We start from the raw sequence: 288,358 nt of genomic DNA, 5'->3' as shown, positions 1-288,358 counted from the left end.
TATTTATATTTTTCTTAGTGATGGATCATTGACTTATAATAAGGAGCCTAGTGAAATCACTTTCTCAACCTATAGCTGCTCCAACAATTTCTAGAGATATTGAAAATATTTTTATCTTGAAACTGACATCACAATTGAGTTATAGAGTTTTTTGAGTCAAGGAAGTGAGGACTATACTCCAAAGAAACTAGGTGAAACTGTAAATTAAATATGATGAAAACTGTTTCTCTTGGCATCAGTTCAGTTCAGTTCAGTTCAGTCGTTCAGTCGTGTCTGACTCTTTGCGACCCCATGAAATGCAGCACGCCAGGCCTCCCTGTGCATCACCAACTCCTGGAGCCTACTCAAACTCATGTCCATCATGTTGGTCATGCCATCCAACTATCTCATCTGTCGTCCCCTTCTTCTCCCGCCTTCAATCTTTCCCAGCATCAGCGTCTTTTCCAATGAGTCAGTTCTTCGCATCAGGTGGCCAAAGTATTAGAGTTTCAGCTTCAATATCAGTCCTTCCAATGAATATTCAGGACTGATTTCCTTTGGGATTGACTGGTTTGATCTCCTTGCAGTTATCATAAATTGACTAGCAAAACACACACAGTAACTAAGAGACTAATTAAGCCTTGTACGGTTGACATTGCTTAATGAATGCCTACTAAATGAAAAGTCAGTAAAAGAAATAGTGGTACAGACACTTTCCAATGATACAGTAAGCCTCCTTATTTATTGCCTTAAAAATGCCTGAATCTAAATGTGGCTGAAGTTGATGAAAATTCATGGAAACACATACAAGTATTAATAATATGGAAGTGCTGCATGACTTTTTTTTTTTTTTTTTTTTTTTGCTGCAAAACCTTTTTGAGTCTCATGGTTTATCCTAGAACAACCATGTTGACATTTGTCCTGATGGTGCAACAGCATTAGGAGGTAAAACTGCCAGTCCCTCAGCATGAATCAAGACAGTGGCACCAAACTATACCTAGACATTGTATTCTTCATCATGTGCGGAAATAAATGTGCTAGTTTCATTTCAGAATATCCTTAATAAAGTAGTAAAGGTCAGTTTATTAACTCAACCCTTGAGCACAAGTTTTAAAAATATTCTTTAGGATGAAATGGAGAGTATACACAAAGCACTTTCAGTGTACACTGGACTGTGATAGTTGTCTCCAAGAAAAGCACTTTTACACTTATTTGAACTGAGAGACAAATTAGCCACTTTTTTCCCATGGAACACCACGTTTACTTGAAAGAAGGACTGGTAGAACTATGGTTATTCAGATTTGAACATTTGACAGATGTTTTCTTGAAAATTAATAAAGTGATCAAGGAAAGCAGTGAACCATATTTATTACCAGTGATAAATTTTGAGTTTTCAGGAAAAAATTAGAATTTAAAAAAATTATATCTACCACTCTAAACCTGACAGCTTCCCAATACTTAGTGACTTTTTTGATGAGATCAATGGTGATACTAACAAATGTGATATTTTGGATGTTTTTTAATGGAATGTATCAATGTTTGGAATACATGCATAATTCAGTGAACTGATAATTAATATTTTCCGTATGAGTGATATAACAAAATCACACATAGGAAAAAGATACATTCAAAGGGCAAGATAGACCAATGGATTTCAGTGTAACTGAGTCTAAATTCATCTATATGGTTTGAGATTCTACAATGTGTCAACTCTAAGAAACTTCTGGGCTTCCCTGGTGGCTTAGTGGTAAAGAATCTGCTCGCCAATGCAGGAGACATGGGTTTGATCCCTGGTCCAAAAAGATCCCATGTGCTACAGAGCAACTAAGCCCATGTACCGCCACTATTGAGCCTGTGCTGTAGTGCCCTTGAGCCACAACTACTGAGCTCACGCACAACTATTGAAGCACACACACCCTAGAGCCCATACTCCACAATAAGAGAAGCCACCACAATAAGCCCATGCACAGCAACTAGAGAGAAGCCCCCACTCACTGCAACTAGACAAAAGCCCACACAGCAATGAAATCACATCACAGCCAAAAATAAAATTATTTTTTAAAAAAGAAACTACCACTGGTCAAATTTTGTTGTAGAATCAAAAGAGAATATCCACAATTATCTGAAAAAGCTGTTAAAATACTACCCCCTTTTCCTCTGAGTAAGGCTGAATTTTCTTCAAAACAGCATATCACAGTAGATTGAATACAGAGCAGATAGGAGAATACAGCTGTGTTCTGTTAAGCCAGACGTTAAAGAAATTTGCAAAGCTGTAAAACTGTGCCACCCTTCTCACTAATTTGTTGTAAACTATATTTTTCACTACAATGTTATATTATTTCTGTCATGTGATAAGTTTATCATTTTAAAATAAATTAATAAACAGATATATTGCATTTTTCTCAGATTTAATTTCCAATACAGTAAATATTGATAAATATAACCAATATGAACAAAAGCTATTTGGAGTCCTCTGTACTTTTGAGTTCTAAAGTGGTACCGAGACCAAAATATTTGAGAAGTGTTCTACATATAGAATTTTGATTTATGACTTGAAGCTCCAAGCATTATTAGAAATGTGATCTCTTGTCAAGGAAATTGGTTTCTAGACAGAGACGGAGTCATGGTCTCAACAGTCACTTGGAGTGAGCTATATGAACTCTGTGCAAAATAAGTTAATCCTTGAAAATAAGTGTGGGAAAACAAATTTGTGGCATGTGCTGTCTTTGGACAAAGCATATACTCAACATTTTTTAGTGTTTTATCATTAGCAAGGCATTTTCACCCTCATATCTTTCCTTCAAGATTAAAAGTGTTTTTAAGATCAAATCCCAGACTTTCATTTTTATAGATGAAAAAACTCAGGCCCAAGAAGAGAGGTGATTTACCTCAAGTCACACAATAATGTTTGTTCACCATTGTATCCCCAATAACTAGCACAGTGTAGACACTCAACATGGGCTTCCCTGATAGCTCAGTTGGTAAAGAATCTGCCTGCAATGCAGGAGACCCCAGTTCGATTCCTAGATCAGGCAGATCTGCTGGAGAAGGGATAGGCTACCCACTCCAGTATTCTTGGGCTTCCCTGTGGCTGAGCTGGGAAAGAATCCACCTGCACCGTGGGAGACCTGGGTTTGATCCCTGGGTTGGGAAGATCCCCTGGAGAAGGGAAAGGCTACCCACTCCTGTATTCTGGCCTGGAGAATTCCATGGACTGTATAGTCCATGGAGTCACAAAGAGTCAAACATGACTGAGCGACTTTCACTTTCACTTAGACACTCAATATATATTTGCTGTATGCATATCTGAATGAATGAATTATTGAATGAATGAATTAATAAATGGCAAAGCCTGTAAAGGCCAGGACTCATCATGAGTTCCTCCTTTTCTAAATTTTGCATGAAGTGAAGTGAAGTGAAGTAGCTCAGTCGTGTCCGACTCTTTGCAACTCTGTGGACTGTAGCCCACAAGGCTCCTCCGTCTATGGGATTCTCCAGGCAAGAATACTGGAGTGGGTTGCCATTTCCTTCTCCAGGGGATCTTCCTGACCCAGGGATCAATCCCGGGTCTCCCGCATTGCAGGCAGATGCTTTAACCTCTGAAACTTTTGCATAGCCCTGCATAATATTATTCAGAACAAGAGTTAATGTCTATTACTGCAGGAACGACTTAGATTATTCATAGCAAAGAACTTTTTGGCAATTTAAGACTCTTTCTAGACTTTTATCTCAATCAAGATATGGAGTATACCCCCACAACTTTTATGAATAGGAGAATTTGTATTTTATCCTCCTGGAAACCCTACTGGTGTATGTATATGTATTTCCTGGTGGCTCAGACAGTAAAGAATTTGCCTGCAATGCAAGAGACCCAGGTTCAATCCCAGGTTGGGAAGATCCCCTGGAGAAGGGAATGGCTAACCACTCCAATATTCCTGCCTGGAGAATTCCATGGACAGAGGAGCCTGGCGGGTCCATGGGATCGCCAAGAGTTGGACACGACTGAACAACGACCACTTTCACTTTCACATATGTGTGTGTGTATATACATAGTGTGTATACACACACACACACACACACACACACACACACACAAATTGTAACCATCCACACACCACATTCAAGAACTTACAGTCTAAAGAAAGAAGAACTGTTTGGTAACCAGATCTAGATTTCCAATTTCTCTTTGTTTACAGGTGTCCTGACTTGGTAAATTGTGAAATTCTAATTTATGTCATGCCTAGCACATAATAGGAAACTCAGTGTGTTGACTGACTAATCTTATAGGGATATGATTTAAACAGGCATCTGGGAAGTAGTAATTACCATATCAAAGTGGGCTCCGGTTTTTAAGGAAAAGCAGCTGCCAAGCTCAGTTTTTGCCCTTCTCTTTGGTGAATTCACAGGGAATATCACACACCTCAGGCTTATAAAGTCCCTAGTAATGGTGGGGTTTATTGGGAATTCAGTCTACAGACACTTCCAAGTCTGCCTAGACTTAAAAATCCATCTCCAATAAATTCCAGTGCAATGTTTTTTTTTTTAATTTTATTTTATTTTTAAACTTTACAATATTATATTAGTTTTGCCAAATATCGAAATGAATCCACCACAGGTATACCTGTGTTCCCCATCCTGAACCCTCCTCCCTCCTCCCTCCCCATACCCTCCCTCTGGGTCATCCCAGTGCACCAGCCCCAAGCATCCAGTATCGTGCATCGAACCTGGACTGGCGACTCATTTCATACATGATATTATACATGTTTCAATGCCATTCTCCCAAATCTCCCCACCCTCTCCCTCTCCCACAGAGTCCAAAAGACTGATCTATATATCAGTGTCTCTTTTGCTGTCTCGTACACAGGGTTATTGTTACCATCTTTCTAAATTCCATATATATGCGTTAGTATACTGTATTGGTGTTTTTCTTTCTGGCTTACTTCACTCTGTATAATAGGTTCCAGTTTCATCCATCTCATTAGAACTGATTCAAATGTATTCTTTTTAATGGCTGAGTAATGTTTTTAATATATTTACAGGGACTAAGATTTAGAATGAGCAAAAATGTCATAAACAAAATATAGTTGCATGTGTGCTCAGTCATGTCTGACTCTTTGCAACCCTCTGGACTGTAGCATGCAGGCTCCTCTCTCCATGGGACTTTTTCAAGCAAGACTACTGGAGTGGGTTGCCATTTCCTACTCCAGGGGATCTTCCCAACCCAGGGATTGAACCTGTGTCTCTTGTGTCTCCTGCATTGGCAGGCAGATTCTTTACCACTGTGTCACTTGCTGCTGCTACTGCTGCTGCTAAGTCACTTCAGTCATGTCCGACTCTGTGTGACCCCATGGACAACAGCCCACCAGGCTCCTCTGTCCATGGGATTCTCTAGGCAAGAATACTGGAGTGGGTTGCCATGTCCCTCTCCAGGTATTCATAGTATTCTCATAATCTTTTTTTTTTTTTTTTCAGTGAGATAGATAGCAGTTTTCCCCTTTCATTCCTGATTATAGTAACTTGAGTCTTCTCTCTTTTTTTCCTTAGTCTATCTAAAGTGTTGTCAGTATTTTGGATCTTTTTAAATAACCAACTTTTGGTTTTATTTTCTCTATTGTTTTTCTATTCTGTTTCAGTTATCTCTAATCTTTATTATTGCTTTTCTTATGCTAGCTTTGTGTTTAATTTCCTCTTCTTTTTCTAGTACTTTAAGGTGTAAATTTACATATTACTTTTAGTTTTTTTTTAAGACACGGGCTATTTGTTTTTGTTTTGTTTGTGCCTCAAGGCTTGCTGGATCTCAGTTCCCCAACCAGGGACTGAATCCACACCCTTGAGAGTGAAAGCCTGGGATCCTAACCATTAGGCCACCAGGGAATTGCCTGAGATCTGTTATTAATGCAGGGATTTGCAGCAATAGATTTCGCTTGGAGTACTGCTTTTTCAGCATCCTCTAAGTATGGGTATGTTGTGTTTTTGTTTTCATTCACTAAAATACATTTTCTAGTTTCCTTTGTTATTTATTCTTTAACCCATTGATTAAGAATGTGCTGTTTAGTATACACATACCTGTAAATTTTCCAGTTTTATTTCTGTTATTGATTTCTAGTTTAATTCCATTGTTGTTGGAGCACATACTTTGTGTGGTTTCAGTCTTTTGAAATTTATTCAGACTTATTTTGTAAGTATGGTCTACCCAGAGGAATTTTCATTTACACTTGAGAATAAACATGTATTCTGCTGTTGTTTAGAATATTCTGTATTTGTCCATGTCTATTAGGTTGACTTATAGTGTTGCTTAAGTCCATTATTTACTTATTATCGTATGTCTAGTTTTTCTATCCATTACTGAAAATGGATTATTGAAGTCTTCAAATACTATTGTAGAAATGTCTATTTTGCCCTTCAATTTTGTCAATTTTATTTTATTTTTTAATTTTTATTATTATTATTATTTTTTTACTTTACAATATTGTATTGGTTTTGCCATACATCAACATGCATCCGCCACGGGCACACACGTGTTCCCCACCCTGAACCCCCCTCCCACCTCCCTCCCCATCCCATCCCTCTGGGTCATCCCAGTGCACCAGCCCCAAGCTTCCTGTATCCTGCATCAAACCTGGACTGGCGATTTGTTTCTTATATGATATTATACATGTTTTAATGCCATTCTCCCAAATCATCCCCCCTCCCTCTCCCACAGAGTCCAAAAGACTATTCTATACACCTGTGTCTCTTTTGCTGTCTCTCATACAGGGTTGTTGTTACCATCTTTCTAAATTCCATATATATGCGTTAGTATACTGTATTGGTGTTTTTCTTTCTGGCTTACTTCACTCTGTATAATAGGCCCCAGTTTCATCCACCTCATTAGAACTGATTCAAATGTATTCTTTTTTAATGGCTGAGTAATACTCCACTGTGTATATGTACCACAGCTTTCTTATCCATTCATCTGCTGATAGACATCTAGGTTGCTTCCATGTCCTGGCTATTATAAACAGTGCTGCGATGAACATTGGGGTACACGTGTCTCTTTCAATTCTGGTTTCCTTGGTGTGTATGCCCAGCAGTGGGATTGCTGGGTCGTAAGGCGATGGCACCCCACTCCAGTACTCTTGCCTGGAAAATCCCATGGATGGAAGAGCCTGGTGGGCTGCAGTCCATGGGGTCGCGAAGAGTTGGACACGACTGAGTGGCTTCGCTTTCACTTTTCACTTTCCTACATTGGAGAAGGAAATGGCAACCCACTCCAGTGTTCTTGCCTGGAAGAATCCCAGGGATGGGGGAGCCTGATGGGCTGCCGTCTATGGGGTCGCACAGAGTCGGACATGACTGAAGCGACAGCAGCAGCAGCAGCAGCATGGCAGTTCTATTTCCAGTTTTTTAAGGAATCTCCACACTGTTCTCCATAGTGGCTGTACTAGTTTGCATTCCCACCAACAGTGTAAGAGGGTTCCCATTGTTTGTCAATTTTAGTTTCATATATTTGAGGTCTCTCTTGTTAGCTATGTGTATATTTATAATTGTTATACTTTCTTTATTGATTTATCCTTTCATCAACATATAATGTCCTTCTTTCTCTCTTATAACAAATTTTCACTTAAAGTCTATTTTTTCTGACTTTGCTATGGCCACGCCAACCCTCTTTTGGTTACTGTTTGCGTCAGATATCTTTTTCCAATTTTTCACTTTCAACCTATTTATGTTTTTGAATTTAAGTGAGTTTCTTGTAGGCAGTGTATAGTTAGTTGGCTCATGTTTCTTCCTTTTTAACTGGAAAGATTAATTTATTTACATTTAAAGTAACTACTGATAAGGAAGGACTTACTTCCGCCATTTTGCTCTTTGTTTTCTGTGTCTTATGCCTTTTTTTTAATTCATTGACTTCAACACTGTCTTCTGTATTTAACTGATTTTTGTTTTGTATTGAAACTTTGATTCCCTTCTCTTTTCCTTTCATGTGTTTTTAGTTATTTTCTTAATTATTACCCTGAAGATTACAATCAATTTCTTAAATTTATCACAATCTAGTTTTAGTTAATACAAACTTTGCTTCAGTCCTACACAAAATTCTCCTCCTATACCACTTCTTCCATCCACATTTATGTTGTTATTGTCACAAACTGGGGCTTCCCTGGTGGCTCTGATGGTAAATAATCCACCTGCAATGCAGGAGACCTGGGTTTGATCCCTCGGTTGGGAAGATCCTCTGGAGGAGGGCATGGCAACCCACTCTAGTATTCTTGCAAGGAAAATCCCCATAAACAGAGGAGCCCGGTGGGCTATGGTCCATGGGATTGTAAAGAGTTGGACACAACTGAGCGACTAAGCACACAGCACATTGTGTTTGCCTATTAACATAGATTTATAGTTATTGCTTCATACATTTTCCTATTTAATCATATAATGGGGAAAATTCAGTTTGAATTTTAATGTTCATAACACACACAATTCTTGGGTAGCATGTCTGTATTCTAAATAGTACCTTGCACATTCAAGTCATTGTCAAGTATCACAGTGTCCCTGTCTAGAACATTTGTCAAATCTAAGTTCTTAACACATTTCATACTGATCTGAATAGCTTGTTTAGATCTTCCAAAACTATTACAGTTGTTTCTGATCTCTTTTGTGTCAAGCACACATAGAAAAATTCTAATATTTTCACAGCTTCCTAAGATATGTGACCAAGACAGCTCATAGCTTGAGTCCACTAAGCTTAGGGGCTCATTCACCCCGGACTCTGATTTATCTTGCCAAAGATTGAAGGAATCAATATCTGACCTTACATATTACCTGTTCATGCCATATCAATTGAGAAGTTATGATATATTAATACTTCAGCCTTCATTCTGGATGGAGAATAAGGCATTCAAGGGAAATTAGAAAGAAAAAGTGTGTCCTGTTGTAGGTGGGATTATAAAATATCCCTTAAGATTTCCCTCTCCCTGGTGTTAATGTCCTGAATAGTCCCAAGGACTGTGAAAATGATGCATTTTATGCCTATGATTAGGTTATATCCTATGGCATACTTGATCTTAAATACGGAGATTATATAGTGGGCCTGTCCTAATCACACGAGCACTTTTAAAAGTAGAAAGTTTTCTCCAAGGAAGAAGTCAGAGAGTGAACTCCAACTTGTCTGGAATAAAGCAAACATCCATGTTGTGAACTGCCAATGGAGAGGGGCAGCTTCTAGTAGCTAAAAGGATTCCCCAGCCAATAGCTAGGAGGAAAATAGGGACTTCTATCCTATAGCTTCAAGGAAATAAATTCTCCAACAACCTGAATGAGTTTGGAAGCAAATTCTTTGCTCAAGTCTCCTGCCAAGATCATAATTTGAGCCTTTGAGCAGAGAACACTGCCACACTATGTGTGGACTTCTATAGAATTGTGAGGTAATAAATGAATGTTTCTTTAAGTACCTAAGTTTGTGGTAATTTGTTACACAGCCATAGAAAAATCATATAGTCCTTTCCCCCGAGTTCACACTTTTGTCTGTAAGAGAAGACCCTGTTACAGACAAATACGTGAGAACATGCCGTATAACTCTAAGTGATGTTATGGTTACTTTGTGGGATTCTGTAGCAAGAGATCTTAAGGCTTTATGGTACTGCCACAAGCATACCTTGGAGATATTGTAGGTTCCATTCCAGATGACAGCAGAAAAGTGATTATCGCAATAAGGTGTGTCACACCAATTTTTTGTTTTCCAGGGCATATAGAAGTTATGTTTACCCTATACCATAGCTCATTAAGTGTGCAAAACAGTATGTCTAAAAAGCAATGTGCATACCTTAATTTTTAAAATGTTTAATTGCTTAAAAAATGCTAACCATCATCTGACAATGCAGGAATGGCAAAACCTTTCGTTTGTAAAAACTGATATCTGCAAAGCAATAAAGCAAAGTGTAATAAAATGATGACAGCTTACGGTGAACGATGTCGGATTCATGATCTCTGAAGATTTAGCTTCAGGACCAGGGACCAGGCTTGATCACTCAAGAGCTTTTGTGTGAAAGTGAAAGTCACTCAGTCGTGTCAGACTCTTTGCAACCCCATGGGCTATAGAGTCAATGGAATTCTCCAGGCCAGAAATCAGGAGTGGGTAGCCTTTCCCTTCTCCAGGGTATCTTCCCAACCCATGGTTTGAACCCAGGTCTCCCACATTGCAGGCAGATTCTTTACCAGCTGACCCTGTGTAGCAGAGTTCTATTAAAGTGAAAAGGGTCAGAGAAAGCTTCTGACATAGCATAAGGGGGATGGAGAGTACCCCACTTGCTAGTCTTAGAAGGGAAGTTATATGGTTTTCTAATTGATTATTACAATAAATCAAAAGAATGTCTCAAGGTTGTAAAAATTTTGCCAGACCCACTCCCACAATTTACATTTTAAGATGACAGGATTAGAACTAACTACAAAGATCTTACCAGACCCATTCCCATAATATACATTTTAAGATAAAAGGATTAGTCAGAAGGCTTTCAAAAAGGAGAAACAGTCCTCAAGCAGGATACATTGTTGTTATATAATCCGTAGTACAGAGTTTAAACAGTTATTTTGTTGTGTTAAAGAAAAAAAAATTTTATGTGACTAAGACAAAGGACTATGGGGGGGGGGGGAAGTTTGTCCCTTTCTCCTTCTTGAGAATTCCAGACCCCTATCTCCTCTTCGAGAGCCCCAGACCCCTCTCTCCTCAGGGACCCTGGGCTTCTTATCAACCTACCTAGAAACTGACTCTCAGTGAGGTGTGCTTATGTATTATTGTTCAGGGTCTCAACTGAAGGATGAGAATACTAGTTGTTTTAGTCACCAATAAGTTGTGGGTATAACGTTAGATGGGAAACTATAACTGAGGCCATATAGGCTTGAGGGTGTGGAGTACTTGATGGAAGAAAGGAAAGGAATAGGTAGCAGGAAATATAGTGACACTTGCCATATGGAGATTTGGAGGGTGAGTAAATAGTCAAGGTATCTAGGAATTGTGGTAACCACTGTCTAGACGCTTAAGCACAAGTAGCTAAGGAGACAGAATAAAGCATGGGATATGGCTTAAGAGCCTTGTAAGCAAGTTAAGTCAGTTCAGTTCAGTCACTCAGTCATGTCCAACTTTTTGTGACCCCATGGACTGCAGCATGCCAGGCTTCCCTGTCCATCACCAACTCCCGGAGCTTATTCAAATTCATGTCCTTCGAGTGGGTGGATTTAAAAACAAGTTTTTTGGAAGCTTGATTTTTTTGTGTGTATGTTTTGTGCTTCTTTATTTTCCTTGTGTTCTCCCTTCATTTTTTTTTTTTTGTCTTTTAAAAATTTCAGCCTTTTATAGCTGTGCTAAGAGAAACCAACCAAAGAGAAAAATTTTCACACTTGTACCAGAGACTAATGAGAAAACAGTGTTCCTCTGGAGGTCAGACATGGCAGTTTGATCTGGAAGAGGGATTTCAAGAGAGTATTTCCTAACAGAGGCCACTTCAGAGAGGTTAAAATTTAGTTAAAACTGAACACTTCTGGTGTGACTGACTATAAAAGGGTAGCATAAGGGAACTTATTTCTGGTGATGGAAGGTTTTTGTATCCTGATGGTAGTGGTAATTTTCATGCATAAGATTTCACTTAAAAATATCCAAATAAATGAATGCATGTAAAATTTGATAAAATCTGAATAAAGCATGTATGTAGTTTATAATATTGTGCCAATGTCATTTTTCTAGTTTTGATAATGTACTATGGTTATATAGTATGTTATCATTGGGGAAAGCTGGATGTAGAGTACATGGGAACTCTATATTTTTGCAATTTCTTATAAGCCTACATATTTCAAAATTTAAAATGTTTAATTGAAAAAAACCACCCTTGGATTTCTGACACCAGCCAGAACTTGCTTCCTGACATTGCTAGCCTGATCCAGACTATTAGTCAAATGAATAGTGTTTTTAAAAAATTCTAACAACCATGTGACACCCACTAAACCCCAGCTTATGACAGAATCACAAAGCACCTGGATGTAAGAGACTCTGCCTAAGACTGCTCTGTCAATATCAGGGCTATGAACACATTCTAAAGAAATAATAACCATGTTTCTCAATTGTCTGACTTGCCCTTCACCTTCCATCCCTAAACAAGCCAATTCTCCTATGGGAATTAATACCAAAAATGAAGGGCAGAGGAGGTTAAGCAAAGGCCAACAACACCGTTATTGACCTGATTTCAAGCAAAGCCCTCAGGCCTCTGATTTACTGTCCTGCACTAGTATGTTGTACACCAAATTGCTTTGCTTATTGTCATTTCTCTTGTATCTCTATGTGACTCGATAATATGATGCACTGTCTCAAAAGCTAATACTTGACATAGAAACATTGAGAGACCCAAGTAGCAGAAAGCTTTCTATGCACTAAGCACCTGTTCATCATGGCTACCTCCCTCCACTGAGAGAATGCAGGCACCTAACACATTAGCTTCTTGTTTTACCATCCAAGTGAACCAGTTTTTGTAGATGTCTGCATTTTCTTTCTCTCCATTTCTTTTTATATCTTTAAAAAATATTTATCCTTGCTCTTCTTTAAATCCAGGCTTGAAGATCCCTCAAAACTATGACATTCACCCCTGATTCAAAACAAAGGGAAAAGAAAATGCATTTTAAAGGAAGACAGCAGTGATATAATATCACCCCTTTGCTTAGACTAGTATTGGTTTAAGGTAGTTTAAAAAAAAAAACAGCTTGCATTCTAAACTTAACCAGATGGAAATATGTGCCTGCTGAGAGTTGGACCTAATTAAAAAAAAGATGGTTAGCCAATAGACAATCCAGTTTAGATCAGAATGTGCCAAAAATGGTCAATCAAGTTGTCCCAAGTGCGACTCCCCCAGAGCAGATGTCACACTGTCTCTGAAGGCTTTTGAGTGTCATCATCCTTTAGCAAGAGGTGGTTTTATATGTGTACACATACACATAAATAAAGCTTAGGCCTGTAGCTACCCTTTATTTTATTTTACTGTGGTCCCATCACTCTATCAGAAAAAAGTGAAAGCCCTCTCCTTCTCTTCTGGCTTTTAAATGAATAGAAATGTTGCAACTCAAACAAAAGCTATGAACATACGCAACTAATTCCAAGCAACTATCTTTACTTTTCTCATTTTTATAGTTTTCTATTGTAATAACAGCAGAAATCTGAGACCATAATTGCCTACTTTCTCATCACCTAATAAAAGTCAATATTTTTATTTGTCCACTTTGGCTATTCCTTCCCTTCTGCTTATTCAATTCTGACATTTTCAATTTTCTTTCATATGGATCAGAAATGGAAACTTGCCCTCCTAAAAACAGGAAGGCTCTGCTTCCCCAAATCTGGACAGTAAAGGGATACCCAAAATGCAATGATAACCTTGTGAAAACCTGTAGTAAAATATCTTAGTCTGTGCATGGAGTAGGAGTTGCTCAGTGGATTGGTTCTATGTTGTGTTAATAAACAATATTAAAACAAAAATGTACCTAATGTTTCAAAAGGCCCATTCACATCCATTGCTTCATTACGTCCTTATGATAAGCTTGAAAGGCAGACAGGACTCATGTTGTTTAGTTGCTAAGTCACGTTAGACTCTTTGGGGACCCCCATGGACTGTAGCCCACCAGGTTCCTCTGTCCATGGGACTTCCCAAGAAAGAATACTGGAGTGGGTAGCCATTCCCTTCTCCAGGAGATCTTCTCAACCCGGGGATCAAACCCAGGTCTCCCACATTGCAGACAGATTCTTTACTAGCTGAGTCACCAGGGAAGCATAAAATGAGTAAGTTGGACTATTTCTAAAGCCCTTCACATCTTCAACACTATTTATCATCATCATCTTCTTGCCCCCCTCCTGTACTATGCTAACAAAAAAACCCACCTCTGAGATGGTGGGAATTTTGGCTTTTTATAAAGAGAGAAATCAGAAAAAGTGATCACCAGGTCCTAAAATATTTCATCCAGATGAGTAAACTGCAAGTGTTTAAATGAGAACCTGCAAGCTTTCTTTAGATATTCACAACCCCATTGTGATAAAAAGAAATCAATTTAGATGAGAAATCCCAATAATTGTAAAGATGCTCTGGACTGGAGGAAGACCAACTTGCTTTCAAAAACAAAATGACTCCCCAAACCACATGCACACAATTGTGTAGATTATGAAACACTTTCACATTTCAGTCTCACACCAACTCTGTGAGATTATTGTTACTAGCCCCATTTTTACAGATGAAGAAATGAAGACATAGAGAGGAAAATGATTTTTACAAGGTCACACAGCTGGTTAGTAGTAGAGTTAGTACTCAAACCTGGCTCTCTACTATTCTTACCACCACAGATCACTATGTCCACTACATCAATAAGAGATCTAGCAACCAATTAATTTGCTCAATTTAATTTGAAGAGGCAGATGGTACCTGCCAGAGAAATGGCAGCCCATTTGGCTCTCTGTAATTATACCAATAATGATAGTGACAACAGAGCTTTGTGAGAAAGCAGTTGCAACAATTACCAAAAAAGTGAGATCTTTTGCTAATGTGGGAAGTTTCTGCCCTTCTCAATTTGCTTGGAAAATTGAAGGTGGACCCAAGCTCTGTTTGTGTTGAGAACAAGTAGATAGAAGCAAGATTCTGGGTCTTCAGTTAAAATGCATGGATTAATATTTTAAATGAATAAAGAATACTTGCTATGTCAAGAGATAATGTTTCAAGGTATTAGGAGAAATTGACCACCCTTTGTGCTAATCTATTTGCATTCAGCACACTGAATCTTGCTTTTAAACTTAATGTTTTCTACGTATAGGCCAATGTTTTTAATGAATATAGATGCAAAAATTCTCAACAAAACATTATCAAACTAAATCAAGCAACACATAAAAAAGATCATACACTATGAGCAAGTGAGATTCATCCCAAGTTCACAAGGATGGTTCAATATACACAAATCAATCAATGTGATATACCACATCAAAAGAAGTAAAACCATATGATCATCTCAACAGATGCAGAAAAAGTACTTGACAAAATTGAACATACATTCATTATATTAAAAAGAAACCCTCTTACCAAAGTGGATATAGAGGGAACATAACACAATAAAAGCTATTTATGACAAACCCACAGCCAATAGAATACTCAACCATGAAAAGTTCAAAGCCTTCTTGCTAAAATCTGGACAAGGATTCCCACTTACCACTTCTCTTCAATATAGTATTAGAAGTCTTAGTCACAGTAATCAGATAGGAAAAAGAAATAAATCGTATCCAAATTGGAAGAAAAAAGGTAAAACTGTCATTATATCCAGATGACATGATACTATTTATGAAAAAAACCTAAAGACTTCACACAAAAACTATTAGAACTGATAAATGAATTCAACAAGGTAGCAGGATACAAGATTAAATACAGAAAGCAGTTGCATTTCTTTATACTAATAATTAAATATCAGAAAAAGAATGTTATTTATATTTATTTATATATATATAAAATATATATATATATATATATCTTTTAAAATCACATGAAAAAATATCTAGGAATAAACCTGACCAAGGTGGACAAAGATTTATATGCCAAGAACTGTAAAACATTAATAAAGGAAATTAAAGATTATTCAAAGAAATAGAAAGATATCCTATGCTCTTGGATTAGGATGATTAATATTATTAAGATGGCCTGGTAAGAAGTTATATATTACAGGGAGCCCAACTTGGTGCTCTGTGATGAGCTAGAGTGGTGGGATAGGAGATGGGAGGGAGGCTCAAAAGGGAGGGGATGTATGTATAATTATGGCTGATTCATGATGTTGTATGGTAGAAACCAACACAACATTGTAAAGCAATTTTCCTGCAATTAAAAAGTAATTTAGAAAAAAAGATGAACATACTACCCAAAGCAATGTACAGATTTAACTCTATCAAATTACCCATGACACTTTTCACAGAACTAAAACAAATAATCCTAAAATTCATATGAAACCATAAAAGGAAAAAAGAACAAAGCAGGAGGCAGAACCCTCCTGGACTTCAGACAATACTACAAAGTTACAGTAATCAAAACAGTGTGGTACTGGCACAAAAACAGACATACAGATTAATGGAAAAGAACAGAGAGCCCAGAAATAAACTCACATATCTATGGTCAATCTTTGACAAAGGAGGCAAGAATATAAAATGGGGAAAAGCCTCTTCAGCAAGGGATGCTGGGAAAGTTGGACAGCTGCCTGTAAATCAATGAAGTTAGAACACACCCTCACACCATGTACAACAATACACTCAAAATGGTGTAAAGACTTACACATAAGACATGACACCATTAAACTGCTAGAAGAGATCCTAGGCAAAACATTCTCTGACAGAAACCTTACCAATGTTTTCTTAACTCAATCTCCCAATGAGGTAGAAATGAAAACAAAAATAAACAAATGGAACTAATCAAACTTACATGCTTTTTGCAGAGCAAACTGTAAACAAAATGAAAAGATAATCTACAGAATGGGAGAAAATATTTGCAAACAATGTGGCTGACAAGGGCTTATTTTCCAAAATAAACAAATGGCTCATATGACTCAACAACAATAAAAAAAAAAAACTGAAAAATGAGCAGAAGATCTAAATAGACATTTTTACAAAGAAGATATACAGATGGCTAATAGGCATATGGAAAGATGCTCAACATCACTAATTATTAAGGAAATGCAAGTGAAAAGTACAATGAGGTAACACCTCACACAAGTCAGAATGGCCATCATTAAAAAGTCTACAAATAACAGCTGGAGAGGGTATAGGGAAAAGGAAACCTTCCTACACTGTTGGTGGGATTGTAAGTTGATGTAGCCACTATGGAAAACAGTATGGAGACTTCTCAGAAAACTAAAAATAGAGTTACCATATGATCCAGCAATTGCACTCCTGGGCATATATCTGAACGAAGCTATGACTCAAACTATACACACACCTCTAGGCTCATAGCAGCACTATTCACAATAGCCAAGACATGCGTCCATACTAAGTCATTGCAGTCATGTCTGACTCTGTGCAACCCCATGTACTGTAGCCTGCCAGGCTCCTCTGTCCATGGGATTCTCCAGGCAAGAATACTGGAGTGGCTTGCCATTTTCTCCTCCAGCCAACACATGGAAACAACCTAAATGTCCATTCACAGATGAATTGGATAAAGAAGATGTCATATATATATATATATATATATATATATATATATGTTACAATGGAATACTACTCAGCCATAAAAATAATGAAATAATGACATTTGTAGCAACATGGATGCAGCTAGAGATTATCATATTAAGTGAAATAAGACAGAAAGAAAAACAAATACAATATAATATCACTTATATGTGTAATCTGAAATGTGACACAAATTAATCTAATCTATGAAGCAGAAACAGACTCACAGAGAACAGACTTGTGGTTGCCAAGGTGGGGGTAGGGCGGGGGTGGGGAAAGGATGGACTGGGAGTTTGGAGTTAGTAGAGGCAAACTATTACATATAGGATGGATAAGCAACAAAGTTTTACTGTATAGCACAGAGAACTATATTCAATATTCTATGATAAACCATAATGGAAAAAAATATGAAAAAGAATGTGTGTGTATATATATATATATATACACACACACACACACACACACTCATATATAACTTAGTCACTTTGTTGTACAGCAGAAATTAACGTACATTGTAAATCAACTATGCATGCTAAGTCACTTCAGTCATCTCCGACTCTTTGCAACCCTATGGACTGTAGCCTGCCAGGCTCCTCTGTCAGTTGGATTCTCCAGACAAGAATACTGGAGTGGGTAGTCACTCCCTTCTCCAGGGGATCTTCCCAACTCAGGGATCAAACCTGCGTCTCTTATGTCTCTTATGTCTCCTGCCTTGGCAGATGGGTTCTTTACCAATACTGCCACTTGCAAAGGCCAACAATACTTCATTTTAAAACAGTTATGTTTTCTTACCTCATCCACAGAACTATAAGCTCCCCAAAAGCAAAGAGGGCATCTTCCTCATCTGGGTTCCCTATAGTGGGAATTTGCCTTGAACTTTGCACATTAGAGACACTAGATAAGTAATTACTTATTCAACAAATCAGTCTGCTCTTTTTGTTGGCTACAACTTAAGTCAGTGATTTTCATCCTGTTTCCTATTTTTGTGAAGTGAAATGAAAGGCCATCTTGTTCCCTTCCACAGTGAAAAAAATCATTGAGTGAAATTGTTTGTAACTCCACTTGCATGTGTGCTCAGTCACGCCTGACTCTTTGCAACCCCATGGCCTGTAGCCTGCAGGCTCCTCTGTCAATGGGATTTTTCCAAGCAAGAATACTGGAGTTGGTTGCCATTTCCTACTCCAGGAGATCTTCCCAACCAAGGGATCGAACCTGCATCTCTTGTGTCTCCTGCGTTGGCAGGCAGGTTCTTTACCACTGTGCCACCTGGGAAGCCCCTTATAAATCCAAGTGAACAGCTAAAATCTCTAGCCACCCTCACAGGCTCACATTTGTTGTCTTTAAAAGTTCCGGCCCCTTTTTTGTTTCTCTCTTTATGTAAGAAAAATAAAACAAAGTTTTATGAAAAGGTAAAAACAACAACAAAAAGGAAGATATGTTTAATTGAGAAAGCCCTACAAAGTGAAGACTCAAGCAGCTCTAAATGACAATGATCATTTGAGAGCTGCACCCTAATAATACCAACCATTATTGATCATTTATTATTGGAAGAAAGTTATCTCACCTAATCCTTATTACAACCCATTTTATAACTAGTAAAACTTTACTTCAGTTCATAAGGAGCTAACCTAAGGTTATAAGAGATCTGAATCTCCAAGACTGATACCAGAACCAGTGACCTTGACTATGCTATATTCCTCTCAAAGCCTTGCTGGAGGTTTTCTACATCTAGAGGAAAGCCATCAGGTGGGAAAATTAACCCTAAAAGAAATCACAAGATAATTGTTTTAAAAGATGAATATATCCTGTGTATCAAAAAGTTTGTAACTTTAAATTATAAGCAGCTCAAAAATATTAATTAAATAAAAAATAGTTCAATAGTTTGCTATTTTAAAAGGATTTACTAGAGGTAGGTAGTTTCTGACCTTATGCTAATTTTTCTAATGCAAGATACTATTTGTACTGTTTGATTTGTACTGAGTAGTACTATTAATACTTTATCAGAAAATGACCTTTCCCTCCCCCCTTTAACTGTCACTTGAAAAGACTTCTTGCATTCTTGAGTGTGTGTTTTTAAAATTATCATTTGGTCCCAATTTTCCCTATTATGAAAGTCCATCTCTGGTTTTGTAATGAAAGACATACGAATGTGCTTTGTAGTAAAGCAGTTTTTATTTAAAATAAATATATTTAAATCACAGGCTAGGAAGACTTTGTTTCATGGAACTATAAAATATTGGCAATGGAAGGAAATAAGGGAAGGGAATGGAAGGGAAATAAGAGGTCATTGAGACCAACCCTCTATCTGTCTGATTCATGAATCAGATTATTAACTACAACATCATGACATTTTTCATGGAAAAATGTTTTCTTGTTGTTTGCTATAGTATTAACACAGGTTCTGCAACTCAGCAGTAGATGTAGGCTTCATTTTATAAGGTACACACCAAGACACTCTGAAGTAATGACATATTTTTCCTCTTTTCAGATTGATTTTGCACCTACATATGCAAACTATGTGATGAAATTTTTTTTATTTGCTATGGCTAATTGAAGCAGGTACTTGTGAGGTCACTAGGAGACAAGTCATCTACTATTCAACAGGTTAATCATGAATATTGGTGTTATTTTTTGCCAGACTGTATTAAAAAAGAGAATTAAGGTGTTTTATTTCAACAAAAACAACCATATTTTTTTCCCTTTGCTAAAACACATATAATTATTTTAATACAATGTGAATATGAACTCTCAAATTGCTTATTTAATGATTAGTGTGTGTGTGTGTGTGTGTAATTAAGCAAAATTTTATATTTTTTTGCATTTTTATATTTTCAATTCCATTTTTAAAATTAACTTATTTTATTTTTTATTTTTATTTATTTTCCGATTTATCATTTATTTATTATTATTATTTTACTTACAGTATTGTATTGGTTTTGCCATACATCAACATGAATCTGCCACGGGTGTACACATGTTCCCCATCCTGAAGCCCCCTCCCACCTCCCTCCCCATCCCATCCCTCTGGGTCATCCCAGTGCACCAGCCCCAAGCATCCTGTATCCTACATCGAACCTGGACTGGTGACTCGTTTCATATGTGATATTATACATGTTTCAATGCCATTCTCCCAAATCATCCCACCCTCTCCCTCTCCCACAGAGTCCAAAAGACTGTTCTATACATCTGTGTCTCATTTGCTCTCTCACATACAGAGTTATCGTTACCATCTGTCTAAATTCCATATATATGTGTTAGTATACTGTATTGGTATTTTTCTTTCTGGCTTATTTCACTCTGTATAATAGGCCCCAGTTTCATCCACGTCATTAGAACTGATTCAAAAGTATTCTTTTTAATGGCTGAGTAATATTCCATTGTGCATATGTACCACAGCTTTCTTATCCATTCATCTGCTGATGGACATCTAGGTTGCTTCCATGTCCTGGCTATTATAAACAGTGCTGCGATGAACACTAGGGTACACGTGTCTCTTTCAATTCTGGTTTCCTCGGTGTGTATGCCCAGCAGTGGGATTGCTGGATCATAAGGCAGTTCTATTTCCAGTTTTTTAAGGAATCTCCACACTGTTCTCCATAGTGGCTGTACTAGTTTGCATTCCCACCAACAGTGTAAGAGGGTTCCCTTTTCTCCACATCCTCTCCAGCATTTATTGCTTGTAGACTTTTGGATCGCAGCCATTCTGACTGGCGTGAAATGGTACCTCATTGTGGTTTTGATTTGCATTTCTCTGATAATGAGTGATGTTGAGCATCTTTTCATGTGTTTGTTAGCCATCTGTATGTCTTCTTTGGAGAAATGTCTATTTAGTTCTTTGGCCCATTTTTTGATTGGGTCATTTATTTTTCTGGAATTGAGCTCTAGGAGTTGCTTGTATATTTTTGAGATTAGTTGTTTGTCAGTTGCTTCATTTGCTATTATTTTCTCCCATTCTGAAGGCTGTCTTTTCACCTTGCTTATAGTTTCCTTTGTTGTGCAGAAGCTTTTTAGTTTTAATTAGGTCCCATTTGTTTATTTTTTATTTTATTTCCAATATTCTGGGAGGTGGGTCATAGAGGATCCTGCTGTGATTTATGTCAGAGAGTGTTTTGCCTATGTTCTCCTCTAGGAGTTTTATAGTTTCTGGTCTTAAGTTTAGATCTTTAATCCATTTATGAGTTAATTTTTGTGTATGGTGTTAGAAAGTGTTCTAGTTTCATTCTTTTACAAATGGTTGACCAGTTTTCCCAGCACCACTTGTTAAAGAGTTTGTCTTTTCTCCATTGTATATTCTTGCCTCCTTTGTCAAAGATAAAGTGTCCATAGGTGCATGGATTTATCTCTGGGCTTCCTATTTTGTTCCATTGATCTATATTTCTGTCTTTGTGCCAGTACCATACTGTCTTGACTACTGTGGCTTTGTAGTAGAGCCTGAAGTCAAGCAACTTGATTCCTCCAGTTCCATTCTTCTTTCTTAAGATTGCTTTGGCTATTCGAGGTTTTTTTGTATTTCCATACAAATTGTGAAATTATTTTAATTGGAGGCTAATTACTTTACAATATTGTAGTGGTTTTTGCCATACACTGACATGAATCAGCCATGGGTGTACATGTGTCCCCCATCCTGAACCCCCCTCCCACCTCCCTCCCCATACCATCCCTCAGGGTCATCCCAGTGCACCACCCCTGAGCACCCTATCTTACACATGGAACCTGGACTGGTGATCTGTTTCACATGTGGTAATATACATGTGTCAATGCTATTTTCGCAAATCATCCCACCCTCACCTTCTCTCACAGAGTCCAAAAGTCTGTTCTTTACATCTGTGTCTCTTTTGTTGTCGCTCATATAGAGTTATTGTTACCATCTTTCTAAATTCCATATATATGTGTTAATATACTGTATTGGTGTTTTTCTTTCTGACTTACTTCACTCTGTATAATAGGCTCCAGTTTCATCCACCTCATTAGAACTGATTCAAATGCCTTCTTTTTAATAGCTGAGTAATATTCCATTGTGTATATGTACTACAGCTTTCTCATCCATTTGTCTGCCAATGAACATCTAGGTTGCTTCCAAACATAATTTTAAATAAAGTCCCTTTCCATTCAAAAGACTGAAAGTATTTTCTGAAATGAATACAGTTTTCATCTTTAGCTTCCTATTTGTTCATACATGTGAAATCCTAATATTCTTTTTAAATATTTTTAAAAATTCTTCTCAAAAATGAATTTGTCTAGTGGGAGAAAATCCCTTTTTATCTGTAGAAGAAGCTTTCTGGTACTAAAATCTAGATCTATCACTGTGAGCATCTGAATCCAGGTGTTCATGAGGTTTCTATCTATTTGCTAATGTGACTTTGCTGAAAGCCCCAATAATAAGACCATACTGTTTGTTGAAGGATTGATTGTTGACAAAGATTTTCTTAATGTCTGCTTTGTACCAAGTGCTGTGCTAGAGGCTGGGGATGTAAAGATGATTCCAATATACACCCAATTTCCACCACTGAGTTTAGTGGAGAGTCAGAGATGTTAGAAAAGCAATTATAACACCATGTGCTTATAACAGTGAATTGTACATGACATAGAGAACTAACTGATTACCTCAGGCTTGAAAAGTCCTCACAAAAGAAGTGACTTGTGAACTAGAATGATAGATAAATATGAGTTCACCAGGCAGAGACCATGGGAAGGAGATGAAATAAGATGTACAAAGGCATGGGGTATGAATAAGCATAGCATATTAGGAAAATTTAAGAAGGTTGGTGTGGGGAGAGAGCAAATTAGCCAAGATGGTGTGTTCAGGCTCGTTCGCCCCACGTTTTGTAAATAGTGACTAACAACTGAGATCATCTGTAGCACTGCACATGTGTGTAATGAGGTACTCAAGCTTGGTCACGAGCTACTTTGTTCTGTAGGGATATGTGAGCTCCAGCCATAAATCGGCGACATTACTGCTGCGTCACGGTTGTGTCCATTGGGTCAGCCACAAGAGAAGAGATTATAGTGTGTCTACTGCTACAGCTGCTACATCAGCCAGGAGAGAATACTGTTATGGCTGCTGTGTCAGCCAGGGAGAGGTTGTGTTCTGTTAGGTTATGCTATGGCTGCTGCTACTGCTGCTGCCTCAGCCAGGAGAGAATAAACGTGTCTGCAGTTCTATGGCTCCTCCAGCCTTCTTCCAGCCTCTTAGCTCATGCCTTGCCTACCGCGGGTTCAGCTAACACTGTGGACAGTGTGAACAGCAAGACAATTGGCATCACAAACAGGATGATCAGCAATACAGTTGATATGACTGGAGGGTATACATGTGGGAATTAAGTGGTAAGGAGAAGAGGTGCTGAAAAGATAGCTAAGATATAGGTCATGTAAAGCTTTGTATGCTAAAGATGTAAGGATGCTTTTACTGTCAGCATTGAAATGCCATTAATGGTTTTTAAACAAGGGAATGATAGGATGAGTTTTACATTTTTAAAAATACCATGCCAGCTGTGATATGGAAAATCACATAAGGTCAACAAAAGCAAAATAGCAAAACTGATGAGGTTTCTATAATAGTCTAGAATCAAGGTCTGACCTAGGGCAGTGGCTGTAGGAACAAAAAGAAGGTGGGAGGTGTGGGGCAGGGAGCATATTCAATAGAGACTGCTGAGGTAGAATAGATTTGGATGAAGGCAAAAAGGAAGACAAGGATGACTCTGATGTTTCTAGGGGACAGGGTAGAATTGTAGAGAAAGTAACAAATTCATTTTGAAGTACCTGTAAGATAGCTAGGTAGAGAGGGCATGTTGGCACATTTATGCAGTTCAGAGATATATTCCAGATAGTCTTATGGCAGGATACTTGCTAGACATTTATGTCAGAGTCTCTCTTTCAGTTTTGGCTAGGACCAACTACTGAAAATTCTGAGAGATAGAGCCACATGCTCTAGTATGAAAGTTCTTTGTAAACTTTTGAGACCTATTGATTTGCTGAGAAAACTTTTCTAAACTGTTTTACTCCGGCTCAACTGGTAAAGAACCTGCCTGCTAGTGCAGGAGCCACAAGAGATGTGGGTTCGATTTGTGGGTGGGGAAGATGCCCTGGAGAAGGAAATGGCAACCTGCTGCAGTGTTCGTGCCTGAGAAATCCCATGGACAGAGGGGCCTGGTGGGCTAAAGTCCACAGGGTTGCCAAGAGTCAGACACGACTGGGTGCCCACATGCACACACAACCCAAATTTGTTCTACAGGTCTCTATGAAAATCCAAGCTGGATTCTTTAGAAAAATTGACAAGCTGATCCTAAAATTCACATGTAAATTCAATGAACCAAGAATAGCCAAAACATTCTTGAGAAAGAGCAAAAGTTGGAGGATTCACACTTTGCAATTTAAAAACTTAGTACAAAGATACAGTATTCAAGACAATGAGGTACTGGCTTAAAGAAAGAAATGTAGATCTGTGGAATTCATTTGAAAGCCCAGAAACAAACACATTTACACTCACCTGACTTTCAATAAGGGTACCAAGACAATTGAATGGGGTGGGGAATAATGGTGTTTTCAGTACATGGTATTGGGACAAACACCTTGGGTATCCTCCTACAAAAGAATGAGGCTGGAACTCACCTCACACCATATAAAAACATTAACTTAAAATTGAGCAGAGATCTAAAAGTAGGTGCTAAAACTATAAAACCCTTAGAAGAAAATATGAATAAATCTTCATGACCTTAAATTAGACAGTAGTTTCTGAGATAAGACATCAAAAGCACAAGTGATGATGGAAAAAATAGATAAATTGAACTTCATCAAAATTAAAATCTTTCGTGTTTCAAAGGACATCATTAAGAAACTGAAATGAAAACCAAAAGAATGAGAAAATACTTGCAAACCACATTTTACATAGAGAAATCTTACAACACAATTATAAAATCATATAACTCAATTAAAAATGGGTAAAGGATTGGAATAAAGTTTTTTCCAGAGAAAATACACAAGTTACCAATAAGTTCATTAAAAGATGTTCAATGTCATTAGCCACTAGGGAAATGAAATGACAACTACAGTGATATACCATTTCACAGTCTCTAGGATGGCTACTGGCTTCCCAGGTGGTGCTGGTGGTAAAGAACCCGCCTGCCAATGAAGGAGACATAAGAGATGTAGGTTCAGTCCTTGGGTTGGGAAGATCCCCTGGAGGAGGGCATGGCAACCTACTCTAGTATTCTTGCCTAGAGAATCCCATGGACAGAGGAGCCTTGTGGGCTGCAGCCTGTAGGGTCACAAAGAGTCGGACACGATAGAAGCAACTTAGCACAGCACAGCACAGCATGGCTATAATCAAAAAGACAAATAACAAATGTTGGTGAGAATGTGGAGAAATTAGACCCTTCATATATTCCTGGTGGTAATGTAAAATGGTACAGCTTCTTTGGAAAACAGTCTGGTGGCTACTCCAAAGATGTAATATAACCATATATAACCCAGAAACTGTTCTTCCAGATATATACATAAGATAAATAAAAACAAAAACTAGTCTGAATGTTTATAGCAGTATTATTCATAGCAGCCCCAAAATGGAAAAACCTAAATGTCCATCAATTGATGAATGGATAAATAAAGATAAATATCTATACAATGGAATATTATTTATCAACTAAAAGGAATGAAGCTCTGATACATGGTACAGCATGAATGAATTTTGAAAACATTATAGTAAGTGAAAGAAGGCAGTCACACATTGTATGACCCATTTAGTTATATGAAATGTTCAGAATAAGCAAATCTATAGTGACAAAATAGATGAGTGGTTGTGTAGGCTCAGGGGGAGATAGGGGGAAATGGAACATTACTGCTGATGGGTACAGAATTTCTTGTTTCTTCTGTGGGCAATGATAATGTTCTAAAAGTGATTTACATCTCTGTGAATATACTAAAACCACTCAGTTGTACACTTTGAAATGATGAATTGTTGAGGGACTTCCTGGAAGTCCAATGGTTAAGACTCCTTGTGCCCCCTGCAGGGGATGCAGGTTTGATCCCTGGTTGGGAAAGTAAGATCTGACATGTTGTGTGGTGCGGCCGAAAACAAAATGATAAATTGTTATGTTACTTATATCTCAATAAAGCTAATAACCGGTTGAAGACATTTCTCCAAAGAAGATATACAGATGGCTAACAAACAAATGAAAAGATGCTCAACATAACTCATCATTGCTGATGCTGCTAAATCGCTTCAGTTGTGTCCGACTCTGTGTGACCCCATAGACGGAAGCCCACCAGTCTCCCCCGTCCCTGGTATTCTCCAGGCAAGAACACTGGAGTGGGTTGCCATTTCCTTCTCCAATGCATGAAAGTGAAAAGTGAAAGGAAGTCGCTCAGTCGTGTTCGACTCTTAGCGACCCCATGGACTACAGCCTACCAGGCTCCTCCATCCATGGGATTTTCCAGGCAAGAGTACTGGAGTGGGGTGCCATTGCCTTCTCCGAGCTCGTCATTAGAGAAATGCAAATGAAAACCACAATGAGATATCACCTCACACCAGTCAGAATGGCCATCATCAAAAAGTCTACAAACAATAAATGCTGGAGAGGGTGTGAAGAAAAGGGAACATTCTTGCACTGTTGGTGGGAATGCAAATTGATACAGCCACTATGGAAGACAGTATGAAGATTCCTTAAAAAAACTAGGAATAAAACCACCATATGACCCAGCAATCCCACTTCTAGGCATATACCCTGAGGAAACCAAAATTAAAAAAAAAACAACAAACAAACATGTATCCCATTGTTCATTGCAGCACTCTTTACAATAGCTAGAACACGGAAGCAATCTAGATGTACATCGACAGATGAATGGATAAAGAAGCTGTGGTACATATACACAATGGAATATTACCCAGCCGTAAAACGAACACTTTTGAGTCCGTTCTGATGAGGTGGATGAACCTAAAATCTATTATACAGAGTGAAGCGAGTCAGAAAGAGATAAATATTGTATCCTAACACATATATATGAAATCTAGAAAAATGGTACTGAAGAATTTATTTACAGGTAAACAATAGAGAAACGGACATAGAGAATAGACTTACGGACATGGGTAGAGGGGAGGAGAGGGTGAGATGTATGGAGAGAGTAACATGGGAACTTACATTACCATAAGTAAAATAGATAGCCAACGGGAATTTGCTGTATGGCTCAGGAAACTCAACAGGGGCAGAGGGGTGGGATGGGGTGGGAGATGGGAGGGAGGTTTAAAAGGGAGGGTATATATGTATAGCTATGGCTGATTCCTGTTGAGGTTTGACAGAAAACAGCAAAATTCTGTAAAGCAATTATCCTTCAATAAAAAATTAAATTAAAAAAAAAACACAATCAGTTGAAAGAATGGAAGGAGAGAGATGTGAATGTTGCTGAAAATTGCTGGCATGACTGGGGCAACTGAGGCAAATTGTCCCTGGTTATTACCAAAAGAAACAGAACATCCTAGACTTGGCAAAATAAATTCTACAAACTAAATTACTAGATAGGGATTAGAATATTGTAACCTAATTGTGTTTAGATGTTGCCAAGAAATGTGCTCACAAACACCATCCTTTCAGTTGAAACTTATCTCCATCATTTTCTTCTTCCTCAGGGGACTTAAACTGCAGGCATCTTATATTCCAGAGCTGCTGCAGCCACTGCTGGCATCCCTGTCACCACAGCCAATGTCTGCCAAAGATGGTGCTGCCACCAGGAGCTGATGTTAAGGACCTTATTTTCTGCACCATGAGTCTTCTTTTTTTTTTTTTAATATATATATTTTATTTAAGTATAGTTGACTTACAATGTTTCAGGTGCACAGCAAGGTGATTCAGTTATACAAAGATAAATATATTATTTTGAAATCATTTTCTATCATAGCTATTACAAGATATTGACTATAGTTCCCTATGCTATACAGAAAATCTTTGTTGCTTGTTGCATATCTATTTTTTAATTAGAAATCTAACATTCTATTCATACTAAGTCAAACAAGTGGACTCAAAAATGTCAATTTTTTTAGTTAGGCAAAAATTCATAAGTTTTCTAAAATATATATACATATATATATGTATATATATGTATACAAAAGCTTTTCTATTACACCTGATAAAGGCTTGAGAAAGAACATCAAAAAAAAAGAAGAGATTTAGACATTGGAGAACATAAACCAAATTAAATGGGAGCACTGAATAGAAAATAGAAAAAGTGAAACAAGCTAGATATAAAAGTAAACAATCATCATATAGTCCAGTTTTTTAAAACATGACTGCTAATTAGAAACATATCTGGAGCTTTGGAGAAAAAAAGCAATACCTGAGCATTTGTATTGTTCAACTAATATGCATCTGGATTTTAAAAAGTGATTACAGGTTTTTCTATTAGATCCTAATTTTGGTGATATAAAGTTCTATTATTTTTCTGTTGATGAATTGTGATACAATGGTATTAAGTGAGTAATAGTTACATAATCACAATAGTAAAAGATGTTTATCAGTTTTCACAATCAATAGCCAGGAAAAAAAGACAGATAACTGCAATTGCAAGCCATTATGGGAACATGATTAACTTAACAATATAAAACAATAACATACAATTTGTGGGGGTGGGTAAAGCAGAGTGATATGGTAAGTGGAAGTTCATACATGCACATGTTTTCATCCACCCAGTCAGTCTAATCCACTTACATTTAAGGTAATTATCGATATGTATGATCCTATTACCGTTTTCTTAATGTTTTGGGTTTATTTTCTGTAGGTCTTTCCCTTCTTTTGTGTTCCCTGCCTAGAGAAGTGCCTTTAGCATTTGTTGTAAAGCTAGTTTGGTGGTGTTGAATTCTCTTAACCTTTGCTTGTCTGAAAAACTTTTGATTTCTCCATCAAATCTGAGGGAGAGTCTTGCTGTGTAGAATATTCTTGGTAGTAAGTTCTTACCTTTCATCACTTTAAATATATCATGCCATTCCATTCTGGCTTGCAGAGTTTCTGTTGAGAAATCAGCTGATAGCCTGATGGGAGTTCCCTTGTGTGTTATTTGTTGTTTTTCCCTCGTTGCTTTTAATATTTTATCTCTGTCTTTAATTTTCATCAGTTTGATTACTATGTGTCTCAGTGTGTTCCTTCTTGGGTTTATCCTTCCTGGGACTCTCTGTGCTTCTAGGACTTGATTAACTATTTTCTTTCCCATGTTTGGGAAGTTTTCAGCTATTCAAATATTTTCTCAGGTCCTTTCTCCCTTTCTTCTCCTTCTGGGACCCCTATAATGCGAATGTTGGTGTGTTTAATGTTGTCCCAGAGGTCTCTTAGGCTGTCTTCATTTCTTTTCATTCTTTTTTCTATATTCTGTTTTATGGCAGTGACTTCCACCATTCTGTCATCCAGGTCATTTAATCATTCTTCTGCCTCAGTTATTCTATTCTTGATTCCTTCTAGTGTATTATTCACCTCTGTTTGTTTGTTCTTTAGTTTTTCTAGGTCTTTGTAAACATTTCTTGCATTTTCTCAATCTTGCCTCCATTGTTTTCCTGAGATCCTGGATCATCTTCACTATCATTATTCTGAATTCTTTTTCTGGAAGGTTGCCTATCTTCTCTCCATTTATGTTTGTTTGTTTGTTTGTTTTTTTCTGGGATTTTATCTTGTCCCTTCATCTGGGACATAATTATCTGCTTTTTCATCATGATTAACTTTCTCTACTTTGGTTTTTGTTTTAGCTGCGGTGAGACAGTACTTCTTGCTTATTCTGTCTGCCCTCTGATGGATGAGGCTAAGAAGCTTGTGTAAGCTTCTTGATGGGAGAGACTGGTGATGGGAAAAACTGGGTCTTGCTCTGGTGAGCAAGGCCTTGCTCAGTAAAGCTTTAATCCAATTATCTGCTGATGAGTGGGGTTTCATTCTCTCTCTGGTAGTTGTTTGGCCTGAGGCAACCCAGCCCTGGGGAGTCTACAGGTTCTACAGGTTAATGGCAAACTCCAAGAGGGTTTACGCCAAAGGGGACCTTCCAGTGCCCCCATCCCTGTGGTGAGCCCCTGCCAACCCACTCCTCCACAGGAGGCCCTCCAACACTAGCAGGTAGTTTTGGTTCAGTCTCCTGTGGTGCCACTGCTCCTCTCCTCTGGGCCTTGGTGCATACAAAATTCTGTTTGTGCCCTCCAAGCCTGGAATCTCTGTTTCCCTCAGTCCTTTGGAAGACTTATAATCAAATCCCACTGGCCTTCAAGGTCAGATTCCCTGGTGATTCCCAGTCCATTTGTCGGATTTCCAGGCTGGGAAGCCTTGCATGGGGTTCAGAATCTTCACAACAGTGGGAGAACTTTTTTGGTATTATTGTTCTCCAGTCTGTGGGTCACCCACCAGGCGGGTATGGGATTTGATTTTATCATGATTGTGCCCCTCTTACCATCTTACTGTGGCTTCTTCTTTGTTTTTGGACATAGGGTATCTTTTTTTTGTGGGTTCCAGCATCCTCTTGTTGATGGTCATTCAATAGCTAGTTACAATTTTGATGCTCTTGCAGGAGGATATGAGTTCATTTCCTTCTACTCTGCCATCTTGAACTGGAAGCCACCATGGGTCTTCCTGTAGCTCCATGTTTAGGCTGTATTTAATAAGAAAGCTCCCAAAGCAGGGCCTCACCATGTTTTTAAAATCTGCTGTTTTGGCAAAAGAGCTGTCACTGGTTTTCCTCCCATCACACACTTTTTAAAACTCAGGCTTGAGTGTCCCAAGACCTGGGACAAAGAGCAAACTAAGTGGTAGACACTGCAACTAATGTTCTATTCAGTTTTACCTTTCTCATGCTATCTGTCCAACCTTGTCAGCTTCCATTCTGTTTTTCCTTAGGCTGAATTATTTCCCAGAAGTCTCAATCCCTCATCTAAATAGATCACTATTTATTTATTTATTATTTAGTTTTAGTCTAAAAACACTAATCCACCACTCTTCTAGACATGTCTGAATTCTATGCTAAACAGTAAATGCTAAAATTGAGACCCTTTGTTCCATTCCATAACTGACACAACTTCCATTCAGTCATTCATACCTTATTTACTAAGCTCCTTTTATGTGTCAGGCTCTACTATAGATACTAAGGATATAGAGGTGAACACAGTGTAATCTTTGCTGACATGGAGTGTCTGTCTTGAGAGGGACAGACAACAAATAAGATAGAATTTGTTATTTAGTTAATTGCAAGTGTGTTCTATAGGAAAAGCATAGGCTGTAGTAACAAGATTTGATAGGGTGATACAACCAACATTAAGGCAGCAGGAAATCTTACTTGAGGAAGTGATACTTCTGCTGCATTCTAGAGGTTGTGGAGGAGGTTGAGACATATAGATGAGATTTTTCATACAGAGAGAGCAACAGTCATCATTCAATCATTCATTCATCCCTTCCTTTGTTCAATAAATAATTATTGCAGACTCACAGACATAGAGGACAGACTTGTGGTTGCTAAAGGGGGTGGGGGAAGGATGGATTGGGAGTTTGGGGTTAGAAGATAAAAACTATTTTTCACAGGATGGATAAACAAGGTCCTACTGTATAGCAGAGGGAACTATATTCAATATTGTATGATAAGCCATAACGGAAAAGAATGTATACATAAACTGAATCACTTTGCTGTACAGCAGAAACTAATACAGCATTATAAATCAACTATGTGTCAATAAAAAACAAATAAGTAAAGGTAACCATCATACACAAAAAAATAGTTATTGAACACCTATATATATCGGGCAAGATGTTCCAGGTGCTGGGATACAACAGTGAAATCAAACAAACAAACTTCATTCTCATATTGCTTACATTCTAAAGAGAGAGGGACCAAAAAACCCCATAAACATGTAAAACAATTAGTATTAGTAAGTGCTATGGAGGTCAAAAAACAACAAGGCATGATAAGGAGTGCTCATGATAGGTATTGGGGTGGAGGGCAGAGTACAGCTTACAAAGATCAAAGGTAGGGAAGCCCCTACAGAAACTGAAAGTAGGCAAGAATGGCTGTGAGGCCAAGAGTGGATGCTTCTACTGCTCTTACTACTATCTTCTATTTATATATCACTTTGTTTTCATGTACATCATTTCACATACTGCCCAGTCTTGCCCAGTCCTAGGTAACACAGCACAGTTGACCCTTCTTCACCAAGAGCTTTGATTCAGTGTGTTGTGGGGACAGTTTCCATGGAAACATGCTGTTAACTTTATAATGGAAGTCAATAGAGAATTAGAATTTTCTTTACATAAATGTGTTTTTAACCAACTTTGCTGGGTTATAAGTGTGTTTGTGGAAATTAATATTTTAGAGCTTTAGATTATAGCTGATTAGGCCAGACAAAAGTGAAAGCATGTTGGCAGGATGACCAAATGTGCAAAGAAAGAGACTTCTGATTTCTGGAGGAAGACAATATTCGATGACTTCTGCAAAGCAGGAAGTGGTAGATCTAGCTTTCATAGAAGGTGATAGATATGTAGGTGAATGTTCAGAGTCATGTCTCCTCTAACAAGTAGGCTCAAAATCCATCAGCATATCTGTAGAGAATGAGTCTATATTGCATTTCCAGAATGAGTTTCTGGCACACCTGACTATTGCATGGCATTCAATGAAAAGCACTGAGAAACAGTGCAGGTATTAGGGTTTAAAGTGGAGGAGAAGAGGGACACATTGAAGCTACTGAGAAAACACCTTTTAGTCTGGGCTCTGTCATTTACTACCTATAGGAGTCTAAAAAGGCCTGAGCCTCAGTTTTCTTAACTGTAAAATGAGAATGGAATACACGTTTCACAAGATGCTGTGAAAAATAAATGAGATGGTAAGTGTAGAAAGTATTTTAGGATAACAATAGGTAATTTTTTTGAGATCTTAGTATCTACCAGAAACAATTTTAAGCATTTGACATAAATTAACTCAATTAATCCTCACAATAACCCTAGGACATTGGTACTATTTTTATTCCTCCCACTTTTGAAATGGGGAAACTAGGGCTCTGAAATGTTAGGTTACACAATAAACCAGGTTTAAAATTCCAGAGACCATGCTTCTACTTCTTATATTGTACTTCCTAGGTAGCACTTCAAAGGGTGACAGAGTTAATTCTCAGAAAGAGGATGTAAAATCCAGCTGGTAATGGCAGAACTAGGGTTCAAACCTTGATTTGTCTCTGATGTCTGTGTTTTTTCACTATGCAGCCTCCTGAAAGCACATAATAATAGTAGCTATCATTTGTTGACCTCCTATTTACCAAGCACTTTATATATAGCACCACTAATCTTTGTAAGGTAAATAATCTTTCAAAGTAGATATCATTCTCATCTTAAACATGAGGAAAATGAGCCTCAGAGAGTTGTTCTATGCCCAAAGTCACACATCTCAGGACTTGAATATATATTTGCCTCACACCAAGAGGCTATGTCAACTGTACCTTGCTACTATTCTTGCAAAGTGTAAAGGGCACAGGTGCTCATTGTTAGTCAGAGTGCATGACTAGAATTCAATGGATATCATTTTACATTAGGATGGCACAATTAGCTAATACCTAAAACATCCATCATCTGATTTAAGGTGGCACATCTGCTTATTTCTGTTACCCCTCCTTCCTAGCTCTTTCTCCCCCCACCCCATCTTTCCCTCCTTGTCTTCTTTCTCTTTCCTTCCCTACTGTCCTTTTTGCTCTTCCTATTTCCTCTTCTAATCTCCCCTCCCTCTCTATGGCCATTTGACTTCAGGAAAGGAGACATGAGGGCATCTTCTTTGGGATGGGTTATCTTTAGGGTCACACCAACCCTGGAACTTTACCTCTTGTAGAGACAGTGGTCCTGGTCAGGGTGACCTCATATTGAATGAGGAGCCAGCAATTAGCCCAGCCTTATCTGATTGTTGATATACATGTTTACCAAACTAGGCTCAAAAAAGAATCAACTGTTCTTTGGAAAAATCCATTAGGAGCGCTCATCTGTGTGGCCATGGTTGGTATAAAAGTATGCATAAAGTCTTCAGCTCATTCACTAATTTAAACATTTTATTCCACAAATATATGCCTGAAGAATGGAGAGACAAAGAGAAGGAAGCAAGTTTCCTGCCCTTAAGGAGATAGGAATTCTCAGTTCAGTGTGAGAGTGGACACATGCCCAAATATTTGTAATACACATTTTGCATGGTAGCAAGGTAATGCTCCAAATCCTTCAAGCTAGGCTTCAACAGTACATGAACTGAGAACTTCCAGATGTACAAGCTGGATTTAGAAAAGACAGAGAAACCAGAGATCAAATTGCCAACATCTGTTGTATCATAGAAAAAGCAGGGAAATTCCAGAAAAACATTTACGTCTGCTTCATTGACTACACTTAAGCCTTTGACTGTGTGGATCACAACAAACTGTGAAAAATTCTTAAAGAGATGGGAATACCAGACCATCTTACCTGTCTCCTGAGAAACCCATATGCAGGCCAAGAAGCAACAGTTAGAACTGGACATGGGACAATGAACTGGCTCACAGTCGGGAAAGGTGTATGTCAAGGCTGTATATTGTCACCCTGGTAATTTAACGTATATGCAGAGTACATAATGCAGAATGCCAGGCTGGATGAATCACAAGCTGGAATCAAGATTGCTGGAAGAAATATCAACAACCTCAGATATGCAGATGACACCACCTTAATGGTAGAAAGCAAAGAGGAACTAAAGAGACTCTTGATAAGGGTGAAAAAGAAGAGTGAAAAAGCTGGCTTGAAACTCAACATTCAAAAAAATGAAGATATGGCATTCAGTCCCATCAACTCATGGCAAACAGATGGCAGAAAAGTGGAAACAGTGACAGATTTTATTTTCTTGGACTCCAAAATCACTGCAGATGTTGACTGCAGCCATGAAATTAAAAAATACTTGCTCCTTGGAAGAAAAGCTATGACAAACCTAGACAGCGTATTAAAAAGCAGAGACATCACTTTGCTGACAAAAGTCCGTATGGTCAAAGCTATGGTTTTTTCAGTAGTCATGTACAGATGTGAGATTTGGGTCATAAAGACCATTGAGATCCAAAGAATTGGTGCCTTCAAACTGTGGTGCTAGAGAAGACTCTTGAGAGTCCCTTGGACAGCAAGGAGATCAAATTAGTCAATCCTAAAGGAAATCGACCCTGAATATTCACTGGAAGGACTGATGCTGAAGCTCCAATACTTTGGCCATCTGATGCAAAGAGCCAAATCCCTGTAAAAGACCTTGATACTGGGAAAGATTGAGGGCATGGGGAGAACAGAGAGACAGACAGTGAGATGGCTGGATGGCATCACTGACTTCAGTTCAGGTCAGTCACTCAGTTGTGTCCGACCCTTTGTGATCCCATGAACCAACTCCTGATATCCATCACCAACTCCCGGAGTCCACCCAAACTCATGTCCATTGAGTCGGTGATGCCATCCAACCATCTCATCCTCTGTCGTCCCCTTCTCGTCCTGCTCTCAACGTTTCCCAGCATCAGGGTCTTTTCAAATGAGTCAGCTCTTCACATCAAGTGGCCAAAGTATTGGAGTTTCAGCTTCAGCATCAGTCCTTCCAATGAACACCCAGGACTGATCTCCTTTAGATCAGTCCTGGACTGGTTGGATCTCCTTGCAGATCTCAAGAGTCTTCTCCAACACCACAGTTCAAAAGCATAAATTCTTCAGTGCTCAGCTTTCTTTATAGTCCAACTCTCACATACATACATGACTACTGGAAAAACCATAGCCTTGACTAGACAGACCTTTGTTGACACAGTAATGTCTCTGCTTTTTAATATGCTGTCTAGGTTGGTCATGACTTTCCTTCCAAGAAGTAAGCATCTTTTAATTTCATGGCTGCTATCACAATCTGTAGTGATTTTGGAGCCCCAAAAAGAAAGTCAGCCACTGTTTCCACTGTTTCCCTATCTATTTGCCATGAGGTGATGGGACCAGATGCCATGATCTTAGTTTTCTGAATGTTGAGCTTTAAGCCAACTTTTTCACTCTCCTCTTTCACTTTCATCAAGAGGTTCATTAGTTCTTCTTCACTGTCTTCCATAAGAGTGGTGTCATCTGCACATCTGAGGTTATTGATATTTCTCCTGGCAATCTTGATTCCAGCTTGTGCTTCCAGCCCAGTGTTTCTCATGATGTACTCTGCATATAAGTTAAATAAGCAGGGTAACAATATACAGCCTTGACGTACTGCTTTTCCTATTGGGAACCAGTCTGTTATTCCATGTCCAGTTCTAACTGTTGCTTCCTGACCTGCATACAAGTTTCTCAAGAGGCAGGTCAGGTGGTCTGGTATTCCCATCTCTTTCAGAATTTTCCACAGTTTATTGTGATCCACACAGTCAAAGGCTTTGGCATAGTTGATAAAGCAGAAATAGATGTTTTTCTGGAACTCTTTTGCTTTTCTGCTGCTGCTGCTAAGTCGCTTCAGTCGTGTCCGACTCTGTGCGACCCCAGAGACGGCAGCCCACCAGGCTCCCCCGTCCCTGGGATTCTCCAGGCAAGAATACTGGAGTGAGTTGCCATTTCCTTCTCCAATACATGAAAGTGAAAAGTGAAAGTGAAGTCTGCTCAGTCGTATCCAACTCTTAGCAACCCCATGGACTGCAGCCTACCAGGCTCCTCTGTCCATGGGATTTGCCAGGCAAGAGTACTGGAGTAGGGTGCCATTGCCTTCTCCGCTCTTGCTTTTAATGGGCATGAATTTGAGCAAACTCCGGGAGATAGTGAAGGACAGGGAAACCTGATATGCTGCAGTCCATGGGGGTTCAAGGAGTTGGGTACAACTGAGCAACTGAACAACAACAACAACAAAATGACTTCTCACTTATCTTTGACAGTAGTCCCTCAGTCACACCTATCTGCAGATGCTTGTATATGACCTCATAAATGTCATATGTGTATATGTTTCCTTTCTGGATAGACACTAAGCTCATAAAGGGAAATATGTATATCTTGTGGATTTATGTATCTCTGTGTCATGCCTAGCATAACAGTTGGCACATAGTCAGTCAGTTAAATATGCTAAAGGAGAAAGTATAGTTTGAATTGGTAATTCTAAAGAAATTCTTGCTGCTTGGATTATAATACTGCAAGGAATAACAACTGCCTCCTGGAGATGGGGGAGCCAATACTTTTCTAGAGGCACTTACTCTACATCATAACTCTGATAAATAGTACTTTATTGCTCCAGCCTGCCTTCCACAGCTGCTTCCCTCTATTCCGGAAGTAAAATGTTGACCATTTAAAAATGTTGACAATAACCAACTGAACATCAACTATATGTCAGGCATTGGGATAAGTGATGACTTACACAGAGATGAATAAGACATAGTCCCTGGCATTGCAAAATTTGCCCCCAGGTCAGAGAGACAGAATTCTATTCACAAACCTCTAATATATATTACAGAATATGATGTATAAGGTCAAAAGAAAGGTATATTGATTTAGTCTTGGAGGATGTAGTTGGTTGAATGGTGACCTCCTCAAAAAGACATACCCAAGTCATAACCCCCTCAAACCCGTATATGTGAATTTATGTGGAAAAGGGTCTTAAGTGATGACATATCTCTCAATGACATCATCCTGGATTGACTAGATAGGATCTAAATCCAATGACAGGTGTCCATATAAGAAGATGAGCAATACAGAGATACAGGTAAGAAGGTCACATGAAGATGAAGGCAGAAATTATGGTCATGCTGCCACAAATGAAGGAATACCAGGAATGCCAGAAATTGGAAGAAGCAAGAAAAGATACTCCCTTAGACCTTTGGAGGGAGCATGGCCCTGCAGACAACTTGATTTTGGAATTCTGGCCTCTACTGTGAAACAATGAATTTATGTCATTTTATACCACCAAATTTGTGGTAATGTGTTGCAGCAGTCCTAGGAAAATAATACAAGGGGATTTAAGAAAGACATTAGATAGGACATGACACTTCAAGGACCCTAAAGGAAGAGAAGGATTTTGATGTGCAGAAGTGCAGAAAGGGCATTCAAGGCTGAGAGAAAAGTATGAACAAAGATATGGACATATTAAATGGAAGATGTTCTTGTGATTGCAGCACCAGCTACATAGAACTGGAAAGATATTGGAACTGTTTCATGGCTATCAGCCTAGGGATTTTGACATTTTATTATTCAAACTTTAGGAAGCAATTGAAGATTTTGAAGGTTTGAAGTAACAAGAGAGAATACCTTTTTTTTTTTTTTTAAACAAAGGTGAGGACACTCACTGACTGCTCTGGGTGCGTATTGACTCCATATTTCCTAGATGCCAATTGATTGGTTTGTATTTAGCCAAAAAGAGTGCTCAGGGAGCATTTGTGTTAGATGGGTGGGAACATCTCTTTTCTTGCATTATTCTGCACTTACCCTTTTGAAACACATCTTCCATTCTGGGCAGGATCTACTTAGACAACACATTTTGCTGCATAATCCCCAGTGCAATGTCCTTGGGGATTTGACATGATTGCCTATATGGATGGACCTGGATAGGTTAGTTCAGGGAAGGTCAGGGCTCAATCTCAACCAGAGCTAGTTTCCTTCCTAGCTTCTCTCACTCTCCCTTTATCTGTATCATTTGTCCCATGATCTGAGGCAGTCATTATTTACCACATTGTACTATCACCATCATTATCTCACCATCATCACCACCATTATCAACATCAACAACAAGAGTATCAGCTAATAACAGAGTAAAAGGAAGATACAATAGGAACTACTAGTGTAGACAGAAGGAAACTCACAACTTCATCAATGACCTAGGAAAGATTTACTGCAGAAAGGGAGATTTCAGGAACTTCTAGAATACATGCACAAGCAGACACATTTATTTTATACTTGTATATGCCAAGCCTTACTCATAAACTTCTTTCTGTGAGGTAGAGATTATAATTGTTATCTCCTTTTTACAAATGAAGAGATTGTGGCTTTGAGAAGATTCTGTAAACTGTCCAGGATTATATTAGTAAGGGTCAGAACTCGAGGTCATTTGTTTCAAGTTTAGTGTTTTTCTACTATAACACAGCTCACTTTGCTTTCTTCTTCCTGGGTTGGTGGCAGTTGGGGAATGAGGCAAACTCTGGAGTACTGGATTTTATATGAAGAGGAGTCCTTCCGGTTCCTTTCTTTAAAGGAGAAGAGGGAACCATGTCCAAGAAGCCCTGAATCAGATGTTTCTAGGGTTTCTTGAGCTCAGTCTGGCTCTTCTCCTTATTCTAGGACTACTGTTCAAACCAGAAGACTACACTGAAGTTTCCAACAGTGTACAAGTTGACACTACTAATACCTCCCACACTAAATAAGGCCTGTGAGCCTGTCCTGAGAGGGAGATCACACTGTACAGGGCACTCCGATTGTGCCCAACTCAAGGAAGCCCAAAACCCACATCACACATTCCAAACATTATCCACAGAACACAGAATGTACAGCCACATGACGGAGGGCTGCATTTCACTGTGGGATCTGGTTAAAGATGCCTGCTGATCTCTGTCCATGGTCCTGTTCTAAGTCTGGACACTTCCTCACCACTCACCCATACCCCTGTGCTGTGCTGTGCTGTGCTGTGCTAAGTTGTTTCAGTCGTGTCCGACTCTTTGTGACGCTATGGACAGTAGCCTGCCAGGCTCCTCTGTCTGTGAGATTCTCCAGGTGAGAATACTGGAGTGGGTTGCCATTCCCTCCTCCAGGAGATCTTCCCAACCCAGGGATTAGACCTGTCTCTTTCGTCTCCTGCATTGACAGGTTTCTTTACCACTAGCATCACCTGGGAAGCCCCCACCTTACTTAGGGCCTATGGTTTCATCTAGGGCTTCTCCAATGGCCCATGGCAACTGAAGATGGAAATGGTTTTCTACAAACCTCAGTTCTCTAACGTTAAGTCACTCAGCCTGTCTTAGCATATTTCAAAGGCTTATCCTGAGAAAGCGCTCAGTGGGAGAAGTTGTCATTGCTTAGGCTGGCTTTGAATACAACAGCCAAGGCATCTGAGCATGCTGGGAAAGTGGGACAGGACACCCTAGATACACTTGATTGGAATCAGTACTTCACTCATTTGGCTCTGATCTGTGAGCCCAGATGTTACAACCCAGCTCTGCCTTTGAAGAACAATGAACTCAATCAACAGGTTTTGTTTGTTCATTTTAAGGCTTCAAAGAGGGGAATGTCCACAGTGGGGCACTGTTTTTTTTAATAGATTTTCATGAAAGAATGACATGATATATGTCATTATGATGAAAGTCCATCATAAATCACAAATGTTTACCATTGCTATAATCTGAACACTAAGGTTCAGTGCCTCATCTAGCTACCTAATGTGTGACCATGATCTTTATTTTCCACATTTATTCAGTATAAAGTAGAGAACAAGAATTCAAGGGTAAAATGCTGTACAGTTCCAAAGCCTCCCCAATTTGGACCCATTCAACACATCCAAATTTGGCTTCCTCCTTAGAACAATCCCTGTCCATGATGGACATGTTGCTGGCTCCCAAATACGCTGTTGACCATTCCTCCTTGGCACTTCCTCATGCTCTTCTCCTCACTGCCTAGCACAGTCCTTCTTCTCTCTCAGGGCCACCCCTACCTGGCACATGCCCAGGGACCTTCAAACCTCTTTGGTCTCATGACCAAAAAGGCCCTGACTTATTCTCATCTCTCTCTCAGCCCTCATTCTGCATTGTCTGGGCTGGATGAAGCACAAACTGGAATCAAGATTGCCCAAAGAGATAACAACCTCAGATATGTAGATGATACTACTCTAATGGCAGAAAGTGAAGAGGAGTTAAAGAACCTCTTAATGAAAGTGAAAGAGGAGCATGAAAGAGCTGGCTTGAAACTCAACATTAAAAAAACTAAGATCATGGGATTCAATCCCATCACTTCATGGCAAATAGAAGGGGGGAAAGTGGCAGCAGTGGCCGATTTTATTTTCTTGGGCTCCAAAATCACTGCAGACAGTGACTGCAGCCATGAAACTAAAAGACACTCGCTCCTTGGAAGGAAAGTTATGACAAACCTTTGTTGTTCAGTCGCTCAGTAGTGTCTGACTCTTTGCGACCCCATGGACTGCAGCATGCCAGGCTTTCTTGTCCTTCACCGTTTCCCAGAGCTTGCTCAAACTCATGTTCATTGAGTCAGTGATGCCATCTAACCATCTTGTCCTCTGTTGTTGCTTTCTCCTCCTCCCTTCAATCTTTCCCAGCATCAGGGCAATGAGTCAGTTCTTCGCATCAGGTGGCCAAAGTATTGGAGCTTCAGCTTCAGCATCAGTCTTTCTAATGAATATTCATGATTGATTTCCTTTAGGATTGACTGGTTTTGATCTGCTTGCAGTCCAAGGGACTCTCAAGAACCCTTCTAGGGAAAGGGAAAAAAGGGACACATCTGTCTATTGTCAGGATGGAGAAAGCTATCATTTCTTAAAGCTGTTTAGGACAAAGGAAGGAAGTACTGAGGAAATTTGTCAGTTCCATTATATTTAATGGGAGCCCTTAATGTGCTGGGTGCTGCCCCTCAAACAAGAGGAACAGCTAATGTTGGTTTTAACTCACTGCTCTCTCAAATTTGGACCTCCTGAGTTCCTTTGGGCCATTCTTTGGAATTCGTCAGGGAAAGGTGCCATAAAGTCCCAGCCGGAGTCTGTTATTATGATTGTTACATAGTCTCTGGGCACAATGGTGATACATTATATGCAAAGTTATAAGGTATTTTCTGCCCTTGTATATGCATGTGATACTATGATAATGTTATTCTGTCATTCACCTTATTTTATCCCTATGGTAGAACACAAATTTGAGTTGAAAAACATCCTATGTCTTTCCTCAGCATGATGGAAAGAAACTTTCTGGGTCCAACTCCAGTATAGAAACCCCTCTTATGTCTTCAAAGTTTCCAGGCACTATAGTTCCCTTCACTGCTTCACTGGGAATAGGTTGAATTGTGGAACTTTTAGGGAGTATGGCAAGCTGAAAAACCTTAATACTCATGGCACTTGCTTGGCATTGGAAGGGCTGTGGCCATTTTGGAACACCAGTTCCAGAGGTTAAGAGTCATCCAAGCATGCAACATGGAAATAATGGAAGAAGTAAATATTTTTCCTAAAGAGAAACTCCAGTAAATACTCTTTAATTTTTGTTATCAAGCTCTATTAGCTGGTGAATAAAGAGATTACGCTCTATATATTTCCCCCATGGAGAAATTGAAGGTCAGAGAGGTTCAGTGACTTGCTGAATACCACGGTCTGTCAACAGCAAAATTAAGGTCAAAACCTAAGGTCTAGGTCCTAGTTTCCTTCATTACTCCACTTTGTCCCAATGGAAATGTTACAATTGACTGTTAAATGGCAGAGGCTAGTTGTTCCCAAATGGCACCTTCCTGCATTGAAGTCTTATGGTGATTCTTTTAGATCTACCACACAGGGAGAACACTATGTAAGAGATCTTTTGTTACTTTTTTCAGTAAATAAAACCCCAGAGAAAGGGGCAATGTGAGCTAAGACAAGATAGCTACTTTGACCTGAGTTCCACTCCAGACAAAGCAAAGCATGCACTGAAAATCCAATGAATACCTTTATATGCAGAACTTCTATTGTGCTGGGCACTGTGATAAGACATGGGCACCAAAGTTACAAGTATCTGATTTCAAGTGAAATTAGTATCTTGAAGATATCCATGTTCATTTCAAAGAAACAGCCTAAATATCTGTCAATGGATGATTGGATAAATAAAATATCACACACACACACACATATTCACAATGGAATATTATTTAACCTTACAAAAGAAAGAAATCCTGCCACTTGTGACAACATGGATAAACCTAGAGGACGTTATTCTAAGTGAAATAAGCCAGAAACTGAAAGACAAATACTCCATGATCTCATTTATATGTGGAATCTAAAAACATTGAACTCAAAAATGTGTTTGGTAGGGGCTGAGTATGGTGGAAATGGGGAGCTGTTGATTAAAGGGTATAAAGTTTGTTATGCAGGATGAATAAGTTCTTAAAATCTAATGTACAGCACAGTAACTGTAGTTAATAATACTGTATTTTATACTTGAACTTTGTTAAGAGACTTGATATTGTGTTCTCACTGTATCAAAAAAAAAATCATAACTATGTGAGGTAATGGATGTGTTCACTCAGTTCAGTCGCTCAGTCATGTCTGACTCTTTGCAACAGCATAGACTTCAGCATGCCAGGCTTCCCTGTCCATCACCAACTCCCAGAGCATGCTCAGACTCATGTCCATCGAGTAGGTGATGCCATCCAACCATTTTGTCCTCTGTCATCCCCTTCTCCTCCTGCCCTCAATCTTTCCCAGCATCAGGCTCTTTTCCAATGAGTCAGTTCTTCGCATCAGGTGGCCAAAGTATTGAAGTTTCAGCTTCAGCATCAGTCCTTCCAATGAATATTCAGGACTGACTTCCTTTAGGATTGACTGGTATGATCATTGACTGGTTAATGGATGTGTTAATTAGCTTGATTGTGGTAATCATTTCAAAATATATACATGTATCAAAATATAACATTGTACACTTAAATATATAGAATTTTTATTTGTAAATTTTAAAAGTACCTACTCTCCCCTTTATAACTGAACAGTATATAAAGGGAAGAAGACACATAAGCAGATAGCATCAGTATCGTACTTTGAGTATAGTGATTAAGGTAAACATAGGCGCTGTAGGAGCATAGAGGAGGACACCCAGGCTAGCCTACAGGTAAGAACGGGGCCTCTGAAGTTTTTTTTTGGAGTGACTACAGCTAACAATAGTGCCTGGCCCACTGAAAGCACTCAATGAAAGTTATCTGTTATTACTATGGCAATAGACAGTATCCCTGTCCTCAGGGAAGTTATAGTCCAGTAAGAGAGAGTGTATCAACACCTGCTGCTGCTAAGTCACTTCAGTCGTGTCTGACTCTGTGCAACCCCATAGGTGGCAGCCCACCAGGCTCCCCCATCCTGGGATTCTCCAGGCAAGAACACTGGAGTGGGTTGCCATTTCCTTCTCCAGTGCATGAAAGTGAAAAGTGAAAGTGAAGTCGCTCAGTCGTGTCTGACTCTTCGTGACCCCATGGACTGCAGCCTACCAGGCTCCTCCACCCATGGGATTTTCCAGGCAAGAGTACTGGAGTGGGGTGCCATTGCCTTCTCCGGTATCAACACCTAACTACATGTAATTCATGCTAAATGGTATGTTGGAGAAGAAATAAATGGATAATAGCCCATATTCAATGAATGCTGCTTGTGTTGCAAGCCCTGTTCTAAGAACATTATGTATATTCCTCTGTTTATAGTTCCCACAACTATTCTATGTTTAATTTCCTTCAAGTATAGGTAAGACAACTGAGGCACAGAGAAGTAACTTGCCTAAGGCCAAGTTAGTTACAACTAATGAATGGTGTTAAGTAGTCACATGTGAGAAAGGAAAAAAAGCAGCTCTTGACGTCTGAAAGCTGGCCTAGCACTCACAGGTAGGCACAGGTAGGCCATGTTGTTCTCCTGCTGGATGTAAACAATCTCACAAAATACCCACATCAGACAGTGTTACCCTGAGAACATGATACAATGAAAGAAAGCAAATCTGCTTCATCATTTAGTCTAAGCACAGACAAAGACAAGGTCACTGTGCCACCCACAAAAGATTAGTTCTCACTTTCATCTCACTATAATCACCTTCCCTATAGATAAGATATATTAAGATGCACAATCATAGAATTGCCCTTGCTTTCTTATAGCATTCAATATAGAATGAACCCCTACTTTCTTAGACTCCCAAATCACCCAACCAAAGCCCAAATCCTGTAATAAGTCCTTTCTACCACTGCTTTACAAAGATGTCTCGTAGTTTCATATCGTATTAGTCTGCTAGGACAGTCATAACAAAATACCATAGACAAAGTGGTTTAAATTTTTTATCACAGTTCTATGGTGGCTAGAAGTCCAAGATCAAGGTGCTGGCATATTTGGTTTTTCCTGAGGCTTCTTTCTTTGCCTTGCAGATGGCTGCCTTCTTGTTGTGTCTGCACACGATCTTTTCTCTGTACTCACGTGCCCCTAGTGTCTCTTTGTATGTCCAAATTTTCTCCTCTTATAAGGGCACCAGTCATATTGGATTTGGGCTCACCCTAGCCACTTCATTTTAGCTTAATCACCTCTTTGAAGATCCAACTCCAAATACATTCTGAGGTATTTGGGAGTTAGGGCTCAACATATGAATTTGGAAGGGGAAACACTTCAGCCCATAACATCTATGGTGTGCATTCTCCCTCACCATAACAAGTAGTAAACCTAACTTGTTCAACTTTGGGTGTGTTCCTGGTACTCTCTAGGTGAAAGTCAGTGACGCAAATTAGAACTGGTAACTAAAAAGTGACTAATTCTAAAAGGAAAACTAGCATATGTGGTTAATACAGGTGAAAACAACGTGCTTTCCAACAATGGGAAAATAGCAATCCATTGTGGCCACTGAGATCCAGCCAATAGACAGGCGGCATTTCACATGTTTAACCTTTTTGTTTGCTTTTGAGGGAAGAGGCCAAATCTTATTTTTCTTCACATTTACCCCGGTGCCTGAAAGATGCAAATATATTCTCACAGTGCATGGCAAATGTAAGATAAAGAAGATATTCTTTTTATTCTCAAGATACGTATATATGTACCTTCTTTGTGACTCAATTTTCTCATCTGTAAAATGGGAATAATAAAATTGTGTTTGTTGTGAGGCTTAAATAAAATAATTCGTGTAAATTGCTTAGCATAGAATTTGGCACATATTAGGAGCTCAATAATTATCAATTATTTGTAGATAAGCTATTATTTATGGATGATTTTAACAGATATAAAATGATAGGGAGAAAGGACAAGAGTGTTCCAAGCAGGTGGAATGGCAGAACCCAAGGCATGGAGATGAGGAACTGTAAAAGCACTCCCTGTGCTCAGACTCTTTACTTCTCAGTGAAGAAAGACTCATGGAGAGTGCCCCAGACTAGAAAAGGTAACCCAGACCTTGTTGGCAATGGGATATCTAGAACATTTGTCTTTCCTGCTTTGCCAGGGAAAGGGAAACAGACCCTCCCAATCTGTGCTTTTCTGAGGAAGGGTTGTGTGACAGGTCATAGAGGTTCTACTGACGGTGATAGTGAGAGTTGCATATATAAGGTCTCAAAGCCTGAACCTTGGCAGCAAAATGAGGTTGCAGCTGTGGCAGCAAATGCATCTGAAATTGGGCCCTGCCAGATAGGAGAAACTGTGCTTTGGTAAAGGCTTGCTAGAATAAGTGCACAGAAAGTAGCTTAGTTTTGTACCTTCTGTTCTAGAACGTAACCTTTCCATCATTTGCCCTGGTTCTTAGTGATGATGACTCAGGGGCTTAGGCCCCAACCTTACACTCAGGGTTCCAGGAGTGCTGAATGGCCCCTTCTAAGTTGCTCTCGAACCGCTGGCTTTTCCTGTTGGGTTCCCATGAATTCCGATGGTAAATGACCACCTAAGGGATTTCTCTAGGACAGCAGTCAGGTACATCCCATTTCCTTCCAGGCATATTCATGTTCCCTCCTTCTCTTCTTCTTTATTACAAAAAAAAAAAAAAAAAACAACAAAAAAACCACAAAAAACCCCAGCCATCTCCAGTTCTCTGGAAAATGGCCCTCCATCCAGCCCTTCCAACACAACCCACCCTCCTGAGGGCCTAGACTCTGAAGTTAAGGGTAGGTAGAGGTTGAATGGTTAGACGCTTGGTGGGAGAAGCGTCTCCTTTGAACATTGAAATATTCTTCCCCAAACTTCAGAGCGCCCTCTCTGTACACATAACTACCCTAAAAGGCATGGAAGAGTGATGTCCAGCTGTGTGTCTGCCAGGGAAGAACGCGCCACTAGCGCGGTGGACTGGACTGGCTGCGAGAATAAAAGTGGGGGGCGGGGTGGGGGTGGGGAAGGGGGTGCGCGCCCTTTATGACAGGTGGCCGCGCAGTGCGCGCTCCCGGGTGCCTGAGGGGAGGGAGGGACAGACGGACAAAGTGGGAGGGGGCACATGGGAAGGGACTGTAAAGAGGGTAAAGAGAGCGCGGGAGGAAAAAGGAGGGCTGTGGTAGGCAAGGGAGGTAGAGGGGGGAACGGGTCCAGCAAGAACAGCGGTGTTGGAGGAAACAATGGCAGGGGCAATAGCGATGGTGGCAGCCGAGGCAATCCCACTCTGGGCACCTTTCTGAATGGGCAGAGGCAGCTCACGGAGAAGAGGAGACCAGGCAGCGCCCGCAGAGGCTCTGAGAAAAGCGGCGAGGGAGGAGAAGGGGGAGGAGGAGGAGGTGGAGAAAGTGAGCGGGGTGGGGGGGGGGGGGAGGAGTGGGGAAGAGGCAGGGGGAGAACCCGGGAAGGAAAACCAGTAGCATCAGCAGCAGCAGCAGCAGCAGCCGCCGCCACAGCAGTGGCAGTAGCGACAGTAGCAGCATTTAGCAATAGCTTTAACAGCGATAGCGGCAGTAGCAGCCGCCCTCCTCTCTCCCTCCTGCGGACGGCCGCAGCCACGGTACTCAGCAGGCTCCAGCGCCGTGCGCGCAGCCCACTGGTGAGATAGCCCGGGCCGGAGCAGGCGGCGGTGCACTACAAGAGCGGACCTCAGGAGCAGCCGGCGGCCACCGAGGCGCTGAGTTTTAGGGCCATAACCAGACAGCCCTGAAACCATCCAGCACCGCCGCGGCGGCGGCGCCTGAGGGAGAGAGGCGCGTCCACCTGGCGGGCCCGGCGCATGGAGCTGAGGCAGAGGCGGCGGCGGCGGCGGCAGCAGTAGCAACAGCGGCGGCGGGGACAGCTTGAGCAGCTGCGGCGACGGCAGCAGCCCAGCCTTGACTGCGGCCGCGCTAGCCCCAGCGCCAGCTGCCTGAGTCCGCCGGCGACGCGTGTCTCCGGAGTCGGCCTGGGAGGTGAGTACAAGCGCTGCCATCCAGCCCCTGGCCTTTCTCGCCGGCTTCCCGGTTGACGCGGGGTGGCGGCGGCAGGGGGTGGAACGCGTTGGGGGAAGCCGAGCGAGAAGAGGAAGAAGGGGAAACAGAAGGGAGGACGTCTGTGTGAGAATGGCGTGCGTGTGTCTGTCTGTATATGAGGGAGTGAGGCCGCGAGGGCGAGAGATCCCGGTTAGCCCCGACAGGCACTGTAATCTAGGAAAGGCCTGTGTGCTTGCGCCGGGGGAGGGGGTGGCGGCGAGGGGGAGGGGAAGCGAGCGGGCCGGAGCCACAGCGCTCAGAGCGGGGCGGCGGGGACCAGCTGAGTGCCGCCTCCTTGCGGGCCGGCGCCGGGAAGATCCTGGCTGGGGAACGGGCAGTAACACTGCACTCTCCGGTGTCAGCGGGCAAACCCACGAGGCGGCCGCGACCAAGAGTCAGGGCCAAAGGTGAGAAGCGCCGTCGCCGACACCTTCCATGCCCGCTGGGCTGCACTGGCGACCACAGAGCGCCACTGAACACTCGCCACCGGACCAGTGCCATGGGCAGGTCTAAGTTGGGAGCCCTATAGAGCCCCACGCGGCATGTCACCTTTGCGTAATTGGCCCATTGCCCCTTCCCGCTCTCGGTGGCAGTCGAATCGACGCTTTCCTGCGTGGCTTCTGGCGTTTCACTCTGCCGCTCCCGGCAGCACACCGCCGCTCCGCTCTCTCACACCCGGTGGGGCGGGGAGGCCTCGAGCCCACACGGGGAGCCGGGCCAGGCTCTGGGAAAGTGTGGAAAACGCGCCGCTGAGTTGGCGCCGTTCTGCTGAGGAATCCAATGGTTTCAGCATGACTGCTTCTGTCTGATCCATGAGGGATCGAATAACCCGCCCAAGGTTTTCTGTCTTTTTTCTAAGAGGAAAAAAAAATGGCATCCCCATTTCTACACCAACACATTTGATTTTCTTCGAGCTTCTGTTTGCATTTTGGAGTAAGTGGGTTTGGTATTTTGCTTCTGGGTTTCGGCTCCCAGCATATTGTTGAATTCTGTGCACAGCAATATACTTAGCTCTGTGGCCTTTTCCTAGCGTTCCATTTTCTACACTGTTATCTGCAAAGACATGATTTGTGTGTAGGCCTCCCAGGGCTGTTTTTAAAAAGCATCTAAAACACTTTACCCTGGGATTTGAATATCTCTTCTGTTGTTTTTGATCGTGGAGAAGAGTGTGCTGATAGTTGCTGAGATATTTTGCTTGGTGAGAGAATGTGCTCCAATGGTCTTCTCTGAACTATAGAGACCATTCGGGTTTCGAGGGATGAATCTCTCTTACATCTTTTACACATAGGTTAACATGACCAAACGTTTTACTTACAGCCATGAAATTCTCATGGCTGAGGAGAATTTATACTTATTTAAAATATATTTTTAGAAGGTAACAAAAAAGCCCTAAGTAACTGTCATTTTACATATTAACTGGGAAACCGGCTAATCAAATAAAACTGGCTGAGTGTCTGAAACTCTATCCCAGTGAAATATGTGGCTGTGAATATAATTAACCATCTGTCTAGTGAGCAATTTAAATTTGGGCTGGTACATTTTTATTACAGTGTCTAATTTCTGGAAGACTTGTACATTTTACCCAACAGTAACAACACAAACGTATTTGCTTACTAGGTCAGAGATTCACTTGTGTGATGGTGGGATTTCCCTTCCTCCCTCCCACACCTCATCTTTACTAGTCCCCACGCTTCTTGACCTGGGAGGTCAAAACAAGCCTCTTGCCTTTGCAGTTGGCATATTTACAGTAGAGGAACTCAAACTAGGCATGGCAGCTAGTGATTAAACATTTTTGTTTCTTGGAAATACCTTCTAATATTTTACCTCCCACAGAACCTAGATAAACTGAATGCATTTGAGTTGAAAAAATATAATTCTTTCTGCACATGTATTCAGATGGAGAAGGGTGATTCAACAAATTTGTTTTGAAATTTGATTCCATTTACTTTCTCTTATTTTAATTACCCACCTAGCTCTCCCATTGCTGTTCCAACTGCTTTTCCACACCCCACAGACACACATCCTCAACACACACACAATCATACTTTTTGTCCTTATAGCCAGTTTTTTAGGTTATTAATATTCAGATCTGTGATTTTAGCAGAATGTTGAGAAACTGCATTTTTTCTGGAAATCAAAAGTGTAAAATAGCATAACATGAAAAAGCATTATACATAGTTTTTAAATGTTCCCTATGATGTGATTTTAACCAGCAATTTATTACAAGGGGAAAAAGAAATAGATTTTGGGTGGAGATGAAATGGCCCTAGAAGATGAAATTTCAGAGACCTCCACCAAATAGCTGTTGTTAACATAATGTAACATAACATTACATAATTAAAATGAACCATGGATTGATTGTGCAGTGGGCTAGAGAAAGTCATTTAAAGGAAAATGCTTTTAAAACAAATATTTGGCTAAATAACAGCTCTGATAAATGGGTAACAATTATGTAAGCACATGGTAGAATCTGACATATATCAAGTCTGTTAAATAAATCAACCTGTTCAGTGAATAAATATTCGATGCATCAATGCTTTTTGAAACACACACACACACACACACACACACAAACACACACACACAAGCAAACCTATTACACCCTGTTGCCAAAGTCAAACAAGTACAGCACACTGCTGCTTTCTCTCCGTTTTATTCAGTCTGACTCTCTTCCCTTTTTCTTTTTTTTCACAATTGTCTGATTACCTGTAAACTACTCAGTGAACAGAGACAGCTAAAGATGTGGTGGTGTTGCCTGTGTTTAGGAGGTGAGAGAAGAGAGATGAAAAAAGTGATAAGGGCTGGGTTTTAAACATACATGCTCATGACTTTCTGACACAATCACTGGTAGAGATCCCAGTTGCACAGAAGAATTTGCTTAGGAGAGGTACCAGCCTAACCAAAGAACCATTGATTGCAGTTTCTGTGTTCCTAAGTCCAGTTCTAGTGAATACTTTGTTTTTCTCCAAACCCTTAGTAAAGGGATAAAAGGAGATTCTAACTGGCCTTTGATTCTGTTATATTATCTTTAAACTTATTTATCTGGTGGCACATATATGGTTTAGGTGTTCCTTCTTGCAGTAAGCAAAAGGAGAGAAGAACCAAAGTAGATGATAGTGAAGGGAAATGATATACTAAGGAATAGGTCATCTGGCTTTCCTACTTTTCCTATCATAAAAACTTCAGAGTTGGACATTTTCTTTTTTTTTCCCCCATTGCCTCCTCTGAAAAGTTGCCCATCAGCTAGCTCCCTAATTGACAGTTTCTCAACCAGAAAACACCTTTTCAAACCCAATGTCATATGGTTAGACACAAAGAACTTGGTTGGGTTCTTCATGCCACTTCTCCAAGGCTGCTTGGAAACAAAACAAAGGGGACTGGACAAAACAGTATCACTCGAGGCTACCTTTAACCTCAGACCTCTTCTCTCTCCCAGAAAATTTCATTTTAGACGGAGGTGAACTTTCCTCTCTTCTCAAACAACACTGTCCTTGTGTCACAGTAGCACATTAAATGTTGGGAAATGTGGTCTGGGGTGGGGTCAACCAGGAAAGTGGAGTGTGGGAGGAAGCTGCCTTTTACTGATGGTAAGACCTTTTCTGGGCCAGCTACAGTTGAGGGTGAGGCCAGTCCCTCATTGCCTACTGTGGTTTGCAGGCCTCTGCTAAGGAATGTGTTCCTTTTGGTCTCATTTTCTGTAGATAAGCACTGTGGCTCAATGTCTTTCCCTCTCTTGTTCTCCTGTAGAAAAAGGACTGATGTCTTCAGGATCCTACTATGAACATAATTTTAATTTTTCTAAAAGGAATTTCAATAAGTCATTTCTCCATCTTCAGTAGGGTGATTTTGATATAGTTAATTATTTACAATTTTCTCAAAATCCCATTTAAAAGTTATACCTCTCTCCCTCAGTAGCCTATCTTAAGTTTTATGTGGCTAGCCTAAGCAAGAAGTTGCTCCTAATGTTTAACCTGGGGAGGTTTAGAGGTTAGAGAACAAGATTATACTGTGGACATGACTACTAGAGTAGTGTTAAGCCATCCTCCATTGACAACAAGGAATAGAGATTCATTTTGTTGAGGGTAAGTTAAAGCGTTTCCTCTATGGAAGACTGGAAGTAGGGTGGCCATATGTTGTTGATTATACCTGGTTGTCCCAGCATACTTATTTTACTCTCAAGTGTCCCATTTTGGACAAAAAGTTTCTATGGTCACCCTAACTGTAGGTCACTTTTAAATCAAATATGCTTCTTGATTTAGGGAGGTGGTTATATTTGTAAAATCTGAATGAGCTTTGAAAATGTCATAATCCCTTAACTAGTTCAGTCTGTCTTTTTCCTAGCTAAGAAGTCTGTCTGGAGGATAAGAATACAAGAAATAATTCAAACTTTGGGCTTGATGGAATTAGATTATTGGGTCTAAAGATATCCCTCCAAAATGCATTTGTGAATGTACACACACACACATGCACACACAAACAGGTGTCTGCTCACTGGAGAGTGGCTGTTCTTTCATGAAAGACTGGTAATAGTTTACAGGCTTAAAGCATATCAGAAGGCATTTAGGTTTAGAAAGATCATCCTGACCATAGTATGAATAGTTGCAAAACAAAAAAGGGTGGTAGCAACTGAGGTGTGAATTCTTCTTTTCTAAATATTTATTTAGCCCTCCCTGTAGCATGTAGCATCTTAGTTCCCTGACCAGGGATCGAAACCAGGGCCCTGCAGTGAAATCATGAAATTTCCTGAATTTTTCTTTTTTAAAAAAATTTTTTTGAATTGGAGTATAGTTGATTTACAGTGTTGTGTTAGTTTCTTTTTAAAACATGTTTTGAGAAGTTCACAGGTACTTCTGTGTCCAGAATAGTTTGCCAAATATTGGTCTTGCCAAATATACAAATATATGAATGAAATATATATATATATATATATTACATATATTATGTATATTTCCATTTGTTTTTTCTGTAATGGACAAGATGACTTTTTAAACTGCCTTCCAGTCTTAAGTATCTATGATTGGTTTTCATTGATCTAGGGCCAGAGTCAAAAGAGACTATAGCCCACAGGCCAAATCTGGCTTGCTATGGAAAAAGAAATAATGTAGACAAGAAGAAAATGTGAAGCCATTTAGAGTTGCTTTTGCAAATGTTTACAAGCTTTCCCTTCATAATTGAGCATTACCTAGGCCACTGTCAAAATGAGTCCACATTTCCTGAACACATACCTATCAGCTGATATCTAGGGCTTGGGAGACTGTCCAGAACCTGGTGAGGTGGCAGGAGGATGATCCCAAAGGTGAAATCCACATGTGAATTTGAGTTGAAATGTCAATAATGATCTTTTCTCTCCTGCCTATTGCAGTAACTTAAATTTTGTGGTGCTAATGAATTCTTCCCATCGTCCTTTCCAATATTTTCCACGTCATTCTAGGCATCCATGTGATTTATTCACCCAGAGACCAGGTCTCTGCAACTTGCTTGAACAGAGACCCTCTGTCTCTTTATTTACTAAGTTACTAGAACACATTCTAAAGAAGAGTTTTACTAAGTAGGGGAGTAGAAAAAATGGGCCATTACTGTCTAGCTCAGTGGTTCCTAACCTTTTTTTTGGCATGAACCCTTTTGAAAATTTGATGAATGTCAAGGATACACTCTTCAGAATTGTGCTAATTTAAAAGTATGACACTTTCAAGTGTTTTCAGGGAGTCCAACCATACATTGTGAGTTAAAAACCTTTGCACTAGCCTTTGCCCTGTTGTTACATGAATTCCTGTTGCATGACTGTCATTGTCAAGGTAACTTGAAAGGGGAGACATGAAGACGACTTTTTCAAAAAAGCCTGTTATTAGTATACTTGTGGTTCACAGCTCTCAGCTACCGTTATAAGCATTTTTCTGATTAGCCTTCACAGGCATTTTTTTATTATGAAAAAGAGTCACTTATTACTCATTCTGCCATTACTGTTCTCACCAAAGGCAAGTCAGGGTTAGTTTCTCCAAATCTTTGACTTTTTAACTTTCAGATTTTGTTCAACACTCAACCTCTGCAAGTTCATTATTAATATATAAAATACATTACATAAAAGCTCATTCACACTTACTTGCCTTCATTGCTCTCTCTTCAGTTCTCTATCTCTATATATTTCTCTTAGCCAAAGAGAAGTTTTATCTTGACAAAAATAGGAAACTCTTGCTAGCACTGATCGTTAAGTGTGTTGATGGAGCCAGACAAGGAGGTGGTGTCCAGATATCTTCATAAGGACCATCGGGACTCATGGGCCTTTTGCAATGTTAGCCATCCTGGAAATCTAATGTTATATATTAAAGGCAATGCTCCTTAACCTCTGCAAGCATGCCACATATGTGCTATGCAAATGCAAGGGTAAGAATACGTGGTATTCCTATCTATGAATAAATGTTTCTTGCCTGTCCCTTTGTTTCTATTCTTAGCAGTTTGGAGTATGGCAGAGTATGAAGACTAATGGAATTCTAAATCTGAAAGGATCCATTAATGATCATTTCTAATTCAATTCAGCAAACATTTATTGAGCATCTACTACATGCTAAGCACTAGGATACTGAGGAAGAGAAAAGAATGAAACAGATTCTCCTGTCATATAAAAAATTAGCTTTGATTCTGCTGAGGTTTTTTTTTTTTTTACCAACTTTATTAACCCCATCCTTTTTCTAATTTAATGCATTTTTTCTATGATTTCTATATTCCCCCTGTTAGAAAATAAGTATAAATGCCCTCTTTACTAACACAAGAGAAAATTCTCTGACAAATAGTTAACCTCTAGCTAATTGCCAATATCTGCTGGATCATCGAAAAAGCAAGAGAGTTCCAGAAAAACATCTATTTCTGCTTTATTGACTATGCCAAAGCCTTTGACTGTGTGGATCACAAGAAACTGTGGAACAGTCTGAAAGAGATGGGAATACCAGATCACCTGACCTGCCCCTTGAGAAACCTAAATGCAGGTCAGGAAGCAACAGTTAGAACTGGACATGGAACAACAGACTGGTTCCAAATAGGAAAAGGAGTACATCAAGGCTGTATATTGTCACCCTGCTTATTTAACTTATATGCAGAGTACATCATGAGAAATGCTGGGCTGGAAGAAGCACAAGCTGGAATCAAGATTGCTGGGAGAAATATCAATAACCTCAGATATGCAGATGACACCACCCTTACGGCAGAAAGTGAAGAGGAACTAAAAAGCCTTTTGTTGGAAGTGAAAGAGGAGAGTGAAAAAGTTGGCTTAAAGCTCAACATTCATAAAACGAAGATCATGGCATCTGGTCCCACCACTTCATGGGAAATAGATGGGGAAACAGCAGAAACAGTGTCAGACTTTATTTTTTGAGGCTCCAAAATCACTGCAGATGGTGATTGCAGCCATGAAATTAAAAGATGCTTACTCCTTGGAAGGAAAGTTATGACCAACCTAGATAGTATATTGAAAAGCAGAAATATTAACTTTGCCAACAAAGGTCCGTCTAGTCAAGGCTATGGTTTTTCCAGTGGTCATGTATGGATGTGAGAGTTGGACTGTGAAGAAAGCTGAGCATAGAAGAATTGATGCTTTTGAACTGTGTGTTGGAGAAGACTCTTGGGAGTCCCTTGGACTGCAAGAAGGTCCAACCAGTCCATGCTAAAGGAGATCAGTCCTGGGTGTTCATTGGAAGGACTGATGCTGAAGCTGAAACTCCAATACTTTGGTCACTTCACGCGAAGAGTTGACTCACTGGAAAAGACCCTGATTCTGGGAGGGATTGAGGGCAGGAGGAGAAGGGGATGACAGAGGATGAGATGACTGGATGGCATCACCGACTCGATGGACATGAGTTTGGGTGAACTCCGGGAGTTGGTGCTGGACTGGGAGGCCTGGCGTGCTGTGATTCATGGGGTCACAAAGAGTCAGACACAACTGAGCAACTGACCTGAACTGAACTGAAACTGAAACAAGATTTCCAGCCTCCATGGCACAAATACTTCTATTCTTATGTTTGCATTGGCTTAGCAGGCCCCACTTAATAAGGAGTAACATGTTTCTTTTCCCTGCAATTCTGAGGCAAGATTTGTATTATTGATATCATTGGTGATGTGGAATTGCAGATTGCATTAGCCATGGTATATAGCCATGGTCAATATATATAATATATACAACTCAAGATTACAATATATATAACTCAAGATTACAGTCCTTAGTTATTAACTTCTGACTAATGAATTGAATGTACTCTGCAAAAAGCCATCTTTGAGTGGGTTAGTTTTTAACTCCTAGTTGGTGATTGTATTAGTTTTCTGTAGCTACTGTAACAAATTACCAAAAGCTCAGTGGTTTAGAACAACATAAATTTATTATCTTACAATTCTAGAGGTCACGAATCTGCAATAGGTCTCACTGGGCTAAAATTAAGGTATGAGCAGGGCTGTATTCCTTTCTGGAGGCTGTAAGGGAGACTCCATTTCCTTGTCTTCCAGCTTCTAGATTGTGCCTACATTTCTTGTTTCATGGCTTCCCTACATTCTCAAAGTCAGCAATAATGAATTGATTCCTTACATTACATCACTTCAATCTTGCTTCCATTGTCATGTCTCCTTCTCTGACAGCTCACTCTCCTGCCTCCCTCTTCTACTTTTAAAGACCTTGGTAATTACATTGAGTCTACTTGGATGAATGCTGCTGCTGCTGCTAAGTCACTTCAGTCATGTCCGACTCTGTGTGACCCCATAGACGGCAGCCCACCAGGCTCCCCCATCCCTGGGATTCTCCAGGCAAGAATACTAGAGTGGGTTGCCATTTCCTTCTCCAATGCAGGAAAGTGAAAAGTGAAAGTGAAGTCACTCAGTCGTGTGCGACTCTGTGCGACCCCCTGGACTGCAGCCTACCAGGCTCCTCCATCCGTGGGATTTTCCAGGCAAGAGTACTGGAGTGGGTTGCCATTGCCTTCTCCGACTTGGATGAATAGTACAGAATTATTTCCCCATCTCAAGGTTAGTTGATTTGCAAACTTAATTCCACCTGCAACCTTAATTCCCCTGTGCCATATAACCTGGTATATTCACAGGTTATAGTAGTGACAGTGACTTGATTTTTTTTCTTTCCATTTTGAAATAATAGATTCACAGGAAGTTTCAAGGACAGAGAGGTCCTATGTACCTTTCACCTAGTTCCACCAATAGTTAAATCTTACCTAACTATAGTTTAAGACCAAACCTTGAACTTGATGTTAGAACAACAGGTTTGTTTAGTTCTATGTCATTTTATCACGTGTAGATTTGTGTACCACTAACATCATCAATATAAAGTACTGTTCCATCACCAAAAAAGATCTGTCTTGTGCTACCTATTTTTTTTTAACAGTCACATTCACCCCCTCATGCCCTCTATCCCCAAACCCTGGCAGTCACTAATATTTTTTAAAAAATGAATCTATAGTTATGCCATTTCAAAAATGATAGAGTCATGGAGTATGTGACCTTTTCAGGTTCGCTTTTTTCACTCAGTATAATGCCCTTGAGATCTAAGTTGTCTTGCATATAAATGGTACATTTGTTTATACTGTTGAGCAGTATTCCATGGTATGTATATATTGCTGTTTGTTTAACCGTTTACCTGTTAGGAACATTTTGGTTGTGTCCAGTTTTTGGCTATTGCAAAGAAAGCTGTACAGGTTGCATGTATGTGTACTCAGTCACTCAGTTGTTTCCAACTCTTTGTGACCCGATAGACTACAGCCCACCAGTCTCTCTGTCCATGGGATTCTTCATGCATAAATACTGGTAAATACTGGAGTGAGTTGCCATTTCCTTCTCCAAGGGATCTTCCTGACCCAGGGATCAAATCTGGGTCTCTTTTGTTTCCTGTATTGGCAGGTGGATTCTTTACCACTGAGCTACCTTGAAACCTGTTTGTTTAATCATTTACCTGAGGAACATTTTGGTTGTGTCCAGTTTTGGGCTATTACAAAGAAAGCTGTACAGGTTAGTGTAAAGTTTTTTGTATGAACATGTTTCCACTTCTCTGGGGAAAATGCCCAAGGGTATGATTACTAGGTCATATGGTAAGTGTATGTTTAGTTTTTTAAGAAACTGCAAAACTGTTTTCCAGAATTCCATTACCTAACTTATCACGGTCTACTAGTATCAACATTTTACCTGCTTAAATAAACCTTACCTCTCTTTAAGTCCTGTATCCTCCCTCACTGATAATATTATAGTCCTAGATATTTCCTTTATATATATTTAGAACTACATCAGACAGTGTCATGATTTTTGCTTCAACTGTCAAACATAATTGTGAGAACTCAACAGGAGAAGCAGTCAATTGTATTTACTCTTACTTTTACTCTTTCTGTTGTCCTATCTTCCTTCTTGAGGTTTCAAGATTCTTTCTTTATATTTTTCTTTCTGTTTAGAGACCTTCCTTTAGTCATTCTTTTAGTGCAGGTTTGTTAGCAACACATTCTCTTGGTTTCCTTCATCTTAGATTTCTTGGTTTCCCGTGTGTTCCTGAAGGATATTTTCACTGCATATACTCTTAGCTTCCTGAATCTGTAGGTTTATGTCTTTTGCCAAGTTTGGAAAGTTTTCAGCCATTATTTATTTGAATACTTTTTCTGTCCTGCCTTCTTTATCCTGTTGTTCCAGGCCTCCTCTAATGACAGGAAAGTTAGATATTTCTTTATAGTCCCACAGAGACCCTGTTCATTATTTTTCAATTTGAGTTTCTTTGTTCAGATTGCATAATTTCTATCATTTGGTCTTCAAGTTAGCTAATTCTTTCCTTAGTCCTCTTCATTATATTTTAGAGCCCACATGTTGATATTTTTTAGAATTTTAGTTATTGTATTTTTAATTTCTAAAAATTCTAATTGGTCCTTAAACATGTATCTTATATTTCTTTGCTGAGACTTTGTATTTTTCATTTGTTTTAAGAGTATTTGTAGTTTATTACTGAAGCATTTTTATCACGGCTATTTTAAAATCATCTCTAGTTAATTCTAATATCTGTCGTCTTAGCTTTGACATCTATTTATTTCCTGTTTTCATTCAGCTTGAAATATTTCTGGTTCTTGGTATGATGAGTGATTTTTAATAGAAACCTGGACGTTTTTGTATTACATTATGAGACTCAGGATCTTATTCAAACCTTCTGTTCAGCTAGCTTTTTCTGACATTGCTTCAGCAGGGGAAGGGAGTATGATGCCTTTGTTACTGCCAGGTGGAAGTGCAAGTTCAGGTTCCCCACTCAGCCTCTGTAGACACTTGGAGGGCAGGGCTTCTCATTACTTCTGGTGAGGGGTTGGAATTCAGTCACATTTCAAGTGCTTAATAAGCATATGTGGTTAGTGGCTACCATACTGAACAATGCATACATAGATGGCTGTCATAGGAAGACCAGAGGTGAGGAAGGAAGGTTGGTTCTATAACAACTGAGGTTTGATGTGGTGTGAGGTTTGGTGTGAGATGCTGTGGCATAGGTAGACTACAACAAGGACCTAGTTATTGGATTTGAGGTCTGTGGCTGGGGTTTGTTTCCAAAGCCTGTGGTGCTATGAATACTACAAAGATATGTGTACAAGGAACTCAACTGGACATTATCAATATAGTAGAGTTGATAGATGGTGAAACAGTGGAAACAGTGGCTGACTTTATTTTTGGGGGCTCCAAAATCACTGCAGATGGTGACTGCAGCCATGAAATTAAAAGATGCTTACTCCTTGGAAGGAAAGTTATGAACAACCTAGATAGCATATTGAAAAGCAGAGACATTACTGTGTCAACAAAGGTCCGTCTAGTCAAGGCTATGGTTTTTCCAGTGGTCATGTATGGATGTGAGAGTTGGACTATAAAGAAAGCTGAGCGCCGAAGACTTTATGCTTTTGAACTGTGGTGTTGGAAAAGACTCTTGAGAGTCCCTTGGGCTGCAAGGAGATACGACCAGTCCATGCTAAAGGAGATCAGTCCTGGGTGTTCATTGGTAGGACTGATTTTGAAGCTGAAACTCTGATACTTTGGCCACCTTATGCGAAGAACTGACTCATTTGAAAAGACCCTGATGCTGGGAAGATTGAGGGCGGGAGGAGAAGGGGACGACAGAGGATGAGATAGTTGGATGGCATCACCGACTCAAGGTACATGAGTTTGGGTAAACTCTGGGAGTTGGTGATGGACAGGGAAGCCTGGCGTGCTGTGGTTCATGGGGTCGCAAAGAGTCGGACATGACTGAGCGACTGAACTGAACTGAACTGAGAGTTAATAGAAACTATACCAAGTATTAAATATGTTTCTTCCTCTCAATCTTTGTAAGAGAGGTGGAGTAGCATGTTGCAGATTCCTGTCACACTTCATTTTGTTAAAGGGAAATTCTCTCCTATTGGGGAGAAGTTTGTTTATTCAAAGCAACAAACTTCACTCTATGGCTGAAGTAACTGTTGATTGAGGAAATATTATCAGAAAAGAGTAGGTTATGAAAAGGGCATTCTGTTGATTTGTAGAATCTAGGGTTTATTTGGCATCTTGGTGGCCCCTGTTATGTCATTTATCTCCAACATGCTTAGCCAGTTTGCTTTGGGGCGACATTTGTGACAGAGCTCTGGCCTTAACAGAGCTGGGTTGACTTGTTGGCACTTTTTTGTCCAAGGCCCAGAGAGTCAGTAGACCCTGTTACACAGCTTCTTTGCACACTGTTGCCTTCTCAAATCTCTCTTTGCTTAGATTTGTAGGAGTTTCCTTAACGTGGAGTCAGTGTTCTCAATTTCCTCTTGGGGTAGTTCAGTAACATTTTCCCTTCTTGGATCTCTATATTTGTGAGTACATCTTCAGGTGTTTGCGTAGGGCTGCCTATGTACTTTACATCTCAGTAAGAGAAGAGGTGCACCCATTGTCTATTTAATGTATGTCATATGTAGAGTCTATAAGTCACATTGCATTTTCCCATAACAAATCCTATATGTGTAAAGTTGTGGCCTTGGTATGTTAAGATGTTTCATAAATGACATAGTCAAATTCATTTGGCTAAATAAGTAAAAGAAAAGGGAGTTATTCAGTGCTACAATGAGTTTTTTCAGATTTATGTGGTTTGACTTAAAGCTAAACAAAAAGACAGTCATCTGAGGAAGAAACAGTTTGAAAGTTACACTGTGAAAACAGAGAGGTAGGCATACTTGATAACACAAGATCAAGGTGTAGGTTGTAAATCCAGGACCATGGCTCACCTAGATCCTTCCATATGTGCATTTGTGGGGAAGAGGTGAGTATTCCCGGTCTGTTACTCAGACATATGGAAATAATACAGTAGGAGCAACCAGAATCCAAATTTATCATGTTGTCTCTCAAGGAGGCTGCAAATACACCAGTTAATTTTGAAGACAGTGGTCACTGGTTAAGCAGAGGGGCCAGGATCAGGATATTGCTATATAAATCTGGGAAGAGAACCTAGAGTTAGCCTTCCTTGTCATTTATCTCACCCTTTCCTATAAGCCACTGTTTTTTTGCTCTATTTCAATAATGCTTTGGTTGCTACATGTACATATATTTAGCACTTGAATAAATGGAAAAGCCCATTTGTTTATTGTCTAGATAAGTTGGTAATGTCATGATATTGCTGACCCTGATAACTCATGATTCATAAGGGACAAGCCACTTTTAGCCAACTACTGAAAGATGCTGAAAAGCAGGTAGGTGGACTAATCTCTCCTTTTTGATTCTCACCTCTGCCATTCGACCCTCAGATATGACTTTTATATGTTCCAGTACTGAGCACCGTTGGTTAATAGAGGCCTAAAGTGGATTCAGCTAATGCCAGGAATGGGGTTCTTTTATTTTCTGAAAAATCAGCTTATTATACTTAAGAATCCAGAGTTCTGAGTCACACAGCCAGGCCATGTACTAGAGAGGAACACTCTCAAATTACTCTTTTAAATGAAGAGCCACTTTGGCATAGTATGCACTGAAAGAAAAAGTGTGATCCTAGGTATGCTTTTTATTTTTCCCTCTGTCCTTTTGGTTTTCTTCAGCCTTTCTCTGATTTGCATGGCTCTGTTCTGACTCCCAAGATCCATCTAAAGGCCCTTTATAATGAGCGTCTCCCTTCTCCATGTGTCCTACTTATGGCATGGAAATGCTGGATGTCACACAATGTAAGGCAGTATTGGCTACAGTGAGTTCAGAGGAGGACTCTGGGGCTACCAGTTGTTTCCAGACTGTCAGATAGAAGGAATGCTCAAGCAGCTGGGATAGTTTGAGGTGGTAGAAGCAGCAGTGGATAATAGGGCAGAGAGCTGTTGTTTGTGCTTATTGCTGAGATGGCCAGCTGAGAGAGACAGCTGTGTGTTCAGTGGTCCTGAGGAAGTTAAAACTAAGATTGGTGTGTCTTCATTCAGGAGATAGTTATGTTAAGGGACCAAAGGCACTAAGGCTGCCAAAAATAACACCTTAGAATTCTATAGCCCCTCTCTTCTCGAGGATTAGAAGGGCTCCTATGTTTTATTTCATGTGACCTCACAAACAACCTTATGGAGTTAAGAAAAGTAAATATTGAAGACCACATAGGACAAGTTGCTTCCCTTTCCTGGGCCTGAGTTTTCAAACTGTGAAATGAGGGCTTGGTCTAGAGCTAATCTCTAAGATCTTTTCCCACAGCAACAATTTCCATGATGGTAACATTTTCCAGATGGGGGAATTGAGTCTCTGGCACTTTAAAGTGAATTTCACAAAGCCATACTGTAAATCAGGGACAGAGTGATTACTATAGACCAAGCCCTAATCCCTTCCCTTAGATTGCCCTGTCAGTGGTCTCTGAATTGTGAGGTAAGAGGGACTATCACTTCTGAACACATGAAGCCTGTGTTCATCCATTCCATTTAACTCTTCCTCGCCTTCATAGCCTACCCTCTTCACTTATCAGGAGGGCCTTCAACCTTCCACTTGATGTTGCCCATGATCCATATCTCCTTTGGCTATAGCTGCTTTCCTGGCGTATTGTGTGGCTGGATACAAGGTCACTGCTACCCTTAGAGAGTTAAGTCTGGAACCAGCACTTCAGTTACATCAACTAAGAGCTATGGCTCCTACGTGTAGCGGAAGGTTAGGATAGGAAGAGCCATTCAAAAATATCATATTGTGAGGTGCCCATGGAAAGCAAGGAGGGCTAGGGGGAAAGAGCTGACAAAGGGGCCATGGGAGAAATCAAGAGACAGTGAATTGATAAAAGCAAATGGATCAAATTGTCAATCAGTATGCAGCGAAGAACCAAGATGACTGAAATTTCTTCAGAGTTGTAGGATAAAATGGCATTTCTGACTATGAGGGGGATTTAGCTTGGGGAAGGACAATAGAGGAAAAAGGAAAAGCTTTTATCTTCAGCAGGTTCAACTTTTACAGTAAGACATTTAGTTTAAAAAATATTGTGAGCTGAGTACTGTGAGGGAATAAATTTAGAAAGTCATATTCCCCATACGATTTCTGGAAATCAGTAGGAGTTTGGCTCAAGAAAGGATGGCAGAAGGTGATTTGTGGTGTTGTAGCAGCCGCCTTGGAAGGCAAGATGGAAATTTTGTCCCTGAAAGGCTAGGTAATTGGAGGAGACTCACTGGAAGTTTCTGTCTGCAGAAAATCAATGAGACAGAGTGGGGTTTTAAATACGTATGGTAAGGGGTGGGGGATGGAACACCCAAAAGCCCCCATCTTGCAATAGGTCCGTTTGTTAAATCTTTGGCTTATGGAATTTGTTGGTTACTTTTGGGCCAAAAGTTCCTCAGGTTCCCAGGGCTTCTCTGTATCTCATTCTGGTGACCCCTTCTTTCATTTTTCTTTGTCCCATTACTTTTTTCTCTTTTTCATTTCCCTAGTTTTGAGATTAAATTAATTTACCATATATCAAAATAATCTATGAACATTTAACAGATTTTGAAAAATATGGAAAAGAAATAATCAACCTTTTGCTTTTAAAAATGGCATGTTTTATTTTGAGTGATTAGAAAAATACTGAAAAACATTGAGAATCAATAATATAACAAACACACCTGGATCTTGACTCAGAATTGACAAACTTAACATTTTTTTTTTATTGTGGTAAGAACACTTAACATGTCTACCCACTTAACAAATCTTTAAGTGTACAGTATTGTTAACTCTAAGCACTATGTTGTATAGCTGATCTCCAAACCTTATTCATGTTGCACAACAACTGTTAGCATTTTCAACACAAGGTTTGCTTTAGATCTTTTCCCAGTGGGAGAAATAACACATTATAGACAAGTCAAATTCAATCCCCTATTCCTCTCCATTCATTCCCAGAGGCAAAGATTAATTTGGTATGTATTCTTCCATATAATTTATATATCCATATGGGCTTCCCTGGTGGCTCAGATGATAAAGAATCTACCTGCAATGCAAGAGACCCAGGTTCGATCTGTGAGTTGGGAAGATCACCTGGGAGAAGGGAATGGCTACCTACTCCAGTATTCTTGACTGGAGAATTCCATGGATAGGGGAGCCTGGTGGGCTACAGTCTATGGGGTGACAAGGAGTCAGACATGACTGAGGGACTAAAGAGAGAGAGTGAGAAGCAATATATAGAATTGTCCTGTGTGTCTTTCTTAATTTACATAAATAATAATATCCTAGTGTATGTGTTATTCTGCAGCTAGCTTTCTTTTCCTTCACTCAACATCTTGTTTAGGGATGTATTCCATTTTCTTTTTTACATTTCTTTTTCCCATTCTAACTGTATTGTAGAGTCAATTACATGTACCTTACTTTTTCATGATATTTTTCATTATAAAGTGATACCTAACTACATTACAGGAAAATTGGAGAATCCAACTAATTGATAGCTCTTAGGACCAGAGAACAATTTGCAAAGGCTTTAGGCAGCTCAGCCAGCTCAGTGATTTTGGCTATAAAACACTGAAGAGCAAAATTGGAAGGGTCTGTAGGGATACTGCCTTGTCAGTCACCTACCTCATGTTTTGAAGGAGTAATAGAAGCCCAGAGAAGGAAAATTGCTTAACAAGGCTACATGTCCATTTAATTTATTTGAGACCCCTGACTCCATATCCTGTACATGAAACCTTTCCATGGTGAAAAAAAAGAAAAAAGAAACCTAAAACTGAAATCATTTGTTATAAAAATTCCATTTTAATAAGGTGTGGGAAATATGGAAGAGTGTAAAAATGAAGAAATCAAGGACTGCTTAATTTAATATTTTTATCTTCTGAACTTTTTTCCTGTGTGTTTTTAATGTTTCTGTGGTTGTACCTTGCTTTTTTCCCCACTTAACATTATAATGCCATAATGCACAGTTTTCAAAAGACAGATTTGTACATTGAAATCTTGCCAATGAATAATTTTTAAGGCACACTTTTGCTATATAACCATTAAAATATCGATAGCATAGGGAAGGACTTATGCAGAGAAGAAACAAGGACCATGCTATATTCCCCAGCAAGATGGTTCCTGTCCTTTGACTAGATCTTGTTCTTCTACACAACAACAACAACAAAATCTAGGTTGACATTTTCAGGGCTCCTGCTCCTGAATTATTCATACATAACAGTTAGAATGTGGTCAGAAATTTGGAGTGTGACCAAGAGATACCCTGACACACCCCTCCACCTCCAAGGGTAGGCAGTGCCCCTCAGGCCCATGAGGAGTGAATTCTCAGGCTTCCAGGCTCAGAAGAAGCCACCCCAAGGAAGAGATAGTGATTGTTTTCCCTGTTCTATGAGGGTGAGATCAGGTGTTCAATTTTTCCAAGCTGCAGAACATACAGGACAATAGTGTTTAAAACTTCCTCAGCATTTATGTGAGAGGGGGCTCCATCCCTGACTAAGCCATATCACTTCTACACACATGCACATACATGATTGGAATTGTTGAGTACAATTTTGGTTGCACTCGTTGTATATGCAAAACTACGTTCAACTATCAAGACCTGCAGGAAGAGAGGTGATGGTTTGTCACTCTAGACGGTTCAGTGTGTTTGAACCAATGAAGCACCGAAAGATTAAGCTACTCACTCAAGGTTACACAGCAAAAAAAAAAAAAAATCAGAATGCTGAGATTACAAAATAAAATAAAGTTAAATGGAAGCACAGTTATTCCTGGTCGTCTTGGGTCTTAGAAAGTCAGACCTTAGCTCACTGAAGCTCACCATGCTTCTGCTTTAATCAGTTTAGTTCATTGCTAACTTGCCCTTGCTGCCTGTGATTTTCTTTAGGTGGGCCAAATGTCAATTCACAGTAGTTGTTCAGAAGCACTTGACAGGTTCAATTTTTCAGTTCCAGGCTCTATTCTTTCACACAGGGCTGGAAAGACAGGAGTCACGCTAGTGGCTAACTGCAGTTCTGTCTCAAGCTCACGCAGGGCTGGTGTGTGTATGTGTGTGTGTGTGTAAGTGTCTGTGTGTGTTCATGAGTGAGTGTATGCTTGCAAATTAGTGAGGACTGCAGGATTAAAAATGTTCAAGATTTTAAATTGAAATAATTAAGCAAATTCCTCTAAAAAGAGCCCTTTCCCCTGCCAAAAGATTTTCTTTTTAAAGATACTTATTTCTGCAGTTGATTGAGGTTTAGAAATAGGCAGGACGAGACTCAGCAAATGTGTATTTTGCTAGGACATAGGGTGCTCTTGTTTCCAGGTTATAGAAGCCAGTGTTGGACCACGTCCCAGCTGTGTTTACCCCCAGATTCAAGTTTCAATTCAAGGGAGCTTCTTTCCACACCTCTCTCCCCTCCCCCCAGCAAAAGCTGCAGAGCTAAAGCTGCCTTTATAACAAGGAGTGGCTTTAGGCACTGAGGAGCTTTTCTCCTTCAAACTGGGCAGACAACTTCTCTGTGGGAGTCTGAACCTGCTACACCTATCAAAGGCTTTGGGAAATGTGAAGTGGCACTTACAGCATCTAAACTGCAGTGAACTTGCCTGTATGCTGGCCAGCTTGGCTATGGGAAATCTTGCCTTTTATTGCCTATGTAAAGCCCCCCCACTTAACCAATCAGGTCTGAATGTGTGGGTGTAGGGGACATAGGAGGTTGCAGAAACATCACAGCTGTCCTCAGACCCAAAGAGGGTGGTAGACCAAGAAGTCCATTATTAGTCTGTTTCCAGTGTCTCAGTTAGGGGAAGACTGTAGTCTTCACTAGGAAAGATAAGAGAGGCAAGTAGATATGGGACCTGGAAGAGTTGCAAGGGACCTCAGCCACAGATCAGTACTTCCCAATGTTTTCAAGCCCTCCCAAACCCTTTTCTAATCATTTTTCATAAGGCCTAGTGCTTCGAAGAGGTTGTTATTTCTTCTGAAAATGTTACATTTATTAAATAATAGTTCTCTGTGTTCATATACAACACATATGTGTATGTCAGAGCTTCTAATCAGCATAAATAAGCAATATTATTGTGCTTGGTTGCTGTAATTCCAGGGAAAAGCAAAGAAATTTGGCGTTTAGATAACTGGGGCAGCTGTATGACAGTTAAGTACTCTGTTTTCTTTAAAGGTTTGAAATATTAAAAATGACTTGAGGATCCCGATGATTACCGTTGTGGTCTGTTAAGACCAGGGACCTCAGGTTGGGAACCACTGATCTAGTTAATTACTACCTTCCTATTTTTGAGTTAGCAAGTAAGGCTTTGGCCAAATAGAAAGTTAATCTTTGACCTGAAATTAAACTCACCCAATTGGGGATAGGTTTGTATCTGTATACTTGGCTTCCCTTATGAGTCTTCTGGCCTGTAACTTTGAATCATTTATGATTAAATATTTTAAATGTCAAGAAGGGGACTTTTGGTCAAAATCTGTATTAGTCAGGATTCTCCAGAGAGAAAGAATCAATAGTGTGTGTGTGTGTACATACAAAATAAGTAATTGGCTCATGTGATTATAGAGGCTGAGAAGTCCCAAAAAATTCTGTCTGCAAACTGGAGACCCGGTAAAGCCAACAGTGTACTTCCAGTCTGAATTCAAAGGCCTAAGAACCAAGAAAGCCAACTGTGTAAGTTCCAGTCCTAGGACTTGAGAAGACTAATATCCAAACTCAACAGTTAGGCAGAGAGAGGCCGTAATATACATTAAAGGCACTTATGGTGGTTTGGAACTGCCTTGATATTTGAGACAGGCCCTTAACTTCTGGGAGGGGTATTAAAGGGGCTTTCTCATTCCATTTATTTGAAGTTCAAAGTCATTCATAGATATTATATACTTAAAGAATACCTACTAAGTATAGGATACTGTAGCTGGGACAAGGGAGGTGGTAGGAGTAATAATGGAGTGGTAGGTGAGTAAAATATCCCCACATTTTAGGGAAATTGTGTTTTACTAGGGGAGAGCTATGTGTACAGGACTATTTCTAAGACTGGGTATAAGATAGTTGTGCTCTGGGGATTATAAATTGCATATGCAATACTTTCTTCAGCAGGATTCCCTGGGACTGAAAGGTGTATAGTGGAATCAGGTAAACCAACAATTGCATAATTTCTAACTGCCTGCTAACAGAAGACAAGTATAAGTTGTGCCTCACTGGTGCTTTGTGCAGCAAATCACAACATTTAGAAGCATTACCACCCTGGACATTTGTATGTTTACTCATTAAACCTTACATTGACACCTTGGCCACAATTTTTTTTTGCCTCTTGGAAATAACTAGGAAGTCATCTAAATAATTTTTACTTGCTACATAAATTTTTTTTTCTAGATTACCTTGCCTAGATGTATCTACAGGCAGGTAACTGCTCCCAAAGGCAGTCCATTCCAGATGCTCATTCTTTTTATTTTATTATTTTTAATTGTGGCAAAATACACATTACAAAAATGTGCCATCTTAACCATTTTAAAGTATACAGTTCTGTGGAGTTAAGTACATTCACATATACAACCATCACCACCATCCATCTCTAGACCTCTTTTCATCTTGTAAACTAAAACTCTGTATCCATTGAACAATAGCTCTCCATTTCTACCCTCTCCCCAGACCCTGGCAATCACCATTATACTTTTTGTCTCTATGAATTAGACTCTTCAAGGTTTCTCACGGAAGTGGAGTCCTGTAGTATTCATTTGTCCTTTTGTAACTGGCTTATTTCACTTAGCATGAAGTCCTCGAGATTCATCCATGTTGTACCATGTGTCAGAATTTACTTCCTTTTAAATGTTGAATAATATTCCATTGTATGTTTTTATCACATTTTGTTTATCCATTCATCTGTCAATGGACATTTGACTTGCTTCACTTTTTGGCTATTTTGAATAATGTTGCTGTGAATAAATACTGCTTTCAATTTTCTTCAGTATGTACCCAGAAATGAACTTGCTAGATTATATGGTAATTCTATTTTTAATTTTTTTAAGAATTGCAATACTGTTTTCCATAGCAGCTGAATCATTTTACATTCCCACAAACAGTAAGAGTTCCAAATTTTCTATATCTTTGTCAACATTTATTATTCTCAATTTTTTTAATAATAGCCATCCTAATGTTTGTGAGGTGGTATCTTGTGGTTTTAATGAGCATTTTTCTGATGATTAGTTACATTGAACATCTTTTCATGGGCTTATTGGCTAAATTATAAGGGTTCTTAATTTATTCTGGATATGAATACTTCTTCAGATTATATGATTAGCAAATATTTTTGCCCATTCCATGAATCTTGTTTTGACTTTGTTGGTAGTTTCCTTTGATTCACAAAAGTTTTTAATATAGTCTAAGTTATTTTTTTTTCTTTTCTTGCCTGCTTTTGATATCATATCCAAGAAATCATTGCCCGGTCAAACATTATGACACTTTCCTCCTATGTTTTCTTCTAAGTATTTTATAGTTTTAGCTCTTACAATGATCCATTTTGAGTTAATTTTTGTATATGATATAAGATAAGGGTGCAACTTCCTTTCTATGTGGATATCCAGTTTTCCCAACACAATCTATTGTAAAGACTTCCGTTTTCCCATTGAATGGTCTTGGCACCCTTCTGGAAAATCTTTTAACCATATAGTGAAAGCTAATTTCTGGGTTCTCTGTTCTATTCCATTGGTTTATATGTCTGTCCTCATCCCAGTACCATGTTTTTTTTTTTTTTTTTTTAATTACTGTAGCTTCGTAGTAAGTTTTGAAACCAGTAAGTGTGATGCTGCCAGCTTTGTTATTCTTTTCGAGATTGTTTTGGCTATTTGAAATTCCACATGAATTCTAGGATGAATTTTTCTGTTTCTGCAAAAAATGTTATTGGGTTTTTAAAAAATATAAGTTGAATTGAATCTATAGATTGCTTTGAGTGGTTTTGATATGTTGACAATATTAAGTCTTATAATCCTTGAACATGAATGTCTTTCTGTTTATTAGTGTCTTTAGTTTCCTTCAGCAACATTTTGTTCTTTTCGGTGTGCAAGTTTTTCACCTCCTTGGTTAAGTTTATTCATAAATATTTTATTCTTCTTGATGCTAGTATAAATGGGATAATTTTCTTAATTTGTTTTTTGGCTTGTTCATTTTTAGTATATAGAAGTGCAAGTTTTGCATGTTGGTTTTGTGTCTTGAAACTTTGCTGAATTTGTTTATTAGTTCTAGCAGGTTTTTTGTGGAATCTTTAGGTTTTTCTTCAGGACTTTCCTGGTGGCTCAGATGGTAAAGTATCTGCCTATAATGCAGGAGACCCAGGTTCAATCCTTGGGTCGGGAAGATCTCCTGGAGAAGGAAATGGCAACCCACTCCAGTATTCTTGCCTGGAAAATCCCATGGACGGAGAAGCCTGGTAGGCTACAGTCCATGGGGTCGCAAGAGTCGGACATGACTTCATTTTCACTTTCACTTTAGGTTTTTATATATATATAATCACATCATCTGTGTATGGAGATAAATTTATTTCTTCCTTTCCAATTTGGATGCCTTTTATTTTTTTTAGAAAGCCTGTTCTTAAATTGAACTGAAATATGTTTTCTTGTAGCTTTCCCTGTTTTTCTTTACAGCAGTTTTAGAGCTACAGAATAATTGTGAAGAGAGTAGAGAGTTCCCATATAGTGAACACCCAGTTTCACCTGTTATTAATATCTTCCATGACTATGGCACATTTGTCATAATTAACAAACCAATGTTACTACATTATCATTAACAAAAGTCTGTATTTGTGTTTTCTTAGTATCCTCATATCCTTTTTTTGTTCCAGTATCCCATTCAGGATACCACATTACATTTAGTCATCATGTCTCCTTTGTTCCTCTTGACTGTGACAACTTCTCACACTTTTCCTTAACAGTTTTTTAAAAATTATTTATTTATTTTTAGTTGGAGGATAATTACGATACTGTGATGGTTTTTGCCATGCATCAATATGAATCTGCCATAGGTATACATTGTCCCCTCCATCCTGAACCCCCCCCCTCACACCTCCCTCCTCACCCCTTTTGGACTCAGTAGGAGAAGGAAAGCATGGGATTATTTGAGAGAATAGCATTGAAACATATACATTACCATATGTAAAATAGATGAACAGTGCAAGTTTTGATGTATGATGCAGGGAACCCAAAGCTGGTGCTCCCTTAACAGTTTTGAAGATTCGTGGTTATGTATTCTGTAGAATGCTCCTCAGTTGGGATTTGTCTGATGTTTTTATCATGGTTAGATTGGGATACTGAGTTTTTGAGAGGAAGACCACAGAGGTAAAATACTGTTCTCATCACATCATATCAACATACTATCAACATGATTTATCACTGCTGATGCATGATTACCTGGCCGAGGCAGTGTTTGTTAGGTTTCTCCAGAGTCAATTTACTTTTTCCTTATTTCCATTATGTACTGTTTAGAAGGAATTACTTTGGGCAGTCTACACTTTAAGACTGGGGCATTATGCACCACTTCCATGAGGATGGAATGTCTACATAAATTATTTGAAATTTTTATGCACTGGAGATGTGCTATTCTCTCTCATTTATTTATTAATTTATTTATTCAGTCACTTATTTGTATCAGTATTGGCTCATGAATATTTATTTTAAACTTTGGGTTATATTCCAATACTACTTTATTTGTTTCTCAAATTGTTCCAACTTTGGCCATTGGGAGCTTTTTCAGTTGACTCCTGTGCCCCTTTGACATATTTCCATCATGTGGGTTAATTTTTTTCATTTTGAGCCTGGTTGATTTTTGGTCTGCCTTCCACTATGAAAAAACTTAATCTCTCTTGTGTGTGATAGGCCTTTAGATTTTTTTAAACAGTCATCATTAGTTCCTGTAGTCTGCTCCAGACTAAACATTTCCCACGCATTCCTTCAGACATTCTTCATGTGGCAGATTTATTGACTCCTTTCTCTCCTAGTTGCTTTCTTTTGGAAACATTCCATTTTGTCAGTTACTTGAACTGCCTCCTCTCACTCTTCTTACCCTTCAAAACTTTGCATTATAAAATTTGAGAGAGGGAGTTCCCTGGAGGTCCAGTGGTTAGGACTCGATGCTTTCACTTCCATGGCCACAGGTTCAATCCCTTGTCAGGAAACTGAGATTTCAGCTTGGCAAAAAAAAAAAAAAAAAAATATATATATATATATATATATTTGTATAAGAAAAAAAAACTTTTAGAGAAATTGAAAGTAGTTCCACTTCTGGAATCTATTTGTGATACTACATAGTACACAGACTTTATCACTGAATGAAAAAATGACCCTGTATAAGAATGAAGACGCTTATGGGAAATATAATGCTTCTGCTTTGAGCACCGCTTAATATTTTTCAAAATCATTTAGAAAGTAGTTTCTTTGATCCTTCTAATCCCTTTGTGAAGCAGGTAGGGCATGTAGTGGTATACCCAGAAAAGAAAGTCTCAAAGAGAGGGAGCCTTATCCAAAGTTGCCATATGAGTTAGACCCAGTTCTCTTGACTCTTACTCCAGTAACCTTTTGTTTAAATTTTGACTGTGTAGGCTAACAATTGTTTGTCAGACCTTCATCCTTAATCAGAATTGTCTGTACATTTTCATATGGGCTGAACTTAGCTCCTTGATATAAAATGAAATATGAAAACTAAGTCTGAAAGGTAAACGTTTATTAAATACTTAAAAAAAAAATCATTTGTGTCTGCTAGTACATGTCAATTAGGTGGTCAAGCCAAAACCTAGAAAGCATATGGTTAGTTTGGGAATAGAAGTATGAACAGGACAAAAATGAATGTTTTCTAATTGTCCTTGCTTGCCACAGATATTAGGCAGCTAGCTTTGTCTCTTTTTCACCAACTATCAAATTCTAATGGAAAGGTGCTGAGATGCAGCTAATCCCAAATAGTATATAACCCCCAAATAATTTATACAGCAATATTTTGTCACACATACACACTCCAGTGCCCAGTTCCTGTTCTTCTATTTTGAAGGTTTCAGAGATTGTACTGGGAGACTTGACAAAAGGCACCAACTTTTATTCCTAGGATATTTCTGTTCATTCATGAACAAGGCAAGAAGATATTAATAGTAAGTCTTGTCATGCAGGCTAGAACTGATGTGGAGAAAAAAAAGAAAGCAAGAACACTTTCCATGTTTCTACTTGATCACTCCCTTAATCTTAAAATCGTTTGTACAAACCAGAAATTGTGCTTTTTACAAAGTATTTCAGATCATAACTCTCCAGAATCAACTTGCCATACCCAAAGAGCCTGCTGCCAAGGAGTTGAAGAGTGAGCTAACTGTCTGCAGCGCCACCTAATGGCCATGATGGGCTGAAGAAAGTTGTTCAGTCACTAAGTTGTCAGACTGTTTGCTATCCTGTGAACTGTAGCACACCAGGCTCCTGTGTCCTCCACTATCTCCCACAGTTTGCTCAAATTCATGTCCACTGAGTCAGTGATGCTATCTAACCATTTTATCCTCTGCCACCCCTTCTTTTGCCTTCAGTCTTTCCCAACATCAGGGTCTTTTCCAATGAGTCAGTTCTTCACATCAGGTGGTATTGGAGCTTCAGCTTCAGCATCAGTCCTTCTCATGCTGAAATAAATTCAGGGTTAGGATTGACTGGTTTGATCTCCTTGCAATCCAGGAGATTCTCAAGAGTTCTCCAGCACCACAATTTGAAAGCATCATTTCTTCATGGTCCAACTCTCACATCCGTACATGAATACTGGAAAAACCATAGCTTTGACTATATGGACATTTGTCAGCATAGTGATGTCTTGGCTTCTTAAGACACTATTTAGCTTTGTCATCGGAGAAGGCAATGGCACCCCACTCCAGTACTTTTGCCTAGAAAATCCCATGGACGGAGGAGCCTGGTAGGCTGCAGTCCATGGGGTCGCTAGAGTCGGACACGACTGAGCGACTTCACTTTCACTTTTCACTTTCCTGCATTGGAGAAGGAAATGGCAACCCACTCCAATGTTCTTGCCTGGAGAATCCCAGGGACGGGGGAGCCTGGTGTGCTGCCGTCTATGGGGTCGCACAGAGTCGGACACGACTGGAGTGACTTAGCAGCAGTAGCAGCAGCTTTGTCATAGCTTTCCTTCCAAGGAGAAAGTGTCTTTTAATTTCATGGCTGCAGTCACCATCCTCAGTTACTTTGGAGCCTAAGGAAAGAAAATCTGTCACTGCTTCCACTTTTTCCCCTTCTATTTGCCATGAAATGATGGGATCGGATGCCATCATCCTAGGTTTTTGAATGTTGAATTTCAAGCCTCCTCTTTCACTCTCTTTCACCTTCAAGAGACTTTTCAGTTTCTCTTCACTTTCTGCCATTAAAGTGGTATCTAATATCTGAGGTTGTTGATATTTATCCTGGCAATATTGTTTCCAGCTTGTGATTGATCCAGCCCAGCATTTCACATGATGTATACTGTGTAGAAGTTAAATAAACAGGGTGACAATATACAGCCTTGATGTTCTCCCTTCTCAATTTTGAACCAGTCAGTTGTTCCATGTCCAGTTCTATCTGTTGCTTTTTGACCTGCACATAGGCTTTTTTCAGGAGACAGGTAAGGTGGTCTGGTTTTCCCATCTCTTTAAGAATTTTCCACGGTTTGTTGTGATCCACACAGTCCAAGGCTTTAGTGTAGTCAGTGAAGCAGAAGTAGATGATTTTCTAGAACTCCCTTGCTTTCTCAAATGTTGGCAATTTGATCTCTGGTTCCTGTGCCTTTTCTAAACCTAGCTTGTACATCTGGTTCTTGGTTCACGTACTGCTGAAGCCTAGCTTGAAGGATTTCAAGCATAACCTTGCTAGCATGTGAAATGAGCACAGTTGTGCGATAGTTTGAACATTCTTTGGCACTGTCCTTCTTTGGGATTGGAATTAAAACTGATCTTTCCAGTCCTGTGGCCACTGCTGAGTTTTCCAAATTGGCTGGCATATTGAGTGAAACCCTTTAACAGCATCATCTTTTAGGATTTCAAATAGCTCGTCTGGGATTCTATCACCTCCACTCACTTTTTTCATAGTAATGCTTCCTAAGGGCTTCCCTGATAGCTCAGTTGGTAAAGAATCTGCCTGCAATGCCGGAGAATCCAATTTGATTTCTGGTTTGGGAAGATCTGCTAGAGAAGGAATAGGCTACCCACTCCAGTAATCTTGGGCTTACCTTGTGGCTCAGCTGGTAAAGAATCCACCTGCAATGCAGGAGTTCTGGGTTAGATCCCTGGGTTGGGAAGATCCCCTAGAAAAGGGAAAGGCTACCCACTCCAGTATTCTGGCCTGGAGAATTCCATGGACTGTATAGTTCATGGTGTCGCAAAGAGTCAGACATGACTGAGTGACTTTCACTTTCACTTTCAAGGCCCACTTGACTTCACACTCTAAGATGTTTGGCCATAGGTGACATCATGGTTATCCAGGTCATTAAGACCTTTCTTGTATAGTTTTGCGTATTCTTGCCACCTCTTCTTAATCTTTTCTGTTTCTGTTAGGTCCTTACTGTTTCTGTCCCTTATCATGACCATCCTTGCATGAAATATTCCCTTGGTATCTCCAATTTTATTGAAGAGATCTCTAGTCTTTTTCTTCTATTGTTTTCCTCTACTTGTTTGCATTGTTCATTTAAGAAGGTCTTCTTTTCTCTTCCTGCTCTTCTCTGGAACTCTGCAGTCAGTTGGGTGTATCTTTCCCTTTCTCCCTTGCTTTTCGCTTCTCTTCTTTCCTCAACTATTTGTAAAGCCTCCTCAGACAACCCGTTTGCCTTCTTGCTTTTCTTTTTCTTTGAGATAGTTTTGGTCACTGCCTCCTGTACAATGTTATGAACCTCTATCCATAGTTCTTCAGGCACTCTGTCTACCAGATCTAATCCATTGAATCTATTCATCACCTCCACTGTATAATCATAAAAAAAATTTGATTTGGGCTTCCCAGGTGGTGCTAGTTGTAAAGAACCTGCCTGCCATGCAGGAGACGTAGGAGACGTGGTTTTGATCCTTGGGTCAGGAAGATCCCCTGCAGAAGGAAATGGCAACCTGCTCCAGTATTCTTGCCTGGGAAATCCCATGGACAGAGGGGCCTGGCAGGCTAAAGTCTATGGAGTCGCAAAGAGTTGGACACGACTTAGCATCTAAACATACCCGAATGCTCTAGTGGTTTTCCCTACTTTCTTAATTTAAGCCTGAATTTTGCAGTAAGGAGTATTTGAAAGGAAGTGGTTTTAGGTTTGGCTGGCAAATGGGAAAGGCTGAGTTTCAGGACTGAGGGAGGGTGAGTACCCAGAGAAGGAGGAGGATAGCAAAGGGACTGAGAACTAGACTTTTCAACTCTGGTGATAAAGGATGGGGCAGGGAGTAAGTGGGCTTAGACACAAATACCTACTCAAGTGTAGAGAGGTTGGTGAGAAAGTTCTCTTAGCTTTAATATTTTATGGATCTCTGAGATGGAGGGATGATGGAGAAACCTGGAAGCATGACTGAGTAGTTGAATCAGCTATAGTAAAAGGGGAGCTGGGACTGGCTTTTAATTATTTGAACCTATGAACTTTACTTCTTTGCTATCTGCAAGAGGTTCTGAGGTGAATTGAGTGAGGATTATGAATTCTGCTGATTCTTTTTACTTAAAGAAAAGCTAAGTCTTTTGGAAACTTGGACTTTTAAAATTCTCCTTTTCCACCCAAAGTATTAGTCAATGTAAATGCAATCAATATGCTCCTTCCCTAGATAAGGGTATCTAAGTTAATGACAGAGCCAGGTAATGACTCCAGGTCCACATGGCCCTGACTGACCCTGGTGGCTGGGCAACTTTGAATAAATGTAGGAGATATGAATATTTGCAAAGGGTCTGATGAGCCTAAGTTAAGACTTCGAGGAAAAGCTTCCACACCATCCATAGATGTTATCTGATTATGTGTACATGGGTGCTGGATAAATTTAAAATCTTCCAACTTATCTGAACCCAGTATTCCCACTTCCATCTTGGGTGCCATATCTCCTCATTCTCTCATCTCTTCTCTCTCTCTGTGTTTGTTGAATGCACAAGATTAAGTGTAATAATGTTGCTACATAGAACAAAATGGCTTGCTTAGCTGTGACTTTAAGGCCACACATAAGATAGTCTGTATAAGTCTTAGCTCCCTCATTAGATGAGTGCTTTAAGTCTTTTAAAAAAAAATGTGAGGGTGAGAAACAAGAAAACTTTTAGATTGTTATTCTTCCGTTTGTTTTGCAGCCTGAGGATTTAGAACTCAATGGTAAAGATAGATACTAAACTTTTTAAAAAGCCAAGCCCTTTTATTTGGACTCTTGTTTCTTCATCCTTCCACTGTTCACTGTCACTTCTCCCAAAATACACATCAGATCAGATCAGTCGCTCAGTCGTGTCCGACTCTTTGCGACCCCATGAGTCACAGCGCGCCAGGCCTCCCTGTCCATCACCAACACCCGGAGTTCACTGAGACTCACGTCCATCGAGTCAGTGATGCCATCCAGCCATCTCATCCTCTGTCGTCCCCTTCTCCTCCTGCCCCCAATCCCTCCCAGCATCAGAGTCTTTTCCAATAAGTCAGCTCTTTGCATGAGGTGGCCAAAGTACTGGAGTTTCAGCTTTAGCGTCATTCCTTCCAAGGAAATCCCAGGGCTGATCTCCTTCAGAATGGACTGGTTGGATCTCCTTGCAGTCCAAGGGACTCTCAAGAGTCTTCTCCAACACCACAGTTCAAAAGCATCAATTCTTTGGCACTCAGCCTTCTTCACAGTCCAACTCTCACATCCACACATACATGTGTATTAATGTTGTTGTTAGTCACTCAGTCATATCCGACTCTGTGACCCCATGAACTATAGCCTGCCAGGCTCCTCTGTCCATGTAATTTTCCAGGCAAGAATACTGGAATGGGTTGACATTCCCTTCTCCAGAAGATCTTCCCAACCCAGGGATTGAACCTGGGTCACCTGCATTGCAGGCAGATTCTTTACCGGCTGAGCCACCAGGGAAGCTCTCTCTCTTTCTCTCTCTATATATATTTCTGATTCCAACAGAAGAGCAGTGCAATGCTTAGACATGTAGGGGAAAAACAGAAAAATGTAGGGGCAAAAATCAGTCCACTTTCTAATACTTCCTTGACACCTAAATCACCATATATAAAAATTATTTTATAATAAAATAAAAACTATATGTATATTCTCTCCTTTTCCCTCTCCTCTTCTACCCTCCCTCCTCAGCAAATCTGGTGGACAGAGTAGTCTGACACCTCACAAATACTCTAATTCTAAAAAAGAAACTAAATTCTGTCTCTGACATTCCATTTCCCCTATGATTTTGATTAGGTATAAATTCTCCTATGCTTGCTTTGAAACATGCCTCAGGATCTTAGTGAGATGGCAGGCAGATGGGGTATTAATTCAGGGTGATATTTCTCACTTCATGGTGCCCATGCAACATTTATTGTCATTAAAGTAGTGTCATTCAAATGAGGTGGCTGATGTTGGAAAATAAATGCAAAGTTGATCATTGTTCTGTGGATTTAAGCTTTGATGAAGCTGAATTAGAGGCAGCACTTCAATTCTGCTTATGCAGTATGCATCTGTATCACTCAGTAGTAAAACTCTGGAGACTCTGACAGGAGGACAAACCCTCTAAGGTATATTAGGGTGGTGGAGAATACCTACTTCTCCTATTTTAATAGGCTATGAAGAGGATGAAGAATATACTATGTGCACAGTAACCTGAGTGCCCAGAAAGAAAAATGTAGATGTTTTGTTAGTCCTGTGTAAGATCTTCGGTTAATTCCGCAGAGCCCTGTGGAATCCTGAAAGCCTTGTAACCAATTTCTCTTTTCCCTCCTCAGGATTTTGTTTTCCCCTGGTGCCCAAGTTAAAAGAAAAATTGATTCCTTTCTATCTTATGTTTAGCTTTTGTCCCTCTGCATTGAGGCTTTGAAATCTGAAAACCTCTTTGGTATGGCTGTCTACTGATGGTTAGGCTTAAACATTAAACAACCTTACAGAACTAATTAGGTTTTATGGCCTATGGCCCAGTCAACTAATTTTGCTTCATAGAATTTCTGAGAAAAAAAAATACACATTTAGGACTTAGTAAAACTTCCCTCAAAATAGCTCCTTGTACATGCAAGTGTTGCTGACCCTGGGGAAATGTTTTGTACTAGCCCAGCTTGTGAACATGCAGGTTTCTGTGCTATTCTTCACCATGTCACTCCAGGTTGGGCTTTGGAAGGTGAGGGGAACAGCAGCCATTTTTGAGAATTAGAATAAATTAATCAAATGTCTAAAGAACACAGCTTGATTAATTCAAAATGGAAGCCCTAGACTCCCTAGACTCCCCAGTCTTATGCGTCACATCAATAATTTCTCTTTGGCCAGAGACCTAAGCATCTGTGTCCAAATGTCATACTGTTTCCTGGACAGATTCATCAAGTCAAACTTTGAATTGCTTGTTTTTTTCCTGCATCATCCCCTATTTAAGTTAAGCTTAAGCTTTAAAATGAGAGCTATTAAATAGTAAAAACAAACAAACACACAACAATAATAGAACATTATGTCCTGGCCCTCAGAGGTCAATTTAATGTGATTAACAGCGTAAAACTTCACAAAGGCTTTTGCTGGAGGATTACCAGAAACAGCATCATTCAGTATGTTGCCACACACTGCCATTCTTCCATGTTGGCATTATTTACTGATGTAGTAGAAGTACAATATTTGTACCTATTAAACCTTTTAGTTTCCTTTCAGCTTTTTCTAAGTAAAAGTGGAAATGCACCATTATTGTTAAAACCCTTCTAAAGGCCAAAAAACCTCCTGAATATTGTTTACATCCCTGGTTACAGAGGTAAGTACTGAGGCAGAGCTGCTCTGTCTGCTTTGATTCATATCAAGGGCAACACTATGTGTGCGTGTACGTGTGTGTGTGTGTGTTCATGAAGGAGTGGGTAGTGAATGGAGCAAGAGTTTTAAGGAAGGAGGAAGAGGGGGCTGGAAGGGAAAAAAACTCAATGAGTTGAAGCTGCATAATGAAAAGATTCTGAAATTTAATTTACAAAAATGGCTGTGTTTTTTCTCTCACCTCCTCCTCTCTCTCCTTTCTTCCTCCCCACTCTGCCCAAAAGCACTGAAGTAAAATGAGACTGTCGGATTGAAGCCACACACCCACTCTAGGTCTGTTTTGAGAAAGGGATTTTTTTTTCCTCTCTCCTTATTTACTTTGTGGCTCTGGCAGAAAGGATACTGCAAGATTCAGTTTCGGTGTATAGATTTGCCACTGTTTGGCTTGTTCCCCTACCCTGTGCTGCTCTTTGGTCTGGCAAGCAGGGTCAAAGCTTAAAAAGCTGGCTATGGCCACATTTCTCACCATCTCTTGTGGCTTCACAGTTAGCCACTGAGTATTCAGTCACTGTCCCTCTGCCATATGGCCTGAAAGAGTTGAACATTTAGTTTCCAAATTTGGAAATCCTCAAATGTTGCAATGGAAGATGAGTTTGTCCTTGTGGCTGGAGGTTCTGTTGAGAATTTTTGGAAAAGGAATAAAATGTCTTTCTAACCTAGTAATCAAGAATAAGTTTGTGAACATGTACATAATTCAACTGATGCGTTTTCAGGAACAGCCACATTATTTAATATTGGGGTTTCCCTTTTTAATGTTTGTCTGGGACTCTTTAGAGTTCCTGCATTTGACTCCACTCATGTTTTTTTCAGGCTAGTTGCCAATTTCCAACTGCTGTAAAATGTAGATTCTGGATTTTCTTGGTCTCGCTTGGCTTCTATTCTTCTATAGTTTGTGTTCTTTCCTCAAAATAAAATTGCACCTAATTAAAAAGGTAGATGGGTATTCACTTTTAATACTGTTCATGAAACCCTATATCCTATACCTACTCTGTTAGGAATATCTTCCTCACATGCAACATATACCTCTCCTGTGAAGTACAGGAAAGACATGTAGGTCTAGGATCTAAGACCTAGGATTGGATCAAGTCATCTGGCATGCACTTAGATGGGGGCAGGAAGCTATGGGACAAGAACTTGAATGTGTAGTATAGTGAGCTGAGGAACAGAGGAGGAAACTGAGTCCACCTTTGGTAGAAGAAGAGAAAAATTGAGTCAGAAAGGACCTGCAGCAGGCAGACAGTGAGAAGGAAACTAAAGCAGACTCAAGAGCAGTGTGTCTTTGGTTATAGCTGTACATTGAACACTCCTTGTTGCTCCCTCAGTTCTTATTGTTATCCTTCTGCTGTCTCTGATTTGTACATAACTTAGATCTTTCAACTCATTCTTTTAATGAATTTCATCACATTCGTCGTCTTTTTTAGCTCTGTCTTTTTCATGGCCTTTGGGAGCCCAGAACTAGATGTGCTACCTTAGGAAAAATTTGATCAGTGCTCTGGGAAGATGGATTCATCATTCTGGCTTGTATTTTTATACATGCTTTCACATGTATGCTCAGCAATCACTTTACTGACTCACTTTCTTTCTAGTCCATTTTGATTCTGAAATCCTTTGAGTGTTACATTTCTCAGTCTGATCTTGACAAAGAGACAGAAAGAAAGAAAGATAGATTTAGAGATAGGGTTCTCAGGTCAGATATGTTAAAGGATATAATGGGTTAAACAAAATAGAACAATCTCTTTACTACATATCTTTCCAGTCTTTGTGTTTATGTATACTGTGACTCTATAGTTGAAACTTCTCCTAAACTCATTTGCTGAAAACATCTATTAGTATTCATATTTTGAGAAATACTTGTGTTTCGAGGCACACAGTTTGAGAGAGAATGATTTTTGAAATTTAGAGGACTTAAAGTTTTAAGTAAAATGATGTTTCCTTTATAATTTTGCTTCCCATGCCCATTTGATATTTAAAATTTCTGTGCCCTAACTACAGGAAATCTTTTACCATCTGATGTTAGTACTTGGCATACATCCATCTCACTGTGGATTTCATTTTCAAAGCCCAATAAGTTGTTTTCCCATCCCATTCTTTTCTACCTTTCCACTATGGCCCTGGGAATTAGAATATCCAATCCTACCTCATGAGAGCTTATTTCTTCCTCTCAGTTTTGCAAACCTGGAAATTAGTGGAAATAATAAACATAATTGTATGGGGCTTTGTATTTTCAAGGTACTTTCACATTCATTATCTCATTTGATCCTCTCTACACCTCAGTAGATAAGCAGAGCGTGGATTATTAGCCCATTCTAGTTCATGACTGAACAGCTAGCTGAAGATAGAGCCAGTAATGTTTTTTAGATAAATAAGCTCCACTACACTTAACTCATCATCAGTTCTTTTTTCTAAAAAGCTTCATTTAGATATAAAACACATACCATACCAGTCAGTCATTTAAAGTATACAGTGGCTGTTAGTATATTTACAGAGAAGTGCAACTATCAGCTCAGTCCATTTTAATAGCTAGAAATTTCTTTTAAAGAATCTTTTTTCATGAAATTTGAACAAAACCTGTACTTTAGTTAATAATACTGTATCACGTGTTCATTTTCTAGTTTTTACAGCATAGTATTTCTTTATATTCTCAGAATTAGAAGTTTCAAGCCTCATTCAATTTTTTTTAAATCACTAAGATGAATTTTCTAGACTTTTAGCAGTAATACTAAGTGCCAGAATACATAGAATTATGTCAAAGTTTTGAGTGAATATAAATTAGAAATCTAGCATTCTGTTCATGCTAAGTCAAACAAGTGGAATAAAAATGTTATGAATTTTATTGCTAGGTAAAAACTCATAACTTTCTAAAATACGCATATTATGTATAATACATATGTGTATGCAAAGGCTTTTCTATTATGCTTGATAAAGGCTTGAGAAAGAACAAAAACAACAAAAAAGAGATAGAGAAATTGGAAAACATAAACTAGATGAAATGGGAGCACTGAATATGAAGTAGAAAAAGTGAAACAAACTAGATGAAAGTAAAACATCATCATATAGTCCAGTTGTTTTTAAACATGATTGCCCATTAGAAATATATCTGGAGCCTTGGAGGAAAAAAGCAATACTTGGGTATTTATTTGCATTATTCAAAAAATTCCAAGATAATTCTCTTATGCATCTGGATTTTAAAAAGTGATTACAAGTTTTTCTATTAAATAATTATTTTTTAGTGATATAGAATTCTATTATCTTCTGTTGACCAATCCTGATACAATGGTATTAAGTGAATAAGAGTTACATAATCACAATAGTAAGAGATGTTTATCATTTTCACAATCAATAGCTAGACCAAAAAAAAAAAAAATAGATAATTATAACTGCAAGCCATAATGGAAACATATTTAACCTAATGGTATAAAATAATTACATACAATTTAGGGGGTTAAGTAGAGTGATGTGGTAAGTGGAAGTGCATACATACAACCATTCTCATCCACCCAGCCAATTTATGTCTTTTGGTTGGTGCATTTAATGCATTTACAGTTAAGGTAATTATCCATATATATGATCCTATTACCATCTTCTTTTTTTTATGAATTTTTTTTTTCAGATTCTCTCAGGATCCTAATTTAGTTTTTTTTTCCCCCCTGTGATTTTATTTTATTTTTTATTTATTTATTTTTTTTACTTTACAATATTGTATTGGTTTTGCCATACATCAACATGCATCCACCACGGGTGTACACGTGTTCCCCATCCTGAACCCCCCTCCCACCTCCCTCCCCATCCCATCCCTCTGGGTCATCCCAGTGCACCAGCTCCAAGCTTCCTGTATCCTGCATCGAACCTGGACTGGCGATTCGTTTCTTATATGATATTATACATGTTTTAATGTCATTCTCCCAAATCATCCCCCCCCCACAGAGTCCAAAAGACTGTTCTATACATCTGTGTCTCTTTTGCTGTCTCGCATACAGGGTTGTCGTTACCATCTTTCTAAATTCCATATATATGTGGTAGTATACTGTATTGGTGTTTTTCTTTCTGGCTTGCTTCACTCTGTATAATAGGCTCCAGTTTCATCCACCTCATTAGAACTAATTCAAATGTATTCTTTTTAATGGCTGAGTAATACTCCATTGTGTATATGTACCACAGCTTTCTTATCCATTCATCTGCTGATGGACATCTAGGTTGCTTCCATGTCCTGGCTATTATAAACAGTGCTGTGATGAACACTGAGGTACACGTGTCTCTTTCAATTCTGGTTTCCTCAGTGTGTATGCCCAGCAGTGGGATTGCTGGATCATAAGGCAGTTCTATTTCCAGTTTTTTAAGAAATCTCCACACTCTTCTCCATAGTGGCTGTACTAGTTTGCATTCCCACCAACAGTGTAAGAGGGTTCCCTTTTCTCCACACCCAGCCAATTTATGTCTTTTGGTTGGTGCATTTAATGCATTTATAGTTAAGGTAATTATCCATAATATGATCCTATTACCATCTTCTTTTTTATGAATTAAAATTTTTTTTTTCTTCTTAATTGTTTCGGGTTTATTTTGGGTAAGATCATTTCCTTGTCTTGATTCCTGCCTAGAGAAGTTCTTTTACCATTTGTTGTAAAGCTGGTTTAGTGGTGCTGAATTCTCTTAACTTTTGCTTGTCTGGAAAGCTTTTGAATTCTCTGTCAAATCTGAACAAGAGTTTTGCTGGGTAGAGTATTCTTGGTTGTAGGTTCTTCCCTTTCATCACTTTAAATATATCCTGCCATTCATTCCCTCTGGCTTGTAGAGTTTCTGTTGAAAAATCAGAATGATTATCAGCTGATAACATTATGGGAGTTCCCTTGTATGTTATTTGTCATTTTTCCTGTGTTGCTTTTAGTATTTTATCTCTGTCTTTAATTTTTGTCAGTTGGATTATTATGTGTCTTGGTGTGTTCCTCCTTGGGTTTATCCTGCTTGGGACTCTCTGTGCTTCCTGGACCTGGTAGACTATTTCTTTTCCCATGTTAGGTAAGTTTTCAGCTATTATCTTTTCAAACATTTTCTCGAATCCTTTTTCTCTCTTTTCTCCTTCTGGGACCCCTATAATGCAAATGTTGGTGCGTTTAATGTTGTCCCAGAGGTCTCTTAGACTGTCTTCATTTTTTTTTCATTCTTTTGTCTATAATCTGTTTTGCAGCAGTGATTTCCACCATTCTCTCCTCCCAGGTACTTGTCGATTCTTCTGCCTCAATTATTCTGCTATTGATTCCTTCCTGTGTATTGTTCATCTCTGTTTGTTTGTTCTTTAGTTCCTGTAGGTCTTTGGCAATATTTCTTGCATCTTCTCAATGTTTGCCTCCATTCTTTTTCTGAGACCCTGGATCATCTTCATTATCATTATTACGAATTCTTTTTCTGGAAGGTTGCCTATCTTCACTTCACTTGGTGTTTTTCTGGGGTTTTATCTTGTCCTTTCATCTGGATATAACTCTCTGCTTTTTCATTCTAATTAACTTTCTGTGATGTAGTTTTCATTCTAGCTGCTGTTGGATTGTGTTTCTTCTTGCTTCTGTCTGCCTTCTGGTGGATGAAGCTAAGAGCCTTCTGTAAGCTTTCTGATGGGAGGGACTGATGGTGGGAAAAACTGGGCAGGGCTCAGTAAAGCTCTAATCCAGTTATCTGCTGATGGATGGGGTTGTGCTCCCTCCATGTTAGTTGTTTGGCCTGAGGTAACCCAACCCTGGAGTCTGCCAGATCTATAGAAAGGTTAATGGTGACCTGCAAGAGGACTTACACCAAGGGGCCCCTTCCAGAACTGCTGATGCCAGTTCCTCCATCCCATGGGGAGCCACTGCTGACCCATGCCTCCACAAGAGACCCTTCAAAACTTGTAGGTAGGTCTGGTTCAGTGTCCTGTGGGTCACTGCTCCTTTCTCCTGGTCTTTGTCCACTCATGATTTTGTTAGTGCCCTCCTAGAGTGGAGTTTCTGTGTCCCCCAGTCCTGTAGAAGTCCTGAAATCAAATCCCACTGGCCTGCAAAGTCAGATTCCCTGGAGAGTTCTCAGGCCCTTTGCTGGTTCCCCAGGCTGGGAAGCCTGACGTGGGGCTCAGAACCTTCACAATAGTGAGAGAACTTTCTTGATATTATTGTTCTCTAGCTTGTGCATCACCCACCTGGTGTGTATGGGATATGATTTATTATGATTGCACCCCTCATACCATCTCATTGCAGCTTCTTTGTCTTTGGACATGGGATATATTTTTTTGGTGGGTTCCAGTGTCCTCCTGTTTATGTTATTCAACAGCTAGTTGTGATTTTTGTTGTTCTCACAGGAGGACCACGTCTTTCTTCTCCACCGTGTTGAACCAGAAGCCCATCAGTTCTCTAGTCTAATTCCTTTCCTGTTATTTTTGGAAATGGAAATATATATATATATATATATATATATATATATATTCACATCTATATGAATTTGCTTGACAAATATGAAAATTTGATGACAGAGCAATTGTGGAAAATTATTTGGCAGGAAACCACATGTGGAGAGGCCCACTGGGTCACTTGGTGCTTGAACACTATGTGGGAAGTTGTCAGAAGAAAGCCAAGACAATCTTAGAATAGGCTGTCATAGAGGATGCTCATTACTAGGTGGCAGGGATACTTTCTTTTTGTTGAAAGGGACTTCTGGTTATGAAAATCTCTAACCTCCCTGACTCTGCTAAAAGTATTGACTAGTTAATCCTGCATATATTTTTGTAATGTGGCAATTTGTGCACTGGTTGGAGCCATGCTGGGCAAACCCTTTTGGTCTAAGTTGGTGATCTTCAAGAGGAAAAATTTGCCATTTCAGACATTTAGCAATGTCTCAAGACATTTCTGGTCATAACTTGGTGGAGGGGTTGCTACTGGCATCTAATGGGAACAGGGCAGGGATGCTTCTAAACCTTATACAATTGATGAGAGAGCCTTGCCATTGCCACCCACTCCCCCTTCCCATGACAAAAGATTATCTGGCTCATGATATTAGCAGTGGCCATCTTGAGAAACTCTAATCTAGGTGAAGAGCCTGGGTCTGATAGAAGTTGTTTTGATTTGGTCTCTGCTTTTTCCCCCGGTACTTGCTGTTTGTCTTTCTCTTTGTGTATGTGCATGCAGACACACATGTACTATACATGTGTGTATGTTGGCGATTATCCATGGAAGTAAATATAGGAAAGACTCTCAGAGCACCTGAATAGTATCACTATACTGTGAAGAAATGAGTGTGCATCATGTTGAACTTAAAGGGACATTCACTTGAGGTACTGGGTTCCTCTGGGTTTGTAGATACAGTGCACAGCTGAGGACCAGAATTACCTGCCAATGCTTGCCTGGATATGTCTCTTTGTCTCTGTCTCACTTCTGACTAGTGATTCCCAGACTTCATATGCCTCAATTCCTACTTGTAGAGCAGGCATCAGGGGCTGCTGTCAGTTTTAGGATACAAATCTGGCTGGAAGTGCCTAGAAGCTGTCTTAAGAGGTGCTCCTGGGATTTTAGGAAAGATTGGATTCTTTCTCTTAGATTGAGCTGAGAGGAAAAGTGGGGGGTGGCACTTGTGATGATTGCCTAGGCTTTCCCCCAACAGTCTTACACATAAAAAGATACTGTGATGAACCCATGCACTGCAGTTGTGCACACGCAGGATCCAAGGAGAGAGCAGTGCACATTGGAGGAAGGAGTGCAGCCATTTGGTGTACAGAAGGGATGCCAGAGCATCTGGGTATGTGTTTGTCATTTTGTATGTGGGCTTCAATTCAGAACCCTTTCATTTGTGTGATAGATAAGTTCCTATCTGCTCCTTATTTCCATTGACTAATGGTGATTAACCTTTTCAATTTTGACATTATAGGTAAGGAATGAAGCTCATTCTTTTAGGCTTTACCACAGTGCTGATGTTTGAGTAGAAACAAAGACTGGAGTAAGAATTCCTTTAGTGTAGCCCTGAAGGGATTGCAAATTCTTGTAAAACCTCTACCTACAGTGTGCAAAAGGCTAAGATTTGTAACACAGGGATGGGGCTCTGGGAATGACCAAATGTTGTACCAAGAGCAAGTGTTGGAAAGTCCTGGAAACCTGGCCCTTTTCAGTTTCCCTCTTTTTCTCTTCTCTTAGGCCATCTTCATTATGTCAGATGAGATTCACAGATGGCACAATGCTGAATTCTGAGTTCTGCTGATGGAAGTGGGAGTTTAGTCTGTGGACTTCCTTGGGAAGTTATGTTTGATTTCTGTTCTTCCTCCTTTGCTGCCCCTCTGAGTTTGTGTGGGGTTTCTGCATTGGGAGGGCACTTAAGTTCCTGAAGGTCAGGAGTTGTAGTTGAGCCTTCAGCCATTAACATATATGATACAGTTCAACGGTGATGCATAATGTTGAAGATATTTTCTTGGTTTGATAAAAGAGAATCCATTTGAATATCAATATGTGGTTGTTTCTCTATTATCTATGACAAAGGAGAAAAGTGATAGAACAAGTAATCCCAATTATCATATGATTTACATGTTTTTTCTGTTGAGTTTTATAATATATTATTGTAGTTTTTTTAAAAAAAATGAGCTTCACCTACATGTCATTAGATTATGGGAAGTCAGAGTGGGATTAAAAAGAAGATGAAATATCCAATAATTGTGCAAGGGGAACAACTATGGATGACCAATAGTTCAATTATGTAGTCTATAGATATTATGACCAATGTTCAGCAATGGCTCAATATCAGACCACTATTCTAAACGCCACTACATTCTTGAAATGGGAGTGTTCTTTACTGTATATTCTTTATATGGCTTTCCTGAAATTTACTTCCCTGATTTTTTCACATACTAAATACTACAGCCCTGATCTTTGAGTGATAAACAATCATATAAAATTCTAACTTTTTTCCCCTGGATTTTCTCTTCCCTTTTTTCTCACTAGCCTTTTCCCTCCCATTTCTATGCCAGCATTTAAATAAAATAATCCTGATGAATTTATCATAGGTATATAATATGTCTAGCTGCAGAGCTCTTTGGGTCTATCCTACTTGGAATTTGTGAGCTTTTTGGATGTGTTGATTAACGTTTCTCATCAAATTTGGAAAGATTTTGGCCAATATTTCTTCAAATATTCTCTCTGCCCCCTTTGTACTGTCTTTTCTTCTGGGGCTCCCATCATGTGTATATTGGTGTCTCTCAGGTCTGTAAGGCTCTGTTCATTTTTCTTCATTTTTTGATCTTTCTTTTCCTTAGACATGTTAATCAAAAATTAACCTATTTTCAAGTTCATTGCAGAGTAGGCAATTGCACCCCACTCTAGTACTCTTGCCTGGAAAATCCCATGGACAGAGAAGCCTGTAGGCTGTGGTCCATGGGATCGCTAAGAGTTGGACATGACTGAGCAACTTCACTTTCACTTTTCACTTTCATGCATTGGAGAAGGAAATGGCAACCCACTCCAGTGTTTTTGCCTGGAGAATCCCAGGGATGAGGGAGCCTGGTGTGCTGCCATCTATGGGGTCACACAGAGTTGGACACGACTGAAGCAACTTAGCAGCAGCGGTAAGTTCATTGATTCTTTCTTCTGCTTGCTCAAATGTGCAATCTTGCTCTTCTAGTGAACTTTACATTTCATTTTTAGTTTTCAGTTTCAGAATTTCTGTTTGGTTCATTTCATAATTTTTATGTCTATATTGACATTCTCTATTTGGTGAGATATTGTTCTCATACTTTCCTTTAGTTGTTTAGATATTATTTACTTTAGTTCATGAAAAATACTTTTAGTAACCAATTTAAAGTCTAGTAAATTCAACATTTGAGCTGCCTCAGGAACAGTTTCTATTGATTGCTTTACTTTTTATCCTGTGTATGGGTCATACTTTCTTGGCTTTTGGTAATGATTTTTTTGTTGTTGTTGAAACTGGATGTTTTAAGTAACAGTGGCATATCTGGAAATCATATCCTCTACTACCTTCTCAGGGTTTGTTGTAGTTGTTTATTTTCTGAATTAATCTGTAGAGTCTGTATTCTTTTTTGTACTTGGGCACTTAAGTCTCTGATTGGCTAGCTTAATGCTGAGCTAATGATTAGACTGAGATTTCCTTAAAAAAATTTTTTTTATTGGAATAAAATTGCTTTACAATGTTGTGTTAATTTCTGCTGTACAACAGTGTGAACCAGCCATATGTATACACACATCCTCTCTATCTTGAGTCTCCTTCCCATCCCTGCCATTCCACACCTCTGGGTCATCACAGAGCCCTGAGCTGAGCTCCCTATGCTTTCTAGCAGCTTCCCACTAGCTATCTATTTTACACATTGTAGTATACATATGTCAATGCTGCTTTTTCAGTTTGTCCCACCCTCTTTTTACCCCAATGTGTCCACAAGTTCATTCTCTATATCTGTGTCTCTATTATTCCCCTGCAAATAGGTTCATCAGTACCATTTTTCTAGATTCCATATATATGCATTAATATATGACATTTGTTTTTCTCTTTCTGACATACTTCACTCTGTATGACAGGCTGTAGGTTCATCCACATCACTATAACTGACTCAATTTCATCCCTTTTTTATGACTGGGTAATATTCCATTGTATATATGTACCACCACTTCTTTATCCATTCATCTGTTGATGGATGTCTAGGTTGCTACTTGGAACCAGTAAATCTCCCAGTCTTTGCTAAGGGGCTCTTTGTGTGTGTTGGGGGCATGTCTTCAACACTTAAGCAGGTAGTTGACATCTTTACTTTAGCTTTCACTCCCTGCTTGTATAGAGGCTCAAGGTCAGCCAGATGTGAGAGCTGAGACCCTTCTCAGGTATTTCCTGAGCATGCACATAGCCCTGGGCATGATCACAGCTCTATACATGAACATGGCCATTGAGATTCCCAGGAATATGTCAGAGTTGTTCAAACACCCATAGATATTTCCCCAGATTTTCCTTTTAAGCTTTTTCATTAGCCTATTGTTTGCCCCAGGTGTTACCCATTGCCTTAGAGAACTATGATGTTAAACAACTGCCACAGATTGTTTTCAACAAATGCCCCTGGGGAAAAGGACATTTGTACTGGGGGAGATCTCAGTCAGCTTAAATAAAAACAAGGCTTGTGAGTGGGATATTACAGGGAACCAATAAGTCAAATAATGGTAATTATCTGAAAATGGAGCTTTGAAAAAGCTCCAATCCCATTCTACACTCTCCTGTGACTGCTGGTTTTCACTGTAATTGTGGGCTCCTAGTTTTTAAGACTAGTTTGGAGTTGGGGATGGGGATGGGAATAGGGAAAATTTAAAAACTACCAAATCTCAATCTTACTAAGATACAACCATTTTTCTTGAATAAATGTTTGCTGGATTTTCATTTCTACCTCTTTTTTTAAAAAATTGAAGTATAGTTGATTTACAATGTTATGTTAGTTTCAGGTATACAGCACAGTGATATATACATATATAATTATTTTTCAGATTCTTTTCCCTTATAGGTTATTACAAAATATTAAGTTTGGTTCCCTGTCCTTGTTGCTTATCTATTTTATATATAGTACTATGTATATGTTAATCCCAACCTCCTAATTTATCCCTTCCCCCTTTCCCCTTTGGTAGCCAGAAGATTATTTTCTATGCCTGTGTGTCTATTTCTGTTTTGTAAATAAGTTCATTTGTATCTTTTTCTTAGGTTCCACATATAAGCAATATCATATTTGTCTCCCTTTGCTGTCCACCTGAAACTATCACAGCACTGTTAATCAGTTATAATCCAACACAAAATGAAAAATGTAATTTAAAAAAGATATTGTTTTTCTATGTGTGGCTTACTTCACTTAGTATGATAATCTCTAGATCATCCATGTTACTGCAGATGATCTTATTTCATTCTTTTTTATGGCTGAGTAATATTCCATTATATATATATGTGTGTGTTTGTGTGTGTATGTATATGTATGTGTGTGTGTATATATATATATATATACACACCACATTTTTGCCTGTTCATCTATTGATGAATGTTTAGTTTGCGTCCATGTCTTGGCTATTGTAAACAGTGCTGCAGTGAACATTGGGCTGCATGTTTCTTTTCAAATTATAGTTTTCTCTGGATATATACCCAGGAGTGAGATTTAAGGATCGCGTGGTAACTCTATTTTTAGTTTTTTAAATAACACTTCCTGGATTGCTGCAAGCCTTTGGTTAATTTTCCAAGTTCCAAAAATCTTAATTAATAACAGTGTTTGCCAGTGATCTCATTGGTTGGATGAAGGAAGGGATTTTTCTGAGATCTTTATCATTCCTGCTGATATCACTTTGAATTCCTCAATATATGACTTTTCTGTTGTTGATGGAGAAGTGAATAGTCCTTTTAAATAATTTCAAGTTTATAGAAATTTTGCAAAAAATAATACAAAGAATACCTGTATATCCTTTATCCAGATTCACTTATTGTTAATATTTTGCCTCACTTTATTTATCACTTTTTCTCATGTATGTGCATAATCTTTTTCCATTTTAGAATAATTTGCATACATCATGTCTCCTTAACCTAGCTACTTTAGTGTATGTTTCCAAAGAATAAAAAAATTCTCTTAAATAATCACAGTTCAGTAAACTTAACATTGAGATAATATTTTATCTTCTGTATTTCTATGTTGTCAATTGACCCAATAATATTCATTACTTTTTTTTCTAATTCAGGATCCATTCTAGGTTCATGTACTACATTCAGCTGTGATATCTCTTTTGTCTCTTAAATGGATCCCCCTATTTGCTTGCAAATTCATAAGAAAGAAGACCATAGTAATTTTTCTAGGAATAATATTTCAAAAGATCGACTTAAATGGTAGCCTAGAAAACTCTCTATTTCTTCATTCTGAAACCTCCCACCCCAGATCCAAAAAAGTCATCAAGTTAGCAAAAAGAGAGATATGTAGCCCTCAGGATTCAGGTATATTCGGAGAATCTTCCTAGTCAATGGCATTCTCCTGTTTCTTTCTTTTAGTTTAATATCTCAAACTTATCTCCTTCCTCTTCTGACTGCTATCCCTTTGGTACTAAACACATGACAGATACCATTTGCTCAGGTTTAATTTGTCACAGCATACCTGAGTGAGGAGCTTCACAAAATAGCTGGGGACCACAGTGAGCTTTCCTTCTAAGAGATGTTAATTAAATTTTGTATAAAGGACCCCAGGTGCACTAGCAAAGATCTTTTCTTTCCAAGCCAAAATGTAGCAGACATTTCCCAAAGAGACCTCATCTATGCACTTCTTTGTGAAAATCAATTAGTGTTATGAATGTCTGATAACTTTCCTAAAACAAAAATCTGTCTTGATGGTAAAGTCTATGAGACAGATCTTTCTACTTTCATTCCTTTGGCCCTCAGTTATCTTCTTGAATATTCCACTCCCCAAATATTAATTTGAAGTGGTTATTTTCTAGCACATCAGACCATTTGCCAGTGCTGTAACCTAGCCCTCCCAATGTTTTTTCCACCCTTCATTGTCTTACCTGCCTCCCCCAAGTATGCACACACATTTATGGCCTGAAGCTTATGACTTCCTTGGGTATGGAGTCTTCCATAATCTGCTTACCTATGGTACCATAACCTACCTGTCCCTTTGTAAATTATCTTAACCAGTAAAAATCTGGTTATAATTGGTCCATTTTTTATTTGTGTAAAAATGCCTTTTAAAACTAATTTTAATCCTTATCTAATTTTAGTTTATTCAATACAAATTTGCTATCTAACAGAATTCTGTAGCTTTTTTTTTCTGTAGCTTTAACTTAGTGTTTTTCAGCACTATATCCATTGTACTTTAGAGATCTAACAGATTAGGTGTTTCAGTTTGAAGCCTTTCAGTTTTATAACACTTCTAAATGGTTAAATGTCACGTATCCTGCTTTTGGATGATTTGTTCTTCATTTGTTATGTTCTTGCCTTTTTCTGCCTCTTCCCCTCCCCCCAGGTCCATACTATTCTATCCATCTGTGAACTACTCATCTTTCACCTCTGACTAATGAAATCTTTACTATTCTTATCCTCGTTAACCAAATTATACATGCTGAGAAGATAGAGACCTTGTTTTGTTTCTTTTGAAATCTTACATAGCACTAAGCAATGGTGCCTTGATACTTACTGTTATGTGCTAAATGATACATGCCTAGATATTAACTGAATTGCATTGAAAAACTGAACTATACTTCCATGAAGCTTTCCTTGGTAATGTGAACAATGATGTCCTTGTTTGTCTAAATGTCTATTTCCCTTTTACCTCTCAAGGTACTATATCACAAGCTGTATTGAACTATATGTATACATGTATATACTTGAATTTTTTTCCTGAAACCCTAAATCCATAAGGTTAAAAGTCATCTGGAATGAGTCTTCATTAAAAGTAAAACTTTTATAGCAAATACATATAAATGAAACGGACAGTACCTTTTTAATTAGTTGACATGCCTATAGATCAGTATTAATTATTGCCAGAGTATGACAGGCTTGGCATTAGTTTTCTTTCTTTCTTTCTTTATTTTTTACACAGAAAAAGAAACTTTTATTATCTTGAATGCTGGTGCATAACCAAAAAACAAACTTAATTAGAGGAGGAGACAGAGGGAAACTTCAGATACTGAAGTGGATTTCCTGGCAGATTAAAAACTTTTAAGGGTTGTTCATAGTGTCTTTTTTAGATGTAGGGCTTTCCTTTTACTGGACAATTTTCACTTAACAGTTTTTATATTATGAAGTTCAACCAGAGTCTTTTGTCTGTAAAGTTAAATGAAAAAAAGAGCAAGTGAAACAGAAAATTCTCTAGTATATACTGATATTTGAAATAGTTTGTGTTCTTTATACTTTCATGTACATTTTACTGTCTAAATTTGAAACTTTATTAATGGTGTCTTAAGTTTTGACTTTTAAAAATGTTCAAGGCAATGATTTTTATTGAATTAAAGATTACAGTAACTTTAAAAATGATCAAGATACATGTACAAACAAAATCTCAGTTGTTCTTGGAAACACATTTCAAGATATAGCACACATGACACACACTTCTTTTGGGACTTTATTATTCTTTGGGATACTGAAGAATAGTTGGTAGAAGATTTATTTTACACTAAAAATTTACCCTTTGATAACCACAGCTTGGATAGATCACAAAGTTGAATCTTTAAAGTTTTCTCAATATTCTTTCAGTCCAAATAACTCAAAGACATCTCATGTCCTAAGGTGGATAAATCAGTTACTTTTTCTCATATAATTAATATCAGTGGGCTCTTGTACTGGAAGTCTGTCTTGGTCATAACATTCTTGCAAAGCTATTCCTTACAGTGAAACATGAAAGATATTTCCCTCAATGCAAAGAAATTAATCTGAATAAACAACAACATCAAAGCCTTAAGTGTCTCAGGACACTCTTCAAAACAGGATTCAACAGTACTAAGATACTTTTCTTTAACAATTTTCTTCCTTTTTCTTAACTGTGCAGTCACTACCTTATTATACTCTGCAAAAAAAAAAAAAAAAAAAAAAAGATCAAGTTTTTCATTGTCATGGAACTACTTGGAATGAACCCAAAAGATAGTGGAATGCTGGCTCTCTCCTCAAGCAGCATCCTCCTCTCTTAACAGCATTTAACTATTCTCTATCAATAATCTCACTACAACCGAGTTCTTTGGTCAGATGATTGACAACCATAAGTGAAAGAAGCTCTTTGATAAAAGCCAATTGATCAAACGGGGTCTTCTCATTATGCATCTGAAACCCGCCATCCAGAGCTGCTTCTCTGGCTCTGGAGGTTCTCAGAAACATCTTGTTGGCTTCTTCAAGTGCTGCTGATACTCTGTAGCCCGCACCACTGAGCGGCTTCTCTTCCTGATGGTCATCGCTCTCGAAATCAGTGCCTGTGATCTCGCCTGGCTGCTCCCCAGGGCTGGGCCGGCTAGCTAGGCCTCGGGGCCCCTGTGGCTCCCTCATTGGCTGGGCTGCCTCCTCCTGCATTGGGCCTTCCTCCGAAGGGGTTCGGGGATAGCTTCCGGCTCCCTCCGCTTATGTGGAAGGTCGCTCTGGCCAGGCATCACATCCATCTGCAGGTCGTTGCTCTCCTCATAGAGCTTGGACAGCTCATTCATATCAGACATAGTGCAAGCAGCTCAACCTCCCTGCAAGGCGTTCGTTTTCCACCTCTTTATGTTTTTTTAGATATAAATGATCATAATCTTGCTTGTGTAATGAAATGGGAATGGAAATTTTGTTTATCATTGTTACCCAATTCTTTGATCTCCTTTCAAGTTATTTTACACAAATTACAATGGTCTATTATCAAAAATTATTTTAATGATTTATAAGCTGAACATTCTCCTTTAATTTTGCTCAAAGAATTAGATGCTATCTGCCTTGCAAAACTATGTTTTGCCCAGTTAATAGAATAATTGACTTTTTTAGCATCTACACCAATATTTGGAATTATTCCTTTATTTAGTGCCTTGGAGATTTTTATACCATGGGACTTTGTGCACAGGTAAGAAGTATGCATTTCTTTAGTAAAGATGGGGAAGGGCCCATAGTTAGAGACCTTTTTTTTTAGATTCTCAGGCAGTTCAGATTTATGAAAGAATACAGATGGATATTTAAGATCTTCGAGTGGATTCCCTTGAAACTATCATTGTTTCCTTATTCACTGAAAAATCTTCATGATACAGGCTACAGTTTTAAGACCACTGCTCTATAGCATTTAGCACATTCCTGTGTTTTCTGAATATTCAAAAAAAAAAAGTAAATGAGTGGCAACACTAATTAGAACTGTGGAATGGAAGTATTAGTACTAGTGAGTCATAATCATCAAGGTGGGTCGAAGATACCCTACCTTAACCCCAAGTGGATGAGAGTATCACTTGTTTTTAAAGATATCTCTGGATCAAAGATGCCTTGCCTTCTTCTTGCTTTCCATACTTATGCCTAGCATCTTTTATTCTCAAGATAATATCTCATTGAAAGTCTATAGTTTTATAGGCTTATCTTTATTGTTTTGAAATGGTGACATTCCTAGTTGTACTATCTTTATAGGCAGATGTAACTGAAAAGATAAATTTTGTGCCTATTTGTATATTCAACTATTATCTCTATTGTCTTGGTAAGCATATTAACAACCACTACTATTTTTTACATATTCAGTTTTTCTAACAAAATCTTCCTTATTAGTTTTTTAGCTATTTTGAAATTTTTATGAGATTTTAATGTGTCTTTATTTTTTTTGACTGTGTCTTTCTTTTTTTATTTAAATTTATTTATTTTAACTAGAGGCTAATTACTTTACAATATTGTATTGGTTTTGCCTTACATCAACATGAATCTGCCATGGGTGTACATGCATTGATCATTATAGTGGGTTAAATGGTACCCCTCAAGAAGATAATTTATTAATAATACCCTTAATCCCCAGAACCTGTTAAAGTTACCTTATTTGAAAAAAAGAGTCTTTGTAGATGCAATTAAGAATCTCAAAATGAGGCAATCACCCTGGATTATCTGGATGGGCCCTAAATGCCATCACATGTGTCCTTACAAGAAAGAAGCAAGGGAAGATAGCACAAGCACACAGAAGAAAAGAGACATGTGGAGAAGTAAATGTGAAGATGGAGCAGAGAAAGATGCAACCATAAGCCAAGGAATGGCATTAGCCACCAGAAGCTGCAAGGAATGGACTCTCCCCTGGAGCCTCCAAAGGAGAGTGTGCCCTGGTGACAACTTGATTTTATACTTCTTGAACTGTGAGGGAGTGAATTGCTGTTATTTTATGCCACTCTTTTGTGGTAATTTGTTATAGCAGCTACATTAAACTAATATAATTATTAATGTGGTTCAAGTCCATGGTACTTTGAGGAAATGGGACCAGTATTAAACATCTGACTTTGTCTGCTGACTTGGATCTGGTTTGTTTATCATGGGGGAGTAGGTCATTTGTATTAATTACATTCCCAACCAGTAGTTTCCCTAAAGGTAATTATCAATTTTTAAATAAATAATGACACTTTTTTTTTTTAACCACAGGAGAAAAATAAGACATAGAGAATAATCCTAACCTTTGAATGTTATTCAGAAGGAAAGGCTTCTGTCTATGGGAATGCAGAATAACATTGATAAATAAGCAGTCCAGACTTGACATGAGCTGTTATCAATGACTAAAGGCAAGGAAATAATTCAGCCTTAGAACTGAACAGTTCAGGTAGAGGAATGGGGAAGTGTTAGTTAAGCCTCTAACTGAGTTGCCTGACCATTCAGTTCACTAAAGAGTCATTTAATGCATAGGATGAATCTATATGCTCAGCAAGTGTCTTATATAAAGTATGTATTCTAATTTTAATTTTATATTGTGTTATTCTTATTACTACTATTATTATTACTATTTAACTCATAACCTTCAGTTCAGATGGATGTCTTTTAAGATCTATGAAGAAGGTGTTAACATACTGTGCAAACTGCCACCTTGAAAAGTGTCCTTGCCAATAAGCACTTGTAATTGAGGTCAAGAGACAAGATATATGGGCTGTGGTTATAAAGTAATCAAGGGGCTTCCTTGGTGATCCAGTGGTTAAGAATCTGCCTTGTGGAGTAGAAGGACATGCACTCATCTTCTCCTGCAAGAGCACCAAAATCACAACTAGCTGTGAAACAACCATCAACAGGAGGATGCAGGAATCCACCAAAAAAACATACCCCGTGTCCAAAGACAAAGAAGAATCAGCAACAAGATGGTTGGAGAGGTGCAAACATGATAAAATCAAGTCCCATACCCACGAAGTGAGCGACCCACAATCTAGAGAACAATAATACCAAAGAAGTCCCCGCACTCCCCCACTGTTGTGAAGATTCTGGGCCTCACATCAGGCTTCCCAGCCTGAGGATCTGGCAAAGGGACTGGGAATCCCCAGAGAATCTGACTTTGCCGGCCAGTGGGATTTGATTTCAGGACTTCCACAGGACTAGGGGAAACAGAGATTCCACCCTAGGAGGGCACAAACAAAACCTTGTGTGCACCAATATGTAGGGGAAAGGAGCAGTGACTCCACAGGGGACTGAATGAGACATACCTGCTGGTTTTGGAGAGTCACCTGTGGAGGTGTGGGTTGGCAGTGGCTCCCCACAGGGATGGAGGCCCTGGCAGCAGCAGTCCTGGAAGGGGCCCCTGGCATAAGTCCCCTTGGAGGTCAGCATTAACCCTACTGTAGAGCCTGTAGACCCCAGGGTAGGGACACCTCAGGCCAAACAACAAACAGGGAGAGAGCACAACCCCATCCATCAGCAAATAATTGGATTAAAGTTTTATTGAACATGGCCCTACCCACCAGAGTAAGACTCAGTTTTTCCCACTATCGGTCCCTCCAATTAGGAAGCTTATACAAGCCCCTTAGCCTCATGAACTAGAGATCAGACATAAGAAGCAAGAAGAAACATAATCCAACAGCAGCTAGAATGAAAACCACATCACAGAAAGTTAATCAGAATGAAAAAGCAGAGGGTTTTTGTCCCAGATGAAGGAACAAGATAAAACTCTAGAAAAACAACCAAATGAAGTGGAGATAGGCAACCTTCCAGAAAAAGAATTCATAATAATGATAGTGAAGATGATCCAGGGTCTCAGAAAAAGAATGGAGGCAAATATTGAGAAGATGTAAGAAATGTTTGCCAAAAGACATAGAGGAACTAAAGAACAAACAGAGATGAACAATACACTGCTGCTGCTGCTGCTAAGTTGCTTCAGTCGTGTCCGACTGTGCGACCCCATAGATGGCAGCACACCAGGCTCCACCGTCCTTGGAATTCTCCAGGCAAGAACACTGGAATGGGTTGCCATTTCCTTCTCCAATGCATGAAGTGAAAAGTGAAAGTGAAGTCCCTCAGTTGTGTCTGACTCTTCGTGACCCCATGGACTGCAGCCTACCAGGCTCCTCCATCCATGGGATTTTCCAGGCAAGAGTACTGGAGTGGGGTGCCATTGCCTTCTCCAAACAATACACTAGAAGGAATCAATAGCAGAATATTTGAGGCAGAAGAATGGACAAGTAATTGGGAGGACAGAATGGTGGAAATCACTGCCACAGAACAGAATATAGATAAAATAATGAAAAAAATGAAGACAGCCTGAGAGACCTCTGGGACAACATTAAATGCACCAACATTCACATTATAGGGGGTCCCAGAAGAAGAAGAGAGAAAGGACCCAAGAAAATGTTTGAAGAGATAATAGCTGAAAACTTCCCTAACATGGAAAAGGAAATAGTCAACTAAGTTCAGGAAGTGCAGAGTCCCAGGCAGGATAGACCCAAGGAAGAACATACTAAGACACATGGTAATCAAAATGACAAAAATTAAAAACTAACATGAAATATTAAAAGCAACAAAGAAAAGTGACAAATAATATACAAGAGAACTCCCATAATGTTATCAGCTGATTTCTCAGCAGAAACACTACAAGCCAGAAGGGAATGGCAGGACATATTTAAAGAGATGAAAGGGAAGAACTTACAAGCAAGAATACTATTCCCAGCAAGACTCTCATTCAGATTTGACAGAGAAATCAAAAGCTTTATAGACAAGCAAAAATTAAGAGAATTCAGCACCACCAAACCAGCTTTACAACATGTACTCAAGGAACTTCTCCAGGCAGGAAACACAAGAGAAAGAAAAGACCTACACAAAATAAACCCCAAAGAACTAAGAAAATGGTAATAGGAACATATATATGAATAATTACCTTAACTGTAAATGGATTAAATGCACCAACCAAAAGACATAGACTGGCTGGATGAATAGAAGTATTTGCATATATGCCCATCCACTTACCACATGACTCTACTTAACTCCCCAAATTGTATGTAAGTATTCTATATTGTTAGATTAAACATATTTCCATTATTGCTTGCAATTGTAATTATCTTTTTTCTTGGTCTGGCTATTGATTATGAAAACTGATAAACATCTTTTTATCACATGATTATGTGATTTTACATATTTTATGTGATTTTACTATTGTGATTATGTAGTTATTAATTACTATTAATTAAGTGAATACACTTAATACCACTGTATCATGATTGGTCAACAGAGGATAATATAATTATATATCACTAAAATTACCATTTAATAGAAAAAATTGTAATCACTTTTAAAATACAGATGCATAAGAGAATTTTTATGCATCTTGGAATTTTTTTTTAATGCAAATAAATGCCCAAGTATTGCTTTTTTCTTCCAAAGCTCCAGATGTGTTTCTAATGAACAATCATGTTTAAAAACAACTATACTATATGATGATGTTTTACTTTTATCTAGCTTGTTTCACTGTTTCTATTTCATATTTAGTGCTCCCATTTCATTTAGTTTATGTTTTCCAATTTCTCTGTTTTTGTTGTTGTTTTTTGTCAAGCCTTTATCAAGCACATAGAAAAGCTTTTGTGTGTATGTGTATGTGTGTGTGTGTGTGTGTGTGTGTGTATATATATATAAAATGTGTATTATATTTTAGAAAATCTATTAATTTTTGCCTAGTGAAAAAATTTATGACATTTTGATTCCACTTGTTTGACTTAGTATGAATAGAATGTTAGATTTCTAATTTATATTCACTCAACTTTGATATAGTTCCATGTATTTGGGCATCTCGTATTACTGCTAAAAGTCTAGGAAATTGGGCTTCCCTGGTGGCTTAGTGGAGAGGAGTCTGCCTGCCAGTGCAGGAGACACAGGTTTGATCCCTGATCTGGGAGGATCCCATGTGCCCTGGAGTGACTGAGCCCATGGGCCACAACAATTGAGCCTGTGTTCTAGAGCCCACAAGCCACAACTACTGAGCCCACTGGACACAACTACTGAAGCCCATGAACTTAGAGCCTGTGCTCCACAGCAAGAGAAGCCACAGTGCTGAGAAGCCTTCACACCTCAACTAGAGAGTAGCCCCTATGCAGAGAGAACTAGAGAAAACCCATGCGCAGCAATTAAGACCCAGAGCAGCCAATTAATTAATTAAAATTGTATAAAAATAAATTAAAATAACAAAGTATCAGATTTTCATTAAAATATTTTAAAAATAATCAATATTTTCTTTAAAAAATCAACAATTACATATGTAAATACATCTTTCCCCTTTCAAATCGGTCACTTTAGGAAACATTATTCTCAAAAAACTGACATTGCTTAAGTGTTTTGTGCACTTCTCCCTAGAGATTGTCTCCGGAGCCTGCAGCATGTTGCTAAGAATCTACCCTAAGGTGACAGGCCCTCATCCTTTGACAGTGGAGCAGCTTCATCATTTGGAACCAAGTTCAAGTTTTCTAGGGTGATTTCTTTGAAAGTCAGATGGTGACTACAGCCATGAAATTAAAAGACGCTTGCTCCTTGGAAGGAGAGCTATGACAAATCTAGAAAGTGGGTTAAAAAGCAAAGGCTTCTCTTTGCCAACCAAGGTCTGTGTAGTCAAAGCTATGGTTTTTCCAGTAGTCATGTATAGATGTGAGAGTTGTACCATAAAGAAGGCTGAGTGCTGAAGAATTGACACTTTCAAATTGTAGTGCTGGAGGACTTTTGAGAGTCCTCTGGACTGCAAGGAGATCAAACCAGTCAATCCTAAAGGAAATCAACCCTGAATATTCATTGGAAGGACTGATGCTGAAGCTGAAGCTCCAATGCTTTGGCCACCTGATGCAAAGAGCTGACTCATTGAAAAAGACCCAGATACTGGGCAAGATTAAATACAAAAGGAGACAGGGATGACAGAGGATGAGATGGTTGGATGGTATCATTGACACAATGTACATAAATTTGAGCAAACTTCGGGGGATAGTGAAGGACAGGGAAGACTGGCATGCTATAGTCCGTGGGTTTGCAAAGGGTCGGACATGATTTAGCGACTGAACAACAATGACAATCATGCTATACACATGAAACTAAGTATATCAACTTGTCTTCCATTAAAAAAAGAAAAAATGAAGATGGTTTTGCCCTTTATAGGGCAAAGCCCTATAAAGCTAGAAGTATAAAGCTAGCAGTTGAAGCAATTGAAGGTGGCTGGGAGAATCTATGGTTTTGGCAAAGTAGAGCCTTTAGCTTTGGGAAAGAAGATGCTAATTACAATGGGTGCTAATTGTTTCTATTTGAAAATTCTGAAAGCAGGATTTCTGAAAACACATTAAGTAAGCCTTAGGTGGATAACTAAATTGCTGTCAGGAAAGAATCTTCTCTACAACTTGTGCAGAAAGATTCAGTTGTGAAATGAAATAAGCTCAATGCCTCCTCTTCTTTTACACTGTTCTTGTTTGTTTAGTCGCTGACTTGTGTCTGATCCTTTTTGCGACCCTTTGGACTATAGTCTGCCAGGCTCCTCTGTCCATGGGGTTTCCCATGCAAGTATACTGGAGTGGGTTGCCATTTCCTTCTCCAGGGAATCTTCCTGTCCCAGGAATTGAACCCCTGTCTCCTGCACTGGCAGGCAGATTCTTTACCACTGAGCCACGTGGGAAGCCCTGTACTGTTCCTGGGAGCTGCTAATTGAGAATGTTTTGAGAAAGAAGGGTTTAGAGGATTTTGTATATAGTTTTTTCCCCTTTGAATTGTTATTGTTTATTTTTAAAGCATATTATGAGTCACGTTTAAGTAGAAACTCAGTTTTTGTCAGTGGTCAAATATATTGTCCACTTGAATTCTTGAATTACATCACAAGTGAGTTTGTATAATGTTGGAATAGCTCTGTGTATACTGGAAACAGTAGAACTTGATTCATTTGTTAGCTAGCTAGCCATATAGTCCCATATGCTTAGCATCTTCACTTTTCCTTCCTCTCTTGCTGACTATCTCCTTCATTCCTGCACCCCTTCAATATACCTTGAGCTCTTGATCTATATTTGTTGTATACTATAATGTTTGAATCTTTATTGGGGTTTCTAGCACTTACCCCAAACAAGGGGGAGAATGTGAATTATTTGAACAGTGTCTCAATTGAGAATTTGCCTTTTTTGGGGGGATGCAGCAATTTTATTTTTAATTTGATCCATGTGTATCCTCACAGAGATTCCTGAAGGAGGGAAACAAGGCATAGTATATTAGTGGTAGAGCAAGGGGGTATGGCCTCCATTTTATATCATAGGGAAAATTATGATTGGATCATCCTTATTTATCATTGCATCTACCTCTCTTAGTAATTCCTCCCCTTCAGCACCAATTACCAAGTCATGCACATAGGAGATATTAATAAGTTAATAAATAAGATCTAATTAAGATCTGATTCAGGGATTCTATTTCCTGTAGTCAGGGGGCACTTAATTACTTGATAGTTAACAATAGTTAATAATAGATTACCATTAATTATCTTTACAAATAATTGTACTGGTGGGGTTTATTTATTTATTTAGCTACCCCAATTGTTATATCTGCAAATCTCTAACCAATCAAGACAATCCCTGGCCCATTTAAAGCATTCATATCCAACTGTTTTTTCTGAAAAAAAAAAAATAGTGCAGGATATATTACTAGGTACAGTTAAGGTGGTATCCTAGTCTCTTGTGTTTGTATTCCTTCTTATCTCACCTTGTACATAGGAGGCATTCTGAAAATGCTTGTTGAATTACTGAGTTGAATCACAGATCTAATAACTCTCAAATTATTCTCTTCCAAAATATTTTGGAGCTTTGATATAGTTACAGCCAAAAGTATAGAGAAGCTATTTTGGTTTAGATGAATAACCAAGCTTCCTTAGTTCACTTAAAGAGAGATCAGGCAAATCATCTGTGAATGAGAAATTTCCTCAGTCTCTCCTCTCTAGCCCCACTGTATTAGGTGTTCATGAGGCTCGCCAGGGGAGTTAAGGAGCTTTACTGCAAGCCACTATTCTTTGTTGTCTTGAGGCAAGTGGTGTAGGGAGGAAGGAGACTTAGGGGATGGGGGAAAGTATTGAAAACCCAAAACAGGACCCATAAGTTTTGAGAGCTTTCATTAATATTGATGATTTAAAGTCCTAGATAGAGCAATTAAAAATGCTACACAGTTACAGTTAGAACTGTACTCTGTGGTACTGCCTCAGTGGTACTGCCCAAAGAAGAGTCTGGGGCTGGGACTGTTCTCACAGATCCCTAGGAGAAGACACAAAAGGTTATTCTTAACTGGCATTGAGTACTTAGTATGTGAAAAGCTCTGTGGGGAATGCGAGATAAATTGCCACCTAGTTGCATCTTGCCACCACCTAGTTTTTAGTCTAATTAGGTTAAGAGAAATAAAGAACAATGCGAGGCAAATTATGTTAACTGTTATAATGGCACAAAGTGCTGAGAAGAGATGAATGATCTATAATAACTCAGTGAGTGAGATTATCAAAGGATAGGGAATATATATTTACTTTTCCCAGATAATTATTTTTAATGACAACTGGACTTAGTTCATAGTGACAACAGACTGCACTCTTTGAAGAAAAGGAGGAGAATTATTTATATCTCAAGTAAGGCTTGAGCAGGTTACTAGAATTCTGTCACAAACCTATACAGAAGAATTAAAAATTTAGGTTTATACTTATACATATTTACAGGTTTTTAATTAAATTTTTGCTGTCCATATTCTCTGTATACCATAATTATATGTGAACGTGTGTGTGCTCAGTTGTGTCCGACTCTTTGTGACCTCATGGACTGTAGCTTGCCAGGCTCCTCCATCCATGGAATTTTCCAGGCAAGAATACTGGAGTGGGTTGCCATTTCCTATTCCAGGGGATCTTCCCGACCCAGGGATCAAACCAGGGTTTCGTGTTTCCTGCATTGGTAGGCAGATTCTTTATCACTGTGCCGCCTGGGAAGCTAGTAATTATATGTGAGGATGATACTGAATGACGTATGAAAACCCTGTTTTCTTTATACCCAGATATGTTAGGATGTGGGCTTCCCTGGTAGCCCAGCTGGTAAAGAATCCACCTGCAATGCCGGAGACCAGGGTTTGATTCCTGGGTTGGGAAGATCCCCTGGAGAAGGGATAGGCTACCCACTCCAATATTCTTGGGCTTCCCTGGTGGCTTAGACAGTAAAGAATTCACCTGCAATGTGGGAGACCTGGGTTTGATCCCTGGATTGGGAAGATCCCCTGGAGGAGGACATGGCAACCCACTCCAGTATTCTTGCCTAGAGAATCCCCATGGACAGAGGAGCCTGACAGGCTACAGTTCATGTGGTCACAAAGAGTCAGACATGACTGAACGACTGAGCACAGCCCAGCACAGCATGGTAGGATGCAGTTTGTTGGGGAGAACTCTTCAGTTTCAGCATGACTGAGAGCTTAAGGCAGAGCTTATTGATGCTTTTGAACTATGGTGTTGGAGAAGACTCTTGAGAGTCCCTTGAACTGCAGTGAGGTCCAACCAGTCCATCCTAAAGGAGATCAGTCCTGGGTGTTCATTGGAAGGACTGATGCTGAAGCTGAAACTCCAGTACTTTGGCCACCTCATGTGAAGAGTTGACTCATTGGAAAAGACCCTGATGTTGGGAGGGATTAAGGGCAGGAGGAGAAGGGGACGACAGAGGATGAGATGGCTGGATGGCATCACCGACTCGATGGACGTGAGTCTGAGTGAACTCCAGGAATTGGTGATGGACAGGGAGGCCTGGCGTGCTGTGATTCATGGGGTCACAAAGAGTCAGGCTTGACTGAGCGACTGAACTGAACTGAAAGAAAAGTAAGGATCCTGAAGCAGAACAAAAGTTGTGCCCTGTCTAGAGCTTTCAAAGTACACCCATGCATTGTTGCCGTATGTTGTTAATAGCACCTATCGACTTCCCCTTCACTTTTCACTTTCATGCATTGGAGAAGGAATGGCAACCCACTCCAGTGTTCTTGCCTGGAGAATCCCAGGGACGGGGGAGCCTGGTGGGCTGCCATCTATGGGGTCGCACAGAGTTGGACAAGACTTAGCAGCAGAGGCAAGGAATAGCCTATTGGCAAATTGGCTGTTGGGCATGACCATTTCAGATATAGAGAAAGAATCATTGGGAACATAGTAATATGTTAATCAAAAGATATTATTACATGTTTTCAAAACTTGCTTTGGAAAACAAATTAAAGGTAAAATTACTCCACTTTGATTCTGTTGTTTTAAACAAATTTTATATTTAACTTCATATCTAGTATTATAAGTCTTTCCTTTATAGAATAGCTTTTGAATTTAAAAATATTTCTTTATTAATTAATTAATTTATTCATTTATTTGCTTTTCCCATGTTTAGTCTGGTTAGTTATCACTCAGATTGTAGGTACTGTGTTCCTCCATATTCAGGTTTTAACACATTGTGCATACACATGCACCTATATCAAAATATCAGAGCTTTCTGGGTTCCACTTTTCATTATTTTTAATTAAAATTTATACTTACTCATATTCCAGTTTATTCTGGACTAAAACTAGTTTTTTACAGGGCCGAAGTTGGTATTTGCTACTTGGGACCTGTTTTGATTACTTCTTCCATCTACAGTGATTACCACTCTCTTCTTTTTCATCAGTTATTTGGAAGACACACAGACATATACATACACATACATATTTATAGACTATATCTATGTGCTATGCCATTTAAATAAGAAATCGCTGTGTCTTTCTTATAAGCTCAGAATTTATTTTTTCCTCTCAGTGTCTCACTTAAACATTTTATTATGTTCCCAATGAAGATTTCCCTTCCGCTTATAAAAAATTAAGTGGATAGTTACATATAATCCTTGTCCTCATGGATGACTACTCTGATAACCCGACCCTTTCATTTTCAGACCTGCACTGTTACTCTTGGTTTGTTTTCTTCACAGTAGTTCACAATCCTTCTCTGGTGTTTGCATTTTTACCTTTGTAGATGGAAGAGTACTTTTTAAAAAATGCACAAGTGGTAGGAAGAAAGAGGGCAGGAAAAGACAGTGAAGAAATTCTTCTTCTGTTCATTATCTTTCTGTTGCATTGGCTGAACTGTGGAATGTGAGAAAAGCAGGAAACAGAACAATTATGATTATATAGTCTGTTTGTATAAGGATGTAATTAATATGTATTAATACTTCCCTCTTAGGTAGCCACAGTGAGAATCTTGTCAGTGTAAGGGAGATTAAAAAGACAGTTCTTGCATTTGCTGGCATGTAGGACTATTGGAATGTGTATAAGATTGGGGGGAAATTAATTTCTGTCCTGTCTAAAACTATCATGTGTGCCTTTTCTAGATGATTGTGCAAGGTGGATTCTCAGTATGTGCAGGTGTGGTAAATCATGAGCTGTTTTAATTTTAGATACATAGGAGAAATCATGGCCCCTAATGGGGACTGTTGGCTATTGACTCCATTAGCACTGATAAGGAAAGAGAAGACTAGAAGGGGGACAATTTCAGGGGCTGTGATAAAGATGAGATTTTCCACTTCTTTGTAAGGCTAGGATGACAAAAACCTTAATGTAACACTTTTTCTACAGTGGTTTGTTGCCCTAAGTGACTTCAGCTTAATTTATTATGTCACAATTGCCTGGTAGGCAAGAAAATCACTAAAATCAGAAGTAATAATAACCCATTTTATCCTTGAGATGGAGGGTATTACTATAATTTAAAGTCTGCTATTTTGGAGAAGAAATCAGATGTCAATAAACGAGAAACTGACCTGAAATTGCACAGCAAGTTAGTAGCATTAATTTTACAATAATACCAATCTAGACTTCCATTTCCTTTCCTACTCTTTCTTTAAACATATTTTTTTGGCCATGCTATGCTGCTTATGGGATCTTAGTTCCCCAACCAGGGATTGAATCTGGGCCATTGGAGTGAAAGTATGGAGTCCTAACCCCTCGAGTGCCAGGGAATTCCCTCCTTTCCTACTCTTGAAAGCCTAGAGTAGGTTAGTTATATGGTCAATTACATGGTTATCAGCATAACTGTTTTAACTTCTACTGGATACCTGGAGCACAGCAACAAAATAGGAGTCTTTGAAATGATGTAGTACTTGGAAATTTGCATGGTGCATACTGTATTCCTACAACCATTCTGTCATCTCTTTCAACATAGTACCTCAAATACCTTCCACTGCAGTTTAAGCTCCATTTTCTTTTTCTGTCCTCATTGGAGATTATTAGGTAGTCACACTTCTCCTCCTTTTATCTCCTCCAATACAGGTTAAAAACCTTTCCTATTAAAGAATGATTTTCCTTTCTACAAACCCACTCCCTTTCTTTCTCTACTCTACAACATTCTCTTTTGCAAGCTGAAAGATCCAAGTAACTTAAACCTGTCTCCAACCCTTGTTTTCATCATTTTCTTTGTGGGTTTTTTTTTTCTGTAATTTTGTCTTCTCACTAAAAATGTAGTAGGGGACATACTATTTTCTTCCTTATGTAATTAAGAAACCACATGCATCAATTGTATGGGATATCTCTTTGTTTTAATCTGCCTTTTGTGTTGTCTACCCATGAAGGAAACAAGACAAAATGTCTTGGGAATGATTTTCTTTCCCTTGGGAGTGGAGTGGGGTGGAGAGGAATCTGTTTTAATTTATTTCCAGCCTATATCCAGTGGTGTGTTGGAGCTGGCTTGAATCAGCTCTTGACAACCATTTGTGCACATTGCTTCCCAGTTCCAAGCTTATGTTCAGTGACAAGTTCATGTACAGTGATTGGTAGCTTGAAATTAGCTAGAGTGGAGGTATTTGTCCCATGGAAATCAGCAAAGGCAACAAATTAGTCCTCCTCACACCTCAAAATGGTAGTTAAACATTTACCAGTATATGACTACCTGTTTCATAATCATTCTTGATCAAAAAGTTTATCAAAGTACCTGTCTGCCTCTAGTACTTTGTGAACATGGTAAAAAAGTAGTTTCTGGAAGCCACATATCATTATCTGTATATCTGCCTATCTATTTGCATATTTGAGTCTGGAAGATATAAAACAGGCCTAAGAAATCAGGCAAGTAAGCATTATAATGTGAGTAGGAAAGATCATCTACAACTCTAACACTTTATCTTTAAAACTACATTAGTAGTTTTGGTGGGCCTAGGATAGCTACTGTTTAATTGAGCAGATAGGTATTAGATACCAAGAATGAGTTAGATGTTTATAAGAGCCTTTTTAAGGTAAATGAGCCATTTGAGGTGCTCCATATTTGGATACAAAAGATAATATTGGAAAGAATGAAACTGATTCTATATTGACAGCATTTATCTTCAAATTACAGATTATATATGACAGGCAAACATGTCCAGAACACATTCTTATTCTGATGTTTGTATTATTGTGTCTCTAACATAAGCAGCTCCTCTGCAAACAATTTCAGGTTGCAACAGTATTCTTCAGAGCAAATATATTTTTTCTTCCAGTTTTATTGAGATGTAATTGACATTTAGCTCAACATTCAAAAAACTAAGATCATGGCATGCAATCCCATCACTTCATGGCAAATAGATGGGAAAACAATGGAAATGGTGAGAGGCTTTATTTTCTTGGGCTCCAAAATCACTGCAGATGGTGACTGCAGCCATGAAATTAAAAGACGCTTACTCCTCGGAAGAAAAGCTATGACCAACCTAGACAGCATATTAAAAAGCAGAGACATTACTTTGCTGATGAAGGTCCGTCCAGTCAAAGCTATGGTTTTTCCAGTAGTCATGTATGGATGTGAGAGTTGGACTGTAAAGAAAGCTGAGTGATGAAGAATTGATGCTTTTGAACTATGGTTTTGGAGAAGACTCTTGAGAGTCCCTTGGACTGCAAGGAGATCCAACCAGTCCCTCCTAAAGGAAATCAGTCCTGAATATTCATTGGAAGGACTGATGCTGAAGCTGAAACTCTAATACTTTGGCCACCTGATGTGAAGAGCTGACTCATTGGAAAAGACCCTGATGCTGTGAAAGATTGAAGGCAGGAGGAGAGGGGACGACAGAGGATGAGATGGTTGGATGGCATCACTGATTCGATGGACATGAGTTTGAGCAATCTCCAGGAGTTGGTGAGGGATAGGGAAGCCAAGCCTGGCGTGCTACAGTCTGTGGAGTTGCAAAGAGTCAGACACAACTGATCGACTGATCTGAACTGAATGTTATAGAAGTTTGAGGTGTACCATGTGATGATTTGATAGATAGATGTATATATTGCAAAATGATTGCTGCAATAAGGTTAATTAACACATCCATCACCTCACATAATTATCATTTCTTTTATGTGATGAGAACATTTAAGATCTACTCTTTTAGCAACTTTCAAGTGTATAATACAGTATCATTAACTATAATCACTATGCTGTCTGTACATTAGACCTTTAGAATTTTTCATCTTATAACACTAAGTTTGTATCTTTGATCAACATCTCCCTATTTTCTCTACCCAGACTCCTGACAACCATCATTCTACTCTCTAATTCTTTGAGTTTGACTTTTTCAGTTCCCAGATATAAGTGCCTCCTGAAACCTACAAAAGGACAAACTCACCTGACTTTTAAAATTTAGAACCAGTGAAGGTAAATATCACAAATAATTTAAATGTTCTTCATGTTGCATGATGGCCAGTTACAGAATAAAGAAGAAAGGAGAAGGAGAGAAAGAAGATAATGTTGGATAAGGAATGATGGAGGTATATGAAGAAAAGGCAGAATAGGGTTCTTAAAAGAAGTAGTTGTTTTCTACCAAAGCACAGAGATTAAAGTTACCTTTTCTACTGTGTAATATCACCTAAGACTAAAGAAATCAGGGTTATTATTATTAAGAAAGTGGAGTTATAGAAAAGACTAAAGGAGTAAGGTTGTTTACCTTAAAAAAAAAAGAGAAAATTGGAAAGAGGTGGCATGATTTCTGTATTTATATATATCAAAGGCTTGAAAGACAGAGGAATTAGATGTCTATTATATGGCCGAAGCTATAGGGAAAGAAAGTTTGTCTCAACATACATGAGCATCGGAGAAGGCAATGGCACCCCACTCCAGTACTCTTGCCTGGAAAATCCCATGGATGGAGGAGCCTGGTGGGCTGCAGTCCATGGGGTCGCTAAGAGTCGGACACGACTGAGCGACTTCACTTTCACTTTTTCACTTTCATGCATTGGAGAAGGAAATGGCAACCCACTCCAGTGTTCTTGCCTGGAGAATCCCAGGGGCAGGAGAGCCTGGTGGGCTAACGTCTATGGGGTCACGCAGAGTCGGACACGACTGAAGTGACTTAACAGCAACAGCAACATGAGCATGGAATTTGATAACTACTTTCAGAAGATAGTGAGCATACTATTCAATAGAAGTACTTCAGCATCAGATAGGGCTTTAATTCAGGTAGACTTTTGAGGTTTACCTGACCAGCAATATGTGGACTGTTAAAGGAATCTGGTGTATTTTCTTTCACTATTCATAAAAGATGGTGTGGGAAGGTTTTATTGTCTTGCTTTAGTCTTCTGGAATGTGGACCATGATATATAAACTGTGTGATGACTAGTGTAATGTGGGGCTTCTTTAGTAGGAACTGATAGTTTAAGACCAGCCATAGCCTGGATGGTACATTAATCTTCCATTCTTTTGAGTCTGTTTGTAATGGCTAAAGACTAAGAATAAAAATAGCAAATTGATGTATTGAATTACTGTTTAGCTTTCTATTCCAAACAGTAATTATTTGTTTCACTGAGGGCTTTGCCTAGATTAGAAACCTAACTAAATAAAATATCTCTGAATCTCTCAAGTTTTTATATTTCACAACAGTGAATAAAATGTACTTTCATATTCTAATAGTACAAGAATAATTTGAAATGAAATGAAAAAGAATAATTTAGGTGGATAAATCAGATTTCAAATTGGGCTCTAAAGTGTATTAAAATGCATTGTGTAAGAGGTCTACATACAAAAATATATTTTAATGTCTTAATGCTTACAGATTTAATTATATTATCATTTAAGTTGTTGGGAGAGTTTAATAGGTCACAGCAGATGCTATGCTATGTCAAATTCATTTTCGTACCAAGTCCTCAACTGCTGGAGAAAAGGAGTTACTTGGATATTTTGCTGTCATCCCTTCATATAAAAGTAAGAAATTTCAGGGTTAGGGACAACTCATTAGAAATTTATGTTTACTGATGAGGTTTTAAAGAAAGTCATACCAAGTGGAGAGGAACACACTTAAAGCAGGAGGATTATCAAAAACCATTAAAATGTTAATCTAGCTTTTAAAAGCAGTGCTTTTATCTCTAAGTATAGAATGTTTGCTTATTCATTATATATTAATTATAAATAGAATAAACCATTTGGGAATTAAAAAGTAGGAATTCATTTTTTCCAATCTATAAAGGAAGAGGCTGAAAAATTAGCTACAAAAGCCAATATTTTAATTTATTCTAATATTGATGGTACTTGAATTTCTTAAAAAAAAAAAAAACCTTACCTTAGATTTTTAAGATTGAAAGATATGTTCACTTAATTTAACACATAGATGACTTTGCTCTAAGTAAAGATAGCCTAAATGCTTCTTGTTTGGTGAGAAACAATCAACAAAATGAAAAGGCAACCTATAGAATGAGAAAAGATGTTTGAAAATCATATATCTGGTAAGGGGTTAATCCCAAAAATATATAATGTACTGACAGAAGTCAATAGTAAAAAAATAAAATCCAATTTTAAAATGAGCAAAAAAACCTGACTAGATATTTTCCCAGAGATGTTCAAATGACCAATAGATACATGAAAGTATGCTCAACATAACTAATCATCAGGGACATGCAAATCAAAGCCACAGTGAGATGCCACCTGACACCTGTTAGAATCAGTTCAGTTTAGTTCAGTTGCTCAGTCGTGTCCGACTGTTTGCAACCCCATGAACTGCAGCATGCTAGGCCTCCCAGTCCATCACCAACTCCCTGAGCCAATTGAGTCGGTGATGCCATCCAACCATCTCATTCTCTGTCGTCCCCTTCTCCTCCTGCTCTCAGTCTTTCCCAGCATCAGGGTCTTTTCCAATGAGTCAGCTCTTCGCATCAGGTGGCCAAAGTATTGGAGTTTCAGCTTTAGCATCATTCCTTCTGAAGAACACCCAGGACTGATCTCCTTTAGAATGGACTGGTTGGATCTCCTTGCAGTCCAAGGGACTCTCAAGAGTCTTCTCCAACACCACAGTTCAAAAGCATCAATTCTTCGGCACTCAGCTTTCTTTATAGTCCAATTCTCACATCCATACATGACTACTGGAAAAACCATAGCCTTGACTAGACAGACCTTTGTTGGCAAAGTAATGTCTCTGCTTTTTAATATGGTATCTAGATTGGTCATAACTTTACTTCCAAGGAGTAAGCATCTTTTAATTTCATGGCTGTAGTCACCATTTGCAGTGATTTTGGAGCCCCCAAAATGTCCAAAACACAAAAAGTAACAATTCTTGTTGAAGCTGTGGAAGTAAGGGAACCAGTGTGCACTGTTGGTGGGAGAGTAAATTCGTTCAACCACTATGGAAAACAGTATGGAAGTTCCTAAAGAATTAAAAATATAACTACCCTTTGATCCAGCAGTCACACTTCTGGGTATATATCCAAAGGAAATAAAATCAGATAAAATCTGAAGTAAAATCAGAGTCTTGAAGAGATATCTATCTGCATTCCCATGGTCATTACAGCATTATTCACAATAGCCAAGATATGGAAACAATATGTGTCTGTTAACACTGATGGATAAAGATGTTTTGTGTGTGTGTGTGTGTGTGTGTGTGTGTGCTATGCTCAGTTGTGACTGACTCTTTGTGATACTATGGACTGTAGCCCACCAGGCTTCTCTGTCCATGGGATTCTCCAGGCAAGGATATTGGAGTGGGTTGCCCTTTCCTCTTCCAGGGAGTTTTCCCAACCCAGGGATCGAACCCATGTCCCCTATATCTCCTGCACTGCAGGTAGATTGTTTACCCGCTGAGCCATCTGGGATTCCTGCCATTTGGAACAACATGGGTAGGCTTGAGGGCATTATGCTAAGTGAAGTAAGTCACACAAAGACAAATATTGTATGATCTCACTTATATGTGGAATCTGAACAAGATAAACTCATAAAACAGAGAGTAGGATGGTGGTTTTGAGGGGCTGGGTGGGGGGCAAGGGGTGGGGAGAATGGAAGATGTTGGTCAAAGAATAAAAAATTCCAGTTATAAGATGAACGAGCTCTGGAGATCTAATGTAAAGCACGGTGATTATAGTTAATGATTTTGTATTGTACACTTGAACTTTGCTAGGAGAGTAGATCTTTAATGTTCTCACCACAAAAAGAAATGGTAGGATGGCAGAGTAGAAGGATGTGTGCTCACATCCTCCTGCAAGAGCAGCAAAACCGCAAGTAGCTACTGAACAACCATTGACAGGAGGACACTGGAACCCACCAAGAAAAGATACCCCACATCCAAAGACAAAGGAGAAGCCACAGTGAGACAAGTAGGAGGGTGCAATCATGATAACATCAAATCCCATACCTGTTGGGTGGGTGGCCCACAAACTGGAGAACAGTAATACCAAAGAAGTTCTTCCATGCTTGTGAAAGTTCTGAGCCCCATATCAGGCTTCCCAGCCTGGGGATCCAGCCAAGGGACTAGGAATCCCCAAGCAATCTGACTTTGAAAGACAGTGGAATTTGATTACAGGACTTCCACAGGACTGGGAGAAACAGAGGCTCCAGGCTTGGAGGGCATAAACAAAACCTTGTGTATACCAAGACATAGGGTAAAGAATCAGTGACCTCACAGGAGACTGAACCAGACCTACCTGCTAGTTTCAGAGGGTCCTCTGTGGAGGCATGGATCAGCAGTGGCTCACTATGGAGATGGAGATGGGGACCCTGGCAGCAGCAGTCCTGGAAGGTCCCCCTTGGTGTAAACCCTCTTGGAGGTCATCATTAACTCTACCATAGAATCTGTAGACTCCAAGGCTGGGTTGTTTCAGCCCAACAAACTAACAGGGAGGGAGCACAACCACACCCATCAGCAGAAAGTCGGATTAAAGTTTTACTGAGCATGGCCCTCCCCTCCAGAGCAAGACCCAGTTTTCCCCACTGCCAGTTCCTCCCATCAGGAAGCTTACCCACAAAGGGCAGACAGAAGGAAGCAAGATGAACTACAGTCTCACAGGGGCCAGAACAAAAACCACATTACAGAAAGTTAATAAAAATAAAAAGGTGGAGGATTATTTCGCAGATAAAGGGACAAGATAAAACACCAGAAAAACAATTAAATGAAGGGAAGATAGGCAATCTTTCAGAAAAAGAATTCAAATAATGATAGTGAATATGATCTAGGATCTTGGAAAAAGAATGTAGAAAATGCAAGAAATGTTTACCAAATACCTAGAAGAACTAAAGAACAAACAGCAATGAACAATATACTAGAAGGAATCAATAGCAAAATAACCTAGGCAGAAGAATGGATAACTGACCTGGAAAACAGAATATTGGAAATCACTGCTGCAAAACACAATATTGTAAAAGAATGAAAAAAATTAAGACAACCTAAGAGACCTCTGGGACAACATTAAACACACCAATAGTCACATTATAGGAGTCCCAGAAGGACAAGAAAGGAAGGACCCTAGTAAATATTTGAAGAGGTAATAGGTAAAAACGTGCCTAACATGGGAAAGGAAATAGTCAACCAAGTCCAGGAAGCACAGAGAATCCCAGGCAGGATAAACCCAAGGAGAAACACACTGAGACACATAGTAATCAAACTGACAAAATTTAAAGACAGAGATAAATGATGATGTATGGCAAAACCAATACAATATTGTAAAGTAAAAAAAATAATTAAAAAATTAAAAAAATAAAGACAGAGATAAAATATTAATAGCAGCAAGGGAAAAATGACAAATAATATACAAGGCAACTCCCATAAGATTACCAGCTGATTTCTCACAGAAACTACAAGCCAGAAGGGAATGGCATGACATATTTAAAGTGATGAAAGGGAAGAACCTACAACCAAGAAAACTCTACCCAGGAAGACTCTCATTCAAATTTGACAGAGAAATCAAAAGCTTTTCAGACAAGCAAAAGTTAAGAGAATTCAGCACCACCAAACCAGCTTTACAAGGAACTTCTCTAGGCAGGAAACACAAGAGAAGGAAAAGATCTAACCAAAATAGATCCAAAACAATGAAGAAAATGGTAATAGGATCATAATAGTTAAAGTGTTAGTCTCTCAGTCGTGTCTGACTCTTTGTGACCCCATGGACTGGAGCCTGCCAGGCTCCTCTGTCCGTTCCTCAGGCAAGAATACTGGAGTGGGTTGCCGTTTCCTTCTGCAGGGGATCTTCCCAACCCAGGGATCAAACACCTGTCTCCTGCATTGTGACCAATTCTTTACCATCTGATATATATGGATTAAATGCACCAACCAAAAGACATAAACTGACTAAGTGAATGACAGTATCTGTATGTATGCACGTCCACTTACTATATCACTCTACTTAACCCCCAAAATTGTATGTAATTACTTTATCAGTTCAGTTCAGTTGCTCAGTCATGTCCGACTCTTTGTGACCCCATGGGCTGCAGCACAAGACTTCCCTGTCCATCACCAACTCCCGGAGATTGCTCAAATTCATGTCCATTGAGTTGGTGATGCCATCCAACCATCTCATCCTCTGTTGTCCACTTCTCCTCCTGCCTTAAATCTTTCCCAGCATCGGGGTCTTTTCCAATGAATCAGTTCTTCGCATCAGGTGGTCAAAGTATTGGAGTTTCAGCTTCAGCATCAGTCCTTCCAGTGAATATTCAGAACTGATTTCTTTTAGGATGGACTGGTTGAATCTCCAAAATAAAAATTACTTTATACTGTTAGGGTAAACATGTTTCCATTATGGCTTGCAATTCTAATTATCTTTTATTTTCTGTCTGGCTATTGATTGTGAAAACTGATAAACATCTTTTACTACTGTGATTCTGTACCTATTATTTGCTTAATACTGTTGTGTTATGATTGGTCAACAGAAGATAATAGAATTCTATAATGCTAAAACTACCATTTTATAGAAAAACCTGTAATCACTTTTCAAAATCCAGATGTGCATTAGAATTTTCTTGGAATTTTTTTGAAAAATAAAAATACCCAGGTATTGTTTTTTTCTCCAAAGCTGCAGATGTGATTCTAATGAGCAGCCATGTATAAAAACAACTGCACTCTATGATATATTTTACATTTATCTAGTTTGTTTCACCTTTTCTATTTCATATTCAGTGCTTTCACACCAGTCAGAATGGCTGCGATCCAAAAGTCTACAAGCAATAAACGCTGGAGAGGGTGTGGAGAAAAGGGAACCCTCTTATACTGTTGGTGGGAATTCAAACTAGTACAGCCACTATGGAGAACAGTGTGGAGATTCCTTAAAAAACTGGAAATAGAAAAGCTTTTGTATACATACATATATAGTATGTACAATATCATATAAGGAGAGATAAGAAAGCCTTCCTCAGCGATCAATGCAAAGAAATAAAGGAAAAGAATAGAATGGAAAAGACTAGAGATCCCTTCAAGAAAATCTGAGACACCAAGGGGACATTTCATGCCAAGATGGGCTCAATAAAAGACAGAAATGGTAGGGACCTGACAGAAGCAGAAGATATTAAGAAGAGGTGGCGAGAATACACATAAGAACTGTACAAAAAAGATCTTCACGGCCTAGATAATCACGATGGTGTGATCACTCACCTAGAGCCAGATATCCTGGAATGTGAAGTCAAGTGGACCTTAGGAAGCATCACTATTAACAAAGCTAGTGGAGGTGATGGAATTCCAGTTGAGCTATTTCAAATCCTGAAAGATGATGCTGTGAAAGTGCTGCACTCAATATGCCAGCAAATTTGGAAAACTCAGCAGTGGCCACAGGACTGGAAAAGGTCCGTTTTCATTCCAATCCCAAAGAAAGGCAATGCCAAAGAATGCTCAAACTACCACACATTTGCACTCATCTCACACGCTGGTAAAGTAATGCTCAAAATTCTCCAAGCCGGGCTTCAGCAGTATGTGAACTGTGAACTTTCAGATGTTCAAGCTGGTTTTAGAAAAGGCAGAGGAACCAAAGATCAAATTGCCAACATCCACTGGATCATGGAAAAAGCAAGAGAGTTCCAGAAAAACATCTATTTCTGCTTTATTGATTATGCCAACGCCTTTGACTGTGTGAACCACAATAAACTGTGGAAAATTCTGAAAGAGATGGGAACACCAGACCACCTGACCTGCCTCTTTAGAAACCTGTATGCAGGTCAGGAAGCAACAGTTAGAACTGGACATAGAACGACAGACTGGTTCCAAATAACAAAAGGAATGTGTCAAGGCTGTGTATTGTCACCCTGCTTATTTAACTTATATGCCGAGTACATCATGAGAAATGCCAGGCTGGATGAAGTAAAAGCTGGAATCAAGATTACCAGGAGAAATATCAATAACCTCAGATATGCAGATGACACCACCCTTATGGCAGAGAGCAAAGAGTAATTGAAGAGCCTCTTGATGAAAGTGAAAGAGGCAAGGGGGAAAGTTGGCTTAAAGCTCAACATTTGAAAAACTTAGATCATGGCATCTGTTCCCATCACTTCATGGCAAATAGATGGAGAAATAGTGGAAACAGTGACAGACTTTATTTTCTTGGGTTCAAAATCATTGCAGATGGTGACTGCAGCTATGAAATTAAAAGGCGCTTGCTCCTTGGAAGAAAAGCTATGACCAACCTAGATAGCATATTAAAAAGCAGAGACATTACTTTCCTGACAAACGTCTGTCTAGTCAAAGCTATGGTTTTTCCTGTAGTCATGTATGGATGTGAGAGTTGGACCATAAAGAAAGCTGAATGCCAAATAATTGATGCTTTTTGAACTGTGGTGTTGGAGAAGACTCTTGAGAGTCCCTTGGACTGCAAGGAGATCCTACCAGTCCATCCTAAAGGAAATCAGTCCTGAATATTCATTGGAAGGATTGAGGCTGAGACTGAAGCTCCAATACTTTGGCCATTGATGTCAAGAGCTGACTCATTGGAAAAGACCCTAATGCTGGGAAAGATTGAAGGCGGGAGGAGAAGTGGACAACAGAGGATGAGATGGTTGGATGGCATCACCAACTCAATGGACATGAGTTTGTGGAAGCTCTGGCAGTTGGTGATGGACAGGGAAGCCTGGTGTGGTGCAGTCCATGGGTTCACAAAGAGTCCGACATCTGAGTGGCTGAGCTGAACTGATGCTGCAAATAAATAGGAAATTAATAAATGATGCATTCTACATTGTATTTAGTTGCATTAAGCAGCTTCAGCTGCGTGCAACAAACTCTGATAAATTTTCTTTTCATTTTATTCTGTTACAAATAGTTTCTAATTTTCCTTGTTATGGCTTCTTAGATACACCCATCATTTTAATTACCAAATACATGGATTTTTTAAATGTATCCTTGATATTAATTTCTCATTAATGTGCTTTCTTCTCTGCAGTCACCCTCTGTGTTTTTTCAGTCTTTTAGTTTTATTGAGGGTTTCAATGGCTAAGTCAAATATCTCTCTTGGTAAATGTCACATTGCACTTGAAAATATATGGGTTGTTTTCAAATATCTTTTGATGCTGATTCATAACATAATTCCACAGTGATAAGAGAATAGACTCTGTATTATTTCAATGGCTTTAGACCATGAAATTTTTTGCACCTTGTTTTATGTCCCAGGATATGTTCCAGTATCTCCTGGTTTATAGTCTATGGGAACTGCAATAGAATTTGTATCCTGTTGTTGTGTGAAAAATGTATAATTCTTAATTATGTTGAATTGGTTCTTAGTGCCTTTCATGTCTACTATATCTGTCTACTTTTCTGTCTATTCATACTATTCATTTTTGAGAGTTTGATATTGAAACTACAACTAAAAATCTTAATTTATCTACTTAAAAATAACTGTAATATATAGTAGAACTATATGTAACTTTCTTCTGTATGTTTCAAGTCTCCTATAAATGTGTTATCATACTTTGATAATTAAAGAAATAAAAAAAAATGAATGGTATTTATGTGAGGTTTTTGAAGTGTTAACTAATGCTACTATGGTTAATCATTTCAAAATATATTATAAATAAGTGAATTAAATCAACACATTGAACACCTTAAACTTCCACAATGTTATATGTCAGTTATGTCTCAATAAATCTGGGGAAAAGTTTTAAATAGATAAATTTTAAAAGTAAGAAAAATGTAATTGTGAGCTAAAGTATTGAAGAAAACTTTTTGAAAAAGATAAGACTTGAACATGATGGGCTTCCTGGGTGGTGCTAGTGGTAAAGATCCTGCCTGCCAATGCAAGAGATGTAAGAGATGCAGGTTCAATTCCTGGGTCGGGAAGATTCCATAGAGGAGGGCATGGCAGCCCACTCCAGTATTATTATCTGGAAAATCCTATGAACAGAGGAGCTTGGTGGGCTACAGTCTGTAGGGTCACAAAGAGTTGGACACAACTGAAGTGACTCAGCAAGCACACACAAGACTTGAACATGATAGTGAAGGACATCTGCAACTCAAGGAAAAGAATGGAATTCTCTCTATTGTCAATGAATAGTGTTAAGGTGCTGAGACAGAAATGGAAATACTGTCACACGGGGGGAGGTAGTAAGTGCGACAATTGTTTTGGGGGCAAGAATTTCATATTAGGGTGTAGTGGTTGAGGATGTTGAAATGCACTAGGTTTAAATCATAAAGCTCCTTAATACCAAGCTAAAGTCGCTGTGAGAATTGGGTAACCACTGATGGTTTTTGCGAGGGGAGACGAGGACATGTGCAAAGGGATATTTTTCAAGAGAATGTTTTGCTAGCAGTGTAGAAAATGTTTTCAAGGCAAAGAGGGCATCTAGAAACCTCTTGCCTTAACCCAACTTTGAGGAAACAAGGTCTTACTATTGGGCACTATTAGCACTGATAATGTTTGATAGAGATTAGATTTGGTGACTCTGGTAGATTTTAGGGCATAGGAATGGCTGCAATTCACTCAGATTTGAAACCCTGAGAGGATCATACCTTTGACACTAATAAGATAGTGGCCTTCAGTTCAGTTCAGTCGCTCCATCGTGTCTGACTCTTTGCGACCCCATGAACCGCAGCACACAAGGCCTCCCTGTCCATCACCAACTCCCAGAGTTTACTCAAACTCACATCCATCGGGTCGGTGGTGCCATCAAGCCATCTCATCCTCTATTGTCCCCTTCTCCTCCTGCCCCCAATCCCTCGCAGCCTCAGGGTCTTTTTCAGTGAGTCAGCTCTTCGCATCAGGTGGCCAAAGTATTGGAGTTTCAGCTTCAACATCAGTCCTTCCAATGAATACCCAGGACTGATCTCCTTTAGAATGGACTGGTTGGATCTCTTTGCAGTCCAAGGGACTCTCAAGAGTCTTCTCCAACATCACAGTTCAAAAGCATCGATTCTTCGGTGCTCAGCTTTCTTTATAGTCCCAACTCTCACATCCATACATGACTACTGGAAAAACCATAGCCTTAACTAGACAGACCTTTGTTGGCAAAGTAATGTCTCTGCTTTTCAACATGCTATCTAGGTTGGTCATAACTCCTTCCATCCAAGGAGTAAGTGTCTTTTAGTTTCATGGCTGCAATCACCATCTGCAGTGATTTTGGAGCCCAGAAAAATAAAGTCTGACACTGTTTCCACTGTTTCCCCATCTATTTCCCATGAAGTGATGGGACCAGATGCCATGATCTTCGTTTTCTGAATATTGAGCTTTAAGCCAACTTTTTCACTCTCCACTTTCACTTTCATCAAGAGACTCTTTAGTTCTTCTTCACTTTTAGCCATAAGGGTGGTATCATCTGCGTATCTGAGGTTATTCATATTTCTCCTGGCAATCTTGATTCCAGCGTGTGCTTCATCCAGCCCAACTTTTCTCATGATGTCCTCTGCATAGAAGTTAAATAAGCAGGGTGACAATATACAGCCTTGATGTACTGCTTTTCCTATTTGGAACCAGTCTGTTGTTTGATGTCCAGTTCTAACTGTTGCTTTCTGATAGTGGCCTTAATTCCACATATTTCCAAATGATCATGTAAGAATTTATTTCAGTTACCTTTGATGCATAAAATAAGAAGTTCATCATTCAGTTTCATGATGAAGCTGAAAATTAATCTTAAAAATGTAACATATAAATCACTGCTTTAATTGTATACCTACATATCTTCTAAAAATAAATCCTGCATCTGAATTGTAAAGAAATATGTATTAGGATTAAGGAAGTATGCATTCTTTATAGAAATATTGATTAAACTGACTCTTCCTGATTAGTGATTTAAATTGACACAATTCATACCATTGATGTAAAGATTCTGTGCCCTCTAGGAGCCTCTCTGGAAATGCGAGTCAACTTACTAACAGTAGGAACTGGAACATTGTCAAACCAGACCCAGAGCTCAGCCCACTTTATCTAGAAATTAAAGCAAATAGAGAATTTCCTGAGGTTCCATAACAACACAAATATGTATGGGGTGTCATTTATGAACCAACATAGAGTTAAAAACAGGAAGTTAATTATATATTTAGTCTTAATTGTTCTGTAATTGTCTCATGCCAATTATATATTCAGTCATGTAATGTTGGCTTTGTGCCAGTTATACTGTCTACCTTCTATTATTGTCAAGTTGTTTCACATGCATCAGACACAGCTTTCCTAGATAAACTAGAAGCTCCCCAGGGACAGGGGCTATGCTTCTCTTTTGCCTGCTCCCACTCCCACCCACTCTTATCCTTATCCATCAGAGGGCAGACAGAATGAAAACCACAATCACAGAAAACTAATCAAATTGATCACATGGACCACAGTCTTGTTTAATTCAATGAAACTATGAGCCATGCTGTGTAGGGCCACCCAAGACAGATAGGTCATGGTGGATAGCTCTGACAAAATGTGGTCCACTGGAGAAGGGAATGGCAAACCACTTAAGTATTCTTGCCTTGAGAACTCTATGAGCAGTATGAAAAGGCAAAAAGATAAGACACTGAAAGATGAACTCCCCAGGTCAGTAGGTGTCCAATATGCTATTGGAAGACACTGGAGAAATAACTCCAGAAGAATGAAGAGACAGAGCCAAAGCAAAAACAACACCCAGTTGTGGATGTAACTGGTGATGGAAGTAAAGTCCAATGCTGTAAAGAACAATATTGCATAGGAACATGGAATGTTAGGTCCATGAATCAAGATAAATTGGAAGTGGTCAAAAAGCAGATGGCAAGTGTGAACATCAACATTTTAGGAATCAGTGAACTAAAATGGACTGGAATAGGTGTATTTGACTCAGATGACCATTATATCTACTACTGTGGGCAAGAATCCCTTAGAAGAAATGGAGTAGCCCTCACTGTCAACAAGAGTCTGAAATGCAGTACTTGGGTGTCTCAAAAAAGACAGAATGATCTCTATTCGTTTCCAAGGCAAACCATTCAATATCACAATAATCTAAGACTATGCCCCAACCAGTAATGCTGAAAAAGCTGAAATTGAACAGTTCTATGAAGACCTACAAGCTCTTCTAGAACTAACACCTAAAAAAGATGTCCTTTTCATTATAGGGGACAACAGAATGGGAAAGACTAGAGATCTCTTCAAGAAAACTAGAGATACCAAGGGAACATTTCACACAAAGATGGGCTCGATAAAGGACAGAAATAGTATAGACCTAACAGAAGCAGAAGATATTAAGAAGAGGTGGCAAGAATACACAGAAGAACTGTACAAAAACGATCTTCAAGACCAAGATAATCACGATGGTGTGATCACCCACCTAGAGCCCGACATCCTGGACTGTGAAGTCAAGTGGGCCTTAGAAAGCATCACTATTAACAAAGCTAGTGGAGGTGATGGAATTCCAGTTGAGCTATTTCAAATCCTGAAAGATGATGCTGTGAAAGTTCTGCACTCAATATGTCAGCAAATTTGGAAAACTCAGCAGTGGCCACAGGACTGGAAAAGGTCCGTTTTCATTCCAATCCCAAAGAAAGGCAATGCCAAAGAATGCTCAAACTACCGCACAATTGCACTCATCTCACACGCTAGTAAAGTAATGCTCAAAATGCTCCAAGCCAGGCTTCAGCAATACGTGAACCATGAACTTCCAGATGTTCAAGCTGATTTTAGAAAAGGCAGAGGAACCGGAGATCAAATTGCCAACATCTGCTGGATCATGGAAAAAGCAAGAGAGTTCCAGAAAAACATCTATTTTTGCTTTATTGACTATGCCAAAGCCTTTGACTGTGTGGATCACAATAAACTGTGGAAAATTCTTCAAGAGATGGAAATACCAGACCACCTGACCTACCTCTTGAGAAACCTATATGTAGGTCAGGAAGCAACAGTTAGAACTGGACATGGAACAACAGACTGGTTCCAAATAGGAAAAGCAGTACGCCAAGGCTGTATATTGTCACCCTGCTTATTTAACTTATATGCAGAGGACATCATGAGAAACGCTGGGCTGGAAGAAGCACAAGCTGGAATCAAGATTGCCAGGAGAAATATCAATAACCTCAGATACGCAGATGACACCACCCTTATGGCTAAAAGTGAAGAAGAACTAAAGAGCCTCTTGATGAAAGTGAAAGTGAGAGTGAAAAAGTTGGCTTAAAGCTCAGCGTTCAGAAAACGAAGATCATGGCATCTGGTCCCATCACTTCATGGGAAATAGATGGGGAAACAGTGGAAACAGTGTCAGACTTTATTTTCTGGGGCTCCAAAATCACTGCAGATGGTGACTGCAGCCATAAAATTAAAAGATGCTTACTCCTTAGAAGAAAAGTTATGACCAACCTAGATAGCATGTTGAAAAGCAGAGACATTACTTTGCCAACAAAGGTCCATCTAGTCAAGACTATGGTTTTTCCAGTGGTCATGTATGGATGTGAGAGTTGGACTGTGAAGAAGGCTGAGCAACAAAGAATTGATGCTTTTGAACTGTGGTGTTGGAGAAGACTCTTGAGAGTCCCTTGGACTGCAAGGAGATCCAACCAGTCCATTCTGAAGGAGATCAGCCCTGGGATTTCTTTGGAAGGAATGATGCTAAAGCTGAAAGTCCAGTACTTTGGCCACCTCATGCGAAGAGTTGACTCATTGGAAAAGACTCTGATGCTGGGAGGGATTGGGGGCAGGAGGAGAAGGGGACGACAGAGGATGAGATGGCTGGATGGCATCACTGACTCGATGGTCATGAGTCTGAGTGAACTCTGGGAGTTGGTGATGGACAGGGAGGCCTGGCGTGCTGGGATTCATGGGGTCTCACTGAGTCGGACATGACTGAGTGACTGAACTGAACTGAACTGAAATGCAAAAGCAGGAAGTCAAGAGATACCTGGAGTACCAGGCAAACTTGGCCTTGGAGTACAAATGAAGCAGGGCAAAGGCTAACAGAGTTTTGCCAAAAGAAAGCACTGGTCATAGAAAACACCCTCTTCCAACAACAGAAGAGAAAACTACACACGGACATCACCAGATGGTCAATACTGAAATCAGACTGATTATATTCTTTGCAGACAAAGATGGAGAAGCTCTAAACAGTCAGCAAAAACAAGACCAGAAGCTGACTATGGCTCAGATCATGAACTCCTTATTGCCAAATTCAGACTGAAATTGAAGAAAGTAGGGGAAACCACTAGACTATTAAGGCATAACCTAAATCCAATCCCTTACAATTATACAGTGGAAGTGACAAACAGATTCAAGGGATTAGATCTGATAGACAGTGTGCCTGAAGAACTATGGTTAGAGGTTCATGACATTGTACAGGAAGCAGTTATCAAGACCATCCCCAAGAAAAAGAAATGCAAAAAGGCAAAGTTGTTGTCTGAGAAGGCCTTACAAATAGATGAGAGAAGAAGAGAAGCTAAAGGAAACGGAGAAAAGGAAAGATACCCATTTGAATGCAGAGTTCCAAAGAATAGCAAGGAGAGATAAGAAAGCCTTGCTAAGTGATCAATGCAAAGAAATAGAGGAAAACAATAGAATGGGAAAGACTAGAGATCTCTTCAAGAAAATTAGAGACACCAAGGGAATATTTCATGCAAAGATGGGCACAATAAAGGACAGAAACAATGTAGACCTAACAGAAGCAGAAGACATTAAGAAGAGGTGGCAATACATAGAACAACTATACAAAAAACAAACAAACAAACTTCATGACCCAGATAACCACAATTGTGTGATCACTCACCTAGAGCCAGACATCCTGGAATGCGAAGTCAAGTGGGCCTTAGAAAGCATCACTACGAACAAAGCTAGTGGAGGTGATGGAATTCCAGTTGAGCTATTTCAAATCCTGAAAGATGATGCTGTGAAAGTGCTGCACTCAATATGCCAGCAAATTTGGAAAACTCGGCAGTGGCCACAGGACTGGAAAAGGTCAGTTTTCTTCCAATCCCTAAGAAAGTCAATGCCAAAGAATGTTCAAAGTACCACACATTTGCACTCATCTCACACACTAGCAAAGTAGTGCTCAAAGTTCTCCAAACTAGGCTTCAACAGTACATGAACTATGAAATTCCAGATTTTTAAGCTGCATTTAGAAAAGGCAGAGGAACCAGAGATCAAATTGCGAACATCTGTTGGATCATTGAAAAAGCAAGAGAGTTCCAGAAAAACATCTATTTTTGCTTTATTGACTATGCCAAAGCCTTTTACTGTGTGGATCACAACAAACTATGGAAAATTCTGAAAGAGATGGGAATATTAGACCACATTACCTGCTTCCTGAGAAATGTGTATGCAAGTCAAGAAGCAACAGTTGGAACTTGACATGGAACAACAGACTGGTTCCAAATTGGGAAAGGAGTACGTCAAGGCTGTATATTGTCACCCTGCTTATTTAACTTATATATAGAGTACATCATGTGAAATGTTGGACTGGATGAAGCACAAGCTGGAATCAAGGTTTCCGGGAGAAATATCAATAACCTCAGATATGCAGATGACACCACCCTTATGGTACAAAGCAAAGAACTATACCTGTGGTGGATTCATTTTTATATTTGGCAAAACTAATACAATAATGTAAAGTTTAAAAATAAAATAAAATTAAAAAAATAAATAAAATGACTCTTGATGAAAGTGAGAGAGGAGAGTGAAAAGGTTGGCTTAAAACTCAACATTCAGAAAACTAAGATCATGGCATCTGGTCCCATCACTTCATGGCAAATACTTGGGGAAACAATGGAAACAGTGACAGACTTTATTTTGGGGGGGCTCAAAAATCACTGCAGATGGTGATTGCAGCCATGAAATTAAAAGATGCTTGCTTCTTGGAAGAAAAGCTATGACCAACCTAGGAAGCATTAAAAAGCAGAGACATTACTTTGCTGACAAAGGTCCATCCAGTCAAAGCTATCGTTTTTCCAGTAGTCATGTATGGATGTGAGAATTGGACTATAAAGAAAGCTGAGTCCTGAAGAATTGATGCTTTTGAACTGTGGTGTTGGAGGAGACTCTTGAGAGTCCCTTGGACTGCAAGGAGATCCAACCAGTTTATCCTAAAGGAGATCAGTCCTGAGTATTCATTGGAAGGACTAATAATGAAGCTGAAACTCCAATACTTCAGCCACCTGATGCAAAGAACTGACTCATTGGAAAAGACCCTGATGCTGGGAAAGATTGAAGGCAAAAACAGAAGGGGACGACAGAGGATGAGATGGTTGGATGGCATCATCAACTTGATGGACATGTGTTTGAGTAAATTCTGGGAGTTGGTGATGGACAGAGAAAACTGGCGTGCTGCCGTCTATGGGGTTGCAGTGTCAGACACAACTGAGCGACTGAACTGAAGTGAACTCCCACACAGTAAATAGCATGAGACCTGGCACATGGCTGAGTATTGAAGTAGAATAAGTGTTTCAGAATATTTAAGCCTGGATCTGTATACTACTATGAGCCTCTATAACACTTCGGATTCCACAACAGTACTGTGAATGTAGAGTTAACACCAGAAAGATGACTATATGCCTTTTAGAGTTGTTCCCATAGCTACTGTTCATGTGCAGTCTTGCAGGTTACAAAGTACAAAGTTGAAATGTATCAGATCAGATCAGTCGCTCAGTCGTGTCTGACTCTTTGCAACCCCATGAATCGCAGCACGCCAGGCCTCCCTGTCCATCACCAACTCCCGGAGTTCACTGAAACTCACGTCCATCGAGTCAGTGATGCCATCCAGCCATCTCATCCTCTGTCGTCCCCTTCTCCTCCTGCCCCCAATCCCTCCCAGCATCAGAGTCTTTTCCAATGAGTCAACTCTTCGCATGAGGTGGCCAAAGTACTGGAGTTTCAGCTTTAGCATCATTCCTTCCAAAGAAATCCCAGGGCTGATCTCCTTCAGAATGGACTGGTTGGATCTCCTTGCAGTCCAAGGGACTCTCAAGAGTCTTCTCCAACACCACAGTTCAAAAGCATCAATTCTTCGGCGCTCAGCCTTCTTCACAGTCCAACTCTCACATCCATACATGACCATAGGAAAAACCATAGTCTTGACTAGACGAACCTTTGTTGGCAAAGTAATGTCTCTGCTTTTGAATATGCTATCTAGGTTGGTCATAACTTTCCTTCCAAGGAGTAAGCATCTTTTAATTTCATGGCTGCATTCACCATCTGCAGTGATTTTGGAGCCCAGAAAATAAAGTCTGACACTGTTTCCACTGTTTCCCCATCTATTTCCCATGAAGTGGTGGGACAATGTATACTTATCTGTAAAAGGCAGGGATCTGACTGATTAATGGTTGGTTCTTGGCTTTTCCCTTTGGGTCTGCCAATTAAGCTCGCTGAGCTCAGCGTTTTCCTACCTGCAAAATAGGACAATAATTTCTGCCTTGGCAACTGGTTGTGATGATTAAATACAATAATATGTCAATATCCTGGCAGCACCATTTCCTTGGAGTAAGAATGGGCAGCCCATTGTCCATCTTGTTGAGATGTGCTACAGGGGTGACAATAAATCTCTCTTATAACAAATCGACTCAGAAATTCTGATTCTTAGTAGCAGTGTCCACGACCAACGCTAAGGTACTGTTAAGCTTTGAAATGCTGTGATTATAATAACTCCAGTTGTGATATAGCTTCTAATTCTGATGTAGCTACTAGCTATGTGAAAGAAAAAGTGTATGTGTGTTTATATTCATGTATGTACATATTCTTACCTAGATGCTTTCAGAAGAACCTATTGTCTTGAATAGAATACTGGTTTAATCTCACCCATTGTCAAAGTTTACAGAACTTGCCTTTATTTTTTATATAAATTTATTTATTTTAATTGGAGGCTAATTACTTTACAATATTGTATTGGTTTTGCCATACATCAACATGAATCTGCCATGGGTATACACGTGTTCCCCATCCTGAACCCCCCTCCCACCTCCCTCCCCGTACCATCCCTCTGGGTCATCCCAGTGCACCAGCCCCAAGCATCCTGTATCATGCATCAAACCTGGACTGGCCTTTAAAATGCATAAAGTTTCTCTAGTCTCTGGTGGCACCTTTGGACAGCACTTGGTTAAAAAGTGCTTTGTCTCAAGGAGGGACCTTGGAACAGTTATTTACAGTATGAGTTTTTCCTGAATGTTATTTTAGCCGTCTACCTTTCATTTTGCTGTTTTGTTTAAATTTTGAATTTAATGCAGAGTAATGGGGAGACTGAATTGTTTGCTTTTTGTCTCTATTGCAGCTCCTTAAAGAATCTCAGTAGAATGAAATAATTCTTTTCTAAGTGCTTTCTCACTTCTATTCTTTAGCCTCACATCCTCCGTGAGAATTTTGGGCCTGTTGTTATGATTGCTGTTTGACAGTAGGAGGAACTAAAGTATAAAGAACATAAATAGGTAGACCAGTATTCTCTGGGAGTAAAAAGCAGTATTACTCTTAGACTTGTGATCTGTTCGTTAGAGTAGGTTTTCCTAACTCAGCTTCCGGAGATCAGTCACACCAGGAGAGAAAGCTACAGTTGTGATGCACTTGGAGTCAAAATACTTACCTTAAAATACTTGGCCTCTGTTCCTAGTTTTGCCTCTTTTATGACCTTAGACAAGCAGTTAAACTCTCTGTGTTTCTGAAAAAGTAAGGAAATAATGATAGGCTTTTCTTGAATCTTTACCTTTAGACATCTTTCTCTAATCTTATCTTCTTTCCTTTGATTTTCTTTTACTCTCAACTTTTCTTAATTCTATTTCTTGTCCTCCTGAGACTTGTTCTGTCTCTTGTAGCCCTGACTCTGATCTTTAGCCTTCCTCTTCTCCTCTTAGTGTCATATTGCCCTATTTAATGTTTAGCTGATCAGTTTCTTGAATGAAGAGAAAGCTAGCTTAATTTGGCATCTTTATAAAGGATATGATATCTTAACTCATTACTTGTCAAAAATATGAAATATTAAACACAGTGAAGATTAAAGATTCTAAATAACTTGATAAATATCTTTTTTAAGAAGTTAACAGAGAAGTTTGTTTAAGTATATTTTTTTAAAAAAGCTATTAAGCTAGGGAAACTATATATTAATTTGGTGTGAGGGGATGCATGTACATGGTACACAATTTTACTTAAGTTTGGAAGTTGTTTGGATCCTACGTGTCAATTGTATGTACCGAATGAATTATTGTTAGTGATTATTAATAATGGTGAATAGAATAGCTTCTGAGATGTGTTAGTCACTATTTATTGAGGCAGAATGCTAGAAATACTGACAGCATGAAATTCTACCTCCTAATTATTTCCCAGGTCCAATTCTGAACTCTATCTAATCTTCACTAAATCATTGCAGCATGTTTTTCAGCAAATTATGATTAGTTATATAGTTGAAAGAGGAAGGATTAATTGAATCATGTAAATGTTTTCTTTGAAGCTAAAATTTTCCTTCTCTTATGTTCAAATGGGTATTTGTCATGCTAACCCAACCCCTTACTTACAGATTTTTCTTAATTCCTAGAAAGCAAGGGCAAGCAATGCGGAGGCTTTATTCCTACATAACTCAGGAGTTTAGTATCCTGGAACCCTATGAGGAAACTGATAATCCTGTTACTGTGCTGTGGGTAGCCAACAAAGTGGGAAACTGACTGTATGATACTGTTCATTCCCCCTCCAAGTTTGTGGAGGGGGGCAGAGGTGGATTCAAAGAATCTAACTAGCTTACAGGCTCAGAGTGATGGCTAGGTGACCCTAACTACCTTGCTGAGAGAAGTAGATAACTTTTGCTGACAGCATGTAAACGCAAACATTCTTACCTCTGACTGCTTGTCTCCTGAATCTAGGCTATGTTAAAACTGTATGGCAAAACCAATACAATATTGTAAAGTAATTAGCCTCCAATTAAAATAAATAAATTTATATTAAAATTTTTTAAATAATAAATAAAACTGAAAAAAAAATAAAGAAAGCTGAAAAAAATAACTGCTACTAGCTAAGGAACAGAGCTGTAAGTGAATACATGAAACCAGTAGAGTGCTTGGATTTGTCTATAAATTTACTATGCTAAATATATAAATAGCAGTTTTTAATACCAGACATAGGAGAATGTTATCAACAATGAGAACCTGACATGCAGACGGCTTCTATTTCAAGTAGAATACTTTTTTATGCACTAATGGGAAGGAACCAATCCCACGGCACATGAACTACCTGTGATATATGGAAGAAAAGGGAAAATGAAAGGGGAAGTCATATTGGGAGATGACACTGGAAAGGTAAACTGTGTAAGCCTTATCTTGGAAGACCATGGGTGCCAGGATGAGAGATCTTAAATGTATTGTTTATATATACAATTATAGCAAGGCTTTTTGTGATTTGGACTATATGGAGGTAGAAGAGTATATCCTAAGCTTTTGAACATAATTTGCTTTGAATTCTTCTTTGTTATGCTTACTATGGGACCATAGCTATATTGCTGCTTCTTTAATGTGCCTCACTATTTTGCTTTGTAGAATATGGATAATAGTACTTTCTCTTGCATAGTTGATAATATTTTTATTTTATTTTATTTTAAATTTTATTTTATTTTTAAACTTTACATAATTGTATTAGTTTTGCCAAATATCAAAATGAATCCGCCACGGGTATACATGTGTTCCCCATCCTGAACCCTCCTCCCTCCTCCCTCCCCATACCATCCCTCTGGGTCGTCCCAGTGCACTAGCCCCAAGCATCCAGTATCATGCATCGAACCTGGACTGGCATCTCGTTTCATACATGATATTTTACATGTTTCAATGCCATTCTCCCAAATCTTCCCACCCTCTCCCTCTCCCATAGAGTCCATAAGACTGTTCTATACATCAGTGTCTCTTACTTTATTTAGAAGAAAATGCAATATATAATTTTTGGCTTCATTTTGTATACATATCAATTTTTATGCATATTTAATTTATATTTACATTACTTCTACATGACATTTGGAATTTTTGACAATATATTTCTTTTGAAAATTCCCCTCTCCTTTGTTTTACATGAACTTATTTTCCTTTCTTAGGCTTTTTTCTTCTGGATCATCATCTTTTATAAAGTTTATTTATTTTAATTGGAGGATAATTGTTTTACAATATTGTGTTGGTATCTGCCACATTAACATGAATCAGCCATAGGTATATATATGTCCCCTCCCTCCTGAACTTCTCTCCCACCTGCCACCCAATCCCATCCCTCTAGGCTGTCACAAAGCACTGGGTATGGATTCCCTGTGTCATACAGGGAATTCCCACTGGCTATAAAGCTGAAACCCCAGTACTTTGGCCACCTCATGCGAAGAGTTGACTCACTGGAAAAGACTCTGATGCTGGGAGGGATTGGGGGCAGGAGGAGAAGGGGACGACAGAGAATGAGATGGCTGGATGGCATCACTGACTCGATGGACGTGGGTCTGAGTAAACTCCGGGAGTTGGAGATGGACAGGGAGGCCTGGTGTGCTGCGATTCATGGGGTCGCAAAGAGTTGGACACGACTGAGCGACTGAACTGATCTGAACTGATTTATTTTACATATGGTAATGTATATGTTTCAGTGCTACTCTCTCAATTCGTCCCACCCTCTCCTTCCCTGACCATGTCCAAAAGTCTGTTTTCTATGTCGGTGTCTCCATTGCTGCCCAGCAAATAGGTTCACTGGTGTCATTCTGTATATGTATATAGTGTCATTCTGTATATATGTGTTAATGCATGATGTTTATTTTTCTTGTTATGACTTACTTCACTCTGTATAATAGGCTATAGGTTCATTCACCTCATTACAGCTGACTCAAGTGTGTTCCCTTTTATGGTTGAGTATTTTCCATTGTATATATGTATCACAACTTCTTTATCCATTCATCTGTCGGTGGACATCTAGGTTGCTTTCATGTCCTCAGTTCAGTTCAGTTCAATCGCTCAGTCGTGTCCGACTCTTTGCGACCCCATGAATTGCAGCACACCAGGCCTCCCTGTCCATCACCATCTCTCAGAGTTCACTCAAACTCATGTCCTTCCAGTTGGTGATGCCATCCAGCCATCTCATCCTCTGTTATCCCCTTCTCCTCCTGCCCGCAATCCCTCCCAGCATCAGAGTCTTTTCCAATGAGTCAATTCTTCACATAAGGTGGCCAAAGTACTGGAATTTCAGCTTTAGCATCATTCCTTCCAAAGAACACCCAGGGCTGATCTCCTTTAGAATGGACTGGTTAGATCTCCTTGCAGTCCAAGGGACTCTCAAGAGTCTTCTCCAACACCACAGTTCTGTGGGGGGGGGGGGATGATTTGGGAGAATGGCATTAAAACATGTATAATATCATATAAGAAACAAATCGCCAGTCCAGTTTCCATGCAGGATACAGGAGGCTTGGGGCTGGTGCACTGGGATGACCCAGAGGGATGGTATGGGGAGGGAGGTGGGAGTGGGGTTCAGGATGGGGAACACATGTACACCCGTGGCGGATGCATGTTGATGTATGGCAAAACCAATACAATATTTTAAAGTAAAAAAAAATAATAATAAATTTTTTTTTTAAAAAAAAGCATTAATTCTTTGGCGCTCAGCTTTCTTCACAGTTCAACTCTCACATCCATACATGACCACTGGAAAAACCATAGCCTTGACTAGATGGACCTTTGTTGGCAAAGTAATGTCTCTGCTTTTCAATATGCTATCTAGGTTGGTCATAACTTTCCTTCCAAGGAGTAAGCATCTTTTAACTTCATGGCTGCAGTCACCATCTGTAGTGATTTTGGAGCCCCAGAAAATAAAGTCTGACACTGTTTCCACTGTTCCCCATCTATTTCCCATGAAGTGATGGGACCAGATGCCATGATCTTCGTTTTCTGAATGTTGAGCTTTAAGCCAACTTTTTCACTCTCCACTTTCACTTTCATCAAGAGGCTCTTTAGTTCCTCTTCACTTTCTGCCATAAGGGTGGTGTCATCTGCATATCTGAGGTTATTGATATTTCTCCCAGCAATCTTGATTCCAGCTTGTGCTTCTTCTAGCCCAGCGTTTCTCATGATGTTCTCTGCATATAAGTTAAATAAGCAGGGTGACAATATACAGCCTTGACGTACTGCTTTTCCTATTTGGAACCAGTCTGTTGTTCCATGTCCAGTTCTAACTGTTGCTTCCTGACCTGCATATAGATTTCTCAAGAGGCAGGTCAGGTAGTCTGGTATTCCCATCTCTTGAAAAATTTTCCACAGTTTCTTGTGATCCACACAGTCAAAGGCTTTGGCATAGTCAATAAAGCAGAAATAGATGTTTTTCTGGAACTCTCTTGCTTTTTCCATGATCCAGTGGATGTTGGCAATTTGATCTCTGGTTCCTCTGCCTTTTCTAAAACCAGCTTGAACATCTAGCTGTTGTAAATAATGCTGCAGTGAGCATTGGGGTACACGTGCTTTTTCAATTATGTTTTTTTTTAGCATATATGCCCAATAGTGTGATTGTTGGGTCATATAGTAGTTTGAGTTCTAGTTTTTAAGGAATCTCCATTCTGTCCTCCCCAGTGACAGTACCAATTTACATTCCCACCAACAGTGCAAGAGGGTTCCCTTTTCTCCACACCCTTTCAGCACTTATTATTTCTAGATTTTTTTATGATGGCCATTTTGATCAGTGTGAAGTGACACCTCATTGTAGTTTTGATCCACATTTTTCTAATAATGAGTAATATTGAGCATCTTTTCATGTGTTTATTAGCTGTCTTTATGTCTTAGAAAAATATCTGTTTAGATCTTCTGCCCATCTTTTTTTTTTTTTTTGAAGCCCAATTTTTTTATTGGGTTGTTTGGTTTTCTGGTATTGAGCTGGTTGTATATTTTGGAGACTAATCCTTTGTCAATTGTTTCATTTCCTATAATTTTCTCCCATTCTGAAGATTGTCTTTTCACCTTTCCTATAGTTTCCTTTGCTGTGCAAAAGCTTGCAAGTTTCATTAAGTCCCATTTGTTTATTTTTGTTTTTATTTCCATTATTCTAGGAGATGGATTATAGAGGATCTTGCTGTGATTTATGTCAAGGAGTGTACTGACTATGGTTTCCTCTAAGAGCTTTATTATCTCAAAAAGGCTTACATTTAAAATTTAATCCATTTTGAATTTATTTTTGTGTATGGTATTAGAAGGTGTTCTAGTTTCATTCTTTTACCTGTAGCTGTACACTTTTCCCAGCACCATTTATTGAAGAGACAGTCTTTTCTCCATTGTATATTCTTGCCTCCTTTGTGGAAGATAAGGTGCCCATAGGTGCATGGGTTTATCTCTGGGCTTTCTATCTTGTTCCATTGGTCAATATTTCTATTTTTATGCCAGTACCACCCTGTCTTGATGACTGTAACTTTGTAGTATAGTCTGAAGTCATGAAAGTTGATTCATTCAGCTCTGTTTTTCTTTCTCAAGATTGCTTTGGCTCTTTGGGGTCTTTTGTGTTTCCATACAAATTGTGAAATTTTTTGTTGTAGTTTTGTGAAAAATACCATTGGCAGTTTCATAGAGATTGTATTGAACCTGTAGATTGCTTTCGGTAGCATAGTCACTTTCACAATATTGATTCTTCCAATCCACAAACATGGTATATCTCTTCAACTGTTTATGTCATCTTTGATTTCCTTCATCAGTGTCTTATACTCTTCTGCATACAGGTTTTTTTTTGTCTCTTTAGGTAGGTTTATTCCTAGGTATTTTATTCTTTTTTTTTTTTTTGCAATGGTGAATGTTTCCTTAATTTCTCTTTCCAATTTTTCATTATTAGTGTATAGGCATAAGGGATTTCTGTGTATTGATTTTATATCTGCAACTTTCCTATATTCTTTGATTAGCTCTAGTAGTTTTCTGGTGGCATCTTTAGGGTTTTCTATGTATAGTATCATGTCATCTGCAAACAGTGAGAGTTTTACTTCTTTTCCAATCTGGATTCCTTTTATTTTTCTTCTCTGATTGCTGTGACTAGGACTTCCAAAACTATGTTGAGTAATAGTGGTGAAAGTGGGCACCCTTGTCTTGTTCCTGATCTTAGAAGAAATGCTTTCAGTTTTTCACTGTTGAGAATAATGTTTGCAGTAGTTTTGTCATATGTGGTCTTTAATATGTGGAGGTGTATTCCTCTATGCCTACCTTCTGGAGAATTTTTTATCATAAATTGATGTTGAATTTTGTCAAAGCTTTCTCTACATTTGTTGGTTTTTATTTTATAAAAACCATCATATGGTTTTATTTTTCAATTTGTTAATATGGTGAATCACATTGATGAATTTGTGTGTAGTGAAGAATGCTTGCATCCCTGGGATAAAGCCTACTTGATCATGATGTATGATCCTTTTAATGTGTTGTTGGATTCTGTTTGCTAGAATTTATTGAGAATTTTTGCATGTATTGGCATCAGTGATATTGGTCTGTAATTTTCTTTTTTGTGGCATCTTTGTCTGCTTTTGGTATCAGGGTGATGGTGGCCTCATAGAAGGAGTTTGGGATTTTTTTCTTCCTCTGAAATTTTCCGGAAGAGTTTGACCAGGATAGGTGTTAGTTCTTCTCTAAACTTTTCATAAAATTCAGTTGTGAAGCCATCTGGCCTTGAGCATTTGTTGAGAGATTCTTTATTACAGTTTCAGATTCTGTGCTTGTGATTAGACTGTTCATATTTTCTATTTCTTCCTGTTTCAATTTTAGAAGGTTATACTTTCTATTATATTGGCATAAAGTTGCAGGTAGTAGTCTCTTATGATTCTTTCTATTCCTGTGTTGTCTTTTGTGACTTTTCCGTTTTCATTTTTAATTTTATTGATTTGAGTCTTCTCCCTTTTGTTTTCTTGATGAGTCTAGCTAATGATTTGTTGATTTTGTTTAGTTTTATTGATTGTTGGTATTGTCTCCTTCATTTCTTTTTCATTTATTTCTGCTCTGGTCTTTACGATATCTTAAAAACATCTACTTTTGCCTCATTGACTATGTTAAAGTCTTTGATTGTGTGGATCACAGCAAACTGTGGAAATTTTTTAAAGAGATGGGAATACCAGACCACCTTACCTGTCTCCTGAGAAACCTGTATGCAGGTCAAAAAGCAACAGTTAGAACCAGATGTGAAACAATAGACTGCTTCAAAATTGGGACAGGAGTACAATAAGGCTGTATATAGTTACCCTGCTTATTTAACTAACATGCAGAGTACCTCATGCAAAATTCTAGGCTGGATGAATCACAAGCTGGGATCAAGATTGCTGGGTAAAATATCAACAACCTTAGATATGCAGATGACACCACTGTAATAGCAAAAAGTGAAGAGCAACTAAAGAGCCTCTTGACAAGGGTGAAATACAGTGAAAAAGTAGGCTTGAAACTCAACATTCAAAAAATTAAGATCACAACATCTGGTTCTATCACTTCATGGCAAATAGATAGAGAAACAGTGGCAGATTTTCTTTTCTTGGGCTCCAGAATAACTGCAGATGGTGACTGCAGCCACGAAATTAAAAGACGCTTGCTCCTTGGAAGAAAAGCTTTGACAAACCTAGAGAGCATACTAAAGAACAGAGATATCACTTTGCCAACAAACATCTGTTAAGCCCAAGCTATGGTTTTTCCAATAGTCATGTATGGATGTGAGAGTTGGACCACAGAGCAGGCTGAGCACCAAAGAATTGATACTTTTGAACTGTGGTGCTGGAGAAGACTCTTGAGAGTCCCTTGAACAGACAGCAAGGAGATCAAACCAGTCAATCCTAAAGGAAATCAACTGTGAGTATTCATTGGAATGAGTGATGCTGAAGGTGAGGCTCCAATATTTTGGCCACCTGATGTGAAGAGCCCACTCATTGGAAAAGACCCTGATGCTGGGAAAGATTGAGGGCAGGAGGAGAAGGTGGTGACAGAGAATGAGGTGATTTGATGGCATCACCAACTCAATTGACTTAAGTTTGAGCAAACTCCGGGAGATGGTGAAGAACAGGGAAGCCTTGGCTTGCTGCAGTCCATGGGGTCGCAAATAGTCAGACACAACTTAGCAACTGAACAACAACTAACTTTAGGGTTTTTGGTTCTTCTTTTTCTAGTTTCTTTAGGTGTAGGGTTAGGTTGTTTATTTGATGTTTCTCTTGTTTCTTGAGGTAGGCTTGTATTGTTAAATACTTCCCTCTTAGCACTGCTTTTACAGCACCCCAAGGTCTTGAGTTGTCATATTTTCTTTCTCATTTGTTTCCAGGTATTTTTTAAATTTCCTCTTTGATTTCTTCATTGACCTTTTGGTTATTCAGAAGCATATTGCTTAGCATCCACGTGTTTGTGGGGTTATTTTTTTTTTTTTTACTAGTTTGTTTCCTATAGCTGGTATCTAATCTTATATTTTTGTGGTCAGAAAAGATCCTTGAAATGATTTCAATTTTTCTGAATTTACCAAGTCTTGATTTGTGGCTCAAGATATGATCTATTCTGGAGAATGTTCCTGTGCACTTGAGAAAAAAGTGAAATCTACTGTTTTGGGTTGGAATGTGCTGTAGATGTCAATTAGATCCAAGTGGTCCAATGTATCATTTAAAGCTTGTGTTTCCTTATTCACTTTCTGTCTGAATGATTTATCCATTGGTGTGAGTGGGTTTCCCTCTATTATTGTGTTACTGTCAATTTCCCCTTTCATAGTTGTTAGTCTTAGGTATTGAGGTATTCCTATGTTGAGTGCATATATATTTATAGTTATTATATCTTCTTCTTGGATTGATCTTTTTGTCATTATATAGTGTCCTTCCTTGTCTCTTGTAATGTTCTTTATTTTAAAGTCTAATTTATTTGCTATAAGTATTTGTTCTCCTGACTTTTTTGATTTCTATTTGCATGGAATATCTTTTCCCAGCCCTTCACTTTCAGTCTTTGTGTGTCTCTAGGTCTGAGAGTCTCTTTTAGACAACAATATAGGGGTCTTATTTATATATCCATTCTCTAGTGTTTCCTGTCTAAAGCAATTCCTTTAGCATTTGCTGTAAAGCTAGTTTGTTACAGCTGAATTCTCTTAGCTTTTGCTTGTCTGTAAAACCTTTGTTTTCTCCTTCAAATCTAAATGAAATCCTTGTTGAATAGAGTAATCTTGGTTGTACCTTCTTTCCTTTCATTATTTTAAGTATACAGTGCCACTCCCTTCTGGCCTGCAAAGCTTCTGTTGAAAGATCAACTGTTTGCCTTATGGGGATCCTCTTGTATGTTATTTGTTGCTTTTCCCTCACTGCTTCTAATATTTTTCACTGTGTTTAATTTGCATTAGTTTGAATAATATCTGTCTTGGCATGTTTCTCCTTCAGTTTATCCTGTATGAGACTCTATGGGCTTCCTGGACTTGGGTGGTTATTTCTTTTTCCATGTTAGGGAAGTTTTTGACTGTAATTACCTCAAATATTTTCTCATACCCGTTCTTTTGTTCTTCTCTTGGACCCCTATAATTCAGTTGTTAGTGTGCTTTATGTTGTCCCAAGAGTCTCTGAGACTGTCCTTATTTCTTTTTATTCTTTTTCCTTTATTCTTCTCTGCTTCAGTTATTTCCACCATTCTATCTTCCAGCTCACTTATCCATTCTTCTGCCTCAGTTATTGTGCTATTGATTCCCTGTAGTGTATTTTTAATCTCAGTTACTGTGTTGATCATCAGTGATTTTCTATTCTTTATTTCTTCTAGGTCCTTATTAAACATTTCTTGTATCCTTTTGATCTGTGGCTCCAGTCTATTTATCTGTGTCTCCATGTCATTTACAAGATTTTGAATCATCTTTAATATCATTATTCTGAATTCTTTTTCAGTTAGACTACCTATTTGCTCTTCATTTATTTGGTCTTGTGGTTGTTTACCATGTTCCTTCATCTGATGCATATTTCTCTGTCTTTTCATTTTGTTTAATTTTCTGTATTTGAGGTTTCCTTTCTGCAGACTTGAAGGTCATAGTTCCTCTTATTTGTGGAGTCTGCCCCCCATGGGTGGGGTTGGACCAGTGCCTTGTGATGGTTTCCTGGTTGGGGAGACCTGCGCTTGTGTTATGGTGGATGGAGCTGGATCTTGTCTATCTAAATGGCAGTTCTGTGTCCAGTAATGTGTTTTGTGGTTTCTATGGGCTTGATATGGCTTTGGGCAACCTGTCTGATAATGGGAAGGTTTGTGTTCCTGTTTTACTGAAGGTTTCACGTGAGGCATCTGGCATTGGAGCTTGCTGGCCTCTGGGTGGGGCTTAGTGTTGAGATGGGAGCGTTTGGGAGAGCTCTCTCTGGTTAATGTTCCATGGGATTGGGAGATCTCTGGTGGTCCAAAGTCCTGAATTTAGGTCTCCCACATCAGGAGTTCAGGCTTTACCCCCATAGCACTGAGACCTCACAGGCAGAGAAGACAAAACCCCAAGACTAATGGTGAAAGTAATGCTCAACAGCCCAGAACAGCCAAATAAACTCACACACTTATAAAGAGAAAAGAAAAGATAAAAAAGAGGAAAGAAGATAAAAACAGGAATGAAAAGAGAAGAGAGAAATCAAACCAACGAACAAACTCAAAAGTGAAAATGAATACTAAAAACTAAACTAGCAAGAATACAACATCAAAAACATGGAAAAAATGCAATATAACTAAAGAGTACTGTAAAAATAGGAAACAAAATGAATTTATTTAAAAATAAGATATTTTTAAAAGGAAAAAGGTTATAAAAATTAAAGTAAAAATACAGAAAGAACAACATTAGAATAATGTGACAAAGAAAAAAAAAAAAACCAGAGTCGTAGTAAGACAGTGTCCTTACTACAGTTTGCTCCAATCTGCCTACACAGAAAGTTCTCCAGTATTTCTAGGAAGGTCTGTGGACCTGTTGTGGGCAGTGTGGTGTCAGCTCAGTCTCAGATCTTGCCTTACTCCAGCTTGTACTTGCTCCCAAAGTCCACAATTGCCCCAAAGCCCATAGTCTCAGGCTAATTGCGGGGATTTAATCCACTGCGCTTGCAATTTCCCTGTCTCTCCTTTGCTCACACAGCCTCCCTGTTAGTCCACTTTGGTTTTGGCCCTGCCTCTGCTTGGAAGCCACCCTCCTGTGTCTGTTGCCTGCCCAGGCAGGAGGGGGTGAAAGTAGCAGCTTATTGGGGCTCACTTACTTAGTTGAGCTGGGGAGAGGGAAAGGTACAGCAGACATAGTTGGGATATGTGGGGAGTGCCCGCCACAGCCGAGACCTGCAGGAAGTCACCACAGTCTGAGGCGGGTTGTGTGCTTCCCCAGGGCGGGGTTGGCCCTGGGTTGTGGGTTCCTTGGCAAAACTAAGCTGCTCAGGCTCCCAGGAAGGTATGGACAGTGACCCATGCCTCTCACAGGTTGGTGGCAGCTGAGACCCCTGGGGTTGGGGCCATAGCGGCCTCCTGCCCTCCGCCCCTGGCACCCATGCCAGCTCTGGCACTTAAGCAGCTTGTGTTCCCCGCTCTGGTATCGCAAACTGCAGTTGTGCTAGCTTTTCTACCTCTGGAGTCGCAGACCACAGCCAGGTCATCCCACCTTTGGCACTCAGGAAGGCAGGGTCCTACCATCTGTGAGTGTGGAAAGTTAGAGGGTCCCCACGACAATGATCTCTTGCTTCTCAGATGGGCCCAGGCTTTTGTCTGGACTCCCTCAGCTGTGTTGTATTAGCCCCCTGAGAATATCTTCACAGTAGTCAACTCTGGTTCTCTCCCTGGGGTCTAACCCCCCACCTCAACGCTTGAACCTCAGTGCCCAGCCCCCATTGGCTGCAGTGGGCACATAAACTGCTTCTTGGCTGAGAAGTGCTGTTAACTTCTCTGTGGTAAGTTATCTCCATTTTGCCTTCCAAGCACCTGTTGTATTCCCCTCTGTGGTTCTGAAACTCTCCCCATCCCTGCCTGTGAGCGGTTTTCTGAGTGTGTGGAAACTTTTCCTCCTTCATGACTTCCTCCCTGAGGCACAGGTCCCCATACCAAATCCTTCGTCTCTTATTTTATCTTTATCTTTTTCCCTACTCATTCTGAGAAGGTTGGCTTGCCTTTTTAGAAGTCTGGGGTCTTCTGCCAGTGTTCAGAAGTTGTTCTGTAGGAGTTGTTACACTTGCAGATGAATTTTTGATATATTTGTGCAAGGAAGGGGGAAAGGTACTCTCCCTGTCTTATTCCTCCACCATCTTGAATGTCTTAGTTGTTAATATTAAATGTTGTAAATATTATGTGAGATAATGTATATAAAGTTCAGTGCTTGGCATAAGTACTTAATAAATATTAGCTGTTATGAGTAATCCTTGGACTTTGTGTTACAGTCCTTTGATTCCAGTTTGATCATTGGAAGAACAATCCAGTTTGAGTTTTGGAAGAAGTAAATGAGGTTGCTCTGCTGAGTCATTATGTCACTTCTAATTCATAGAGCAGTTGATAAACTTTATTTGTGTTATTTCATTTGATCCTCACATTGACCCTTAGAGGTTGTTAGGACCATTTTAGACATGAAAAAACTAAGGCCTAAAGGAGAAATGAATTGCCTAAGGTGACATAATAATGTCTTAGATAGGACTACAACCCAGAGCCACTAATGCTCAATTTAGTGCTCTTTTATTGCACCACACTCCACCAAACTCGAGCTTAGGTTACTTTTACTTTGATCTGTTTCTGCCAAGGCTATGGTAGACCATATTGCGTAGGTTTTAAAGTTAGAGCTATATGATTGGCACAAGATTAAGCAAGAACAGTAATTTACATACTAATGTATGGTATTTAATGTAAACCCACTAGAAAGCCTCCACCCCCACATCTCTCCCCATTTTATCCTTGAAGTCGAGCATTTATTAAAAATTAAAATAAATTAAAAGGACTCTTATCCTTGAGACAAGCTTTCTGTAATTGTAATTTTCTTTAAAATCCTAATTACAAAGGAATGCAGTTTTCAAGTAGTACAAAGATGATTCAGTTTATAAATTGCACTCATTATCTTTCTCTGTCTAGAGAAGAAAGCACACTGAAATTTTCTTCTTTTCAAAATACCAAAGTGATGTCGATATATTTTCTTTCTTCCTCTTGATAGAGCCTCCTCTTGTAGAATTATTTTGTAATCCTGTTTAAAAACCAGTTCCCCCAAGCTGGCTTTGATTTTCCTGGGTTCCACTCTGATTTCTGCTCCTTCAGTAGTAAACTGAACACGCTCATCATTCGGCCAAACAGTGAGTACCTACTGTGTGATAAACTCTGCATGAGATGAAAGTGTGATTGGTACTGGAAAGTCTTGAAACGTAGGCACTGTGTGTATGGATATTGAGGAGGACTGCAAAAGCAGTGTGTATTATACTACAGTAGAAAGAACAATGGATTTGGCATCAGGAAACCTGAGTTCAAGCTCCAGCATGTTAATAGGAATCATTTCTTTATCTGTTAAATGAGGCCACTGAACTAAGGTCTCTGCTTAGTGTTCAGTGTTGACCCAAAATTTCTGGTTGGATATTTTAGGCTGTTGAACTATTAAGCTGAGGGTGACTAGCTCCTCTGAAGTTTCCACAAATAAAGAAAAAAGCAATGTAAATTCAGTTCTGTGACTTTTCTGGTGATTTTCTGTTCAGATTTCTTGTGTAACAGAGTTCCATGTTTCATAGGTTCCAAGTCATACCCTGAAGTGAACAGTTGCCTCTGCCCCATCTGAGCACAGGAAAGGTCCTACAATTTTAATTATATTATTACTTTTATTTTTACATTTTATTCCTACTAGAAATAATGTTACAGATGTGACAGAAGTGTTAGAACCTTTTTTAGAAGGCAGAAATGTACTCCCTCCTCCAACAACAAGAAAGCTCCTTTCTATTTCATTTGAAGGGGTCATCTTTGTTTAGAGATTAGAGAGCCATGGAATGCCATATGTAAAAGGTAATAGAGCCTATATAGCTATTGAAGAAATGGAATCAGTAGTTTACCTTCCTAAACAGAAAACACCAGGACCATATTGGTTCACTGATGAATATAACCAAACATTTAAGGAAGAAACTGTACAATCTCTTCCAGAAAATTGAAGTAGGGGGAATACTTACTAAGCCATTTTATAAGGCCAGCATTATCCTAATACCCAAACCAGACAAAGACCAAGAAAGGAAAGCTATATACCAGTATCTCTCATGGACATAGATGTAGGAATCCTCAAAAATATTAGCAAATCAATCCAATAATGTATACAAAGAATTATACAACACAACCAAGTAGGTTTTATTCCAAGTATACAAGGCTTTTTCAACATTCGAAATACAATTAATGTACTCCATCACAGGCTAGAACATCCATGAACAGGCTAGAGAAGAGAAATCATATGATCACACCAATAGGTGATGAAAAAGCATTTATCAAAATCTAACACTGTTTTTTGATTAAAAAAAAACTTTTAGTAAATTAAGAATAGAGGGGAATTCCTTAATTCGATAAACAACAACTACTGAAGATCTACAGCTAATATCACAGCTAATGGTGACAAACTAGATGTTTTCCTGCTAAAATGGAGAACAAGAGAAGCCACATGTCCACTCTCACCAGTTCTATTAAACTTTTTACTGGAAAGTTCTAGATAATACAGTAAGACAAGAAAAGAAAATAAAAGGCATTAGGAAGGAAGAAATAAAACTATATTTGTTCACAGATGACTTGATTGTTTATGTAGAAAATCCCAAAGAATCAATAATGACAAAAAACCTTCTTGGAAATAATGAGTGATTATAGCATAGCTATAGGATACAAGGCTAATATACAAAAGTTGACTGCTTCCTTATATACCAGCAATAAAAAGCTAGAACTTGAATTTTAAAATACAATTTAAATTAGCACCAAAAAATGAAATACTTATGTATAAACCTAACAAAATATGTACAATATATAAAATATAATCTATATAAAGTGAAGTGAAAGTCACTCAGTCGTGTCCGACTCTTTGTGACCCATGGACTGTACAGTCCATGGAATTCTCCATGCCAGAATACTGAAGTGGGTAGCCATTCCCTTCTCCAGAGGATCTTCCCAACCCAGGGATCAAACCCAGGTCTCCCGCATTGCAGGTGGATTCTTTACCAGGTGAACTATTAGGGAAGCCTGATCTATATGAGGAAAATAACAAAGATACAACGAAAGAAATCAAATGTCTAAATAAATGGAGAGATATTCCATGTGTATGGACAGAAAGCCTCAATAATATCAAGATGTTGGTTCTTCCTAACTTATGTATAGAGTTAACCCAATCTCAGTCAGTTATTTGGTGATATCAACAAACACTCTAAAGTTTATATGGGAAGGTAAAAGACATAGAATAGCCAACACATTATTGAAGGAGAAGAACAAAGCTGGAAGACTGACACTATCCAACTTTAAGGCCTACTATAAGGTTACAGTAGTCAAGACAGTGTGGTATTGGCAAAATAATACACAAATAGATGAGTAGAACAGAATACACACACACAAATACAGCCTACTGATCTTTTACAAAGAAGCAAAGGCAATTCAATGGAGAAAGGATAGTCTTTTCAACAACTGCTGGTGGGACAATTGGACATCCATGTGCAAAAAAGTAAATCTAGACACAGGCATTACATCTTTTTCCAAAATTAACTGAAAATGTGTTATAGACCAAAATGTAAAATGCAACTATTAAACTTCTAGATGACAACAAAAGAGAAACAATAGGTAACATTATTTGGTGATGACTTTTTAGATACAACACCAAAAGCATGAACTGTTAAAGAAAAGTTAGTAAGTTGGGCTTTATTAAAACTTAGAACTTCTGCTTTGTGGAAGACACTATTAAGAAAATAAAAAGACAAACCATGGACTGGGAAGAAATGTTTTCTTTTAAAGGCCAGTGTCCAAAATATATAAAGAATTTTAAAAACTAAACAATAAGAAAACAAACAACTTAATTTAAAACAGGTAAAAGATCTGAACAGAGTATTTACCAATGGCAAATAAGCATATGAAAAGATGCCAAATATTTTATATCATGAAGGAATTGCAAAATAAAACATCAGTGTGCACATCCATGTTCAGAACAGTACTATTCACAATAGCCAAGAGGTAGAAGCAACCCAAATGTCCATCAATGGATGAATGAATAAGCAAAACGTGGTATATACATGCAATGTAATACTATACATCATATAAAAAGGAAGGAAATTCCATCACATGCTACAACATTGATGAATCTTGACAGCAAAGTGAAATAAGCCAGTCACAAAAAGACAATACTGTTTAAGTACAATTATACAAAATATCTACAATAGTCAAATTCATAGATATAGAAAATAGAATGATAGTTGCCAGGGGCTGGGGGAATGGAGCAAAGAGGAGTTGTTGTTTAATGAGTATAGAGTTTCAGTTCTGCAAGGGTCTGGAGATCAGTTTCACAACAGTGTAAATATACTTGACACTACTGAAATGCACTTAAAATGGTTTATATGGTAATCTTTTGGATATGTGTTTCTTACTACAAAAAGGATCAGCTTTTAAAAAACAACAATGAGATAGCAGTATATAATATAATAGATACACCTATTAGAATGGCAAAAATCCAAAACATTGACAACACCAAATTCTGGCTAGGATGTGGACCAACAGGAGTTCATTGCTTATGGGATTGAAAAATAGCACAACCACTTTGGAAGACAGTTTGACAGTTTAAACTAAGCATATTCTTACCATATGATCCAGTAATTATGCTACTTTGTATTTATCAAAGTGAGCTGAAAACTTATGTCCATACAAAAACTTGCACACAAGTGTTTATAGCAGATTTATTTATAATTGCCAAAACTTAGAAGCAACCAAGATGTCCCTCAATAGGTGAAGAATAAACACACCATGGTACATCCACACAATAGAATATTATTTGGCAATAAAAATAAATGAGCTCTCAAGCCATGAAAATTGCTGAATACCAAGTTAAAAAATAAAAGGAGCTTCTATGGAAAGTACTAGAGGGAGGAAAGTAAGACTCATTATTTGAGGATTTGGTGCTCTCAAAAGAAGAAACCTCTTATATGACACTTATGCAAGCCAGTTGCTTGAGATTTGCACATCGGTCTATGAGGAAGACTCATAAATGCCTCAGCAAACCCCTTAAATGTCTATTTCTAAGTGAAAGAAGTCAACTTGAGACTTCTATGTGTCTCTAATACTAGAGACATATGTGCTCTAGTATTCTAACTATATTCTGGAAAAGTAAAAACTATGGAAATACTAAAAAGATCAGTGATTGCCAGAAATTCAAGGTGAGGGAAGGAAGAATGAACAGGTGGAGCACAGGGAATTTTTAGGGCAGGGAAACTATTCTGTATGATACTGTAATGGTGGATCCATATTGTTATACATTTGCCAAAATCCATAGAATATACAACAAAGAGTGAACCCTAATGTAAACTATGGACTTCAGTTAATAATGTATCAACACTGACTCATAAAAAAGAAGAAAAACTATGTTAAAATATTATTTGTCTTCAAAGAACGATAGTACTGGCCTTATTTACATGTCAGAATGTGGGGAGGTACTAATGAGATTGAGGAAAGTGTCTTAGATTTGAGTTTGAATTCTTCCTCTGCTGCAATAATTATTGTGCTGTGTGCTCAGTTGCTTCAGTCATGTCCAACTCTTTAAGACCCTATGGACTGTAGTCTGCCAGGCTATTCTGTCCATGGGATTCTCCAGGCAAGAATACTGGTCAGTAATTTTCATGGCTTGATAGCTTATTTATTTTCATTGCTGAATAATATTCTATGTTGAAGCTGAAACTCCAATACTTTGGCCACCTGATGCGAAGAGCTAACTCATTTGAAAAGACCCTGATGTTGGGAAAGATTGAGGGCAGGAGGAGAAGGGGACGACAGAGGATGAGATGTTTGGTTGGCATCACCAACTCGATGGACATGGGTTTGGGTGGACTCCGGGAGTTGGTGATGGACAGGGAGGCCTGGCGTGCTGCGGTTCATGGGGTCGCAAAGAGTTGGACACGACTGAGCGACTGAACTGAAATGAATATTCTATTGTGTAGATGTACCATGATGTGTTTATTCTTCACCTATTGAGGGACATCTTGGTTGCTTCTAAGTTTTGGCAATTATAAATAAATCTGCTATAAACACTTGTGCACAAGTTTTTGTATGGACATAAGTTTTCAGCTCACTTTGATAAATACAAAGTAGCGTAATTACTGGATCATATGGTAAGAATATGTTCAATTTAAACTGTCTTCCAAAGTGGTTTGATCTTCCTGACCCAGGGATCAAACGCAGGTCTCCTGTGTCTTCTGCTTTGCAGACAGATTCTTTACCACTGAGCCACTGGGTAAGCCCATAATGATTATTGGCTGTGTGATTTGGATGAGTTACTTAACTTCTGGTGAGATGGGTTTGTGTTTTTTGTTTGTTTGTTTTAGAAAACAGAGTTAATTGTGGGTACCTTGCAACATTATGGGGATGATTATAAACAGGAATGGATAAAGGAAAATTTATAGCATGGGGCCTGGCACAGAGTAAGTGTTCAACATCTGAAAGCCTTTGAAGCAAAATATTGGAAACAAAATGTCTGTTCGCAGGGGATCAGCTAAATAAATTCTACTATATGATCTATTTTTGCAAAAAGTATTTTGTAACTGTAAAGAGAATAAGACATTCTGAAAAAGATAAATCCATAGGGACAGAAAACAGATCTGTTGTTACCAGGGATTAGGGAAGGATTGCCTCCAAAGGGAGAGCACAAGGCAATTTCTTGAGTGATGGAACTGTTCAGTATCTGAATTGTTGTGGTAGTGGGTATATCACTATGTGTATTTATCAAAACTCATTGAACTGTAGAAGAAAAGTGATTTTCACTGTTTATAATTTTTAATTAATTATTTTTAATCGGAGGATAATTACTTTACAATATTGTGATGGTTTTTGCCATACATCAACATGAATCAACCACAGGTATACATGTGTCCCCCCATCCTGAATCCCCCTCCCATCTCCCTCCCCATCGTATCCCTCTGGGTTGTCCCAGAGTACCAGCTGCTTCATGTATCAAACTTGCAATGGCCATCTGTTTTACATATGGTAATGTACATATTTCAGTGCTATTCTCTCAAATCATCCCACCCTGGCCTTTTCCCCACTGAGTCCAATTCTAAAAAGTAAATAAGAACAGGATGAGGAATTTTTTTCAAGTTTTTAGAAAAGCTAATAATAGCTTTACAATTGTGAAAGTTCTCAGAGCACTCAGGGTATTGCTTTCAGTGGACAAATATTTCACTTACAATCAAATTTTCCATGATAAAAGTGTCCTTAAAGATCATTAAGCGACCCCCTCCTTCCACATATACTGTTATTTTACAGAAGGAGAAACTGGGGGCCAGAAAGATGGGATTTTATCAAGGTCACCTGCAAATTAGTGGCAGGCTAGGTTGGGAACTAGGTTGAGTTCCAATTCAGGACTTTTTCTCCTACATTTTTATCTGTAACAGTTTGCCTAATTGGTTTTGAGTCTGTTAAGCAATGTAAGCAGGGGGAGTTTCATTCCAAACTCTTTCCTGAAATTCAGTAAGCTGTGAAAATTTTAAAAGCTGAATTTTTCACTGTTTTAAAAAATTGAGGTAAAATTAATATAGCATAAAATTCACCATTTTAAAGTATATGGTTCAGTGGCATTTAATATGAACATTCACAGTGTTGTGCAACCTTCACCACTTTCTAGTTCTAGACATTTTTATTACCCCAGAATGAAACATCATACCCATTAAGCAGTCACTCCTTATTTCCCCTTCTCCTCAGGCCCTGGCAACCACTAATCTGCTTTCTGTCTCTATGGATTTCCCTATTCTGGATATTTTATGTTGGTAGAATCATACAACAAATGGCCATTTGTGGCTGACCTCTTTCACTTAGGGGCTTCCCTAGCGGCACTGTGATAAAGAATCTGTCTGCCAATGCAGGAGACACATGTTCACCCTCGGTTGGGAAGATTCCTTGGAATAGGAAATGACAACCCACTCCAGTATTCTTGCCTGGGAAACTCCTTGGACAGAGGATCCTGGTGGGCTATAGTCCACAGTGTCACAAAGAGTTGGACACAACTTAATGACTAAACAACAACAAATCTTTCACTTATAATATTTTCAAGGTTTATTCTTGTTAAAGCTTGTATGAGTACTTCATCCCTTTTTGTGGTTAAATGATATCCCACTGAATGGATAAACCACACAGTATATTCATTTATTAATTGATTACCTTGGGGTTATTTTCACTTTTTGGCTACTGTGAATAGTGCTGCTATGAATATTCATGTACAAATTTTTATTTGAACACTGCTTTGGATTCTTTTAGGTATACACCTAAGAGTGGAATTACAGGATTGTTTGGTAATTCTATGTCTAACTTTTTGAGGAACTGCCAAACTGTTTTCTATAGAGACTGCAGTGTTTTACATTCTCACCAGCACTGTGTCAGTATTCGAATTTCTCTATCCTCAACAACACTTGTAATTTTCCTTTTAAAAATTATAGCCGTCCTAGTGGGTGTGAAGTGGTATCTCATTGTAGTTTTCATTTGCATTCCTCTAATGACAAATGACATAGAGCATCTTTTCATTTGCTTGTTGACAATTTGTAGCTCTTCTTTGGAAAAATATCTGTTCAGGTCCTTTGCCCAAGATTGTTTGTCTTTTTGTTGTTTAGTTGTAAGAGTTCTTTATATATTCTGGATACTAGACTTGATATATGATTTGCATATATTTCTTTCCATTTTGTGGATTGTATTTTCACTTTCTTGATAGTGCCCATTGAGGCACAAAAGTCTTTAATTTTGATGAAATCCAATTCATCTATTTTTTTTTCTTTTGTTACTTATACTTTTGGTGTTATCTAAGAAACCAATGTCAAACCCAAGGTCATGAAGATTTATGCCTTTCGTTTTCATCCAAGAGTTTTATAGGTTTGGCTCTTACATTTAGGTTTTTGATTCATTTTCATTACAATTTTTATATGGTGTGGAGGTAAGGGTACATCTTCATTCTTTTGCATGTGACTCTCCAGTTGTCCCAGCAGTATTTGTTGAAGAGACTATTTCCTCATTGACTGGCCTCAGCACCCCTGTTGAACTCTAATACATCCATGGGTTTATTTCTGAAATCTAAATTATATTCCTTTAATCTATATTTCTTTCCCCATGCCAGTATCACACTATTTCATTTACTGTTGCTTTGCAGTAAGTTTAGAAATGGAAAGTGTGAGTCCTCCAAATTTGTCATTCTTTTAAAATATTATTTTAGCTATTCTGAGTCCCTTACTATTACATATGAATTTTAAAATTACTTGTATATTTCTGCAAAAAGGTCACTGGGATTTTTACGAGGGTTGCGTTGATTCTTTAGATCTTTCAATATTGCTATTTTAACAATATTAAATCTTCCCACACAGGAACACAGGATATCTTTCTATTTACTTAGGTCTTATTTAATTTCTTTAAATGTTGTTTTGTAGTTTTCAGTGTACAAGTCTTGCACTTCCTTGGTTAAATTCATTCATAAGTATTTTATTGTTCTTGATACTATTGTAAATGAAATTGTTTCTTTTTTGTTCATCACAGTATCCTGATTTTAAAAATTGGCAAGTTAACTTATGTTATAAAGAAATAAACATACTGTAGTCTATTCAAAGGATAGAATTTTTTCTATATAACAATGAGAGGATAAAAATCTCTTGAAACATTAATAAGTGCAAAATCTTAGGTACACTAAAATAATTTTACAATGCATGTATCATTCAACAAATACAATTAATTAACATGAAATTGTTTTTTAATTTCCTTTTAGAATTGCTCATTAAGAACATAGCTGGAAGGGAGGTTCAGGAGGGAGGGGACATGAGTGTACATATAGCTGATTCTTACTGATGTATGACAGAAACCTACAAAATTCTGTAAAGCAAATATCCTTCAATTTAAAAAATAAAGTGGAAAAAAAGAATACAGCTGATTTTTGTGTGTTGATTTTGTATCCTGAAACTTTCCTGAATTTGCTTATTAACTCTACTGGTGTTTTGGAAGTTTTTTTAGGATTTTCTATATAAACAGTCTTGTTTTCTATCAATGGAGATAGTTTCCTCCTTTGCAACTTGGCTGCCTTTTTATTTTTCTTACCTAATTTCTCAGGCTAAAACTTTTAGTACAATGCTGAATAGAAGCTGTGAAAGTGGACATTCTCATCTTATTCCTAATCTTAGGGGGACAGCTTTTGGTCTCTCACCATTGAGTTTGGTACTCTATGGATTTTTCATTAAACTCCTTTACTATAGAAGAAATTCTTTTCTGTTCCTAGTTTGTTGAGTGTTTTTTTTTAATCACAGAACTTGTTGGGTTTTGCCAAATAATTTTTGGCATTCATTGAGATGATCGTGTGATGTTTTTTCCTTCATTCTACTTATGTGGTATATTATATTGATGGATTTTTGTATGTTGAACCACACTTTCATTCCTGGAATAAATCCCACTTGGTCATGATGTGTAATCCTTTTAATATGAAGCTGGATTGTGTTTGCTTGAAGATTTTTGCAGCTATATTTCTAAGCAATATTGTTCTGCAGTTTTCCTGTCATACCTTTTCCTTTGGTATCAGAGTAATGCTGACCTCATAGAATGAGTTAGGAAATGTTCCCTCCTCTTCCTTTTTTGGAAGAGTTTGAGGATAATTGGTGTTAAATAACTCTTCTCTAAATGTTTGATAGAATTCAGCAGTGAAGCTGAATTCTCTATTAGGAGTGTTTTAATTACTGATCCAATCACTTTACTTATGAAATTAAAAGATGCTTGCTCCTTGGAAGAAAAGCAATGACAAACCTAGACAGCATATGAAAAGCAGAGACATTACTTTGCCTACAAAGATCCATGTAGTCAAAGCTATGGTTTTTCCAGTAGTCATGTATGGATGTGAGAGCTGGACAATAAAAAAGGCTGAGCACTGAAGAATTGGAGCTGGAGAAGGCTCTTGAGAGTCCCTTGAACAGCACAGAGATCAAACCAGTCAATCCTAAAGGTAATCAACCCTGAATATTCTTTGGAAGGACTAATGCTGAAGCTGAAGCTCCAATACTTTCACCACCTGATGAAAAGCGCAGATTGATTAGAAAAGACCCTGATGCTGGGAAAGATTGAAAGCAGGAGAAGGGGACGACAGAGGATGAGATGGTTGGATGGCATCACCGACTTGATGGATATGAGTTTGAGCAAACTCCAGGAGATGGTGAAGGACAGGGAAGCCTAGCATGCTGCAGTCCATGAGGTTGCAGAGTTGGACACGACTGAGCGACTGAACAACAACAACAATTTTGGTAGTTTTGTATGTTTCTAGGAATTTGTCCTTTTTATATAGCTTACCTACTCTGTTGGAATACAATTATTCATATTATTTCTTATGGTGCTTTTCATTTCTGTTAAGGCTTGTAGTAACGTCTCTACTCTCATTTCTGATTTTAGTAATTTGAGTCTTATCTTTTTTCCTTATCAGTCTAGCCAATGATCTGTAAATATTGTTGATCTTTTCAAAGAACCAACTTACAATTTTGTTGATTCTCTTTCTCTATTCTCTCTTTAATTTACCTGTACTCTAATGTTTATTATTTCTTTCACTCTACTCTCTTTGGGTTCAGTTTGCTATTCTTTTTCTAGCTCTTTAAGTTATTGATTTGAAATCTTTCTCAAGGATTTACATATAGGCATATATAGCTATAAACTACCCTGTAAGCACCATTTTCACTGCATCACATAACTTTTGATATGTTATGTATTTTTTATCTTAATTTCTTTTTTGTCCTATTGGTTTTTAAAGCATGTGTTGTTTAATATCTACTTTTGTGAATTTATAGTTTTCTATTTTTGATTTCTATTTTGGAAAAGATACTTTGTATGATTGTCATCTTTTTGAGTTTATCAAGACTTGTTTTATGGCCTAACGTATAGCCTAGTTGGAGAGTGTTCCATGTACACTTGAGAAAAATGTATTCTGCTGTCGTTGGGTCTAGCATTCTTTATGTTTCTGTTAGGCCTTAAGGGTTTATGGCTTTGTTCAAGTCTTCTATATCTTCATTGATCTTCTGTTTAGTTGCTATATCCATTATTGAAAGTGGGATACTGGATTCTCCAAATATTATTATAGAAATGTGTAGTCCTCCCTTCAATTGTCAAGTTTTGCTTCATATATTTTGGGATTCTGATGTTATGTGTGTACATATTTATAATTAGTATATTTTCCTGATAAATAGATTCTTTTATCAATATATGATGTTCTTTTACTGAGTTTTAAGAGTTCATTATTGTTTTGGGCCCCCTAAATCCCCAAATTTAAGGAAGTGTGTGTGTGTGTGTGTGTGTGCATGCACATGTGCTACTGGCCAGTGGGGTAAATAGCAATGGGGATAGGGGGCCACTTGACCTTTAATTCTGTGAGAGATTGAAAGCATTTTCTGTTGGGAGTTCTGAAACCAGTTTGAATTTGTATCATTAACTACCTGCTTTAATAAAATCCTATAGCTGGGTTGAAAATGAGTCAGTGGCTCTTTCAATTCTGGTTTCCTCAGTGTGTATGCCCAGCAGTGGGATTGCTGGGTCATAAGGCAGTTCTATTTCCAGTTTTTTTTTTTTTTTTAATAGAACAGTCTTTTGGACTCTGTGGGAGAGGGAGAAGGTGGGATGATTTGGGTGAATGGCATTGAAACATGTATAATATTATATATGAAATGAATCGCCAGTCCAAGTTCAATGCATGATACTGGTTGTTGGGGCTAGTGCACTGGGATGACCCAGAGGGATGGTACAGGGAGGGAGGAGGGAGGAGGGTTTGGGATGGGGAACACGTGTATACCTGTGGCGGATTCATGTTGATGTATGGCAAAACCAATACAATATTGTAAAGTAATTAACCTCCAATTAAAATAAAAAAAAGAAAGAAAGAAAATGAGTCAGTGGACTTATTGTGAAGGAGAGCCAGGCCTTCATCTGGCCTTTGTGAAAATCTCCCTCTATGCAAAAATAGCAGTTGGAATCCAATCCGTTTCATACCCAGCAACAAATGTTCTTAGGTCTACAGTATAGCTACTCAATAAAGTTAAAAAGCAGTGGCATGTTGAGGCTTTTCTTCATTGCTTTATTGTCTCACTATCATCTTTTTCCTTTACTTCTTTTTTCTTCTGTTTTTCAACTATTTTATTTCCCTTTTTTCTTTCCATCTTTCCTTGTTTTTCTTCTCCACTTTCCCTTTTCTTTGCCCTTCTCTCCCATGGAACTTTCTCTCTGATTTCTCCTTTTCTCTATTATTCCATTTATCCTGAGAATGTTCCATTATTGAACACTGGCCATGAGACTATGTATTTTAAGTTAGCTTCAATGGGGATATGTTAATAGAAGGAATAACCATAATTTTTTTCTTTGTGGGGAAAATTGTAGAAATTAAGATTAAAAAAACCTGTACTCTATTGTCATCTAACTGGCGCTTCTCTGTTGGCAGCAAATGTACTGGGGTAAAGCATTAAAAAAGTTTTTTTACCTGGTAAGAAAATTATAGTAACTGGCACAAATATTCCCCTTGCTCTTTACAGAAATTCTCTAAATACAAAGAAGGAAGCAAGATGCTACTCTAAGAACACCTTCTGCAGAAAGCCCTTTTCACTTCAAAGCCATGAATTTCAGGCAAAACCCAGTGTTTCTCAGGTTGTTTGTCACACTGGCTATTGGGCTCTTGAAAGTGCTGATTAAGGGAAGAATGAAATATAAAGGCAGCTATTATGTTTAAGCACAGCTGAATGTGGTGGTGGCAGAATAGCCTTGTGTTCCTATCCAAGTGAGGCACTCCTTACTTCTCTTGCAGGTTGATAAGATTTGGAAATGATCCAAAATCTTGAAATCAAAATGGAATCACAGATAAATAGCTTGGAGACAAGGATTGAGAGGATGCAAGAAAGGTTTAACAAGGACCTAGAATAAATAAAAAAGAGTCAATATATAATGAATAATGCAATAAATGAGATCAAAAACACTCTTGAGGCAACAAATAATAGAATAACAGAGGCAGAAGAGAGGATTAGTGAATTAGAAGATAGAATGGTAGAAATAAATGAATCAGAGAGGAAAAAAGAAAAACGAATTAAAAGAAATGAGGACAATCTCAGAGACCTCCAGGACAGTGTTAAATGCCCCAACATTCGAATCATAGGAGTCCCAGAAGAAGAAGACAAAAAGAAAGACCATGAGAAAATACTTGAGGAGATAATAGTCGAAAACTTCCCTAAAATGGGGAAGGAAATAATCACCCAAGTCCAAGAAACCCAGAGAGTCCCAAACAGGATAAACCCAAGGTGAAACACCCCAAGACATATTAATCAAATTAACAAAGATCAAACACAAAGAACAAATATTAAAAGCAGCAAGGGAAAAACAACAAATAACACACAAGGGGATTCCCATAAGGATAACAGCTGATCTTTCAATAGAAACTCTTGAAGCCAGGAGGGAATGGCAAGACATACTTAAAGTGATGAAAGAAAATAACCTACAGCCCAGATTACTGTACCCAGCAAGGATCTCATTCAAATATGAAGGAGAAATCAAAAGATTTACAGACAAGCAAAAGCTGAGAGAATTCAGCACCACCAAACCAGCTCTCCAACAAATGCTAAAGGATATTCTCTAGACAGGAAACACAAAAAGGGTGTAAAAACTTGAACCCAAAACAATAAAGTAAATGGCAACGGGATCATGCTGCTGCTGCTGCTAAGTCGCTTCAGTCGTGTCTGACTCTGTGCAACCTCATAGACAGCAGCCCACCAGGCTCCCTTGTCCCTGGGATTCTCCAGGCAAGAACACTGGAGTGGGTTGCCATTATCAATAATTACTTTAAATGCAAATGGGTTGAATGCCCCAACCAAAAGACAAAGACTGGCTGAATGGATATAAAAACAAGACCCCTGTATATGTTGTCTACAAGAGACCCACCTCAAAACAGGGGACACATACAGACTGAAAGTGAAGGGCTGGAAAAAGATTTTCCATGCAAATAGAGACCAAAAGAAAGCAGGAGTAGCAATACTCGTATCAGATAAAATAGACTTTAAAGCAAAAGCTGTGAAAACAGACAAAGAAGGACACTACATAATGATCAAAGGATCAATCCAAGAAGATATAACAATTATAAATATATATGCACCCAACATAGGAGCAACACAATATGTAAGACAAATGCTAACAAGTATGAAAGGAGAAATTAACAATAACACAATAATAGTGGGAGAGTTTAATACCCCACTCACACCTATGGATAGATCAACTAAACAGAAAATTAACAAGGAGACACAAACTTTAAATGATAAAATAGACCAGTTAGACCTAATTGTTATCTATAGGACATTTCACCCCAAAACAAAGAATTTCACCTTTTTTTCAAGCACACATGGAACCTTCTCCAGGATAGATCACATCCTAGGCCATAAATCTAGCTTTGGTAAATTAAAAAAAATTGAAATCATTCCAAGCATCTTTTCTGACCAAAATGCAGTAAGATTAGATCTCAATTACAGGAGAAAAACTGTTTAAAATTCCAATATATGGAGGCTGAACAACACGCTGCTGAATAACCAACAAATCACAGAAGAAATCAAAAAAGAAATCAAAATTTGCATAGAAATGAATGAAAATGAAAACACAACAACCCAAAACCAGTGGGACAATGTAAAAGCAGTGCTAAGGGGAAAGTTCGTAGCAATACAGGCATACCTCAAGAAACAAGAAAAAAGTCAAATAAATAACCTAACTCTACACCTAAAGCAACCAGAAAAGGAAGAAATGAAGAACCCCAGGGTTAGTAGAAGGAAAGAAATCTTAAAATTTGGAAATCTCCATTGAATTTTATTTTCCACCTCTAATATTTTTAATCTTCCCTCAGGCTGTAGTCAGTCTAGAATAGGCTAGGAAGACTTTTGGCAGTTTAAATCTTTTATAAGATGGTGATATGGCCCTTTAGTTTTGAGGTTGGTACACTATGTGTGAATATATATATATATATATATATTCATATATATATATATATATATGGCATAAAAATATGACATAAAAAGAGACAAAGGATTTCAGGACAGGAACTTGTGCCTCAAATGAGGGAGGGAGTTGTGAAGGTGTACTGTGTGTGTGTATATATATATATATATATATATATATATATATATATGAAAATATATATATTTATCACACAGAGTCACTATCTTTGAAAGTCACTATCTTTGCACCCTCAGGTGCACAGCTTTTTCAGCCATCTCTTTCCTACAAAGCCTTTGAAGTGATGTCAAGGTATGAAGCTAGCACATTCTGGTTCTTGGGAATTAACTGTTATTTCCTTGAAGAGTCAAGCCTGACAAATGGCCTTCAAGAGCAGGGATAATAGTATTATGATTGCCCTGAGTGACTCCAACTCTCCTTGGGAGGTAGGCATTACTCGCTTTCAAATATTACCTCTCCATATCTAGTGAGCAGAAAGAGTGATATTTTGAAGGCACTTTGGTTTGCTGGCAATGTGTTCTTCTTAGCCAGTGTGATTGAGTGGCTATGGCTTAACAAGAAGCAACATGTATTTTAACCATAGAAATATAAGTTTTGGTTCATAACCATAGAAATATAAGTTTTGGTTCATTCTCCCTTTTTAAAAACACTACATATAGATGGATTTCACATTACCTTCATTTCTTGTAGAACATAGAACTCTACCCAGAAAGGAGGCTTATGTGGTTTCATCCTGCTTCTTACTGAACCCATCTCTATGAGATTTCTGGTGATTGGAACTCACATGGAACATTCTGCTTTGAGCTTGTTTTTGGTAAAACAGCTGGTATTGTAAAGCAAACCCAAGGGAAGCTCTTAGGCTGTGTTCCTGCCTTTCACACAGCTAAAAAGGAGCTCAGAATGGGTAGATCTGAAAGGACATTTGGAGACCATCTTGTTCTACCCTTCATGGTACAGATGGAAAATTCAAGCCCCGAGTTGAAGAAAGGAACTTCCTTAAGGTCACACAGTAAGATAATGGTGGACCTCTGTCTTCAGAAGGCTGTTATCCCTCCTTGGTCGTATGTTAAGGAGGAATCTGACTGGTATATCTATTTAAACTAATTCTCTCTGTGTGAAAACATTTTCATATACTCCATGTGGTTTAACTTTAAAATTTTTATTTTAAATTAAATTTATATTTACAGAAAAGTTGCAATCATAGTACAGGGAGTTTCCATACACTCACTCAGTTTCTGATAATGTTATTATCTTATATTACTATGGTATATTTACCAAAATTTACACTGGTGAGATGGAAGAAGATGGCAGAGGGGTAAGTTGGGGATATCACCTGCCTCTCTACAAGTATATCAAAAATTCATCAGAATTTGGAACAACTCCTGCAGAACAACTTCTGAACAACGGCAAAACACCTGAAACCTCCAAAAAGGCAAGTCAGTCTCCTTAGAACAAGATAGGACAAAGGATAAAGACATAAAAAGAGACAAAGGATTTCAGGACAGGAACTTGTGCCTCAAGTGAGGGAGGGAGTTGTGAAGGAGGAAAAGTTTCCATGCATTAGAAAACCCCTTCACAGGTGGGGCCAAAGGGGAACTACCAAACCTCAGAGTGCCATGCAACAGTGCCAGCTCAGAGGGCAAAACACAGAGAAAATTCACAGAAATCACTGCTGCTGTCAAACACCTTTTCTCAGCTGATAAGCAGCTCACAAGACTCAGCCCAGACCAGAGGCTGAGGCAGGAAGCCAAGAGAAGTGGCTAGCAAGACTCAGCCTACATCAGAGGGTGGGGGCGGGGGGCAGAGGCTCCAGCAAAGGTTCCAAGGAGAGGTCGGGGGCTGGTGGCCATGAGGATATTCTGAGAAGACTACTTCCATACAATTGGGGAATTAGATGTGCCTGCCAATGCCAAAGCCTGAGGCAGGAAATAAAACATTGCTGACGCAGTCCTGATCCCAAAGTTGTCAGCTACCACCAGGCTGTGAGCAGGCACAGGTTACTGCCTGCACCTTAATGGGAGCTTAAACAGCTGAGCTCTTTCTAGGGACCCCCAGCCTGGGGCTTTTTCCTCTGGGGAACTCACAACCTGCCTCATACTGTAATAGCATCCAACAGGTCTCTATGGCCCCAGGCACTCCCCAGTACATCCCAGTTGTGGCTGCTATATCCTCCCCTCTCCCCAGCCCAAGAAAGCAAGAGCCCTGATGAGCCTCATCCTTTACCCCCTCATGCCCAGGAGGAAACAGACCGTGGACTTTAGGGGCAACTGTGAACTTTAAGAGCAAGTACAAGCTGGAATAAGGCCAGAACTGAGACTGAACTAACACCGTGGTGCCCACAACAGGTCCAGAAACCTTCTTAGAAATATTAGAGGATTTTTGTGTAAGTCTTGCTAGATGTTCTTAGCTTCTGAATATTCGGGACTTGTCTTCTGTGCTGTGTGGCTTGTGAGATCTTGGACTACAGAGGGGTAGAGCCTGAAACCCTGAGGTGGGAGACCCGAGCCCAAGACTTTGCTCCCCCAGATAAATGATGACACCAGGGAACATTAATAGGTGACAGCCTTCCCAAAGGCCCCCATCTCCACACCATAACCAAGCCCACCACCCAAGGACCAGCAAGCTTAGTGCCTTGATGCCCCACACCAGTGCTTCAACAAAACAGAAACACAGTGCTGCGCATTAGCAGACAGGCTGCCAAAGCCATACCAAGCATACCAAATACATAGACACCCCAAAACTCACTACTCGACATGGCACTGCCTTTCAGAGAGACAAGATCCAGCTCCATCCATCAGAACACAAACACAAGCCCCCCCCCCCCAACCAGGAAGCTACTACACACTGGTCCAACCTCACTCATGGGGGGCAGACTTCAAAATTAAGAGGAACTACAACCTCCCAGCCTGCAGAAAGGAGACCCCCAAGCACAGTAAACTAAACAAAAGGAAAAGAAATAGAAATATGCTGCGGGTGAAGGAACAAGGTAAAAACCCACCAGACCAAACAAGTGAGGAGGAAATAAGGAGTCTACCTGAAAGAGAATTCAGAATAATGATAGTAAAGATGATCCAAAACCTTGAAAACAAAATGGAAGCATGGTTAAATAGACTAGAGGCATGGATCAAGAAGATGCAATAAATGTTTAACAAAGACCTAGAAGAATTAAATAATAATCAACAATGAAAAATGCAATAACTGAGATTAGAAATACACTAGAGGGAACCAACAGTAGAGTAACTGAGGCAGAAGAATGGATAAGTGAGCTGGAAGACAGAGTGGTGGAAATAAATGAAGCAGAGCAGATAAAGAGAAAAGAATAAAAAGAAATGAGGACAGCCTCAGAGACTCCTGGGACAACATTAAGTGCCCCAACATTTGAATCATAGTTGTCCCAGAAGAAGACAGAAGGAAAGGGCATGATAAAATATTTGAGGAGATTATAGTTGAAAACTTCCCTAATGTGGGGAAGGAAATAGCCACCCAAGTCCAGGAAGCCCAGAGAGTCCAATACAGGATAAACCCAAGAAGAAATATGCTAAAACACATATTAATCAAACTAACAAATATTAAACACAAAGGACAAATATTAAAAGCAGCAAGGGAAAAGCAACAAATAACATACAAGGGGATCCCCATAAGGATAACAGCTTATCTTTCAACAGAAACTCTGCAGGACAGAGGGAAAGGCAAATATATTTAAAGTAATGAGAAGGAAAAACCTACAACCAAGATTATGCTATGCAGCAAAGATCTTATTCAGATTCTAAGGAGAATTCAAAAGCTTTACAGACAAGCAGCAGCTAAACAAATGTTAAAGGAACTTCTCTAGACAGGAAACACAGAAAAGGCCTATAAAACAGACCCCAAACAATGAAGTAAATGGTAATAGGATCATACGTATCAATAATTACCTTAAATGTAAATGGGCTAAATGCTCCAACCAGAAGACATAGACTGGGTGAATGGATACAAAAACAAGACCCCTACATATACTGTCTACAAGAGACCCACCTCAAACCTAAGGACACATACAGACTGAAAGCGAGGGGCTAGAAAAATATATTCCATGCAAATAGATATCAGAAGAAAGTGGGAGTAACAATACTCATATCAGATAAAATAGACTTTAAATAAAAATCAATACAAGAGACAAAGAAAGATACTACATAATGATTAATCCAAGAAGACATAACAATTATAAATACATATTCACCCAACATAGGACCAGCTCAATACATAAGGCAAATGCTAACAACTATTAGAAGGGAAATTGACAGTAACACAATAATATCGAGGGACTTTCATACCCCACTCACACAATGGACAGATCATTCAGACAGAAAATTGATAAGGAAACACAAACTTCAAACAATACAATGGACCAGCTGAATCTAATGGATATATATAGGGCACTTCACCAAAAAACAATAGACTTCAATATTTTCTCAAGTGCACATGGAACATTCTCCAGGATAGATCACATTCTGGGCCACAAATCTAGCCTTGGTAATTTAAAAAAAGTTGAAATCATTTCAAGCATCTTTTCTGATCAAAACTCTGTAAGTTTAGATATTAACTACAGGGGGAAAAAACTATAAAAAACACGAACACATGGAGGCTAAACAATACACTTCTGAATAACCAACAGATCACTGATGGGAAGTCAAAATATGCCTATAAATAACTGGCTGAAAACATGACAAGTCAGAACCTATGGGATGCAGTAAAAGTAGTGCTAAGAGGGAAAGTTATAGCAATATAAACCTACCTCAAGAAACAAGACAGATGTCAAATAAATAACCTAAACTTACACATAAAGCAACTAGAAAAAGAAGAACAAACAAACAAACAAGAAAACCCAGAGCTAGTAGAAAGAAAGAAATCATAAAGATCAGAGCAGAAATAAATGAAAAAGAAATGGAGACTATAGCACAGATCAATAAAACTAAAAGCTGGTTCTTTGAGAAGATGAACAAAATTGACAAACCATTAGGCAGAATCATCAAGAAATCAAGGGAGAAGACTCAATAAAATTAGAAATGAAAAAGGAGAAGTTACAACAGACAACAAAGAAATACAAAGGATCATAAGAGACTACTATGAGCAACCATATGCCAATAAAATGGACAACTTGGAAGAAATTGACAAATTCTTAGAAAAGTAAAACCTTCTAAAACTGAACCAGGAAGAAATAGAAAATATGAACAGACCAATCACAAGAACAGAAATTCAAACTGTAGTAAAAAAAATCTTCCAACAAACAAAATCCCAGGGCCAGATGGCTTCACAGGCAAATTATACCAGAAATTTAGAGAAGACCTGACACCTATCTTGCTCAAACTCCTCTAGAATATTGCAGAGGAAGGAAAAATCCAAAAGTCATTCTACAAAGCCACCATAACTCTGATACCAAAAGCAGACAAAGATGTCACACACAAGAAAGAAAGAAGATTACAGGCCAATATCACTGATGAACATACATGCAAAGATTGTCAATAAATTTTAGCAAACAGAACCCAACAACACACTAAAAAGTGTATCATGATCAAGTAGGCTTTATCCCAGGGATGCGAGTATTTTTCAGTATACACAAATCCATCAATATGATTCACCATATTAACAAACTAAAAGACAAAAACCACATGATCATCTCAATAGATGGAGAGAAAACCTTTGATAAAATTCAGCACCATTTATGATAAAAAAAACTCTCCAGAAAGTAGGCACAGAAGAAACATACCTCAATACAATAAAGGCCACAAACAAAGAACCCACAGCAAACCTTATCCTCAATGGTGAAAGAGTTAAAGCATTTCCTCTAAATTCAGGAATAAGGCAGGGGTGCCCACTTTCACCACTGGTATTCAACATAGTTTTGGAAGTCCTAGTGACAGCAATCATAGGAGAAAAAGAAATAAAAGGAATCCAGATTGGAAAAGAAAAACTAAAACTCTCACTGTTTGCAAATGACATGATTATCTACATAGAAAATCCTAAAGATACCATCAGAAATTTACTTAGTGCTAATCAATGAATATAGGAAAGTTGTAGTATATGAAATGAATACATAGAACTCCTTTGCATTCCTATATACTAACAATGAAAAATCAGAAAGAGAAATTAAGGAAACAATCTTATTCACCATTGTGACAAAAATAATAAAATACTTAGGAATAAATTTATCTAAAGAGACAAAAGACCTATATGCAGATACCTATAAGACACTGATGAAAGAAATCAAAGATGACACAAAAAGATGGAGAGATATACCATGTTCTTGGATAGGAAGAATCAATATAGTGAAAATGACTATACTACCAAAACCAATATATAGATTCAATGCAATCCTTATCAAACTACCAACAGTACTTTTCACAGAACTCAGTACAGTTCAGTTCATTCACTCAGTCATGTCTGACTGTGACCCCATGGACTGCAACAAACCAGGCTTCCCTGTCCATCACCAACTCCCGGAGCTTGCTCAAACTCATATCCACTGAGTTGGTGATGCCATCCAACCATCTTATCCTCTGTTGTCCCTTTCCCCTCCTGTCTTTAATCTTTCCCAGCAACAGGGTGTTTGCCAATGAGTCAGTTCTTCACATCAGGTGGCCAAAGTATTGGAGTTTCAGCTTCATCATCAGTCCTTCCAATGAATATTCAGGACTGATTTCCTTTTGGATTGACTGGTTTGATCTCAATGCAGTCCAAGGGACTCTCAAGAGTCTTCTCCAACACCACAGTTTAAAAGCATTAATTCTTTGTCACTCAGATTTCTTTATAGTCCTACTCTCACATCCATATAGGACTACTGGAAAAACCATAGCTTTGACTAGATGGACCTTTGTCAACAAAGTAATGTCTCTGCTTTTTAATATGCTGCCTAGGTTGGTCATAGCTTTTCTTCCAAGAAGCAAGCATCTTGTAATTTTGTGGCTGCAGTCACCATCTTCAGTGATTTTGGAGCCCAAGAAAATAAAATCTGTCACGGTTTCCATTGTTTCCCCATCTATTTGCCATGAAGTGATGGGACCAGATGACATGATCTTCATTTTTTGAATGTTGAGTTTTAAGCCAACTTTTTCACTCTCCTCTTTCACTTTCATCAAGAGGCTCTTTAGTTCTTCGCTTTCTGCTATAAGGGTGGCATCACCTATGTATCTGAGGTTATTGATATTTCTCCCAGCAATCTTGATTCCAGCTTGTGCTTCATCCAGCCCAACATTTCACATGATGTACTCTGCATATAAGTTAAATAAACAGGGTGACAATATAAAGCCTTGACATACTCCTTTCCCAATTTGCAACCAGTCTGTTGTTCCACGTGTGGTTCTAACTGTTGCTTCTTGACCTGCATACAGAACTAGAACAAGTAACTTCACAATTTGCTGCTGCTGCTAAGTCGCTTCAGTCTTGTCCGACTCTGTGCGACCCCATAGACGTCTGGCAGCCCACCAGGCTCCCCCGTCCCTGGGATTCTCCAGGCAAGAACACTGGAGTGGGTTATTTCCTTCTCCAGTGCATGAAAGTGAAAAGTGAAAGTGAAGTCACTCAGTCGTGTCCGACTCTTAGCGACCCCATGGACTGCAGCCTACCAGGTTCCTCCATCCATGGGATTTTCCAGGCAAGAGTACTGGAGTGGGGTGCCATTGCCTTCTCTGTCACAATTTGCAGGGAAACACAAATGACCCTGAATAGCCAAAGCAATCTTGAGAAAATAGAATGGAACTGGAGGAGTTAACTTTCCTGACCTCAGACTACACTACAAAGCTACAGTCATCAGGACAGTGTGGTTAAAGCACAAAAACAGAAGTATAGACCAATGGAACAAGATAGAAAGCCCAGAGATAAATCCATGCAGCTATGGGCACAATATCTTTGACAAAGGAGGCAAAAATATACAATGGAGAAAAGACAATTTCTTTTCTTCAACAAGTGGTGGTAGGAAAACTGGTCAACTATGTGTAAAAGAATGAAATTAGAAATTAGAACACCATACACAAAAATAAAATGGATTAAAATTTAAATGTAAGGCCAGAAACAATAAAGCTCTTACATAAACTCTCTTACATAAACCACAGCAAGATCCTCTGTAACCCACATCCTAGAATAATGGAAATAACAAGAATAAGAAAATGGGACCTAATTAAGCTTCAAAGCTTTTGTGCAACAAAGGAAACTATAAGCAAGGTGAAAAGACAACCCCAAGAATGGTAGAAATTAACAGCAAATGAAACAACTGACAAAGAATCAATCACCAAAATATACAAGCAGGTCATGTAGCTCAAGCAGGTCATTTAAACAAACAACCCTATCAAAAACTGCCAGAAGACCTAAACGGACATTTCTGCAAAGAATTCATACTGATGCTCAATAAACACATGAAAAGATGCTCAACACCACTCATTATTCAGTTCAGTCACTCAGTCTTGTCTAACTCTTTGTGACCCCATGGACTGCAGCATGCCAGGCTTCCCTGTCCATCACCAACTCCTGGAGCTTGCTCAAACTCATGTCCATTGAGTTGGTGATGCCATCCAATCATCTCATTCTCTGTCGTCCCCTCTCCTCCTGCCTTCAATCTTTCCCAGCATCAGCATCTTTTCCAATGAGTAGTTCTTCACATCACTCAGTATTAGAAAAATTCAAATCAAAACCATGGTGAGGTATCATCTCACACTGGTCAGAATGGCCATCATCAAAAAATATACAAACAGTAAATGCTGGAGAGAGTGTGGAGAAAAGGGAACCCTCTTACACTTTTAGTGGAAATGCAAATTGATACAGCTACTATGGAGAATAGAACTTTTAAAAAACCTAGGAGTAAAGCTTCTTCTCCAGGGGATCTTCCTGACCCAGGGATTGAACCCAGGTTTCCCGCATTGCAGGCAGACACTTTAACCTCTGAGCCACCAGGGAAGCCCTTTCTTTCTTTTCTTTCAGGAATAAAGCTACTATACAACCCAGAAATCCCACTACTTGGCATATACCCTGAGAAAACCATAATTGGAAAAGACCCATGTACTCCAATGTTCATTGCAGCAGTATTTACAATAGCTAAGACATGGAAGCAATGTAGATATCCATTGTCAGATGAATGGACAAGGAGGTTGTGGTACATATACACAATGGAATATTACTCAACTATAGAAAGGAATACATTTGAGTCAGTTCTAGTGAGGTGGATGAACCTAGAGCCTATTATACAGAGTGAAGTAAATCAGAAGGAGAAAGTCAAATACTGTACATGAATGCAGATATATAGAATCATCCTATTTTCAGGGCAGCAAAGGAGACACAAACATTTTGGATACAATTAGGGAAGGAGAAGGTGGGATGAGATGAGAAAATAGCATTGAAACATACACATTACCATATGTAAAATATATATCCTGTGGGAGTTAGATGTATGACAGAGGGAACCCAAAGCCACATAGAGGTGTTAATACCTAGAGGTTTGGGATGGGGAGTGGGTGGGACAGGAGTTCAAGAGGAAGGGGGCATGTGTATACCTAATGATGATTCATGTTGAAGTATGGCAAAATCATCACAGTATTTAATGTAATTATCCTCTAATTAAAAAAAACTTACATTGATATATTACTACTAATTTCACCAGTTTTCCTATTAATGTCCTTTTTTAAAAAGTACTAGAATCCAGTCCAAGGTTTAATCAGTCCATTGCATTTAATCATCATGTGTTGTTACTCATCTCTGATCTGTGGCAGTTTCTCAGTTTTTCCTTTTTTTTTTTCTTTTTCATAACTCTAACATTTTTGTAGAGTACTGGTTAGAAGTTTTGTAGAAGGCCTCTCAATTTCTGTAAGTCTGATGTTTTTCTCATGAGCACACTGGGGTTATTGGTTTTGTAGAGGACTGTTGTTATCATTGTTCAGTCACTAAGTCATGTCCAACTCTTTTGTGACCCCATGGACTATAGCTCAACAGGCTCCTCTGTCCATGGTATTTCCTAGGCAAAAGTACTGTAACGGGTTGCCATTTCCTTCTCCAGAAGATCTTCCCAACTCAGGGATTGAACTCATGTTGCCTGCATTGGCAGGCAGAGTCTTTACCAAGAAGCCCCTAAGGAAGACCTTTTGGAGAAGACTACCACAGAAGTAAAGTGCCATTTTTATCACATTATATCAAGGAGGGTACATAATATCCCCTTCATGGATCACAGCCTTGTTGTGACTAAGAGGCTTGCATAAATCAATGAACCTATGAGCAATGCCACGCAGGGACATCCAAGACAGATGGATCATAATGAAGAGTTCTGACAAAACGTGGTCCACTGGAGGAGAAAATGGCAAACCACTCTTGCTGTGAGAATCTCATGAACAATATGAAAAGGCAGAAAGATTTGACATTGGAAGATGAGCCTCCCAGGTCAGAAGGTATTCAAATGCTACTGGGGAAGAGTTCAGGCAATTACTAATAGCTCCAGAAAGAATGAAGCAACTAGGCCAAAACAAAAATGATGCTCAGTTGTGGATGTGTCTGGTGGTAAAAGTAAAGTCCATTGGATAGGAACCTGGAATTAGGTCCATCGATCAAGGAAAATTGAATGTCATCAAGCAGGAGATGTTAAGATTGAACATCAACATCTTAGGAATCAGTGAACTAAAATGGACGGGAATGGGCAAATTTAATTCAGATGACCATTATGTCTAATACTGTGGGCAAGAATCCCTTTGAAGAATAAAGTAGCCCTCATATTCAACAAAGGAGTCTGAAATGCAGTACTTGGGTGCAGTCTCAAAACACGACAGAATGATCTCAGTTCATTTCCAAGGCAAATCATTCAACGTCACAGTAATCCAAGTCTATGCCCCGATCAGTAATGCCAAAGAAGCTGAAGTTGACAGGTTCTATGAAGACCTATAAGAACTTCTAGAACTAACACCAAAAAAAAAAAAAAAAATGTTCACTTCATCACAGGGGATTGGAATGCAAAGGTAGGAAGTCAAGAGATACCTGGAGTAACAGACAAGTTTGGCCTTGAAGTACAAAACGAAGTAGGGCAAAGGTTAACAGAGTTTTGTCAAGAGAACACCCTTTTCCAACAACACAATAGACAATTCTACACACGGACATTACCAAATGATCAATACAGAAATCAGATTGATTATATTCTTTGCTGCTAAAGATGGAGAAGCTCTATACAGTCAGCAAAAACAATACCTGGAGCTGACTGTAGCACAGATCATCAATTCCCTACTGCAAAATTCAGGCTTAAATTGAAGTAAGTAGGAAAAACCACTAGGCAATTTAGGTATGACCTAAATCAAATCCCTGACACTTATACAGTAGAAATGATGAATAGAATCAAGGGATTAGATCTGGTTGACAGAGTGCTTGAAGAACTATGGACAGAGGTTCCTAATATTGTGCAGGAGGCAATAACCAAAATCATCCCGAGCTAAAAGAAATGCAAGAGGCAAAATGGTTGTCTGAGGAGGCTTTACAAATAGCTGAGGAAAGAAGAGAAGTGAAAGACAAGGGAGAAAGGGAAAGATATACCCAACTGAATGCAGAGTTCCAGAGAATAGCAAAGAAAGATAAGAAAGCCTTCTTATGTGAACGATGCAAAGAAATAGGGGAAAACAATACAATGGGAAAGACTAGAGATCTATTTTAAAATATTGGAGATACCAAGTGTATATTTCATGTAGAAATGGGCACAATAAGGAACAGAAATGGTAAGGACCTAACAGAAGCAAAAGCGACTAGGAAGAGGGGGCAAGAATACAGAGATGAACTACAGAAAAACAGTCTTAATGACCCAGATAACCACAATGGTGTAGTCACTCACCTAGAGCTGGACATCCTGGAGTGCAAAGTCAAGTGGGCCTTAGGAGGCAATGCTACAAACAAAAGTAGCGGAGGTGATGGAATTCCAGCTGAGCTATTTCAAATCCTAAATGATGCTGTTGTTAAAGTGCTGCACTCAATATGTCATCAAATTTGGAAAACCTAGCAGTGGCCACAGGACTGGAAAGGTCAATTTTTATTCCAATCCCAAAGAAAAGCAATACCAAAGAATGTTCAAACTACCATATAATTGCACTCATTTCACATGCTAGTAAGATTATGTCAAAAGGCTTCAAGCTTGGCTTCATCAGTACATAAACCAAGAACTTCCAGATGTACAAGCTAGATTTTTAAAAGGCAGAAGAACCAGAGATCAAATTACTAACACTCATTGGATCATGGAGAAAGTAAAGGAGTTCCAGAAAAACATCTACTTCTTTTTCATTGATTACACTATTCATTGACTGTTTTAATGACTATGCTGTTGACTACACTATTCGTACACTGCTTCATTGACTACACTAAAGCCTTTGACCATGTGGATCACAAAAAACTGGAAAGTTCTTAAAGTGATGGGAATGCCAGACCACCTTACCTGTCTCCTGAGAAACCTGTATGCTGGTTAAGAAACAACAGTTAGAACTGAACATGGAACAACTGACTGGTTCAAAATTTGGAAAGGAGTAGGACAAGGCTGTAAATTGTCACCATCTGTATTTAACTTCTGTGCAGAGTACATCATGTGAAACGCTGGGCTGGATGAATCACAAGCTGGAATCAAGATTGCCAGGAGAAATACCATCAACCTCAGGTATGCAGATGATGCCACTTTAATGGCAGAAAGTGAAGAGGAACTAAAAAGCCTCTTGTTGAGGGTGAAAGAGGAGAGTGAAAAAGCTGGCTTAAAGCTCAACATTCAGAAAACGAAGATCATGGCATCTGGTCCCATCACCTCATGGCAAACAGAAGGGGAAAAAGTGGAAGCAGCGACTGATTTTATTTTCTGGGCTCCAAAATCACTGTGGATGGTGACTGCAGCAATGGAATTAAGACACTTGCTCCTTAGAAGGAAAGCTATGACAAACCTAGACATTGTATTAAAAAGCAGAGATATCACTTTGCTGAAAAAGTTCCATCTAGTCAAAACTATGGTTTTTCTAGTAGTCATATATGGATGTGACATTTGGACCATAAAGAAGGCTGAGTGCTGAAGAAGTGATGCTTTCAAATTCTGGTGCTGGAGAAGACTGTTGAGAGTCCCTTGGACTGCAAGGAGAACAAACCAGTCAATCTTAAAGAAAATCAACCCTGAATATTCATTGGAAGGACTGATGCTGTAGCTCCAGTACTTTGGCCACATAATGTGAAGAACTGACTCAGTGGAAAAAACCCTGATACTGGGAAGGATTGAAGGCAAAAGGAGAAGGGGGCGGAAGAGAATGAGATGTTAGATAGCATCACAGACTTAATGGAGATGAATTCGAGCAAACTCCAGGGGATAGTGAAGGACAGGGGAACCTGAAATGCTACAGTCCATGAGTTCACAAAGAATCAGACACAACTTAGTGACTGAACAACAACAATAACATATATCAACAAGATGTATCACTAATATCACTACTTAACTTTGATCACTTTGTTAACCTAATATTTGCCATTTTTATCCAAAGTAAAGTTTCTTTTTTTTGCCTTTCCATTCTCTATTCTTTGGAAGTAGCTCACTAAGTGTAGCCCCCACTGAAGCTTGTCCTTCAGGAAGGGAGAAAGATATTATATACATATTATTTGGAATCATCCGTAAAGAATATATGTATCTTTTATACCTTAATTTATTCTTACATTTATATGTGTATGAACTCACATATATTTATTTTATACTTTGAGTTTTAATCCAATATTACCTCATTTATTTTGTTACTCAAAATTCTCACAGCTTTGTCCATCAGGAATTCTTTGAGTTTGGCTCCTGTGGCCCTTTGAAATGTCCCCTTCATGTTATCTTTTCAGTACTGCCTTATTTTCTGGTACTACAAGATACTTCAGGCTTATTTGGTATTTTACTTTCCCTAGTCCTAGAATTCACCAATTCTTCAAAGAACCCTAGTTCCTTTTATTGGAAAATTGTATTTAAAAATGAAGGTATGGGAGCGAAAGAAATCTTAAGAAAGAAGAAAGCTGGAAGTGTTATGACTTCTGACTTTATACTTCAAAGCTACAGTAATCAAAACAGTATGGTACTGGGACAAAAACACACATAAATCAATGGAATAGAATAGAGAGGCCAGCAATAAACTCAAGCTTAAATGGTCAATTAACATACAATGAAAGAGGCAAGAATATGTAATATATATACAGATATGTGTATATATGATACAATTATATTCAGTAAATGGTATTGGGAAAACTTGACAGCTATATTAAAAAGAATCAAAGTGGACTACTTTCTCACATTATACAAAAATAAATTCAAAATGGGTAGAAGATGTAAACGTAAGACTTGAAACCATAAATCTGCAAGAAATATAGACAGTACATTTTTAACATTAATCTTAGTGATTTTTTTTTATCTGTCTACTCAGGCAAAGGCAACAAAAGCAAACCCATGAATGGGAGAAGATAGTTGCAAATGATATATCTCATAAAGGGTTAATATCCAGATTATACAAGGAACTCATTTAACTCAACCAAAAAAAAAAAAAAAAAATGAGCAGAGACCCTTGACAGACATTTTTCCAAAGAAGACATACAGATGGCAAAGAGTCATAAGAAAAAATGCTCAACATGACTACTCATCAGGGAAAAGTACAGCAAAACCACAATGAAATATCACTGCACAACTGTCAGATTGGCTACTATCAAAAACAAAATAAATAACAAATAATTATCAGAGTATGGAGAAAAGAGTACCTTTGGGCACTATTCATAAGATTGTAAATTGTTGCACCCATTTTGGAAAACAGTATGGGGGTTCCTCAAAACATAGAAAATAGAACAGCCATAGATCCAGGGATTTCACTTCTGGGTATTTACCTCAAGAAAACAAAAGCACAAATTAAGAAAAATACAAGTACACCAGTGTTCATGGCAGCATTACTTACAATAGCCAGAGTATGGAAGCAACCCAAGTGTTAATCAATAGATGAATGAAGAATGTGTAACATATGTATATATTGTTATTGTTGTTCAGTTGCTAAATCATGTCCAACTTTTTGCAATCCCATGAACTTCAGCATGCTAAGCTTCCCTGTCCTTCACTATCTCCTGGAGCTTACTCAAACTCATGGCCATTGAACTGATGATGCAATACAACCATCTCATCCTCTGTTGTCCCCTCATCCTCCAGCCTTCAAGCTTTCCCAGCAGCAGGGTCTTTTCCAAAGAGTCAGTTCTTCCCATCAGGTGGCCAAAGTCCTGGAGCTTCAGTACCAGTCCTTCCAATGACTATTCAGGACTGATTTCCTTTAGGATTGATTGGTTTGATCTCCTCGCAGTCCAAGGGACTCACAAGAATCTTTTGCAGCACCACAGTTTGAAAGCATCAATTCTTTGTCACTCAGCCTTCTTTATGGTCCATCTCTCACATCTGCACATGACTACTGAATAAACCATAGCTTTGACTATACAGATCTTTGTCAGAAAAGTGATGTCTCTGCTTTCTAATATACTGTCTAGGTTTGTCATAGCTTTTCTTCCAAGGAGCAAGTGTCTTTTAATTTCATGGCTGCAGTCACCCTCCGCAGTGATTTTGGAACCCAAGAAAATAAAATAGGTCACTGTTTCCACTTTTTCCCCATTTGTCTGCCATGAAGTGATGGGACCAGATGCCATGATCTTCATTTTTTGAATGTTGACTTTTAAGCCTGCTTTATCGCTCACCTCTTTCACCTTTATCAAGAGGCAATTTAGTTCCTCTTTGCTTTCTGCCATTAGAGTGGTATCATTTGGATACCTGAGGTTATTGATATTTCTCCTGGCAATCTTGATTCAACCTTATGATTCATCCCACCTGGCATTTTGTATGATATGCTCTGCATAGAAGTTAAATAGGCAGTGCGACAATATACAACACTGACATATTCCTTTCCCAATTTTGAACCAGTCAGTTGTTCCATGTCTGATTCTAACTGTTGCTTCTTGTCCTGCATACAGGTAAGGTGGTCTGGTATTCCCATCTCTAAGAATTTTCCACAGTCTGTTGTTATCCACGTGGTCAAAGACCTTAGCATAGGCAATGAAACAGAAATAGATGTTTTTCTGGAATTCCCTTGTTTTTTATGTGACCCAGCAAATATTTGCAATTTGATCTCTGGTTCCTCTGCCCTTTTATAGTCCAGCTTGTACATCTGGAATTTCTTGGTTCATATACTGCTGAAGCCTAGCTTGAAGGATTTTGAGCATAATCTTGCTAGCATGGTGACTGAACTGAACTGAACTGAACTTGATAGCATGTGAAATGAGCACAATTGTATGGCAATTTGAACATTTTTTGGCATTGCCTTTCTTTGGGATTGGAATGGAAACTGACCTTTTTCAGTCCTATAGCCACATGGGAATACCAGACCACCTGACCTGCCTCTTGAGAAACCCGTTTGCAGGTCAGTCAGTCAGTTCAATCACTCAGTCGTGTCCGACTCTTTGCGACCCCATGAACCGCAGCACGCCAGGCTTCCCTGTCCATTACCAACTCTCAGAATCCACCCAAACCCATGTCCATTGAGTCGGTGATGCCATCCAACCATCTCATCCTCTGGCATCCCCTTCTCTTCCTGCTCTCAATCTTTCCAAGCATCAGAGTCTTTTCCAATGAGTCAGCTCTTTGCATCAGGTGGCCAAAGTATTGGAGTTTCGACTTCAACATCACTCCTTCCAATGAACACCCAGGACTGATCTCCTTTAAGACGGACTGGCTGGATCTCCTTGCAGTCCAAGGGATTCTCAAGAGTCTTCTCCAACACCACAGTTCAAAAGCATCAATTCTTCGGTGCTCAGCTTTCTTTATAGTCCAACTCTCACATCCGTACATGACCACTGGAAAAACCATAGCCTTGACTAGATGGACCTTTGTTGACAAAGTAATGTCTCTGCTTTTTACTATGCTGTCTAAGTTGGTCATAACTTTCCTTCCAAGGAGTAAGCATCTTTTAATTTCATGGCTGCAGTCACCATCTGCAGTGATTTTGGAGCCCAGAAAAATAAAGTCTGACACTGTTTCCCCATCTATTTGCCATGAAGTGATGGGACCAGATGCCATGATCTTCGTTTTCTGAGTGTTGAGCTTAAGCCAACTTTTTCACCCTGCTCTTTCACTTTCATCGAGGGGCTCTTTAGTTCTTCTTCATTTTCTGCCATAAGGGTGGTGTCATCTGCATATCTGAGGTTATTGATATTTCTCCTGGCAATCTTGATTCCAGCTTGTGCTTCTTCCAGCCCAGCGTTTCTCATGATGTCCTCTACATATAAGTTAAATAAGCAGGGTGACAATATACAGCCTTGACGTACTGCTTTTCCTATTTGGGACCAGTCTGTTGTTCCATGTCCAGTTCTAACTGTTGCTTCCTGACCTGCATATAGGTTTCTCAAGAGGCAGGTCAGGTGGTCTGGTATTCCCATCTCTTTCAGAATTTTCCACAGTTTCTTGTGATCCACACAGTCAAAGGCTTTGGCATAGTCAATAAAGCAGAAATAGATGCTTTTCTGGAACTCTCTTGCTTTTTCCATGATCCAGCGGATGTTGGCAATTTGATCTCTGGTTCCTCTGCCTTTTCTAAAACCAGCTTGAACATCTGGAATTTCATGGTTCACGTATTGCTGAAGCCAGGCTTGGAGAATTTTGAGCATTACTTTGCTAGCATGTAAGATGAGTGCCACTGTGTGATAGTTTGATCATTCTTTGGCATTGCCTTTCTTTGAGACTGTAATGCAAACTGACCTTTTCCAGTCCTGTGGCCACTGCTGAGTTTTCCAAATTTGCTGGCATATTGAGTGCAGAACTTTCACAGCATCATCTTTCAGGATTTGAAATAGCTAAACTGGAATTCCATCACCTCCACTAGCTTTGTTCTTAGTGATGCTTCCTAAGGCTCACTTGACTTCACATTCCAGTATGTCCAGCTCTAGATAAGTGTGAGTGATCACACCATTGTGATTATTTGGGTCATGAAGATCTTTTTTGTACCATTCTTCTGTTTATTCTTGCCACCTCTTCTTAATATTTTCTGCCTCTCTTAGGTCCATACCACTTCTGTCCTTTATTGAACCCATCTTCACATGAAATGTTCCCTTGGTGTCTCTAATTTTCTTGAAGAGATCTCTAGTCTTTCCCATCCCATTCTTTTCCTCTATTTCTTTGCATTGATCACTGAGGAAGGCTTTCTTATCTCTTCTTGCTATTCTTTGAAACTCTGCATTCAAATGGGTATATCTTTCCTTTTCTCCTATGCTTTTTGCTTCTCTTCTTTTCACAGCTATTTGTAAGGCCTCCTCAGACAGCCATTTTGCTTTTTTGTATTTCTTTTTCTTGGGGATGGTCTTGATTCCTGTCTCCTGTACAATGTCAGGAAGCAATAGTTAGAACTGGACATGGAACAACAGACTGGTTCCAAATAGGAAAAGGAGTATATCAAGGCTGTATACCGTCACCCTGCTTATTTAACTTATATGCAGAGGACATCATGAAAAATGCTGGGCTCGATGAAGCACAAGCTGGAATCAAGATTTCTGGGAGAAATATTAAAACCTCAGATATGCAAATGACACCACACTTATGGCAGAACATGAAGAAGAACTAAAGAGCCTCTTGATGAAAGTGAAAGAGGAGAGTGAAAAAGTTGGCTTAAAGCTCAACATTCAGAAAGCTAAGGTCATGGCATCTGGTCCCATCACTTCATGGCAAATAGATGGGGAAACAGTGGAAACAGTGGCTGACTTCATTTTTCTGGGCTCCAGAATCACTGCAGATGGTGATTGCAGCCATGAAATTAAAAGACTCTTACTCCTTGGAAGGAAAGTTATGACCAACGTAGATAGCATATTAAAAAGCAGAGACATTACTTTGTCAACAAAGGTCCATCTAGTCAAGGCTATGGTTTTTCCAGTGGTCATGTACGGATGTGAGAGTTGGACTATAAAGAAAGCTGAGTGCCGAAGAGTTGATGCTTTTGAACTGTGGTGTTGGAGAAGACTCTTGAGAGTCCCTTGGACTGCAAGGAGATCCAGCCAGTCCATCCTAAAGGAGATCAGTCCTGGGTGTTCATTGGAAGGACTGATTTTGAAGCTGAAACTCCAATACTTCGGCCACCTGATGTGAAAAACTGAGTCACTGGAAAAGACCCTGATGCTGGGAAAGATTGAAGGCAGGAGGAGAAGGGGATGCCAGAGGATGAGATGGTTGGATGGCATCACCGATTCAATGGACATGAGTTATGTAGGCTCTGGGAGTTGGTGATGGAGAGGGAGGCCTGGCATGCTGTGGTTCATGGGGTCACAAAGAGTCGGACACGGCTGAGCAACTGAATGGAACTGAACTGACCACTGCTGAGTTTTCCAAATTTGCTGGCATATTGAGTGCAGTGTGTGTGTGTGTGTGTGTGTGTGTGTGTGTGTGTGTGTATAATTAATACACATACAATGGAATTTTTCTCAGCTGTAACAAAGAATGAAAGCTAAGCATCCCATAGTTCAAGCAATCTATCATGCATTGAAACCAATGTGAGTTAAATTCGATAAAAAAAAACCAGCTCTAAACAACACCTTTCCCCTATATTATTGATGCCACAAATTTTATATTTTAAATCTTGTAGAAAATATTAATAAAATGTAGAGTTAGAAATAAAAATTTCAAAAATACTGGTTTATACATTTGCTCACTAGTTTAACTTTATTAAAAGTCTTTATGTCTTTATATGGCTCTAAGTTACTTTGAGTTTTGGCCTTTATTTTCGATCTGAGAAACTCCCCTTGGGATTTCCTGTAGGGTGGGTTTCGTGATAATGAATGTCCTCAGCTTTTGTCTTTCTGCTCTTTTAGTTTCCAGTCAAAACAGGATTTTCCAAAGTTAAGTCACATATCCTCACCTAGTGCAGTTATTTCACACATTTGTAACAGAGATTCCTTTGTCACAGTCTTCATTGCATCCTTTATCTCTTGACATCCTGGTTGAACTTTTAATGTGCATACTCTAAGGCTCATTATGTATGAATTATGGATTTATAGATTTTGACAAATGCATAGTATCATGTATTCATGACCCCCAAAACCACAAAGAAGAGTTATGTCACTCTCAAAATTCTTCTGTGTATCCCCTTTGTTATCAACTACCCTTTTTCCCGACACCCAGAAACTACTGATGAGAATCCCATCCCTATGGTTTTACCTTTTCCATAGTGTCATATGAATATAATCATAAAATATGTAACTTTTATGTATGCTTTCTGTCTCTTAGCAAAATGTACTTAAGGGCTATCCATGTTGTCACACCTGACAGTAATTCCTTCAAATAGTTCTTTTAAATAGTTCCTCTTTATCATTAAATAATACTCCATTGTAAAAATGTTTACCACTCTCTTATTGAAAGAAATCTTGATTGTTTATAGGTTTTAGAAATTATGAATAAAGTTTCTATAAACATCACGTGCAGGTTGTTTTGTGGACGTAAGTTCACTTTGGTATATACCTTGGAGTGCATTTGCTGCTATGATTAAACTATATTTAATTCAATCTCTTTCCAAGAAGTCTGACTGGAAAATGTGTGTATCATTCAGTAGGATATCTGCTACTGAGCTTGATTGGAATAGTGATCACTCTCATCCCATATTGCCTATGGAAGGAAAATGGAATATATCCAAAGGATGTTTCCTCTCACGGGTACCAGAAAGATGAAATTTCTGTAAATGACCACTAGATGGCAGGGTACTTGCTAGCCCCATGGGAGTCAGAAGTCTTCGGAAGTTTCTGGGAGACTATTAAAATTGTATCATCCTTTCCTCTTTTCTTAGTAAAGGGATATTTGAGTCAAAATCAGGAAATATAATCAATATTTATGTGTCACAGCATGTACCTCACTACTAATTCAGGAAACTAGGCTTGGGTTTCATGTTGGCTAGTATTTCAACAAATAAACTTGTGTAATTATAAACTTTGGGTTAGATAATGAGTTTTTTTTTTTTTTTTCATGGTGTATGATCTTTTTAATGTGTTGTTGGATTCTGATTGCTAGAATTTTGTTTAGGATTTTTGCATCTATGTTCATCAGTGATATTGGCCTGTAGTTTTCTTTTTTTGTGGGATCTTTGTCAGGTTTTGGTATTAGGGTGATGGTGGCCTCATAGAATGAGTTTGGAAGTTTACCTTCCTCTGCAATTTTCTGGAAGAGTTTGAGCAGGATAGGTGTTAGCTCTTCTCTAAATTTTTGGTAGAATTCAGCTGTGAAGCCGTCTGGACCTGGGCTTTTGTTTGCTGGAAGATTTTTGATTACAGTTTCAATTTCCGTGCTTGTGATGGGTCTGTTAAGGTTTTCTATTTCTTCCTGGTCGAGTTTTGGAAAGTTGTACTTTTCTAAGAATTTGTCCATTTCTTCCACGTTGTCCATTTTATTGGCATATAATTGTTGATAATAGTCTCTTATGATCCTTTGTATTTCTGTGTTGTCTGTTGTGATCTCTCCATTTTCCTTTCTAATTTTATTGATTTGATTTTTCTCCCTTTGTTTCTTGATGAGTCTGGCTAATGGTTTATCAATTTTATTTATCCTTTCAAAGAACCAGCTTTTGGCTTTGTTGATTTTTGCTATGGTCTCTTTTGTTTCTTTTGCATTTATTTTTGCTCTAATTTTTAAGATTTCTTTCCTTCTACTAACCCTGGGGTTCTTCATTTCTTCCTTTTCTAGTTGCTTTAGGTGTAGAGTTAGGTTATTTATTTGACTTTTTTCTTGTTTCTTGAGGTGTGCCTGTATTGCTATGAACTTTCCCCTTAGGACTGCTTTTACTGTGTCCCACAGGTTTTGGGTTGTTGTGTTTTCATTTTCATTCGTTTCTATGCAAATTTTGATTTCTTTTTTGATTTCTTCTGTGATTTGTTGGTTATTCAGCAGCGTGTTGTTCAGCCTCCATATGTTGGAATTTTTAATAGTTTTTCTCCTGTAATTGAGATCTAATCTTACTGCATTATGGTCAGAAAAGATGCTTGGAATGATTTCTATTTTTTTGAATTTACCAAGGCTAGCTTTATGGCCCAGGATGTGATCTATCCTGGAGAAGGTTCCATGTGCACTTGAGAAAAAGGTGAAATTCATTGTTTTGGGATGAAATGTCCTATAGATATCAATTAGGTCTAACTGATCTATTGTATCGTTTAAAGTTTATGTTTCCTTGTTAATTTTCTGTTTAGTTGATCTATCCATAGGTGTGAGTGGTGTATTAAAGTCTCCCACTATTATTGTGTTATTGTTAATTTCTCCTTTCATACTTGTTAGCATTTGTCTTACATACTGCGGTGCTCCTGTGTTGGGTGCATATATATTTATAATTGTTATATCTTCTTCTTGGATTGATCCTTTGATCATTATGTAGTGACCTTCTTTGTCTCTTTTCACAACCTTTGTTTTAAAGTCTATTTTATCTGATATGAGTATTGCTACTCCTGCTTTCTTTTGGTCCCTATTTGCATGGAAAATCTTTTTCCAGCCCTTCACTTTCAGTCTGTATGTGTCCCCTGTTTTGAGGTGGGTCTCCTGTAGACAACATATGTAGGGGTCTTGTTTTTGTATCCATTCAGCCAGTCTTTGTCTTTTGGTTGGGGCATTCAACCCATTTACGTTTAAGGTAATTACTGATAAGTATGATCCTGTTGCCATTTACTTTATTGTTTTGGGTTCGAATTTATACACCATTTTTGTGTTTCCTATCTAGAGAACATCCTTTAGTATTTGTTGGAGAGCTGGTTTGGTGGTGCAGAATTCTCTCAGCTTTTGCTTGTCTGAAAAGCTTTTGATTTCTCCTTCATACTTGAATGAGATCCTTGCTGGGTACAATAATCTGGGCTGTAGGTTATTTTCTTTCATCATTTTAAGTATGTCTTGCCATTCCCTCCTGGCTTCAAGAGTTTCTATTGAAAGATCAGCTGTTATCCTTATGGGAATTCCCTTGTGTGTTATTTGTTGTTTTTCCCTTGCTGCTTTTAATATTTGTTCTTTGTGTTTGATCTTTGTTAATTTGATTAATATGTGTCTTGGGGTGTTTCTCCTTGGGTTTATCCTGTTTGGGACTCTCTGGGTTTCTTGGACTTGGGTGATTATTTCCTTCCCCAGTTTAGGGAAGTTTTCAACTATTATCTCCTCAAGTATTTTCTCATGGTCTTTCTTTTTGTCTTCTTCTTCTGGAACCCCTATGATTCGAATGTTGTAGCATTTAATATTCTCCTGGAGGTCTCTGAGATTGTCCTCATTTCTTTTAATTCGTTTTTCTTTTATTCTCTCTGATTCATTTATTTCTACCATTCTATCTTCTAATTCACTAATCCTATCTTCTGCCTCTGTTATTCTATTTGTTGCCTCCAGAGTGTTTTTAATTTCATTTATTGCATTATTCATTATATATTGACTCTTTTTTATTTCTTCTAGGTCCTTGTTAAACCTTTCTTGCATCTTCTCAATCCTTGTCTCCATGCTATTTATCTGTGATTCCATTTTAATTTCAAGATTTTGGATCAATTTCACTATCATTATTCGGAATTCTTTATCAGGTAGATTCCCTATCTCTTCCTCTTTTGTTTGGTTTGGTGGGCATTTATCCTGTTCCTTTATCTGCTGGATATTCCTCTGTCTCTTCATCTTGTTTAAATTGCTGAGTTTGGGGTGTCCTTTCTGTATTCTGGCAGTTTGTGGAGTTCTCTTTATTGTGGCTTTTCCTCACTGTGTGTGGGTTTGTACAGGTGGCTTGTCAAGGTTTCCTGGTTAGGGAAGCTTGTGTCGGTGTTCTGATGGGTGGAGCTGTATTTCTTTTCTTTGTTCAGTCGCGCTGTGGGGAGGGAGGGAGGGATGCTGCAAACAAATAACACTGGCGTGCGCTCGCAGTGCCTCAGCCACACTGGGTCTGCCCCCGCTCACGGCGCGTGTAGCCTCCCTGCCCACACTGCTCGGGCTCTAGGTTGTTCCGCCGAGAACAATCCGAGGCTGGCCCTGGGCTGCAAGTACCTCCCAGGTCCAAGCCGCTCAGGTTCAGGCACTCAGGCAGTCCTCAGAGGCAGAGACTCAGTTGGGCCTGAGTTTTGTGCTCTTCCCAGGTCCGAGCAGCTCAAGTGATGAGGTGTTTGGCGAGCGCCAATGCTGCGACTTATCGCCTCCCCGCCACTCTGGGTGTAAAACCGGCACACCTTCTCAGGCAGATGTTAACCGTCCAGACCCCCAAGAAGTTTTAGTTAGCAAAGAAGCCTGCTTACAGTTTTATAGATAATGTCTCTCTGGGGCTGCGATTGCCCCCTTCCGGCTCTGGCTGCCTGTCACCGGAGGGGGAAGGTCTGCAGCCAGCTATCTCTGTTCAGTTCTTTGTTCCGTGCACGGGCCTGGCGGTGTCTTAGGTTGGGGCTGGCTTTTCGCGTGGTAGATATCCTACAGTCTGGTTTGCTAGCCCAAATTATTTCGCTCAGATAGTGCTCAGGGTATTCAGGCCAGATTCTTACTCTAAGCGATGCAGCCCGCGCTGCACCTCCCTGCCCAGCCCCCGCTTGCTAATGGCGCGTGCAGGCGTCTGCGATGCTTCTCTGCTGGGGGAGTTACTGTAGAACTCGCAATCTTTGAGTTTTAATTGTTTATTTATTTTTTCTCCCCGTTATGTTGCCCTCTGTGCTTCCAAAGCTCGGCACAGATTCGGCAGTGAGAAGGTTTCCTGGTGTTTGGAAACTTCTCTCTTTTTAAGACTCCCTTCCCGGGACGGAACTCCGTCCCTCCCTCTTTTGTCTCTTTTTTTGTCTTTTATATTTTTTCCTACCTCCTTTCGAAGAGTTGGATTGCTTTTCTGGGTGCCTGATGTCCTCTGCCGGCATTCAGAAGTTGTTTTGTGGAATTTACTTGACGTTTAAATGCTCTTTTGATGAATTTGTGGGGGAGAAAGTGTCTCCCCGTCCTACTCCTCTGCCATCTTGGCTCCTCCTCCAGATAATGAGTTTTGACCTGGAAAGGAGTATGCAGCATCTCATCATGTTCGTGTCCCTTGCTGTATGTGTGCGAGCTCAGTCATGTCTAACTCTGCAACCCCGTGGACTGTAGCCCACCAGGCTCTTCTGTCCATGGAATTTTCCAAGCAAGAATACTGGAGTGGGTTGTCATTTCCTACTCCAGAGTATCTTCCTGATCCAGGAATCAAAGCCATGTCTTTTGTGTCTCTTGAACTAGGAAGCAGATTCTTTACCACTAGTGCCACTTCCTCTACAAAGCAGAGGAAGCTTGGAACATTGATACCTGTATTCTAATGCCAGCTATCTAGTGCTCAGCCTCTCCTAGCCTTCTATCCATGACATCTTTAAAATGAGGACAACACCTACCCATTCACATGTAGAGTTATTGCTAGGGATCAACATAAGATGAACAATATGAAATATATTAGTACATTATAAATTTATCACACAAATGTGAATTATTAAATTTTAATAATCATATTAGACAGAATATACAATGATACATATATTAGATGGTATCATACATTTAAAAATTAATCTTGGGGACTTCCCTGGTGGCCCAGTGGCTAGGGCTTCACGCTCCCAATGCAGGGGCCTGGGTTCAATACCGGGTCAGGAAACTAGATCCCATATGCTGTAACTGAGTTCACATGCTGCAACTAAATATCCAGTGCAATCAAATAAATAAATAGGAGACTTCCCTGGTGGTCCAGTGGTTAAGAGTCTGCCTTGCAATGCAAGGGGCATGGGATTGATCCCTGGTCAGGGAACTAAGATCCCACATGCTACAGAGCAACTAAACCCACACACTGCAACTGGAGAGATGGTATGCTGCAACCACTGAACCTGCATGCCTCAACTAGAGAGTCCTGTGCTCTGGAACAAAGGGTCCCACATGATGCAATGAAGATTTCGTGTACTGCAACTAAAACCGAAACATCCAAATAAATAACAAATGAATAAAACACAAAAATAAGTAAATATTCTTTAAAAGAAAATAAAGTAAAATAAAACTCAGTCTTGAAGACATGATCTGTTTTTCCTGCATCAGGACAGGTAGATATTTAGTTATTAAAGTGACCCAGTATTTAAAAATTTTTCTTTTTGCTTTAGCAGTGTTGAAAATACATCAACTTGGAAAAAAAAAAAGAAAAGAAAATACATCAGCTTCATTTCAAATGGAGCTAATTTTATAGCTTCCTTACCCTCACAAAATCAATACTACTTCAGTTTACAAAGTAAATATTAGCATATTCAGTACATATTACTGTTTGGGGTTTCATATGGAATTCTTGATTGACTTTGGTACTTTGGGCTAGGTTGTTCTTTTATAACCCAGAGTATCAGTATTGGCCTTGGAGTACAAAATGAAGCAGGGCAAAGAATAACAGAGTTTTACTAAGAGAACATACTGGTCATAGCAAACACCCTCTTCTAACAACACAAGAAACAACTCTACACATGCACATCACAAGATGGTCAATACCGAAATCAGATTGATTATATTCTTTGCAGCCAAAGATGGAGAAGCTCTATACAGTCAGCAAAAACAATATTGGGAGCTGACTGTGGCTCAGATCATCAACTCTTTATTGCCAAATACAGGCTGAAATTGAAGAAAGTAGGGAAGAACCAGAGTGAAGGCAATGGCAACCCACTCCAGGACTCTTGCCTGGCAAATCCCATGGATGGAGGAGCCTGGTAGGCTGCAGTCCATGGGGTCGCACAGAGTCGGACACAACTGAAGCGACTTAGCAGCAGCAGCAGCAGGGGAAAACCACTAGACCATTCAGGTATGACCTAAATCAAATCCCTTATGATTGTACAGTGGAAATGACAAATAGACTCATGGGATTAGATCTGATAGGGTGCCTGAGAACTATCGACAGAGGTTCATGCCATTGTATGGGAAGCTGTGATCAAAACCATCCTGAAGAAAAAGAAATGCAAAAAGGCAAAATGGTTGTCTGAGGAGGCCTTACAAATAGATGAGAGAAGAGAAGCAAAAAGCAAAGGAGAAAAGGAAAGATATATCCATCTGAATGCAGAGTTCCAAAGAATAGCAAGGAGAGATTTAAAAAAGCCTTCCTCAGTGATCAATACAAAGAAATAGAGGAAAACAATAGAATGGGAAAAACTAGAGATCTCTTCAAGAAAATTAGACATAGCAAGGGAACACTTTATGTAAAGACGGGCACAATAAAGGACAGAAACAGTATGGACCTAACAGAAGCAGAAGATGTTAAGAAGAGGTGGTGAGAATACATAGAAGAACTATAGAAAAAATATCTTTATGACTCAGATAACCAGGATGGTGTGATCACTCACCTAGAGCTGACATCCTGGAGTGTGAAGTCAAGTGGGTCTTACAAAGCATCACTATGAACAAAGCTAGTGGAGGTGATGGAATTCCAGCTGAGCTATTTCAAATCCTGAAAGATGATGCTGTGAAAGTGCTGCACTCAATATGCCAGCGAATTTGGATAACTCAGCAGTGGCCACAGGACTGGAAAAGGTCAGTTTTCATTCCAATCCCAAAGAAAGCAGTGCCAAAGAATGATCAAACTACTGCACAATTGCACTCATTTCACACACTAGCAAAGTAATGCTTAAAATTCTTCAAGCTAGACTTCAACAGTACATGAACCAAGACCTTCCAAATGTTCAAGCTGGATTTAGAAAAAGCAGAGGAACCAGAGATCAAATTGCCAACATCTGTTGGATCATAGAAAAAGCATGAGAATTCCAGGAAAACATTTACTTCTTCATTGACTACGCTATAAGCCTTTGACTGTTTGGAACACAATAAACTGTGGAAAATTCTTAAAGAGATGGGGAAACTAGACCACCTTACCTGCCCCCTGAGAAACCTGTATGCGGGTCAGGAAGCAACAGTTAGAACCGGACATGGAACAATGGACTGGCTCAAAGTTAGGAAAGAAGTATGTCAAGTCTTTATATGGTCCCCTTGCTTATTTAACTTATATGCAGAGTATCATATCATATCATATCAATAACCTGAGATATGCAGATGACACCACCTTTATGGCAGAAAGTGAAGAAGAACTAAAGAGCCTCTTGATGAAAGTGAAAGAGGAGAGTGAAAAAGTTGGCTTGATGGACATGAGTTTGAGTAAGCTCTGGTAGTTGGTGATGGACAGGGAAGCCTGGTGGGCTGCAGTGCATGGGGTCGCAAAGTGTTGGACACAGCTGAGCGACTGAACTGAACTGATGCAGATGATGCCACCCTTATGGCAGAAAGCAAGCAGGAACTAAAGAGCCTCTTGATGAAGGTGAAAGAAGAGAGTAAAAAAAAAAAGCTGGCTTAAGACTCAGCATCTTGGCAAATAGATGCGGAGACAATGGAAACTGTGACAGACTTTATTTTCTTGGGCTCAAAATCACTGCAGATGATGACTGCAGCTGTGAAATGGAAAGACGCTTGCTCCTTGGAAGAAAAGCTGTGACCAACCTAGACAGCATAATAAAAAGCAGAGACATTACTTTGCCAATGAAAGTTCATATAGTCAAAGCTATGGTTTTTCCTGTAGTCATGTATCGATGTGAAAGTTGGACCATATAGAGGGCTAAGTGCTGAAGAATTGATGCTTTTGAACTGTGCTGTTGGAGAAGATTCTTGAGAGTCCCTTGGACTGGAAGGAGATCAAACCACTCAATCCTAAAGGAAATCAACCCTGAGTATTCATTGGAAGGACTGATGCTGAAGCTGAAGCTCCAAATCTTTGACCACCTGATGGGAAGAGCCAACTCTTTGGAAAAGACCCTGATGCTGGGAAAGATTAAAGGCAGGAGGAGAAGGGAATGACAGAGGGTGAGATGGTTGGGTGGCATCACCGACTCAATGGACATGAGTTTGAGCAAACTCTGGGAGATGGTGAAGGACAGGGAAGCCTGGTGTGCTGAAGTCCATAGGGTTGCAAAGAGTTGGACATGACTGAGTGACTGAACAACAACAGCAACAACAAGGGTCCACACTGTACAACTAACTCAACATTCTCCACATAGACAAACAGACTTCTTTTCTTCATGATATAAATCTGTGAAGATCCCCAAACATTGTAATGAAAATGGACTTGCCAACGCCAAAATCAGAGCAGCAAGATCCTTTAGTAAAGATCCTTTATCCAAAGATAAACATTGATTGTTACACAGGTGGGTGTCTTCCCATTTTTCCTGTTCAGTGGAAAATCTTGCAGAGCATTGCAAAGCAAAGCTCAGCCCAGGTTTTTGAAACTCACCCAATGATATTTTAATGTTGGGGATAGAAGCAAGATTGCAGCCTAATTTATTCATTTACTTTATTGTTCTATTTAAAATATATATCATATTTTATAAATATTAAGTTTCACGAAAGGGCAGGGGAATTCAATGGCAGTCCAGTGGTTAGGATTCTGAGCTTTCACTGCTGGGAACCCTAGCTTGATCCCTGGTTGGGGAACTAAGATCCCACAAGCCTCACAGCATGCCCCCCCCAAAAAAAATCCAGAATAAGAATTTCATGAAAGGAGATTTATTTCATAAGTTTTATATTTTATGCTATGTAGGCACAATCTCCTCCCCCACCATTTGCAGAACATACAGATATAGTTAGTGAGACAGACTACACAGATGTGTATGTCCTTTGGGAATTTAGAGCAAGGCAACATTATGCTGGCAATATCAGGTCAGAGAAGGCTATAAACTTTCCCTTCCATTCGGGTTTTCCTGGTGGCTCAGATGGTAAAGAATCTGCTTGCAGTGGGAGAGACCTGGGTTCGATCCTTGGGTTGGGAAGATCCCCTGGAGAAGGACATGGCAACCCACTCCAGTATTCTGGCCTGAAGAATTCCATGGACTTTATAGTCCATGGGTTCTCAAAGAGTCAAACATGACTAAGCGACTTTCACTTTCACTTACCCTAATAGTGATACTGAACAAATCTAGCCAGGGTCTTTCTCGTATCCATGTGTACAGTTTTTTTTTTTTTTTTATCAAGGATTAGACAAAACATCTGGGGGAAAGTGTGCATAGCAGAACTAGTCATTCTTTAAAGTATAGTATTTTCCTTGCCCGTGACTTCTTGTAGACTGTCAGTAGAGCCTCAGACACTCTAGGACAGAAATGATGTGTGCAATATGGGGATAGAAAGAGATGACCTGAATGAACTCTGAATTTTAAAAGTTGTATAGTGCTGACACAAAGATACAAATATAGATCAATGGAACAAAATACAAAGCCCAGAGATAAATCCACACACCTATGGAAACCTTATGGACACCTTATCTTTGACAAAGGAAGCAAGAATATACAATGGAGAAAAGACAATCTCTTTTACAAGTGGTGCTTGGAAAACTGGTCAACCAGTTGTAAAAGAATGAAATGAACACTTTCTAACACCATACACAAAAATAAACTCAAAATGGATTAAAGATCTGAATGTAAGACCAGAAACTATAAAACTCCTAGAGGTAAACATAGGCAAAACACTCTCTGACATAAATCACAGCAGGATCCTCTATGACCCACCTCCCAGAGTAATGGAAATAAAAGCAAAAATAAACAAATGGGACCTAATTAAACTTTAAAACTTTTGCACAACGAAGGAATCTATAAGCAAGGTGAAAAGACAGCCTTCAGAATGGGAGAAAATAATAGCAAATGAAGCAACTGACAAACAACTAATCTCAAAAATATACAAACAGCTCATGCATCTCATTTCCAGAAAAATAAACTACCCAATCAAAAAATGGGCCAAAGAACTAAACAGACATTTCTCCAAAGAAGACGTACAGATGGCTAACAAACACATGAAAAGATGCTCAACACCACTCATTATCAGAGAAATGCAAATCAAAACCACAATGAGGTACCATCTCATGCCAGTCAGAATGGCTGCTATCAAAAAGTCTACAAACAATAAATGCTGGAGAGAGTGCAGAGACAAAGGAACCCTCTTACACTGTTGGTGGGAATGCAAACTAGTAAAGCCACTATGGAGAACAGTGTGGAGATTCCTTAAAAAAACTGGAAATAGAACTGCCATATGACTCAGAAATCCCAATGCTGGGCATACACACTGAGGAAACCAGAATTGAAAGAGACACATGTACCCCAATGTTCATCACAGAACTGTTTACAACAGCCAGGACATAGAAGCAAACTAGATGTCTGTCAGCAGATGAATGGATAAGAAAGCTGTGGTACACGATGGAATATTATTCAGCTATTAAAAAGAACATATTTGACTCAGTTCTAATGAAGTGGATAAAACTGAAACCTATTATACAGAGTGAAGTAAGTCAGAAAGAAAAACACCAATACAGTATATTAACACATACATATGGAATTTATAAAGATGGTCATGATGACCCTATATGCGAGACAGCAAAAGAGACACAGATATAAAGAACAGACTTTTGGACTCTGTGGGAGAAGGCAAGGGTGGGATGTTTTGAGAGAATAGCGTTGAAACATGTATATTAGCATATGTGAAATAGATGACCAGTCCAAGTTTGATGCATGAAACAGGGCACTGAAAGCTGGACAATTCTGAGGGATGGGATGGGGAGGGAGGTGGGAGGAGGGTTCAGGATGGGGGACACATGTACACCCATAGCTGATTCATGTCAATGTATGGCAAAAACCACCACAATATTGTAAAGTAATTAGCCTCCAATTAAAAAGAAAAATTAATTTTTAAAGGTTGTACTTTTTTTATGTAGGCTTCTGGATATACAGTTATGGGCTGTCAGAGCTGAAAGATACCTGATACCATTTTATCTACCTCTCCAAGCTCAACAAAATTTACTTAGTGTTGTAGGGAAAGAATGAGATTTGGAGAGAATAGTTTTCTAGTTTCAGCTCAAGCATTAACTCCACTCTTGAAGAAGTCTTTTGATTTCTCTGAAACTCAGTTTCCTTATATGTAAAATGGAAGTGATAATCCTCATGACATTGTAAGATTGTATTGTTGAATTCCAAGTTCACCCCTAGATTCATTGGTGTGATAGAAGGATTTGCAGGACTCAGAAGTCATTATAGTCAGGCTACAGTTCATTTCAGCAAAGGGATTAAAAGAAGGATCAGTAAAGGAAAATGGTAGATCAGACACAAGTTGGAGCATACCAGGTAGAAGCTTCCAAGAGTCCTCTCCTAGTGGATTCACACAGGACATATTAAATCCCCCAGCAATGAACTTCAGAAATACATGCAAACTGTTTTTTGCCAGGGAAGTTTTATTTTGCCTAATAGTCTAGGGTTTTTATTTGGGTAACTCTAGGAGAAGGCAATGGCACCCCACTCCAGTACTCTTGCCTGGAAAATCCCATGGACGGAGAGCCTGGTAGGCTGCAGTCCATGGGGTCGCTGGGAGTCAGACACGACTGAGTGACTTCACTTTCACTTTTCACTCTCATGCATTGGAGAAGGAAATGGCAACCCACTCCAGTGTTCTTGCCTGGAGAATCCCAGGGACGGGGGAGCCTGGTTGGCTGCCGTCTATGGGGTTGCACAGAGTCGGACACGACTGAAGCGACTTAGCAGCAGCAGCAGCAGTGCTGATTGTAGTTACCAAAACTTCAGAACAACCTCCACCCCAAAGAAAGAAAACAGATGTTCAGCATAAATTACATTTTTTACACAAACTATCCACACAAGTTGGTATAATGTGGTTCAAGACTTCAGGCATGCACAGTGCCCTAATCAGTAGTATAGGGAACATTCTAAGACCTCAGTTCCTAGGAGCCAGCCAAAGTCTAGTCATACAAGTAGGCCCTTCTGAGAATGTATACAATTTGAGTAATGCGGGCCTGCTGGGTTAATTCTTCACAGACAGGTATTAAATTATTGTCAATGTAATGTACTGTGTATACATGTATGATACAGCAGTATATTATAAAATACATACATTAAATTATAATTAAATATAAATAAATATATATAAGGGCTTCCTTATATAATAAATATATAAGGGATTTTAAAAATATATATATTTATTTATATAAATAAATATATAAGGGCTTCCTTTGTGCTCAGATGGTAAAGAATCTGCCTACAATGCAGGTAGACCTGGGTTCGATCCCTTCAGGAAGATCCCATGGAGATGGAAATGGCACCCACTCCAGTATTTTTGCCTGGAGAGAGGAGCCTGATGGGCTACAGTCCATGGGATTGCAAAGAGTCAGACATGACTGTGTGACTAATTTCACTTCATATATGTTATATGATACAAAGGATAAACAGTACCTTAAATGCAAGGTATTATTATTACAACTAAGTAATGAAGACTTAAGTAATGAAGGCTAGAGCTGTCCCTAATGTCTGAGGAGAGAAATAATGGACATTTGCAAGGTAACTCTTCAGAGCAGTAAATGGAAGGCTGTGAAAAAAATTCCAAATTGAGGAGTTTTTGTCTGTAATGGAGAAATATTTTGTCCCTCTTCAGTTTGACACTATATGTTCTCATCATTAGCTATATATTTCTTGAGGAGGGGTGCACAAGCCAAATTTTTCCACCACCCATGAAGGACTTTTGGCAAGTATCTGACCCTTCCAAGGAAGGTGTAGAATCGAATGTCTGGAAAAAGGCATAGGCAGGTGCTTCCTAACAAACCCTGAGCACAGCCCAGTAAAAGACTATCAGTTCGGTTCAGTTCAGTTCAGTTACTCAGTCGTGTCCAACTCTTTGCGACCCCATGAATCACAGCACGCCAGGCCTCCCTGTCCATCACCAACTCCCAGAGTTCACTCAGACTCACGTCCATCGAGTCAGTGATGCCATCCAGCCATCTCATCCTCTGTCGTCCCCTTCTCCTCCTGCCCCCAACCTCCCAGCATCAGAGTCTTTTCCAATAAGTCAACTCTTCGCTTGCGGTGGCCAAAGTACTGGAGTTTCAGCTTTAGCATCATTCCTTCCAAAGAAATCCCAGGGCTGATCTCCTTCAGAATGGACTGGTTGGATCTCCTTGCAGTCCAAGGGACTCTCAAGAGTCTTCTCCAACACCACAGTTCAAAAGCATCAATTCTTCGGGGCTCAGCTTTCTTCACAGTCCAACTCTCACATCCATACATGACCACAGGAAAAACCATAGCCTTGACTAGACAGACCTTTGTTGGCAAAGTAATGTCTCTGCTTTTTAATATGCTACCTAGGTTGGTCATAACTTTTCTTCCAAGGAGTAACCGTCTTTTAATTTCATGGCTGCAGTCACCATCTGCAGTGATTTTGGAGTCCCCCCAAATAAAGTCTGACACTGTTTCCACTGTTTCCCCATCTACTTCCCATGAAGTGATGGGACCAGATGCCATGATCTTCGTTTTCTGAATGTTGAGCTTTAAGCCAACTTTTTCACTCTCCACTTTCATTTTCATCAAGAGGCTTTTTAGTTCCTCTTCACTTTCTGCCATAAGGGTGGTGTCATCTGCATATCTGAGGTTATTGATATTTCTCCCCGCAATCTTGATTCCAGCTTGTGCTTCTTCCAGCCCAGCGTTTCTCATGATGTACCCTGCATAGAAGTTAAATAAGCAGGGTGACAATATACAGCCCCGACGTACTCCTTTTCCTATTTGGAACCAGTCTGTTGTTTCATGTCCAGTTCTAACTGTTGCTTCCTGACCTGCATGCAGGTTTCTCAAGAGGCAGGTCAGGTGATCTGGTATTCCCATCTCTTTCAGAATTTTCCACAGTTTCTTGTGATCCACACAGTCAAAGGCTTTGGCATAGTCAATAAAGCAGAAATAGATGCTTTTCTGGAACTCTCTTGCTTTTTCCATGATCCAGCAGTTGTTGGCAATTTGATCTCTGGTTCCTCTGCCTTTTCTAAAACCAGCTTGAACATCTGGAAGTTCATGGTTCATGTATTGCTGAAGCCTGGCTTGGAGAATTTTGAGCATTACTTTACTAGCGTGTGAGATGAGTGCAACTGTGTGGTAGTTTGAGCATTCTTTGGCATTGCCTTTCTTTGGGATTGGAATGCAAACTGACCTTTTCCAGTCCTGTGGCCACTGCTGAGTTTTCTAAATTTGCTGGCATATTGAATGCAGCACTTTCACAGCATCATATTTCAGGATTTGAAATAGCTCAACTGGAATTCCATCACCTCCACTAGCTTGTTCGTAGTGATGCTTTCTAAGGCCCACCTGACTTCACATTCCAGGATGTCGGGCTCTAGGTGGGTGATCACACCATCGTGATTATCGTGGTCTTGAAGATCTTTTTTGTACAGTTCTTCTGTGTATTCTTGCCACCTCTTCTTAATATCTTCTGCTTCTTTTAGGTCCATACCATTTCTGTCCTTTATCGAGCCCATCTTTGCATGAAATGTTCCCTTGGTACCTCTAATTTTCTTGAAGAGATCTCTAGTCTTTCCCATTCTGTTGTTTTCCTCTATTTCTTTGCATTGATCACTGAGGAAGGCTTTCTTATCTCTCCTTGCTATTCTTTGGAACTCTGCATTCAGATGCTTAGATCTTTCCTTTCTCCTTTGCTTTTCACTTCTCTTCTTTTCACAGTTATTTGTAAGGCCTCCCCAGACAACCATTTTGCTTTTATGCATTTTTTCCCCATGGAGATGGTCTTGATCCTTGTCTCCTGTACAATGTCACGAACCTCAGTCTATAGTTCATCAGGCACTCTATCTATCAGATCCAGTCCCTTAAATCTGAAAGAGGAACTCCCCAGGTTGTTAGGTGCCCAATATGCTACTGGAGATTAGTGGAGAAATAACTCCAGAAAGAATGAAGGGATGGAGCCAAAGCAAAAACAATACCCAGTTGTGGATGTGACTGGTGATAGAAGCAAGGTCCGATGCTGTAAAGAGCAATATTGCATAGGAACCTGGAATGTCAGGTCCATGAATCAAGGCAAATTGGAAGTGGTCAAACAAGAGATGGCAAGAGTGAATGTCGACATTCTGGGAATCAGTGAACTAAAATGGACTGGAATGGGTGAATTTAACTCAGATGACCATTATATCTACTACTGTGGGTAGGAATCCTTTAGAAGAAATGGAGTAGCCATCATGGTCAACAGAAGACTCTGAAATGCAGTACTTGGATGCAGTCTCAAAAATGACAGAATGATCTCTGTTCATTTCCCAAGGCAAACCATTCCGTATCACAGTGATCCAAGTCTATGCCCCAACCAGTAACGCCGAAGAAGCTGAAGTTGAACGGTTCTATGAAGACCTACAAGACCTTTTAGAACTAACACCCAAAAAGGATGTCCTTTTCATTATAGAGGACTGGAATGCAAAAGTAGGAAGTCAAGAAACACCTGGAGTAACAGGCAAATTTGGCCTTGGAATACGGAATGAAGCAGGCCAAAGACCAATAGAGTTTTGCCAAGAAAATGCACTGGTCATAGCAAACACCCTCTTCCAACAACACAAGAGAAGACTCTACACATGGACATCACCAGATGGTCAACACCAAAATCAGATTGATTGTATTATTTGCAGCCAAAGATGGAGAAGCTCTATACAATCAACAAAAATAAGACCAGGAGCTGACTGTGGCTCAGATCATGAACTCCTTATTGCCAAATTCAGACTTAAATTGAAGAAAGTATGGAAAACCACTAGACCATTCAGGTATGACCTAAATCAAATCCTTTATGATTATACAGTGGAAGTAAAAGACTATAATTAATAATAAAACTAATACCAGTGGTGAATTTGTGTCTGAATGAAATTTAATTTAGATGAGTTTATATGAACCTGGATACTGTTGGAATATCATTTTGAGCTAAATATTGGACTAGATGGCCAGCCAAACCTTGTTCCTCCCCCCCCCCCCAAAAAAATGTCCTCTAAGGATGAAGAAAAAGACTATGGAAATGAAATTTAGCATTGTACATTAGAATGATTTCTTTGTGTAGAGGGGGAGAAGGAGGGTCATCCTGAGGAGACACACACATACTCATACTTAAAACTGCTGAAAGCATTTACCAAAGGATGGTCTGTATTATCTGAACCCAGTTGGTGGTTGCAACCAGTAGACTGGAGAATCACTTAGAGGAGGGAGGATCTTACTGATGGACAACAAGCCTCTTGCTGGAACTTTGGTGAGAGAGTACATGTATTCAGAGTATTTCAGCTGCTGTCAGATTCCTCCTCTGCTTTATACCTATGTAGCTGCTGTAGTGCCCCCCCCCAACTGCTTAACAGTGGGGCCTGAGACAGTTGCCCTTATCCTGAATATAAGATAAAAACCAGCTCATTCATATTGCTGGTATGTTCTTTGAGGTATGTGAGGCATAGCAATGCTTCTCTTCAAATTGGCCATCTGCTGCCAGTTACTGAGCATTATTTGAGGCTCTTTCTGAGTCCCCTGCTGCAGGTGGCTCTGGAAAGTTTTCATGGACTACAATGTAATGTAGGCTCTTTTGTGTGCTGGCAGAAAAGGGCAACTCTGACATCAAGGGAGCCCATTGCTTCTTCTGAAGAAAAGTATTTGGCAGATTGTAATAAGGGACTGAAGCACTCGTTGCTCCACTTTATCATTCCGTGGAACAGCTTCTCCTCCCACTCACCCCAGTTAAAATACTACTGGCCTTTGCATTTGTATGGCATTTTTCTATGTATTGTTTCCTAACACTTTCCTATATATTTTTTGATCCTTAGAATACTTTTGGAGAAGGCAATGGCACCCCACTCCAGTACTCCTGCCTGGAAAATCCCATGGACGGAGGAGCCTGGAGGGCTGCAGTCCATGGGGTCGCTGAGGGTTGGACACAACTGAGCGACTTCATTTTAACTTTTCACTTTCACACATTGGAGAAGAAAATGGCAACCCACTCCAGTGTTCTTGCCTGGAGAATCCCAGGGATGGGGAGCCTGGTGGGCTGCCGTCTATGGGGTCGCACAGAGTCGGACACGACTGAAGTGATTTAGCAGCAGCAGCAGAATACCTTTGTTCATGCAAGTTCCAGTGCTATTTTCTACATAGAGAAATGCAAACTTCCTATAACCTCTTGAGGAACTTTCTATGACGCTCTCTTAATATTTAACCACTTTTCCTATTTTTACTTCTAATTGTTTATATACACATCTCATTTAGTAGACTGTAAAATCCTTAATGGAAAGATTTAGATAGGATTCAACAATAAGCATAGGGTAGACGAGTAATGAATAATGGAGTAGAAATATAATAAAACACAAATAATTGAAGTTTAGATAACATTGTCAAAGTCATTTATTCTATTTACTGGCAAACCTGCAACTTGAATTCAAAATTTCTCCTAATCTTCTAGTACTATTTTAAATTCTCCATCACACTGCTTCCATCATTCTTACTACAGATCACATTTACTCTTCAGATATGAGGGAGATCAACCAAGTGTCTAATAGTCAGGAAAGACTTCAAGGAGGAGATGGACTTTGGCATATGGGTATAATTTCACTGGGTGAGATACAGAGGAAAGGGTGTTCCAGATAGAGCTATCAATGACAGCACATAGGAAGATAGGAGGAAGAGCATGTCTGTGGAGTAATAAAGCCAAACCTAATAACCAGGGCAGCAGGAATTGTTTGGAGGTAGGTCTTGAAAGCCATGTAGAAATGTTGGGACATGATATGGTAGGAAATAAGGCTCATGTAGGTGGCCTCGTATTGGGGAATGGTATATAGTAGGGGGACTTAGGGTTTTCTGGTTTCTGTGGACACTTGGATTTAGAAATGATGGCCCCTTCTGCCTTCTGGCTTGTTCAACTCTGAATATGAAATTTATTCTATCAAAATATTCTAAATTACTAAGTAGTATAATATGTTAGTTGACAAATTTCCAAACCTAAGCTCAGAAGGAGTCCTCTTCTGGACTCCTTGAAACTCCTTGAAACTCTTTGAAAGAGTTTCAGAATTCTTTGTCATGGTAATAAGGATTTTGCCTTCCTAGGAGATGCTGCCAGCTCCTAGAGACCTCTCTTTGGCATCGTAAATTAGAAGAATTTAAAGTAAATGGAGCTACTGAGGGAGAGATGCACCCTTAAGCCACTTTCCCTTCTCTTGACCTTTTTAATCTCTGGATTTAGCAGAAAATGGGGTTCTCTGGTGGCTCAACAGTAAAGAATCCACCTGCCAATGCAGGAGATGCAGGTTCGAAGAAGTCGAAAAGATACCCTAGAGAAGGAAATAGCAACACACTCCAGTATTCTTGCCTGAGAATCCCATGGACAGAGTGGTGTGGTGGGCTATAGTCCTTAGGGCCACAAAAGAGTTGGACGTGACTTAGCAACTAAACAATAGCAGCACTGTCATTTAGCCACCATTTTGGTTCAGGGCACTCAAGTTCTTACCTACTGTTACACTTTACAGACTTTCAGATATTCATGTCACTTTGTTGGCTCCCTATATTGCAAAGACTTACAAAATTCTCAGTTAGTCCATCCCTGCCTTGTCCTCAAGGACAAGTATCAATAAACCACTGGCCTCCATGAACAGAGCTGTACTATATCCTGGTAAGAGAGTAAATCTTAGTATAAATTTCATATACACCAAACCTAAGATTTCTCTCTTGTTCTCTCTCCCTCTTTTCCTCCTCTACCTCTTTCTCCATGTACTCTTCCTTTGACTCTCTCTTCCAAACATACTTCTTATAGTTTTATATTTGGTAATTTGGTAATGGACCAAAATACAAAGTTCCTGCTCTCATATATTCACATCACTAATTTCCTGATTTGGTTGTCTCTGCATGAGACCCTAGCATCCTCTCCCAATATTCCTTTCCAACTAATGTGCTCTTATTCTTTGTGTGGAGCCATAGGGCTTCAGCAGAGTCTCTTCTGTAGTTATTTCAGAAGGTGGCCTCTGAGCACCAACGAGAGAAGAGACAGAAGGTGGTGACTGGGAACTGGATCCTTGCAACAGAATTGTAGGAAAAGGAACATTAGGTGTGAAGACTTTGGAACTTAGTTTTCTATTAACTAACAGTTGTCTAGACTTTATATATATTTCTCACACATTTATGTGCCTGTAGGGTAGGACTGTGGTTCATATTTGTGTCATCTGACAGTACCTAGCACACAGCTGATGTTCAGCTAAAGTTACCAGGCACCTCTTGTGCTTCACTGTCCCTTCCCCACCCAGTTTCTCTGTACATAGGTTTAGGCCTTGTTTCTTTCTTCTCCTGGCTCAAGGCCTTTCTTAACTTTTCTGGCTCTGAATTTGTTTCACTTTACACAAAAGAGAGATAATATCTGTTTTATAGTTTTATTACAGAGATCAAACAAAATAACAGACATGAAATATTTTATAACCTATAAACTATTGTGAAAATGTAAGACAGTTTTATCAGATTGGTCAAGAAATGTTGAAAGCACACAATTTTATCACATATGTGAATCATGCTTCCAACTAGATTATGTTATAGAATTCCAGGCCTCATTATATGCCCACGTTTGCTTAGGTTTAGCTCATTTGTACACTTTGATTAAAGTTAACATTAAGAAAGAAAAAAATTCAACCTTTATCTGTGTTTGATACAAAGGCCAATGGCGATTACATCATTTAAATGTAGTTAGATTTCATTTTCCTTTGGTATCTTGGTGGAATTCCCTAAAGAATGCCCAGGAATAATTAAAGGAGACTGACTCTGGTGGAGGAAGTACATTAAAGGGAATTAGTAAAATGTAACAAACAGATCAAAACTGAGTCTATCTTCTCCCAGACATTTCCAAGTATAAACTATATAAATCTGTGTTCTAAATTCCCCAAAGGAAATATTTTTTTGGAATCAAGCAGTGAGGATCTAGTGATTCCTGTTGCATACCCAGAACTGTGTACAGGTATGGTATGGCAGTAGATGTAAAATCCTGAAAACCTGCTTTCAGGAGCACAAATTCTGGTTGGGTCCACAAAACATAAGGGAAAAAAAAAGGTTTTATTGTTAGTGGTCTGGGCCTTGGAAGGTGGAATTTAGAGAGGCAGAAAGGAAAAATGCAAGGAAACCTTGTGTATATTGGGACAGTAAGCATGTCAAGTGCTGTGCATAGTGCTAGGTATGGCTGCTGAGGTATGGTGGAGCCAGATTATGGAAATCCTTGAAAGCCTTGTAGAGGTGACTGGATTTGATATAATAGGAGGTGATGATTCATTTTGAGTAATTGAGCCAGGATATTGATGAATAGTTTGGTTGGAAACAATGTGCAGGGTGAATTAAAGTAGAGATAGGCACCTACTATCAAAAACCCATTTGTTAGCTCCCCTTGTAGGATGATGATGATAGACATGAAGAATGACTATTGAAAACAATATATTGGCTAAAAAATAAAATAAAAAGAACAAGAACAATGGGCCATAATAAAAGTCAGGTTGTGTCTCAGTTAAAACTCTGACATCATAGGTGACTTTTGTGGGGGAAAAAAATTGTCTGTTCCTTTATAAATACATTTTAACAATAAATGATTATTTCACCTATAGGCTGAAAATATAGTGCATTCCCAGAGTTGGATCAATGAGTGGTTTCTGCAACTGACCTGTTTCCAGCAGCAAGCATGGGCAAGAATCTTTTCTAGGCTTTCTTAGAGCTGGAAGACTCAGCATTTATGTTTGTGTGCCTGGATTAAAATGAAGGACTCTTTCATCTCTGAAAAGAAATTAAGAAAGTTCCAAAGACAAACTGAACACTAGCACAAATAGACTGTAAACGGAGGGGAAATTACATGAAGAGAAAAACATTGAAGTAGCAATGTCCTTAGTTACTTAGCAAAGTATTGTTCACTTTTACACACACATACACATCTCTCCCTGCTATTAAAATTTCTGTATGTGGCCTGAACATATTGTCTTAGCACCAGTAATAGGCTGTGTGCATTTGAGCAAATTACCTTAAACTCTCTTAGAAGCTTCAGTTTTCTAATTTATAAAATAAAAATGTTAATTCCTTCTTATTTCACAGGGCTTTTATAAGGGTTAAATGCAAATAATATCAACCTTCTAGTATACAGTAAGTGATGGATAAATATTAATACCCTTATCATTAGTCATCATAAGGTGATAAGTCATTTTAGTTTTTTGGACTCACTTGCATTCATCTGAAGGTAGTCAAAGTATTCTCCAGCCTGCTCTTTAAGCAGTTGCAAATGTGTGGAATTTAACTCAGTCCTATCAGTAGCTGCTTAAATAGCAGCTTGGGTTTCAGTTCATATAATTTCCTGCAGTTGGGTTGGGATTGTGTTGGGAGAGTGGTCAGCAGCTAGTAAATCTGATGTATAACTTGTCCAGGGTAAATACTATATTTTTAACCTTAAAAAGTTGACTTGTTCATCATATATAAGTTAATCTTGAAGAAAAAAAGTGTTAGTCGCTCAGTCGTATCTGACTTTATGTGATCCTATGAGTCTGATCCTGTGATCAGACTCCTCTGTCCATGGGATTCTCCAGGTAAGAATACTGGATCGGGTTGCCATTTCCTTCTCCAGGGGATCTTCCTGACCCAGGGATGGAATGTGGGTCTCCCGCATTGCAGGCAGACTCTTTACCATATGAGCCACCAAGGAAGCCGGGTCCACAAGGAAGAGTAAGTTAATCATACTCTATGAATAAAGTGAGGCCACTCCTAAGGGTAATGTGACTCCAGTTTAACTGGTTCAAAATCTACCTCCCTGTATTTCCTCATGAGCCTTGACTATGGTGTAGCTTCACTTGGAAGAGCTCAAGAAAAAATGAAAGAAAGCATATGAGAGATGTTGGCAGCAAGAGCTGTTTATTGCCATTCACCTGTGAGTGCTGTCTGTACCACCCAGTCAGGCATACTAGAACAAGAACACCCTCTATTTATCTGCAGTACATGATGAAATTTTTTGCATGTTCATATTTTTGGAGAAATTGAGAAATTCCCCTTCTGCTTGAATGGGTTTCCATCTCTGTTCAATAGGGCCAGGATTTTATCTAAGATAGTACAAATGCTTCCAAGCCATTTCCAGGTAAAGTATCCTGTACATCTTGCCCCTGGTCCTTGATCACTTTTATGGTTAAATAAATAAATAAGCCAAGTAAGTCCATGCAAGCATGCTAAGTTGTTTCAGTCATGTCTGACTCTGCAGTGCTATGGACCATAGTCCATCAAGCTCCTCTGTCCATGGGATTCTCCAGGCAAGAATACTGGAGTGGGTTGCCATCCTCTCCTCCAGGGGTTCTTCCCGACCTAGGGATGGAACTTGTGTCTCTTAACGTCTTCTGAATTGACAGATGCATTCTTTACCATTAGCGCCACCTGTAAGTAAATAAATATATAAAGTATGTGTTCAGTATAAATCTACAGAAAAATACCAAAGAAATCTTACTTAGCTGTAATTAAATATTTGGAAATCATTGGCTCTAAAGTATTACATAATTCTCCATAGTAATTTAGCAGATATTACAATTCTGAGGCTACTGTGGCTTCTCCATCGAAATAGAATAAAATCACAAATTGCCTTATCACTCCAAAGCTTCTTGATGACAAATGGATTACAGCAGAGGTTTAGATAGTGTCAGCAGCTAGACCCGCCACCATAAGGTAACAGGATTGAGCCCTAGTATATCCAAGCTGGGGGCAGAGGTAAGAAGTAGCAACAGACTTTGTCATGTTAACCTACTGAAAAAATTTTCAACTCTCCATACCCATTGAATAGAAAACTCCAACTCCTTGTCTCAATTCTTTATATTTCAAGAACCCAAGAATACCTCTCTGGCAGAGAAAGCTCAGTAGTGAGCAAGGCATGAGCAAAATGACAGACTCTAAACTGATTCTGTGTTGTATTTGCAAACAGCAAAGTGCCTTTTATTAGGTAGTATCAGTGGGAGTTCTGAACTGTTAATAACTTGAACACATTTCAGACACTGTCTTTATAATACTGGCTTTCATCTTTTCAAGCCCCAGTATTCTGGCAGAAAAGAACCCACAAATTCAGAAAAATTGTTAGGGAGGATGTGGGGTTACCCTATCTGAATGTGAACAATTATTTCAGAACTATTATAAATATTTTGGAACATTTTGTGACCAGAAGAGGTGAATGATAGCACAAAACTGGTTGAAACAAGAAAATTGGGAAGATAGACCAAAAGTGAAAGGGGGCCAGTAAGAGGTGGAGCAAGAAGAGGGGAATAAAGAAAACACGGGTTAAAATAACAATCTCCTTTCTCTCCCCCAACACCTTGTCATAGATGCCAAGATGCTGCTGCTTGTCTATAGCCCACAGGCAAGCCTAATATTGGACTCGTTGGTCTAAGACTTTTATCTAGGTATGTTATGAAAGTTAATTAAGCTGTCTGTGTACTGGGAAAAAATTAAAATGTGAGATTTACTTCCTCTTCATCCTGCACCCCATGATGGCAGATGTTAGGAGGCATTATGCTATCTGTCTCTCTCCTGTGATTCATAAGCTTGCTCTGTCTGCCTTCTTGCATATACCTTGATCTTTAAATGAGGCTGCTTCCTTTGGATCCTAGTGAGTTCTGAGGAAACTCAGGTTAGGTAAAGAGGTAGCCAGATGAGAGTCAGCAATTCTATCACATTCATCATATTCTTAATTCAATAAAGGTACCTAATTCAAAACAACAATGACATATCACCTCATACCTGTCAGAATGGCTATTATCAAAAAGAACACAAATAAAAATGTTGGTGAGGATGTGGAGAAAAGGGAACCTTTATACACTATTGGTGTGAATGGAAATTGGTACAGCCACTATGGAAAACAGTATAGAGGTTTCTCAAACAACTGAAAATAAAGCCACCATATGATATGTGAACCGTGAACTTCCTGATGTTCAAGCTGGTTTTAGAAAAGGCAGAGGAACCAGAGATCAAATTGCCAACATCCGCTGGATCATCGAAAAAGCAAGAGAGTTCCAGAAAAACATCTATTTCTGCTTTATTGACTATGCCAAAGCCTTTGACTGTGTGGATCACAATAAACTGTGGGAAATTCTGAAAGAGATGGGAATACCAGACCACCTGACATGCCTCTTGAGAAATCTGTATGCAGATCAGGAAGCAACATTTAGAACTGGACATGAAACAACAGACTGGTTCCAAATAGGAAAAGGAGTACGTCAAGGCTGTATATTGTCACCCTGCTTATTTAACTTATATGCAGAGTACATCATGAGAAATGCTGGACTGGAAGAAACATATATATAATGGAATACTACTCAGCCACAAAAAAAGAACAGAATTTTGCCATTTGCAGCAACATGTATAGAAGGAGGATACTGTGTGAAGTGAAACAAAGTGTTTCACCTTTGAAAGTGTCTCTTTCTCAGACAGGGAAAGACAAATAATGTAGGATATCACTTATATGTGGAATCTAAAAAAATAATGCAAATGAATGTATATAGCAAAACAGAAACAGACTCACAGATGTAGAAAACAAACTGATGTTTACCAAAGGGGAGAGAGAAGAGGGCAGGGACAAAGTAGAGGTATAAGATTAACAGTTACAAACTACAATGTGTAAAATAGATAAGCAATTAGGATATATTGTATAGCACAGGGAATTATATCCACTGTCTTGTAATATGCTATCAGGTGTGCATGGATGCTCAGTCATGTCCGACTTTTTGCAACCCCATGGACTGTAGCCTGCCAGGCTTCTCTGTCCATGATATTTTAAAAGCAAGAATACTGAAGCAGGTTGCCATTTCCTCCTCCAGGGGATCTTCCTGACCCAAGGATCAAGCCCATATCTCCTGCATTAGCAGGCATATTCTTTACCACCTGGGAAAGGCTGTAATAGGCTATAATGGAATGTAATCTGTAAAAATACTGATTGCTATGCTGTACACCTGAAGCTAATGTAATATTGTAAATCAACTTTGTTGTTGTTGTTGTTGTTCAGTCGTTAAGTCATGTCTGACTCTGCAGCCCCATAAGCCATAGCATGCCAGGCTCCTCTATCCTCCACTTTCTCCCAGAGTTTGCTCAATTTCGTGTCCATTGAGTCAGTGATGCTATCTAACCATGTCATTCTCTGCTGCCCCCTTCTCCTGTTGTCTTCAGTCTTTCCCAGGATCAGAGTCTTTTCCAATGAATCAGCTCTTCACATCTGGTGGCCAAAGTATTAGAGTTTTAGCTTCAGCATCAGTCCTTCCAATGAATATTCAGGATTGATTTCGTTTAAGATTGACTGTTTGATCTCCTTGCAGTCCAAGGGACTCTCAAGAGTCTTCTCCAGCACCACAATTCAAAGGGATCAGTTCTTCCATGCTCAGCCTTCTTTATGGTCCAACTCTCACATCCATCCGTATCCGACTACTGGAAAAAGCATAGCTTTGACTATATGGACATTTGTCTGCAAAAGTGATGTCTTTGCTTTTTACTATGCTGTCTAGGTTTGTCATAGCTTTTCTTTCAAGGAGCAAGCATCTTTTAATTTTGTGGCTGTAGTCACCATCTGCAGTGATTTTGGAGCCCACGAATATGAAATCTGTCACTGCTTCCACTTTTTCCCCTTCTGTTTGCCATGAAATGATGGGACCAGATGCCATGATCTTAGTTTTCTGAATGTTGAGTTTTAAGCCAACTTTTTCACTCTCCTCTTTCACCCTTTTTCATCAAGAAGCTCTTTAGTTCCTCTTCATTTTCTGCCATTAGAATGGTATCATCTGCATATCTGATGTTGATATTTCTCCTGATAATCTTGATTCCAGCTTGTGCTTCATCCAGCCCAGCATTTCACATGATATATTCTGTGTTAAATAAGTAAGGTGACAATATATAGCCTTGTTGTACTCCTTTCCCAATTTTGAACCAGTCAGTTGATCCCTGTCTGGTTCTAACTGTTGCTTCCTGACCAGCATACAGGTTTCTCAAGCGACAGGTAAGGTGGTCTGGTACTTCCAAGTATATCAACTATCCTTCAATTTTAAAAAGTACCTAAACTATCCAAAAGCTTAGAGCATATTTTTAGGTCTTATTTCTTCACTAAGAATGTTTTAGATTGTCATGACTGTGTACTTAGGTACCATAAATGACAACAGAATAAATGATCCTCCAGAAATATTTATTAAAAACTGACTAATTTCTCTAGTCACCAAGGATCTGATGACATATTCAGCATATTTATATCCATTATTTCTCTCATTTGAGTCCCCAAGAGTCCTGTTAAAGAAAAATGGCAGGGAGATTTATCTTCCTTTCACACTTTCACAGGTTAATAAAGGTGATAAAACTATGACTAGAACCCAGAGCCCCTGGCTTCTGGTCCAACATTCCTCTCTGCTACAGTTCTGTTGATCATGTCACTCCCCTACTTAAAACTGTACTGAAGAAACAATAGCATTCACGACTTCAGGGCCCATCCTGCCCCATCTCAACAACTTTGTGTTATTACTTCCCTGGTCCTTAGTTTTCTCATCTGTAAACAGAGATGATGATGCTTATTTTCCTGACTCACTGGGTGGTAATTTTCAGGATATTATTTTTGTAATAATTGCATGAAACTGTCAAGTCCTCTATAGCCCCATCGTCATATTCACTTAATTCCTTCAGTTTAATTAGGACCGGTCATGGAAAAATAGTATATATTACTTTCTTAGCTGTGAAAAAGTCTGTTCTTAAGACAGTATTGTGCTGGGGGTCTTTTGGTAAGTTTGACCTAAAAAAAACCTTCAAATGAGTGCTGGTTCTTGATTTCAGGTATTTTTCAAATTGGGAACCTGGTGCAACCTCTTCTCTCCTTTCCTTCTTTATTTCCTTCCAAGGAATGTTTTATATGTAGAGTTCAAGTGGATTGTTTATAGCAGCACGTTACTGAATTAAAGCTGTCTTATCAGTCTCAGGGTGAGTTAGTCCGCTTTTATGGTCCCACCAAAGACCGAACCCTAGCCCTCAGCCCAGGCATCTTGGAAGAAGCCTGTGATGAGTGGAAGGACTGTGAGCTTTGGAGAAACTCAGTGCTAGGTTTGAATCCTGATTCCCTTCCTGCTAGCTAGGTGGGCCTGAAAGAGTTAACTTTCTTCTGTGTCTCAATTTTCTTATATACTAAAGAGATTATAATATATATCTCACAAGACTGTTTGCTGCTGCTGCTAAGTCGCTTCAGTCGTGTCTGACTCTTTGCGACCCCATGGACTGCAGCCCACCAGGCTCCTCCATCCATGGGATTTTCCAGGCAAGAGTACTGGAGTGGGGTGCCATTGCCTTCTCCACACAAGACTGTTTAAATTAGGATAATAAATATATTTATAGTACTTGGTAGAATTCCACTAAATAAATGTTAGTTTCTTTCCCTTCCTAGACTGTGGATATAGAGTAACCCGGTGAGGTTGTAGATGGATCAGTGTAGAATCTCCCAGTCTTGGAGAAAGTCCTTCTGAGTGCATATCTTAGAGATGGGGAGCATTCTCAGCATCATATCTGAATACTAATAACAGCATTATTATAGATACACATGCACAACAAAGACATCATCTTTAACAGCTGTGTTTAGCTAAGTATCAGATTTAGAAAGTAAAGACTTTAATCTATGTTTTCTCCTTGGATTTGATTACCATCTGATTTGTTTTTTTCTGACTAAAAAATGTAATTGTAACTTGACCCCTCCCATTCCCCCTCCTCCAGCACACACATACCAGTCAGAATGGCATTGAAACATGTATAATATCATATAAGAAATGAATTTCCAGTCCAGGTTTGATGCAGGATACAGGAAGCTTGGGGCTGGTGCACTGGGATGACCCAGAGGGATGGTATGGGGAGGGAGGTGGGAGGGGGGTTCAGGATTGGGAACACATGTACACCCATGGCAGATTCATGTTGATGTATGGCACAACCAATACAATATTGTAAAGTAATAAGCCTCTAATTAAAATAAATAAATTTAAATTAAAAAAATAAAAATAAAAAAACTCAGCATTTGGAAAACAGGAGGTAGTCGATACCTGAGGAAATAAGGAGTTAAGGACTTTGGAATGAAAGCTTTAATGGCATGTTTGTTTGTTTTCCCCAGAAGGTCCTGTTTCCTTCATATTTGTTGGGAACAGATACTATATCAAAGCTTGATGGATAACTAGGTGAGGCAATAAGCAAGATAGAAATTGTCATTGAATATAAGAAGTTCAGTAGAGGTGTGAGTGCGTGCTAAGTCGTCTCAGTCATATTGGACTCTGCATCCCTATGGACTGTAGCCCACCAGGCTCCTCTGTCCATGGGGATTCTCCTGGCAAGAATACTGGAGTGGGTTGCCATTTCCTCCTCGAGGTGGTCTTCATATACAGGGATCGATCCCACCTCTCTAAGTCTCCTCAGCAGAGGCAGGTAACGTAAATAGAGGGTTTTCTTTTTCCCCAAGGAGGGGTTGGAAGGGAAAGGTAACAGAGGCTTTTGTCATCAACTTTCTGGAGGCAAAACCCTCTTTCCTCCCTCCACCTAAATTCCCAAATGGTTTCTGGATTCGACCTCAGGCTGTTTTGAGATTAACAGCATCAGCTTCTCAGGACATGGGGGAAAGGCAAGATTCAGTCACCAGGATAGCACTAGTAGGGAGGGGAAGGGGGGAATAAAAAGTAGAATTATACTAAATCAATGAAAAACCATCCAGTCTACAGCCATGGGGGAGCTCAGTTGCATGACAGAGGGCAACGTTTTTAAATTTATCTTAAACCATGTCACATCAGGTTCTAAAGCACTCCCCAACTTAGGAATACTTTTCAGGCATCAAATAGATAGATCATAGGAACTTTATCATTCCCATTGCTCTAAGTACCACAAAATATCTTAGAGATCAACAGGAAAGATAAAGAAAGGACAAGACTGCCCCATTTAGGTAGTTCTCTTCCAACCTGTTGAGTTGCTTCAAAGCTGGTTTCTGTGCCTCCTGCCTTGAATTACCTCCAAAGATCCTGGGGATTTCATCTACCAACTTTAGAGTATACTGCCAGAATTTTTTTAAATCGTACTCTGGGCTGAGGAGGGAGAAGAAGATAACTATACTTTTGAGGACCCACTGTGAACCAGGTGCTGTGCTACTTTATGTATATTCATAAACCAGTTAACTCTCACATTAACCCTATGAGGTAACTATTACATGTATCCCTCACTTTTTGAAAATTTGCTTTCCACCACTTCACTTTTATGAGAAACCTACATTAGTACCTGTTTCCACAAACTGAAGTAAATCAGAAGACGATTTTCACTTTTACTGGAAAAAAAAAAAAAAAAGAAAATCAAAAAGTGTTCAGTGTTTGTTTGCAGAGAGATATTACAAGAGGCGGTGTGCACCCAGATCAGTAAGAGTGGCACTATCAAGCTCCTTTCCAGGAACTACACTCAGTATTTCAACATCACACCACCATAGTGTTGAACTGTGTCTGTGAGCATCTGTGCTTTATCTTTATTTTGTGTATCAATTAGCAAGATGTGTGCTAAGGTAATTGCTTCTTCCTTTTACACCATTTTGACTTACAAAAGGTTCTCTAGGAGTACTTTTCTTTCAAATAGCAGGGAAACCTGTACTCTTGTTTCACAGATGAGTAAACTGGAGCTTGGCAGGTTTAAATGATGTCCCCAGAATTACATAGCTGAGACTAGCAGCCAGCCTACTAACTTCATTCAATACTGATTAATTTATTTTCCCCACCCCTACTTTTATCCATCTCTGAAGGAAGATAGCACTACTTAAGTATTAGCTATTATTATTATTATGTACCACCTGCCTCTGGAACTGAAATAGGTGTAGAGAGAAAGAGGGAGAAAAAGAAACTGATATTTACTAAGCCCTAGTCTAGTAAGCCCTGGGCTTACTAGGCACTGAGGGGATGTATAACAGTAACTGGTAACTACTTTCGGACTATAGCCTTTAAGGTTGATTTGGGATCTTTGATTCCACAGACGGGATTTATTGAAATAAATCTGATCTGTGTAATCAGGGATTTCAAACTAACCAATTCTGATGCTAGAAACTACCACCATACTGGAGCAATTCCCTAGGCCATAAAGTGTCTTTTGTCCTGTCAACACACAGGTGAGACCTAAAGATTGTGAATAGTCATCTTTACTGGGTGGCTAGGGCAAAGTATGTTTGTTGTTTTGGAAAACTAGAGCAACCACGTGTCACTAAATAAAATTTATGAAAGCAACGTTGGCACCTTCATTATAAATGTGCTAAAACATAAACAATTTGATAAAGATATAGAGTATGCAGATGTGGGAGATGATGGAATATTATATAACAGGACTGGGACTGAATTGCTAGGCTAAAAGCACGTTCATGTATCTGTCTTTATTCAACACTTCTGAAGAAGCTGTGAGTTTCTTTTCATTGTATTGACATTTGGTTTTCATTTTCAGGATATGTTTGTACTTAACTGGCAATGCAACAGGTTTCCTGCATGTTGTGTGCCTTCTGCAAACCTTGATTATAATCAAGTCTGGGCTAGAAGGGAAACTGAAGAGTACAGCAGGCAATAAAATCCAGCCAAGTGGAGTGTCATGTCATTGAGCTTTCAAACTCTGGGCAGAGCCCTGGAAAAATGTGTCAAGGCCTTCCTGGAGAAAACACTCTTTTTTTAGGTTGGGAGAGGAAGTAGTGCCAATGTATTGAAGGCAAGAATCCTTATCTACCTAGGCCAATTTGCATGTATACTAATTGCTTTGGAAAAACTGTCATGACTTTGGCTGAGGAAAAAAAACTACAGATTCGTTCTTTAAGACTTCATTTTTTAATAGCATTTCTCCAGTACCCAAAGCTCCTTGTTCCTGAGAGAGTCTCTCTGTGCTTTATAAAAACTTGACTCAATATGGCTTGAGTCCATGGACAGGCCATGTTCCTTGCTGCTACGGGCCCATATCCAAGGTGGTATTGGTGTCAGAGTGTGGGAATGTCTTCTGTTATTCTCTTTCTCACACATATTATGGAGTAGCTTGAGTAGGACCCAATTTTATTGGCTTTGCTGTATTTTTTTTATATATCTTTAACAGCTCATTGAATTTGTTTCTGCTGCTGCTGCTAAGTCACTTCAGTCGTGTCCGACTCTGTGCGACCCCATAGACGGCAGCCCACCAGGCTCCCCCGTCCCTGGGATTCTCCAGGCAAGAACACTGGAGTGGGTTGTCATTTCCTTCTCCAATGCATGAAAGTGAAGTTGCTCAGTCGTGTCTGACTCTTAGCGACCCAGTGGACTGCAGCCTACCAGGCTCCTCCATCCATGAGATTTTCCAGGCAAGAGTACTGGAGTGGTGAATTGTTTCAGATTTGTGCAAATGATTTTCTTGCTATCACATTGAATTATAAAGTATTCAAATCATCTAGTCCAGCTTCTCCATCCAATACTCAGATCTGTTCTTTAATATTGCTGAATTTTTGCCTGGCCTCTGCTTGAATACAGCCACTGAGCTCACTCTTTCTCCTGTGCTCCTCCCTCAATGCCCATTTTGTCTCTGGACATCTCTGTTTATTCATATGTTGAACTACAGTCTTCCTCCCTCAAGTTACTTCCCACTGTGGTCTGACTAAATGAATCTAGCAGATGCAAACTATTATACATAGGGTAGATAAACAACAAGGTCCTACTGTATAGCACAGGGGACTTATTCAATATCTTGTGATAAACCATAGTGAAAAAGAATATATATAGAATCCGCCAGCAATGTGGGAGACCTGGGTTTGATACTTGGGTTGGGAAGATCCCCTGGAGGAGGAAATGGCAACCACTCCAGTATTCTTGTCTGGAGAATCCCCTTGGACAGAGGAGCCTGGCAGGCTGCAGTCTCTAGGGTTGCAGAGTCAGACACAACTGAGCCACTAAGCACACACAGCACATGTATGTAAAACTGAGTCACTTTGGTGTACAGCAGAATTTAAATACAACATTGTAAATCAACAATACTTCAATAAAAATTTTAAAAAGACATCTGAATGCCACTGGGTAGGAAATAGGGGAAAAATTACAAATTTAGTTTCACTTTTTTGTGATTGGTCTTCAAGCATTGGAAGACAGAAAACGCATCTTGAATTTTCTTCTCTGAGTTCCATCAGTTTTCTTCCATCAGTTTTGGATCCCCTTGTCCTGGACTTTTTCCTCTAAATGAGTTCCTGTTTGTTTCATCCCTTATCAAAGATGATTAGTCCCTTTCTGCCACCATAATGACATCAGGTATCCCCTGTTCAATTCTTTCTTTGTATCTCTATAGAGTAATCATTTTTTAAATGATAGGTCATTAATACTGAAAGATGATTTTAATTAAAGCACATACCTACAACCTCTCCTTCCCACCAATCCTCCTTCCTACCCAGGAGACAAACATTCTAATTTGGCATGACATTATCTGGCCTAATAATGCCTGGCATATGAAGTGTCTAAAATGTCATCTTGCATTGTTTTAGCCTTCTGGAGTAGTTGAATTAAGTTCAAACTCAGGATGATTTTGAAATCTTAAATCTCTCTGGAGATGTTTTCCATAATATCTTCAAACTGGATAACACTACAATAAATGAAGTATGCTGCATTGAATTAAAAGGTTATTTCCCTAGTGTGTCAGGCTAACACAAAGCATGAACCATCCCACTAGGTGCTGACTGTCTCTGGCTATCAGTGCAGCAATCCTGTGTCCTGTTAGGTGTCTAACCCCCACTGCTCAGTGAAAACTTTAGCCAGGAAACTGCCTATTGAACTGAATCTTGAGTGACAGCAAGGCAAAGAAAAGGAGTTACAGGAAGACTCAGAAATAAACAGAAGAGATAAGGAACGTAACATGAGTCCAGGTAATAGGAACCAAAGACTAATGAAAGAAACATTTCAAATCAAGAATAGGGAAGAAACCTCCTATAAGACAAGAGCCAAGCAAAAAATGGACAGTGACCATTAACAGGCAAAAAGGAATACCAGTAAGTTACACTATTGAAGGGTAGGACAAGAGTGTGTTCCAGAGAGTGAAGATACCCACAATTAAAAGTGAGGTCATATATTCAAATTACAAGTATTTTTTATATGATTTTCTTTGAAGATGTTCTGTGAGCCAGGAATTTCTGCCAGGAGTTCTATAAAATGCTAAGACAGGCATCCTACTGTGCTGTGCTAAGTTGCTTCAGTCATGTCTGACTCTTTGCCACCCTATGAGCTGTAGCCTGCCAGTCCATGGGATTCCCCAGGCAAGAATTTTAGCACTAGAGCCACCTAGGAAGCCCAAGCCAGGAATCTTAGATTTTATAATTATAATGAGAGCAAATAGGTTAAATGTGAAAAAAAATTTAAAAAAAATAGGTTAAATGTGATGGGTGAATACCATAGAGCATTATGCAGCAGATAAAAACAACAGATTAGATATACATATAGAAGTATGGATGAACCTTAAAAACATGATTCATAGTAAAATTAAAATAATGAACTCTATAGCATGGTATCATTTTAATAAAATTTTATAATATACACATAAAACAGTATGTTCTTTAAAAATAACACATACAAAAATAGACATTCACCACATTGCAATGATTAACTATGGAAGAGTGTAGGAATAAATGAAGAATGACAAAAAAGAAGCTTTATTTTGATTACTGATGAATTGAGGAATATGATGAGATCAATTCTTTTTTGTGAGACCAGTAAGATAAATAAAATGCTAAAAATTTATTTAGAACATGACTAGATGATTGGGGAGTAAGAATAACAGTTCTATCTTGTAGAATGTTCTTTGATAATGAAAATGTTCTATATTTGTGCTGTCCAATATGGTAACCAGTAGCCACATATAATTACTTAGAACTTGAAATATGACTCATGTGACTAGGGGACTGAAATTTTAATTTTATTTAATTTGTATTTTGATTTAAATAACTACATGTGACTAGTAGCTACTGTATTGGATGGCTCAGGTTAGAAGTTGCACATGAGCCCAGATATTGGCATAGAAAAGATAAATAGTTGCTGTCATTTCAGACAACAGTCCTTCTGAAAAACACTTGACCCTGCCAGTAGATGAGGAGATAGCAAAGGAACCTAAGAAAGGATCACTAGGAAAGAACAGCATTTATCCTTGCCTTTTCCAGGACCTGGGTTTCTCATCAGTAGGTGCACCTCCAGAACGTCTGGCCCTGCGGGTTCTTCCCTGCTGTTTACTTGGCTGCTGGAACTGGGACAAGTCTTACAGAGCTGACTGCTGCTGCTCAACAAATGTAGGCTTTGGAACTGCACATGCAGTGTGGTGCTTCCTATTTAGACTTTAATGAGCACAGTGTCCCAGAATGCCATCTTTACAGCTTTATCCAGGATTGGCTTGAGCTGAGTGCTATTTCACAGATTCTGTTGCTATGAGGGCTTTTTTGCTGCCTTGGCTATGGGTTACAGTAATGAATTTCCAGAGGCCAGACTAGAGAGATAATAGTGATAGATGATTACTAGGCTGTTGTTGCAGAACTCCAACTAGAATGGCAACATATGTATTCTTAGATTCAACCCCTCTTCTTTTGTGATGTATCCCCACCTTGTACACCTATCCTTTCTATTGTTCCCTTGGATAACCTTTCCTGGCCCAATGTAGAAAATTAAAAGAATATGACAAAAATCCTTCTGATTGGAAAGAGGTGTGTAGTCTGTGAATATATGGCATTGGATTGCTGGGTGCTTTTCTGGGGTTATTGGAATTTTTCCTTCCTGTGCTGAGTAAAACTATAGCAGTTATAAAAATACTATTGTAAATGGTCAAACTCATCTTAAAGTATTTTTCTCTACATATAAGTAACTATACAAAGAGACTCTGATGGAGTCTACTTATTGGTGAAGGATGTCTGGGACCTCTGATCTTTGGTAGTGACAGATCTTCTGGTTGTGAAAAAATCCAGCCATTTACCAGCCTATCAGTTTGAGAGTGAGTGTCAAGCTCTGCCTACTACAAGCATATGTGCAAAAGGACTGTGAGGAGGGTGGGGTGGGATTTGAAACAGTAGTCTCACCACTTGCTAAGGGTTGCCTGGCAGCTGTGTATTTAACAAGAACAAGTCCAGAGTCAAGTGGGAAGCTGCACTTATCTTCATGGAGTGATCCAAGATGGATCATTTTTCTAAGCCTTGGGCATATGGATCAGGGGGAAATTTTCCCCCTTAGTGAAGAAAATATTAGTTGGACCAATATCTGAAAGACCTGTCATGGAGATTAATAAGGCTAGCAGAATAGTTTGAGAGTAAAGTCAACATAGAGAAGTAAATGTTTGAGCCAATCTAAGAGTAATCATGTCTCCTGCATGGCTAAGATGGTAAAGAATTTGCCTGCAATGCGGAGACCTGGGTTCAATCCCTGGGTCGGGAAAATCCCCTGGAGAAAGGAATAGCAATCCACTACAGTATTCTTTCCTGGAGAATTCCATGGAAGAGGAACATGGTGGGTTACAGTCCATAGGGTCACAAAGAGTCATACACGACTGAGTGACTAACATTTTCACTTTTCAAGATTTATCACACTGAGAGATACCTGCTATACCAAGTATGCTCCTACATCTCCTAGACTATAAGTGGCTGGGCAGTAGATTTTGTGCTTCTCACTTCTCTTTTTCTCATGGTATAATCTAACATATAAAACAGGTATTTAATAGTTGTGTAAGTAGCTAGCATATGTTCACACTTGTGACAGTCCCAGCCTTCCAACCAGCTGTTTGTTCTAGTTTCCACATAGCCAAAAGATGCAAGGAAGTAGGTACTCAACAAAGCCCCAGATCCATAGATATTCATCAGTGGTGAACTATACTGTTCTTCACTGGTTAGAATAGAGGACAGGTACCCCTTTTTCAAGTATACATACTGGGAAAGCCTTGAAACTATCTCTGAAATTAGGAAGGAAGGCCAGAGATTTTATCATTGGTAAAAGTAAAGAACCCAGTTAGCTATAACAGCTAGCTCATCATCATCTCATGGGATGACTCCAGTAGGACCATGATTGATTCCAAATTCCTGGGCCAGGTTAGTGGTATCACTTTAGCTTATGGGATGTTTTGTATTTGGTTATGTGTTGTCTTCAATTTACTTGGAACCATTTATAGATGAGTGACTGAGCACACATACTTGTCTACTTACTAAAAATCTCTATCTATCCGAAAATGAGTAGATTTGTAATTCCTTAGGGGTTCTAAATAAACATAATAGTTGATTTAATGTTTATATTCTTGTTATCTGCTTTGGGGATTAAGATGCTGTAAAAGATAAGTAAAAGACTATGATCACTTGGGACTTTTTCAAAAGCCTTTTTACTTGTCTGGTATCTCTGGTCCCTCAAATCCACATATAAAATTTCAACTGGTGTTTTGACTAGGTATTATTAAGTAGTTGAGTTTATCTCAGCACTTCCAGATCAAATGAATTCCCACCTCTGCATATCTTCCAACTCTAGTTTAATATGCATCATTATACTTTTACAATGAGAAAAGACACTATGATTTTTTCTGAATATACATGAACATTATGCGTGTGTGTGGGAGAGAGAGAGAGAGAGAGAGAGAGAGAGAGAGAAAGATGTTTCTGGAAATGTTATACCTATACAAAGCCCTAGAATCCAGAGGTTGGAAGACCAGTGCTTCCTTCCCAGATGGGTTTGGGGTTTGGCTTTTTCTCCACTCCCTTCCACTCCCCACCTTGGGATAAACAAAGACATTTTTCTTATTTGTGACAGTATTCCCACTGGTAAAGACAAAAAGTTGGTAGTCCTCTGATTGGTGGTTATTTCTATTTATAAGGTATATCTTACCTTATGTGTAACATGGTGCCATGGGGATTTTTCAAAGAATGTTTTGTGTTACCATCTCACCATGTGACATTGACTGAGAAGTTTCTCCTTTGTGGGACTTGGTTACCCCATTGTAAAATGGGGATTTAGGGATTTGACTGTCTTCTAAGATCTTTTCAGCTCTGTGTTTCGATGATTATATTTCTTAAAATAATTTAATAATAGTTTTAAAATTCCTTTAACAGTCTAGATTAGTAATAAGAAAAGATATTAGAAACCATACAGAGAAAGTTAAAAGATAATTCAGTCTGCAATTATTGTACTCAAGCTTTAAATGTAACTTAGTGCAGCCTGGCAATGAAGGACAAAATTCTTATAAAAACACAATTCTTGTATAAACACAATTCTTCTATTCTCACAAACAAATTCTTCTATTCTCTCATCTTTTACACATCAATGGGTGTTCCAGGTTAGTCTCCCTGTAATTAATGTGCCATTACACTTCCTGTATGGGTCTGACAACAAGAAGAAAGGGGCTCTTTGAAAATAAGAATAAAGAGTAAATAAATATACTGACAAACAGTGCCTGGGCTTCTTTACTACTTGTTCCTTGTACTTGAGAGAGAGATCAGGCAGAAGTCTTGAAAATATAATTATTTCACAAAAGTAAAGGAACTCTGAGCTGTGCCAGTTGAGCTACCTATGGCCTAAAAGTTTATGAGTTAAGAGGACTCAAGATGGCAGGGGTGTAGGAGGTCATGGAGTTGACCTCGTCCCACAAATGCATCAAGAATACATCTACATAAGAAAATGGCAATAGGAACACACACACACACACATCAATAATTACTTTAAATGTAAGTGGATGAAATGCACCAACCAAAAGACACTGACTGGCTGAATGGACACAGAAACAAGACCCATATGTATGCTGTCTACAAAAACCCACTTCAGACCTAAAGACACATATAGACTGAAAGTGAGAGGATGGAAAATATATTCCATGCAAATGGGAAGAAAAAAAAGCTGCGGTAGCAATCCTCATATCAGACAAAATAGACCTTAAGTAAGATTACAAGAGATAAGGAAGGACACTACATAATGATCCAGGGATCAATCCAAGAGGAAGACATGACAATTGTAAATATCTATGCACCCAGCATAGGAGCACCTCAATACATAAGACTGACACTAACAGACATAAAAGGAGAAATTGACAGTAACACAATAATAGTAGGGGACTTTAACACCCCACTCACACCAAAGGACAGATGATCAAAACAGAAAATTAATAAGGAAACACAAGTCCTAAATGATGCATTAGATGAGATGGATCTCATTGATATCTTCAGGACATTCCATCCAACTGCAGAAGAATATACCTTCTCAAGTGCACATGGAACATTCCCCAGGACAGACCACGTCTTGAGTCACAAATCAAACCTCAGTAAATTTAAGAAAATGGAAATCATGTCAAGCATCTTCCCTGACCACAACACTATGAGACTAGATATTAATTACAAGAAAAAAACTGTTAGAAACACAAACACATGGAGATTAAATAACACGTTTCCAAATAACCAACAGGCTACTGAAGAAATCAAAAGGGAAATCAAAAAATTTCTAGTAACAAATGACAATGAAAACATGACAACTCAAAATCTATGGGATGAGGCAAAAGCAGTCCTAAGAGGGAATTTTACATCAAAACAATCATACCTCAAGAAACAAGAAAAACATTGAATAGACAACCTAACCTACCTTCACACCTAAAACAACTGGATAAAGAAGAAGAAGAACAACAACAACAACAAAAAAAAAAACACAAAATTAATAGAAGGAAAGAAATCATAAAGATCCAAGCAGAAGTAAATGAAAATGAAATGAAAGAAACAACAGTAAAAATTAATAAAACTAAAAGCTGATTCTTTGAGAAGATAAACAAAATTGACAAACCTTTAACCAGACTCATCAAGAAAAAAAGGGAGAAGAATCAAATCAACAAAATTAGAAATGATAAAGGAGAGGTTACAACAGACAGTACAGAAATACAAAGAATTATAAGAGACTATTATGAACAACTATATGCCAATAAAATGGATAACCTGGAAGAAATGGACAGATTCTTAGAAAAGTTCAATCTTACAAGACTGAAACAGGAAGAAATATAAATTATGAACAACCCAATTACAAGCACTGAAATTGAAGCTGTGATCAAAAATCTCCCCAAAAACAAAAGCCCAGGACCAGATGGCTTCACAGGAGAATTCTATCAAACATTTAGAGAAGAGCTAATGCCTATCCTTCTAAAACTCTTTTCAGAAACTTGCAGAGGAAGGAACACTTCCAAACTCATTCTATGAGGCCACCATCGCCCTGATACCAAAGCCAGACAAAGACAACACACAAAAAGAAAACTATAGGCCAATATCACTGATGAACATAGATGCAAAAATCCTCAACAAAATTTTATCAAACAGAATTCAGCAACACATCAACAAGGTCATACACTATTATCAAGTTGGTTTTATTCCAGAAATGCAAGGATTCTTCAATATATGCAAATCAATCAGTGTGATGTACCGTATTAACAAATTGAAAGGTAAAAACCATATGATAATTTCAATAGATGCAGAAAAGGCTTTGACAAAATTCAGCACCCATTATTGATTAAAACTCTTCAAAAAATGGGCATAGAATGAACCCACCTCAACATAATAAAGGCCATATATGATAAACCCACAGCAAACATTACTCTCAATGGTGAAAAACTGAAAGCATTCCCACTAAGATCAGGAACAAGACAAGGGCATCCACTTTCATCACTGTTATTCAACATAGTTCTGGAAGTCCTAGCTACAGCAATCAGAGAAGAAAAGGAAACAAAAGGAATCCAGGTCAGAAAAAAATCTTAAAGGTAGTATCAGAAAATTGCTAGAGCTAATCAGTGAATTTAGCAAAGTTTCAGGATACAAAATCAATACACAGAAATCACTTGCATTTCTATATACTAACAATGAAAAATCAGAAAGAGAAATTAAAGAATCAATCCCATCCACCATTGCAACAAAAAGAATTAAATATCTAAGAATAAACTTACCTAAGGAGACAAAAGAACTGTACACAGAAAATTATAAGACACTGATGAAAGAAATCAAAGATGACATAAACAGATGGAGAGATATTCCATGTTCCTGGGTAGAAAGAATCAATATTGTGAAAGTGACATACTACCAAATGCAATCTACAGATTCAATGCTATCCCTTTCAAATTACCAATGGCATTTCTCACAGAAATATAACAAAAAATTTCACAATTCATATGGAAACAGAAAAGACCCTGAATAGCCAAAGCAATCTTGAAAAACAATAATAGAGCTGGAGGAATCAACCTTCCTGACTTCAGGTTATACTACAAAGTCACAGTCATCAAGACAGTATGGTACTGGCACAAAAACAGAATTATAGACCAATGGAACAAGTTAGAAAGCCCAGAAATACACCCATGCACCTCTGAGTACCTTATTTTTGACAAAAGAGGAAAGAATATACAATGGGGACAAAGACAGCCTCTTTAATAAGTGGTGCTGGGAAAACTGGACAGCTACATGTAAGATAATGAAATTAGAGCACTTCCTAACACCATACACAAAGATAAACTCAAAATGGATTAAAGACCTAAATGTAAGACCAGAAACTATAAAACTCATAGAGGAAACCATAGGCAGAACATTCGATGACATAAATCAAAGCAAGATCCTCTATGACCCACCACCTAGAGTAATGGAAATAAAAACAAAAGTAAACAAGTGGGACCTGATTAAACGTAAAAGCTTTTGCACATCAAAAGAAACTATAAGCAAGGTGAAAAGACAACCCTCAGAATGGGAGAAAATAATAGCAAATGAAACAACTGACAAAGGGTTAATTTCCAAAATATACAAGCAGCTCATACAACTCAATGCCATAAAAACAAACAACCCAATCAAAAAGTAGGGAAAAAACCTAAACAGACATTTCTCAAAGAAGACATACAGATGGCTAACAAACACATGAAAAGATGCTCAACATCACTCATTATAAGAGAAATGCAAATCAAAACCACAATGAGCTATCACCTCACACCGGTCAGAATGGCCATCATCAAAAAGTCTGCAAACTGTAAATGCTGGAGAAGGTGTGGAGAAAAGGGAACACTCTTGCACTGTTAGTATGAATGTAAATTGACACAGCCACTATGGAAGATGGTGTAGAGATTCCTAAAAAACCTAGAAATAAAACCACCATGGAGGAGAGTGAAAAAGTTGGCTTAAAGCTCAACATTCAGAAAACTAATATCATGGCATCTGGTCCCATCACTTCATGGCAAATAGATGGGGAAACAGTGGAAACAGTGTCAGACTTTATTTTGGGGGGCTCCAAAATCACTGCAGGTGGTGACTGCAGCCATGAAATTAAAAGATGCTTACTCCTTGGAAGGAAAGTTATGACCAACCTGGATAGCATATTGAAAAGCAGAGACATTATTTTGCCAACAAAGGTCCGTCTAGTCAAGGCTATGGTTTTTCCAGTGGTCATGTATGGATGTGAGAGTTGGACTGTGAAGAAAGCTGAGCGCCGAAGAACTGATGCTTTTGAACTGTGGTGTTGGAGAAGACTCTTGAGAGTCCCTTGGACTGCAAGGAGATCCAACCAGTCCATTCTAAAGAAGATCAGTCCTGGGTGTTCATTGAAAGGACTGATGCTGAGGCTGAAACTCCAATACTTTGGCCACCTCATGCAAAGAGTTGACTCGTTGGAAAAGACCCTGCTGCTGGGAGGGATTGGGGGCAGGAGAAGGGGACGACAGAAGATGAGATGGCTGGATGGCATCACCGACTCGATGGACATGAGTTTGAGTGAACTCTGGGACATGGAGAGGGGAGGAGAGGGTGAGATGTATGGAAAGAGTAACTTGGAAACTTACATTACCATATGTAAAGTAGATGGCTAACAGGAATTTGCTGTATGGCTCAGGAATCTCAAACAGGTGCTCTGTATCTACCTAGAGGGGTGGGATGGGGAGGGAAATGGGAGGGAGTTTCAAAAGGGAGGGGATATATGTACACCTATGGCTAATTCATGTTGAGGTTTGACAGAAAACAACAAAATTCTGTTAAGCAATTGTCCTTCATTAAAAAAGAAAAAGAAAAAAAAGAATACATCTACAAATGGAACAATTCTCTGTAAGCACCTGCTAAACACTACCAGAGGACCTCAGACACCTAAAAGCAAGACAGATCTCTGTGTAACCAGGTAGAGTGAAGGAAACCAGAAAGGAAAAGGAAGAGGAGAGGAAGTGGGATAGAACCTGTGCCCCTGGGGGGTTGCTGAGGAAGAGACTAGGTTTCTGCATCTGGGGAAACCCCCTCACCAGTGGGGAGATTGCTATAACAGAAGGGGAGCTTCAGGGGCTCAGAGGAGAGCCCAGCTACCGGTCTGAGGCAGGCTGGACAGAGTGAGACCTATGCAAGTGGTCTGCCACAGCCATGTGCTCCCCAGCCTAACATGTGTGTCTGCCAGTGCAGATGGGGAATAGGTACTGGAAAATGGGGTTTGGAGAGAAGACCTGGGGAGGGGACTACTGTTGGCTATGAGAAGGCAGCCTTAGGGGATAGTAGTGAGGAGCTCTGTAATGAGGATTGCTCGTGAAAGAAGCCTGGACCACTGTGAAAATGAAGCACCATTGAGTGACATGCAAAAGGAAGGGCCACCATTGCAGCCTCTCTCCCTGTGTGCTAGCCCCTGCATACCCAGGCATTAAGAAGCACTCCTGCTGGGGCAGACTCTCACACCCCCAACTTCCATGTCCTCCTTTGTGCCCAATCCCCAAAAGGATGGGCTCTTATACCCCAGTCACCACCTTCTCCTCTACACCGGGTCCTGCCCGGATGGGGTCTCGTGCTCTTGACGGCCACCTCCTCCTTCACACCCCCTCCTCATATGCTCCAGGGCAGCCTCAGGAGCAGATACCTGTGGGTAGCCCACAGAAAGAAGTGGGGCTTAATAAGTAATTAAGCTGAACCCCAAGAACCTTGCAACCAAAGAAAAAGCTGCACAAACTGTAAATTTATACCTTCACAAACTGCAAATTTATACCTCATGGCTGCACAAACTGCAAATTTATACCCCTGCAACTGACTTGGTAAACTCAGCACCTGCAGAACATCTGAATGGACAATGAGTGCTCCCACAGCCAAGACAAATCTGGCTTTAGCAACTGTGAATTTTATGGGCATGTGCACGTGGGGGTTGGCCATGCCAGAGTGTGAGCCCAATAGTGCCCACAGCAGGTCCTGTTCCACACTTAATGCAATCCTGGGACCTGAATTCAGTGGATCAATGCTGGTGGCCTGGTGAAAACAACACCTGAGAGACACCAGGGCCAGTTGCCAGCATATACACTGTTAAAGTGAGGCTGAGAGCAGTGCCACCAACCTTGTAATCTGAGAGCTCACACAGTGGGTGAAAGGTGACACAACAGAGCACACTCACAGGTGAACAGCTCTAGAGAAGGAATACTCAGTGACTTCTTTTCCAGTGGGAGTGCTCCAATCCTACCTACCTCACACTGCAGTGACTCAGTGTGACTCACTACCACACACAGGCAGTGACAACCACAGCACAACAGAGATGCCATGCTCAATACCCAGTGCAGGCTGTGGTCACCACATCAGTCACACCTCCTATCAAGGGGATAATGATCAGAATACACCAAGGACAGTGGTGGCAGATATCTAAAAAACAGTTTTTGCACCAAAAAATATCAAACACACATAGAACATGTGTCCCCACATAAAAATAGTCCTCCAAGGAAGTCTGAGGGTCTGGCATCAAGAGGGAAAACCCTGAAAGCATTTAGCCTTGAGGCAAGTGGGGCGTGAGTGCAGGAGCTCCACAGGGTTGGGGAAAACAGAGATTCCACTCTTGGAGGGTGCACCACAAGGTCTCACATGCACTGGGACCCAGCGCAAAGCAGTATCTTCATATGAACCTGGGCTACACCAAACTAGAGGTTTTGGAATATCTCTTGGGAAGGCAAGGGTTAGATATAGCTCACTTGTGGGGGCAAAGACACTGGTAGCAGAGGCCCCAGCAAATAGTAATTGGTGTGAGGTCTCCATTTCAGCAAGAAGACCCAGGCACACCCAAGAACCTACAGGCTCCAGTGCTGTAAAGCTTCAGGCCAAACAACAAATAAGATAGGAACACTGTCTCAACTATTAGAAGACAGGTTGCCTAAAGTCATACTGAGCTCATAGCCACCTCAAAACTTACCTCTTAATGTGGCCCTGCCCACCAAAGGGAAAAGACTCAGCCTCACCCATCAGAAGGCAGGCACCAGTCCCTCCAACCAAGAAGCCTACACAAGCTCCTGGTCCAACCTCACCCACTGGGGGCAGACACCAGAAGCAAGAGAAACTACAAGAGTGCAGACTGCAGAAAGGATACCACAAGAACAGAAAGTTAGACAAAATGAGACAACAGAGAAACACGTTACAGTTGAAGGAACAAGGTAAAAAACCCACAAGAACAGCTAGACGAATAGGAGATAGGAATTCTACCTGGAAAAAAATTCAGAGTAATTATAGTAAGGATTACTCAAAATCTCAGAAAAAGAATGGAGGCACAGTTTGAGAATATACAAGAAATGCTTAACAAAGAGATAGAAGATTTAAAGAACAAGCAAACAGAGGTATAGAGATGAACAACACAATCACTGAAATACAAAATACACTAGCAGGAACCAGTAGCAGAATAACTGAGGCAGAAGAAAGAATAAGTGAACTGGAAGGCAGAGTGGTGGAAATCACTACCATGGAACACAATAAAGAAAAAAAAGAATGAAAAGAAAAGACAGTTTCAGAGACCTCTGTGACAACATTAAATGCACCAGCATTCATATTATAGGGGACCCCAGAAGAAGAACAGAAAGGGAGAGGGTCTGAGAAAATAATTGAAGACTTTATAGCCAAAAATTTCCCTGACATGGAAAGAAAACAGCCACCCAAGCTCAGGAAGTACTGAGAGTTCCTAGGAATGCTGGAGTGGGTAGCCTATTCCTTCTCCAGCAGATCTTCCCAACCCAGGAATCAAACAGGGGTCTCCTGCATTGCAGGTGGATTCTTTAACAACTGAGTTATCAAGAAAGTCCACTGAGAGTTCCAGGCAGGATAAACCCAAGGAGGAACATGCTGAGACACATATTAATCAAACTGACAAAAATGAAATACAAAGAAAAATATTAAAACTAACAAGCGAAAAGCAAATATAATATACAAAGCAATCCGCATAAGGTTATCAGCTGATTTTTCAGCAGAAACCATGCAGGCCAGAAGACAGTGGTATGATATATTTAAAGTGATGAAAGGGAAAAACCTATAACCAAGAATATTCTACCTGAAAAAAAAAACAAAACACTCTACCCAGCAAAGCTGTCATTCAGATTTGATGGAGACATCAAAAGCTTTACAGACAAGCAAAAGCTAAGATAATTCAGCACCACAAAACCAGCCTTACAACAAATGCTAAAGGAACTTCTCTAGGCAGAGTGAGAAAGAGGCCACAAATAGAAACAAGAAAATTACAAATGGGAAAACTCATTAGTCAAAGCAAACATGAAAAAATAATATTAGGAAATCATCGGTGCATAAATATGATATCAAAACCAGCAAGCATGAGAAGAGGAGAATACAAATGTAAGAAATGCACATTGCATTTGAAATTAAGAGACCAGCAAATTAAAACAACCCTGTACATATATAGACTTCTATATCAAAACATCATAGAACCTGCAAACCAAAAAACTAAAATAGATACACACACAAAAAAGAAAATGCAGCCCAAACACAACACTAAAGATAGTTATAAAACAGATAGACAAGAGAACAAAAGAAGGGAAGAAAGAAGACCAACAAAAACAAATCCAAAAAATTAAGAAAATGGCCATCAGTTCAGTTCAGTCGCTCTTCGTGTCTAACTCTTTGTGACCCCATGAATCGCAGCACGCCAGGCCTCCTTGTCAATCACCAACTCCCGGAGTTCACTCAAACTCATGTCCATCGAGTCGGTGATGCCACCCAGCCATCTCATCCTCTGTCATCTCCTTTTCCTCCTTCCCCCAATCCCTCCCAGCATCAGAGTCTTTTCCAATGAGTCAACTTTTCGCATGAGGTGGACAAAGGACTGGAGTTTCAGGTTTAGCATCATTCCTTCCAAAGAATAGCCAGGGCTGATCTTTAGGATGGACTAGCTGGATCTCTCAAGAGTGTTCTCCAACACCAGAGTTCAAAAGCATCAATTTTTTGGCGCTCGGCTTTCTTCACAGTCCAACTCTCACATCCATACATGACCACTGGAAAAACCACAGCCTTGACTAGATGGACCTTTGTTGGCAAAGTAATGTCTCTGCTTTTCAATATGCTGTTTAGGTTGGTCATAACTTTCCTTCCAAGGAGTAAGCGTCTTTTAATTTCATGGCTGCAGTCACCATCTGCAGTGATTTTGGAGTCCCCCAAAATAAAGTCTGACACTGTTTCCACTGTTTCCCATCTATTTCCCATGAAGTGATGGGACCAGATTTTCATTTTCTGAATGTTGAGCTTTAAGCCAACTTTTTCACTCTCCACTTTCACTTTCATCAAGAGGCTTTTTAGTTCCTCTTCACTTTCTGCCATAAGGGTGGTGTCATCTGCATATCTGAGCTTATTGATATTTCTCCTGGCAATCTTGATTCCAGCTTGTGCTTCTTCCAGCCCAGCATTTCTCATGATGTACTCTGCATATAAGTTAAATAAACAGGGTGACCATATACAGCCTTGATGTACTCCTTTTCCTATTTGGAACCAGTCTGTTGTTCCGTGTCCAGTTCTAACTGTTGCCTCCTGACCTGCATATAGGTTTCTCAAGAGGCAGGTCAGGTGGTCTGGTATGCCCATCTCTTGAAGAATTTTCCACAGTTTCTTGTGATCCACACAGTCAAAGGCTTTGGCATAGTCAATAAAGCAGAAATAGATGTTTTTCTGGAACTCTCTTGCTTTTTCCATGATCCAGCAGTTGTTGGCAATTTGATCTCTGGTTCCTCTGCCTTTTCTAAAACCAGCTTGAACATCTGGAAGTTCATGGTTCATGTATTGCTGAAGCCTGGCTTGGAGAATTTTGAGCATTACTTTACTAGCGTGTGAGATGAGTGCAACTGTGCAGTAGTTTGAGCATTCTTTGGCATTGCCTTTCTTTGGCATTGGAATGCAAACTGACCTTTTCCAGTCCTGTGGCCACTGCTGAGTTTTCTAAATTTGCTGGCATATTGAGTGCAGCACTTTCAAAGCATCATCTTTCAGGATTTGAAATAGCTCAACTGGAATTCCATAGAAGCATACATATTGATAATTACCTGACATGTAAATGGGTTAAATGTTCCAATCAAAAGATGTAGACTGGCTGAATGGATCCAAAACTAAGACACAGGTATATACTGTCTACAAGAGACCAACACCAGACCTAGGGACACATACAGACTGAAAGTAAGGGAATAGAAAAAGATATCCCATGAAAATGGAAATCAAAAGAAAACTGGAGTAGCAATATTCATATCAAACAAAACAGACATTAAAGACTGTTACAGGAAGCAAGGAAGTACACTACATAATGATCAAGGCATCAACCCAAGAAGAAGATATAGCAATTGTGAACATATATGCACCAAACATAGGACACCCCAACATATAAGGCACATACTAACAGCCATAAAAGGGGAAATCAACAGTAACACAATAACAGTAGGGGACTTTAACACCCTACCTTCATCAATGGACAGGTCATCCAGACAGAAAATCAATAAAGAAACACAGACTTAAATGACACATTAAACTGGATGGACATAACTGATATCTATAGGGCATTCCATCTTAAAGAAGCAGAATATATTTTTTTCTCACATGCACATGGAAAATTCTCCAGGATAGATCACATCTTGGGCCACAAAACAAACCTCAGTAAGTTTAAGAAAATAAAAATCATATCAAGCATCTTTTCCAACCAAAATACTGTGAGAGTAGAAGTAAATTACAGGGGAAAAAAACTGTAAAAAAAAAAAAAAAACTACCACAAACATGTAGAGGCTAAACAATATGTTAATGAATACCCAATGGATCATTGAAGAAATCAAAGAGGACATTAAAAAAGTACCTAGAGACAAATAACAATGAAAGCACAATGGTCCAAAGCCTAAGAGATGCAGCAAAAGCAATTCTAAGAGGGAAGTTTATAACAAAACAGCCTTACATCACAAAACAAAAAAAACCTTTAATAAACAACATAACCTTACACCTAAAACAACTGGAGAAAGAAGAACAAACAAAGCTAGTAGAAGGAAAGAAATCATAAAGATTAGAGCAGAAATAAATAAAATTGAGATGAAGAAAACAATAGCAAAGATCAATGAAACTAAAAGCTGTTTTTTTGTGAAGATAAACAAAATTAATAAAACTTAGACACATTAAGACAAAAGGTAGAAAACTTAAATCAATAAAATTATAAATGAAAAAAACAGTTACAACAGACACCACAGAAATACAAAGTATCATAAAAGAATACTACAAGCAACTATATGCCAATAAAATGGACAAACTAGAAGAAATGGACAAATTCTTTGAAAGGTACAACCTTCCAAGACTGAACCAGGAAGAAATAGAAAATACGAACAGACCAATCACAAGTTTCGGGGCTTCCCTGGTAGCTCAGCTGGTAAAGAATCCACCTATAATGCAGGAGACCCCAGTTCAATTCCTGGGTTGGGAAGATCTGCTGGAGAAGGGATAGGCTACCCACTCCAGTATTCTTTGGCTTCCCTGGATCAGCTGGTAAAAACTCCGCCTGCAATGCAGGAGACCTGGGTTCAATCCCTGAGTTGGGAAGATCCCTTGGAGAAGGGAACATCTACCCACTTCAGTATTCTGGCCTGGAGAATTCCATGGACTGTATATAGTCCATGGGGTCATAAAGAGTTGGAGACAACTGAGGGACTTTCACTTTCACAATCATAAGTATTGAAATTGAAACTGATTAAAATATTTCAATGAACAAAAGTCCAGGATTAGATGGCTTCACAGGCAAATTCTATCAAACATTTAGAGGAGTTAACACCTACCCTTCTGAAACTCTTGAAAAAATTGCAGAGGAAGGAACACTCCTAAACTCATTCTATGAGGCCAACATCACCCTGATACCAAAAACAAAGATATCACACAGAAAAAGAGAATTGCAGGCCAGTATCACTGATGAACATATACACAGAATACTCAACAAAATATAAGAAGACTGAACCCAAAAACACATTAAAAGGATCATACACCATGATCAAGTTGGAGTTATCCCAGGAATGCAAGATTTTTTCCACATCTACAAATCAATCAGTATGGTATACCACATCAACATATTGAAGAATAAAAACCATATGATCATCTCAATAGATGCAGAAAATGTCAATTTATGATTTTTTAAAGAACTCTTCAGTAAGTGGGCATAGAGGGAACCTACCTCAACGTAATAAGAGCCATATACCACAAACCCACAGTAAACATCATTCTTAATGGTGAAAAACTGGAGCATTTTCTCTAAGATCAGGAACAAATCAAAGATGTCCACTCTTGCCACTATCATTCAATGTAATTTTGGAAATCCTCACCGTGGCAATCAGAGAAGAAAAATAAATAAGAGGAATCCCAAAGGGAAAAGAAGTAAAACTGTCATTGTTTGCAGATGATATGATACTATACACAGAAAATCCTAAAGATGCTATTAGAAAACTACTAAAACTCTTGAATGAATTAAGTAAAGTTGCAGCATACAAAATAAACACACAGAAATCTCTTGTATTCCTATACACTAACAATGAAAAATCAGAAAGAGAAATCAAGGGGAAAAAAATCACATTTACCACTGCATCAAAAAGAATAAAATACCTGGGACTAAATCTACCTAAGGAGGCAAAAGACCTATATTCAGAAAACTATAAGATAACTGATGAAAGGAATAAAAGATGACACAAACAGATGGACAGACATACCATGTTCTTGGATTGGGAGAGTCGATATTGTGAAAATGACTATACTACCCAAAGCAATATACAGATTCAATGAAATCCCTGTCAAATAACCAAGGGCATTTTCTCAGAACTAGAACAAAAAGTTTTACAATTAGTATGGAAACAAAAGGGACCTCAAATAGTCCAAGCAATCTTGAGAAAGAAAAACAGAGCTGGAGGAATAAGGCTCCCTGACTTCAGACTGTACTACAAAGTTACAGTAATCAAAACAGTATGGTACTGGCACAAAAAGAGAAATATATATCAATGGAACAGGATAAAAAGTCTGGAGATACAGCCATGCACCTATGGTCACCTAATCTATGACAAAGGAGGCAAAAATATACAATGGAGAAGAGACAATATCGTCAATAAGTGGTACTGTAAAAACTGGAGAGCTACATGTAAAAGAATGAAATTAGATCACTGTCTAAAATCATACACAAAAATCAACTCAAAATGAATTAAAAAGCTCAATGTAAGGCTGGATACTATAAAATTCTTAGACAAAAATGTGGGCAAAACACTCTGACATAAATACAGCAATATATCTTTTTGATCCACTTCCTAGAGTAATGAAAATAAAACCAAAGTAAACAAATGGGACCTAATCAAACTTACAAGCTTCTGGAGAGCAAAGGAAACAATAAACAAAATGAACAGATGACCCACAGAGTGGGAAAAAACATTGGCAAATGAAGTACCTGACAAGGGATTAATCTCCAAAGTATAAAAACAGCTCATGCAACTCAATATAAAAAAAGCAAACAAATCAGTCAAAAAATGGGCAGAAGATCTAAATAGACATTTCTCCTAAGAAGAAATACAGATGGCCAAAAAGCACATGAAGAGATGCTCAACATCACTAATAGAGAAATGCAAATCAAAACTACAGTGAGGTATCACCTCACACTGCTCAGAATGGCCATCAGCAAAAAGTCTAAAAACAATAAATGCTGGAGAGGGTATGGAGAGAAGGGGACCCTCCTACGCTGTTGGTGGGAATGTAAATTGATAAAACCACTATGGAGAACAGTATGAATGTTCTTTAAAAACTAAAAATACAGTTATCATATGATCCAGTAATCCCATTCCTAGGAATATATCTAGAGAAAACCATAGTCTGAAAGGATATATGCACCCCAATGTTCACTGCAGCACTATTTACAATAGCCAACACATGGAAGCAACCTAAATGTCCATTGATAGAGGAATGGATAAAGGTGTGGTACATATATACAATGGAATATTACTCAACCATTAAAAGGAATGAAATAATGTCCTTTGCAGCAACATGAATGGACCTAGAGATTGTCATACTGAGTGAAGTAAGTCAAGCAGAGAAAGATAAATATCATATGATATTGCTTATATATGGAATCTAAAAAAATGATACAATTGAACTTATTTACAAAACAGAAAACGATTCACAGACATAGAAAACAACCTTACAGTTTACAAAGCGGAAATGAGGGGAGGGATAAATTAGGATTTGGGGATTCAAATGTACATACTACTATATATAAAACAGATAACTAACCTACTGTATAGCACAGGGAACTCAACTCAAAGGAACTCTACTCAATACTCTGTAATGGGAAAAGAACCTAAAAAAGAGTGGATATAAGTATATATGTATATAACTAATTCACTTTGCTGTACACCTGAAACTAGCACACACTGTAAATAAACAGTACTCCAATATAAATTTTTAAATATGTATTTATTTATTTATTTTTGGCTGTGCTGGGTCTTTGTTGCTGCACGTGGGCTTTCTCCAGTTGGGGCAAGCAGGGGCTACACTTGGATACCCAAGTGCATGGGCTTCTCACTGAGATAGCTTCTCTTGTTGCAGAGTATGGGCTCTAGGGTGCGCAGGCTCAGTAGTTGTGGCACATGGGCTTAGCTGCCCCATAGCATGTGGAATCTTCCTGGACCAGGGATTGAGCCTGTGTCCCCTGAATTGGCAGGTTCATCCCCAACTACTGAACAACCAGGGAAGTCCCATTAAAATTTTTTTAAGAATTAAAAATAAAATAATAAAGTTTATAAGTCTAGTGGGGAGGCTGGCCATTCCCAACTTGAGCCTATGAATGCCTCTGCTTGTTTCTGTCCACTTCTAATTCACATCTTATTGCATATAAGGTTTTCTAGCATCTGTGTAGTGCTTTAACATGGACAATGCATTTTCACATACTTTCTCATTGATTTATGATCCTATGAACTTGTTCTTCCTGGGAATTTCTTTACAATGATATCAGAAAGGATGGTGCAGATAATAGTGAGGGAGGGAAAAATAAGAGGAATGGAGATCCAAATATTTAAACACTGAGCTATGCCAAAATGCAGCCACTATAGTTGCTGCCCAGGAACCTAACAGCAAAGACTCATGTCTTAGATTTATGTCTGCCAAAAATCAAAGCAGATGGAACATGCATAGCTTTGTTACCCAGCTAGTTAGTGGTTGTATTTCATCCATCCTATGATATCAGTTCTTATATGAGTTTTTGTGCATATCTTTTGAATTTTGGACTATTAATCATGAAAGACAACATAGAATTATACCATACTTCTGAGATATATAGAATTTTTTAGTGTTTTACTGTGGTAATCTTTTTTTGATGTCTTTCTTATCCTTAATATTTAAAAAACTTGTATGATTCTTCATTTAAGCATGTTTTCTTAAAAGCATCACATTTCCATATATCTAACCTAGTATCTTGAAATCCTGGTAGATGTTAAAAAGTTGAATTAGTCAAGTAGCATTATGGATAACTGTGTACTCTCTGTACTAATGCTGATTCTGTCATCTGTCAGCTGACTGGAGTTGAACTGGGAAGATTTAGACTAGATAGATCTTGGCTAGGCTAACCTGGAGAACTTCTGTGGACCTGTTTACTACAAGTCTCATTTCATTGATCCATTTCAGTTCCTAACCAAACCCGTAGTTTCTCCATCCATATCAGCTTGCTGGTCAGTTGCCTCCTTTCCAGCTAAGACCTTTTTCAGCTTCATTATAGATGTTTGACCTGATGATCAGGCTTATTACTCATCTTGCTTTATTCTCATAAACATCCTGGCACTTGTGTTTCTGAGGTTACTCTGGTCTGGAATCCAACCACCCCTAATGCTCCTTTTACAATCATTAATAACTCTTTGAGATCTTCCCTGGTGGCTCAGTGGTAAAGAATCTGCCTGCCTATACAAGAGATGCAGGTTCAATCCCTGGTCCAGGAAGACCCCCTGGAGGAGGGCATGGCAACCCACTCCAGTATTCTTGCCTAGAGAACCCCATGAACAGAGGAGCCTGGCAGGTTACAGTCTATAAGATTGCAAAGAGTCAGACATAACTTAGTGACTGCTGCTGCTGCTGCTAAGTTGCTTCAGTCATGTCCGTCTCTGCGCGACCCCAGAGATGGCAACCCATCAGGCTCCACCATCCCTGGGATTCTCCAGGCAAGAACACTGGAGTGGGTTGCCATTTCCTTCTCCAAACTTAGTGACTAAACAACAATAAATTAATTCTTTGACCTCTCTACTCTCCATATGCCAACTCCTGCTCCCTCACCTGCCACATCTAAATCATTTTCCAAACTCTACAGCATACCTCTGCAATTTACTCAAATCTAAAATCTTTCCATTTTTATTTCCTCTGCCCTAATTCTAATCTTCTTGACTGCTCACCCTTGAACATTGTCTCCTGAACATATTTTCTTACCTCTGATTCTCCCTCTCTCACTGGTCCTAATGTTCTAATAATAGTATTTCTCTGCTCAAAACCCTTCAGTGTTTTCTTTAAGATTTTTGGCCTCCACAGTATAGTTCTCATCTTTTCAACCATAGCTCCTTATATGTACCTGATGTTTAAAAAAAAAAAAACACTACTATTCCCCAAATTCTCCCCCATCATTTTCTATCATTCAACATCATCTTCTAGTCAACTTTGACAGAGTATATACCATATTCTAAACACTATTTGAGCTAAGCCCTATGGAGATGAAGGGTGCATAGTCTTTTGAGGGTATCAGATATAAAGAAGTAATGTTTATAAAAGATGATAAACACGGAGAAGAGCAAAGTTCTTTGGGAACAGAGAGAAGGGAAAAAATTAATTTTGTTTGTGGTATGGAGAATCAAGGAAAGTGTCAGGAAATTTTGAGTGGGGAATAGGAGAGGGAAATGAAACAAAAGCTGGAAAGGGAGGAGGGGAAGAATAGAGGAAGGAGAAAGAATAGGGAGAGATGTTCCAGGCACAGAGAATATCAAGCAAGATACCTGGAAGCAAAAAGTGGTCTAGAATATAAGTAAAAATATTTTGGAGTATATGGTAGAGGTGAAGAGAATGAAAGTGAGTACTGATTGAAAAGGGTATTCTCAATGGTCAGAATGGCCATCATCAAAAAATCTGCAAACAATAGACGCTGGAGAGGGTGTGGAGAAAAGGGGACCTTCTTACACTGTTGGTGGAAATGCAAACTGGTACACCATTATGGAGAACAGTGTGGATATTACTTTAAAAAACTGGGAATAGACCTGCCATATGACCCAGCAGTCCCATTGCTGGGACTATATGCTGAAGAAATCAGAATTGAAAGAGACACATGTACCCCAATGTTCATTGTGGCACTATGTACGTTAGCTAGGACATGGAAGCCAAATTCAGACTTAAATTGAAGAAAGTGGGGGAAACCACTAGACCATTCATGTATGACCTAAATCAAATCCCTTATGATTATACAGTGGAAGTGACAAATAGATTTAAGGGACTAGATCCGACAGACAGAGTGCCTGATGAACTATGGATGGAGTTTTGTAACATTGTACAGGAGACAGGGAGCAAGACCATCCCCAAGAAAAAGAAATGCAAAAAAGCAAAATGGCTGTCTGAGGAGGCCTTACAAATAGCTGTGAAAAGAAGAGAGTCGAAAAGCAAAGGAGAAAAGGAAAGATATAAGCATCTGAATGCAGAGTTCCAAAGAATAGCAAGGAGAGATAAGAAAGCCTTCCTCAGTGATCAATGCAAAGAAATAGAGGAAAACAATAGAATGGGAAAGACTAGAGATCTCTTCAAGAAAATTAGAGATACCAAGGGAACATTTCATGCAAAGATGGGCTCAATAAAGGACAGAAATGGTATGGACCTAACAGAAGCAGAAGATATTATGAAGAGGTGGCAGGAATACACAGAAGAACTGTACAAAAAAGATCTTCATGACCCAGATAATAACGAAAGTGTGATCACTCACATCACCTAGAGCCGGACATCCTGGAATGTGAAGTCAGGTGGGCCTTAGGAAGCATCAAAGCTTCAAACAAAGCTAGTGGAGGTGATGGAATTCCAGCTGAGCTATTTCAAATCCTAAAAGATGATGCTGTGAAAGTGCTGCACTCAATATGTCAGCAAATTTGGAAAACTCAGCAGTGGCCACAGGACTGGAAAAGGTCCGTTTTCATTCCAATGCCAAAGAAAGGCAATGCCAAAGAATGCTCAAACTACCACACAATTGCACTCATCTCACACGCTAGTAAAGGAATGCTCAAAATTCTCCAAGCCTGGCTTCAGCAAAACGTGAAACATGAACTTCCAAATGTTCAAGCTGGTTTTAGAAAAGGCAGAGGAACCAGAGATCAAATTGCCAACATCTGCTGGATCATGGAAAAAGCAAGAGAGTTCCAGAAAAACATCTATTTCTGCTTTATTGACTATGCCAAAACCTTTGGCTGTGTAGATCACAATAAACTATGGACAATTCTGAAAGAAACGGGAATACCAGACCACCTGACCAGCCTCTTGAGAAACCTGTATGCAGGTCAGGAAGCAACAGTTAGAACTGGACATGGAACAATGGACTGGTTCCAAATAGGAAAAAGAGTACGTCAAGGCTGTACATTGTCACCCTGCTTATTTAACTTATATGCAGAGTACATCATGAGAAACGCTGGGCTGGAAGAAGCACAAGCTGGAATCAAGATTGCCGGGAGAAATATCAATAACCTCAGATATGCAGATGACACCACCCTCATGGCAGAAGGTGAGGAAGCACTAAAGAGCCTCTTGATGAAAGTGAAAGAAGAGAGTGAAAAAGTTGCCTTAAAGCTCAACATTCAGAAAACTAAGATCATAGCATCTGGTCCCATCTCTTCATGGCAAATAGATGGGGAAACAGTGGCTGACTTTATTTTGGGGGGCTCCAAAATAACTGCAGATGGTGATTGCAGCCATAAAATTAAAAGACGCTTACTCCTTGGAAGGAAAGTTATGACCAACGTAGATAGCATATTAAAAAGCAGAGACATTACTTTGCCAACAAAGGTCCGTCTAGTCAAGGCTATGGTTTTTCCAGTAGTCATGTATGGATGTGAGAGTTGGACTATAAAGAAAGCTGAGCACCGAAGAATTGATGCTTTTGAACTGTGGTGTTGGAGAAGACTCTTGAGAGTCCCTTGGACTGCAAGGAGATCCAGCCAGTCCATCCTAAAGGAGATCAGTCCTGGGTGTTCATTGGAGGGACTGATGCTGAAGCTGAAACTCCAATATTTTGGCCACCTGATGAGGAGAGCTAATTCATTTGAAAAGACCCTGATGCTGGGAAAGATTGAGGGCAGGAGGAGAAGGGGACGACAGAGGATGAGATGGTTGGATGGCATAACCGACACAATGGACATGGGTTTGGGTGGACTCTGGAAGTTTATGATGGTCAGGAAGGCCTGGCATGCTGGAGTTCATGGGGTTGCAAAGAGTCAGACACTACTGAGCGACTGAACTGAACTGAACTGAACTGAGGATATGGAAGCAACTTAGATGTACATCGTCAGATGAATGGATAAGGAAGTTGTGGTACATATACACAATGGAATATTGCTCAGCTATAAAAAGAAATGAGTTTGAGTCAGTTCTAATGAGATGGAACCTATTATACAGAGTGAAGTAAGTCAGAAAGAGAAAGACAAATATATATTAACATGTATATATGAAATTTAGAAATCTGGTGCCAGTGATCCTACATGCAGGCAGCAAGGGAAACACAGATATAAATAACAGACTTTTGGAATCAGTGGGAGAAGACAAGGGTGGAATGATTTTAAAGAAGAGCTTTGAAACATGTACAGTACCATATGTGAAATAGATGACCAGTGCAAGTTCGGGGCATGAAGCAGGGCATTGGTACTCTGGGAAAACCTAGAGGGATAGGGTGGGGAGGGGGGTGGGAGGGGGCTTCAGGGCGCGGGTATACATGTATACCTATGGCCAATTAATGTTGATGTATGGCAAAAAAAAAAAAACCATCACAATCTTTTAAAGTAATTATCTTCCAATTAAAATACATTAATTAATAATTTAAAAAGAGGCTTCCAGTTCAAGATGGTGGAGTAAAAGGATGTGCACTCATCTCCTCCTGCAAGAGCACCAAAATCACAACTAGCTGTTGAACAACCACCAGCAGGAGACTGCTTGAACCTACCAAAAAAAAAAGAAAAAAAAGATACGCCACATCCAAAGACAAAGACGAAGCTGCAGAAAGAAGGTAGGAGGGGCACAATTACAATAAAATCAAATCCCATACCCACTGGGTGGGTCATCCACAAACTGGAGAACAATAATACCAAAAAAGTTCTCCCACTGTTGTGAAGGTTCAGAGCCCTACATCAGGCTCCCCACCCTGGAGACCCAACAAATGGACTGGGAATCCCCAGAGAATCTGACCTTGAAGGCCAGGGGAATTTGATTATAGGACTTCCACAGGACAGGGGGAAACAGAGACTCCAGTCTTGGAGGGCACAAATAAATCCTTGCACACACCAAGACTCAGAGGAAAAGAACAGTGAATCCACTGAAACCAAACCAGAACTACCTGCTAGTGTTAGAGGGTCTCCTGTGGAGGCATGGGTTGGCAGGGGCTCACCACAGGGATTGGGCAGGACTCGCAGTAACTGTCTGGAAAGATCCCCTTTGGGGTAAACCTTCTTGGAGGTCACCACTGACCCAACCATAGAGCACATAGACAAGAGAAGACAACACAAGAGAAGACTCTACACATGTACATCACCAGATGGTCAATACCAAAATCAGATTGATTATATTCTTTGCAGCCAAAGATGGAGAAGCTCTATACAGTCAGCAAAAACAAGACTGGGAACTGACTGTGACTCAGATCATCAATTCCTTATTGCCAAATTCAGACTGAAATTGAAGAAAGTAGGGAAAACCACATGACCATTCAGGTATGACTTAAATCAAATCCCTTACAATTATACAGTGGAAGTGACAAACAGATTCAAGGGATTAGATCTGATAGACAGTGTGCCTAAAGAACTATGGACAGAGGTTCATGACATTGTACAGGAGGCAGTGATCAAGACCATCCCCAAGAAAAAGAAATGCCAAAAGGCAAAATGGCTGTCTGAGGAGGCCTTACAAATAGCTGTGAAAAGAAGAGAAGCTAAAGGCAAAGGAGAAAAGGAAAGATATGCCCATTTGAATGCAGAGTTCCAAAGAATAGAAAGGGGAGATAATAAGCCTTCCTCAGCAATCAATGCAAAGAAACAGAGGAAAACAACAGAATGGGAAAGACTAGAGATCTCTTCAAGAAAATTAGAGATACCAAGAGAACATTTCATGCAAAGATGGCCACAATTAAGGACAGAAATGGTACAGACCTAACAAAAGCACAAGATATTAAGAAGAAGTGGCAATAATACACAGAAGAACTATACAAAAAAGATCTTAAAGATCCAGATAACAATGATGGTGTAATCACTCAACTAGAGCCAGACATCCTGGAATGTGAAGTCAAGTGGGCCTTAGGAAACATCACTACGAACAAAGCTAGTGGAGGTGATGGAATTCCAGTTGAGCTATTTCAAATCCTAAAAGATGATGCTGTCAAAGTGCTGCACTCAATATGCCAGCAAATTTGGAAAACTCAGCAGTGGCCACAGGACTGAAAAAAGTCCATTTTCATTCCAATCCCAAAGAAAGGCAATGCCAAAGAATGCTCAAACTACCACACAATTGCACTCATCTCACACGCTAGTAAAGTAATGCTCCAAATTCTCCAAGACAGACTTCAACAGTATGTGAACTGTGAACTTCCAGATGTTCAAGCTGGATTTATAAAAGGCAGAGGAACCAGAGATAAAATTGCCAACATACACTGAATCATCAAAAAAGCACTAGAATTCCAGAAAAACATCTATTTCTGCTTTATTGACTATGCCAAAGCCTTTGATTGTGTGGATCACAACAAACTATGGAAAATTCTTAAAAAGATGGGAATACCAGACCACCTGACCTGCCTCCTGGGAAAGCTGTATGCAGGTAAAGAAGCAACTAGAACTGTACATGGAACAACATACTCGTTCCAAATCGGGAAAGGAGTAGGTCAATGCTGTATAATGTCACCCTGCTTATTTAACTTATATGCAGAGGACATCATACAAAATGTCAGGCTGGATGAAGCACAAGCTGGCATCAAGATTTCTGGGAGAAATATCAATAATCTCAAATATGCAGGTGACATCACCCTTATGGCAGAAAGTGAAGAAGAACTGAAGAGCCTCTTGATGAAAGTGAAAGAGGAGAGTGAAAATGTCGGCTTAAAACTCACCATTCAGAAAATTAAGATCATGGCATCCAGTCCCATCACTTCATGACAAATAAATGGGGAAATGATGGAAACAGTGACAAACTTTATTTTGGGGGTTCCAGAATCACTGCATATGGTGACTGCAGTCATGAAATTAAAAGACGCTTGCTCCTTGGAAAAAAGCTATGACCAACCTAGATAGCATATTAAAAAGCAGAGACATTACTTTGCCAACAAAAGTCCATCTATTCAAAACTATGGTTTTTCCAGTAGTAATGTATGGATGTGAGAGTTGGACTATAAAGAAAGCTGAGCACCAAAATATTAATGATTTTGAACTGTGGTATTGGAGAAGACTCTTGAGAGTCCCTTGGACTGCAAGGAGATCCAACCAGCCCATCCTAAAGGAGATCAGTCCTGGGTGTTCATTGGAGGGACTGATGCTGAAGCTGAAACTCCAGCACTTTGGCCATCTGATGCGAAGAACTGACTCATTGGAAAAGACCCTGTTGCTGGGAAAGATTGAAGGCAGGAGGAGAAGGGGACAACAGAGGATGAGGTGGTTGAAAGGCATCACCGATTTGATGGACATGAGTTTGAGTAAGCTCCAGGAGTTGGTGATGAACAGAGGAGCCTGGCATGCTGCAGTCCATGGGGTTACAAAGAGTTGGACATGACTGAGTGACTGAACTGAACTGAACTGAGCAGGGCCCTACCCACCAGAGCAAGACCCAGTTTTTCCCACCAGTAGCCCCTCCCATCAAGAAGCTTACACAAGCATTTTAGCCTCCTCCATCAGAGGGCAGGCAGAAGAAGCAAGAAGAACCAAAATCCAGCAGCGACTAAAACAAAGGCACATTACAGAACGTTAATCTGCATGAAAAAGCAGAAAATTATGTCCCAGAGGAAGGGACAAGATAAACCCCAGAAAAACAACTAAAGAAGTGGAGATAGGCAACCTTCCAGAAAAAGAATTCAAGATAATGATAGTGAAGATGATTCAGGATCTCAGAAAAAGAATGGAGGCAAAGATTGAGAAGATACAAGAAATGTTTACCAAAGACCTAGAAGAACTAAATAACAAACAAATAAATGAATAATACACTAGAAGGAATCCATAGCAGAATAACTGAAGCAGAAGTACGGATAAATGACCTGGAGGACAGAAATGTTGGAAATAACTGCCACAGAACAGAACATAGAAAAAAGTATGAAAAGAAATGAAGAGAGCCTAAGAGACCTCTGGGACAACATTAAACACACCAACATTCACATTATTTGGGACCCAGAAGGAGAAGAGAGAGAGAAAGGACCTGAGAAAATACTTGAAGAGGTCATAGCTGAAACTTCCCTAACATGGGAAAGGAAATAACCAACCAAGTCCAGGAAGCACAGATAGTCCCAGGCAGGATAAACCCAAGGAGGAACACACAAAGACACAATCAAATTGACAAAAATTAAAGACAGAGATAAAGTATTAAAAGCAACAAGGGGAAAATGACAATATACAAGGGAACTCCCATCAGGCTATCAGTTGATTTCTCAACAGAAACTCTACAATCCAGGAGGGGATGGCATGATATATTTAAAGTAATGAAAGGGAAGAACCTACAACCAAGAATATTCTACCCAGGAAGACTCTCCTTCAGATTTGATGGAGAAATAAAAAGCTTTCCAGACAAGCAAAAGTTAAGAGAATTCAGCACTACCCAACCAGCTTTACAACAAGTGCTAAAGGAACTTCTCTAGGCAGAAAACAAGAGAAGGAAAAGCCCTACCTACAGAAAATAAACCCAAAACAATGTTAATAGGATCATGAAAGTGAAAGTGAAAGTGTTAGTCACTCAGTCATATCTGAGTCTTTGCTACCCCAATGGACTTTAGCCTGCCCAGCTCCTCTGTCCGTGGAATTCTCCAGGCAAGAATACTGGAGTGGGTTGCCATTCCCTTCTCCAGGGGAATAGGATCATACATATCGATTATTACCTTAACTGTAAATGTATTAAATGCACCAACCAAAAGACATAGATTGACTGAGCAGATGAAAACATGTGCATGTACGCACTTCCACTTACTACATTACTCTGCTTGACCCCCCAAATTGTGTGTAATTATTTTATATTGTTAGGTTAATCATGTTCCCATTATGGCTTGTAATTGTAATCATCTTTTATTTTTTGTCTGACTATTGATTGTGAAAACTGATAAATATCTTTTACTATTGTGATTATGTAAGTATTACTCACTTAATACCATTGTATCATGATTGATCAACAGAAAAATTATAGAATTCTATATCACCAAAACAAACACTTAATAGAAACATCTGTAATCACTGTTTAAAATCCAGATGCATATCAGAATTATCTTGGAATTTTTTGAAAAATACAAATGCCCAGGTATTTTTTTTTTTACCAGAGCTCCAGATATGTTTCTATGGAGCAGCCATGTTTAAAAACAACTGGAGTATATGAGGATCTTTTACCTTTATCTAGTTTGTTTCATTTTTATATTTCATAGTCAGTGCTCCCATTTCATTTAGTTTATGTTTTCCAATTTCTCCATCTCTTCTTTTTTTCTTTGATGTGCTTTCTCAAGCCTTTATCAATCATAGTAGAAAGGCTTTTGTATACATATATATATATGTATAACTTATGAATATATATGTAAACTTATGAATTTTTGCCTAAAAAATTATGACATTTTGATTCCACTTATTTGACTTAGTATAAATAGAATGCTATATTTCTAATTTTTTTTAACTTTCTTTTTTTATTTATTTATTTTATTATTTTTTTTTCTAATTTTATTTTATTTTTAAACTTTACATAATTGTATTAGTTTTGCCAAATATCAAAATGAATCCGCCACAGGTATACATGTGTTCCCCATCCCAAACCCTCCTCCCTCCTCCCTCCCCATACCATCCCTCAGGGCCGTCCCAGTGCACCAGCCCCAAGCATCCAGCATCGTGCATTGAACCTGGACTGGCATCTCGTTTCCTACATGATATTTTACATGTTTCATTGCCATTCTCCCGAATCTTCCCACCCTCTCCCTCTCCCACAGAGTCCATAAGACTGTTCTATACATCAGTGTCTCTTTTGCTGTCTCGTACACCGGGTTATTGTTACCATCTTTCTAAATTCCATATATATGCGTTAGTATACTGTATTTATGTTTTTCCTTCTGGCTTACTTCACTCTGTATAATAGGCTCCAGTTTCATCCACCTCATTAGAACTGATTCAAATGTATTCTTTTTAATGGCTGAGTAATACTCCATCGTGTATATGTACCATAGCTTTCTTATCCATTCATCTGCTGATGGGCATCTAGGTTGCTTCCATGTCTTGGCTATTATAAACAGTGCTGCGATGAACATTGGGGTACACGTGTCTCTTTCCCTTCTGGTTTCCTCAGTGTGTATGCCCAGCAGTGGGATTGCTGGATCATAAGGCAGTTCTATTTCCAGTTTTTTAAGGAATCTCCTAATTTTTTAAAAATAGATATGCAACAAGCAACAGAGGTTTACTATATAGCACAGGGAACCATAGTCAATGTCTTATAATAACCTATAACAGAAAATAATTTCAAAAATAATATATGTGCTTATATATAAAACTGAATCACACATAAAAAAGAATTATATTTTTTGAAATTTAGTCATGTTTATCTTTTTACCAGTTTTTCTAAATGTCCTATGGACATCTAATAACAACTTATGAAATAACAAAATTTTGAATATATTTGTGTAGTATATGATTAATATAAATTAATTAAATGTAAATCTAGTATATTTAGATTATTAATGACATCATTCAAGATGCTTCTATTCTTGTTTTTTCTGCACTTGGTAAAATAGTCTCTGAGCAATGTTAATATGTCTCACTATGATTATATGTTTTTTTCTTTTCACTTTTTTTTCTTCTGATTTTTGCTTTTGTATCTTTGTTTCTTTGTTGTTAAGGTTTCTTTGCTGTTAATGATTTATGATGTCTATCTTCTTGGTGAATTGTACCTTTTATTATAAAAATATTCATCTTTGTTTCATTTAAAATACATTAATTTTTAAAAAAAGAACAATGGAAAAAATAAGGAAAAGGGTGTTATATGCAAGGAAAGTGTCAGGCCTATGATTCTGTTGCAGTTGTTTAGGCTGACTGGAGTAGGGAGAGACTCATGGCAACTCATGAAGTTCCTGAAGCCTAGAATGCCTTTCTCTCCTCTATTATTCCCCATTCCTACTCCGTGGAACAGCATCCTTCAAGGTCCAAATCAAATGCTGCTATTAGTGAATCCTTCACTGGTTTACCTCCTTTCTAGAAGTGGAATAATTTCTCTCTATTTTGAACTCCTATAGAAACTTTTTCCCTCTATTTCAGTGAATAAAATATATTTATTAGTATTTGTCTATGACTTGTTTTCTCCAATAAATTCTGAGCACCTTGAGAGCAAGGATCTGGTCTCAGTAAACTACCTTTTCCACTGCAGTTTCTGGTACACCACCATGACCATAGGTAGTACATAGTAAATTTGTTGAATTAATTTAAACTGGTATCCCAGAGATTAGCACTACTCATCCGAAAGGCTATATTGTCCCAGATCCATAGGCAGAAACATGAATTACTTTCTTGCCTTATTTTTTCCCAGTTGGGAAAGGCCAAGGACAGCTCCCAACACAATCATAGGCATGGGTCATCTAGACTCTGAGACCTGAGCCCTAAAGGCCTTTGGGGAAGAGCATAGCAATCTACTAGGACAAGATCTGTGAGCCTTCTTCAGACCCAACTGAGGGAAGGTCAAGTAGGAGAGGTTGCTTTTCCACTTTAACTGATCATTTTCTTGCTTCAAAATACCTGTCTCCATGCTAATGTTATATCAGTGCCATTACACTGCATGATTTACCATGATCAGCAAAGCAGCTTGTACATTATTCCAAACGTGCTAATCAATTTCAGCTCAAAATAGATTTTAATCACCCCATAAAATTTGTTATCCTAAAATGCTGATCAACAGGGAAGAGTTAAACAAGTGCAGAGATGTTTGTATTGCAGGCATAAAAAATTATAATCCTTCTCCCAAATCTTTTTTTATAAACAGCCAAGGTATAAATTAAAATGTGCGAAAATACATGGCCTTAAGTTGTGTCATTTAGAGCTGAGATCTAAAAAGTCATAGGAACGGACTAAAGGATTTTCTGCTCGGGGTTTAGCCTTCTGATTCTGTAGGGGGAAAAAAGGCCCAAATAATTGATAATCATTGTTAATATCTATGATAGTATCTCTATTAGTATCTAAGCCAGTATCTATGATACTCAGTTTGCCCTTTTGAAAAAAATTAAGGGAATAAGGGACCTCCCTGGTGGTCTAGAGCTTAGGATTCAGTGCTTTCACTGCCATGGTCCAGATTCAATCCCTAGTGGGGAAACTGAGATCCCAGAAGCTGTGTGGCATGGCCCAGAAAAAGAAAACAAATAAGAACCTAGTAGAGCCAAAATTACAAGGTGATTATAAGTACAAAATGAGAGAACTTCTGTAACTGTATCCAGCCTAGCACCTAGTGCTCCCTTCCTCTCCCCTTCCCAACTTATCAAACTCCCATACCAGTCTCCACCTCTTCTTTTGCCAAAGCATATTATCTCTATTCTCAACACTTTTTTTTGCATTTAATTCAGAGCAATGAATCCTGGGTGCTTGGTCAGATTTTTTCTGAGGAGAAATTTATGTTCTCAGGAGAACAGCATCCCAGAGTAAAGTTACAGTGGCACTTATATGTTCCATGATTCTTGTTGGAGTATACTTGTTCCAGTATTCTTGTTGTATCTGACAAGATTAGATAATTCTTGATAATTAAGTGCATTGCTCCTGTATATATTTCATGATACATTAATTTTTGCTAGTAATATTTGTCTGAAGCAGCTGTTCTTTATTTCATTACTTGAAAGGGGATATAAGTATAGGTCAGTAATCTGTGGAAACATTTTTGTAGCCTTGTTTTGGCTAGGGGTTGGAAGTGGTTAAATGTGTTACTATCTGAAAGAAGATGTAAGTTTGCCTGCTTCCTCAGACTTCTGTTTTAATAGTATGGTAGCCAAGAGGGGATAGAAGGGTCTAGAATGTATGAATGAAGTGTGAATTTCCAAACTGACTTATATGGTATGTATAAGCTATGAAACAAAACAATAGTGCCTATGAAGCCAGTCTGGAAACAGGTAAATTCCAGTAAAGCTTTTAAGACCTCTCTAGCTGAAATAACCTTAAAACAGAGAAAAAATTTAGTGACTGATATTATTATGTATTTGAAATGTGCAGGTTGGACAGCATTTGGACTTGGAATGAAACAATAAGAGGTCCCATTCATGGATAACCAACAAGATAAGGCTATTGTTGCCTCAACCAACGGAGAAAACACTATGATTAATGGGGTCAAGGAAAATGGTAAGGGAATTTAATTATAGTATGCATTAGCTCTCCCAATAGTACTTTGTTATTGCTATAGATTTTCAGTATCCACAGAGCAGGGGCAAGTTAAGTCTAGGATACCTCTGAGATAGGTGTTAATCCTAAACTTTATCCCACCAAATCTGTAACTAGACTAGAAGCGTCTCAAGGAGGTATCTAATCCAACCCCTTTGCTCTCTGAAATCATCTCTATCAAATGAATACTTAGGTTCCCCTAAATTTGTAGTGAATTAGAAATCTGCTTTGATGTGAAGTTTGAAATGTCTAGATTCCGTAGAAGCTTCCAAAACAGAGGTAAGTCTGAAGGATAGGAATATGCCTTAGAGAATTTAAAAATCATGAATATATACCATCTGAGCATTTTCCCACCCTGAAAGCTTTGACTTTCCAGTTGATCAAGCAATCCATTTTCCCCTCATTTCTGAGGAGAGTGTTGTGTGTGTCTGAAGAAAAAGCTGAATGTAAAGAAGTAATTACTTTTCACTCTCATAAATGTTCAGTACAAAATCAGGGTCATTCTTTAACTTTGTAGTTTCTAGTTCTAAAGTTAGAGAAGCTGAAGCTTACCTTTTATACATTAAGATCAAGTACCAGAAACTGATCAAGGGGAAGAGTTAATGAGTCTGGTCTAAGATCTTTAACTTTATTTCTGTCATTTCCCCCCTTTTCTCTAGATTCAGAGGACCAGGATGTGGCAATGAAGTCATTTGCAGCTCTAGAAGCTGCTGCACCAATCCAGTCTATACCAGTGGCTCAAAAAGAGAACCTGATGTACCCCAGAGGTCTCCTGCCTCTGCCCTCTAAGAAGCCCTGTATGCAGAGCCCTCCCTCTCCTTTGGGCCTGATTGAAGCACCTGAGCATGCTGCTAATAGTGCTTCTGTGAATGCCATCTCCCTTACATCTGGTGTTGCAAAGGGCCTGAACACATGGTCATTGCCCAATGAGTGTGAGAAAGCTCCATTTGCCATAATGGAGCCTGCAGGCATGTCAGCTCTGAATGGGGACTGCCTCATGCAGCCAAGCCGGACTTGCTTGGGCTGCTTCATGGAATCCAAGGATTCAGTAGATCCTGAGCCAGGGATCAGTCTAAAAGTCAGTGATCTAAACAGGGATTATGAAACCTGTGCAGTCTCTGATATAGGGATTCAGTGTATTAATGCTGGAGAAAACATGAAATATGGAGAACAGCTTCTCTCAGATCAGCTCCTAGGCTTCCCCTTGCACAAATCAAGGGCAGGAGATAGGCGAGAAGCTGAGAAACCTGACATTGACTTGGAGGACCCAGGTCAGAAAAGTTATTATGAGGCATTACTGTTAGATAAGTGCAATACAGAAGAGGCTTTGCTGGCAAATTCCAATCAGGATTGGGGTTACTTTGAGACTTTCATTAGTGAGAGTAAGATCGAACTACTTGACCTCTGTTCCAAGAATGAGCTATCTGTCAACCTGTTCTCTGAAGAAGATGTGGATAACTACATGTTTGATGATGATGAGTCAACACTGGGAAGTGATGTCTGCTCCCTGAAAATTCGATATGAGTCCTTCCAGGACAATGTTCGAGACAAGACCACCCTTTTGATGCAGGAAGATGCCCAGTTCAACTTTTTTCCCAGTGTCTTTACTACCTGCCCCAAGCGGGAGTCTAAGACTGGGGCCCTGAAGCAAAGTAGCGATTTTTCCCAATTCAAGGTCCCTGATGTGAGCATTATCTGGGGGGAGGAAGATAAAAACCTGGACAAGAAGAAAGGCAAAGAAGAAGGCCAGGAAGAAAAAGGTGCAGAGAAAAAAGATGGGAAGGATAATGATGAAAAATCTGCCTTAAATAAACCATGCAGTGGAACTGAAGTAGGGCAATTTAAGAATCTAAAGCAAGGCCATCTTGCCAATTCCTTGGAAGCATCAGGGAATTTCAGTGATGGTAGTTCCTTCATTGAGGTCTCATTTGATACCATGGGGGAGATCAAGGACTGTAGCCGCTATATGGCTCGGGACACTAATTCTGGCAGCTCCTCCTCCCAGCAGAACTATGGGCTACGAGCCAAGAGAAAAGTCAGGTATAGTGAAGATTATCTGTATGATGTTGACTCATTAGAGGGTGAAAAAGTAAATGAGAGGAAGGAATGGCTGCCAGGTGGTTCTATAGAAGAAGATGATGATGAATGGTGTCCCAAAAAGAGAAGAAAAGTAACCCGTAAGGAGCCCCCTGTTATTATCAAATATATTATCATCAACCGTTTTAAAGGTGAGAAAAACATGCTGGTGAAGTTGGGTAGAGTGGATGCCAGTGAAACAACAGTTAATTTGAGTGAAAATCAGCTCAACAAATATGCCAAGCTGGCTCCCTTGAAGGGCTTCTGGCAGAAGAAGAAAAAGCAGAGAAACAGCAATGCAGACTCCAGCAAAACATCCTTATGCCAAAAGCAAAGCTTTGAACCAGGTAGCTTTGAGATGTCATTTCTGCCACCTGCTCGCAAACGAAAATCTAAACTTGGCAACAGGCACAGGATTCAAAGAATTCCATCCATAGAAACGTCAGCAAGTGGTAAGCAGGTTTCATTCTGCAATGATGAGAGGCAAGCTAATAATCGTAAAGAAGATGGAGGCCTGAAAGGCACACTGAAGTCAGCACCTCTGGCTGCCTCCAGCTGTGCAAATGGATCACATTTAAATGACATCACAGGTCCTGACTCAGAGAAAGTCAAAGCCCAAGATGGTCAGTTTAAGGCACCAGAGAGGAAAGTGCTTAACAAAATCAAATTTAAAAGTGAAGCCAGGTTAAAATCCAAAAAAATCAAAGCTGGGCAAGAAAGCAAGCCAGTTGTTCAAATGAGCCCTCTTTTGGAAAACCAATCCTCCAAGGCTAATTCAAAGAATGAACCTATTGCTGGGACCTCAAATAGTTCTCATCTATCTGAATTTCATGAGACAAAGGTTGCTAAGAATTCTACGTTCCTACCAACCAGCTGCTCTTCTGAAATGCCTCTATCATCTGCTCATGTTGCCAACAATATACCTGTTATTCCTGGAGGGTATCTACAGACATTGTTAGATGCTTCTGACTTGTCAAATAATACTGGTATCTCATACTTCAATCATCATTCTCCAGAGCAAAATGAAGACAGGCTCACTCAAACAGAAAAATCATTTGTACCTCTCCAACCCTCCCAGGACTGTGTGCTTTCCTCACCTTCTGAGTCTGAGCTGCTTCAGTCATCCCAAAACTTCAAAATGGAATCAAGCAGCTATGGAGATGTGTGGCACAACAAACCTACTTCTGGCTCCCAGGAATTCATGGCTGAAGTCTCAAGGGAGATAGCTCCAACCCAGTCCAGTGAATTTGGAGTCTCCCAAGTAGTCTCCATGGAAAATAGCCTCACAGCTACAACATACAGTCCAATCTGTCTCAATAGTGGTGGCAGTAGTTGCAACAAGGTCATATATACCTCTGTGCAAGACACCCAGCTCTCATCTGATGACTCTTACCAATTATGTCACTTTAATAATGGAGAGGTCTGCTTTCCTTTCCAGCAGGGTCCAGTCAATATGGACAATGTGCGGCTCTTTAGCTTTGATTCCATTGCCCCACTCTCTGTCAACTCAAGCAATTATTGCTCCTTAAGCTTGAAATCTTGTGAAAAGGATGGTGATGATGATATTGCTGATGACTTCTTGGCCCACTGCAGCCCCAAGCTGGTGATACAGCAGAGCATTGATGAGATAGCACCACTAAAGGAGTCCACTGACCTCCTGGATATCTCCAACTTCACTCCTGACAAATTCCGCCACTCTTCCCTCTCAGAGATATCTCCACCTGATACTCCCAGTCTTTCCCCTCAAATTACCAGATGTGAGAATATCAAGACACTAGGAACACTAAAAGGATTTCAAGAGGGTGTCCCAGGAACACTGGGCAATATGGAGAAAATCAAGTGGGACTGCAGTACCCTTTCACAGCAGGTTCAAGTGGATGATGGATTTACTTTACATAACCATCAGTTTCAGTTCCATATGTTCAATGATGAGGATTCTGTCAGCCTGCTCCAGAAAGCCCCTTGCTTATCAACATTTAATGATCCATCTAGTCAAATAAGTACCAGCAACAAGGTGTCAAAATCAAGAAAGAAAAGTTCACCCAGCAAGAGTGGGGCTATGAACCAAAGCTCTTCTCAGAAAAACAACAGGAAAAAATCCCCCAAAAGCAACAACAAAGGGATGGAAAAACCACCTGGCAAAACTTCCCGCCAGGTCCCTAAGTCAGCAAAGAAAGGGAAATTCATGGCTGCAATCAATGGAGAGAAAATGCAAATTGGCATCAGTCGTGGAGGAGGCCAAATCAACAGCATATCCTCCACAGGGAAGACATTGGCTGAATGTATCCAACATGGCCCTGTAGCCTCTATGAAGATGCCAAGTCAGAAGGGGCTTTCTGGAGACTGGTCTTTGGGGAAGGAAAGCAGCCCAGGCTGGAATGACATGAACATGGGCACCAGCACCAACAACCTTTTGGATGATGACCAACGGGAATTTCAGGAGCCTTCATATATCTTGTCCAACATTGCCTCTGGTATGGCAGATGTGCAGAGGTTCATGATGGCCTCCATAGAACCCCTTTGGGAACCCATGGAGCACCATGGGGACCCTAATATATTCTACTCCCCTGAGTCCAATAGTCTAAAATTAAAAACCCTCAAAATATTGGCTGGGACACCACAGGAATCTAAGAAAAAGGTCAACAGTGGCTCTCCAGGAGCCACTAAGAATCACAGGTCTATCAAGGGTGTGAGTAAAAGCAATGGGAAAGCAGCAATAGGTGATCCTGGTCGTGCAAGCATGTCTGGTTATAATGAGGACTCTCGCTCTGCCTTCTTTGATAAAAAGCTTAATAACCTGAGCACTTTAGGCAATAATGTACCAACACACAAAAAGTTATATCGTCACAAAACCAGCTCCAAGGCCCTGAGAGAAGAGAAGTGTAAGGGAAAGCGTATGGAGCGAGAACAGGTCCACAAGGATGAGGCTGGGACAGCTTCTTTCGAAAAACTGAGGTAATACTGCACCAAAATGGCTGAGATGATGCACCTTAGCTTTCCTACTCTGCTAAGCCCACAGTCCCTCATTTTTTCCCTCTTGAAAGCAGAAGTTTGCATGAAAGAAACTGTCCCATTCCTTTCTTTTTCAAATTAAAACAAAAAGAAAAACGTGCATGAAAATCCCTATACCTCTAAGCCACCAAAAAGATTGGGCAATTTTGTTGTGGCTTGACTAGGGATAAATTTTGACAAGGCTACTTTTTCTGCTAGTCAGCATTAATTTTTACTTACTGAGAAAATACAACTAAAATATGCTTTTGAATGATTTGGGGAAGGGAAGGGCTTTGCAGTAAGAAAAATTTTGACCAACAGAATTTAAAAGTTATATAGACCAAAAAACCAAGATGATTTAAACAAAAAGAGCGTAATTTGGAAAACAAAATCTCATCATAAGGCAATTAGGAGTGCTTTCTAGTGCCCCCTGCTATTGGTATCTTTTTCTGCATCATACGGCATCTAGTATGATGTAAACAAATTTAGATTGTATGATCCCTTTGTGGGACATACACTAAATCTAACTAAGATGGCATAAATTGTTTGGTTTTTCTGCAGGGATTCCGACTACAATCTCCTAAATGCAGAAACAACATTTTGGGTTTTACCTGTGTTTGAAGAAGAGACTCTCATTTTCCAGAAAGACATTTGATGTTTGTGTTTTATTTCTTTCAAAATATGCCTTGTGGTATGTATGTTGACATGTAAGTGCTTAAAGAAAAGAATTTTAAAGTGTGGGAATAAGTCTTTAGAAGCAAACTTTAATCTGATGTTCTATGTAAAAGACTTTAGAAGTCATACAGTTGCACAAGTAGTTTATGCACTATTTATCCAAGGGGAAATAAAGGAAAACATTGTGCCAAACTACAAACAGGTGACTGTATTGTATATATTTTTACTTCTATATCAACATTTGGTTGTGAGTATTTGGGGAACTTGTCCCTGTTAATTTACTAGAAACATTCCAGTGATTATTGCTATTAACCACCCCCACTTATGTGGATAGCACCTGTAGATCACAGTGGAAAAATATGTTGTGTTACACAATTTACCAAAACTTAAAGGATACTGTTTGAAATGTGCCAAATTTCCTTACCTCATCTTACATATTCACCCCCACAGTTTAAAGCTCATTAATTAATTTAAAATATAAGAATACATACCTTATTTTTAAAATTAAAATTCTACTGTCCTGTGTGGAAACATGGACCATTAAATAAGGCACAATAAAGGTTTGTTTGTTCCATTGTCTAAGGGTTAAAGTGTTGGAAAAGTCTGAAAGTCACAACAGCTAAGTCCATCAGGGACCCAAGTATATGCATTTACAGAAACTTTTACAAGGAAACAAAGCAGCTGCTTTAAAGTTTGTTTTCTAAAAGGAAAATCTGTATCTGAAAATTATTTAAAGTGCAAAGTTATATTGCTGATACTTTATATCTCAGTTTTATATATTTTATAATAGTCTGGGATAAATTATAAAATAGCTATAAAATCAAGACTACGATAAATGAAATACATAGATTGCTTTTAAGTAGTTTCATAAATGTTTTATTCCAGTTTTGTCAGAAATGCACTCATATCATGGCTTTAGTGTTAAGTGTTTAATATTGCAATGCCAATGTCATTTAAAGAAAATGTTAAGGTATCTCAGTTTGATGCCTATGAATCACATACATATATTTGATAAACTGAATAATTTGTAACAACTAATTGGGGCCATATATACTTAGTTTGAGGATAACTAGAGTATCTGATGCCACACACTAAACTTAAATCTCAATTTTTTATATACATTTTTGAAATCACATTTTTTATTTAGCCCTTTCCCTTTTTAAAAAATTTCACAGCCCCAACATCCCTCACAACTAGCTTTTTCTTCCCTTTTATTCACCACTTGACTTCTAACATTTGATCTCTTTTCCTTGCACAGTTGAAGGCCTGTGTGTCTGATGACTGATGCATTATGGCACAGATGAGATAATGGATATGAAAGCGCTTTGTAGATCGTAAAGTGCTATACAGATATAGGGGATTAATATTATTAATGTTGTTGGTTGTTGTTGTTGTTACTCTTACTATTCTTACTAATATTGTTACTAACCTATTAACTTGTGGATATATAGGCTGTGGGTGGGAGGGTGGAGAATAGGTGGGTGGGGGAAAAGGGGATTTTAAAAAAGGGAATATATTTCAAAAGGAAAATTTTAAGCAAAATATGAACCTACCTAGTCATTGCCACCTAAATATATTCACAAACAGAGAAGCAACATTTGAAAGTAGTCAGAGAGAAATGGAAGGAAGCCTGTCACATATATAAGTATACACACTTGTCCATGATTCCTTTTACCAGCCAGCTCTACTACTTACAACTAGGTAGTAAAATGAACCAACTTTTCTTCTTGATGGTGTGATTGTGTATGTCTGTGGGGAATGAGTGGGTGAAGAGCATTTCGTGAGGCTGCTTCAGGCCTATTCCTAGGTTTTGACACTAGTGTGTGGTAAGTCCTGGAAAATTACTTAATGGAAAAGTACCAGATGTGACATGTCTCCTGCTCTTCAGCAGCCATTCAAAAGGAAAAATAATCAAATGGGAACATTTTCTTCTATTTCTCCACTCTGATAGCTAGCTGTTTTTGCTAAATGCTATGGCTGGTTCCTCGGAACTGGTCTTTGTTTTGTTTTTATTTTTCTATTTTCCAGCTGAATTTAGTTTGGAATCACCAACTCTGCCTGTATTCTGATCCCCAAGACTCCAAATCTCAAAGTCACCAGCTTACAGGAATGGAGTGCTCTCTACGTAATCTAATGGTGGCAATGAAAGAAGGAATAAAGAAAATGTTCCATGAGTACAGTATGTTTTATACAAATAAATATGGGAGCAGTTGTCCCACTTTTCCTCAGTATCAGTTCAGCTTTGGCAAATGGGGTGAGGTGGGATAGAAGGACAGCCTAAAACTGTTGGAAACAATTTCCTTGTCAGAACTTGCTATCATGAATCCTTTGGAATGGATACTCTTTCAGTCGCTCCTATGGAGCCCATTAGGAGCCTAATCTAGGACATGGGTTATCCCTTTCTCCGAAGAGAACTGCCATTTTAAAGTACCTTTTTTCTTGGCCTACAGTTAATTCTATGTTTTTAAGGTTAAATTAGTGGCTTATAACCAATTGTTTTGTACTGAAACATAAAAAGGAACCGAGTTTGAGAAATGAACAACGGGATTAGGCAGAAGATAATTGTTCTCTAAATTGCATTCTATATCCCTCTCAGTATATCATGTTCTGAGGTCTTCAGTTTGGGAAGCTTTGTTGGTCTTGTCTCTGCTCTCGCAATCCTTTGCTCCCTCTAACAACATAATAGGCCTGACTTTTGGAGATTCCTTATTTAACCAGCTGCCTTAGTGGAGTGAGGACCAGTGACAGAAAGGTAGTGTTTTTATCCTATCATAGATATCTGAAATTAGCTATATGGAATTTTCCTTGGTCTGAATTTCCTGATTGCCACTCCCTTCTCTCTTCTAAGAAGCTTCTTCTTATAATTCCTCCCCCAACAGAATCCCCTTTAATCTTTTCTTTCCTGGGAATGATATTCTCCATTATTCTCCTTACTTAATTTCAGTTCTTGATCTTAAAAATGTTCTTCTTTTATAACCTTATATTCCACTTCCCCAAGGTGTCAGACTATAAGAACTTTAGCCAGGCTACTTTCTTATGGAAGTTCAAAGGGAAACTTTCATACTCTTAATTACTTTTCATTGCCTTGGCTACTTTCAAATCTAGTTTTAAATGCAGATACACATGCACACACATGCAGAATTATATTACATGACTAAGGAAAGTTGGAAACTCCTTTTCCTTGAAGATCTATAAGGAAAGATCTGATCCCTTTCTGCCCTGGTTAGTTGTTGGACTATGAGGAGCAGGGTGCTGAAATAGTGGCCTTGACCAATGTTCTTTGAGACTCTCAGTGTTATGTTTGGTCTTTGATAACTGACTTGAACCCATGGCCTCTCCAGTGTCTCATATACCAGCTTCCTCACAGCTCTCTCTTCTGACTTGTTACTTTGTGTAGTTATGTGTTAAGGCCTTACCTTTTCCTCAATGTTTTCAAACCTCCGGCACTACCTTGACCATCACTTCTTTAGCCATCTTCCTGAAGTCCTTGGTGCTAGATGGACTTTCGTGACAACTTTCACCTTCTCTGACCTTTTTCCTTGCTTCTTAAGAAGCATCTGCATGTGTGCAGGCAGGATAGGGAGGGAACAAGTGTGCATAAAAAAAGAGAGAGGTATAAAGGATGCTCACAAGCTGTAAACAACTCTGGCTAGCATCCTTTGTCCTGTTATGTGAGATTCTGCAGTTCTAGTAAATTTCCATTTTAGTGAGTTCTAATTAGCAGTTATTGCCTAAAGGAGAAAACCCATATCCAAGAACCTCTTAACCAAGCTTGGTCTTACCAAGCTGAACCAGTCTGATGCAGATCTGCCACATCTTCAATTCACAGATGCTCTCAGAACAGTTCCAAGAATGAAAGAGAGCTAAGTTTCTGTGCTGAAGAGAATGAAGCATTAGCTAGTCCTAAATGGTGCTAGAACTAGAAGTATTGGTTTTCTCCTGTATTATTGAGAAATTGTCCAATTTAAGGAGTTTTTGTTTTCATTTAGAGATTTTTAAGTGACTACCCATCACTACAGGAATATGTCCTTTTTATGAAATAAAACTAACATGAGATTGACTTTCTAATAATAAAATTCACTAAGCCCATCATTGTGTTTGAAAGACTTAGTACCAAAATCAAGTATTTTTAGTAACAAATAGGAATCTTGTCAACAAAGTGTAGCCCAGGAATTTTGTAAAGGTTTCTCAAGGAACAAAATAAGACAGAAAAAACTTTAGGTGGGCTGTGTAACTTGGGAAACAGTATCAGCTTGAAGGTCCTCAGCCAGCACGGGCTTATTTTGATGGCAGTACTCAGGCTACCCTTTAAGGTACATTTTTTTTTTTCTCAGAATACTAAACAGTAGCTACAGTCATGAAGCAGAGCTCCCTATGCAGCTACATGATACTTGAGATGTACTCTTGATTTCAGAATAATAACTAAGAGATAAAGCATTGGAGAAGGATAATGTAAAAGAAAGAGGTTTAGTTCAAAGTTTACGGTGTGAATGAGGCTTTTAAAATTGGTATCTGAGTAAATAGATATTAAAGATACTAAAGAAGCACTCATCAACATGATATGGAAAGGATGTCTGTCTATCTAACAAGCTCGGTGATTTCTGAGTCTGAGAAAGACACCCCCTTCACAAAGAAGAAAGGAGATATTTAAATCATTTTGCCTCTTTGAGAGATGCCTAGTTTTACAGCACAAAAGAAAAGGCTTAGAATGAAAACTCTAAGAGGCTTTTTGTTTTTGACTCCCAGTAAGAATGAGAGAAAGCTTGAGATGCTCTACTGGGATTCCTGTAGCACTGATTAGAGTTTGCTGCCTACAGAGTTTTGAATGTACTAGTCCTTAATTTAATTTCCATAAAACTGAATGCACCTCTTTAGTAAGTTACTGATTTATGGTGCTAAATAAAATGATTATCCCCATTTTTTCTCCTCTCCCAAGCCCCTTACGCATTTAAGAAAATTTAAAAGTGTTAAAGGCCCTTTTTATGAATGTAACCTAAGTTTCTGTTTGACATATGACACTGCAACTTTAAAATGTTAGGAAATTATTTGCCTTTTTCTTTTAGAGTTAAACTTTATAAATAATCTGTAGAGTCAATCGAAGAATAAAGCTTAGGGATCACTCTTAAGACGCCTACAAAATCTTGTATATTTTTAAGTGTGCCAATTTGTAACATATTTTGTAAGTGTATATTTTTCTTAGAAAAGTGCTGTGAAGTGTCTGTATGTGAGAATTTTCCTTTTTCTGCACCACTAGGTGCTAATAAAAGGATATTTACTTCAAAGTTTCTGGTTTTAGAAACCACAATACAAAGAAAAAATACACTTTTGTTGGGAATTTTGTAACACAAAACATGTTGTGAACGAGTGTAGTGATATTGTGCAAAAGAAAATGAACATTTGTGAGCTTCTTGCTGTTTTATAGATTTTCTTGTAAATTATTCTTGTAACACCTCTGGTTTTGTTGTTCTTGTTGCAAAGGTTTTAAATATTTGTGATTGAGTGTATGGTGAAACTGTCATAATGTTACTTAGCTGAGTTTTGTTATTGTTTATGGAATAAATAAAAAAGAAAAGTTTAAAATACTGCTTTAGAATCATATGTAACAGAAACCAACCATTTCTAATTAAATTCTATGTCCCAAATAAAAAGTTCTTCATTGTCTAGATCAATGTTTCTCAAACTGTCTGTGATGAAGGACCAATGTTTTCCTCCAATCCATTAAAAACTAATACTATTATAAAACACAATAAGAGTGAATTTTTAAAAGTAAAATTTAAAACGATATGCAAAATAAAAGCTCTAATATATTCAATTCAATATGTAAAATTACATTTCAAAACAAACATAACATAGGAGAAAAGGAAAGAATTGCAAAAAATTGGTACCATATTTGAGACAAGTCCACTGTGTGTGAAAGTTGCTTAGTCGTGTCCAACTCTTTGTGACCCCATGGACTATACACACAGTCCATGGAATTCTCTAGGCCAGAATACTGGAGTGTGTAGCCTTTCCCTTCTCCAGGGGATCTTCCCAACCCAGGGATCGAACCTAGGTCTCCTGCATTGTAGGTGGATTCTTTACTAGCTGAGCCACAAGGGAAGCCTAAGAATACTAGAATGGGCAGCCTATCCCTTCTCCAGTGGATCTTCCCAACCCAGGAATCAAACAGTGATCTCCTACATTACAGGCAGATTATTTATCAACTGAGCTATCAGGGAACCCCAACAAGTCTATTGATCAATGACAAATTGCCATCTAAGGTTCTAACCATGCTTTGAGTAACACTTTGAATAGGAATAGGAGTATCACCATCATCTGAGAACTCACCAGGAATGATGAATTCCAGGCTCTACAACAATTCTACTGAATCAGAATCTCAATTTTAACAAGATTCCTAGGTGATTTGTGTTCATGTTAAAATTTGAGGAGCACTGGGTAAGTTCTGTGCAGAGGGGTTTTTCTACCCCTTGAGTTGGGGAATCATTTTCTAATGTGTCTAGTCTTCAAAGGAACAAATGACGTCCTTATTTTCTGATCCAGATGGATTTTACAGAGATACAGTCGTCTCAACGTGTCAAAGCTGTTTATTGGAAAGTAATACACGTTAATTTGCCTGGTACCCAAAAGATATCAGATTTTTCATAATTCTTTTAAACTGAGACTTTCTTAAGTTCTTGTCCCACGGTGCTCAGTATATTAATATTGGCTATGTCTAGAAAACGACTTTGCTTCCAAGTGCCCAGTCCATGTGAGCCACCTATGAGAGCCTAGAGCTCTGGATAACCACAAGGTCATTGTGGCACATACAGCCAACAGCCACTTCATTGGTTTTAAATATACTCAAGGAAATTGTGAAAAAAAAATGTGTATGAGAAAGTGACCCTCTATTCTCACTTAAGGATCTCATCCACTTCTACCACTTGAACTATCACTTAGATTCCCTCAAATCTCTCCTGCATTCCCATCCTATATTTCCAGTTGTAGGCTGGTTATATCCACTTGGACATTCTACAAATTCTTCAGACTTATGTATTCAAGATCATTTCATTATCCATATATCCACTGAGTATGTTCTTGCTCAGTGAATGGTGCTGCCATTCATCTAGTTAGTGACCCAAGCCAGAGAGCAAGGTTCACTAGCAATTCTTTTCTCTTCTATCCTCATATCCAATTGGCCACTCTCAATTCTCCTGCCTTTCTATCCCCCTGCTCAGTGACACTGCATTAATTCAAGCTTTCATGGTATTTCACCTGGACTATTGCAACATTGTCTTAATTCAATGGTTTCCAGACATAGAGTTCAGATTTGGGAAATTTTTAAATAAGGAAAAAGAGACGGAGGGGGAGTCTTTATAGTTACCAACTTTTTATTTTGGTAAGTAAAGACATTTAAAATAAAACTAGTCATTATCAATTCACAGAAGATCATTTTAACACCAAAAGACAATCAGGCAATCCTTTATTTAAATGCACTATATTGTCTTTTTTCTCTTCATCAGAACTATGAAAGACTGAAACCAAGGTCCCAAGCCATTGCTTTAAAGAACAAAAAGAGATTTTGAGATTCCATACCAAGGAAGTGGGGGAGGATAGAGAATGAGGGACAGAGTAAGTAAAGCCCCCACAATTGGGCCCCTCTAATATTCTGAGTCTTTGCTTTTCCCAATTCCTATGAGTTTCCTATGTGATGGATATCACAAATGTATATTCTTCATTCTATGCAGGATTCAGAGGTGTATTCTGGTGACTATGGCCCTAGAGAAAGATTCCTCTTGAACTAAACTAATGGCATGATTGTAGTGAATAAGTGGTTCTATTCTTTTCCCAGTGATTTCACATCCTTTTCTTCCCAACTCCTGATCAAAGTTGGGACAGTACCAGAGCTCATGGGGAAGATGGCAAGTCCTTTGTCTAAAGACATTTGATACATCCTGTAGTTGAGCTTTTAATGGACTTAATTTGGGGGAGAGTGATAATCACACTCCTTTTATACAGTATTCTATTTAAACTAATTGGAGCTGTAGTTAATACATATTTCAGGCCACATACCACTTTAAGAATCTAATGAAATCAATGGGCCTTTGCCCCCTGAAAATGAACATACTCAAAAGTTTTCATAGAATTTCAGGGGATTCACAGGTTAGGAACTCCGATATTAGGGGCATGAATTCTCCAAAATATCTTCCCCACAGTATAATGGAGTTTTAGTCTATCTCCTCCTCTGCACTGATGCAAGATAATAGCTATTATTTATTGTCTATTATGTGCAAAGCACTTTAATGAATTAATATTTCTCACAACAACTCTGCAAAAGAGGCATTTTCTCCATTTTACATTTAAGAAAATTGGAACATGGAGAGGTATAGTAAACTTCCTCAAGATCATACAATGAATAGTCTTTAAAGATTTTTCACCCAAGCTGACAACGCACTCTGTGCTTGTCCCATCCAAGCCCATGTCTCTAACTCAAGACATTTATTTCTAGCATAAACTGTATTGCCTATACCACTTCAAAAATATGATTATAAGTATTAATACTGAAAATTATTCAATAAATATTCAGCTATGCCACATATTGTGCTAGATAGTAAAAAAAGAAAAGTTTAAATACACTTGACCCTTGAACAACATAAATTTGAACTGTGCAGGTCCCCTTATATCCAGACTTTCTCCAGTAGGAGATACTACAGTACTATAGGGTCTGAGATTGGTTGAGTCCACAAATGCAGAACTGAAGATACAGAGTGCCCACTGTAAAGTTACATGTGGATTTTCAATGGGGCAGAGGGTCAGTTCCTCAAGCCCTGTGTCAACTGCATAAAGGACATGCCTTGCCTTCTAGGAGCTCACATATACAGCAGAGATATAATTTAATAAGAAAAACACCCACTGGTCAGTCTAATACTGTCACATATAGTTACTACAGGTATATACTTCAGAGATATTGCAGGCTTAGTTCCAGACCACTACAATAAAGCAAATATCACACTAAAGCAAGTCACATGAATGTTTTGGCTTCTCAGTGCATATAAGTTATGTTTAACTATACTGCAGTCTATTTCAAGTGTCCAATAGCATTATGTCTACCAAAAAAAGTACATATCTTAATTTTAAAATACTTTATTGCTAAAAAAAAAAGTGCTAACCATCACCTGAGCCTTCAGTGAGTCATAAGAGTAACAATAATGATCACAGATCACCATAACAAATATAATAATGAAAAGGGTTGAAATATTGCAAGAATTACCAAAATGTGACACAGAGACATGAAGTGAACAAATGCTGTTGGGAAAATTGTGCCGATAGACTTACTCTATGCAGGATTGCCCCAACTCTTCAATTTGCAAAAAATGCAGTATCTTCCAAGTAAGCTGAATAAAATGAGATCTACCTATAGTGATTTGCTGTGCTTAAGTACCTGAGCGGGGGGTGTGGGGAACCTTCCATTCATTGTTATGGAGGAAATAATGTCACAAAATGCCACTCCCAGTAATCAATATCTAATCTTCCACTCTACCCCCTATTTTGGAATCAGTTGAGAATGAGCCTAGATCCATTTAATAATTGCGAAATTTGTGATAAGTTACTTTGATAGCTCTGTATCCCAGAGTGTCTGCTTAAACAAAAAACAAACTAGTATAACAAGATTCGGAGAAGGCAATGGCACCCCACTCCAGTACTCTTGCCTGGCAAATCCCATGGACGGAGGAGCCTGGTAGGCTGCAGTCCATGGGGTCGCTAGCAGTCAGACACGACTGAGCGACTTCACTTTCACTTTTCACTTTCATGCATTGGAGAAGGAAATGGCAACCCACTCCAGTGTTCTTGCCTGGAGAATCCCAGGGACGGTGGAGCCTGTTGGGCTGCTGTCTCTGGGGTCGTACAGAGTTGGACAAGACTGAAGCGATTTAGCAGCAGCAGCATAACAAGATTATTGTTCCCATAGACTTATTGTGGATTAAAGATCACACTTGTGAAGTCTTGGAACCAAGTGGGCAGTCAGGTAATACTTATCACTTGCTATTGTTTAACAGGTATGTATAGGTGTTTTTTTTTTTTAATTTTATTTTTAAACTTTACATAATTGTATTAGTTTTGCCAAATATCAAAATGAATCCATCACAGGTATACATGTGCTCCCCATCCTGAACCCTCCTCCCTCCTCCCTCCCCATACCATCCCTCTGGGTCGTCCCAGTGCACTAGCCCCAAGCATCCAGTATCGTGCATTGAACCTGGACTGGCATCTCATTTCATACATGATATTATACATGTTTCAATGCCATTCTCCCAAATCTTCCCACTCTCTCCCTCTCCCACAGAGTCCATAAGACTGTTCTATACATCAGTGTCTCTTTTGCTGTCTCGTACACAGGGTTATTGTTATCATCTTTCTAAATTCCATATATATGCATTAGTATAATGTATTGGTGTTTTGCCTTCTGGCTTACTTCACTCTGTATAATAGGCTCCAGTTTCATCCACCTCATTAGAACTGATTCAAATGTATTCTTTTTAATGGCTGAGTAATACTCCATTGTGTATATGTACCACAGCTTTCTTATCCATTCATCTGCTGATGGACATCTAGGTTGCTTCCATGTCCTGGCTATTATAAACAGTGCTGCGATGAACATTGGGGTACACGTGTCTCTTTCCCTTCTGGTTTCCTCAGTGTGTATGCCCAGCAGTGGGATTGCTGGATCATAAGGCAGTTCTATTTCCAGTTTTTTAAGGAATCTCCACACTGTTCTCCATAGTGGCTGTACTAGTTTGCATTCCCACCAACAGTGTAAGAGGGTTCCCTTTCCTCCACACCCTCTCCAACATTTATTATTTGTAGACTTTTGGATCGCAGCCATTCTGACTGGTGTGAAATGGTACCTCATAGTGGTCTTGATTTTCATTTCTCTGATAATGAGTGATGTTGAGCATCTTTTCATGTGTTTGTTAGCCATCTGTATGTCTTCTTTGGAGAAATGTCTATTTAGTTCTTTGGCCCATTTTTTGATTGGGTCATTTATTTTTCTGGAGTTGAGCTGTAGGAGTTGCTTGTATATTTTTGAGATTAGTTGTTTGTCAGTTGCTTCATTTGCTATTATTTTCTCCCATTCTGAAGGCTGTCTTTTCACCTTGCTGATAGTTTCCTTTGATGTGCAGAAGCTTTTAAGGTTAATTAGGTCCCATTTGTTTATTTTTGCTTTTATTTCTGATATTCTGGGAGGTGGGTCATAGAGGATCCTGCTGTGATGTATGTCAGAGAGTGTTTTGCCTATGTTCTCCTCTAGGAGTTTTATAGTTTCTGGTCTTATGTTTAGATCTTTAATCCATTTTGAGTTTATTTTTGTGTATGGTGTTAGAAAGTGTTCTAGTTTCATTCTTTTACAAGTGGTTGACCAGTTTTCCCAGCACCACTTGTTAAAGAGATTGTCTTTAATCCATTGTATATTCTTGCCTCCTTTGTCAAAGATAAGGTGTCCATATGTGCGTGGATTTATCTCTGGGCTTTCTATTTTGTTCCATTGATCTATATTTCTTAAAAGTTCTTATTTTGGATTCTTAGAAATCACTCCAACGCCTTACCCTCAAGTATTTGTCTTTTTATTAGGCTAAAAACTAAGAAAATTAGTAAACTAGCTCAAAAAACTTTTGATCTTTATTTGGAGAAAGATGCCACTTTAAAGATGAAATTGAAAGAGTCATTATATTAAACATAATAATATGTTTTATAATTGCATATGTGTAATAGTTCTGTCAGAGTTAATTACTAATCAAGATACCTTGGTTCTCTTCCTGGTTTTGCCACTAAATTCAGTGTAAGAACTTAGACAAGTCACTTCCCTTCTTGGCCTCCATTTTCCATCTGGAAAATGAAGAAGTTGGGTTAGATGGCTTAGCATTTAAGAGCATGGAGTGTGAAGTAGAATGCCTGGAATTGAATTCAGTATTCCCTTCTTGTTAACAGTAAGGCTTACCTCAATTTCTCTATCAGTAAAATGGGAATAATTATGGTGCCAATCTCACAGAATTTGGGAAATGAGATAGCTATTAAAAACAGCACATTTGAATCACTTCTAATGAGGTGGATGAAACTGGAGCCTATTATACAGAGTGAAGTAAGTTAGAAAGAAAAACACCAATACAGTATATTAACACATATATATGGAATTTAGAAAGATGGTAATGATGACCCTATATGCGAGACAGCAAAAAAGACACAGATATAAAGAACAGATTTTTGGACTCTGTGGGAAAAGGCAAGCATGGAATGATATAGCATTGAAACATGTATATTATCATATGTAAAATAGATGACCAATACAAGTTCGATGCATGAAACAGGGTGCTCAAAGCCAGTGCATTGGGACAACCCAGAAGGATTGGATGGGGAGGGAGGTGGGAGAGGGGTTTAGGATGGGGGACACATGTACACTGGTCGCTGATTCATGTAAACGTATGGCAAAAACCACCACCATATTGTAAATTAATTAGCCTCCAATTAAAATAAATAAATTAATTTTAAAAAGGAATTTAAAATAGTGGCTGGTACATATATAGGATACTTCATACATATCAGCTATTATTATATTGAGCTGCTGTGGCAAAATTAAAGATTACTGAAGCAACTATGGATACTTGTTCATTAATCAATTAAACAAATTATTTTGAGCACCTACTATGCCCTAGGAACTAGGCTAGGTACTGAGAATACTGATGGTGAGCAAAATTGGACTTTGACTTTCTCCTCATAAAACTTACACTAGTTTTTAAAAATCACTTTAATTATGATCATATGATTTCAAACTGATATAAGAGCTCTGAAGGAAAGGAACATAGTTTTATGAGAACCACTAATAAAGAAACCTGACCTGATACTTGGACTTGCACACCAAGGATAAGTAGGATTGACCTAGGTGAAGAGGAATATGGAAATGAGAGTAGGGAACTTCCCAGAAATACCACATACAAAGATCCTTTGGCAGAGAGAAATGTGCAGTACTTTAGGAGCTAGAAGACAGCTAGTATGGCTGGAAAGGAGTAGAGAGATGAGATCAGAGAGCAATGCTTCATGTTTTCCAATTTGATGACATTTTATAGGAATTTTAATTATGAAAATTTGAGATAGTACAATACAAAATATTGAGAGTTTGACGATGTGCAGCTTTTGAAATAGTTCAAATTTAAAAATTATCAGAAAGACCATAATTAGCTTCAAAATGGGCAAGTATGTGAAATAATCTGCTATGCTACTGTAACATTTTTATATTATTTTAGCCATTAAATAGAAATTATTTCCATCTTTAGTCAGAATTATACCAACTTTGAATTAACCACCCTTTCATGAACACACACATAAAATGAAGACATACCTCACATTGTCTTTGGGTTTGATCTTTTTTTAGATCCCACATATAAGTGCCCACTGGCTATTGTAAACAAGACTGCCATGAACATTGAGGTGCATGTATATCTCCAAATTAGCACTTTAAAAAAAAAAATATATATATATATATATATATACACACCCAGGAATGGAATTGGTAAATCAAATGGTCATTCTATTTTTCTATTTTGAGGAAGTTCCATACTGTTTTCCGCAATGGCCACACCAATTCATAATCCCACCAACAGTGTACAAGGGTTCTCTTTTCTCCATATTCTTGAAGACATTTCTTGCTTGTGGATTTTACGATGATAGCCATTCTGACAGGTGTGAGGTGGTAGCCCATTATGGTTTGGATCTGTATTTCTCTGATGGTTAACAAAGTTGAGCATCTTTTCATATGGCTGTTGACCATCTGTATATCTTCTTTGGAAAAATGTCTATTCAGGTCTTCTACCCATTTTTTAACCTTAGAGTTAGCACTCTAATATATTTTTAGTTTTTTTTTTTTTAATTGGAGGATAATTGTTTAACAGTGTTCTGTTGGTTTCTGCCATATGACAATGTGAATCAGCCGTAAGTATATGCCTCCCTCCCACTCTCCCTTAATCCCACCCCTCTAGGTGATCACAGAGCACAGGACAGGGCTGCCTGTGTTATACAGCAGCTTTCCATTAGCTATTTTACATATAGTAGTATGTACATATGTCAATGCTACTCTCCTGACTTGTCCCACTCTTTCCTTCTGCTGCTGTGTCTGCAAGACTGTCCTCTATGTCTGCATCTCCATTCCCCCCTGCAAATATGTTCATCAGTACCATTTTTTCTAGATTCCATATATATACATTAACATACAGTGTTTGTTTTTCTCTTTCTGATTTACTTCACTCTGTATAATACGCTCTAGGTTCATCCCCCTCATTTCAACTTACTTAAATTCATTCCTTTTTACAGCTGAGTAAATATTCCATTGTATATGTGTACATTGTATATGTATACGTTTTTATCCATTCATGTCGATGGACATCTAGGTTGCTTCCATGTCCTGGTGATTGCAAATAGTGGTACAATGGACATTGGGATACATATGTCTTTTTGAATTATGATTTTCTCCAGGGTATATACCCAGTAGTGGGCTTTCAGGGTCATATGATAGTTTTATTCCTAGTTTTTGCCCATTTTTTCATTTGGTTGTTTGATTTTTTTGATATTGAGTTGTATGAACTGTTTATATCTGTTGTATTAATATATTAACCCCTATAGGTCATATAATTTACAAATGTTTTTTCCCACTCAGTAGATTGTCTTTTTGTTTTGTCAATAGTTTTCTTTTCTGTGCAAAAGCTTTTAAGTGTAATTAGGTCCCATTTGTTATTTTTGCTTTTATTTCTCTTGCTTTAGGAGACAGATCAAAAAATTATTGTAATGATTTATGTCAAAGAGTGATCCACCTATGTTTTCTTCTAAGAGTTTTATGATTTCAGGTTTTCAGTTCAGTTCAGTTCAGTTCAGTTGCTCAGTTGTGTCTGACTCTGCAACCCCATGAACTGTAGCATGCCAGGCCTCCTTGTCCATCACCAACTCCCAAACTCATGTCCATTGAGTTGGTGATACCATCCAACCATCTCATCCTCTGTCGTCCCCTTCTCCTCCTGCCTTCAATCTTTCCCAGCATCAGGGTCTTTGCAAATGAGTCAGCTCTTCGCATCAGGTGGCCAAAGTATTGGAGTTTTGACTTCAACATCAGTCCCTCCAATAAACACCCAGGACTGATCTCCTTTAGGATGGACTGGCTGGATCTCCTTGCAGTCGAAGGGACTGTCAAGAGTCTTCTCCAACACCACAGTTCAAAAGCATCAAGTCTTTGGTGCTCAGCTTTCTTTATAGTCCAACTCTCACATCCATACATGACTGATGGAAAAACCATAGCCTTGACTAGATGGACCTTTGTTGACAAAGTAATATCTCTGCTTTTTAATATGCTGTTTAGGTTGGCCATAACTTTCCTTCCAAGGAGCAAGCATCTTTTAATTTCATGGCTGCAATCACCATCTGCAGTGATTTTGAGTCCAAAAAAATAAAGTCAGCCACTGTTTCCACTGTTTCCCCATCTATTTGCCATGAAGTGATGGGACTGGATGCCATGATGTTAGTTTTCTGAATGTTGAGCTTTAAGCCAACTTTTTCACTCTCCTCTTTCACTTTCATCAAGAGGCTCTTAGTTTCAGGTTTTACATTTAGGTATTTATTTTTAGTTTATTTTTGTACATAGTGTGAGGAAATATTGTAATTTTTTTTTTTACATGTAACTGTCCAATTTTCCCACTACCATGTACCAAAGAGACTGTCTTTTCTCCATTGTATATTCTTGCATCCTTTGTCATAGACTAATTGATCATAGTGTGTGGGTTTATTTCTGGGCTGTCAAGTCTGTTCCATTAATCTATGTGTTTGTTTTGTGCCAGCACTATGTGGTTTGATTACTGTAGCTTTGTAGTATGATCTGACTTCTGGGAACATAATACTTCTAACCTAGTTCTTTTTTCTCAAGGTTACTTTGGCAATTGGGGTTTTTTGTGGTTCTATATGAACTTCAGGATTATTTGTTCTAGTTCTGTGAAAAATGTCATGGATATTTTGATAGAATTGCATTAAATCTGTTTGTTGCCCTGGGTAGTATGGACATTTTAACAATATTAATTCTTCTGATTCAAGGGATACCTTTCCATATCTTTGTATCAACTTCAGTTTCCTTCATCAGTATTTTATAGTTTTGAGAGTGTAGGTCTCTCCTTAACACAATTATAAATGGAATTGTTTTCTTGCTTTCTCTTTCTGATAGTTCATTATTGGTATATAGAAAAGCAACAGATTTTTCTGTGTTAATTGCATCTTTCAACTTTTCTAAATTCATTTATTAGTTCTAGTAGTTTTCTGATGGAGTCTTTGGGGTTTTCTGTATGTAGTATCATGTCATCTGCAAATGGTGTCAGTTTTTCTTCTTTTGCAATTTTGATACCTTTTATTTCTATTACTTGTCTAATTCCTTTCCACTTAGCAGTTCATTCCACAGTTTATTTCTCTATGCATTAATCATAAACAGAAAAGAGAAACCAGGCCCTTTCTTCTGTACTTTGCTTGGAAATCTCAACTAAATCTCCAACTTTACTACTTGCAAGTTTACTTTCTGTCCAAAGTCAGAACATGATTCAGACAAGCTTTTTGACGCTTTATAACGACAATCACCTTTCCTTCAGTGTTCAATAACTTGTTCATTATTTCCTTCTGATTCCTTACAAGAAGTACCTTTAATGTTCATATTACTACCAACTGTCTATTCAATGCAATCTAGATTGTTTTTTTTTAAATCAAGCACCTAAAAATTCCTCCAACCTCTATCTATTACCCAATTTCAAAGCCATTTCTACATATTTAGGTAATTTTTACTGCAGCACCCCACTTCCCACTACCAAAATCTGTATCAGTTTCCTAAGGCACAGTAACAAAGTACCACAAATTGTGTGGCTTATGAAAACAAAAATGTAATATCTAACAGTTCTTTTTTTTAATATAAATTTACTTATTTTAATTGGCAGCTAATTACTTTACAATATTGTATTGGTTTTGCCATACATCAACATGAATCCACCACGGGTGTACACGTGTTCCCCATCCTGAATCCCCCTCCCACCTCTATCCCCATACCATCCCTCTGGGTCATCCCAGTGCACCAGCCCCAAGCTTCCTGTATCATGCATCAAAACTGGACTGGCGATCTAACAGTTCTGAAGGCAGGGACATGCTCCAAAATCAAGGTGTTGGCAGGGACATGCTCCTTCTGAAACCTAAGGGAGAGAATCCTTCCTTTCCTCTCCCTAGTTATTGGTGATTTGTTGACAATCTTTGGCAATACTTGGCAATACATGTAGCTGTTAAGTGCTTCAATCCCTGCTGTCATCATTATGTGGAGCTTTCCTTGTGTGTGTCTCTGTTTCTCTGTCTCTTCTATTTTTATAAGGACACCAGTCATATTGGATTAAGGGTCCAGCCTACTCTGGTATGGCCTCATCTGCAATGACCCTATTTCTGAATAGGGTCACACTCTGAGGAGCTAAGTGGTATTATTTTAACATATCTTTTGAGGAAGCACAATTCAACGCATATCAGACATGATGACTGAAACAAAAAATTAAGACTCCATCTGATACTCAAAACAATAATATTTTAAAATTAGGAGGCTACAAGAACCTAAATGGAAGTAAGATTTCCACATTACAATTGAGATGTGATATCACCAGACTGTAATAAGTCATGTATGGATAGTGTAATATCCAGAGCAACCACTAAGAAAGCTATAGAAAATAATACACCCCAGAGAACTACACATAAATAAATATAAAATTGTAAAAATTGGTCAAATAACCACAGGAAGGCAATAAGAGAAAGACAGTGGAATAAAAAACAGTGGAAATGAACAGGAAATAAAGAATAAAATGATAAACTTAAGTATTACCAAATTAATGATCATCTTAAATTTAAATGGTCTAAACACATTTAAATGGTCTAAACTATTCAAAAGGCAAAGATTGGGCAAGTAAATTAAAAATAAAATAAAATAAAATACAGCCCAACTATGTACTGGTTATAAGAAACTCACTTCAACTTTAATGATATAGATGAGCCGGGGGAAAAGAGATGGAGAGAGATATACCATGTAAACATAAATTAAAAAGAGCAGAAGTGCCTACATAATGTCAGATAAAGTATACTTCAGAGAAAAGACTATTACTAGATACAAATAAAACCTTTAAATAGAATAAAAAGGTAAATCCACCCAGATTTAATAATCCTAAATGTGTACACATCAAAAACCTAAGTCCAAGAATTCACAAAGCAAAAATTTATAGAGCCAAAATACGAAATAGACAAATCAACCATTAGAAACTCCCATATCTCACTCTCAGCAACTGATAGATCTACTTACTACACAGAAAGTCAGTAAGGATATAGAAGTACCCATCAACCAACAGTATCTAATTAGGATATATAAGACACCCCACCCAAAAATAGCAGAAATTTTTTAAGAGCTTATGGAACATTCATCAGGCTTCCCTGATAGCTCAGTTGGTAGAGAATCTGCCTGCAATGCAGGAGACCCTGGTTTGATTCCTGGGTTGGGAAGATCTGCTGGAGAAGGGATAGGCTACCCACTCCAGTATTCTTTGGCTTCCCTGGCTCAGCTGGTAAAGACTCTGACTGCAATGCAGGAGACCTGGGTGCAATCCCTGGGTTGGGAAGATCCCCTAGAGAAGGGAAAGTCTACCCACTCCAGTATTCTGGCCTGGAGAATTCTATGGACTGTATAGTCCATGGGGTCACAAAGAGTCAGACAGGACTGAGCAACTTGCACTTCATTATGGAACATTTATCAAGGTAGACCATACCATGAAACAAACTTCAATAAATTTAAAAGAATTGAAATCCTACAGAAAGTGTTCTCTGACCGCAATGGAGTCAAACTTGAAGTCAATAATAGAAAGACAGGGAAATCATGAAATGTGGAAATAAGACTTCTAAATAATTCATCAGTCAAAAAGGAAGGGTGGGAAGATTTGGGAGAATGGCATTGAAACATGTAAAATATCATGTAGGAAACGAGTTGCCAGTCCAGGTTCGATGCACGATGCTGGATGCTTGGGGCTGGTGCACTGGACGGCCCAGAGGGTTGGTATGGGGAGGGAGGAGGGAGGAGGGTTCGGGATGGGGAACACATGTATACCTGTGGCGGATTCATTTTAATATTTGGCAAAACTAATACAATTATGTAAAGATTAAAAATAAAATAAAATTAGAAGAAAAAAAAAAGGAAGTCTTGAAAGGAAAAAAAATAGCTAAATGTAAATGGAAATACAAAATACCAAAATATGTGCAATGGCAGTTAAAGTGCTAAGAGGGAAATTTATAGCACTAACTGCTTACATTGGAAAACAGGAAAGGTCTCAGAGCAGTAATCCTACTTCTAACTCAAGAAACTAGAAAAAGAAAAGCAAAACAAAGCCAGAGTAAGAAGGAAGGAAATAATAAAGAGCCAAAATCAACAATATTGAAAACCTGAGCAAAATCTAGGTAAGAGAAAAGATCAATAAAACTGAATCTATATTGCACTTGAAAATATGTAGGTTATTTTCAAATATCTATTTTTTAATTAAATTTATTTATTTTCAAATGAAACACATATAAATATTTTTAATGATAAAAGGTACAATTCACTAAAGAGATGGACATCATAAACCATTAGACACCTAACATAGAAACAAAGATACATAAAGCAAAAATCAGAAGAAATATCAGGGAAAAGCAAAAATCTATAATCATAGTGAGACATATTAACATTTCTCTGAGAATACTTGATCAAGTGCAGAAAAACAAGAATAGGAGGATCTTGAATTATGTCACTAATACTTTAAAAATAATAGATTTCTATTTAACTAATTTATATTAATCATATGCTACACAAATATATTTAAAATTTTGTATCTCATACATTGTTATTAGATTTCCATAGGACATTTAGAAAAACTGATGAAAAGATAAGCATTACTAAATTTCAAAAAATAGAATTATTTTTTGTGTGTTACAGTTTTATATATAAGCACATATATTATTTTTGAAATTACTTTTCATTGACTATAGTTCCCTGTGTTAGACAGTAAATCTTTGTTGTTTGTTGCACATCTGTTTTATTAATTAGAAATCTGGCATTCTATTTATATTAAGTCAAACAAGTGGAATCAAAATGTCATAAAATTTTTAGCTAGGCAAAAATTCATAAGTTTTCTGAAATACATATATTATACACATTATGTATATATGTATACAAGAGCTTTTCTACTATGTGTGATAAAGGCTTGAGAAAGAACATCAAAAAAAAGAAGATATGGGGAAATTGGAAAGCATAAACTAAATGAAATGGGAGCACTGAATGTGAAATAGAAAAAGTGAAACAAACCAGATAAAAGTAAAAGATCCTCATAGAGTCCAGTTGTTTTTAAACATGACTGCTCATTAGGAACGTATCTGGAGTGCTGGTGAATAAAATGCAATTCCTGGGCATTTGTATTTTTCAAAAAATTCCAAGGTGATTCTGATATACATCTAGATTTTTAAAAGTGATTACAGGTTTTTCTATTAAATGGTAGTTTTGGTCATATAGAGTTCTATTCTTTTTCTGTTAACCAACACAACGGTATTAAGTGAGTAATAGTTACCTAATCACAATATAAATGATGTTTATCAGTTTTCACAATCAATAACCAGACAAAAAATTAAAGATGATTACAATTGAAAGCCATAACAGGAATGTGACTAACCTAACAATATAAAACAATTACTTACAATTTTGGGGGTCAAGCAGAGTGATGTGGAAGTACATACATGCACATGTTTTCATCTGCTCAGCCAGTCTATGTCTTTTGGTCAGAGCATTTAGTTCATTTACATTTAAGGTTATTATCCATATGTATGATCCTATTATCATTTTCTTAATTGTTTTGGGTTTATTTTCTGTAGGTAGGGTTTTTCCTTCTCTTGTTTTCTGCCTAGAAAAGTTCCTTTAGCATTTATTGTAAAGCTGATTTGGTGGTGCTGAATTCTCTTAACTTTTGCTTGTCTGGAAAGCTTTTGATTTCTCCATCAAATCTGAAGGAGAATCTTGCTGGGTAGAGTATTCTTGGTTGTAGGTTCTTCTCTTTCATCACTTTAAATATATCATGCCATTCCCTTCTGGCTTGTAGAGTTTCTGTTGGGAAATCAGCTGATAGCCTGATGGGGGTTCCCTTGTATATTGTCATTTTCCCCTTGTTGCTTTTAATATTTTATCTCTGTCTTTAATTTTTGTCAGTTTGATTACTATGTGTCTTTGTGTGTTCCTCCTTGGGTTTATCCTGCCTGGGACTATCTGTGCTTCCTGGACTTGGTAGACTGTTTCCTTTCCCATGGTATGGAATTTTTCAGCTATGATCTCTTCAAGTATTTTCTCAGGTCCTTTCTCTCTTTCTTATCCTTCTGGGACCCCTATAATGTAGGGGACAGCACTTAATGTTGCCCCAGAGGTCTCTTAGGCTGTCTTAATTTCTTTTAATCATTTTTTCTACTTTCTGTTCTGCTGCAGTGATTTCCACCATTCTGTCCTCCAGGTCATTTATCAGTGCCTCTGCTTCAGTTATTCTGCTATGGATTCCCTCTAGTGTACTATTCATCTGTTTGTTTGTTCTTTAGTTCTTATAGGTTTTTGGTAAACATTTCTTGCATCTTCCCCATTGTTTTCCTGAGATCCTGAATCATCACTATCATTATTCTGAATTCTTTTTCTGGAAGGTTGCCTATCTTCACTTCAATTAGTTGTTTTTCTGGGCTTTTAACTTGTCCCTTCATCTGGGACATAACTTTCTGCTTTTTCATGCTGATAACTTTCTGTAATGTGATTTTTGTTTTAGTTGTTGTGAGACTGTGGTTGTTCTTGTTTCTTCTGTCTGCTCTCTGATGGAGAAGGCTAAGTGGCTTGTGTAAGCTTCCTGATGGGAGGGACTGCTGGTGGGAAAAACTGGGTCTTGCCTTAGTAAAGTTTTAATCCAATTATCTGCTCATGTGTGGGGTTGCACTCCTTCCCTGGTAGTGTTTTGACCATAAGTGACCCAGACCTCGGGTCTACTGGCTCTGTGGTTGGGTTAATGGTGACCTCCAAGAGAGTTTACACCATGGGGGATATTTCAGGACTGCTGCTGCTCATGCCCCCATACCTCTGGTGAGCCCCTGCCCACCCACACTTTCACAGGAGACCCTCCAACACTAGCAGGTAGTTTCTGTTCATTCTCCTGTGGGGTCACTGTTCCTTTCCTCTGAGTCTTGGTGCATGCAAGGTTTTGTTTGTGCCCTCCAAGACTGAAATGTCTGTTTCCCCTAGTCCTGTGGAAGTCTTGTAATCAAATCCCACTGGCCTTCAAGGTCAGATTCCCTGGGGATTCTCAGTCCTTTTGTCAGATTCCCAGGCTGGGAAGTCTTACATGGGATTCAGAACCTTCACAACGGTGGGAGAACTTCTTTGGTATTATTGTTCTCCAGTTTGTGGGTCACCCACCTGGTGGGTATGGGATTTGATTTTATTGTGATTGTGCCCCTCCAACCATCTTGCTGCAGTTTCTTCTTTGTCTTTGAACATGGGGTATACTTTTTTGGTGAGTTCCAGTGTTGATGGTTGTTCAACAGCTAGTTGTGATTTTGGTGCTCTTGCAGGAGAAGACGAGCGCATATCCTTCTATTCTGCCATCTTGAACCAGAATGGTTATTTTCAAATATCTTTTGATATTGATTCCTAACGTAACTCCACAGTGATAAGAGAACAGACTCTATAGTTTCAATACCTTTAGACCATGAAACTTTTGCACCTTGTTGCATGTCCCTGGATATGTTCCAGTGTTTCCTGGTTTATACTCTATGGGGACTTGAATAGAATTTGTATCCTGTGGTTGTGTGAAAATTGTTTAAATATGAATTATGTTGAATTGGTTCATAGTGCTTTTCAGACCTGTATCTTCCTACTTTTCTGTCTATTCATTCTATTAATTGAGTTTGATATTGAATCTCCAATGAAAAATCTTAACTTACCTACTTAAAAAATAATTGTAAAATATTGTGGAACTATAAAAAAAACTGTGAATCTACACTATCTAAAAATAAAACTTTAATAATTAAAAATAATAAAGAAATAATTTTAAACAGTAAAAAGGCATAAACTATTATTGGAAACATAAATGATACTCAAATGCCACCTTTCCTAAACATCTTATTTAAAATCACACCTGCACAATTACATCAGTCAGGGTTCCCCAGGGAAATATAATATATATGTTTATATATATATAATTTTATTTTAAGGAATTAGAACATGTGATCATGTGATTGTGATTGTGGGGCCTAGCAAATCTGAAATCTGTAGACCAGGCCAGCAGGCTGCAAACTCAAGAAGAGTTGATGCTGCAGTCTTGAGTGGGATCTAGGGCAAATCCCGCAGGATGGAAATTAGGCAGAATGCGACACCTCAGCCTTGAGGCAGAATTTCTTCCTCCAGGAAATCTCAGTTTTTTCTCTTATATCCTACAACTAATTGATGAAGCTCACTCACATTATCAAATGTAATCTTTACTTCAAGTCAACTGATTGCATATTTTAACTACATCTAGCATACACCATCACCTATGTAAGTGCTTGATTAAATAACTGGATACAATAAACTAGCCAAGTTGATACATAAAATGAACTATCACAGTCCCACTCTTGTCCAATGGGTATCCATACACATATCTCTAAATAAATACAATAACAAAGTCATTTACAACTGAAAAATGTGCTAACTTTTTCACCATAAGAGTATGCAAAGTCTTTGAATCACTCCTCTCCTTGATATCCTGTAACTCAAATACTATGATGTAAATTTAATTATCGTTAATGCATCTCATGTTCTATGAGGAGATAATGGAGGGAGAAAGGCATTTGACATAAATATACACCCAAATATATTCATAAAAATAAGGATTATGTATTATAACAATTATAGCCATTTTTCCTGCAACTGGTCACATGGTCATAACTGGTGTTCATAACTACCTCATTCCACTTCTTAGTCCATATTCCTTTTGACCTTGGCAAGCACCTTAGCTGACTGTGGTTCTATGCCTGATGAAGCCATTCAAACCTTCGTTCCTGAAAGGTTTAAGCCATTAGTAGTCCCACCGAATTGAGTTATTATAGCTTTACATTGATTTTAATCACAAGAATAGTAGTATTAAGAGATGGATGCCTTAAGGAACCTAATGTATTCCATACAAGCTCTTCCTTACCTCCATTGTGTTGTAGAGTTCAGTTTCTCCTTAGTAATTAGGATCAATCACTTTAGCCAATAAAGTATCTCCCTTCATTGTCTGTTGATTCAAAGGCATGAGGAGCCCAAAGTGGCAAGGTGACACTCTTAACTACAAATACAATGAAGTCACTGTTGTGTCTCCTGGTGGAAGCATTCCAGTCTTTGGAACTAAGACCTGTAGATCTGCAGAGTATAAGGCTGCAGAAACAGAAAGCCAAATTTATGCTATTGGATAACTATGGTAATAATAGTGGTGCCACTCCCATTTCCACCCCTTGGGTCCTAGACCCATAAATTTTGGCTATAGGAGGAACAGTACCATGTATTGGATGCTGATTTAAGGTATGTACAAATTCCTGGAGAACATGCCTCAGCCCTGCAAATATTGTCACCCAGATGGTACTGTAATTGAGCCTTCATACAGCCATTCCATGGTTCTATCAATGCAGCTGCTTCAGGATGAGGGGAAACATGGTAAGACTAGTGAATTCCATGAGCATGGCCCTGTTGCCACACTTCAAGTACTATGAAATGAGATCCATGATCAGAACCAATGCTGTTTGAAATACATGGTAGTGGGTAAGGTATTCTGTAAGTCCACAGAGTGTATTTTGGGCAGAAGAACTGAATGGTGGGAAGACAAGTCCATATCTAATGCATTTGTTCCAGTAAAACTAAAGGGCTGTCCCCTCTATGATAGAGGTGGTCAAATGTATTAATAAGCCACCTGCCACCAAATAACTGGCTTGATCACCCCTGGAAATTGTGTCTGATCAGAGACAAAGCAATGGTTTCTGCTGCTAACAGACTGAGCACTGAGCAGTGGGTGGAGACAAGTTGTCCTTGATGAGTGGAACTTGATGTTTCTAAGCCCATGCATAAATTCCATGCCTATCACCATGGTCACTTTGTTCATGAGTCTCTTGAGCAATGACAGGAGTGGCTGAGGAAAGTGGCTCATGGCTATCCAGGGAACAGATCATCTTATCCACTTGATTATAAAAATCCTCCTCTGCTGATGTCACTCTTTGGTGAGCATTCACATTGGATGCAAATATCCAGTTTTGTGAAGGGTTTTGCCCATTCAAAGAGGCGTACCCACATACATCTTCCCTGGACCTCTTCATCACCAATTTTCCAATCATGTTCCTTCCAAGCCCCTGCTTACCCATCTAAATCATTGGCTACAGTCTATGAATTGGTATATACACACTCATACCTCTGACCATTTCTGTTTCAAAGTAAAAATGAACAAGCATGTTCACTGCTCAAAGTTCTGAACACTGGAAAGATTTCACTTCATCACTGTCCTTCAGGGATGTCCCACAAAGAGGTTGTAGTGGTGGAACAGTCTACTTTTAAGTGTTGCATGCATTTCAAGCAGAACCATCTTGATATGCATGTATATCAAGCAGGCCCAAGTTTTCTCTTCTTCAGTCAACTGATTATAGAGAACTCCCCATGAGGCAATAGATATAGATTGAGAGAAAGGAGGTAATATAGGACTTCCCTGGTGGCTCAGATGGTAAAGCGTCTGCCTACAATGTGGGAGACCCGGGTTCGAGCCTTGGGTGGGGAAGATCCCCTGGAGAAGGAAATGGCAATCCACTCCAGTACTATTGCCTGGAAAATCCCATGGACAGAGGAGCCTGGTAGGCTACAGTCTATGGGATTGCAAAGGGTCAGACACGACTGAGCGACTTCACTTTCACTTTCATAGAAGTAGTAGGGGCCATAAGCATTTGAGACATTTATTTATTTTATTTACCTGTGCCTTCAGAGCCTGCTAAAGCATAATTTTATATACCACTTCTATTTGCTAGTGGAGTGCCAGTGTGCATAGCCAACATTATGGGTTTGTGTGGGAATCAATATCCACTTCATGATGAGCATCTCAGGTCTCATAGTAATTTTGTGGCTCATGGTTAAGTGTTCAGTCTCTACTAAAGCCCAATAGCAAGCAGCTAAAAGCTATTTCTCCAAAGGAGAGTGGTTATCTGCAGAGGCTCGCAGGGTTTTGCTTCAAAATCCTAAGTGCATACACTATGATTGACTTATAAGGTCCTACCAAAGGCCCCAAATAGAATCCCTATCTGCCACTGACAAATACCACTTCAAGTGACACTGGATCTGCTAGATCATATGGCCCAATGGCAGAGCTGTTTGTACAGCAGCCTGAACTTGTTGCAAAGCTTTCTCTTCTTCTGCGCTCCATGCAGAGATAGTGGTTTTTTAGATCACTTGGTAAATGGGTCAGAGTAGCACATCCAAATGAGAAACATAACTTCAAAATCCAAAAAGTCCCACTTGGCATTTGGTCTATATTTTGGTTGTAGGAGGGGTCAGATGCAGCAACTTAGCCATCCTAGGGATATCTTCACATAACACCATTGAGCCCTTAGAAGTTTCACTGAGATAGAAGGCTCCAGAATTTTGTAGGATTTATATCCCACCCTCTGACCCATAAATGTCTTTCCAGTAAGTTTAGAGTGGTTTCCACTTCTGGCTCACCAGGTCCAATCAGCACAATGTCATCAATGTAATGAAGTAGTATGGTGTCTTATAGAAGTAAAAGGCAAAGTAAAAGATCTCTATAAAGTATGAAAATTAGGAGTAGAGCAATGGATATACTTGCAACAAGACAGTACTGCTGCTTTGGAAGTTGAAAGCAAACTGCTTCTGGTGGTGTTTACTAACAGGCATTGATAAAAGGCATTTGACAGATCAACAACTGAAATATCCCCAGATACCAAGGGATATATTAGTTTTCTCAAGCAAAGAAACCACATCTGGAATAGCAACAGCAATTGGTCTCAACATCTGGTTAAAGTTATGGTAATCCTTTGTCATTTTCTAAGGCATATCTGTCTTTTACATAAGCCAAATAGGCAAACTAAATGTGGGTGTGGTGGTAATTAACACCCCTTCATCTTTCAAGTCATTAATGGTGGCACTAATCTCTGCAGTTCCTCTAGGAATGTGGTGTTGCTTTTGGTTTCCTATTTTTCTGGTAGAAGCAGTTCTAGTGGTTTCCTCTTGGCCTTTCCTACCATAATAGACCTCACTACATAGGTTAGGGAACCAATGAAAGGATTATGCCAGTTACTGACTATATCTGTTCCAACTATGCATTCCAGATCAGAAAAATAACCACAAGACAGATTTGAGGAACCACTGTGTCCACTGTGAGATGGACCTGAGCTATCCATTATCACTTGACTTGCATGAGCCTTACTCTGACTAGTGGAGTATACTGTTCTTTTGGTTCTCCTAGAATTAATGTCATTTCAGAGCTCATGATCAATAATTCCTGAAAGTCTGATTATTTATTTTTCCCCAGCGCCTTCTTTACCACTGTAAATAGAGTCATTAATGTATTTAAACCTAATAGATTAGAGAAGCAATTCAAGAAACTCCAGAACCAACTCATAAAACTTATCCTTGGGAGTTCCCTGGTGATCCAGTGGTTAAGACTCTATGCTTCCACTACAGGGGGCACAGATTCCATCCTGGTCAGGGAACTGAGATCCCATGTGCTGTGTGGCATGGCCAAAACAACAACAATAATAAAAATGAAAATTTATCCTTAAGATTCTGTCTTCTCAAGCCAAACTGTACATTTGTCATGGTTCTTCAGATAAACAGAACAAATAGGACATAATATATATATATATATATATATATAATTATATACAATGCATTAATATATTTATAATAAGACATTTATCTTTAGGAACTGGCTCACACAATTGCAGGGACTGTCAGTCATAAATCCATAAAGCAGGTCATCAGGCAGGAAACTGCAAGAAGTGATGCTGCAATCTTGAGGTTGAATTCTTTCTCCTCCAAGAAACTTCAGGTTTTCTCTTAAGACTTTCAACTGATTGGTGAGGTCCACCCACATTATTTAGGGCTTCCCAGGTGGCTCAGTGGTGAAGAATACACCTGTCAATGCAGGAGATACAATTTCAATCCCTGGGTCAGGAAGATCCCCTAGAGAAGGAAATGACAACCCACTCCAGTATTCTTGCCTGGAAAATGTCATGGACAGAGGAACCCGGCAGGCTAGAATTTCTGTTATTGCATCTTTTCTCATACAGAACTGAGCAACTGAGCATACACGCAAGCCCCCACATTAATTAGGGTAATCTTTAAGTCAAATAATTGTAGATGTTAACCACATCTGTAAAATACCTTCACAGCAACATCTAGGTTAGTTCTATTAAAAAACTGGGTAGTATAGCCTAGCCAAGTTAACAATTAAGATTAACCACCATTGCACTCTATATTCACTTTCCCAGTCTTATTTTTTTCTAATTTATCCGATATAACACATTCTGTATTTTCTTTAGATATTTTCAGTTTTGTCTATCTCCCCCAACTTCAATGTACTCTTCAGAATGCAGGAGATTTTGTCTTCTTTGTTCTCTCTTGTAACACAGCTCCTAGAATAGCGTCTGGCACATATTGTGGAGTAAATAAATATTTGTGCACTGAACTAACTGCTATTCAGAAAGTGAGTCATATTCAGTAAAATTGAAAATATGTACAAACCAGTGGTTATCAGTGGGGAGAAGTAAGCAGTGGGGGGAGCAATATAGGGATAAAGGATTAAGAGGTACAAACTATTGGGCATAAAATAAGCTACATGGATATGATGAACAACACCAGGAATATAACCAATATTTTATAATAACTATAAATAGAATATAACCTTTAAAATTGTGAATCACTATATTGTCCCTCTGTAACATATAACACATTATGATCAATAATAATTCGATTTAAAAATAGGATTAAAATGATCTGAAGCAAGTATAAAAAATGTCAACATTCAGTTAAGTCTAGCTAATAAAAACATGGGTGTCTGATTTTTTGTCCTTTTGTGTATTTGAGATAATAACTGGTAATAAAAATATAATGGTAGATAATGTCCAGTTTCAAATGGCAACAATAAAAACCCTCAGGACGTAAAAATATGAAACTTAAAAGATCTGTATGAAGAAATCTTTTATATACTTTTGACAATCACAGAGTCTTCAATTTTCTGTTACTGGATGGAACTACTCATAGTACAAAGATGTTCTTTCTTGTATCTATTACTATATAAGTTTAATCTGACCTTTTAAAGACAACAATAGAATTTTTTGAAACTGAAAAACTGATTCTTAAGCTAATATAAAGAAAAGCTCATATCAAGAAAAGTAAGAAAAATTCTGGAAAAAATACTAATGAGGAGGAAATTGGTCTTATGAGATATTAAAGTATATTATAAAGATACAGAAATTAAAAGAGCTGTGTGGTACTGATATATGAATTAAATGCCCAAATCTTACCTCATCTATGACCACTTTTCTCTATTCTGCTCTAACTTCCTATTCTAAGCCACTGTTATCTCTCACCTAGATTACTACAATATCCTTACTCCCTACTTGCACCCTGCACACTACCCCACCATACAGTCCATTCTCCACACAGCAGCCAAAATGATCTTTTGAAAGCATAGACTATGTCATTCCTCTGCTAGAAACCATGAAGAGATAGTCACATCAGTGGAAAAAAGAGTTTAGAAATAGGTTCAAATACATAAAAGAGATTGATATATGATAAAGGTAAAATTTCCTATTTACCTTTTTTTATTATTTATTATTTAATTATAATAAATTATATTATATTATATTATTATTTATTTATTATTTAATAAATGGTGTTGGGACAACTAACTAGTCATTTTAAAAAATAAAATGGGTTCCTGGATTCACTCTTCTCCCTAAAAAGGAGTTTTTGAATGTTATATTAAAAAATGAAACCTTATAAAACTAATTTACTACCTTGTGTGGGAAGGAACAGGTAGTGACTGTGGGAGTACCATGGATACTGTCCATGTTCTATTTATTGATCTGGATGCTGGTTACAGGGAAGTATTCAGTTTACAAAAATTCACTGAACTACATTTATGACATGTGATAATAATCACTTTTATGTACATTATATTTAATAAAAAAACTTTTAAAATAAGGAAAATAATGAAGTTACCAGAGAAAAGATTGATGAATTTGACTACATAAAAATCATGGGCTTTATTTCCTACATGCGAAAAATGCTATAAATAAAATCAAAAGGCACATGAGAAACTGGGGAATAGTTTGTAACACATATAACAAACAATTTCCTTAATATATAGTTAATAAGGGAAATTACCAAAATCGCTTAATAGAAAAATGGGCAAGGGAATCCCCCAATACTCCAGTTAGGACTCAGCACATTCACTGTCAAGAGCCTGGAACTAGGTTGGGTAACTAGAATCCCAAAGTCTCCAACAAAAAGAAAGAAAAATGGACAAAATATATGTTAATACTCATAGTAAAATATACAAATAAGTTTTCTTTAAAACTTTTTATTTTGTATCGGAGTATAGCCCATTAACAATGTTGTGATAGTTTCAGACGAACAACAAAGAGACTCAGTCATGCATATGCATGTTTCCATTCTCCCTCAAACTCCCCACCCATCCAGCCTGCCACCTAGCATTGAGCAGAGTTCCCTGTGTTATACAGTAGGCCCTTGTTGGTCATCCATTTTAAATGTAGCAATGTGTACCTGTCCATCCCAAACTCCCTCCCTTCCCCTCTTTCCCTTCCCCCAGCAACCACAAGTTTGTTCTCTAAGTCTGTGAGTCTGTTTCTGTTTCATAAATTGTTTGTTTGTATTAATTTTTTAGATTCCACACATAAGCCATGTCATATAATGTTTGTCTTTCTGTCTGGTTTACTTCGCTCGGTATAACACTTCCTAGGTGTATCCATTTGCTGCAAGTGGTATTGCTTCATTCTTTTTATGGCTGAGTTATATTTCTCTAACTCTGTTTTTCTTTCTCAAGATTGCTTTGGCCATTCAGGGTCTGTTGTGTCGCCAAACAAATTAAAAAAATTTTTGTTCTAGTTCTGTGAAAAATGCCATTAGCAATTTGATAGGCATTGCATTGACTCTCTATATTGCCTTGGGTAGTATAGTCATTTTGAAAATATTCATTCTTCCAATCCATGAATATGATATATCTTTCCCTCTGTTTGTGTCTTATTCGATTACTTTCATTAGCATCTTACAGTTTCCAGAGTATGGGTCTTTTGTATTCTTCAGCAGGTTTATTCCTAGGTACTTTATTCTTTTTGATGATTAAATGGTTTTTATTTTTCAACTTGTTGATGTAGTGTACCACATTGATTGATTTGTGGATATTGAGAAATCCTTGCATCCCTGGTATAAATCCTACTTGATCATGGTATATGGTCTTTTTAACGTATTGTTGGATTCAAAACATTAGTAATGTGCAAAGGATTTTTGCATCTATGTTCATCAGGGATATTGGCCTGTAATTTTCTTCTTTTGTGTGTGGCATCTTTGGCTAGTTTTGGTATCAGCATGATGGTAGCCTCACAGAATACATTTGGAAGTTTTCCTTCTCTGCAATATTTTGGAACAGTTCCAGAAGGATAGGTGTTAGTTCTCTAAATGCTTCATAGAATTCACCTGTGAAGCCATCAGGTCCTGGACTTTGGTTTTTGGGGAGTTTTTCATCACAGCTTCAATTCAGTGCTTGTGATTGGTCTTTTCATATTTTCTGTTTCTTCCTGGTTCAGTCTTGGGATACTGTATCTTTCTAAGAATTTGTCCATTTCTTCCAGGTTGTCCATTTTATTGGCATACAATTGCTTTCTTATGTTGTTTTGTATTTTTGTGGTGCAAGTTGTAATTTCTGCTTTTTTGTTTCTAATTTTATTGATTTGGGCCCTCTCCCTTTTTTTCCTGATGAGTCCGGCTAAAGGTTTATAAATTATGTTTGTCTTTTTAATGAAGCAACTTTTAGTTTCATTGATCTTTGCAATTGTTTTCTATGCCTCTATTACATCCATTTCTGCTCTGATCTTTATGATTTCTTTTCTTTCACTATCTTTAGGTTTGTTTTTGTTCTTCTTTGTCTAGTTGTTTTAGGTGTAAGGTTAGATTATCTATTAGAGATTTTTCTTGTTTCTTGAGGTAAGATTGTATTGTTATAAACTTTTCTCTTAGAATTGCTTTTGCTGAATCCCATAGATTTTGGACTGTTGTGCTTTCATTTACAAATATAAATGAAAATTACATTTTCATTTCCATTTGTCTATAGGTGTTTTCTGATTTTCTCTTTGATTTTGTCACTGATCCATTGCTAGTTTAGTAGTATATTGTTTACTTGCCACGTATTTGTGTACATATGTGTGTGTGTGTGTCACCCCATGAACTGTAGATGCCAACCTCCTCTGTCCCTGGGATTTCCCAGGTAGGAATACTTGAGTGGGATGTCATTTTATTCTCCAGGGGGTCCTCCCAACCCAGAGGTTGAATCTGAGTCACATTGACAGGCAGATTCTTTACCGCTGAGCCATTTCATGAATCATAGCCTTATCATATCAAAGGGGCTTGTGTAACTCAAAAAAGCTATGAACCATGCTTCTCAGGGCCACCCAAGATGGATGGTTGAAAACGAAGAGTTCTGACAAAACATGGCTCACTGGAGAAGGAAACCACTCTAGTATTCTTGCCTGGAGAACACTTTGGATAGTATGAAAAGCAAAAAGATATTACACTGGAAGGTGAGCCCTCCAGGTCAGAAGGTGTCCAATATGCTACTGGGGAAGAGTGAAGGACAATTACTAATAGCTCCAGTAAGACTGAAGCAGCTGGGCCAAAGTGGGAAAAACACTCAACTGTGGATGTGTCTGGTGGTGAAAGTAAAGTCTGATGCTATAAAGAACAATATTGCTTAAGAAACTGAAATGTTAGGCCCATGAATCAACGTAAATTGGATGTAGTCAACCAGGAGATGGCAAGGTTGAGTATCAACATCTTAGGAATCAGTGAACTAAAATGAACAGGAATGTGTTCAATTCCTGGGTTGGGAAGATCCCCTGGAGAAGAGCATAGGCAACCCACTCCAGTATTCTCACCTGGAGAACGCTGGACAGAAGAGCCTGCTGAGCTACAGTCCATGGGGTTGCAAAGAGTTGGACACCATTGAGTGACTAACACTTACCTACTTACCAATCTAATGGCAAAAAGTGAATAGGAACTAAAGAGTCTCTTTTTAAAATTTTATTTTTAATTGAAGGGTACTTGGTTAAAAATATTGTGTTGGTTTCTGCCATACACCAACATGAATCAGTCATAGGTATACATATGTGCCCTCTCTCTTAAAACTTCCTCCCACTTTCCACCCCATTCCACCACTCTTAGGTTGTCACAGAGCCCTGGTTTGAGTTTCCTGAGTCATATAGCAAATTCCCACTGACTATCTACTTTACATATGGTAGTAGATATTTTTCCATGCTACTCTCTCCATTCATCCTACCCTTTCCTTCCCCCACGCTGTGTCCACAAGTCTGTTCTCTATGTCTAAAAATATGGAATGCTTCAGAAATTTGCGTGTCATCCTTGCACAGGGGCCATGCTAATCTTCTCTGTACATTCCAAATTTAGTATTTGTGCTGCCAAAGTGAACACTAAAGACCCTCTTGATGAGGGTGAAAGAGGAGAGTGAAAAGCTGGCTTGAAACTCAACATTTAAAAAATTAAGATCATGGCATCCATCCCATCATGTCATGGCAAACATAAGGGGAAAATGTGGAAACAGTGACAGATTTTATTTTCTTCAGCTCCAAAATCACTGCAGATGTTGACTGCAGCTATGAAATTAAAAGATGCTTGCTCCTTGGAAGGAAAGCTATGTCAAACCAGACATCTGTACATGACTACTGGAAAAACCATAGCTTTGACTATATAGACCTTTTTTATTTATTTTGTTTTTATTTTCATTATTCCAGGAGGTGCTTCAAAAAAGATCTTACTGTGATTTATGTCAAAGAGTGTTTTTCCTATGTTTTCCTCTAAGAGTTTTATAGTATCTGGTCTTACATTTGTTGTTGTTGCTGTTGTTCAATCACTAAGTCATGTCTGACTCTTTGTGACCCCATGGACTGCAGCAAGCCAGGCTTCTCTGTCCTTCACTATCTCCTGGAGTTTGCTCATGCTCATGTCCACTGAGTCAGTGATACCATCCAACCATCTCACCCTCTGTTGCCCACTTCTCCTCCTGTCCTCAATCTTTCCCATCATCAGGATCTTTTCCAGTGAGTCATCTCTTCCCATCAGGTGGCCAAAGTATTGGAGCTTCAGCTTCAGCATCAGTCCCTTCAGTGAATATTCAGGGTTGATTTCCTTTAGGATTGACTGATTTGATCTCCTTGAAGTCTAAGGGACTCTCAAGAGTCTTATCCAGAGCCACAGTTTGAAAGCATCAATTCTTGGGAAAGCATCAATTCCTTGGTGCTCAGCCTTCTTTATGGTCCAACTCTCACATCTGTACATGACTACTGGAAAAACCATAGCTTTGACTATGCAGGCCTTTTTAGGTCTTTAATCCATTTTGAGTTTATTTTTATGTATGGTGCTAGGTAGTGTTCTAATTTCATTCTTTTACACGTAGCTATCCAGATTTAACAGCCCCACTTATTGAAGATACTCTCTTTTTTCCATTGTTTATTCTTGCCTCCTTTGTTATAGATTAGGTAACCATAGGTACATGGGTTTATCTCTGGGCTTTCTATCCTGTACTATTGATTTATATTTCTGTTTTTGTGCCAGTACCATACTGTTTTGATTACTATAGCTTTTTAGTATAATTTGAAGTTGGGGAGCCTGTTTCTTCCTGCTCCATTTTTCTTAAGAGTACTTTGACTCTTGGAGTCTTTTGTGTTTCCATACAAATTGTAAAAAAAAAAAAATTTGTTCTAATTCTGTAAAGAATGCCATTGGTAATTTGATAAGAATTACATTTAATCTGTAGATTTCTTTGGGTAATATATTCATTTTCACTATATTGATTCTTCCAGTCCAAGAACATGGTTTATTTCTCCATCCATTTGTGTCCTCTTTGATTTCTTTCATTGGAGTATTATAATTTTATAAGTATAGATCTTTTTCTTCCTTAGGTAGATTTATTCCTAGGCATTTTTGTTGTTGTTGTGATGGTAAATGGGATTGTTTCCTTAATTTCTCTTTCTGCCTTTTTGTTAGTGTATAGGAATGCAAGAGATTTCATGCATTAGTTTTGTATCCTGCAAGTTTACCAAATTCACTGATTATATCCAATAGTTTTCTGGTGGAATATTTAGGATTTTCTATGTATAATAACATGTCATCTGCAAACAGTGACAGTTTATGTGTCTTTTCTTTGGACATATCCTTTCTCTTTAATACAATGGAATTATTTTGGATACCATAGTTTGTTTCCCCCTTTTTTCATTCTGTCCCTCTGTCATGACAGTAAACTGAACTTTAGTGGGAGACAATTAGGCCTTTAAGTGTTTACAGTTGGTGCCATCTGCCCATATTATGTTGCTGCTTACCTTATTCTGTGTGACTTAGAGCCATACTTCTAAGGCTCTCTTTCCTGTTTCATAAGTTTGTGAATCCATTCTGGCTATCCCTCAGGTATACCATGATCCTTGTTGTTGATTTCGAAGACCCAAAGGATGGTAGACTTTGTTAGAAACCAAATCAAGAAGTGTGAAAGCCTTAAATACATGGAAGAATATGGCAGCTT

General features: G+C 38.7%; 1 protein-coding gene, 1 non-coding gene and 1 pseudogene across 2 annotated transcripts; 1 reads left to right on the top strand and 2 right to left on the bottom strand.

The window, feature by feature from the left end:
* Window positions 1–47,515: 47,515 nt before the first annotated feature.
* Window positions 47,516–252,618, top strand: NEXMIF (neurite extension and migration factor). Its single transcript, XM_086388991.1, has 4 exons — window positions 47,516–48,093; window positions 246,513–246,638; window positions 247,337–251,708; window positions 252,306–252,618. The coding sequence occupies exons 2-4, from the start codon at window positions 246,560–246,562 to the stop codon at window positions 252,397–252,399; spliced, it is 4,545 nt and encodes a 1,514-aa protein (XP_086245117.1). The 5' UTR covers window positions 47,516–48,093; window positions 246,513–246,559; the 3' UTR covers window positions 252,400–252,618.
* On the bottom strand, window positions 95,976–96,563 carry LOC147340646 (EP300-interacting inhibitor of differentiation 1-like; annotated as a pseudogene).
* Window positions 252,619–286,151: 33,533 nt separating the features above from the next.
* On the bottom strand, window positions 286,152–286,257 carry LOC147340644 (U6 spliceosomal RNA). Its single transcript, XR_015160023.1, has one exon. It is a non-coding gene; the product is annotated as a U6 spliceosomal RNA (small nuclear RNA).
* Between the last annotated feature and the right edge of the window lie 2,101 nt (window positions 286,258–288,358).

The sequence above is a fragment of the Bos grunniens genome, chromosome X, assembly GCF_055505025.1.
Source record: "Bos grunniens cultivar Pamir isolate PY7600 chromosome X, Bosgru_T2T1.0, whole genome shotgun sequence".
Classification (NCBI taxonomy): Eukaryota; Metazoa; Chordata; class Mammalia; order Artiodactyla; family Bovidae; genus Bos; species Bos grunniens.
The sequence above is the reverse complement of the archived record's forward strand: the minus strand, read 5'-3'. Positions and strand labels throughout refer to the sequence as shown.

Coding starts and splice junctions, on each gene's coding strand:
- NEXMIF (XM_086388991.1), top strand. CDS start 246,560: ATGGATAACCAACAAGATAAGGCTATTGTTGCCTCAACCAACGGAGAA. Junction 246,639..247,336: donor TAATGGGGTCAAGGAAAATG/GTAAGGGAATTT, acceptor CCTTTTCTCTAG/ATTCAGAGGACCAGGATGTG. Junction 251,709..252,305: donor GCTTCTTTCGAAAAACTGAG/GTAATACTGCAC, acceptor GTTTTTCTGCAG/GGATTCCGACTACAATCTCC.